Source organism: Antennarius striatus, chromosome 24 (assembly GCF_040054535.1).
Source record: "Antennarius striatus isolate MH-2024 chromosome 24, ASM4005453v1, whole genome shotgun sequence".
Lineage (NCBI taxonomy): Eukaryota > Metazoa > Chordata > Actinopteri > Lophiiformes > Antennariidae > Antennarius > Antennarius striatus.
The window spans coordinates 3,961,214-4,210,764 of record NC_090799.1 but is presented as its reverse complement, the minus strand read 5'-3'; the positions used below and the strand labels follow the sequence as shown (position 1 = coordinate 4,210,764).

General features: G+C 42.7%; 11 protein-coding genes and 1 long non-coding RNA gene across 35 annotated transcripts in view; 6 read left to right on the top strand and 6 right to left on the bottom strand.

The window, feature by feature from the left end:
* The first annotated feature begins 12,446 nt into the window (after nucleotides 1–12,446).
* On the top strand, nucleotides 12,447–18,123 carry LOC137591454 (zona pellucida sperm-binding protein 3-like). The gene is made up of 11 exons (XM_068309461.1): nucleotides 12,447–12,884; nucleotides 12,955–13,045; nucleotides 13,468–13,586; nucleotides 13,654–13,772; nucleotides 13,959–14,062; nucleotides 14,621–14,798; nucleotides 14,949–15,066; nucleotides 15,628–15,719; nucleotides 15,810–15,904; nucleotides 16,020–16,144; nucleotides 17,366–18,123. The coding sequence occupies exons 1-11, from the start codon at nucleotides 12,447–12,449 to the stop codon at nucleotides 17,369–17,371; spliced, it is 1,485 nt and encodes a 494-aa protein (XP_068165562.1). The 3' UTR covers nucleotides 17,372–18,123.
* Nucleotides 18,124–29,874: 11,751 nt separating this feature from the next.
* On the top strand, nucleotides 29,875–77,275 carry mbnl2 (muscleblind-like splicing regulator 2). Of its 14 annotated transcripts, none has more exons than XM_068308939.1 (10): nucleotides 34,426–34,700; nucleotides 40,018–40,914; nucleotides 59,933–60,097; nucleotides 61,014–61,217; nucleotides 63,982–64,242; nucleotides 67,260–67,313; nucleotides 67,712–67,862; nucleotides 69,329–69,364; nucleotides 70,445–70,497; nucleotides 73,489–77,275. In XM_068308939.1, exons 2-10 carry the CDS (start codon nucleotides 40,741–40,743, stop codon nucleotides 73,501–73,503), a joined length of 1,113 nt encoding a protein of 370 aa, XP_068165040.1. In that variant the 5' UTR covers nucleotides 34,426–34,700; nucleotides 40,018–40,740; the 3' UTR covers nucleotides 73,504–77,275. The 14 variants fall into 14 exon arrangements, with proteins under 14 accessions (XP_068165034.1, XP_068165040.1, XP_068165035.1 ...); XM_068308935.1 differs by having other exon boundaries at nucleotides 34,427–34,700; nucleotides 70,403–70,497; XM_068308933.1 differs by lacking the exons at nucleotides 34,426–34,700; nucleotides 70,445–70,497 and adding an exon at nucleotides 29,875–30,087.
* Nucleotides 77,276–77,957: 682 nt separating this feature from the next.
* On the top strand, nucleotides 77,958–88,346 carry LOC137591127 (ras-related protein Rap-2a-like). Its single transcript, XM_068308903.1, has 2 exons — nucleotides 77,958–78,873; nucleotides 87,084–88,346. Exons 1-2 carry the CDS (start codon nucleotides 78,560–78,562, stop codon nucleotides 87,319–87,321), a joined length of 552 nt encoding a protein of 183 aa, XP_068165004.1. The 5' UTR covers nucleotides 77,958–78,559; the 3' UTR covers nucleotides 87,322–88,346.
* A 617-nt stretch (nucleotides 88,347–88,963) lies between these two features.
* On the top strand, nucleotides 88,964–93,709 carry mrpl39 (mitochondrial ribosomal protein L39). The gene is made up of 10 exons (XM_068308898.1): nucleotides 88,964–89,143; nucleotides 89,589–89,795; nucleotides 89,896–90,035; nucleotides 90,197–90,296; nucleotides 90,481–90,548; nucleotides 91,153–91,265; nucleotides 91,343–91,408; nucleotides 91,481–91,634; nucleotides 91,878–91,925; nucleotides 93,550–93,709. The coding sequence occupies exons 1-10, from the start codon at nucleotides 89,107–89,109 to the stop codon at nucleotides 93,622–93,624; spliced, it is 1,008 nt and encodes a 335-aa protein (XP_068164999.1). The 5' UTR covers nucleotides 88,964–89,106; the 3' UTR covers nucleotides 93,625–93,709.
* Nucleotides 93,710–96,514: 2,805 nt separating this feature from the next.
* jam2a (junctional adhesion molecule 2a) lies at nucleotides 96,515–107,353 on the top strand. 3 transcript variants are annotated; one of them, XM_068308900.1, is made up of 11 exons: nucleotides 96,515–97,065; nucleotides 101,593–101,658; nucleotides 101,802–101,912; nucleotides 102,105–102,254; nucleotides 102,459–102,646; nucleotides 102,899–103,001; nucleotides 103,538–103,648; nucleotides 103,798–103,810; nucleotides 105,548–105,619; nucleotides 106,206–106,239; nucleotides 106,450–107,353. In XM_068308900.1, the coding sequence occupies exons 1-11, from the start codon at nucleotides 97,011–97,013 to the stop codon at nucleotides 106,480–106,482; spliced, it is 936 nt and encodes a 311-aa protein (XP_068165001.1). In that variant the 5' UTR covers nucleotides 96,515–97,010; the 3' UTR covers nucleotides 106,483–107,353. The 3 variants fall into 3 exon arrangements, with proteins under 3 accessions (XP_068165001.1, XP_068165000.1, XP_068165003.1); XM_068308899.1 differs by having other exon boundaries at nucleotides 96,516–97,065; nucleotides 103,795–103,810; XM_068308902.1 differs by lacking the exon at nucleotides 105,548–105,619 and having other exon boundaries at nucleotides 96,522–97,065.
* An 819-nt stretch (nucleotides 107,354–108,172) lies between these two features.
* Nucleotides 108,173–109,995, bottom strand: atp5pf (ATP synthase peripheral stalk subunit F6). The gene is made up of 4 exons (XM_068309578.1): nucleotides 109,932–109,995; nucleotides 109,254–109,423; nucleotides 108,899–109,023; nucleotides 108,173–108,278 (listed from the first exon to the last, which is right to left on the bottom strand). Exons 2-4 carry the CDS (start codon nucleotides 109,421–109,423, stop codon nucleotides 108,250–108,252), a joined length of 324 nt encoding a protein of 107 aa, XP_068165679.1. The 5' UTR covers nucleotides 109,932–109,995; the 3' UTR covers nucleotides 108,173–108,249.
* Nucleotides 109,996–111,879: 1,884 nt separating this feature from the next.
* appa (amyloid beta (A4) precursor protein a) lies at nucleotides 111,880–138,422 on the bottom strand. 3 transcript variants are annotated; one of them, XM_068309652.1, is made up of 17 exons: nucleotides 138,289–138,422; nucleotides 124,274–124,441; nucleotides 121,732–121,861; nucleotides 121,535–121,647; nucleotides 121,236–121,426; nucleotides 120,641–120,948; nucleotides 119,977–120,144; nucleotides 117,539–117,672; nucleotides 116,604–116,678; nucleotides 116,365–116,523; nucleotides 116,119–116,247; nucleotides 115,934–116,033; nucleotides 115,149–115,361; nucleotides 115,014–115,067; nucleotides 114,432–114,523; nucleotides 113,107–113,253; nucleotides 111,880–112,979 (listed from the first exon to the last, which is right to left on the bottom strand). In XM_068309652.1, exons 1-17 carry the CDS (start codon nucleotides 138,346–138,348, stop codon nucleotides 112,878–112,880), a joined length of 2,343 nt encoding a protein of 780 aa, XP_068165753.1. In that variant the 5' UTR covers nucleotides 138,349–138,422; the 3' UTR covers nucleotides 111,880–112,877. The 3 variants fall into 3 exon arrangements, with proteins under 3 accessions (XP_068165753.1, XP_068165755.1, XP_068165754.1); XM_068309654.1 differs by lacking the exon at nucleotides 138,289–138,422 and adding an exon at nucleotides 127,009–127,029; XM_068309653.1 differs by lacking the exon at nucleotides 119,977–120,144.
* Nucleotides 138,423–138,600: 178 nt separating this feature from the next.
* Nucleotides 138,601–145,621, bottom strand: cyyr1 (cysteine/tyrosine-rich 1). The gene is made up of 4 exons (XM_068309655.1): nucleotides 145,321–145,621; nucleotides 142,824–142,923; nucleotides 141,508–141,668; nucleotides 138,601–139,756 (listed from the first exon to the last, which is right to left on the bottom strand). Exons 1-4 carry the CDS (start codon nucleotides 145,400–145,402, stop codon nucleotides 139,626–139,628), a joined length of 474 nt encoding a protein of 157 aa, XP_068165756.1. The 5' UTR covers nucleotides 145,403–145,621; the 3' UTR covers nucleotides 138,601–139,625.
* A 2,950-nt stretch (nucleotides 145,622–148,571) lies between these two features.
* Nucleotides 148,572–154,428, bottom strand: adamts1 (ADAM metallopeptidase with thrombospondin type 1 motif, 1). The gene is made up of 8 exons (XM_068309121.1): nucleotides 153,424–154,428; nucleotides 152,268–152,608; nucleotides 152,045–152,177; nucleotides 151,499–151,956; nucleotides 151,180–151,366; nucleotides 150,898–151,076; nucleotides 150,460–150,635; nucleotides 148,572–150,367 (listed from the first exon to the last, which is right to left on the bottom strand). Exons 1-8 carry the CDS (start codon nucleotides 154,037–154,039, stop codon nucleotides 149,626–149,628), a joined length of 2,832 nt encoding a protein of 943 aa, XP_068165222.1. The 5' UTR covers nucleotides 154,040–154,428; the 3' UTR covers nucleotides 148,572–149,625.
* A 1,817-nt stretch (nucleotides 154,429–156,245) lies between these two features.
* Nucleotides 156,246–171,081, bottom strand: LOC137591620 (A disintegrin and metalloproteinase with thrombospondin motifs 5). The gene is made up of 8 exons (XM_068309736.1): nucleotides 169,612–171,081; nucleotides 162,524–162,656; nucleotides 162,228–162,395; nucleotides 161,412–161,695; nucleotides 160,209–160,392; nucleotides 159,951–160,126; nucleotides 159,692–159,867; nucleotides 156,246–159,602 (listed from the first exon to the last, which is right to left on the bottom strand). Exons 1-8 carry the CDS (start codon nucleotides 170,701–170,703, stop codon nucleotides 158,909–158,911), a joined length of 2,907 nt encoding a protein of 968 aa, XP_068165837.1. The 5' UTR covers nucleotides 170,704–171,081; the 3' UTR covers nucleotides 156,246–158,908.
* A 3,412-nt stretch (nucleotides 171,082–174,493) lies between these two features.
* On the bottom strand, nucleotides 174,494–193,627 carry LOC137591621 (sodium- and chloride-dependent GABA transporter 2-like). 6 transcript variants are annotated; one of them, XM_068309742.1, is made up of 16 exons: nucleotides 193,371–193,396; nucleotides 186,595–186,706; nucleotides 185,728–185,776; nucleotides 185,385–185,621; nucleotides 185,145–185,279; nucleotides 181,621–181,945; nucleotides 181,410–181,542; nucleotides 180,422–180,556; nucleotides 179,741–179,844; nucleotides 179,198–179,322; nucleotides 178,791–178,903; nucleotides 178,555–178,692; nucleotides 178,362–178,464; nucleotides 176,588–176,688; nucleotides 176,001–176,171; nucleotides 174,494–175,865 (listed from the first exon to the last, which is right to left on the bottom strand). In XM_068309742.1, the coding sequence occupies exons 4-16, from the start codon at nucleotides 185,593–185,595 to the stop codon at nucleotides 175,707–175,709; spliced, it is 1,953 nt and encodes a 650-aa protein (XP_068165843.1). In that variant the 5' UTR covers nucleotides 185,596–185,621; nucleotides 185,728–185,776; nucleotides 186,595–186,706; nucleotides 193,371–193,396; the 3' UTR covers nucleotides 174,494–175,706. The 6 variants fall into 6 exon arrangements, with proteins under 6 accessions (XP_068165843.1, XP_068165841.1, XP_068165840.1 ...); XM_068309740.1 differs by lacking the exon at nucleotides 193,371–193,396 and adding an exon at nucleotides 186,908–186,966; XM_068309739.1 differs by lacking the exons at nucleotides 185,728–185,776; nucleotides 186,595–186,706 and adding an exon at nucleotides 193,552–193,627 and having other exon boundaries at nucleotides 193,371–193,439.
* A 55,920-nt stretch (nucleotides 193,628–249,547) lies between these two features.
* The window catches only part of LOC137591582 (uncharacterized), a 1,922-nt gene continuing 1,918 nt past the window's right edge, over nucleotides 249,548–249,551 (top strand). For both annotated transcript variants that reach the window (XR_011034668.1, XR_011034667.1), the window contains exon 1: nucleotides 249,548–249,551. This exon is cut by the window's right edge and continues 239 nt beyond it. This is a non-coding gene — a long non-coding RNA (uncharacterized lncRNA).

The window sequence follows — 249,551 nt, the reverse complement described above, 5'->3', positions numbered from 1 at the left end:
ATGTTTAAAGTATACGGACATTCCATCCATATTTCGAGGTACAGTTAGTTTCAAAGAGGTCGAACTCCTGGTCTTGGCCCTAAGAAGACTCTTTTCCCGTAAACTCTTCTACTGGGGATCGGAACAGCTTTGACAGATTTTTGACTCCAGATTGAAAACAATCTTTGGTTTCCCTCTGGTGAGAAAAACATTGTGTACTCGCTGCGTATCACAAACAGATTAGTAAAGTATTTAAACCCAGGAGACTGACATGCACATGGCTGCTAGAAGGGAAAACACTGCACATCTTGCATATCATTGTGTCCACACTGCACACTTTACTGTAATTCAAGCTGACGTTTTTGGAAACCTCACAATCTCAACAAGAATTCAAATTGAACTACATTGAAACAAAAGCTTGGCTCTGCACCACGTGTTTAAAAAAAAGATGGACCGGCCAATCGATCACTAGAACAAGCAACTCTCCTCAACTGGAAACAAAATGTTCCAATGATCGCACTTGTATTTTGTTTTTTTCCTTTTTTTTGTTTTTAGGGAAGGTTTACAGAGATGAATAAAGTGCGAGACCCAGTTAAGGCTCCGGTTCACACCAGAGACAGAATAGTGATCGTATCTACGATGAAAAATGAGCTTGTGCAGCTGAACAACCATAAAAACACGGATTATTATTTCACAATGCAGTTTTTCCTTTTGATGAAATGTGAATTCAAATCTCTTGTCATCTTTCACCAACAAAGAAAGGAACAAAAAACTACTTTTACTTCTATCTCTTAAAAACCACAACTATGTCCAGGATGCAGCTTTAGCTACATTTTTGCACATCCTATGAAGTGAATGCAGTAATTACTGTCTAGTTATCCCACTGCACTCATCATGAAGAGTTAATTCCAAAGAGTGGGTTTCATATGGCAGATGATTCGGAGCTGGGGGAGTCTTGTGTGGGTGCATTCTCATTGGGTTTCCCTGTGTTGCAAGAACTAGATCACAGATTATCTCACAATAGTAACACACAAATGTGAAGCTGCCAGCATTTTAATGAGAATGTCAAATGTTGCAGCAACAATCAGGTCAATAAAGCACTTTTGACAGTCAGCATTAACTGTGATGGTGAAGGTCTACTGACATCAACAGATTACTTATAATTCACAATTTTTTGTGTCTTGCCTAGTCTTAAACATAACATTTTCCCATCATAAAACAGTTTCCTCCTTATTTACCATGTGCCAACAGCAATCAGCCACAATGTTTTCCCCCAACACGGGCCAGAAACAGCCGTACGGCCGACTCCGCTAAGGGCGTGGGAATCTCCAATGCTTGTCGGCTCCAGCTGCAACTCCTCCAACCTCAAATGTTATGCTGTTTGCAGACCTCACCAGGTTGGTCATATTTAGGGTGATAGTGTTATGAAGGCCAAGTATATATACAGTATATATATATATATATATATATTCCTTAAGTTGACATAGAAATGAAAGCCAGAACCAAAATGAGAAGCATATGGTGCAGGAAAGGGGAAAAAACCCCACAGAGAAACAATGAAGCATAGAATATATAAAGTAATAAGATTAATTGTGAACCAGTGTAGAAGAATAACTCGACTTGGGACTTGCATCATTTTAAGTTACGTCGTTCTCGATTATACAGCAGTTTTCCAAAAAATACACGGAAAAAATGAAAATCCAGTTTACGTCATTTTACTTGACACAAATATTGGAATCATAAAATCACTAGTAAACCATTAAAAGCATGTAATATCATGTTATTGTACAATAAATTAGAATAAAAGAATATATTATATATTATTAGGCCGTAGCAACCACCATAACATGCTATGCAGAAGAAGCAGCTGAAGACGTTTGTCTGTACTATATTAAAAAATAAAAGCCTGCAATTGATTGGCTATCAGGACACTGTGATGGATTGTGATTGGATAAGTGGATAACAAGGTATTTGAACCTAACATTGCGGGAAAGTGCTCGTGATATCGAGAGCTTGTGCAGAGACATGGACTTCCTGTTTGAACTTCGGCTGAGCTTCATTTGTCGATAACTCACACCCGTACAGATGAACGTTTTCAGTTGACATCCCAAGTAACAGAAGTAAAACGCAACAACGAAGAATTCGCGCCTTGGGAACGGAGAAGAAGATGAAGAGGAAGAAGTGAGTGACAGTAAGTTCTTGGCGTCTTCCATACTGTGGACATAATGCTGCAAATTGGACCTGCTCTGAGCCAGCTGTCCGTGAGCCAAACCCTGCTCCAGGTGGGGTCTGATCCGTCAGCGTGTTGCTCCGTTGGTTTCCACACCTCCCACTGACCTTCAGCGCCGGTGGAGCTTGTAGTGTTCTTTAATGCATTTGATGCAGCACAGGTTTCCTCCTCGCCACAGCCGCCCGCCGCCTCTCTTCACTGGCCTGTCAAATTGCCTGTTGCGTGTGTGTGTGTGTGTGTGTGTGTAGGGGGGGGGGGAGAGATGGCGGATCTGGAGCTTTTTTTTTCTTTTTTTTTTCCAATCAAAGAAGAAGAACCCACCGTTTGTCTGTCCATGTCTAAGTGTTAGGTGTTGGAGACTGAGAGTGTGTATGGAGGTGTGTGTGTGTGTGTGTGTCTGGTCAGACGACAGATCCTGCTAATCCTGTCCATCCCAGAGGACAGGCAGTGTGGCTGGGTAATTGGCCACTGACTGAGCAAGACCACTCTGGAGGCGCAGCTTATTGAACCGCTGGGGAGAAGAGGTGGATGCATAACAAGACTAGAGAGGAATAGAAAGGAGGAGAGGACAAAATCAAATGAAATACGAGGGGTAACAAGCAAAAGAGGAGCGATACAGATTAAAATAATGAAAGAGGGGACAGGGCCAAGCGAGGGAAGAAAAAGGGAGGATGGAGAAAGGACGGCTGGACGAGGTGGAGAAAGGAAGGAGAAAAACAGACAAGGAAAGAGTGAAGAATTTTGTGTGACCCTGAAGACACCATTCCTTCCTCTCTCAGTGAAAATGTGACACTTTCATGATTACACTGGACCTCGCTTCTTTTTTCCCCCTATTTTTTCTGGCTTAATCTTTAAAGGATGAGGAGTATGGCGGTGGTGGTAGCGGGGGGTAGGAGATGGTGTGGAGGAGGAGAGGCATGGAAATGGAAGCCTAGGTTACCCTCCTCTAGCTGGCCACCTGACAAATTCTCTTGTACAAGCAGAAGCAATAGATAAATAAAGACTGGAATAAAAAAAGTATATCCCTCCAGCAAATTGGCTGTCATTGGATTATCCCCTGTAAAGCAGGATTTGTGAGCGTATGGGTGTGTGTGGAGAGACTTTAGGGTATAAGTGTGACCACCTTCTTGCATCACATAGATGTTGGGCAGAGAGAGAGAGAGAGATGGAGGGAAGAAAGGGTAGGAGAACTAAACACACAAATGAGGCCATCGAAGTGATGCTCGTGACACACACTCTCAAGGATGAGCAACAAGTGACGCCACGGTGAGTCAGCAAAGGTATAAGCTAAGATATTTATATCAATTTTTTTTTTTTAAAAAAACAAAATGCAAAGCTACTGAAGTGTTTGCTTTAAAGGATTCTTCACCACTGAGGCCCCGTCCACACGATGACGGATTTTTTGAAAACGCAACTTTTTTGTTGCGTTTACGTGTGGACGGAGATTTTTTTTGAAAACGCTGTCGTGTGGACGCGAATCGTTTTCGATGCGTTTTTAAAAAGTTGCGTTTTCAAAAAAATCCGTCATCATGTGGACGTGGCCTAAGATGAGATGTTTGCTTCTAGCTTCAAGGCTAATGCTTACAATGATTACACACAATGACGTTATCAGAGCAAGACATCATGGGAAATTCACTTAAAAAAAATAAGGACAACTATGATGCAACAGACTGAAGTGGTTAAAGGTTAAAGCTGGTTAAAGCTGATTCAGTTTGGATTTCAAAGGTGAAATTTGGAAATTCGGAAACACTGAAAACAATTTTCCTGTGAAGGATTTCACAATCAATGAGATATTTTAATAACGTCAAATAATGATTAGACTATTGGTTTGCAGGTTCCGTGACATGATGGGAAAACTCTGCTTTTTAATTTAATTTATCTACATTTTGGTTTATGAAAAAATAGATTCAAGACTCCTTATCATGTTATCTACTGACCAGATCCAAAACAATGAGCTAAAAGAGGCTAAAAAGCCCATCTTTGCATTGCTGTATACACACTTTCAATTTAGGCATACATACATAATATATATATGGAATAAAATCTGGATTCGGGCACTTTGGTGTCTCGAAAAAAAGGGATCTAATTTTATGTCTTTATAATAAATAACTCATGTGAGGAAATCAGTTGCCACCAAATCACCATCATAACTTTGTGTTTGCTGCATTCATGTGGAGTCCTTGTTTGTTTTACTCACCCCTGCACCTCAGAAATCCCAAATCCTCAACTGCTTTTTGATGTTTTGTCATAATTTGAAGAAAAAAAAAAAAAATTACCTCCAGGACCGAAAAACATCTAAGCTGCATCCAGAACTTCCTGCCATAACCTGCCAGCTGCAACTGAAACTCACATTGAAACTGAACTTTGCAGACTTTTAGTTTAGTCTGTGTCACAAATAAGCATTTCATTAGAGGTCAGAGGTCACGCAGTCACCCGGGCTTTAAGGGAACAGGATGTGTATTCTTTGATTACTTCAGCGGTTGTGCTGAAAACCGGCTGCCCTCCAGGTGATCCTAGATTGAACACGCTGTTAGATCCAGAGACTGATTCAGCAGCTTTATGGTTATCTGATATCCTCCCTAACTCCGTCAGTCACGCCCCGAGAGACGAAAGAACCGAGGAATCAAAGAGCTGTCATGTCTGAGAAAGTTTGCAGTTGAAACTGAGAAATAAAGAGAAATAAAAGCTTCCCAAAAAAAAAAAAGCACCTAAAGATGAGAGATGAGGCGAGAAAAATAAATGTGGAAGGTCGCCGGCTGGTCAGAGGTGGAACATGTCGTCCGAGCAGAAAAATCAATGAACGCTGGAGAGTTGGCGTCGTGTGGGTGGTCAGCGGCGTCGTTCAGACTCATTAGCGCAGCGTTTGACTGGAGTGTTTGACCTTCTACACACCCTCACAGTTTTTAGCTGGTAGAACTTCTGATGGGCCACGCAGAAACGCACCAGTTGAGCAGATTCATCCCTTAATTTAGGCAGATTTTGATGAATTCGATGCAGCACAGCGAACAGAAGAGACGAAAGTTCGAACAAAACGGGGAAAAAACGATTTGTACGACGTTCTAATCAGAACAGAAGCTCCCTTATTGGTCGATTTGAGTGCTTCGGGGAGGAAATGTGTTTTTCCATCTCCTCTCCTGTGTGCAGTACACTATCAAACAAAAACGCGCTTCAGTCGGGTTCCCATCCCTCCTTACAGTCATTTAGAATTGGATTAACATGACTGATGGCAGCCAATCAATGGCGGTGATTTCAGCAAATGATGCACAAACTGTAGAAAAGTATTGATTCAGCTGGAGCCTGCAGAAAGGCATTTATCTTCCATTAAAAACAATCTCTTGTAATTACCTTAAACTGCTTTTTAGTATCATGGAAGGAGAGATTTTCCGGAAACCGCTGAGTGCGACAAATTACATGCCATTGGAATAAAATATATATTAATGTATGCTGTCATCTGCAGCTCCTGGAGATTTGGAATAATGTGGAATAATGTATGCGCTCCAATTCCCTGAAGTTCATCTTGATTGCAGCAATCATCAAGATCCATGCATCCATCCATGCATCCATCCTTCCATCCATCCACAAAACCAAAGCAGGTGAATTAAAAAAAAAACCACTTTCCATCGATGCTTTCACCTTCGTCGCTGCTGCTAGCCGCCGCCTCTACGCATCGATCCGGCTGTCTGACATCCTTTTGGACGACATGTGAATTATGCCTCATCCTGGGTTTTTTGCTTTGATTGGGGAATCGCAGACTCTCTGATGACCGCTGAGGAAGCCCCCGGCCCGGTTTGAGGCCATGGCCAAAGATCTTTTGACAAGGTTAACAGATGATCAGTAAAGAGTGGCTCCCTGTGGTCCCCCGCTCCTTCCTTCCGTCGCCCTCGGTATCAATCAATACCTGTTAACAAAAGCTCTGTGGGGCTCCTCTCCTCCCTCTCTACTCTTATTCATATTTCAGGATGCTATTAGAGCAAGCAGTGAAATGTCAAGATCTTTACAAGGTATATATCCCTCCGAATGTCACAGAGAGAGTCTAGGGGGGGGGGGTGTGAAACTACTTTTCCTCTCCGCTCTGTTTTTCACTGTCAGAGCTGCGACCCGCCGACATTAAGGCAAGAATGATTTCTCTGCCGACGGCTATTCCACAAAGTCGTTTGTTTCTGCCACGTTTTCAATGATCTTATTGGCGTGGGTGTTTGCATTTTATAACGGCTGGCTGCTAGCGTTTGATGCTAACGTAGCTATTAAAGTAGAGGGACGTAAAGGTCTGGAGGAAGAAGTGTAAAAGGAAGAGTTGTCTTTGCACAGGCCGTGGCAACCGCCTCCCGGGCATCGTCCTCCTTTTCCACGCTTTTGTTGTTGAGCTCAGCTGGAGGAATGACGGAACAATCATTTCCCGCGCCAAATCAAGAGCAGGCGGTCATGTCTGGAAAAATATGGCTCTGATTAAAGGTGTGTGAGGAACATGATTGTTCCAGCAGGGCAGGGATGGAGTCGTGGCAGGTTCAGGGTCTGAGCTGGAGGTGGGCTCAGCTGCACGAGGGGACCGTCGATCAGAAAAGAATGACACGTCTCTGTTTTACACATCAGCAGTGAACACAACAACCTCACCCAGGACATGAAATGTGTGTTTCTATCATGTCTATTTTGAGTTGTTTGCCCCCACCCCACCCTTCTTTACTGAACATCTGTGTGAGACCGCTGAGCGACGGCTTCGCCTCTCTGTTCAGCGAAGCAGCGAGACGGGGGGAGGAAAAGGAGGGAAGAGGTAGGAAACGGTGATGATACAATCGCAGTCAGGGATTGTGGGTAATGACGGCGTCACGGGGAAGCTGTTGCCAAGTAAGGGATGTCACGGAGACGAGAGGGACAAACACAATCAGAGATTCATTTGATATGGACGTCAAATGTGCTGGTCTGCTTTTCAAATACATTCCCTCCATCCTGTCTTTTCTTTTGGGGGCGAGTCCGACCACGGTCTTCATCGCATCAAGCTGACTTTGCATTTTCCTACATTGTACATTTCAATTTCAATTCAATTTATTATCTTTCCTCAGATCCTTTCATCCTCACCTTCATGTGTGCAGAATAAGCGGAGCTGAACTTCAAGAAACAGAACAACTCATTTCATCAGGACCATGAACCTGTGAGGAGAAACTCCTGGTTTGTTCTCCTGTCAGACCCTGCAGAGAACTTTTGGTCCCACACTGCCACCTATTGACCAAAAGAAAATCAAAACGTGACAGTTAAACATGCAGGATTCTAATTTCAGCGTTTTCCAGCCAAATTCAGGCAGATTATGCGCTCGCTCTGTGCGCAATTCGTGCGTAATTTCCTGTAATAAGGAGGATTAAAAATAAAATAAAGAAAAAAAATCAGGATCCCTTCAGCATGTTTTGTAATAGCCTACATAATAGAAGAATTAACTCATCCTGCCAATTCTTTTTTTTTTTTTTTTAAACAGAAAAATACACAATTTAGGTGCTGAAAATGTTTAAATGTCGCCCCGGTTACGCGACGAGGAACTTCTCAAGACAAAAAAAAAAAGACAAAAAAAAAGAGTGGGGTCGTCTCAAAGCAGAACAAAAGTATTAAATCTTTCATCATTTCCCACTCTCCTATAACCTTGTTGCACTACTGGAGCTAAGGTCTAGACATTGTGGAAAGGCAATAGCTATCCATCATGTCCGATTATGCCGTTTAGATGTAATTGCAAACCCTTAAGGATTGCTTCTCCATCCTCATCCCCACGTACGTAGACACTCGATTGCATATGCGCACGCACACGCACACACACACACACACACACACACACACACACACACACACACACACACACACACACACACACACACATACACACACACACCTGCAGGGGCGGGGGTTGGGGGGGGTAGAATATCACTGCTGCATCCGCAGACAGAAGGATGAAGGGGGGGGGGGGCAGCCACCTCCATACACATTTCACCGACAATCAAATTAGAGCTGGCTTTCAATGCATCACTGACAAATTGTTTATTAAACAAAAGGCTTGAATTGCAGCATAACTGAGAAAGATTCGAGACGTTTGTGTGTGTGTGTGTGTGTGTGTGTGTGTGTGTGTGTGGGCGTGCGTGAGTGCGCACGATGATGTCCATATAAGGCAGGCGCGTCACTGACGTCCCTGAAACGCACCATTTATGTCCTCCCAGCCAGAGTCACAGCTCATAATTTATTTTTTTTATAAATGCAGTTTATGTCCTATAAACACAGAAATGAAACAATGTTGGTGATGTCATGATGGAACACTAACATCACAACCCTTACACACACACACACACTCACACAAACACACACACTGTCACTGTTGGATTCCCACTGTGGCCACCCACGTTTAAATGGCACCCGCAAAGCACTTTGGTTAAAAGCATCCATATATGTTATGTCAGTCTGCTCAGGTCATGTGTTTCCTGTCATCTCCTGTATTTAACAGTGAGGAGCCTAAAGGTCATATAGAGGCATTACTCCAATATTTAATTGTACAGCAGGCTTTTTGAAGCGACAGCGAAGATTTAAGTGCGTAAGAGGCTGATATATATACTAAGAAGGTCGTGATATATTTTATGATCTCTGTAAATGCAGACAATGAGTTGGATCCGAGGCTGGATATTTAAAATCGGGTTGAAAAGCAGCTTCACAGCAGCTGAGATACATTCCACTATTAGGAAAAACAGCATTGTTGCGTCAAAACAGTTTGAAATGTCTGTGGAAACTTGTCAAATTTCTCCCGCAACCCCACAAAAAGCTGCTATTTTTACCAGTGGTTCAGAGGCAGGAGGAGAGGATTATGATGCTGAGTGGCAGGAAACTTGTCAAAGAGCACAGAGATGTATGATCCCGGCTTCTAAACATAATGTGTTGTGCGATTCCGTCGTCGTGGCGCTAAAGCGGTTCCCACAGCCGTGTGTTTACAGGTTTGTGGAAGCAGTGATTAATAAATTCTGTTAAATTAATTCAGTTATTCTTCACATCTCGTGATAACATTTCATTTTTGGCCATATCTACTTCTGTAGACATCACTTTATTACCAATTAGAACTATTAGAGTCATGCTTTACGCACTAGCGCACCCATTCCTGCAATACCAGTTTCCACCACTAGGGGGTACTGCACTGAAGTTGTGGATAAAATTAAAAATTCAACATATTTATCAAAAGTTTCTCACAAAATTTCATGAATGAAATATTATTCCAAGTATTTAATTCATTAAAGTAATACTAAGGTTTTATGACAATTTTTTTCATTTTTGGATGCAAAATTTCCATTTTCATACACTTGAAGTGCAAATAAATATATGCAGGATAGTTTTGGTTGTAGATCCAAAGAGATAAGATTATTTTATTGGTTTAACAAGGATAATCAGTAATTCATCATAAAAAGAAAAAGTTAACTACTGCAAATTTAGATGCAAAGCCATTGAAAGTTTAAACAGATAAGAAGGTGGAGAGAAATGTTGAATGAAAACTAAATATCATCAGATTAGCTCCTCCTGATCAGGGGAGTCGCTCCATCCATGGGAACTTTGCAACCGGTGACGAAGGCCAGGGAGATTGTGTGTTTGTGAGGGGGGGTTAAAGGTCAGCTCCTGCCTCTTCAGAAGCGTCGGTGACACCTGTCAATCAAACCTCTCCCCCTCCACGTTCTGGACCTTTAAACCGTGACGAAGGGCCATTCACGGGTTATCGAAAGCGACGGCGACTCCTCCTTGGAAAATGTCACGGGGTGTTGTGATAAAAAATGAGGTCACGCCGACGTGGAGTGCGAGCAGGAAGAGTTTTCAGGCCGATGTCGAAACTTGCCACTGTGGAGTGTGTTTGTGCGATTGCAGCCTGTCACTGTGGCTCCCTGCTAAATGATGCAGCTGTTATTGCAGCGCTGGGAGATCATTATCCCACCGGAGAGAGAGTTTGGAAGAAATGTGCATGTGGCTTTGTGTGTGGTCGGGAGGTGATGCATGTTTTTAATAACAGTCCATTAGCTCCAAGTGTGTGAGTGTGTGTGTGTGTGTGTGTGTGTGTGCACTCCTTTTGACCACCATTGGTCCTTGAATTTCAAACGTCCTTGAATTTCTCAGGGTGAGGCTGCTTTCTGTCATCCCTCACCCCGAGTTTCACTCACCCCATCCACATCTCTCCTCTCTCCCCTCTTTCATTCTCACTCCCCCCACCCCGTTTGCTCTGTTTCTTCCCACTTTCTCGTCTCGCTCTCACACTTCTCCCCTCCTTTTCGTGCTTACATTCCAGACAAACGCACATATTTGCTCCCTTTTAAATATTGCCAACATGCCCGGATAGTTTTAAGCAGCGCCCTAACTGATGCCAGCATCTTAAAAAAAAATTTAAAAAACCACGCCAGCACATGTTGGAAGGCGAGATTTCCCTCAGAAATATCTCCCCCATCCCACACGAATCTATTCGCTGACAAAAACGCGTAGAAATCCGCTGATCTTGAACGATGCTCGCCCACCACAACAGCAGGCTATAACTAATCCATCTCCCACTACATGTTTTTAATGAGCCGTTATCCGTATGGTGCAGAGCGGCGCCGTCCAAATCGAGCTGTTTCTATGACTTTGTGCTGTCAGCAAACGTGATGAGGAACGCTCAAAGTGCGTGTGTATGTGTGTGTGTGTGTGTGTGTGTGTGTGTGTGTGTGTTGCTGTGACTGAGCATCTGCGTTGTCGGGGAGCCATCACGGTTGACGATTCTCCATCTGGTGGATGGATGTGTGTGAAGGTTTGTTTGTGATTATTGTCTAAACAGAAGCGTATTTACCTGCGTCATCCTGTCCCTGAATGCAGCAGGATCGCTGGAAACAGAAGCTGATGGGTGTGTCAGTGTGTGTGTGTGTGTGTGTCTGTGTGTAGCTAACAGGCCCCTTTCAGATGCTCCCACAGGGGCCACATTAGGGCCCCCTGGGGGCCAAATTAGAAGCAGCTAACCAAGTTAGAGATTGGCAACAGAGGGCGCCTGACTGGCAGGGGTAGACTCATTTCACTCCAGGCTCTCAAACTGACACACACACACACACACACACACACTCTTTGTTTTGCAGCTGATCAGCAGAAGATAAAAGCCAGTTCCTGACAATAGCAGCCTTTCTGTTGGGGGGTCCACAGGGAGCTCCTGCCAGACAGAAAGAGCTGTAATGTGTTCCTGTAGGTCAGCCTGGATCAGAACGCCTGAATCAAGGAGAAGGGACTCAAACCAATTCCACCGCCGGAACACAGGACCGTCTTTGGATGAACCCGTCTCTTATCCATAGGGTCGACTTGGAAGAGCAGGATGGGAATGATAAACCAGCAGGATGTCAATGCATTAGACTGGTGGTCATCATCATCATCATCATTATCATCGTGAAAAATAATAATGCCGACTGCCACACATTAATGAGACAATGACATCCCCATGAGACGAAAAATAACCACAAAATTTATCTATCTGACTCTGTGTTGCCTCCTCGTGTGTGTGTGTGTGTGTGTGTGTGTGTGAGGGTTCATCACGGGTACACTCGCGTGTGATTGACGTGCCCTCCTGCTTCCTGTCACGTCACACACACCTACATTTGCTGGTGATTTTTTGTCAAGTCTCACCGAGGATGATTGTAAATCACATTTTTACGAGACTCTCCTGAACTCTTCCCCACCGCCTTGACATTCAAACCTGCAACGCGCAAAAAAACCACACGTTTCCAACTCCCTGAGAACTGTGATTGATTTTCCTCGTGGGGGCAGTGAATGCCCCTCACTGTTAGGGTCAGGTTTGTTTCTCTTTATAAAAGTCTTTGCTCATTAACAAGTAAAAATCTGGAAACTTCGCCCTTTAAAAGCTGAATATTTTACCTCTTTCTGTGGTTTCACACACCAGATATATACACACGATCAGTTAAACTGAATTATTTCTCCATGAAATGAGTCTTTCTCATAAATCCAGCCTTGCAGCTGACTGAACAGGCCATAATTTGAGCTGTTGGAGTGAAAAGCCAAGTTGCTATCATCTAATCTGCAGTTCTATTTAGTGAGATGGACGAGAGAAAGGGAAAGCTTCAAAGATTTAATCCTCCAGGCTGGAATCCAATCAAGTCATTAGGAGTAGGCGGAGCGTGAGCCAAGTTTCCCCATTTAGTTTTCCTCCGCAGACGAAAGCAGCAGTGCCCTCTGAAAGCTCCAAAAAGTTTCTCCTCTTGTCTGATAAGTTGTGATGGGGTTCAGAGAGGTGGTTTTGTTTGGGTTTGTGCTTCTTGTCTCAGCTGGAAACTTCTGTGCAGCCACACAAAACTTTAATTCAAGTACCAATGAGACTCTGAGCCAAACCCCTCCAGAAAAACTGACGGCCAGCGTTCCACTTCCGCGATCGCCTAGCCCGGCGTCCTCAAACCAGACGGATCACGGCGAGTCGGTCCCGTCTCCCAACAGCTACCGCCTCTGGACGTACCAACTGAAAAACCCAGCTGTCAAACCAGAACCGCTCCAGCCTCAGGTGGAGAAAAACTCTCCAAACCCCCCCAGATCGGAGGCTGCAAAACAGACCTCAGACCAGTTGAACCAAGGAGAGTCGGTCCAAGCTCAAGAGCTGAAGTTGCTGATTCCCGGTCCGGATCTGTACCCACCTTTAAAGCCTGAACCAGAGGTACGATCTGCCCTTTCTGCCCCCTTCTGCAACATCTCCAGCTAACAAAATATCCACCATATTCTAGGTGGTGGTGAAGTTTGAGCAGCGGGTGCCAACGCCGGCCATTAGCGTGGCTGCGCGCTGCGGCGAAGGAGAGGTCACCGTGGAGGTCAAACAGAACTTCTTGGGTAATAGTTGCCTCTTATTTGTTGAAAATACCCCACACACACCTACTGGCACCAGCAAAACGCAGTTTAGAGTAAATTCTGCTGTGATGTCTGTGGAAAAAAAGGTCAGGTTGAAGGTTCAAATTGAACAATTGGATGTAATGGTGAAGATGGGACACTCAGGACAGATTGCTTTAAATGCCGCAGACTATGGACCTGACAATCAATAATATGTTTCCTTTTCTTTCCTCACTCTGAGAGCAAACCGTTTTATATGCCGGTTCGGTGCTCAGATGCCGACTCTACAGAAATGCATTAAGAAACCTTATTTGTCCTGTGGCTGAACCTTCGCTTGCTGTGAGCATTATTGACTCGATCAGGAAATGAAATGGACCGGGGTAATGGTTCTTATTTAAGCTGCACCTTTTCCTCCATGTTCTCAGGAAATGGTCAGTTGATCCGTCCCAGTGATCTGACCTTAGGAGGCTGTGCGGCTCTGGACACCTCCGAACAAGTCCTGCACTTCCAGACAGAGTTGCAGAGCTGCAGCAGCACGCTGACGGTAAGACTATCAAAGTAGAAAAGTCTTTCGAGTCCCGACTGATTTTATCCGTCCTGTTTGCCTTCAGATGACTGAGGAGGCCCTCATCTACTCCTTTACTCTCTTGTACTCGCCGACACCCATCGGCGACACCTCCATCGTGAAGACTAACCCTGCCGAGGTGATCATTGAATGCCACTACCAGAGGTAAAACCCTCTCAAGCCATTGTTTCCTATTGTCCAGGGGGTCTTCAGGTTTTCTATTTATTAGCCGTACCCTTCAGAATCCCTGTCACATTTTCCACGTTTTCCCATCTCACCTTGTGAGTTGGCCTCGATGAGCCGGTCTCTGGTGAAACGCCCGTCCTTCCTTTTTCTTAATCGTCCTCGCAGGAGGCATTATGTGAGCAGCAACGGCTTGAGGCCCACCTGGACGCCGTTCGCTTCCAACGCCTTCGCCGAGCAGCAGCTGCACTTCTCCCTTCGTCTCATGACAGGTGGGGAGGACACGTTTTTAAAAGCTATAAATAAATCTCGAGCTGAAGTTCTGCCTTTTGGAATTTTTATTTGCGCTGCTCAGCTGGGCTAATTTCCCTGGTGACTCTTTATTATAGATTGTGCCACAACTGTTTTTAAAATGTTGAACAGCGGCCGTTTTTTGTTTTTTTTGGAATATTCGATGCCTTGCAGCTCGACCTTCACAATAAAGTGATCGATAAACAGCTGATTAGGATTTTTAACTCAAAACCTCACACTGTGGAGGATCAATTTGTTAGCCTAGCATAGCTTCAAACCTTCTCCTGTTTTAAAACTGAAGTGGTTATGAAAGTTACAAACCAGTTTATACAGGAACAGACCCTCATCTGGCTCTTTTTGGTTAATGATACTACATCTGTAATTTTATTGCTTCTTTAAAGTACTTTTCTCTTATTGTTACAGTACCTACATCCTCCTCACTGACCCGTTCTCCCCCCACAGGCATCATTTCAGTTTCATCTAATCAGATTTGTGGCTCCAGCATTTCTTTTCCACTCATATAGTCTTTATTTGATTAGAGGACTGGCAGTCGCAGAGACCCTCCAGCGTTTACTTCCTGAGTGATGTGATGCACATTGAAGCGGCGGTCCTGCGGGGGCGCCATGTTCCCCTGAGGGTCTACGTGGACAGCTGCGTGGCCACCGTCAGCCCCGACCCCAGTTCTCAACCCAGATACCCCTTCATCACCAACTACGGGTGAGAAACCGAGAGGAGGAACTTCATGTTAGTGTTTTAAGAGTCGTCATAAAAAAAATATTTTAAAAAATCTGTTTGGAATGTCTGCGTTGGTAGGAGCTAACGCCCTTTCGGTGTTTTGTCTCCTGCGTCTCCATTGGACCATATAAGGTGTTTAAATGATGCTAAGCTGACAGGAGCCAAGTCTCTCTTCATGCAGAGGAGCCAGGAGGATAAACTTCAGTTCCAGCTGAGAGCTTTCAGGTTCCAGCGAGATCACAAGAACTCGGTAAGTACAACTACAAATGAGGTGTGTGTATAGACACTTTAGAACTAGTCATGTTTTATGTCAGGGTAAAAGCAGACCACTGTTTGGAGTTGTGACGGGACAGGTTGTGGTCGTATACCTTCTAAAAGAGGAAATGAGTGACCTCTGGGGTTGCATTCCAATATATCAACAAAGAAAGGGAGCCTAGCCACAGATGCAGCCACCCTGAGAACCTTTGATAGCATAGTGGGGAGGGAAAGATGCACAAATGGATCATCCCTCTGCAGAGTTGATTGATTTAAGCTAAAATTCCCTCCTAGTGATGCTTTTTTTTTGCCCTCGTTGGAAGTAATAAATCAAACCTTTCAAGGCTTCCTGATTAAATCTCCAGTTTAATCAAATCAGTCTTATCTACAAAAGATTAAGTTGGATAAAATTCTCTATTTAAGTGTTTGATCTGGTGTGAGATCAAGGTTTCAGATGGAATTTATCAATGATATTCTAGTAATTCAAAATATAAAGGTAATGCACGTGTGTGCCAGATGATGTGGAAGTGTTTTTTTAATGTCCTGGCTTCCTCAGATCTACATCACCTGTCACATGAAGGCAACAACCGTCTCCGTCGCCATCGACTCGCAGCACAAAGCGTGTTCATTCCTGACTGAAGCCAACAGGTCAGTTTCAGACGGTTCATCCAAGGCTTTGCCGACTGGTTTTCTACCCGTCCTTTTCGTCGTCATGGTGACCCTATGTGCTCTGAACAGATGGGTGGCGTCGGGAGGAGACAATAAGGTGTGTAGCTGCTGTGAGACCAGCTGCATCGAGCAGAGGCGGAAAAGAGGGCTATCAGCAGACGAGGGTAAACGTTCATAACCAATCACATTCATGGAAGAACCCCCCCACTGACGACTCCATCTTTTGTGTCCAAATATAAAGATAAGGAATAATTTGTGACTTTTTTTTTTATGATCCAGATCTGCGGTGGCAGGGGACGGCTACCATAGGTCCGATCCTTGTGGAGGAGAACGTTGTTAAAAAGGATCCACACCAGCTTCCTCCTAGATCTGCTCCTCGGCTCCTCAAACAGGAAGTGCCTCAAGCAAGTAATCTCAGGAACACATTTTGAAAACATGCAATCAAAAATATTTCTGCCTTCGTTGCAAACTGATTTCTAAACAATGAATCCCATAATGTTCGTCTCCAGCCTCCTCCTCACCCATAGCCTTGCTGTGTGGACTGGGCGCGGCGTTGACAATAGCGATGCTGGTTTTCATGGGCGCAGTCATTCTGAGTGGACTATATAAACCTAATGGACACGATGTTTGTGTTTAATTTAAGACAATAAAACATGTCACCAAACATTATTCTTTTTTTTTTCCTCCCCTCTACTAACCAAAGAGCGATGACTCCATTTTACTTTTATAGGCCAAGATCCCACATCACAAAGCCTCAGTGGACCTTTATGATCTGTAAAATAATCTATTCTTGGAGTCTTTATATAAAGTGAAGGGAAAAGAACACTAGGATTAGCTGAGGAGGGATCCTCTACATACAACTGTTTTAAGGTCATAAAATATCCTTTCTGCTTTTGAGAAATATCTTCAGACATATTTACTTGTATTTATTAGGGTAGACTATGTATACTTGGATGCTTGGGTTAAAAGGGGTTAACCTACAGCGTCCAGTTGTGCAGGAATTGACTCAGCCGTAAAATGTATGCTGTGTTCACAATGAGGCACCATATTGATTTATCAATCACGTTGATTTAATACTAGAGTGGGGGGTTCTGCTGTTTTTGAAGCATGATGGAACAGCTCTGTCCATGCGTGGGACACGGGACTCGTGTATAACATGAATTCATTCACGGGTGATTTGTATGGTAAATTTTTTCGGGAGCCTGCAGCTGGTCCACTCATTCCCTTATTCCAAGACAATAATTCTATATATACTATTATTAAGGAGCCGCCATGTAATTTAGCTGCATGAGATTTTTATTCCAACTCGCATCTTGGACAAAGAAAATCTTGCAAACATGAGATGAAAAGCGGCGCCGCCGGCTCCGTGCAGCGAGGTAAAACATCCCAGCAACAATAGTCATATTTTAGCTTTAGGTCATTGCTGGCATCTTCCTTTATTTTGCCCCCCCTCCAGCTTCCTGCCAGTGACTATTCGTGAAATGGGGCTCATCATGAACTGTTGCTCACAAGCCCAGGAAGACGAATAGACATAATTAAAAAGCCCATAAAAGCGAGAGCAGGGGCTTTTATTACAGTAATATGTGAAGGCCTTAGTTTAATGGGGTGTTTGTTCCCGTGTGCAGGGCTGACGGCTGCGCTAGTTTACCGCTGGAGTGCTGCTGAACTCCCACCCCCTACCTCACCGCCCCCCATCTCCACGCCACACCAGAGGCTAATAAAGAGCCATACCTAACGATGCACCGGCAGGAAGCGTGACAGCGACAAGCGACGCACACTGAGAGGCACGACCGAAGAGTCATTGAGGATGCAGGGGAGGAAGAACAGGAAACTACAGGAACATGCAATCACTGGCCATGAGGCGCTGTAGGATACTTGGCTCTTACAATGGGAGATAAAAGACTGTTAATGCAACTGATTTTATTGATTATTTTTGGCCTCTTGGGTGGAGCAGAACAAGCCATAAAGACTGCATTGACGGAAGGTGAAGCTGACATGGTCAAGGTGTCGACATCAGGAGCTAAAGGATTGATGGTCATCTGATCATTTAGTTATATTTTACCCTCCACCAACCGGGTAAAGCCACTAAAGTTTCATGGCATCCCCCAAGGTTCTCGGCTCGGTCCCCTTGTGTTTCATCCTCTGTTCATCGTGCATCACGATGGTCTCCACTATTAAAAGTCCAGGATGTAGTATTCTGTTTCCTAGCTTCTCACCCAGGAACCAACCGGAGTCTAAAAACGATTTTAACGTGTAGAAAAGCCCCGTATAAATGACGTATAGTATAATTTACAGTACAGAATGTGGACATGGACACCTGTGATACCTCCCATGTAATAGTCCAGACATCCCAGCTGCGCTCCTGTATAATGTGCACCAAAAACACTTCCTGCACAATTAAATTTTGTCTAATGTGGCTTGTCTACCACGTTTCATTTGCGAGATTGCGACTTGGGGAATGCGCGCCTGTATTTGTACGTACAAAACTATCCTGCAGCTTTCGAGAAGAGTCAACAGAGTGTAAAGGTGTTAATGTCTTGTTATGGCCGCAGAGGATAGTCATCATCACCATCATCATCATCATCATTATCACGGCGGAGATTGCCGCTCGCCTGCAGATGTCTAACGGTCGTGATGGCGAGGACGCAAGCTGACAAGCCAAAAAAAAAAAAAAAAAAGATATGGCATGGAGTCCTGAATCAGCCATTTTCCTCAACAGGATGTGCAACCCAGAGGGGCTGCACGCACACACACACACACACACACAGGCCATCAAAAGTAATGGTGTGTGTCCAGTGGCAGGCGGGGAGAGTCCTCCCATGTCTGGCAGCCATAACGATATTATTGCTGCAGATGGAGCATGCTGGGGAATATTGTTCCACATCACCGGTACCAGGGAGACGGACGCCCGTCCCACACGCAGGTGGCCATGACAGAAGTCAGGATTAACAGCAGACTTGTTGGTTGATGATTTTGACAAGAAACTCCCAACATGTGGGCTCCTGCTGCAGACAGGAAGACAGACACAGGTGACCATTATCAGCGGCGCCGAGTTATTACCCGCTCTTTGAAATTCAAGGCAGACAGCTCCATCATTCATCAGAGATCTTATCTACCTTGAAATAGTCTCTGTCTTTGAATTTAGATATAAAAAGCTGTTTCATTTCAGCCCTGGATTCTCATCTTGTTATAATACGTTTCTAATACAGACGCCGTGTCGAAAGCGCGCTCAGGCGCTCAGGCGTGCACGCGACCCCTGTCCAGACCCATAATTAACCCTCTTAATTATGAGGGGAAAAAAAAAAGTTGCTAACAAAGGAAATGGATTTAATTAGCTTTGGTCTGAGCCCCGGCACACGTGCACGCCATCAAGGGCACACACACACATTCATCAGCGTGCACACACAAAACAATTAAGCCCCTTTCATCCTGGCTAATGGCTTCAGTGACTCAGAGCCCTTCTCATTAAGACTATCAATAATATGCTGATTACATACATCCACCGGTTGCCTCCTTTATCAGGGGCACAAAGGGACGAGTGTGTGTCTCTGAGGTTTCAGGGGTGGAGCAGGCTGTCTGCGAGGCCTTATCGGCCAAAATAGACGTTTTGAATTGTTAGCCCGGAGAAGCTAAAAGAGGCTTCTCTTTGCAGTCTTTATTTTCAGCCGTTTATCTTATCGAGGACTCCACGTGTGTCTTTCACGGGGAGGAAGTGCCTCTGAAGTTGAGCCGCTGAGGGCTTTATTGAGGCCAGATAATAGACGGAGGAGTGATGGTGACTGTAGGGCTGTAGATCTGCTTGTCTGTCTCCAAACCCCCCCCCCAGGTCTTCGTTCTAAAGCCTGCCAGCTCATCACTGAATCTGATTTTAATGCACAAAAAGTCGTTGGTCATGTGACTCTACTGTTGTCGCCGATCATACATGTTAGCGAGATTCTATTCGTGAGTCAAGAGTTGGGACCAAAATCATGACCCCGAGTTTTAAACTTGTTTTTTCTTGCATCACGCCCTTTTTTTTTTCCTGTCGTACCCTGAATGCATCACCAATCCTTGCTGGCAGGCAAGATTTTTATGACGCTATTTTTCATCTTTTAATTATTACTCATCAAGTGGAACATGTCAGATATATCGTAGGTTTTAATTTGAGTCGCTAAATCAAAAATTGCACGGTAATAATTGAAGCGTGGCAATCTTTGAAAGTAAAACGCAGCTGAAGTAAAAGTGAAGTCACGTGTCGGCGGCGTTGGGTAGTTTTTGGCGGCAAAGCGAGACAGACAGGCGTCTGTCACACAGGCAGGAAGACGTGCATGTCTGTGCCGTGACCTTCAGTCTCTTCCTGTTCTGGCCGGCATTCGGGCCCCTCCCAGAGGAGGACGGAGGAAGATGGTGGCTTGACCTGCGGAGCCACACCTTCATCCCCTCCTCAACGGTGCATCCCTAAACATCCCCGGTGGGGGCCGCTCCCTCTGATCTCCGCTGTTTTCCACTCCATGCTATTGTGAGATTTGTTTTTTCATCCCATTTCTGAGGGTCTCGTGTGACCACCTATGGAGCTGACGGAGCTTTGTTTGGTTTCCCAGCATCCGTCTGTAAATCCTGAGTTATGTTTTATCGGATCCCAACGGAATCTGGCAAATGACGTGATTGAAAAATAAATAAATGCTTGGTGGGAAAAAGTCACTAAGTTGATCTAAAACGACATAATTTCCTCTACATTTCTATTAATTCATATTTAAATTAAAATCTTAATTCTAATGCACATTAAAAATGTGCATCCAAAATGTTCATGTGTTTCTGGATGAACAATTTTCAGATATAATTAGAGACGTCTTATTTTTAAGCATCTAAAGGTCAGGAATGAGATTTCATGCTCAAATTATTTTGAATTATTCAACATTAATTCTCCAATATTGTGATAAACATAAAGATATGCTAATTAAAAAGAGGCTCTGGTGATTTATTAATGTCATTCCACATTTGTGGGCCTCACAGGAGACAGATTTTTTAAAAAGAATGGCGACAACTTTTGCTGCAGAGGATATGATGCGATGATTGTTATCACCTTATCCTATCCCCCAGCCTACATTTCCCATATTACAACCTAAATAGGAATAGAATGTCCTTCTCGGGCTTAAAAAAACAAGTCTGAGCTGCTTTTCATGATAAAATCAGATTCTATTCCTTGATATTTTCGCCTTAATACGTAGAATATAATCCATAATAACACTGCAGCCTGTCTGTAGATCTAAAGGTGTGGATGTTCTACCTCCAGACGCTCTTTTATAGCTAAAAGACGAACAAAGTAGGAAGAGATCAGGAAGGATTAAATCTCAGAAACCTTTTTTTTTTTTTAACTTGCAGATTCGGAAACAGCGTTCATCTTCAAGTGGATTGGCGCCGCAGGAGCCTCTCGTGGCCCCCGTGCCAACGCCCACTAGACGACATAAATAAGTCGCCATGCTGGGAAGCATCTGCACCAGGGAAGTTAACCCAGATGTACCACGAAACAGATGTCTATTCTGAGTAAAATAACATGAGATCCATCTCAAAGTGAACCCAACACCTTCCTTTCAACCACCAGGAGGATAAGCACAACAAAAGACCCCTCTTCCGTTTATTCCCGCTCTAGATGTGGGATTTTCTCTGAACAATGAATGAAAATATTCCGGCCTTGATGTTTGATGTAGGTTTTTTTTTAATGTGTTTCAACAGGAACAGCTGAACAATGTTTGACCATAGCTATCAGGTGCACAAAAGAGGAACAAGTCCACGTAGAAAGACTCATTTCTAGGTTCTAATACACTCATATTTGTCCTATAATCCATGACCTTTAATCCTGAGTGGCAAACTGAAGGTGGATGAACACACGCCACACAAACACACTCCTTTATCATTCAAAGTGCACCAGAGCTATCAACCTGAATAAATAAATCCCCCTCTTATCTCCAACACAAAACTGGATAAGCACTCCCACCGGGTCTGGATGGAGGAAGCTGTCAGCACCTTTATTTTGGTTTGCTTTTGCCTCATAGCGAGACAGAATCCTGTTTTTCCAACCAATCCATCCTCCTGGTTTTCAATCCCCGGAGAGCTATTTCCCCCCTCCATGTGCGTGAAACTCCACGTCGCACTGCACCGTCCATAGCTGATCCCTCTTTCCTGCTTATCATTCGCACCGGGCTTGTATTTTTCAGCAGTTGATAAATCCCCAACGCTGCAAAAAAAATTTTTTTTTGGAAAATTCCAGGTTAGGAGGAAAGAAAACAGGATTTTCCACATTGTCAGCCTTTAAAGCTTCTTGGAAGATATATTTGCCATCGCTCTGCTCTATTACCAACACCAGTACTTTCCTATACCACACACATGTCTGCCTTTTTGTCTGTTTTGACACCTGTGGCTGCTCTATAATAGGGATCCGGGTTTAGCTGCAGCTCGGTTTCTAGGACTGCTGGGAGTGATTACATTTAAAAAGAGTCCAGCCTAAATATATAAGAAATAGAAACTTGTGCATTATATAGTGTAAAAGTCATCTCTGCTGGATAATTACAATCTTTTTCTACTGATGTGATTTCTATTCTGCAAAGGCCAAAAGCAGTTTGGTCTAGATTAATCACAGTTAGCCTCTGAAGCCTCCATAAAATCTGCAGATTTTTCTTTCTTTTCTTTTCTTTTCTTTTCTTTTTTCATCCCAAGAACAAAAGAAACCCAAAAACGGGGGTGAGACACTTTTCAGATTTCTGACAGAGCAACATTGCCACCTGCAGCTAATGCAGCTACTAAAAAGCGCGTTCACGTGGATAATCAGGCATGCTCAATCACACACAGATCAGGTCTTTTGAATGATGCTTTTGCAGCCGCCCTAGAGAGATTTGTTCTTTTAATGATCACATGTTCAAGCCTCAGATTATGATCAGGAGCTTTCAGTTTCTGTCCCTTCATGTTCTCCAACGCCTTCATTCGATTAATTTTACAAACGGTCCTGCTTGACGTCAGTGACTCCGTCCGTCACGCATTGCCTTTGCTTTGCTGCCCTCTTGTGGCAGCCTCAGGTAGGAATATGAATATTAATTAGTATCGGAGTTTATTTACATTTTTCGCACTTACACATTTAGATTGAGCAAAATTATAATTTAAATTCTTTTTTTTGAGGTCATTCACCCACGTTTCCATTTTTTAATCAACTATATTTTGGTATTATAATAAATATGCTTATTTTATTGCTTATTTTATTGCATGGATATTTACTAATTTACTCTCTTTTTTATGCGCATTTTTCAAGCTTAATTCCACTTATAGACTTGTCGTGTTCATTCAGCTTTGTCATTTATTTGTGTAACTACCAGGAGGTTAAAGATACATTAGATATTCAACTAGATGGCTAGAAACTACACGTGCAATTTACAAGAGCAGCCGCTAGATGGCGACGTTTGAATATACAGTATTACAGTACTTGTACTGTTTCTTCCTACTATAGTACAGCGTACTGTAAAAGTACACACACCGCAAGTACAAGCCCTGCTTAATAACGTGTAATAATGTGAGTAATGCATCATATTCTACATAAGATGAATTATCTTTTTGGATTTGAGTCACTAAGAACCAAGTGCCTCTAAATGAGTTCAGAAAATCATCCCTGTTTTCAGCCTGGTGACATTTTCCAGCTTCCAGTTTTCAAATAGTTTATTTGCTTAAGAAGGAGTGGAATTTTATGGACCCATGAAGGAAGTATCTATCATCAAACATATCTGAAACATTTACCACCACCAAATTTGGAGATAAATGCCCTTTTGTTGGAAAGGAAAGGGGAAAATTAATAAGTAGCATTAAATAGAAATAATCAAGTAAAGTACATGTACCTTCATTGTTTGTTATATATTCCTTTACCCCTCATTTAATATTAAATATTCTAATGTTCATGGGATAATTCACATTTTTAATATCTTCCTAAGAGTCTTTTTATAAATACATTTTAAAAAACTATGTTTCAGTCACAAATTCACTGCACAGTGAAACGTTATATGCATTATTATTTTACACAATAATATACTTTACATTCAATTGTCTTCACCTAATGCGTCATAGCATGTGTTTGTGTGTGTGTGTGCGTGCGCGTGTGTGCGTGTGTGTGTGTTTGTGTGTGTGAGTGTGCAAAGTGGTGTTGGCACAATAATTTTAAATGATTTTACCACTGGCACACACACACACACACATACACACACGCACGTGCACAAACACTCACATAAACACACACGAGCTGATCATCCACCCACTCTCATCCATAAATACATTTCCACTGGAAATAATGCAGCAAATAAATCACCATGGTTACAGTAATATAATAATTACTGTATTTTAAGGAGACTGACTGATGGTGCTTGCAAGGCCACTTAGACTTCAATGATTACTGAGAGAAATCTGGGGTGGGGTGGGGCTCATTTAGTACTGCTTGAATGCCTGTTTTATTCAACTGGGTGCAGAAATCGGAGTGAAAAGATATGAATGTCAGAGAGTAACACAGAGTGTGTGTCTGCGAGGAGGCGCACACGTGACTCCTGCTCCCTCCAACTCACACAAATCATGTTATCTTTTTTTTTTTTTGCAGAAGCTGTTTCCCAATCTTCAAATTGGAAAAAAAAAAAAAAAGTAAAGGTCATTGTTAATTTAACAACTAATTACCTCGTAACCTTGTTTGAAAACGCGGTAAGATAAAACTAATGAGCTCAGCTTTTTGCGTGTACATAGTTTGAGGGGATTGGAGTGTGTCAACAAATGTCACACCTTTTGAACCAGTTTTACAGGTCAATTGGGGAAAAGTGTGTTAATTTCAGTTTAGAATTTTCTCACGTGGTGTATTTGAGCAAATTCTTTAAGTTCCCTAAAACTAATTACTAAGTGAGTCAAATAAAGTAGATGAGAAGGGAAATGGAGGGGTCAAAGCTGCTGGCGGCCTCTGGGGTTAATTCCACCTTTATTTTGTTGGAGAAAGTGAAATGAATATATTAAAAGAGCAACGGGGGAACATCAGTACAAATATATTTAAATAGAATGATTTAGTATGATTGGATTATTATTATGAACTTTAAAGGCAGGAAAGACTGTGTGAAAGTTCTAACTTTTTTTTTTTCTTGTAGAACACCTGAACGCACCATGAACCCAAGAAGAAATGGGTCAAATTTGAAAACACAAAAAATGTGGGTTTTGATCTTCTGTGTATTTTTTAAAATGTGAATGTACTGGGATTATTCCTCAGGCTCAGACATAGAGGTGACTTGCATAGCATGCAGCTGGGGAGGGCAGTATATCTTTGTGGGTGGGAGGTGGTGGTCCCTTCTCTTCTATGGGGCATTGGAAGTGTCCTTGCAACCTGCTGCAGCAGCCAGCAGCCTTGCAGTAGAATCATCAATATTTCAAACTGATGGGTCGCCTTGAGATGGGTTATTATTGTCTTTTACTCTGTGGGATACACACATACACACACACACACACACATGCTCAAACATACACACAGAAAAACACGCAAAATCTTTTTCTTTTCTTGCAGTTTCATGCGTCATCGTTGACTGGAAGACAAAGACATGTGGTCACATCGCAAAAATGTCAACACTCATTTTTCATTCATTTTATAGGCTGTAAAATACTTAATTATTGCTTCTGACTTGATGGGTGTTTGTGTGTGTAAGAGGCACAATGTGTATGTGTCAACATAATTAGCTGACTTCTCTCTGATCCTTAATGCGTTATTGAATATTTCAAAAGGAGTCCTTTTGGGATAAGTGATTGTCGAGTCGAGATCTCAGGGTGGGTTCTGCCGTGATATCGGCGGTGCAGCCATTAGGGAGTCTGGACTGAGCTACTGGCCTTGTGTGAACCTGGATCTCATGAATAATATAAATTCCCTTACTGTATTTGGAAGCACTTTGCACTGTATGAAGGGGCTGATGGTGCCAAATTGATTTTTTTGTTGGGTTTTTTTTTTTTTGTCCTGCAATTTCAGGGAAGACGTAAATTCAATTTTGGCGGTGGCTAATAGCTTGCAGAAAATAGATGAATTATTCCAATTATTTCTGATGGTGAGCAACAGTCAGGGTCTCATTTCATCGCCTCCAGAAACTCCAGACACTGCAACCTTGACAAGACAATAGCTGTGTTGTCATGGTAATATACCATTTCTCCTGACATTTCCAACAGGTTTTTTTTTTTTTTTTTTGCCACTGTTGGTTTTTTGATTCAATCTGCAGTGGGATTTGAGATCTTCCTCATTCTGTTGAACCGAATAATGATGAAGTATCTTAATATTGCTTTAAGGTTCTCTCATTAGTGCTGAGGTTGGAGGGAATCATCTGTCTGCTAAAGCAGTGACTCCTCCAAGTCAGGGATTAATAGCACACACTAAATATAATTATGTAATGTTGGCGCATATTTCTATGAGTTTATAATATTTCCGTCCGTCCTAAAATCTACATGCTTTTATTTTGGTGATGAGATGGTTTCCTGTCCTTTTCCTGGTTCTAGAACGGAGCTGCTACTGTACCTAATGTTCATTTACACATGTACTCATTCAGGTTTTGTTACAGCTGAAATTTCTTCTTTTTTGTTTTTCAAATCAAGGTTTGTGCATGAAAATAAACTTCAAAAAACACAAGAGACAATCAAGAAATTAGAGCAGACTCATGCAGACGAGCTCAAATCTGTCCAACACATTTCCACCCTCACACGAAGGCCCAAGCTTTCATGTGAGGCTAGTTTAGCAACCAGCACACTGACATGTATCTAAGATGAGATAAAGAACTTTAACAGGGATGGAGTACTTGTGCATTATTTATACTTTTATGCAAATAAAAGATTGGTTTTCTTCCCTGTGACTGTAAAACATAAATTGAAATTCCTGTAGATAAACAAAAGGTAATTAAAACAATAGCATCGCACCGAGGAAGAGAGTCGAACGGTCCTTACTCCTCCGAATCGAATGGTACGATTCAACATGTATAATCCAGTACTTTCCTTTATGCTGAAATGGATCCCGGAGGAGTGGATGAAGTGTTATGTACAACTTGCATCAGCAGATGATTTATGGTGATGTATAACTAGTCTTTTCTCAGAGGACAAATGAGTCTGCCTGAAAATGGATCTTCTCAGCATTTTGAATAAGCCCTCCCGGTCCAGCATGGATGCATTTGGGGAACTGTTTGTTTAATGGCAGCATGACCATCTTCAATCCATCATTACTTAGTCCTTGTGATTAGTAAAATGCTTGTCAAAGTCATAGCGGGAGTAAAATGCCCAGGTGGTCTCTGTACAATCAATCAAATTGACTAAAACCACAATGGAAGTGTACCCACATACACACACCTCTCTGTCTCGCTCTCTCGTGTCGGCCATAAGCTCTTTCCCATTAAACCTGTGCTGCATTAAGCATTTGGGTTAAAAGCTTTCATAATCAGTTGTGCTCTCATTTATTGAACAGAGACTCCCAAGATCAATTCTGTCCTTGTGATGATGCTCAAAAGTGCGCATGTGTGCAAAGACCTCCTAATCGGAGTTAGGCCCCGGTATCCGTGTCCCTATATGCTCATGTGTTTGCCCGTCTGCGGTATGTTTACCGTCTTTTCACTGCGGGGGCAAAACCATTTCCTACTGTCATCTCTTCATTCTGTGTTTGAGAAGAACTAACAGTAGTGTTCTGTAGATAACGCGCTTGTTTTTTCTTTTTTTTTTTGCCTGACGCCCCCTCAGTTGATCCCGAGGTTCACTTTCCAGACTGATACTGCAACAAGCGTGGAGTAAAAACCCATTAATGAGCACAAAATGCACAGGGACATCTGCTTTCCTTAAATGTTTGAAATACATTTTGTGTTTAAATGTGTAGTCTATTTAAATTTCTTGTATTCATCGTAACCGGTGCCAACTTGGGGATATTGTTCTTAAAATTGCTTTACTTTTACTTTGGCATTAAGGTTAGATAAATATATTTTTCATGCATGTAAACTGCTTTAATAGTTGTGATGGATCAAGTCATATTAACTTTGCATTAGATCTATTTGAAATGAATGTTTCCAGATGAAGGGCGGCACGGTGGCGCAGTGGTTAGCGCTGCTGCCTCACAACACAGCGGACCCGGGTTCGAGTCCCGCTCTGTGCGGAGTTCGCATGCTCTCCCCGTGTCTGCGTGGGTTCTCTCCGGGTTCTCCGGCTTCCTCCCACCCCCAAGAGCATGCGCTTCTGGTTAATTGGCTGGTCCCAAAAATTGACCATAGGAGTGAGTGTGTGTGTGAGTGGTTGTTTGTTTCTGTGTGGCTCCGCGTTACACTGGCGTCGTGCCCGGAGTGTCCCCCGCCTCACGCCCTGAGACTGCCAGGATAGGCACTGGCTACCCCGCGACCTGCGTTAGCGGATTAAGCGGGTTGGAAAATGACTGACTGATGACTGACTGTTTCCAGATGGCCATTTTTAAAAATCACGTCCTTAATAAGTATTCTGTTCAGAGAAAAATCGTCTTATTAAAAACAGGGGGGAAAAAATATGACACAAATGTTTCAGTAATATACCCACCCCAGTGGAACCTTATTTCAAATAAGCGAAATGTCTTTTTAAATTGATATTTCTTGCAGCTTTTTCAGTATGTATTTGTGTGTTTTTGTGAGTGCGAGCCCGGTGCTTTTACATTTGTTTGTGAGTGTGTGGGCGTTCAGGGACTTTTAGAGAAGTATGCCGGCAGCAGCGTTTTCACAAATGCCTCCTCTGCATTGAGATCAATATGTTAAGCCTTGGGGGATGAGCTTGACCTATGTGAGCAGTTTTTCATAATGACTTTCGTCTTAAAAATGCAGTTGTTTTTTTTTAACCCCCATGTAAGTACTGCCTTGGGTGTGTTTCATTTTGGTTTTCAACTTGGAAAACATACCATATGGACAAAATAAAACACTGGACTAATGTAACACATCCTGGTCAACTTCTACATCTTTAATGTTGGTCTGAATGAGATAGCTGCTAACAACAAAGGAAATACTTTCTTTGTGAAATCAATATCCATCCATTGCCATCTAATAACATCTTCATCCCTGAAGGGACTGTGTCCTGACAAATTGTGATGCTTTCATCCCCAGTAAGCATTCCACTGAAGCAGGCCTTGGCCCTGATAGAGCAGTCTGTGATGGCTATGTTCATTGTTCAAGTGCAAAAGCTCATGGCGTGGGCAACAGTCATTGGGGCTAAATTTGTGCCTCTCTGCTCATTCCGGGAATATTTGTGACTTGCTCCTTGTTGACTCGTTGCGCGTCTTGCTGACAAGGGTCTCTGTGTATCACAGACTGCTAAATCCAGCCAGCTGTATGCAATTAGGCTGCAAAATGCTGGGGATGTGCATGCTCCTCTGCAGAGCATCAAGTGGTGACAATAAGTTGATTTATGATCAACTTTCTCTCATTTATGTAAATAGATTTCTCTTGGCAGGCTCTAAATAGTGAAAGACATAAATAACAAGTTAGTAGATCACAATATAGGAGGCAAGAAGCTTGTAACATTCTAATTAGCAATTCAATTTTTTTTTAATTTTGCCATTACTATAACGTTAATTAAAAATATATGAATTTCCAGTACTTATATAGAAAGTCGTAACTGGTTACTTTTATTCCTCAAATAAAAGTGTAAGAACGAATGGTTTATTATGATATACGACACTTGAAGATTGGAATACGCTTACGAGCGTGTCTTTAATGTTTCCATCTTCTCGATGGCAGCTTACTTTGACAGACAGACGGGCACTGGTTCATAAATCAGTGGACACATCTTTTCCACCAGTGAGGTTCGCTGTTGTTTCCTAGGTAACAAACCCCCCCTCCTCCATTACCCTCGATTCCACCGGACTGTACCACCTTTGCTGTAGGGTAGATACTGAATTGTTAATCAAATATAAATTGATTGTCTTATATAAACAAAACGAAATACACAATAAAATAGTAATTAAACATACTTAAACTTATGCTCACAACTTTTAATTTAGAAATATTTGTTAATAAATACGTCGTTAACATTTAGATATTAGACATTTACCCCCGAGCGAAGCACATTCAACATTTCATCGAACTGTCAAAATCGCTTGTTGCTTCCTACATTAGCCTTAAAAGTAGTTAGCGGGCTAGCGCGTAGCGAGTGACAACCTCTTTTTCCCCCATGACTGACATATATTTTTAAAGTGGAAAAAGTTTTCCATTAAGGAAATAAAGGGAAGTCTCAGTCGAAGAGCATTCTTGCCTTCCTGTTAACGAATTTTTTGGGTCCCGTTGCAACCAGAATAGCGTTCGGTAGAAACGTACGTGGTGCAAGCTGGATGTGACAGGTTCGTCATCAGGTAAGCTGCAGGTAGCTAGCTGAGAAGCTAGTTCCCCCTGGCTCTGCGGTGTGTTACACACTTGTTACGACGTTATGGTGGATGGAATAGCTGTTTGGATAATAGACGTGGCTAAAATGGTTGTAATATTGGTACCCCAGTGTCGTAGACGTTACACGCTGGGTAGCTTTGCTAGCTGACAGCCATTGCCCAGATAACGAAAACTAGTGAAAGCAGCTTGGTAAGGAGCACATATCAAGTCTTTTCAGTTTGTTTTCTATGTGTGAAGTCACCTTAACAAAGCAAATGATTACAAAAACCACTCGGGGACATGTTCGATAATTACTCGTTCATTATTCATTCCATTGCAGTGTGAATTGCAGTTATTACCAGTCGTCCCTTGTTTCAGCTTAGCACGAACTAACTTTTCCATTCGGACACTTTTTTCGAATGGAAACGCTGAAAAGGAAAATGTAAATGTAATGACACGCTGTCAAGCGCAAGAGATTTTACATTCAAACACAACAACAACCACACAACAAATCTGTGGCGTCAGATTGATGCCAAGTCTGCCCTTCTACCACACGATTAGTCATGCAGGCGAGCATGAGGAATTATTTGTTCGGCGCATACATTAGCTGTCACTGGCACAATGTGTCCCCGGGCACCAATTGAATAGAAGGCAGTGAAAGAGGCGAAAAATAACATAAGGAAACGATGATGGCCTCTGAATGCATAGAAGAAACGAATCAGACGCAGACTTTCTGTTTAGCCATCGCTGGAGGGCGTCCATGCTCTCACAGGTTACTGCAGCGTTTAAAGATGATTTGTCTTATTTAAAGCAATTTTAAATATATCTTTTTAAGCAAGATATTTGGGCTCATTAGAACGGTCACCCCCCCCCCCCCGAGCTTTGATTGGGTATTGATTTTAATTAGTTTATTTCAAACCTCTAAAAAGAAAATTATTAGGTTAGCAATAAATGCCTGGTGTGTCTAAATAATATAATTTGCTTATAGTATTTGTTATGGTCTCAACATAGGATTATGATTTATGACTTAATCTGACCAATTCTAATGAGACGTTAAATGGAAGCCCATTTTAATCTACTGCAGGTTGGCTGAGTAGTAGCCTTTGGGTTAGGTTAATAAATTGTGATCAGGTTAGCTGCCAGGTCATGAACAATTACGTTGGCTCATGTGAACAATGCTGAAAGGCAGCAGACATCACTTTCAAAGGAGCTAGTAGTATAACAATTTAGGGATCTTTGGCTTACCATTTGTAAAAGTATCTTGTTCTCATTAACAGCTGCAGCAGTGGTACTCTTGAGTACAGCAACGTAATTCATAGCCATTATGATTGCTAGGAAATGAGCTTTAATCTGCAGCCTCAAAATTTGGTCAATAACATCATACTGGGTCACATGTGTTTCAGATTAGCAACCAAAAATAGAATGATTGATCCCAAGATAGTTTTATGCAGTGAAACCAGTACATCTTGGTTGCGGTTTATCCTTTTTATCATTAATATGAACGGTTTCAAGCCACTTCTTTAAACTTGTTCCGGAACATGCTGAGTGACCATTTGCCTATTAGGTAGTTTTTTTTAATTCTTAGTCATAATGTGGTTTGTTTCAAAATTACCAGAATGGGTTTCAAGCGGAAGGAAGCAGAACTCTCTGCCGCTTGATATTTGATTACGGCTAATAATAGAAAAAGACAGCTGCCTTTTCATTGATCTGTCTTTGGTGCCCTATTTCTGAGCCCTGTTTTTTTCCTCTGTCACATTAAACCAGTTGCCGTAACTTACTATACAAAATTCTGTGTCGGACCTTATTTTCAAACAAAGTTTCAGCCCATAAATATTCATTTGCATTAATCAAGCGTTGTTCGGAAGACTTCTTTTATATGTTAGAAAATGAAGCTGCTTTGAGTGCAGAATGTGGTGGAGTGAGAGTGAGCCAAGCCGTTTGGGGTCAAACAGGACAGGGATAATGGGAGGGGAGGGGATATCGTGTTGGAAGGAAGTGGCTCAGCTTGTTTGTCTGCGAGGCTTTTGTTTGTTTTCCTGTTGGACAAATCTATTTAGAAGGTATGCTATATCTGAGGCCTGCTGGTGGAAATTAGCTACAAGTGGGGCTTGTTATACATATATTGACACTTCAGTAATGTGGATATGGAGAAGTCAGTAACAGCCAACTGAGAAATTGATAAACTCAGCATTGGCAGGCCTGACTGGTCTGTATGACAGCTATTGTTGTGACTCAGTCATAAAATCCTAACATTTTGATTTTTTTCCTGTTTTTCCTGGACAGATTTCCTACTGTTGTAATACACACTTGAAGTCAAACGAATATTCCCCCTTATCAAATCTCCTGTGTTTGTATTAATAACATTGAATTGACTGTATTCACCGAAGGTGTGAGGTTACTCTTTTGCTTATGAAAAATACCCTCCCCCCAACTCTCTGTTCATGCTTCTTGTAATGGCACAGCTCTTGTTAAGTGTTATTTGGTTGTAGGTGCGCTGATGCCAAACATGACGTCAGTGTTCAGTTTGTAGAGGTAGATGCTGACGAGCTTAATCCTTTCAACCCCCATCTACAATAAAAACCGTTTGACAAATATATTAGCTGTGGAGCATCAGATTATGCAGCTATTAAAGCATAATCAGACAGTAAATGGGTTTAGCTATCATTGAACTGTGGAGCATGTCAAGCTTCGTTAGGTGTTTTCAGACTAAACCGTTTTCCCCCCAGGAACTAAATACCTGTAAGGATTTCTTTTCTTCATTTGCATTTGTCAGTTTGACACCTCAAATGATTGGAAGCTGGATGTTGGTTGTTACAGAAACGCCACTCCCGTGCCATGCAAAAAAACAACAACAAAAAGACAGATATCTGAGTGTTATGTTCCCTACTTTTAAAAGCTGTTGTTTGCATTACTGTTTCTCGTGTGTTTTCATGGCGGTCAGCAGTGCTGCATTTGTTCATGTGTTCAAGTAATCAATATACAAAAATAAATAAACCACTCACCATGCACTTACATCACTCAAAGTTCCTCCTGTGCTAAGAGATTTCTTACTCTGCAGTAGCACCTAAGAAACTCCCTGTTATCGGCTTTTAAGTTTGTAGTAACTGTGTTGTAGGACCAAGAAAAGGTTCTTCTATTCTGAAAACTCTTATGATGTCAATAAACACACACTCTGCTACAACCTTTCTATGAGCGCAGGGCAGAGATGGGTGTGGGAAGAGGCAGAGACACAGACAGTACGACTTCCCTATTGAATGTGTATCGAAAAGTCATGAAGCTGAATCTCTGACTCATCAGTTCTGTGACGCTCCGGTTTCACGGCTCATATGATGCCAATCATCATCTCATCAGCTGGACAAAGCAGAGAGGACAAGTGGGGGTGGGGGTGGGGTAAACCAGTGCTTTTAACATTACAATCTCTTTTTTTTCAACCCAAGAAAATTCTGAGTAACAACAATGTCAGAAATGTTCACTACTGCAATTTTACAGTCCAGTAAACGAAGGAATTAGACTGAAATAGAGCTTGAAAGACGGCTTCAAGAAATCAGGGAAAAAAGCAAGTGAGGGATGAGGAGAAGGGGGATGTATAAGAGAAGGGAAGGCGATGGATAGGGTGGATGATTTTAGAGGATGGATGCTGAGTGGCGGTCGAGGAGATTAGGGGGTGTAGGTGCGCGCTCGTTTTCTGGGGGGGTGATGTTAAATGAGATGATAGAGCACAGACAAGGACAGGGCTGATCTTCATTATGCAACTGCACCGCTAATTATTGTGTACTCGTATTACTTTGTGACATAAATTTTATGTGACATAAATATGCACTTTTTTTTATTAAAAAACCATTCAGGTGTGGCTGTTTGAAATTAAAATATAATCACTTTCAACAGGGTGGACAACGATGATATGATTGCTAGTTGAGGAGGGCAGTGAAATTGAGTGATTATCCGATGTTCAATATGTTCCAAATCAGTGTCTACTTAACATTCTACTCTTCACAGTCCATCACTGGTGTATTATTAAAACCTGTTTTTATTTTTATAACAATTATATATTGTTGTTATTCTAAATATTGGCTATCCACATCCTTCTAACCTTGATCGGTAGTATTGGTATCTGAACGTTCTGATCAGATGAAGTATCTGTGAGCACAGGTTTCAGCTTTACACTTGGTGCTCTATCACCCAATCAAGAGGCTCCGAAAGCTGTTATTCAAAGAATCTGTCCTTCTATTGGCCGGGGCTCCTGGGGGGTAGGGACTTGCCGCAGGCTGATGGGCAGGAAGGGGCTGGCTTTCGGGGGTGTCAGAGGGTTGGCTGTAAGTGCTCGAGCCAGATAGTTGGAGGAGACACTCTTCTGCTTCCTGCCTGCCTGCCTCGCTCCCTCACTCGGCTGCTGAGAGACGTTCAGAGAAAATCCCTGTCCAGGAATGGACCTCCAGCTGCAGCATTCAGCAGAGTGCGAGGAATGACAGCAGTTCGTCCGCTGTTGAGGTCCAGCTGTTGAGGCTGTACCGTTGCGTGTCACAGAAGCACCGGCAGCCTCTTATGGTCGGGACAGCAGACAGACAGAGTCACACAGCAGAGCCACGGGACACAGAGGAACGAGGTGGGGAAGAAACGTTATATTGGCTGGCTTCTTCTTTTTTATTAATTTTTTTTATGTTCAGTTCTGCTGCAGTGTGCTGCATACCAGTCTGGGTGGGGAGGGACGAAAGGAAATATTTTATCTGTGAAAGAGAAAGAGTGTGAGGCTAAATAAGAGAGAAGAAAGAGGAAGGAGATAAATGTTCAGGGCCACTAGGAGCTTGCAGCCTCACAGTAACTACACGTATTACAGTTTCCAGTAATGGACTTTCTCTTCTGACTGTTGAGGGAGAGGCTCGATTATCACAGTAGTTGACTTTCCCCTGTCTCTACAAATGTCAGGAGCTTTTTTTTTGTGCCTCATGGACTTCATATTTTTCGCCGTCTAGAGAAAAACTTGGATGGCATCTGTTCTATTTCTGTTGTGGCTCTCGTAAAGTTTTTATTCGTAACTCTTTATGTTCAAATTTTCCAAATATCAAGAGCAAACGGCTTTGACCCTCTTTTATATATATCAAGACACAAATTGTTAATCGCCCGTATAAGATTGAACTTCACAGTTCTAATACGCTGTGCATCATGGCATGGTTGACGTGTCCTTAGCTTTCCGCTCTCTGTCTATGTTAGGCTGGGCTGGCACAGTCAACTAGTGGACATCGTTGTCTGCATAAAAAAGGCCATGGATGTGTCATACGTCTGGCCATGGATCAAGGGGAAGTGGGTGTTTTCTAAAATGGAACACCAGTTCAGCCCTTCCTGTTGAGAAAATAATGGGATAAGACTCAAACAAGAACCCAGTCCTGACTGGAAGAGCCAGAAATCCCCTTCCTCTAAATTGGCTCAGATACCACTTGCACCTCAAGTTGGTATTAAAAGGATTTAGTGGTTGGTACAAGGGTGAGTCTGCTGAATCATTCAACTTCTGTGTTATCACATCCTGTAATTTCATGTTTCCTGTTATTTGACATGGTTTCTACTGGCGCTTTAGCCAATCTCCTATCTTGTAATTTTTACTCATGTTACTTGTCAATGGAAATGATCACAAACAGTTGTGGTACTTTGATGATTTTCACATCAGCACAGGTGTCCTGTTAATCATGTGTATCTGAACAACATTATTCACCTCTTGCTGTTAGCTATACTGTAATTAACTTGACTGGACAATCTCGTGGCTGATGTCAAAATTTGATGGAAGCTCCAGATACTAATATTCACTGCTGATGTGCTTGAAATACAGCAAAATCTCACAAAATGTTGGGAAAGGTTTAAAATGTGCCCCAGGTTACAAAGTTGGAAAGCAAACAGGAAAGAAATGGCAAGTCCCTTATTATGAGCAGGGTATTCGGGTCACTGCGGTTTAGCTAAGGCTATTATGATATGGGGCACACCTATCTGCTGACTATGTGAAATGCTTCTTGTGTTGTCTCAGTAGCTTAGTTGTGGTATAGCGTCTGCTGAGCTGCCTCACCGGTCCTTATCACTAATGGTACTTGATGATATTGAAGTTGAAGGAGCCTTAGCTTATGCCAAATACAATTTCATAAGCACCATAGCATCCAAAGTATTAAATTCAAATTAGACTGCAGAGTATCGTCCTGCTCTGATCCTCCGGGGAAGATGCAACGGAACATTTTGGAAGCTGACGAGCTGGTGATGTGACTTTGAAAGCCTAGAATGATTTGTTAGTGATGGAGGACATTTTGATAAAGCCTGTACTATAAGGCTCACTCATTTTCCATTACTCATTGGAAACTGAGCATTTTGTATTTCCCCTTCACAATGAGGCCCTCTCTCCATGGCTTTGAAAAACATTGACCACTTGTTCCTCTTGGCCATGCAAATGACGATAGAACATTGGTTTGCCAACAGAAAATAGTAATAAATGGAAATGCAGCCACTCAGGTACACTGGTCATGTGCTTTCCTCTCACAGCCATTTGTATTTCTACTTTATTTGAGGGTAACACCTAGCTGATGCCACAGTAAACATTTTCTCAAGGCTTATGACCAATGGAAACCAGGTAGCTTATCATGTCTGCTGAACAAATGCAAGCAGCTAAGATAAACTGCATGGCACAGCCAGAGCGCACAGATACCAGACTAATGGGTTACATACGTGGTATTCAGAGGTCAAGCCAATGACTTTCACTCGAGACACCCCGAGTCCCGCTGACTCTCATTCAATTAAGCGGACTGAACAAGATAATGCCTCTGCCAGCTGGCCTTAGTAAGCGTCGGTAATCCATGAAGTCTAGTACTGTGTTGCTTTTCTTTCTTTTTCTAGTCTGTTTTATCAGGTCACCCTGTCTGTTCACTGTTGCTACTGAGGACACAGAGGGGACAAAGCCCTCTCACAGGAACTGAATATAAACAGAGTAGGAACTGATGTGCAAGATTGGCTCCTACGGTATTATTCAAAGTGTCCTATATTAAAAAGATGAGGCATTTCATTGCTTTTATGCATTTGCAGAGGCAGAGTTTTAGATAAAAACACGTGCTGTTTCTGCTAAATGCTCATTTCCACATTTTCACCCTTGAATAAAAACAGAAGCTGGTGCATTTAAGGTGTAGAGGAGTTCAAAACATCGGTGCTGTAAGGTCTCTTCCTACCTGCTGACCATCATCCTGCTACATCACTAACATGGTGCTTAATAGTGACACTTAAGCTCAGTGTAAACTAAGACATAAGCTAGCCTAAGCGATGCCAGGGGCAGGCTGTGGAAAGGCAGTCAATCCAGACAGAACCAAAACCGTTAAATCCTTCGACCTCAGTTTGATTCTTCCAAAGCAGTCATTGTCACATAGCTTTTTCCTCAGTTGTGTGTTTGAATTTTGAGGAAGATATGATGCTGTCATAAAGAGGAAGTAGTAGTTTCCCCCAGGATAACTATTTTCTTTCTAGCAGGGGCTTCAAGTTTTTCCAAGGTGGCTCGGTTGTCTCTGCTAATGAGCTATCACAAAATATTAGCAGCATGATCAAAATTGAAACTTTTTTTTTGTTAAATAATTTGTGGTGCTAGTTAATGAAAGAACTGATTTAAGCCTGGTCCCACATGATTTTGACAAAGACACAGTTGTTTGAACAGCAGCTAGATTCCCTCGGCATATGGCACGAAAATACTCTTTACAGTATGGGAACAGACATGTGGCCGTGTTCCTACATGATTTTTATGATAACATCACCCACATGAGGTTCTTTTTCATCTTCAGTTCACACCATTTGTTTTGAATATTTCTCATGTTTCCCTGTGAGGTTTTTGGATGACCCCACCAACCCATGAGCCCACTCAACTTTATGAAACCCTTCGGTGCTATAAACCTCTGTCAGAAAGACTGATGCCTTTTTTTGTTGCCTATTTTAGTTGAGTACAATTTGCTCCATTGTTTGTTACCAAGTTATTTTATAAATGGCACCATCGTCCCTTCATACACTCAGGCAAAGTAGGTTAGTTTCATCTCAGACTTCAGGGTTTCTAAAAATAAGAAGGGATTAATTGCTAAAGGTCAGATCTGACATGATTCTTACCTGACTTTCTCCTCTGCAGTGATTGGCTCTCTCCCTGGTGAGATGGTGTGAAATTAAATCTTGCCTTGGAGAGTGGAGCCTGGATGTCAGTGCAATCGGATGAGAAAGCTTTTCATCTCATTTCACAAGATCAGCACTAAAGTGGGACAATATGATTACCTGGACAATGGTGTGGAGTCATAGGCTTTAAATTCTTTTAGTGTTGCTGGACAATTTCACGGGGAAACGTCTTTCTGTCGCTGGTTTTTAAGGAAAATCTGCTTGTAATTGTGACTGCCTGAGACAGAAAAGAAGAATCTGAATGTTGAAAAGGAATGTCCACCCGGAGTCCAAAATTAACACTCACCATTTGCCAAATATGAGTAAAATCCAAGTTGGCAAACAGAAACAATGAGGTCACTCGCCGTTGGCGGGTTGCTACAGGCCTGTTTGTTTTAAGCTCTCATCACTAGAACAAAGTGAATCTCTTCACATTTTTGTGGTAGACAATATACAATGTACACATTTTCCATACAAGTAACATACAGTTGAAGCTAAGCTAGTGTTGTGGCAATATTATTTTTTAAAATACAACCATGTTAATTCATATTCAGAAAAAGTCCTGCATTTTCACGTAAGCAAAACTTTGAGTGTACTTGGTAAAATATTCTAATAAGTATGTTAAGATAACAAAAGTCAATTAGACATAACTTACATTTTCACTATGCTTCATTTTTAAAAAAAATTCAGTTATTTAAAATATGCTAAAAGAATTAAAGTAAATAATTGGTGGATAGAATGATTTTGGCCATTTAATTTGTTTTTTCTTCAGAAGACCAGCCAGTAGCAGACCAGAAACTTTTTCAGCATTTCTATGTCTGCATAACAACCATCTAAAGGTTTCTGTCAATGCCTTTAGAGGAGACTTAAACATGTTGGTGTTTTCTCCAGGTGTTGCCTGCACTGTGTAGAAAAGTTTAGGTTTAATATAGTAAGGGCTGAATCTTTTAAGAAGAGTTGTAACCCTTCTCCTCCTGTGGGTTTAGCCCCCATTAACCGCCCCTAGTTTGCTGAAAAATACTTCCAGATGTACCCAGGGAAGAGCTCCCTACGCAGTAGCCTGGTAATGGATCTTATGTACTCAAGCTAAAGGTCACTTCCTCAGATTGTTGCTCCACCAATTGTCTCCCTCAACCTCATCTCTCTGTAGGCATCGAATTGACACAAAGTATTGTCGTTACGTGACAAGACGAGGATCAGAGGATGCTGTCGATGAGCTGGTATCTAATTTGGATGGTGGGAGACCAGTAAATATTTCAGGACACTGGGCAGCGTCATAATCATGTTTGGCACTGGCATGTGTCTCGGCCCCTCTGTGGCTGCTGGGTGGCTGCCCGGAATAGTGCTGCTCTACGCGGTTTTCTATTGGCTACAACCATCCCGCCATGCATGGCTCTACTGGGTGGGTTGGACCCTTGGGCTTTTAAAAATTTTTTTTTATCTCTGCTCTGATTCGATGCTCTTGTCCACTGTCTCATAGCACAGAGGCCTTTGCTATTCATCACTTTGTGTGTTATATGTTGGAGAGCCAGTGGGCTTGTAGCCACAATGTACAACGACACACAGTAGTGTTTGGGGGACTTGCTGTCTGCTTTCTGAATTACGTCACAAATGCCTTTTCTCTGGTTAACCAGTCCTCTAACCTTTAGAACGAGCATCCTCTGCAGCAGTCACTGAAACCTAGAACATATTCAATGACTAACTTTCTCAGTCTGTACTGTCCTCTGCTTGTTTTGTGCTCGTCTTTTTACCAACCTTTCTCTTCTCCATTTCAGATCACTGATAGAAAGTGCCTTGCGGGACAACATTTGCTACTTGAAGATCCTTGGCTGCGAACAGCTCCACTTTTTCCCCTCTGCAGTTGTGACGGGACGTAGCTCAACTGAGAGCCCGTCCGACCTTTTGGTTTGTTTGTCCTGAAGAAACAGCGCCTGAAGAGGTAGAGTTGCTGCACCGCTGGATGAGGTGTCAACACTCAGATAGTAGGGGCCGAAGAGCTAGAAGCATCTGAAACTTTGTGTCGTCCTTAACCGTGCCATCGCTCCTCAAAATAGAACCACATTTGCTCCCCAACGACCGCCCTTGCACAGATATCATCACTCACACAAAGTACATTTTTGGGACATTGGTAAAACTAAAAGAGCTTAGCTCCAAGCATGCCCCCTCTGCCTTGTCAAAGTCTTGCACCTGAGACTCACTGATTGATAAATAATTAGCTGTTTGATTGTCATACTCCACAACAGCATTGCATTCCCATGCTCCAGTCAGAAAGAACTTGCCAGTCCATTACCCCCATTTTGCTGTCCGCAAGGACAAACCTCATCTACTGACCTGAAGCAGAGCATTTATAGCTTCATGTTTCCTCAGTTTTAGTTGTTGGGTTTTTTTTTGTTTGTTTGTTTTTTTATCAAACTCTTCTGAAAAGCTCCTCAGAGGATAGCCTCCTCCTAAACCAAGTGGCTCCGCTCCACCCTAGCTCTTCAGCCAGCACTGCTGACATGGCTCTAAACATTGCTTCGATACGGGACACAAAATGGCTGACCCTGGAAGTGTGCCGGCAGTTTCAGAGAGGGACTTGTTCACGCAGTGATGAGGAATGCAAATTTGCCCATCCACCCAAAAGCTGCCAGGTGGACAACGGGAGGGTGATCGCCTGTTTCGACTCATTAAAGGTAAAGAATTTTGAAGTAAAGGTAACTAATGTGTTCTGGTTACCTCCTGTAGTTTTATTTTATACAGTACCTTTTTCTCCAGAATGTTGGCTTTTGCCCATTTCATGCCATTCATTTGTCATCAATGCCGAACATACCTGTAACACTACAGGTATCATCACATTTTCTACTCATTAAATTGTCCTTACACAACCACATGGAACTCTCAAATAATGTCAAGCGGATGTGAATTATTTGACAGCACTGTGCTGCCAAAATAGCATCTATCTAAAGTGTTACAGCTTTGTGGTTCCTAATGGTCGGCCGGTGTAGGTTGTCTTCTCGAATTAGCATGTGTGTTGAGACTCTTTGCGGTGTTGCAGTTTGCAGACCAGCCTGACCTACGAAGCTAAAGGCCAGACAGGTTTGTTGTCATGTTGTCTTTCACCACAATTGTGTGTGTGCACATGGGTACGTTTTTCACCATTCTCTCTCTCGTATATGACATAACTGTTGCGTGTCCATGATGTGGTTGATTTTATTTGTTGTCAACTTGATACAGACTCTAGATTTTAAAAGCACAGAATGGTTCTGATTAGCAACACTTGGGTGATACTCTTTGAAAATCCACCTAAAGTGTTTTGTCCTATAATAGTTAAAGACTGTAGTTTATTTACTGACCTCAGACATGTTACTGTTTACTCTTTTTTGCTGTTCGATACTGTACAACAAGGTCGCTCCTCGCAAGCCCCGTACATACTGCAAATAAGATGGCTGCATCCAACAGTAACCCAATATTTCCAAGCTGTCCGGGGGGAGGAATAAAACAGCTGTGACAATGATAAATAGCCACAGAAAGTAGAGCAGAACTGGAATTATTAGGAGTTTGGGTTTTTTTGTAAACGTGAACTGTAGCTGCATTTCACACACTCAGGACGTGTGGAGAATGCATGTCGCTGTTTGTGTACAAGGTCATTGACTAAAGAGAGAGAGTGGGTTCACACACCCTATGAAAAAACGGGCCTTTATTCGGATTGCATTTCCTCATACCAGGGAACATTCCCTCTCGACACACATGGAAAGCATTCCACTATGTCGCATTTTTCATACTTAAAATGCATGAGGAGTGTATAAAAGTCATCTACAGTGCAAGTACCACATATGAATTATTATTTCCACAGCTGCTTTCAGGTGTTTTCTTTGCTAAGACCTGCTCATGGTAAAGCTGGCTGAGTTATCACTTGAAGTCAGTCATCGAGTGACATTTCTTCCCAGCTACTGGAATTTGCAAGCTGTCACACTGTTATGGTTTAATGAGCAAACAGCTGACAGCCAATGGGGATCGATTTGTTATTCCATCACGAAAAGGAAGGCCTGACATGGATTTCTTCTGCACATGACATGATTTTGCTTATGAAAACTCCAGCCAGTGAATCCTGATGTGAAGAAACTAAATTACAGGAGCACTGCCACTATTCTCTACAAATCGTGGTTTGAGGCATTGCGCTGGCAATTCATGCATCATTTGCACCTTAATGTGCAGAATGAATAAAGCCTGTGCATGTAGCGTGTGCCAAAGTCGTCTAATTTAGCAACCGAGCCAAGAACAACTTGAGGTTATGCTGCTTATCCTGTAACATGAGTTCTCTGACGCCATGAATGGAGTGTTCATCACGCTCTAAAGCTTTTATATCATTATTTGCGGTGGTGTGGGCTCTCAGTCACAAACTCCCATGTGTCTCTGCTGTGGATTGTTGACCTCAGTGGGCAAGAAGTGTCATCTTCCTCATCTGACAAACACTGGTCTCACACTCCCTTGAGGCATTTTAAAGGGAGGTCTTTGCTTTCACAGCATCACCATGACAACGTCACAGCTGTTGTCAGCATCTTCTGTTGTGAACAGCAGAATCCAACCAGCTCATGCTACTTCTGGATGACTTGATGTGAACTACAGACACCTTCATCATGTCTTCCTTCAAAAGGCGAGCTAGCTAGTAACTATTTTTCAATTATTTTCTTTTGTTCTTGTTTTTAATTCAAGCTTTTATTCCAGCATCCTAGACTCGGGTTGTTTGTAATAATGTGCAAATTTTGTTCTTCTATTGGACAGCCCATCAGCTGAAAGCGTAATACAGCTAAATTTAGACATGTATTGGCAAATTTATCTATAATGTAGCTTCTCTCAGTCGTTCTTCACTGCAGGACCCTGTGACAGAACAAGAATACAGGATCCTCTGTACTTTTAACTCCAGTATGCCTCCTCTCTCCAAATTACTTTGCTCATGACAGCCAAGAGAATAAATGGTTTATTATGCATCAGGAGATGTGTGTTGTCCACGGCAGGCTGATTTGCACCCCATTACACCCATATTGTCTACCTTCTGTCCTCTCATCTCATTGGGTTGTCAGGGTTCGGTTCCACCAGGCGTAGCGTTGCCTACGATCTGAAGGGTCCTTTTCAGAAAGGCATCAAGGTGTAGCAGGAAAGAAAGGTTATCTTTGTCGTAGCACATGTAAGCACTTAGCAAGCATGTCAAGTCAGTGGAGAATTCGACTGCTCTGCTTTTGAGACCTAGTTGGGAGAAAAAAAAACAGTTTTTTGTCTTTGCATTCTAAATGTAGATCATCGCAATGCTAAAAATAGGGACAGGTGTTCTTGGGGTTTTACAGCAGCCACTTCCACAAGTCCCTTTTTTCTGGAGCACAGGACAACCTGGGAAGGCGGTGGTGATGAAAAAAACAAAGAAAAACATACACTTTTACATTCATTGTGCTTTGTATGGGCCAACAACAATCAGGAATCATACCTGCTACGTTTGCACCTGCTCAATCATGCAGCTTGCAGCATCCTGACTCCACTACGCTGCTCTCAGCATTTCTGTAGTATAATGTCTAGGGGATTATATTTTTGTCCTCCTCCTCTACACTGTTGTGCTTTTGAAATATTTTTTTCTCTGCTACATTTGTCATCTCTCAAAATAGGACAAGCTAATTCATCTTTGTCCAAATAAAGCTGTATTTTTATTTGGTTGGTATATATGAAATAACCAACCAGGTGTCATCCATTTCCATTCTGACAAATTGAACAGGAGTGCAGTGGGAAGTGTTTTGGTTCAGATGTGTTTATCTTGGAACTTTATCATACATTTGAGGTGTCTATTTAAATCTGCAGACGGGTATATTGACTGCTGTGCGTTATGCAGCATATATAGTGAATGCAAGCTGTTTGGCGACACAGGATGACTCCCAAATAGGTAATTGATTCAAACATGCAACGTTGCAGTGCCTTCACTGAATTGACTGAAGGTCATGGTAAAGCAATGTGGTCATACACAGTCCATGTCTGTGAAAGCACATTATAAATCAATGTGACGTCGCTGCTGCAACTGCACACGATTTTGTTGTTGGAGATTTTGGAAGCGTCCATCCATGCCTTAGAGACAGAATTGTCATTCATATTTGGGTCCAAGACGCGTCCCTTTGAAATAGTATCATTCACTGCAGGAGATGATAGATAATCAATACAGATGGAGCTGCGCCTCCAGCATCTCCAATCATCTCAAATGATTTGTCATGCTTGAAGCCGTTTCCTAGTGAGCTAACTGTCAGACATTTGACCGCAGAAACAATAACACAGACAAGGGAGCGCTGTAGGAAATGAGTCCACATTAATGGACGGTCACACCAGTCATGTGATGATGTCACGCTGACTGTGCTTCTGACAGTAGCCTTTTGTTAGTGCCTGTTTCTTGGCTTTTTCACTTACTTTCTCTTGAACTCTGTTGGTTCTGTCTGTGACTAAGATGTATGGGTTCAATGAGTTGTATTTCTTCCATCTGCAGTTAAAGGTTGAGCAAGTGTCTCAATTTTAGTTTTAGACTGCTTGTCATTGCAAAAATATGACACAACACACACAGGCAGGTTTTAAATAAAGCTGAAAGGTCAGCAGATCTTTGAGAGACTTCCATTTTTATGCACACATTCTGTCTGGTTTTAGCGTGCGGATTCTTTGCGATCCTAAAAGGCCATCAAGCCTCTACATGGCAGATGAGATGCCTGATAACAAAGCATGTTAAGATCTTCTTTTCTGTCTGTCAGAATTTACTGGATGACCTCCACACCTGACTGATCTTCAATAGTCATGGCACTGGGGCGACAGTCAGGTGCATCCTGACGCTATCGTGTTTCTTAACGTCGTGGTTTTCAAAAAGAACACAGGCTGGGGAAAAAATGGATTTGACTTTCAGATGTGTGGAACGTTTTCTCAATTGTGTCACAGACACCCCACCACCCATCCCTCCTCCCAGTGCCCTGGTTTCCCTCACTGGTGAAAACATCTTAATCATCTTAAAGCTCAAGTGTCATTATTGGGGGGACTGAAAGCACCTAAGTGGAGACGTGAGGCAACACGACAAATAGGAAAGGTGTTAATATTTGAATGGCTTGGATGATTGAAGCAGGAAAATTAGCTCATTTTGTGCAAAATACTGATAAAATGGAAGTCATACTGTATGTTATGGGCAGGTCTATAATTCCCAAAGATCATTATCACTCTTCGGAAACTAGAAAGTGAATCTAAAACACCAACTGATACCAAAGGGCAAGTTTTTGTTGTTTATGGATTCGTCTTTTTAGCTATTAGCTCTTCCCTCCGGACTTACTGTATTTACATTTTTTTCTTCTGATTTTTAGGAAGCTTCAGTGAACATGAACTTTATGCCCATTGCCTCGGTCTACCCCCCCCCCCCGCGCGCCTTCCCCTCTTTTGTTTTAAAAGATGGGCTCGGCTGCATTCCTCAGCGTAATCCTCTCGAACTGGGCCACACCCTGGGCAGAGCAAACATGTGGAGGGGAATGCATGCAACAGCGCAGCGGGAAGTTGGTGTTCCCCCCAGGGTCATTCACATATGCACAATGAGGCACTGGCTTCAAGCTTAACTTGGGGCTGCACTAGGGGCATGCTTCGATGGGCCCCTAGAAGACCCCCAGTGCCACAGTTTCTTAAACAGGCCTCCTCCTACAGACACATGCGTGCACACTGGCTGACTTCACAGTTCAAACCGTGCCAAATTTCATTTGATCCATGTGATTTCACCCTGTAGCCGTGGCCTCGCTGATCTGAAAAACAGTCCTAAAGATAGGAACAGATAAGAGGGAGGGAGGAGAAAGTTGACTCCAGGCCATTCTGGACATTGTGTAGCATTCGCTGGAAAATGTTTAAGAACAACCGCAAAATAATTTGTTTTCAATAAAAGCCTGTCGAAAGTTGTGCTTTGCCGCTAAAATATCTGCAGTCGGTTCATTTTCTTTATTAAACTTTCCTTCTTGCATTAAGTGTATATTATATCTACCTTATTCCTTCCCATTTTGATTTTAATATCAGCACCTGTCTCAATGTAATGGTTCATTTTCATGTTCGTAAATTATGTGTTTCATAATTTATGCAACCAACCAAAACAAAAGAGAAAAATTTAAAAGCCTTGATAGTGGAACATATTTAGTTGCAGAACTGGAGACATCACAGCCGTTCTATAATGGAGCTCAGGCCTTAAATATTCAGTGCCGTCTGCCTACACTTTTCACTGCTCTGCTTGCTGTAGGAGTGCTTGAACTCCATTAAATCGTCTCTATAAAACAGAAAATGTATGGCACTACTGTCAGTCATGTCAGATTGAACAGTAGGTGTTCGTCACCCGGTGAGCCGCCTGCGACATGATGGAAAGACTGAGTACAGAAAATCTGCCCATCTGCTGCACCAGTGTCTCACCTGGTCTCCATCCACCCACTACCTCTGAGTCATCCTTTTTTTTCCATCCCTCTCTGCTGCCCACGATGCTGATAAAGTACTACATTTTCTGCAATTTTTTTTCCTCTTTGCAACAAAAGAAAGCAACTTAAACAAACGCTGCAGAATCAACGCCATCTTCACTTTGTGATTTCAAAGCCAGCTGGGTTCAAACTCCCTTACTCCTGCAGTAGCCGATGTTGTTGTTTTGTGCCGCTCGGCTGTAAAGCTGAAGACAAATCTATGGCTAGTCATCCAGGAGGCTTGCTGCGTGATTGACCTTTGGTTTGGGTCTCATTAAATATTGATATGCCGTTTCATCATCAGTCATCAGAGGCAGGATCTCCTGCTCTCCTTACTGAAAGTAGCTTTTATTTGCCTGCTTTGTTCAGCCTTGCTTGGTATAATTCATAAATATAGCCATATATTATATGAAAAATCACTTCTGTTTTTTTTCCTGGAAAGGATGCTTACCGCTAGCCACAGGAAGAGCTTCAAAATACTGAAGCATATCGCATTTACTGTGGCACACATGAAATACAATCTTTGCTCAGGATTTGTGTCAACTGCTCCCTTTAGGCATCTTTTAATTCTCCTTTGGTTATAAAATGGACAAAATTACAACGACACAGCGCTGAGCTGCTTCTTAATTGCCACCAAACCATCCCCATCGCGCGCGCGCACACACACACACACACACACAAAAACACACACACACACAAACCTTGGGAGCTACAAACAGTTAGATCGACAGGCCCAGTTGTCTCTCTGGGACCAGCCCTTATAATGAGATCTTCTTAATTGGCTTCATCTAATGAGGCAACAGAAATGCAATCTTTCGAGGCCTCCCACCAGATTGGGTTCCCTCCACTTATTTGTCTAAAGAACTTTTGGTCTGTGTCAAGCAAGCTGTGGTGATTCCGGCCTAACACAACACACTGATCACACTTTTCAGTGCAGTAAACATTCAAAGACGGGGTTGTAATATTTCTGCTGCGATTATATTTCAGCAGATGTAAATAGCCATGACAGGTTTGACACTTCTAAATTGAAAGTGATGACATTTACAGCCACATCTGAGAAATATTGAATAAAGGAGCAAAGCGTTATTAGTGTGTATCCGTGTTTGTGTTAAAAGCCTTGATCAACAGTCCTTCAATTCAGTTGACTTCTTAAAGAGCCTGATTTGTTTTTCCCCAAACCCCAGAGGAAAACTGAATGAAGAGCTGCTCTTGAGATGGAAGCTCAAACTTCCTATCTTAAAAAAAGAAATTGAATGTTGTGCCCCGTGTTCATGTGTGCATTCCCAAGCATCATCTCGCCTTCCAAAAGTCAATGGGAAAAATGGGAGTTAACCTATCTTGCTAGCAACTCTTAAATAGATTTGCTTCTTCATTGTATTGATAGTCTTTGCATATTCTTCAGCAATAATGAAGCTGATGAATAATACACTTACATGAGGAGAGGTCCAAGTATTCGCCTTCCGCTCCTCAGTTTTAAGGATGAATCTTCTTCGCTAGCATATTGTTTATACTTAGGAATTCATCTTTCCTTATTGTTTGTATTTTAATGTATGTCCTCAGAGAAATCTGTTTTCTCTGCAAAGACAAACGTGACATACGGCAAAAGCTGAAACTGTACTAAGGCTCTCTAAATAGTGGCATCGTGATGTGTTTATGTCTTATGTGTTTATATGTCTTCATGCACACACACATACACACACACACAACAGACAAACACACACACACACACACACACACACAAGCACAAGCACCCACACACACACACACACACACATACGTATATACATATAGACAAAAAATCATGCTCAAGTGATAGGGGAGTGAGTCTTTTGTGAACTCTTTCCTTCTCTTCTTAGTCTACTCAGGCTTGATGGGTGGTAGTGATGGACTACACAGCCAAAGCAGTGTCTCCTATAATTCTTTATGAAGTGTTCTCTATGTTGTCTGTTGTACTGCACTTACTGACCAGCTGAATGGAGAACAGCATCTCAAAACAGCTCTTTTGCTGCACGCTAACTTCTAACTCCGATTTGCACCTCTGATCATAATGGAGAAGCAGTCACTTATCTTATTAGACTGAGGTTAGGGTTGGCCCTTTGGGACACAAAACTGCAGGTGTGTCTCTGTCTGGTTTCAAATGGCCGATAACCAAGAAGAAAAAATCTGTTGCAGGCAGTGGCATCAGGTTACAGTAGGCAGTTTATTCTATGGCTAATTTTGCATTCTTGAAAAACATCAATCTTAATAAGCCAGGCTGTAGCATCTCCAAATTGTAGTAATTTAATAGAGTTTGCTAAGATGAAAGTTTGGTGCTCAGTACAAGTGGCTTCTTGTAATAGTGAATGAAAAGCTTGCTGCCGCCTAGTTAAAGGTAGTGATGGGTATTGTTTTACATTTTCCTAGCTAAGCTAATTCACATTTCATACCATTCCTCAGATGATGCTTTATCGATGCCTCTCTTGCTCAGCTCAGTATCAATTCTCACAAAAACAATAAAACTTGTTTCTTATTAAAGCACAAAATCTACTTTATTACTATTTGGATCATATGTTTGTAGTTTCTGCCATCATTTCTAGTGGGAATGATAATATTGCACGCATCGAGTTTATTTCTGAGATCTGGCAACGTTGTTACATTGCAAGAATAAATAAGGCTGCAAGGTGTCGGAACTTTTAAATATCTTTTGATACTACAGAGCTTGCATGGCAGGGTGCCCTATTTTAGGAAGGATGTGTTTTCATTACCCAGGCCAAGCAAGAGGTATTATTTGTATCACAACCTTACCCTATTTCCTCTATACACGCAGGGTGGCCATACCATAAAGGTCAGCATTAGGTCATAGCAACATATCTGTGCCTCTGTGTGTGTGTGTGTGTGTGTGCATGTGTGTGTGTTTGGGTTGACGGGAGGCCATGCAAAGTTCATGGACGAAAGTGAGATGGCCAATTTCACAGCCAGCAGATGCCTGCACCAGTGACCTGCAGCGACAGGTGGAAGACACTAATTGGTGCTGCGCACCGTCCCAGAGCAGGGACGACCCCACTGTGGTGTGGGAAGGGAAGGGAGGGGCATGAATTGGCATGAACCATTAAAACGTCCATTTTGGGAAGAGCTTTAGGTCTAATGATTGGATCAGGCACACACTGTACTGGAAGCACTTATTATTTTTGCACGGCCAAATAGATTTCCACTCTGAAAACTACTCTCCAACCCCTTCCTGTTTGCGTTTTACTGAATTCAGCCATGCTCTCACTGTCATTTACACTCATTTACTCCACAAAGCTGTGTCATCTTCAGCTAAACAGCAGTTTGACAACATGGATGAAGAGTGAGATCAATATGTTTACCTGCCTCCTACGATTTGAAGATGAAATACACCTTGGGGCTGTTAGAGCTACAGTACCCAAGTCTATTGATTACATCTCCCTGACCAAATAGCCCTCGTTGCTTCCATTATGTATGAGCATTCATTCAGAGCTTCATACCTCAGTGTTGTCAACCTCATGAGGGCCGTTTTCATCATCTCCATGTGGGCTCTGGGTCTGCTCAGCTCACGGGAAAGCGCATCCTCAGAGGCCTCATCATCACATCCAGCAATCAACATGCTGATCCAGTGATGCTGCACCTATTCCCCCTTGGCTACGTATCACAGAATGCAATTGCACAAGCCTGTTGTCTGAAAACTGGAGACATGTTTGTGGTTTGCAATGCAGATTATTAAGATAAAATCTTAGCGTCTACTTTGCAAGAACCCAGCATGTCGTGGCATGTAGACAAGTAGTCAGGTAAAACAATGTAGGAGTTGCAATTCTCATCACACTAATAGCTGTGAGAATTATATCCTCAATATGAAGACAAGCTTCTCTCCCTTAAGTTCTCCAGGCCCTCCAGGTTCTCCGTTGTTTGAATCATGAGCCTCTCAACTTTTTTTGTCAGCAACTAAAGCTTTAATCTCCAAACTGGAGAGTAAGCAGCTATACAACATTTCTGTTCCTATCTGCTGAGTGTGTTAGAAAGAAGCTTTGATGAATAGATCTGCTTGCTCCCTTCCATCTCATTATCCTCCGTTATCTGTTTTATGGATTTACACAACTCCTCGACATGATCTGAAACACGGTCGATAGTGTCAGCAGGGAGAGGAAATGTAGGCTAGCCATTTTCTCTTTTTTTTTAGTTTTCTCACATATTTTAATTCCTGTCATTAACATTTTTTTCTATGACATTTAGGGCGCGGCAGACAGGGAGGTGGTTGCCGTGATTGCTTGATGATGATTGACATTGTGGTATCTGTTAACACATGTAAAATAAGTTAATTATAAAGTTACAGTTTTCTTTTATGCTCTTTCCTCAAAGGGCTGTGGCACAGTTCTGTTCAAACTAGGGCATCAACATCATGTAACCTATTTCCGCTGCCTGTTGAAGTTCTGGATGGCTGCAAGACAGGTGAAGGCAAAGCCCAAAAGATATATCTTCTGAGAACAGAGAAGTGAGAGGTTGTGGAAAACAGGCTAAAGCCTCGTACCTTCAGCTGTGGCTCGCCTGCAAACAGCCTGAGAAGTAGATTTATGGCCCAACCTTTCTCGAAGGTGTGTATGAAAAGTTTGTGTGCGGATTGCGAGACAGTTGCTTCACTCAAATGTGGTGTATGCATGCAGGCTCGCGTTTATTTGTGTACTTGTCAGCTGCATGCCTCCTTCTTTGTGTGTGTGTGTGTCAGAGTGTGTATGTGTGCAGATTAGAGGAGCTCTAGAGGGTGGGTTTCATGTCTCAGCAGGTCACAGATGATCAGATTAACTGAATCAGGGTTTCAGCCTCCTGCTGGATTTGCAGCAGGGATCTGGACTCTGCAGGTGCCTTCTAATGGTACCACTTTGACCATAGCACCGCTTGAAAAAAAAGAGTCATGCACATCTAGCATGGCTAGTTTGCACCTGAAAGCTGATAACTTTAATTTACTTTTAAATTGCCTGTGCTTTTTTTGTACAGAATGCTGCATAAAAGCGTCTTTGTTGAAATCCTTGAACCGCAGTGACAGGTGAACAAAAACTCGTTTCATAGCCTGCTCTTAAAGGAATGATATTTATACCTTTCATATAGTTAAGGCTGAGATGCAGTATATAGAAAAATCACTGCAGAAGTTAAAGAAAACTTTTTCGAGTACCCTTTCAATAGCTCATGGTGAACTTTTCAGTGCTTCTATTAAAGATTTTTATATCTATAGGTTCTTCTTTTAGTCATGCATTCAGTACTGATGTGTGCATCATGGCCTTGTGACTATTTATTTAGAAGTGCACACTACTGGCTGCAATACTAGTGCTGCAGAAAGGCAGCACAATTTCATTTTAATGCCTTATGTATCAACAAAGTTAAAAAGTAAAACTGGTAGCTGTTGAAATAAGTTTAAAATGCTTGTGTGTGGAGAAGCAATCACCACAGACAGCCTTTACTGCACATCTCAGATGGAGGTGGGTGTGTTTTCTTCTGTGTCTCACCTTTTTCCCACCCTCCCCCTCCATCTGGGTGTACAGTATCTCTCTCCACCTCTCCTCTCTCTCTCTCCCTCCTTCGGTAATCTCAGGCCTCAGCAACAGTATTACTCCTTCATCTGTGGGATTACAGCTGGTGAAACAAAGACACTTAATTACTGCTGAGGCAACATCGTCTTAATGTGACTATTTAGATGTGGAAAAAAGGCTATTGGTTTAAATCTGTCCTTTACTTTAAAATTATTTTCTTAGTTTACAAATTTTGCTGGAGTTTTATGTACCAGAAACATCTGATCACAACATAATTGGAGTTGAAAAGGATTTGGGAGCTGGAGTCGCTCTACAGATTTATATTTAAATGAGTCGTTCTTACCCACTGTTCGCTATTGATTCATGTTCTCCATTACCAGCCTAAATGCGAGCGCCTTTGGCTATCATTTCAGAATGGATTTTCAGTGTTTCCTGGTTTCCTGGAGCCTCGCCACTTCAAACAGATCCATTAGTCCAAACGGATCCATTAGACCCTCAGAACAAAACAGGATCCGTTAGAAGGAGCATTCTCCCTGTTTGAGAATGAAGGAGAGCTCTGTCCATGTGCATCCAGCGCCTCGCTACTCTGCTGGGTTCTAGCATCACTGGATCTGTTTTTCTGGGGTCCTGTGAACACTGCAGTGCCCGTCCTGTTGGTGTCCCATAGCCGGGGGTTTCCACAGGCTGATCCACAACCAGCTATTATTGCCCCTGGAAAAGAGGCTCACTGAAAGCAAACTGAGGAAAGAAAGGAAGAAAGATCTTTTTTGATTGATGTTGTTGAAAAAATCTGAAGACTCTGCAGCACGTTTGGGTGAATTTAATAGGCCAAGCATTTATGTTATCTTAAAACTGTAGAGGTGTGGCAGAACTTCCTTGAAATAATCATTCCAGAATAATTTCCAATGGCCACCGCTGGCCAAGACATTCGTTTTTTTAGGTATTTATAGCTGCGAGTATGAATACAGGTCCTTAATACAGGTCCCTAATTTTTTGTGATAGGATTTTTTATTTTTTATTTTTTTTTGCCTAAATCATCAATATTAAAACAATAAAAGGCTGAAGTACTTCAGTTGTGTGTAATGAATCTAAAATATATGACAGTCTAATGTTTATCAGTAAATTACAGAATATAATGAACTTTATCACAATATTCAAATTTTTTGAGAAGGACCTATATGTGCAAAAAGGAAACACAGCCAAAGGATGAGCCCAAGCTGCATATATTGTCCAATAATGCACATGGCATAGCTTAAATGACAAGATGTGAATATCTGAAGCGCGACAAGAAATGGTTAAAGAAAGAAAGGGAAATAATATGAGGTAAAAGGAGAAAGGAGACTTGCCCATCCACCACCCACCTTCACTGGTCGGTGGGGACACAACAAGGTTTTCGGCTACGCTCTAAAGGGATTACGCATATCACAGGCATCATGTCAGAAGAATTAGTGTCCGTTCCTCACTCCAGCCTTCCTCCTCCCACTCTGAGGAGGACAATCAGATAAATGTGGGGTAATACAAGTAAGACTTGTTACAGCTTTTTTGGCAGAGCCATCCAAAAATATACGTAACCAGTTAGATCACTATAAACAACATGACCATTTGCCTTTATGGGTTTTTACTGTAATTCTATCCTGCTTTCAATCATTTCACAACACAGTTTGTGACCTTTCAGTTACCACTGCTTCACAAGCTTTGATGATGCATTCAGTTGTTTCTTGTAACCGCTGCCTGTCCAGTGTTGACCTTTTGACCTGGGATCGAACCGATGGGGTATGTGCATATCCATGTCGGATAATAACAAGGGAACTAGATTCCCAATAAATGAGCAATGTCCAAGGACGTGCACAGCTTTTCTGCCGGCTGCAATCTATAGGCAGTCGCTCTCTGTCTCCAGCAGGCTGGAGGATAGAGCGCCCATTGAGGGCAAAATGCAAATGTTACAGTGGTGAACGGAGGGGCCCACAACTGAAGCGCTATTCTGCCGAGGGGGGGTGGAAGACTGGCCCTCTTGTATCTGTGCCACCCACAGTCACACAACAGTCATCACTCTGACCATTCAGGCTGCTTACAGAGGAAGAGGAGGGCTGTTAAAGATGGCAGCCTAAATGCTGGGCATGGGGCGCTAATGTTAGTTATAATGGATCTTTTGGATGACTGTTCCCTGTAAATGTGTTATATTCTTAGGCTCTAATTATGTTTCAAGGCCGATTTCTTCCAGGGTGGTATCATATGAATTGCTTTTGATCTTACCTTCTGGATGTTTCATGGTTTAAAGGAAAAATTACAGCTGTGCCAGACTTAAATCAGGCACTGGTGGGTACAACTGTCTGTGTCTGGTTAACATTATTAACACATTCATTCGTAAATTGTAGTGCACTGACAGTAGAAAGGCATCAGGCGTGCAAGCGTGATTATTGGAGTTAACAGTGGAATGGCAAAGAAGGCAGTCCAAATGAATGTAATGTTGCAATGCAGTTCAGTTGTGTTTGAACAGTGGGAATCTGCACCCTCCTCTGTACTCTGTCATCATGTTTGCTTGAATTAACGTGTGTGTGTGTGTGTGTGTGTGTGTGTGTGTGTGTGTGTGTGTGTGTGTGTGTGTGTGTGTGCGTGCGTGCGTGCGTGCGTGCGTGTGTAGTCATGCCAGAGTGTCAGTCTTATATAAATGTTCATCAGTAGAACATTTCATCTGATTTGGAGCTGACAGTAGAGACTCTGTGGATGCAAGTCACACATGTTCATTCATCTGCAGTTATTTTTCTATTATTTGTTTTAGTCTATTAATTTGACATCTCGATGTTTCAAACTGGGGGTCTCTACCCAACAGCTCTGACTTGTGGTGATAAAAACAGCAGAAGAAGAAGGCGACAATCGTGAAACAGATGCAACAGAAGTAATTAATAGACCCTAAATACTAGAACTAAAGACAATTTAAGGGATGCTAATGACGGAAGTTAATGTTATCTATTTGTCTGACTTCATCCCCTTCCTTTGTAATCAACTACTTGAATAACACACAATCAGCATTTTGTTCATCTTTAAACTAAGCTTCGACATTAAGTAAATCCTTACAGACATAGTTTTTTTACGAATGTGCCAGCAGTAACTCTTTGTGCAATTTTAAGTGAAAACAACGAATAATTTATCTTTGAACTTTGCATTGTTCATTTTCCACTTCATGCTAAAGCATATAATTATCTAATCTGAATCAAAGCAGCTATTAGTGTATCCCAAAGCATGTATCATAGCATTTCATACACACAAGGGCAGCGGCTAAGGCTATACAATGAGAGGTTGCCATGTGAGCAACCCTGCTGAAAGGTATAATTTCTCTGTGTAGCTATGGCTACACACTGGTGGCTGGCGCATGAATCACAGAGGTGCCTAGGTGCTTTGAAAGATCCTTTTCAGAGACGGGCGCTCAGAGGCAATGCCCGCGATGAATGGATTTGTGCTCCGTTCAGAGTGGGTGGCTTAGACAGAAGGCACAGTGTGTGTGACTACTGTGTAGGCGTGAAGGTACGACTGCCACCCTCTCAAAAAGATAAAGATGTGAAACCAGATGATGGGACGGCACAGTCATCAGCTTTGTTTGATGCGTTCTAGCTCCGTCACATTTGCGGACCACCTCCCTGCTTAAAATACGAGCCATAAGCACTCATCTTTTTTTAGATGTGATGCAGTTCTGCCGTTCAGCAAAGCTTACCTCATCGTATGTGCTCTGAATCCCCAAGTGTGGCAGACTGCAGTCTAGACCCTTCAGTGATGATCATCACTATTACTTGCACACTCCAAATGTGCTGTATTTGCTATGCATAGCCACCACTTTGCAGTTCATGCGACTAGCCCAATCATTCTTTATTAAAGCAAGATGTAGTTCTTCTATAAAGCAGATGTTATATTTTCACCCTTGCTTGGAGCTAATCAGAAAGACGTGATGTGGGTGAGAGCTTTTTAACTGCTGTGCACGGTACCAATAAATTAACACCTCCCAGAGTTTAATGAATGTGTGTACGTGGTTTTTGTTTTTATCAGCGTTTTTACTTGATGACAGCATTTTCAAGAAAAGGTTTAGCTAACAATATTGTTGGACTACCTGACCTCAAATCTCCTGTCTGACTGAATTCTCCTTAAGGAACTCATGTCCTGTTATGTGTGCAACCTAAAGCTGCAAGGCCTCCATATGATATCACCTGTTTTAATGTCCTTTTAACATATTTATAGCAAATCCATGTCCTCCTCTCTATGAAGCAATGAGGCAACCAGGAGTGGAACAGACAGCGACTAACGCTGCATACTGTATGTAAATTGTGACATAAACATCAAGCCCAGGCAGAAACATGAAGCATATTCCATTTAGCTGCCCGTATCCACAGCAAGTTTGGATTTATATAAAATTTAATAGCCTGTGTCTGAATGGTTCCCACTAATCTTTGACTCATTAACTCTTGTGACTTGTGCATGTTGTGTCTAAATTAATGTTGTAAAGCGTATGACATCAATATTGTCATGGATTCTTGTGTTTTGGGTTTGACGCTGCTAATAAATCAATCACAATATAGTAATGTAATATTTCATCAGTGTAATTGTTGATAATTGAATACTGACACTTCACTTCTAGCCAATGTAAACAGATGAGAAAAGACTACTTTTGTGTATTATTAGCATGTTTTATATTGAAATGAAAGACACTCCCAACCAGTGTCATCATTATTTACCTCAACCCTTTAAAGTGTAAATAAAGGTAAGACAATGAGGTAATGACAACACTTATTCACTAACAAAGGCTGTGATGCAGTTGTGCGGTGTATGTTTGGATTATTCGCGTCTCTATCTGTGTCCATCTTTGATCTATGGCGGTGTTTCTACAGTTCCCTGTTCGCTTATTTTGGGATGTTGTCCAGAGCTCGGCTACAGCATCGGTGCACAGAGTCACACCCACCTCTTTTTCTTGTGCGCACAAACACACACACACACACACACAAACACACACACACACACACACACACACACACACTGTTTCACCTGCCCACGCACTCTCTCTTGTAGATGCAGATACACAACATACACATATACACAAACACACACTGTAAGGCTTTAATTAGTTATGACACCTGTGAGGTTTTTGGTTGCCGGGCTCATGGCTAACATTATTTTTCTGTTCTGGACTGGGTTTAACAGATTTGTTTGTGTGTCTGTGTGATTGCATGCCTGTGCTGGTTGTGTGTGGGCGCTTGCGATTGTGTGATTCAGTATGCATGTGTGGGCAGGTGTGATTTTGTACATATGAACCGTGAAGGAAGGGTATCAGTGGCCTGTTGCTTCATTGCTGAGGTGTTGAGGTCAGAGCTGCTCCAGGATCCCCATGAATGTCAAGCCGTTATCTGACACTTGTGCCTCTAGCATATGTGTACAAGCAAAAATGCTATAATTCTTGTTTTTGTGTGTTTACTCACATGACAACAAAAATGAAAAAGAAGCCAATAGCGGCTGCAGACTTAATATCCTCTGTAACAGCTTCACATCAGCTGAAAGAGTAGTAATTGTAACAGTAGCATGTTTGATGCCCTGTGGAGTGTCTTTAATATCTGTCAGGAAGAAAAGGATAGCCAAGTTTTATTAGTTTTTTATTTGATGAGACTTGAAGATTATTGGTTATTTACACTGAGAGACAGGCTTATACATTGAGCTGTGCTTGATTAAAAGTTCTTCTGCGCCATCATAATGGAGAAAAACAAAATTCTCTATGTGGCAGTATAGAAAGGAACAGGTTTAGTCACTAATTCAAATCCCTGCATGCTTTGATTGACATTCGTAAGCCTTTGTGTTAACAGAAATAATCCATATCATGCTTTTATGCATTTGCATCATGGCCCATGGGATGCGTTCCAGTTATGTGCTTTACTAAGAATAGTTTAAGACAATATATTTTCTACTTGCTGCTTTTGAACTTAAGGTTCAGCCCGTAGTTATGACTACAGTCACATTATTTTTTCTATAATCATCGAAATTCGGTATTTTTGCAGCAGCTGTCAAAGGTGTCCAATGCAAGACAAGAAAAGGACATGTGTTGTAAATTCATTTTAAATTATAAAGGAAGACCACAATATATAGCAAGACCTTTTCTTACAGCAGATTAATTTTATAGAAAGAAAAAAAAGCACAGGTGTAATTGATGGCATTAAGAAAAGCTCTGTTCCATTAAGTTTCGTCAGACTGAGCCATGAAGACTGGGTTCAGTTATTGCATTTCAATTACGATAGAAAAATGGATTTGAAGATAAGATTCTATTACTGCAGATGATATGTTGAACATTGAGTCAGAAAAGCTGCAGTCTTTGTGATCGAGGGCCTCCGGTCATGAGCAGCAGCCAGATAAAGCCCCCCATGGAATCCAGACTCTTGTGGTGGCGGTGGTTGATGACTCTGAGACGAACAGGGTTCAAAAAAGACAATCCTTTTATTTTAAAATGGCTTGATCAATCCATGCTCAATGGCTTGAGCTTTGTCTTCAGATCATCACTGGATGTTTAAAATCATCAGAAGGTACCACAGCTTAGAAATATCAGTTTTACCATGTATGGCTCTGAACTCATGTACGACCAGCTGAGTGTTATCTGCTGAATATGTTCTACAGAAATTATATCAAGATAGAAATACATTATTAATATATCCTGCAGCCCCTAAAAGCCTGACACGCTTGGTCCGCTGCTCAAATCTGTCTGGTGATTTTTTTCACATTATTTGTTTCAGGACTTCAAATTTGAGACTGTTCCAGGGAACTATCATGTATTTGAATATGAGGACATTTGATAGATGGCTGCAGACTTTTGCTGAATATTTTTGTTTTCTTGTCATTGACTGAAGAGATGTTCGGAGGTTCTAGTTCCACACTGACCCAAACCCCTCCAGTACTTTACGTACTCTCTCCTCAGCCAGCACTGCCTCCTGAGGGCTTCTTTACTTTCCATCCTCTCCACTGCTCCACTCTCTTCCCTCTACTGTGTTCTACCTTTCACCATGTCTCTCTCTGACCTCTGTCCTGTCTTCCACCCACTCTCCTTGCAATAGGCACTGCAGTGAAGATCCATATTGGATTACTGCTCTTACCATTTGCCTGTGGGTTGACGGTCTAATTGTCTCCACGGTCTCTTGGAGCTTGATCCTGCGAACACTGCATCTGCATTTCCACAGAGAATACGGGATGACCTGTCCATCCCACAGCGTCACAGATTGAGTCGTAATGGCTGGATGGCGCTGTGCAGAACTAAAGCACCAGTCTTTATCTTTTGGATAGTCATCATGTCCAGGCTGCAGGCCAGAGTTACACAAGCTAGCAAGTCAGAAACTGGTAATCATTTTTCACGACAATGTCCTCGGAGCTGAGTGCTATCTGTGTCTCCCACTGGGTAGTCGCAGACATTCCTTTGAGCTCTTAAACTTGGTGAGAAACACTCCTCAACAATTATGAATATGTATTCTTCCTTCAAGCACTTGATGTTTGGAGTCAAAAACCCACACAATTGCCAGGTCTTTAGGCAGCAGGCATTCTGTTTATCTCTAGGTTTATTATAAAAAAAGAAGAGTTTTCAATTCACTCGGTCGATCTGACAATTTTTGTTTTTTACACCAGACTGTGAATGACAGTGTTGGTTTCTCCCTCTCCTGCTTCCATACCCCTCCTCCTCCTTTTTTTGTTTTGTTCTCACTCAGGGTCGCTGCACACGAGAGAACTGCAAATACCTCCACCCACCTGCCCACCTGAAGACCCAGCTGGAAATCAACGGACGAAATAACCTGATCCAGCAGAAGACAGCAGCCGCCATGCTGGCTCAACAGATGCAGTTCATGATCCCCGGCACCACCATGCAACCTGTGGTTAGTGCTGCCTGGCAGTGCAGTGTTACTGCTACTACTGTGTGTGTGCGTGTGTGTGTGTATGTGTGTGTGTGTGTGCAGTGCTACTATGAGAACAGATGTTGTGAAGTTCCAGCACTTAAAGTGAACTCCGTATTTTTAGAATTTCATATATTTGATATTGCCGCTCACATTTTTTCATACAATTGACTCACTTCGGTTCAGAATGCGAGCTGTTTTATGTCGGTTGAAATCACCCTGAATTCCTTTTGGTGTCAGCTGATGGGAGCTTTCAGCGCTCACCCTTGACAGGGTGTGATTTATTGAAGAAACATGAGAGCATTAACACAGTACTCGTTTTCTCACAATGGTTATTGGGATGCCCTTGAGCAAAGCGCAAAAACTACTCAACCACTTCATGGGAGTTTTTTGGTATGGCAAAGGAGGGGACCATCCGTTTGCGACAGGAGTCAGCCTGGTTGTCTAACTGCACCAGCGCGAAGCTTGGTGAAGCTAAAAAAGAACCCACTAGCTCAGCTAAATCTTCTTAGGGTACATAGAGGTTAAAAAAAAGCTCTTCCCTTCTTCCCTCTCTCCTTTTTTTTTTCTTCTGAAATGTATTCCCCTGTGTCCCCCAGCTCTCTCCCTACCTGTCACACCCGCCTCCCCCTCAACTATCATCTTTCTCACTGCTCTGCACATCTGCACATCTGCACCATGCGTTTATTTGCCTATTGTGTTTCTTTCCTCTTCCGTCCCTTCCTAGTTTCAGCAACCTCTTTCTGCCTTTCACCCTCGACTTCTCATTCATCCCTCCCTGCGTCTGTCTTCCATTTTAATTAGGAATGTATGAGAATATGCAGACAGAATAGCTAAAGAGCAGTCACGACAGCACTGTTTAAATAAATGTCGATTGCTTTTTTTGCTCCTTTCGCAGCAGACATTTCCCGTCACCCAGGGCCTGGGATCCAGCGCAGGTTTGAGCTACACCCCCTACCTTACCCCCATGTCGCACAGCATGGGCCTGGTGCCCACAGACATCCTGCCCAGCACCCCAGTTATCGTCCCTGGCAGCCCGCCTGTCTCTGTGACCGCCGGCTCATCCTCAAATCAGAAGCTCCTGCGTACGGACAAGCTGGAGGTGACCCATCCAATCACAAAAATGACAGACATTACAGTTCTACATAGCTTATATTGTCGTCAGGGTCATGAACTATAATTATGGTAACATATTCCTGTGATTATGGGTGTCAAATAGATCATTTATAGCTCCAGAACATCTATTCTATACCTCTTGATATAATCAGTTTCTCTGACTTCATTTTATGTCAGTATTTGTAAAACAGAATGTGACACAACATCCACACCAAAATCAATTAAAAAAACAAATACAACTGAGGAAACACTATAAATAAAATCCATGAATGGACAAGTAAATGAAGTTAAATGAAAAGCCAGGTTCAAAATGTAGGTCTTCGCTTTTATGTTTACTTTCAAACGTGAAGAAAAAAAATACTACAAATTAAATAAATAAATAATTCAAAATGAAAGGCAAGATTAAAAAGATCACAAGTTTGCTTCTAAAAATACCACCCATCTGCCTTCAGGTCTTCTGGAAGGCTGTTGCAGACATGAACCACACCAGTGAAAGGATAACACGTCTTTGGTTTTTATTCTTGACATTAGGGATCTTTTAAAATCCGTGACATCATATCTGGGGCTTCTAAAATGCTCACAGTTTAAAAGCAGATCTGATAAATAGGTAGGACAATTACCATTGAGAGCTTAGTAAACCAATAAAATCAATTAGTGAGTAATTGTTCTGGAGCTATATTGTTATAGGAGAAGAGACAGAGAGCTTTATTATAGTCAATCCAGCTGGTTGTAAAAGCCTCATCCATTGCTGTCTCTGCGTTGTACTTAAGATGACAGAACAGATGAGTTTTACACGTTATGTCATGATTCTATTGACATGAGGAAGGCCAAGTTTTTTTTAAAATTACCTTTTGATGCAATCTGGAATTTATGTATAAAAGAGGTCAACATTCAGTGAAGTGAATAGTTTAAAATACTAGCATCCTTCATGGTCAACACAGATGTTAATGTGTATTAAAATGTGATGTGTGGTTTTATTTCTCCTTTGTCAAAACAATTCTAGCATAAATTGTCCTAGTCTGCAATAAAGCTTCAAGCAATCAGTTTCATAAACAGTAAGTAATCAATGACTTAAATAAACACACTTTAGCACCAAAATGAGCCGCGAGGCTCATTAAAATAATGTTTATCACGTCTTTTTTTTTTTTTTGCCCAGTATTTGAAATAAAGATGCATCAGGTCGTTTTTCATCCAAACAACACGATCACGCTTCTTCCTTTATAGTTCATTACCTCCGAATTATCCTTGAGCTTAAATGAAGAAATATCTTACTCTGTTACCCCTCACGGAAATAATTAAGGGTCTTATCAAAAACATGATTAGAAAAAAAGCTGAGTGTTAGATTATGATGATATTGAAATTGGAATGTGCTCAACACAAACTGGTACTTGTTAGACAGCCACAGTTAAGACTGGGACTCCATCTGCCCCCTGGCAAACAACTCCAAATGAGAATAGCTTGCTGATTGTGAAACAGCGCAAAAAGGGGAGGCGTTTTTTTTTTTTTTATCACTACATTTATTACGATAAATAATAATCTCTCTAAGACCTGGAGGTGATGCGTAGGTGTGTGCCTGTTTTTTTCTGGGAGCGCTATCACTTAGCAACTGAATGAAGTTGGCTCTAATAAAACAGTATCCCTTTGAGACATGTATACACACCCACACAACGCTAGCATGTGTCTGCACACGTGTTTTTGTATGTGAAACTTGTTGTTCCGCGTGTGTGTGTGTGTGTGTCACGGCTAAAGCGGATCCGCCTGTGAATATGCTGAGGCCTATGAACACTAACTGGTCCACTGACTCCACCGTCATTTGGGTTTGGCACACATAGCAGTTCAGTCACGTGGTGTTAAGTCTTTTCAAAGAGAGCCCCAAACTAATTTATCATGTGTATTTACAGAGAGAAAGGTTGGTGCACGCCTGTTGAAGCATAATACAGTAAAACCTTGAACACTCAGTCTGCACCTTTAGTACAGCAGAGCCTTCATATCCTAGCAATGGATTTTCTTTTCTTGCTCTAGCTGGTTTTAATATCCTAAAGCTTTTCTCCTGATGTCTGGAGGTATGTGCACCTGTTTGGCACCCATATGAACCTACATTTTAAATGTTTCAGCTCTAAACCCACTAAAAGTTTTTAGTTTTTTGCAACTCTTCTGTCTTCCATTGTTTAAATATGCAGAATTCTTATTCTTATTTACTGTACATTAACATGATATTATGTGCTTTTAACGGTTTTCTAGGGATTTTGAGTCCAGTATTTTTGGCAGACAGACGAAAGTCAAGTGAAATGATGTGAACTAGATTATTATTTTTCAATGTTTGTTGATTTTTAAAAAAAAAAAACGACACGTAGTCGAGAACGACTTAACTTGAAACAACCTGTACCTGTATTTTATTTTATTATGTGTTATTTTTATGTCCTGTAATTGTTTCTGGTAAGTCTTTGGGAATAGTAATTTCCTATTTAGAGTAGTGATGACATTTAATGACTTCAAATGGCAATTATAGATCAAAATTTAATAAATAGGAACTTACCTACAACCTCTCGTAACCGATGTGTTTGTATGTTGAGGACTATCTGTGCTTCCTGATGTTGCTGCCTGATAAGCTCAAGTATTCATATTTGTTATCACTCTGTGTGTATTTCTTTGTTTTCTCTTTTTGCCTGTCTCTCCACATCCATGTTTGTGTATGTGTGTGTGTATGTGTGTGTGTGTCTGTCCATACGCCTGACTCACCTCACTCTCAGGTTTGCCGCGAGTTCCAGCGGGGCAACTGCGCTCGTGGCGAGACCGACTGCCGCTTCGCCCACCCCAGCGACAGCCCCATGATCGACACCAGCGACAACACGGTCACCGTCTGCATGGACTACATCAAGAGCCGCTGCTCCCGCGAGAAGTGCAAGTACTTCCACCCCCCGGCCCACCTGCAGGCCAAGATTAAGGCCGCCCAACACCAGGCCAACCAGACAGCTGTGGCTGCACAAGCCGCCGCCACAGCTGCAGCCATGGTAAGAGCGCACCAGCAGCTAACCGTAGTACCCAGTGTGCAGAAGGTAGACGCTCATACTTTGTATTTGTTGTAATCATAAAAAAAATATCTCTCTCAAGGTTTATGCTTGTCTAGAGTGCTATCCAGGATGGGACAATTTTTATTTTCAAGTTTATGAAATAGAGGTTTTATGGTTGTAGAAATTCAGTCACATATATTGTATTATAAACTCTGTAAAATTAGATTTATATGAGCATTGGGGTGGTGCCATTTCACTGGATCTTACATAAAGCACAGATTGTTTAACTGGGGAATTAGTGGTTGTTGTATTGCCAGTAAAGCATTTTCTTTCTTTTATAACTTTGCTCAAACACTTTCCAAAGTACCTTAATAACAATTCCTGCGATTCGGAGTAACTGTAAATTGGAGCAAACAGAATAAATGTAATCACACGTATTTTCACTGAGCACGAGTCACGTTATTACGAGTCATCTTGACACGCACAGCATGTAACTACATGCTGTAGATGATGACACCCATAGTAACATGAAATGTGGAGCACTGCTTTATTACTGTTTAAAACCCTGTATAAAACATACCCACCTCTGCTGGTTTGTTCAAGGGGACTCCAGTGTGCAATTCACTAACAATAGTCATCCCAAAGCAAGGCCATTATATACAATAAACAAGGTTTAGTGAGATATAAACGCATCAGTATAATGCCGCAAGAACATTCTGCTATTATCTCACCGCAGTCTGCTTTTATTTTCCAATGCCCTTGGTTCATACAGAGACAATATGCTGGCTCATCCCCCTCCCCACTCTCAATGATAAGTGCGGCTCTCTGCAGATCAGTGCAAATTGAATCAGGGATGAATGAGGATGTAGCCACATGGGTGGGGGTTTACCCTCCACTGCCTTAAGTTGGAAAAAGTCCCCAAGCAGACTGAGGAAACAGAGAAAACCAGTAAGACAGACAGATGGAAACGCCAGCAGACAGACAGAGGAAGGGTTTGCAGTGAGATGAGCGCCTCCCTCTCCCAGACTCTGAGTGGCTTTTTTATTTCTTATTTTTTTTGGATTGGTGCTTTGGCTGCTGCACCTGCACACCTTGCACTGTGCTAGTGTGCTGACTGACCCCTCCCCCCCCCCACTTCCACAGCATGGGCATGCTTTACGCGTTGCACATATCTATCTCATTGGCTCCATTCGCTGCTTGCTCTCTTTGTCCTTCCTCCATAAGGCACAGTGTGGATGATAACAAGAACGTGACTGCAGGGTTGTTGGTGGTTGTTTTTTTGGCACATCTTAGCAGCACTGAAGAACCAAAATATGCACGACTAAAACAAAGCCTAAGATCTGTAACCTGATGTTGTGACCTGTCAGCACAGTTTTCTGCAGACTGAGTACTTTTTATTTAACAAGATCCTCATCAGGTTCACATCAGAAAAGATTATGTTAAGCCTCCTCGCGCGTTTTCCTTTCAAATATATGTTTCCGACTCCTCGTGTGTTCACCAAATGCCCCAGTTTATCAACTTTATGCCCTCATTCCCGTCAGTAGTTACAAGCCATGCTAGAGGTGAGCGGGGTTAACCTCAGGAGAATGACTTGTTTAGTCAGCACCTTAATCCAATTTTCTTTTAGCCCTTAGCCCAAACTCAGGCACTTTTATTGAAGCAGAGTCCCATAAAACCTGTAATGCTGCACGGCTGCAAATCACTAATGCCATTTTTCACCATTCACTCTTTTAAATTTATCAAATGGACTGAACAGTGTTATACGGTTACAGTCTAGATGGAGTTACACATTAACTGATGCAGTTACAGTAAGAGGTAATTATTGAGACTGTTGTTTTACTGTGCCACATAATGCGTTGCTCACCATGCTATGATCTCCTTTCCCATTGCAAGGCGAATGCAGTCATCTTTGCTTTTCGCGACCATCACCATTAACTAACCGCTGTGTAAGTCTGTCAGCACCAGTGACGTGTTTTCGCTCATTATTGATAGACACGCTAAGGAAAATCCACATACATGAAGCAAGAGGCTTGTGCATGGACCCCCTTAAGTGCTGTGCTCATCACATTCATCTCATCCCCCCACCACCCCACCCCCTGTTTCAGCAGGCACATCAAACGACAGAAAAAATATCGTGAAAGAAAGACACTCAAGAATCATGCTAATATTAGATTTCTAAGCATTTGCAGCTAAATCATGTCTTGCCTTTGAGATATTTGTCGAATCCTGGAGGGATTTAACAATAAAAACAGAGCTCCACATTCTACAGTGTTGCCCCACATTGTGTCACATCCCCAAATTTCAAAGATCTAACACATGCTCCTGATGTATATTTAACTTGACAAGACTTCACACTAAAAAAGTACCACAATAGAAAAGGATGTGCTAGTCAGGACAGCACTCCACTAGTAACAGCGTTTATCTGTACTTGCCTTCACAAACGTGATGTAGGTGTTCTAGACATTCCTCATGCCCAAAACCGCCTCACATCATCACACAGACTAGCCTACGGAGCGCTGTAATCGCTGTGTGTAGGACTGTGTTTAGATCTCACATGAAGTGTCAGCCCAGTATTGATAGTCTGAGTCGGCTGTGTTCACAAAACTGCATTTTCCTCTTGCGTAGACATTTTAAAGTTGATATACTTGTTCAGAAATAGCTGACGTTACTACTAAATGCTTTCCAATGGTTTTGAACTACGTCTTAGACTCTTGCTTTTTTAACCAAAGGATAATGTAGATGCTTTTTTTTTTCTTTTTGCTTTTGTACTAATTCAAAAAAAGTAGCGTTGTTTCTTTAAAGTAAACAAAATAATTTTTGTTTATGTGCATGCCTATTGTTTTGTATGTGGTATATTTGCATTCAGATTATTTTTGTTTTTGTTTTTTTCCTTCTCACCTATCCACAATGCAATGCTGTCCCCCATGACGCACCTCTGCTTGCTGTTACCTGTATGTTAATACGCTTGAATCCCATTGGCCCACTGCCATCATGTGCTCGCTGCCTGCTAATTAAAGACTCAGTCGACTGCCAAAGCAATGAAGCGACCCCTCGAGGCAACTGTAGACCTGGTACTTTGACCTTTCACCTTTTGCTTTGCATGTAGCTTCTTTAATTGTACTGTAGCCACTCACAAAATTTAAGTTGGCTCTTTCGTTTTTGTGAAACCCTGTAAGACAAAGTATAAATATGATCATTTATGAGCACCAGTGGCAATTCTAGTTTGTATTGTACATTTATTAAATGAACAACTTTAATGTCTGTTAAATGTTAAGTATTTCCACTATTTGGTTGTTGTTGATTGCCATGCTACGGTGTAGTTGTCATTGTCCTTGTGATAGTTACAGCAAGTTTCCATTTTTGCATTGTTGTGCTGTGCATAGATAATTATCAAAATACAACTGCCTGTTGTCGACTTTTGACATGTATTCCGTTCAAATCTATTGTGTTGTGTGTTTTTGGTGGCTAGGCATTCCCCCACAGCGTCCTCCAGCCCCTACCAAAGAGACCAGCACTTGAAAAGAGCAATGGATCAAGCTCCCTGTTCAACCCCAGTGTTTTGCACTACCAGCAGGCGCTAGCTAACGCTCAGCTGCAGCAGCCCACCTTCTTTCCCACAGGTAAGACTTGAAATCGATACGGCGGCACACAGACACAATTAGGTATGCGGGGCATGCAAGCACACAGATAACACTCACTGAATGCGCCCAGCTAACCTCCCCTCCCCTTACAAATGTGTCATTTTCTCACATCGAAGTTGTTGTTTTTTTTCTTCCCCAAAAGGGATTCACGTTTCAGTAGCCCTTCTGCCATGTGAGAGCTCATGTTAAAACTATTCAGCATACCCATCCCTAAACTATGATCTGCCAATATGAACTTGTAATCACAGCAATGAAAGATTTGATTTATTACCGTTTTAATATGATACACCTCTCAATCAAACTCCTGGGTGTACAGAAGAGCAAACCAAACCACAGTTTTCACTCAAAGGCTCAGTGTGTAAAAGCTTTTTAAATTATATCATGATCTATAGTTTGCAGCAACACACTTCAGTTCTGACAGACATGTAGAAAACATATCCCGTCTTTTAAAAAGCTGAATTATTCATTTTTCCTCATATGAATTCAAGTCTGCTGCCTTAGTCCGCCCAAACAAAAAGCACTCTGTCTGCTTCTAGACACCTAGCATCTGTTGGAGCCCTTAAATGAGTTACCCACTGCTAATGCTGTAGCTTGTAGCCGTATCCTGAGGGTGAGGCTCCCTTTCCCCCTCCCTTTTTGAGCCCCCCATCCCTCCCTCCTGCTGTACCTGTGCATCGGAGGGTAGCCCCGGATCAAAGATCTGTTTTCTGTAACAAATCTTTTAGCTTTCAGACGGGGGGTTTTCCCCCCTTCCCTAAATTGTGATGCAGTAAACCTTCGCCAGCCTGGGCATGATGCTGCTGTTTGGCTCTGTCACCTTTTTAATTTTAATATTCTCTCTTTTTTTAATAGACATGACATATTTCAGTGTTCTTGATTGTTTTCTCTCTTATTTAATTACCTATATAGAAAGCGATATCACAAACAAACATGGTATATGACATAATTTTTTGTTTTTTAAATATATCCTTTAAGCATAAATTTGTCCCTAACCTCAGTTTTAAGTACATCTTAAAATCATAACTGTGATCCTCGCTCCCCTTCATATCTGCAACCAGTAACCAATAAACTCATGGATCCATCTTTGCCACATGCTAAAGACGCCCACGGTTACGGCTACACTACACCTGTGTTATGCTTGACGTAGCTGCTGTGTAAAACTCACTAATACTGTAACACAAAAGGGAGTCCCTCTGCTTGCTACTGTTAACAACACTCACAGCCGACTGACGGCACAAATTGTAATAGTAGCATCTGAGCTGAGTGAAGTTTTCAAGCCTTTTTTTTTGTCTTGTCTAACCTTGTTGTTCTCCTCCCTCAATTATCCCATTTATTTTCTCCTCTCTCTCTCTCTCTCTCTCTCTCTCTCTCTCTCTCTTTACCTCTCTCTCTCTCTCTCTCTCTCTCTCTCTCTCTCTCTCTCTCTCTCTGCATGACCACAACAGGGTCAGTCTTGTGCATGACTCCTGCTAGCAGTCTTGGTAGGTCCTGATCTTCCCCATGCTCTCTCACACACACTGTATAATATCAATGGGGGATTTATTGTTTTGGGTGCCTTTTTTCTTTTTTTGCGGGGTGGGGAGGGGGGTATCTGCAGCTCTTACAAGTGAGACAAAAGGTTGTCACCTCAGCACATCTTGTCCAGTGGCAGCGATGCAACCTTTTGTGTCACCTGTAAGAGTTGTGCGGTTCTTGTTTCCGTACTGACTTTCTCACTAATGACTGTTTCTGTTATTGAAATGTGGATAAACTGCAGACTGATCTGTTCTTAAGCTGTAGGATAGCTACTGTCTGTTTACTGTGCTGTGTTTATCAGGAAATTTAAATCAGTTTCCCAGAGAAATTATCCCAACCACAGAATAGGAGCGATTGTCTTGGCTAAAAGGTGATGGGAATGATCAAAAATCCCAGTTTGCTCAGCCCGACATGAGTAAATGGGAAAGCGGTGACCAGGAACGATGATTTTGAACTCTACAATCCATCAGAGTTGCATGTTTTTGGCATGCTCCCTTGCTGTTGTCAGCCCACATGGATTAAAAAAAAATAAAATTCCCATCTCCCCTGCCAAAAAATGTCCTTGATTCATTTTAATTGGAATCTTGTGCCCTTCAAGTTCTCTGGGAAAAACAGCAAACTGATTTTCCGTATAAATTTCCTTATTTTGTGATTGTAATCAGCTTCTCTCCTCTTGTTTTTTTTTTTTTTCTCCCATACTCTCTTTTTCTTTCTTTCTTTCTGTCTTCCTTGCTTTGCATTGTGAATGGTTGCATGCCATCTGCCGGTGTAACCCTAACGATGGCTTGCTGGCTCTCTGTAACATCCGCCGCCACCACTACCATCAACAACAACAACAACAACAACAACAACAAACGATACCGTCGACATACACACATCACAACGGTTGCCATGGTTACCATAATGCTCCACCTACCTGTCCATCGCTGCCACCTCCTTCCCTCTCCCTCTACCCCCTACCCCCCTCCCACCCCCACCTCCCATTTCCCACCCTCAAAACAAAGTCCCAATGATGTACAGTGCTACGCCTGCTACTGTTTCTGCAGCAACAACTCCTGCCACAAGTGTCCCCTACGCAGCAACAGCACCAGCCAATCAGGTTTGCTCCTTTTAAAGCTTTCTTTCATCAATCCCCGGAGCTCTGAATAAGTACTGCGTTCTATTAACTGCAGTAACCTGCATCTGAGCCCCTCGGCCACACCCAGCCGCTCCTCATCCAGCCACCCGCCCACGCCGGAGGCGACTTCACGCTGGCATGAATTTGTCCAGAGGGAATTGAATGCAAGCAGGCTAACTCCGCAAGCCAGTGCCAGCGCATTGTATTGTATTCTGCATTCCAATTTGGCTCTCCGAACAAGCACTTCTTCAGAGCTCCCACATTTGCAAAGTAGTAGTTGTGTTGTGTTGCACTACTTCCTGGTTTTCTTTTCTTTTTTTGGTTTTGCATGTTTTGTTTTAAGTTTTATTTTCCACTTTTCATGTTGTCAAATAAGCCTTTTCCATCTGCAGTAGGGGGCATCATTTGTACCGCTTGTGTGCTACGCAAACACGGACATTTAACGGACAAATACATACAGGCAATTTCCGCAGCGCCTAACAGCTGCCACATTGGATTTATTTCCCTGTTTCTGCTCCTCCCACTTTCTTACCTTTTTTTTTTTTGTGGTCGTGGAACAAAGACGAAACTGAATCATGTCAGGGAACAGTCGCTGGCCGTGCTTGTCGGGGTGAGACAGACATAGAAGAAATGATCACAGACGCTGTCTAAAAATGGCCTCTGATCAGTGGCTCTCCTGTTGCTGAGTGTCAGCTGGAGCCAGAGCAGCAGGGCCCGATTTGAATACCAGAGTGACGCATGTGTGGCCCGTTTTAAACCTGGAAATTTCAGCAGTGGTCTCACACAGCTGGCAATCATTTACTGGTAGTTCAGTGTCGAGGTGCCTTGAGGACACGCAGAAGAACATATTACAAAATGAGCCGCATGAACTTTAATATTTGACTTAACAATGACTTTTCATTAACAAGACTAAATACAAACATTTTAGTCCCAGTTGTCTCAGAGCCGTTCTTGCGTTCCATCTGGAATTTTAAAAAGATGGAAGCTCCCGGCGTACAAAAATAAATCGCAGATTCTTTTCAAAATATAAAAAGAGAATTCATTTCTCAAACTGTCCCCTTTCATCATTAACCAAGGTCCTGGCCCTGGTACCTTGTGCTTTATTGCCCCTCATAATCCAGCAGCGTGTGCACTTCCTGTGAGTCACCATCGCTTCCTGTAATTGGCATTCAGCAGCCGTAGCAGCAGGAAGCAGAGCTGCTCTTTAAAGATGCATGTGGGACAAGGAGCTGGAGAAGCACTGACGTCAGCCCTTCGCTGTCTGTCTCCTTCTGTGCCCCCTCCGTCCCCCCCTCCAACCTCCACCCCCCCCCCCACACACACACACACCCTTCATAAAAATCCTTCAAGAAAAGATAACCTGAATGGCCACACAGCTGTACTGTAATACGACACACAATCGGTTACCATGTGATTACAATCAATGTTTTTTTTCAAAATAAAAGCCTGAATTATTATTTTTGTTTCATTTTAAGAGCTCATCCATTGGCATTTGTTTAATTGTAAAGACAAGACAGGAATAGGTGAGGAGGGAATGATCACAGCTTTATGAATAGAGATTTAGTTTGTTTACATCCCAGCACAAGAGATTCACACAACAAGCAGGAACCAATCCACATATCAAGTCAAGCAAGGGTTAGCGCTCACTGTCCTTTCAGCCCTAGGCTCATCAGACTGAACTAACAGCGCCCTCCACTGGTTAAATGTTGCATCACACTGTGGTGCATCCAGACTGACTTGGGTCAGGCCTCAGCAGTGAAAACCAAACAGGCTCAATCGTCGTCGTTATCAAACTTAACCGATTACATCACCACTAGTAGGATAAGAAAAGTCATATCGTAAACTCAGGCTGTAAAAGAGCTACAACAGGTCATAAACCTAACTCTACTGCCACGTCTCGCTGGTGTGTTCTGGCCTGATGCATGATACTGGTGTGACTGCGCCAAAATCTATGATAAATAGATCTTTGTTTTTGTTTACTGCTCTCTGCGGTACCAGCTGGGTGGGGTGTACCATCCTATCTAGCTAATCCCACCCATCTGGCACCCTTTAAAATTTTCCAGTTTCCATACTGCTCTATAAGCGGGCTTCCCTCTCAGCCCACACACATCACACACTCTCCTCTGGTGACCTTCTGTGATGTGTGGTGTGTTCAGTGGCTTCTGTCTGTTTGTCTATTAACAAGCACCAAGCAGCTCCGTTCCGTGTTGGCTTGCAACCACATGACGGCAGCCAGCAGCTGTTCTATCTATCCTCCATCTAAAGACATCTCTTTCTTTTGTCCTCGCTCCCTCTCTTCCTCTCTCTAATTCACACACACACACACACACATAGAGGTGATCAGACCTGGGTTTAATTCTAACGCCTCAGCGACGTACAGACATGTCGTCCAGCGATGTCTTTGTTTCCAAATTGAAAGTGGGTCTAAAACTCCAATTCTATCAAGAACAAAAAGAAATTTGACTCTGTTTATCCCTTCCTAAATATATTTCACTCACATTCGAGACGGTTTTCTGCTGCTGAGCCAGTAGCAATAGTCCATCCATTTTAAGAAACGTAATGAATTACCACCGAAGACCCGAACCGACAAAGGAGAATTGAGAATTGAAAACAGAATCATGTAAATTCAGATGATTCCCAGCCCTGATCAATAGTGTTTATAGGAGTAGGAAATACAACTATTTTCAAGCCAAGCAGGTGAGCTAAGAGAAGTTGAAATTCACCTTTTTACACGTTCAGAAGTGAGCAAGGTGGGCGTTTCAGGAAGTTGTCTGCAGCAGGAAGTGACATACATTTGCATACATAGACATCTTTTTTCGTAATGTGATTACTGAAGTTTTAGATGATCCACTTTGTTTTCACAGCACATAATACTTTATATTTTACATGTGAGTGAATAAAAAATCTCTTTTCAGGTAGACTAAACGTCTCTCTCCTTGTACCCTTCCTCTTCTCCGTCTCTCTCCCCTCCAGATCATCCTGAAGTAAGCATCAGGAAGGGAATGGAGTGTCACGAAGCTGCACTAGGAAACCCAAAACAGCCCATGTGTAAATACTACCTAACCTCTCCCATAGAGGTCCAGCAACCTGCATGCTAAGAGTGTAACACTTCCATTTATAACCGTAAGAACTGCAGTGCCGGTGTAACACACACACACACACAAAAATAGATATATACTGTATGTATTGCTAGGAAAAAAATATTAACATGAAAAAGTGAAAAATATTCTTATGTATAGAACCACATAAATAGCAAACACATTATACAGGTCATTTTAAACAGTTCTCCCAAAGTACAGTGGATCCCTTCTCTTTCATATTTATTCTAAGACCCGCTGCACAACGTTCATCCCTTCAGTTAGTCCGACAGACGACGCTCGATTTGCTCGATGGTGAAGTCGAAAAACAGGAAGAGCGACAGAAAAAAAAGCCGCGCACAAACACACCAACGCGCTCGGGGCTTTCACGTGGGTCTTCGTCTTCGCTTTCCTCTCTACAAAGTTGAATGTCCTCGAGGGCAGACGGGCTCGCGTTCTCTTAATGTAACTGCCCCCCACCCCACCCCACCATCACCCCCACCACCACCACACCTGCCCCAGATGCTGTTAAGATGCCAAGATGAAGCTTATCCTCCAAAACTCACCTGCCAACGTTTTTGTTTTTTTTCATCTCTGGAAACATCTTGCCAAAGTCGCAGTTCAGAGGAGGTCGATGGAATCAACCTGCCAGAGTCGCATTTTAGCACCCTGATGATATATTTTTTTTCTATCTTTCGTGGAAGCTGCTCAGAACAGACCCTTTATTTGTTTGGCGTTGGGATAGACGTGAACGAATTTTTCCATGTAGCCGGGACAAGGGAGGACGGCGCCCAGTGTTGATGCAGAAGATAGTCATGGCCATTACTGAAAAGCCTAAAGGCCAAGGGCTGAACAAAGCTTGAGGGTTTGATCCAGACATACCAAGCCTTGTGTGCGTGTGCGTGTGTGTGTGTGTGTGTGTGTGCGTGCGTGCATGCGTGCGTGTTCGAATCTGGACACTGATGGTCTGCCGGCAGACTGGGACTTGAAGCGAGGTCTAGCAGGTGATGGAAACACCCGGCTTGGTAGGAGAGTTTGTCAGGGGGTTGGCGAGGGACATAAGTGCTAAGAATAAACAAACAAAAAAACAAAAAAAAGGTGCATTTGACGAGACTCGTCAAACAAAAGATGACTTGAACTTTGATTGGAGGGCTATCTGTGACCGTCGGTTGTCCTGTCCAACCCTACTATCACCGATAATCCTGTTCCATTTTAGAAAACTGTAGAAGTGCCTAAAAAAATACTCATCAACAACACATGCATCCAGAGTGTAACGCTAAAAGTCACAGACATAAAACACTGGCTGACAGAAGCTACACGGACCTATGGGGAAAGAAACATTTAGAGAGTCGTTGCTGGTTTTATAGTAACCGCTCATTAACGTAAGTGACTTTATCGAAAAACAAAAGAAGTTAAAGAAACGACAAATCAAACTAGCTTTGTAGAATGTTTGGTGACTTTTACGGTGTACCATCGTTTCTTACCATGGTTTGAGTAGTTTACACGAGGAACGTGAGTGCGAAAAAAAATGTATTGTAAACTGTGTAATGTATGTAAAGTGTCTCTTATTCTGAGAGTTTATATTCACGGATCTAGAAATGTATTCAAAAGTTATTTAAAATTTGTGTTGTGTCTGTTATGGAGGATTATTTGAACCCGTACAAACCTTCACCATCTCTATCCTTACCCAGAACAATCATTTCTCTTGATTTTTTTTCTTTTTCCGGCCAACATCATGACACTTTTTGTTAGACCAACCCTCTCTTTATATTTCCCATTTTCTTACATGCCGTATTTCAATTCACAAGTTAAAAAAAAAAAATCTTATTTCCAATTTTTCAAAAATCCTGATGTAATTTCATGGTGCTTGATTAACATTGACAATCCATAATCATACCGGAGTCTTTGGCTCTTGTTTGACATTTTGGGTTTCATTCACTCTGATTGTCTCCACATTCTGATTTGTATGTAATATTTGTGGAAGGTGGTAAAAGTTCTATTTTGTTGTAATTTATCTTATGTTACTCTTGGTCAAACTTCAGTCGGAAACAATGTTAACTATTCTATTTTGAAATGAATGTAATTTATTGAGCTGTGCTCCATTCTGCACGGTTGTGTCATTACAAGGTCTAACCTGTCAACCGAGCGAATGAGAAGTTGCACATGTCAGAGGTGTGGGCTTTAAAAGTCAGCCCACCAATGGAAAGCTACTGGATCTTTCTTGCCTTCTCATTGATAAAAAGATCACAGTGTTGCAGTAATGAGCATAGTAAGAGTTGCTTGTGTTGTTGGAAAAAAATGTTTATTGTATAGATGACATTTTACCAAAAAAAAGAGAAGAAAATTTCAAAAAAGTTGTACTTTTCACTCTAGTATAATAGTATTTCATAACAATATTAAGTTGTTGCTGTGGCAACCAAATGTTGCAATTACTAAAGTTCGGTATTTTTGTAAATGACATTGTTAAGTTGATTTTTGTTTGTTTTTGCTAGAACACTGTACACAAGGTAGATTGTAAAGAAGATATGAACATTTCTTATTCTTCAAGGAGATTATGACAATGACCTAATATTTTCATTAGCGAATAACAGCCTCTATAGTGCTGTTACTGTAACACTTAAATAGATTTAAAGTCATCCATGTTACATAGATTATATATATATAAAATATATATAAATATATATATATATATAAGATCTAAATAATCTATGACATAATAAGTTCAGATCTTGCCCTGACAATGGACCTTTAGGTTCCACACTGAGACATTTTAATCAATATATCGTTAGAGTTAAGGATTGCACTTTCCATGTCGTTTAAAGATGTGATCTGTTTCCTTTAAGAGTTTCGAGGTGTTTCCCTGCAATGACAGCAAATCTGATTATCATTCAAAAGCAGATACCAGTAAATAACCTTAATTCAACATGTTGCATGAGAACATGATATTTTCTTTTCCTACTAAACAATAACATACTGAATGTTTCTAGTGAAAAACAAAAAAAGTCTGTACACAAAATGTCCTCATTTGGTGAACCACAATGTGTATGAAAACCTCTTGAGATGTAACTTTCTTTTTAATGTGTCGGCAATGATTGACTGATGGGTAAAAGAAAAATGTAGGCACTTTCTGAGCAGTTGGTCAACTGAGCAGACTCAGCTTATCCAAACACTTTGCCTTATCTTGAGTCCAGTGTGCTTAAGGTTTTATGTTTATAAGAGCTCTTATTAAATTTATTCTGAAGACCTTCTTCCCAAATCCCTTCTCAGTTTCATTTCAAATATGTATCTTTATATCGAAAACAATTTTTTAAGGTTATAATGATCGGAAAGCCAAAAGGGTGACTGCAACGGAGCGACCAGTCGCCAGTCTTCATCTCCAGTCTCTGCGGTCGGATGTCATTCACAGCTTTAGCCAGAGGGTGGCGCTACACTGAGACTGCGGTTAAGTGCTGAGCCTGCTGTGCCATCATTGTTGCAGCGTACCCTCTACCAACAAATAAATAGAAATTGACAAAAAAAGACCCTAAAAAGGATATATAATTTCAGTGCATCATTTTTAATGTATTCTTTTTTTTTGCATATATTTTGTGCTATTTTATGTTTCTATAGTCAAATGTTTCTTTGGTTCCAGCAAGATAGTGTAAAATCTATTGAAAGAAAGAAATAAAGAAAATGAAATGACAGTTCTTTGTTCTTATTGTCTCCCACACTCATATCAGTCACTCCAATAAAGTCTATTTTTAATTTTTTCCCATATATTTAAATGTCAGTGGATGCTAGTTTTCCCTTATGGGGGGGCTGGGAGGTGGGGGTCCCTGAAGTCCACTTTACAGACTACTTCCATTAAAATAAATAAACTTGCTTCACAGGCGAAGTCAGTTTTTCCCCTCTGATAATAAACATGATGATAAGGCCTCAGCCGGGAGAGGCTGACTTTACTGCTTGTGTGTCATTTCCTGTTGTGGCCACAGAATGTTTTCTTATGATCTCTGTTATAACGGCTACACTCAGCCTGAATTGGACTCAAATGGTTCTGGTATTGTAAATCAATAATCCAGTTGATCCAATATTTGGATACTGTGTTCAATAATTATCCTATTACCCATTTAAATCATTTTATCTGAATCCATGGAATGAATGAATCATGGAATTAAAATAATAATTCTTCAGTGGTTATAAACTAAAGAATTGATAAGGAGCATTTCCGAACCAAAAAAAAAAAAATCAGTAGAATTAAAATTTAACTTGTAGCATCAGGATTAAACGTCTACTTCATGGTAACATCTGAAGTGTGAGATATAATAAATGGATAAATAATAATAAAATAACATGCAAAAAAAACAGATCGGGTGTTTTGTTTTTTTGTTTTTTTTACATTTTTTTCATTTCCCATGCATGGAGGCTGACATCTTTGTTTCCAGCATCCTCTCATCCTCCCGTTGTGTCTGCGTGGCACTGATCACCCCCCATATATTCCAGGAAATCGCAGCATCCAGTGGACGCGCCGACTCCAGAGGCGTGGATTTCCCAGCGCTGAGCTCTCCTTTAGGATCTTAAACGGGCTCTTTGCCTTTAACGCGACTGTAACCACACTGTGTGGAGAAATGTGGTGCTAGCATTACATAAAAAAAAAAAAAAAAAAAAAAAAAAAAAAGATGTGCCGTCTTGTTTCTAATAATAGCCAATCTTATTTTTACCACACCGACGCCTTATTGCATTATGGATGCCTCTGGAATGGTGTCCCTGCAAGATAGCGTGGGAATATTCCAGTAGAGGCTTCCGCCGTGCGTCTCAGGACTAAATGCTCCACGGTCTTCAATTAACCCGCCTGTGAGCGCAGGAGCGTCTCATTCACTGGAGGCTGGTCCTGAGTCATGGCTGCTGCGTGAGGACGGGCGATGCGCTCCTTCCGTGCGCCGCTGTAGACTTTATTCTCTTCATGCCGGCTTTAACTCCACAGGCGCGCCATGCGGGAGTATAAGGTGGTGGTGCTCGGCAGCGGCGGGGTGGGGAAGTCCGCTCTCACCGTCCAGTTTGTCACCGGGACATTTATAGAGAAGTACGACCCCACGATTGAAGATTTCTACAGGAAGGAGATCGAGGTGGACTCGTCTCCGTCGGTGCTGGAGATCCTGGACACAGCCGGTACCGAGCAGTTCGCCTCAATGAGGGATCTGTACATCAGGAACGGCCAGGGGTTCATCCTGGTCTACAGTCTGGTCAACCAGCAAAGTTTTCAGGACATCAAGCCCATGAGAGACCAGATCATCAGGGTGAAACGGTGAGGCGCCGTCTGCTTTATCTACACAGCAGCTTTCCTTCATAAATATGTGATCTAGGCTCAAGCGGTCGATAGTTATGCTTCAGTCACACCCTGGTGGAAAGTTGTGATTGAATTCTTTCATGAATTCTACTATAAATGTTGCTCAAATGAATGGAATCCACCGTCCAGGTGGTCTGAAAGGTTAACATCCCTCCAATAATGCAGCCTGCTCGTAGTTTTCTCTCTCTCTATAATTCAGTCCAGGATTCATCACATTTTTTGCATCCTCCTCCTCCTCCTCCTCTTCCTCCCCGCCTTGATCTCCTCCAGCTTTTCATGAGAAGCTTCTCGTATGTTGTTCATTATGAGCCCAGCTGGGGCTCACCTGTTCTGCATCAACCCGCTGACCTCTGGTTGGGTCTGATCTTCTGTCTCTCACACATGACTAACTCCTGGATGGCCTTCATCGTTCAAGCCATTTCTCAGCAAACCCACTGAGCTCATCTTGTGGCTGGGAGAAGATCCCGTTTCCTTTAGGTTGGGAAATATTAGTGGGGGTTTTCTTTTTTGCTACAATCATCCCTTTCCTGTTGCGACAGAAGGACTATATAGAAATGACAGTAGGCAAATTAATAAGGGTCTAAAAGGCTATTAAATAATTTAATACTCACCCATTGGATGGTTGGATTTCTTGTGGAGAGTTGGGTGTGGAAAAAGAATCCATCAGATGTAGGATTGGGTTCAGATCCAAGATTTTTTTCTAGAATTTTTCATAATAATTTTAGATTTTTTGAGTTTTACCTACTGTAATTTTATTTAAAAAAACTGCTTCAACCAGTTGTCACCAGGCTTTCGGACGGGGTGGGAGTCACACAAATATGTCGGGGTGCGTTCCGGGACTTCAATTATATTTTTTTCAAACCCATCTTGTGGCCTATCATAAAACTCACCTCAAGTAATATAAAATAAATAATCTATTTAAAATATGAATCATTAAGAAAGTTGTTTTTATTATGTTGCATTTAATGCATGATTCATTAATTGTTGAATACGGTCAGATTTATCTGCGCTTTGTTATGAAGGTGCAACCAGGAGTTAGCTTAGCTTAGCATTGAAGCGTGACACTGAAGTGTTTTTTTACACTCCTTTAATATAGATTTGCTGCCCTGTTGCTGTCAGGGGGGGGCTTCCATCAGTCACAACCCGCTGCAGAGCCTGACCTCGGTTTAATGAAGGCTCTGACTCGGGGGCGTCCCGGGATGGGAGGTAGATCTCCCTTTATGGGTGAGGTATGAACGTAATTATCTTTTATGCCTGAATTTGCCCCATGTAATTCCGGGGAGATTTCCAGCTGAGATTAAAACCCCCCTCATTGTGGGAAATGATCGTGTTGGGGAGATGTTGGTTCTCACTCCAGGAGTGCAGCTCCGTTGTGCCCGTGACGTCTGACGACACGGAGCCGTCAGACGTCACGCTCTGACTGGAAGCAGGACGACGTCACGCCGGCGATGCTCAGCGGAAGTTCGTCCATGAGGGATCTCCTCTGGAACAAAAATCCAGCGATGGATAAAAGCGAGCCGCGCTGCCTACAGCCAGCCGCCGCCGCTGTCCTCGAGTGTACGCCGATGAATATTTCATGATGTTACACGGCTCTGCGTTTGAAGGAGGGAGTGTCAAATGGGTAAAATGTGCATTGTGTCTCATTTCTGAGCGTCCAGTGGGACATTCTGAAAAGTACTTTTAACAGTTTAGAGTTACAATCATCAGAATATTAATGAATCTGATGAGATATAGATATAGAATATGGAATATTAAGATCGATGAACCAGCTGGTTGGTCAGATCCACAACAGACCGATCACCTGACTGACCGTCCTACGTCCTGGAGGAAATTCATCTTTCCTCCGTCAGCTAATGGATTAACTCATCAATCATCCTTTTAAGTAGCTTAACTTTAAAAAGGTTTCATGAAAATAAAATAAACATAGGTAGTCCTCAACTTAAGAACATTTGACTTCCGAACATTTGGAGATATGAACAAACATCCAACTATTTTACTGTAGTTCCGCTTCCTGCCACAACCCCTGCTGAGCAGCACTGCTGCGTTCACGCAGCCCCTACACTCGTCTTCCTCCTCTTGTTGTTGTTTGTTGTTCTCTCTGTGAGCATCTTAACTTAAAACGACCTGTACCTGTATTTTATTTTATTCTTTGTAGTTTTTATATCCTGTAATTGTCTCTGGTCAGTATTAGGGAATGGTACGTTCATATTTGGAGTATTAATGGCATTTAAATGACTTTAAATGGTGATTATAGATTGAAATTCAATAAATAACGACTAATGAACAATTCAACTTACAAACAACCTCTCGGAAACAGTTATGTTAATATATTGAGGACTACCTGTACCTCAATTTTACTTATCTAATTATCTCTTCAGAACCTTTTGCATTTATCACCCATATATTTCTCTTTAGTATAAATGTCTCAGATTTAATTTGGATTGAAGCCCATTCAACAGGAATGTGTCAGAAATGTTTGCAGACATGTCTGATGAGGCCCTCCGACATGATCAGCTCCAGCTCTCCATTAGTCATCTCCAGGAGATCGGCCTCCCCCCTCCCAAACTTCTTGCTGAGCCAGCAGCATCAGCAACAAGCAGCAGACTTTGTGCCCACTCACCAGAACGTAATGGGATTGTGTCAGGGTGGAAGCCAAGAAGACACTGGGCCTCCATTAGGGAGTCCTATAAAGCAGAATGCATATGCGAGGGCTCTGGGGTTGGGGGGGGACGACGACAGGGGAGCAGATCTTATATGTTGCTGCTCCATGCCGTGATATTCCTGCTTCCCAAGTATCACATTCATGATCTCAACTTACATACATGAGGTGAAGCAGGAAATACATTCAGAGTAATAGTCTGACATTTGGGAAATACACAATCATACCTCTGTTAATATTTAAACGGAGGGATCAGCCATTTAGCTTAGCCTAGCACGCTCGTGCTCAAAAGCTGCCCCAGTACTATCTGAAGGTATTGTACTCTGAATCTGGCATCTAAACAATAAATTAATATATTATAATTTAATACATTTTTACATTTCTGCATTAAAATACACATCTTTGTTATATAGTTAGTTTCAGATTTTATTCCAAGAGATGTTTTGATTCATTTCTGTTGCTATTTATTCCACAAGAGAGTCAGAGAGTAAATATTAATAAAACTGGACTGAAAATTTCTGTCATGTCAGACCCACAGGAACAGAAGTAACACGCTCTGTTTAAATTGTGCAAAAATGGCAATATAGGAGGTGTTATTTTTTCCAGAAAATGATCAGTGTTTTGCGCTTTTTAAATTTTTTTTAAATGTATGTCTTAAATTTTTTTAAATATTTAAAAAATATCATTTAAAAGAAATTTTTTTTTTGTCCATCATTTTACAGCATCTTCCACCATTAACCATCTCCTAACTATCACACCTTCTGATTTTTATTGCTTCCCCCTTCCCCGGGACTCTGAACGCCTCACACGCACTTAGGACACACACATTAGTACTCTTTGTGATGACATGTGGTCGACGCCCACCCCACCCCGCCCCGGCCCAATATTCCCCCCTACTTGCGTGTGAAGATTTCTCGTTCTGGTGGCCCAGGAGGAGGAAACCAGTTCAAAGCTGCGTGTTCACGCTGCACTGATGCTGTATCTAATAGCAGGAGGCGAGCATCACATGCTGCTGATGGGGAAGAGGGTGGGGAGACCAAAACTAGCCGTCTCCGATGGGGGGGTGGGTGGGTTGAGGTGAGGGATGGGGGTGGGGGGGGGTGTAGGAACAAACAACTTCCTGACCTCACTGGCAGAAGAAAACTGTTACAGCAGCCAGCTCACATTAAAGTCATGAGGAGCCACCAGTCAAATGCTTCTTGTTAGTGTGTGACCATGTGAACTGCGCTTACACAAGTGTGTTTTCACCATGTTATGCTATTTGTCACACACAGATCTGACTTGTAGCTATCAAATATTTGAAAACACACATTTTTTTTCCAAGTCGAATCCACACCAGATGATTGTTCCAGAAAATATATCAAAGTGAAAAAGTAAAGTTCAATAGAAGCAGCTGAAATACATATTTCCTGGACTGCCATTCATCATGTGACCCCTATGATTTATCTCGTGACCTTTTTGGGAATAAGTTATGTTGCCCTGATGAGCATCTGGGATTTTCCACATCCAGATGCTTATCTTTTGTGACCATGACTGAAAAGAAACAATTGTGTTTCTGGATCTTGAAGGAATGTACCGGAAAGTAACATAAACAACTAGACGATGCATTCGCGGTCAATTTGAACCACTTTAATTGCTTTAAATTTGTTTTCCAGAAGCTCAGAACAACTTGTAGAACACTTTGGGTGCTCTTCAGAGCCCCCTGGTGGCCACGTATGGAGAATCGGCTTTGTTGATTGGTTGACCCCACATATCACCGCGTTTCCACGTGGAACATTTTAACGTCCTCATACTTATTTCTTTATTTCTCCCTTAAATTCTTGCTCGATTAACTGCATAAAACTAACCAGCGTTTCCCTCCTCCCATACTGCCCACGCTATGTTTGCATCTACTTACAGAATATAAGATGATGAAGAGGAGCTGGGGGACGAAGCTCTAAAGACCTCCTCCATCTGCTCTGCAGGCCTCCTTCTCTTGTGCGTTTATCGCTGGAATGTGTGCGGTTGTGTTATTGTGTTTCCTCTTCATTCAGACGAGACGCCAAGAAGCTACAGAAACAATCGCCGTAGGAGCTTTGTTCTCCGGCGGTAACACGCTTTTGGGATGGGGGGGGAAGAGGAGGTTGCGGGGAGATGAAAACACAGCATATGCGTGTTGGTTTGTGTGATTTTCCTGTCCGATCATACGTGCATTCTGTCACGCGGTGTAACGGCTCCAACTGCTAATTAAAAGCAGATGCAGGGAGTATTAAAAAACATGGCGGCTGCGGGGTTGGAGAGCTTCATGCTGGAGATGCCTGAGTGCTCTTTTGTAGCTCTTATTTGTGTTTGTGAGGCCTATGAAAATGTTAAAGTGAAGTCACTGCAGCTATTTAGCGCAGTAGGTAGCCTTAATAAGCCTGTTGTATCCCGGGGCTGAGTGGAAAATCGAGAGGTGATGTTTTTCTCCGTGTGTGGCACGGTTTGTGAGTTTGCCATTTCCCTCCCTAACGCCCTGCGGAGGCAAACGCTGCAACAAATTTATGTGTTCTAAAGGTCAAATGTGCATAAGCAAAAGTTATTCCACATCCATTAATGAGGAAGCAGCATTTCAACCTGTGGCTTTGCACAAATGGACGTACAGATAATGGCTTTAAATGCCTACAGCACAGCACATTACAGTGGAAAAGCCTCACTAAAATTCAGTTTTATTACAGCAATACCGCAGAAATCAATTCAGATATTAACATCAATATCTACTCTTGATTTCATAATTTGCGAGCCACCTGCTGGTGCACGTTCCATAACTATGACGCCGATTCTCTCCCATGTTTTCAAAAAATGAAAAGCTGGCATATAGTCGGAGCCAAAAGCGCTCCGAGCAAATTCAATCTGTGCTGATAATTCCCACAATGCACGTCTGCCAAATCCAGGAAGGAGTTTCCAACGTTTCCTGCTTTACTCCTGCTTTCAATTCAACGCAGACTGTGGAGTGAAAATGCTTTGTGATCGGTTGTGTAACCGGATACAACCAGAGAAAAACAGACGAGGCAAAATAAGTAGAATTATTTAGCTGTAGGAGTGTCGATGTTACTGCGTGTTCTTGGGTTTGTTGTCGGGCGTGGAGGCAAAAGCTGCACCCTGATTGGCTGTCTTTGACTTTATTTCTGCTACAAGCAAAAATCTGCAAAGGTGGGCCAGATAGAATATGTATCAGCATAAAAATCTATTGGAAATCCAGTTATATTTATTTTACGATGTTATTTCTCAGATGTTGAACGCCTTCACTAACACACAACGTCGGTCGTGAGGCAACTTTTTGTTCGAACAAACAATCGCAATACAACTCCCCACCCCACCCATCCCACCCCACCCTGAAGAAGCTGGCTCTCCCTGTCTTTGTAGTTATATATAGAGTTTCTCCTGCAAGGCTGTCAGGTTGCATTTGTCTGCGTGGAACTCTCCTTGTTCGCACTTCACACCCCTCTGGATTCCAGCTTTCCAAACGCACAGGCCATGCAAGGTGCTTGTCCTGCCGAGGACAGCTGCTATGTGTTTGTGTGTGTATGTGTATGTGTGTGTGTGTGTGTTGTACAGTACAGGGGCTGAGTGGGGAAATGTCAAGCAGCAGGACATCTGTGGCATTAGAGCCGTTCTAGGCCCGTTTTCTCTCTAAACCATGTTTTTTAACCAATTAGAAATAAGGTACTGATCTTCTTCCTCATTTTTCCGACGTTGCAGCATCCCGGATGCTGGTGGGATCTCGCTGTCTGGCTCAAGGACACTTAAGCAGCTACCCTAAGTGTCCTCCACCGCGTCCCAGTGCTCATTCCTCCACCCTACCGCCTGCATTTATTTCCTGCAGCACTCTGGCCCGCTTTAGCTCAGTGAGATGGTTGCCAGCTCTTTTCCACGCCTCAGCTCTTCTCCCGGCTGAGTAGCGTGGCAGCAGGCCACCAATTTGCAGATAAGAGCCTATTTTTCAATAGCACCAGCAGATCAATAAGACGGGCTCGGTATGCACTTAGGGATGACTGATGTTTGAAGCCGTTAGCTGGTTTATGTCGCTACCTGCTGGGAGAATATCTTCCTCCTGCGATTGGCATGCTGTATTTATTTGATCGGACAACATGAAGGGTGTCTAACTGAAATTAAATATCTGAAAATACAGCCTTATCCAGAATGTGTCTGAACGCTGCTGTGTCAAATGTGCAGTAACCTTTTATCCACTAGGGGGCAGCAGAAACAAACAATGAGCTGCCACATTAAAAACTTTAAATAAAGAATCTGTTCATGCAAAATATAAAAGTGTGTGTAGAAACTAGTTTAGTTTCTGAGTACACAAAATGTACAACGTTTCTTCATCGTCCTGAACAATTTATGTACATGGGGAGTTGTTTTGTTGAAGAAAGAACTATTATTTCATAAAAAAACATAAATGACTCTTCGGCTGGTCTCCAGACGCCACGAGATCCCATTTGAAATGGATGTTTCTTCTTTTAAAGCAGAACTGTTTCGAGGATAAAATGAATATTTCAGCTTGAAAACAAGGTGTGGATACATCTTTTTTAATCAGTTTGGGATCCCTGGGCTTTTGCAGATATATAATGACACATTAGAAATGACATATCTGTCCAATTCATTCTTTTTTAATATTTCTACTGTTGAGAAACTATTTTCGAAGTTTTTGGCTGTTGCTACTTGAGGATGGGCACTTTTCATGCGGTATATTTATTTAGAAACTTAAATAAAACCACAAACACATTTGCAGGTCTCTACTTTTAGTTTATCAGGTGCTTTGTTTGTCCTCCTTGAAGATAGATTCTCATTTCTAAAACCACATTACAGTAGAACATCAAGCAGAAACTATGTTTTTCCCGAGGAAGGCAGAGCTCATCCCCCTATGTGAAAGCAGCACATTAGCTTTATTCAATTATTCAATAAGCTATACCGTTACTCTCCCCAGCCTGGTTTCCTCGTATTGATGCTTGGGAAGGAAAAGGACCGGGATCGTCAGCCACATGCTGGGGAAGAAAGCTTTTGATCCGTTAAGACACGATGGAGGGAGATAATGATTTGAAACCAGAATTGGAAGCCATTAAATGTAAAGCCATGCATGCTAACGCATGTATTATGTATCCAGGAATAAACAGCTTTTAAACGAACCGGTTATTTTTGCATGATGACAGGATTGCAGATATTAGACGCCCCGGGGATTGATGGAGGCCTCCTGGGAGGCTGCAGCAGTGTTTATCCCTCTCATCTCGCTCCGTTGTGCATTGCTCAAAACTCCTATTGTTTCAGCATCTAACAAATACAATATGTAGGTCAACAACACACACACACACACACACACACACACACACACACACACACACACACACACACACACACACACACACACACACACATGCTGGCACTGAGTTATTCTCCCTCAGGTACCAGGAAGTTCCTGTGGTCTCAGCTCACCCCAGCAGGGGAGAAAGTGGAACATTCCAGCTGTTTTTATGCCTTTCTGTCTCATTTCCAGGTATCAGCAGGTTCCAGTGGTGCTGGTGGGCAACAAGGTGGACCTGGAGGAGGAGAGGGAAGTGTCCCCCAGCGAGGGCCAGGCGCTGGCGGAGGACTGGGGCTGCCCCTTTATGGAGACCTCAGCCAAAAGCAAAACCATGGTGGACGAGCTTTTTGCTGAAATCGTGAGGCAGATGGACTTCTGCCCCCTGCCGGACCGGAGAGAGACCTGCTGCCCCGCCTGTAGTGTGCAGTAGCAGCTGATTGGTCTGCTGGAGGAGCGATGGATGGGGGGGGGTGTTATTAGAAATTAGGATGCAAATTAATTCATGTTAGATAGATCGAAGAAAGAGGGGCTAAAAAGATAAATCCACCCTGTCTGAAGTTGTTTGGTCGTGCATTCTGGGAAATGTAGGACTAAAAGCAGATTAAAGGACAGTTTATTTCCGACATGCATCCATCCTCAGAGACAGGGTGGATTTCCCTTGAGATAACAAACAACACTTGACCTCCCACATATCACCACTGCCCTTGTGATCCACAGAGGCTGAATTTTGGGGGTTTCCCAAAAGCAGCGCCGGTGCCAAAAGCATCTTAAAAGCCATCAACAAGGAGGATCACGGTGGGGAATTCTTTTGGTAAACCAGCCATAAGCCCGAGCAGGGATGGCAGTGTGCTCAGCAGTTTGTTTAGTCCTGTTTTCTTCTGCTTGTGTATTACTTTTTTTTTTTTTTTTTAGCACTTTTGGGACTTTTTTACAGTGCAAGAGCCGATTACCATGAACAGATGTCAAGTAGCACCTCTCTGAAGGAGTCATACTGGAAGTTAGATTGACAGCAGGCTCGCCTAACTACGAATGAATGAGTGTACGAGAGAATGTTTAAAAAGGAAACCGCACCTTTGGGGAAATTCATTCAGAAGATCCCAAATGTTGACATACTGTGGATGATGTATGCATGAAGTTGTACCGTCACGACGACATCGAGTACAATCGACCTCACCCAAAGAGACAGCGTCAGTCAGTTACATTACAGTGTACGTGAACTCGTCTTAACACCTTACAGATAATACAAAGGCCTTGTTGCATTGTAGTGTAAGTGGACTTTAGTGTCAATGTATAGTTCATTTATCTTGATTCACATCAGATATGTTAGTGGTTCAATGTCAGAAACACTTATTTTCAACAAAAAATAAATCTTTATGCACAAAAGTGTCACGCTTGTTTGTTTTTGAATATTCAATTTGTATCAATTAATAGCAAAGTAGCAAAATAAAAAATGACCTCATGCCGTGTCTTTTAATTTAACATCTAGAAATGATCAAGTTTGTACTCATTGTGAAAATAACCTTTCAGCTTTTCTATTTAGCAGTCATCTGTCTTCATCTGGGCCTGCATTCTGATGATTTATTATGTTTTGGTCTTGCGGCTGCGTTCCCTGGCCCACCATCTTTCCGCTGCTGCTGCCGCCATTTGTTGCCAACACTTCCTGCTAATTCTGGTCCCGAGAAAACCATGAACCATTTGTCAAATACTGAGCGCCATTAGAATCCATTACAGGATGAATTTTGGGACATGTGAGTCGTTAGAGCCAACACACCAACTTTGGATACCATCCAATCAGAACATACTTTCAACTATTAAATGAAAACTGTGATAATGAAAAAAATTAATTGTTGAGGGAAACCATAAATATCCAAAATTTTGTCTACAAGTGTCCACAAGAAATATACACGTGTATTTTTGATTAATATGGTTGTCATGCTGGCTTAAGTATGACAGCTCATATTTACAGTACTGTTATAGGGCTTCTCATTGAATTATCCACCAGCAGCGACATCTGCTGTCCCAAACTGGAACTGCAGTATCGTTCTCCGTCAACACGGACCGCCCCGTGACCGACGTTAGTTCCTGTCCGGACCTAATTGTTCGACGCACACTAAACAGGCATGGCGTCCTTCAAACTGAGGAACAAGTAACATATACCATAAATTTACCATTTTGTGTCGTTTTTTTTTTTACATAACTACAAATCGTCTTCACAATGGCGACCAGGACGGTGCGTCAGATTCTCCAGCGCCGTGAGTATCTCTAAGCTAACTGTGTTTAGCTGAGTAGCATTAGCATTTTATTAGCGAGCTAGCTAGCTAAAAATGACAGATTGAGGCTCGATGTTGACGTTCCGTCTGGTGAAAGGGAGGAAAAATAGAATTAATAACACGGTTTTCCACTTTAAGTGAGTGGAAGTGAAGTGCAGCCATCATGAACATTAAATGCAGTCATTTCCTTATACACAACAGTGTAGTTTTCATGATTTAGCGCCATATTTGGGGGCATGTTTGTCTCAGATTCCACAGTTCTACTACATTAGATGTCATTTGTAGTCTCAAACTCATCAAGCCTCTTTAGACATTCTGAATGGATCCATCTTTCATGACAAACAAGCTGCCATGAGTGGGTTTAGTGGTTTTCTCTTGCATCCCGTATTTCTCCTCACATCCATCCTCCTTCATCCCCCCCCTCCAGGTTTTTCATCTTCCAGGACGGCTGTGCGTCCACCAGCGGCCGAGGTCCTCGAGCAGCGCAACGCCGTCTTCTCCCGAGAGCAGGCCAGGCAGAGAGCTCTGTACCCCCGCATCGAGAAGATCGAGGTGACCATGATAGGCCTGGCTCTGGAAGGTACCCTGCTTGTCATGAACAAAGGGATATCTACTCCACTGAGCTGCGCCAGACGTGAGTCCAACGGGATGTGGAGGCTCAGTTAGAGTCTTTAAAGTAAAATGTAGAATTTTAACCCTTTTTAAACATTTTATGTGGTCTGTGACTCCCTCAGATCTGACAGAGCATCATGTGATGAACTCGGCTTTGGCCCTGGTGGACGGGGTGCCCCGGTCTCTCCACCAGCCCCTCACCGACTCCTGCTCCCTCTCGCTGCTCACGTTTAAAGACAAGGACCCGACTCTGGTCAACGAGGTACCATCACAACGGATTACATCAGAGATGCTGTGTTAAATCTATTATTAGTGGATGTTGAAACGTTGGAGAAGATTGTTTGAGATGATCCGAATGTTCTCCTTCATTGTATTTTAATATTTTTATCCATATCGTATGCTGGTCCTCTTTCTTCCCATCAGGCCTACTGGCGTTCCTGTGCTGCCTTGCTCGGCCAGGTGCTGCAGACGGCGTTCAAAGACGACTACGCCGTAGAGGTCATCAGCACACCTGAGGTTCCAGGTACAATTAGGTCCCCTAATTTTTTAATTCATTGTTAAAAAGCTCAGCTCAATGCAGAATCTGATATATAGAAAGAATGTCATTAAAACAAGGAGGTTTATTATATTTTATTGTATCCATATTAGATTTATGTGCAGCTGTTTTTAATTTCCGGTTTGTGTTTTGTGTGTTTGACATCCTGCAGTCACTTCAGGCGCCTTCTGCTGCGACGTGGTTCTCGACCCCCAGCTGGACTCGTGGACGCCGTCTGAGGTGCTTCAAATATTTTACACACTGATAATAATGATTTGAACCGTTAGAGGTCATCAAAGACACTTTTCAGCTCCTGATGAAATAAACTCATCTTTGTGTGTCAAACCCTTCCGTTAGTAACCCTGGACCGGAGTTCTGCCCCAGGAATCGTCTGGATTTTAATGGTTCCTGATTCTATTCTAAATTCCAGATTCTTAAGGATTCGGATTCTCATTCTGTCCCAGTTTCTTTCCCTAACAATAAGATCCTCTCAAATATTCTCTTAATGCACGGAATAAAAAGGGACTTGAAAATGATTAGATTCTTTTAATTTTATTTGTTGATATAATAAAAAAAAAAATCAAATTATCAATTTTTTTTCCTTGTTTCTCCAAAATGATCTAAAACAATGGAAAAGCATACAGGAATATGAAATACATAAATATAAAGAACAAGAAAATCAGATTAATTACTTTAATAGAGTTCATGATGGTAATTAAATAAAAACGTGATCTACTGTTCTCACTGATGATGTCACCAATCCTGATTTGTAATTAGTGGCTCCTTCATGATGCTGCGGAACCATTTTAACCCAACATGTTGCTGTTATTGTTATTCTCCCCAGGAGTCGTTGCGGTCCCTGACCCGAGGGGCTCAGCAGCTGATCCACAAAGATCTGCCCTGGGAGCCTCTGGAGGTTCTTCCCTCCGTGGCGCTGGAAGCGTTCTCCCACAGCCGGTAGGTGAAGTCCTGCCCGGCATTCGGCTGTCGTCTCTCTCCGTTACGCCTGTAAACACGTTGTTTGTCTCTCCCAGGTGTAAACAGGAAGAGGTGGAACAGATGGCAGCTCAGAATCCCAAAGGCACCGTGACCCTCTACAGGTTGACCTTTATTCTCACATCCGTCCTTTCTTGTGTCTTCGTACCCATTCATTCATCATTATTTCCTGGTAGATGTGGCGACCACGTCCTGCTCAGCTCCGGCCCCCTGGTGGCCAGAACGGGCTTGAGCGCCCAATATGAAGTAACGGCCCTCCACACCCTGGGACAGGGGCCCTTGGGTCTTCACCGGCAAGCCCAAGGCCTCTCCCTGCCTCTGCAGCTGCCAGTAAGGCAGATTATTTATTAAATACTAAAACATTGAGTTTTATTTTATTAAACTGACGGATTTTTGTGTTGGGATCTGACATTGATTTAACCCTTTATCGTCAGAAATCTCACTTTTCAGGATGTAAAACAGTGGATTCAGGGTCATAAATTAAAAACATAACATTATTCTGATTTTGATTAGTTTTAATATGTGGAGCGGTAAAGGCGTCGTCTTCTAATCACGTCATCTTTCTCTCTGCAGGCTCACCACACCGTCTGGAGGAAACTGAAGTGGCGGGCACAGAAACAGGTGAGAATGACAAATATTTCAGGTTTCTGCCTCACAAACTCGTCCAACAGCAGCGACATCAAACGATAAAGCTCTGAGACCGACTCGGGGAAAGGAGGGCTGTTCGAGTTTTGGAGCAGAACTCTGATCTACATGTTGGATTTGTGTCCAGATCGGTCCGGCTCACTCCCTGGACGCTAACACGCCATCAGTAAACCTTCTCATTTCTAGTATTACATTTATATTCTGTGTCAAACAAAGATAGGAGACTCTTTGTGGGCTGTATCATTCAAGAAAAAAAAAACAAGTCTCGTCCTGCCCACGAGGGACAAACTTCCATTTTCTGAACTCAAACATCAAACACAGACGTGGAGTCAAGATCTGGGAGGAAGTATTTTTAAATCCCTCCAGGTTCAAGGCTCTTATTCTGGGCATCGTACAGATTGATGCCGTCTGCGCCAACTGAGAAGTTTGACTTGCAGAGAAGCATAAATTAGTCATTCAAACTAGGCTATGAGTTAATTTTGGGAGCCATCTAGGCGAAATGTATTTTGCTGCAGCTTTTCTGGCGTTCTCTGCATCACTGATTGCGTAATGAGAAGGGGGGGGGGGAGCGCTCATTAATAGACACACTTGATTTGGCAACTGATGACATACTGCGCTCTGTGGCCTACATTTCAGTTTCACAGAGATTGGGTTATTCAGGGAATTGAAGCAGCAGTTTATTAAAGACAAAAGTGTGGACGTCAGAGATGGACGGACATTAAAAGAAGAATATATTTAGATCACGGCTCTCTGGAGTTTTTACGAGCGCAGGATCCTGAGCTGCTCCAGGAGCTCCAGGAAACATTTATGGTCTTAGAGGACACGCGATGATACGAGATGTCCTGTGTGTTAACAGAGCATCACCAGCGACCAGCAGAGGAGCTATAAACTCACTCTGAAACAATTTATATATTCGATATATGGTGGCGACGACGGCCTATGGTCCTTCGCTGCGTATGTCTTTCCATATCTTCACGCTGGCGACATGGAAATTAACAGATTTACCGAGTTTGTCTCATTTTATCAGGTTTACCTGCAATTATATCATACATTTAAAGGTTGGATTAATCAATATCAATATATGGTGATGCGTAGAAAAGTATTCAAAATTCACACTTAATAACACTGTAATAACACTGTTATTACTGTATCTTTACTCTAAATGTGTCTGCAGCTGATTTTATCAATAAGGAACACCTTCTAATGCAATCCTCTGCAACTCTTCACCTCCTAACGTCTGTATTGATTCAGTTTCCACTTTTACGGCTGATGTAATCCCCTCCATTGTCAGGCTGAGGTGTTTTTTTTCTTTGTTATTCCGTCCACCCTCTCCGCAGGGCGGGTGCATTTTGGGAACCGGCTGCAGGCGGCAGGGGGAAGCGTGTCGTCCCCCGTCTGCCTCCAGCTGGCGCTCAAAACGCCGCCGCCCACGCCGCGAACGAATGCCTCCCCCATCGTGGAAAAATGGTTTTTAGGCTTCTGCTTTTTTTTAAAAAAAAAAAAAACACACTAAAGACAGAAAATAGGTCAGAAACAGTCACTGAATAAAATTAACATCATTAATCCCTGCCTTTTTTCTTGTTGGTTTTTTTTGGCACAGGTTGAGATGCCAAAACAAGAAGCAGCAGCTCCACCCACTCCTGCTGCCTCAACCCCACCTCCGACAACCCAGTAGCGACTGTGTGTAACCCTCCACACGCTCACACACACTTCGACACGTATCCGACTGTATTCTTTGTAAAAATAAATGTAAAAACATGCGTCAAAATCGTCTCCTGGTGTGACTTTCTTATAGAAATCAGTGCAGAGAGAAGAGAATGGTTTCCTGTCACACCAGAACAGAAGCGTCTTTCTTTCAGGGCGTGTTGAAAAGAAAGACTTTAGCGCCCTGAGAGGTTTGAAAGCCTTCGTCTGGTTGCGTGCGTCTAGTAGTGAGAGACGAGAGTGAAAATGGAACGGCAGGGTTGTGTGTGTGTCAGCAGTTTGCTTAATGACAAACGTGTGTGTGTGTGTGTGTGTCTAATGGCTGAAGGTCGGGCAGAGCCGTGCAGCTGTTGTGTCTGTCACTTGTCAAACAGGTGGCTCTCCATCCTCAGAGTGTGTTGTGAGTCAAGTGTGGGGAAGGTGCGAGCTTGAGACGCCGAGCCGCGAGGCGTTTCCCCCCCCCCCCCTCTCTCTCCTTGTTTTCTCAGGATTCCAGGCGTTCTGACACATCGGACACGACTCGGCTGCTCGCTGTCAAGAGATCAGCCGTTTCCCTCCCCCCTCCCTCCTAAAAAAACAAACCTGCTGTTGAGCATCAGCCGTAGATCTGAGACGCAGGATGAAATGATTTTCGGAGCTAATCCTTGGATAATGAGATATAAACCCACAATAATTACAAATTTGTGCGGATTTCTCCCTTTTTAATACGCAGAAAGAATAGTAATAAATAACGGAAGCCTCCTTGTGCCTTCAGGTGATCAACTCTTTAAGTTTCATCTCTCTTGGCCAGGATGAGAAAAACGTCCTTTAGCGGAGGATAAACTCCAGACAGTCACCTCCCAAAGGTCGTTCATATTAATGGCTTCCATCTGTATGTTGCTAAGTAACCCGACTTTAGTCACAGAACAAATTGTCCATTATTTTTGAATCACCGATGAGACAAATGAGCTTTTGGGATTAGCAGTGTCCTGCCTTTATAAACAAGTGGTTTCAGATTTCTCATCCAGCTTCTGATTTAAAAAAAAAAAATCTCATTCTGCTCTAAGTTGTCTCGGGTCTCTCCTCGCTTTACGCCCGTAGGTCCGCAGCGATTGGCTCCAGCAACCCCCGTGACCCACGAATGTGGAAAAAGAGGTTTGGAAAGTGAATGAATGTTCTAAAAATCAGCCTCTAACCTCTTTATAAAGCATTGTGTGTTTTGTTAGCGCCGTCACGCTATTGGTCAGCTCTCCATTAAGGTCATGTGATGCAATTAGATGGCTGCTAACCCACCAGGTGGCTAAAGACAGCTGCTAATGTTTCGTGATCAGAAAGGAAAACCCTGTTTGACGTTTGGAGTGGTTATCTGAGGAGTCTCCTTACATTCACAAAAAAAAAAAAAGACACAAAACACCGATCTGAGCCTCAGGGCAAGAAAAGTTTAGCCGCTGTGCAGCTGTTGCTGCCACTCAAACGTCCTGCAGCCGCAGCAACACACACACTGACAACATGCGAGACACACCCAAGGACATGTGGTCCGGACTCGGAGCCAGCCGCACCACCAGGAACCGGGCTGGGATGTTTGAACCGGTGCCCTGAATGCCTCCAAAGATGTTTGGAAACGTTTGAATGATTAGATCGGAGTTTGTTTGAAACACATTCCTGGAGGTGATTTCATAAAAGAGTGGATTCAAACCTGGATTCAAGCTTGATCGGGTCTTTTCTTCTCCACCAGTTAGAATGTTAGGTGGAGTCTTAATGTTGGCGACTACTTAGACTCCTTCAGTCGATAGTAGTTCACCGGGGGGGGGGGTCATTGATCAGCAGGACTCAGGTTAATCAAACAGTCGGGGTCTCTTCTCTCTGAAGAACTCCCACAATTAGATCAACTTTGAGTCATTCATCTGCTTTAGCGTCGTGTCGCTGTTCCCTACAGTCATTTCCTCTTTCAGAGGAAGCCCCAAATGTAATGACCCCGCCCATTCCTGGTAAAGATATTGACTCTCATTTATCTTTCACCATTTGTCAATAAATAAACCATATTTCTTCCTACGCGTGAGATCAAATAAAGACGACTTTGAGGGATGATGTTTAGAAACAAATGATTTACTAAATGTCAGAGGAGCTTTTTCCTTCTATCTGGAATCTATCCAGAAACAGATCAGACTTTTAATACTTTCTTTTCGTCTCTTAAAGCTTTAATTCATCTCCACTGCGATATCTTGATCCATTTACTCCTTAAAATCAAAGTAATCTGGATACTTGCTCTTGTTAAATCTCAAATTATATAAGATCTTAGTAGATGATTTGGAAACCATGTCTGATGGAGATGCTTCTGAGCCACTGGAGCCACTTTTCCAGTGATTTTGTTTCTGCTGGGATGAATTTCCCGGAGCTGTGGATCGGAGTCATGAAGAAAACTACTATGAGTTTTTTGTTGTTGTTGTTGTTTTTTTGTTTTTTTGGAGGTTAGCGCTGTGTTCTTGATTTTTAAATGTGACACTTATTATTATATATGTTATCATACTCATTTGAGAGCGCAGTTGTTGGTAAAAATATGATTCCGATCTGTTTAAACTGTTCTTGTTTAATAAATATCGTATCCTCAATACACCCGATGTTTAATCATGTTTAATTTCTGTGGTTATAAAGTCAGTAATAAATGCTTTAATGGTTGTAAACTCATGACCCTTTATGTTATGATGCGTTCATTCTAAATAAGTTGAACCAATAACCTACCAAAAGTATATACGACCTGGTTTAGAAGGAAATTTCATTTGATTTTTTCTACTGTGGTTTTCAAACAGGCTTAAATCCTGCAGGCTTGAATTTATTCCATCCAGTAAAATTGTTAAAAATGATAACAAACCTTGGGGTCAAGTCGGGTCCCACTAATGGGGGCCACACCTTGATGCCAAACCCAGCTGACTCCCTCTATGTGGCCATTGGGTCGTGCAGTGCGCGTCTTGGACACGGCGCTGCGCTCTCGGCGCTCTGCTCCTCTGAAAGCTCACTCCGCCCCTCCCTCCTCCAACATCTCCACCTCCACCAGCGCCAAAACCCGCACCACAAGAGGGGAGAGGATCGTCCATCCGCGTCTGTGATCGTAACCCACGACACTCCGCTCCCATTCCACATCCCACCTCACGGACACGAGGAGCCCCGGCGTGTCGGAGCGGTCCGTCTGGGGAGCGCGTCCCGCTCCTCCTCCGCCTCTCTTCCGCGCCGCGCCGCTCCGCTTCTCCCTGGAGAACAGTTTATTCCCTGGAAGCTGGATGAATTGTTGGAGAGTTGAGAACAAGTGCGTGAAAAAAGCTGAGGCTCCGGATCTGCCTCTTCAATCCGTCCAAGGAAGACAAGACTCCGACAGAGTTGTGGATGATAATGGAGGGGACGTCCCTGTATCTTCCTTTTGTTATTTTACTGACGCAATGTAAGTGAAACGCGGAGCGCGTTGATGTAGAAGAAGTGATTGAAATGATGATCTGCTTACTTTTTTTTCCTTTATATTTATGGTCATTTGTTTTTCTCTAATTTTTGTCCTGGATCAATAACTTGTAAGGAAAAAAATAAATAAAAAAATTCATTACAGTTATTTATGTCAACAGCAAATTAAAAGTGGAGCAACTCTTTATTTTTTCATAAATTAGTTGTAATTTTCCAAACAACTCCATCAAAATCAAACATCTGAACCGGATTGAAACATTTTTTTTAACCCGAAAAAAAAAAAAAGAAAATCCTGTTTTCATGCATTTCCTCATTCTAGTTAAAGCCCCACTGGTGGGGGTGTGTGTGTGTGTGTGTGTTGGGGGGGGGGGTTGTCGTGACCAATGCAGCCCGGGCTCCTAGAAGTTGGCCCTAATGTTGTGTTTGGCTGTGCTCCACCTGAGGGCGTGGGCGGTGCATTGGTGGCAGGTGGGCCCCCCCACTCTTGGCATAAGAGGTGGCGGGTGTTGTGCGTGATGGGGTCATGGGTTTGGAATCCCACCAGAAACTTTCAGGCTGTGTTCCCTTCTGATTACATGTTTTCACGGCAGGGGTGTTCCCAACAGACACGGGGAAAGAGGACATGAAACCGGAAAAAAAACAAAAGAGGAAATGTTTCTGTAAATAACAACAACAACAAAAGCACCTTGATTTTTTATTTTTTATTTTTCTGGTGATCCGTGACAGGAAACAGGAAGTCGTGTGAGCTCTGCGGGACTCCTGGGGGGGGGGAGGGGGCGGCAGCAGCCTGAGATGGATGTGATGAGACAGTGAGAGTGACTGGTGCGCATTTTACTGTGTTGTCCGCGTTTTGCCACCTGTCAGACCACACGGGTCATAAGTTCATAGAGGTGTGTGTGTGTGTGTGTGTGTGTGTGTGTGTGTGTGTGTGTGTGTGTGTGTGTGTGTGTGTGTGTGTGGAGTGGACAGCCTGACAGGAATCACTCGTCTTGGCCGCAGATGGATGTCAAGTTTGATTGAAACAGAATGTAAAAAAACAAAACAAAAGAAAATGTTACAGGAGGGGCCTCTTATGGCAGGGGCCACACAACCCCTCCCCACTCCCACCCAGCCTCACCCTCACAAACACACCCATACACACGCTGTCCGACAGAGACAGCTGTTGCTCACTGGCTTACAGCCGCACAGAAGCGGCTTTGTTCGAATCCTCACCCTGTTTTTTTTTTTTTTTAAAAACTTTTTTATTTTTTTGCGCCCTCAGCCTTGAAACGTGCGCGCCGGCCGCGTTCCCATTATCTCCATCCAGACAGGATCGGTCCCGTGGGCCCAGCCTCTTTTCCGCTTTCATTTATTCCCTGTTAATTTGAATGAGTGCCTTAATTATTACTGCGCCAAGCTTTTTGACCTCAGCGCAGCCCCGGCAACACCCGCCCCAGTCGGTAACACTCAGTGCGCGCCGCGTAATGAGCGGCGAGCTGCGTGCCAAGGAGCGAGAGTGCCATCTTTTCTATTTTTACCCGGGCAGGAGGGTGGCTGTCCCTCTGAGAGTGGAGGGGGGGGTAGGGGTAGGGAGGGAGGGGGGGCTGTCGCGCTGCTTTCCTATTTGACATCAATGTCATGCGCAAAAAGGTGTGCGCGTATCGGAGAGGCGAGCGCGTCGGTGTCTTTGTCTGGTTCCTGCGCTCCAGGCTTCCAGCGACTCTTTTAATTATTAGGATGATCGTATCTGATTCCACGCCGGAGGAGCGTCACAGACCCACTGATGAGAAAACTTCTGTCTGTGGGAGAGATCTGAAGTTTGTGATTAAATATGTAGGTTAAATTTGTGGCTATTATAGTTTGTCTAAATACACATGTGGGGTTGTTTTTTTTGTTGTTGTTGCTTCCATTTCTAGATGTTTTCTTCACAGTTGGAGGTCACCGCTGCTAGAAGTAGATTAAAACTGAAGAACTTAGTATTTTATTTACGTCCCCATCAGGACTGACACCTGGAGACATCTGTGGTTTCATTCAAGGTGTGATTTTGTGTTCCAGTCAGATAAAGCAGAACGTGTTTCTAGCAGGTTTAATAATCTATTTTTTATTCCAAGGACTCAAAATCCATCCAAATGGTTGTGATGTGCTGCTGCTCATCAGTCTGCACTAACGCCTGGGCCTCCTTCAGCTCATATTAGCCCCCGTGGGTAATTGTGTTGACTCAGTCTAAGTGTAGTGATGACGAACTAACTACTAAACTGGTTTATGTCGGTTTACGGTTGAAAACTTCTTCTTTTTTTTATTTCCGTCTTAATCCACATCTGCATCTATGTCATTGTTTAGCTTCCCCTGATTGGTGCAGGTTGACGCGTTCAATCGTTGGATCAACCAATCAGGTTGATGTATTCCATTTGCTATAATCTATATCCTGGTGATGGCGACACCAGATGCACAAAACTAAAGCAACCTGAATCTTGTTTCTTGTTAACTTCTTGGCCTTTCTATCCAGGAATCTCCACCCGTGTTAACATTACCCATGATGCAGCTGTGAAATGATCTGAGCGGGCCTTGTGTTCATTGTCCGCCTGAACGCCTTTGCAGCTAATTGAGGTCGTTGAAGCTGACAGCGTCGGTGGTGGCGGACCACACACGTAGCGCCTCTTTGCTCGTTTCTTTCGGAGCGTGAGCTCGCGTGTCGGTCGGCGTGGCGATGAAGATGGGGCAGGATGTCAGCCCGGCTACATCTCTTCTCTCAGAGACACCCGTGGAGGTGGTGGTGGGGCCGGTCTCACACTGTGTGACAGGAGCTTCTCCCATTCACTGTCCGACTGTCTGACAGCATCTCCTTCAATCCCGCTCAGTCTTTTATTCATGCTTCTGCGGGTCCCTCATCCCCTCCTCCTCTTCCTCCTCCTCTGCCAACCTCCACCCTCCGCCTCGCTCTCCTCCACTCCATTTCATTTGTATTCTATTCTTAGGGCCGTTCATCTCTCCTTTGTCGTCCCCCCTCGTCCCCTCTTTTTAATCTCGTTGTATCTCCCTCCCTTGTCTTGTTCATCCTTTAGCGAGACAATGCTCCACAGAGGGTGTCGAGGTACGTGAAGCAAGGCTACAATGACAATCCTGTTCCTGCCGCATGTCAAAGCTTTGCAAAGCGAGCGTGGCGGGGTGGGGGGTGGTGGAGGTGGAGGCTGTAGTTTTAATTCGCTCAGCTCAAAAGTTGGACCAAGTGATGCTGGCGTAAATGGAGCCCAATCGAGGCGAGGCTTTTAAGAAACCTCGGGCCTCGCGCTGGGTTCGGTACGCGACATTATTATTGTATAATAATCTTTATTTGAAAGCTAAAGTAAAAATAGCGGTTGCTATGGGATTTAGCGTGAATGGGACCCTCGCAGAGCCTGCATGCTCTTTCCATTCCGCCCCAACATGGCTAACTTCCTGTTCTGGCGCACACTTCCTGCCCCTTTGTGCTCAGCTCGCCCCTCCATGCCTTTCCCTTCCTTTAATGCATGAGAAATCTTAAGTCATAGAAATCAACAATGCCCCCCCCCCCCGCACAGGAAGTCACTGACAAACAGGAACTCACACAACTAAGTCATTCATGTTTTGTTTTCTTTGACTTTTAAAGTTTAGACGTGTAGATCTTAATCTGCATGACGTTTGGCGGGAACAATGGCCGGACGCGCATGACGGAACGTCTTTTCTGTTGTTGAGTTGAGCTCTTCGCTTTCAGGAATTATGCGAAGGTGACATCTTTATTCCGCCGAATCAGACGTACGCTGGAGATTTTTCATATCCCTTAATATTCTGAGCGAGTCCCTCTGAGGCCCATTCAACATTTATTAGTAATTTCAAAAATGCATGGTCCTCAGTCTGGGAATTTTCAGACTTCTGGGAGACGTTATAAACTCTTCCTGCAGTGTGTGTTTACAGCCCATGTGTGTGTGTGTGTGTGTGTGTGTGTGTGTGTAACCTTCGCCCACATTCGACCTGTATTCAACAACAGGACGACCAGACAATAATCCGCCCCGTAAACCAATCACCTCACAGGAAAAGGCAGCTCCTGTTGCTTCCTCTTCCTGTTTGGGTGGTGACGGCGGCGGTGGCGGCAGCGGCGGCGTATCAGAGCGTCATCCGTGATGACCCCCCCTCCACATGTATCCGTCAGGTTAATCTGACGGGATGGTTAGTGACCTTCTCCTAACCTATGCTTAAGGAAACATACAGCGGGATGCTCCTTAACCCCGTGGGATTACAGTGGAGGAGGGAGTAATCCTCCCCCCACCTCAAATCTCCTGGAATAAAACACCGACTGTTCGCCTCAGGAGGACGAGAGACGCCCGATGCAGCCATTAAGCATTCTCCTCTTGCCGTTTGACGGGCGACGCCGAGCATTTTACCCATTTCACCTTGCCCCCCTTAATGGATGACAAACAATATTGCATTATGAAGTGCCCCCCCCCCCCTTCCCCCCACCCCCCCACCCCCACACACACTTCTTTTAATCACCTCCCCTCCGTTTCTCCTCTGAAACCAGGTTCCCTCTCCGTTCCCGTCACCGTGTCGACCAGCCAACACAAAGTGGAGGTGCGGGAGTTCTCAGGTGAGATCGAACCCACCCCAACCCCCCCACCCCCCAATCCATCACCCAGATTCAGATTCTGCCTGACAGGATAAACCTTGAGGTTGTAAACAGACCAGCTATCCTTTCATATCTGATTGGTCCCGGTCCCTTCCTGTGGTCAGACGCCGTGCTGTCCTGCATGTTCCAAACAGAGAAGGACCAGAACCCACGGATAGAATGGAAGAAGAAGGGGAAGGACGTTTCCTTCGTTTACTTTGACGGACACTTCAGAGGTGAGAAAGCATCTATCTATCTATCTAATTCATGTGGCTTTGATGTCTTGCCCTGTTTTGATCTAAATCCAATGATTCATATCTAACTTATGGATTATAAAGGTGCGTTTGGTGCCGTTAGCCTGCAGCAAGAAGAGGCCTTTCCTCTTCCTCCTCCTCCTCCTCCTCCTGACCTTCCGTTCTTTCTCCCAGCTCCCTTTGAGCACCGGGCGAAAATCGAAGGGGCCACGTTGACGCTGCAAAAGGTGACCCAGGAGGATGCTGGGGAGTACCGATGCGAGATCAGCGCTCCTTTGGACTCCGTCAGCCTCGGCGAGACCAACGTCATGCTCACAGTTCTGGGTACGACTGCAAGAACTTCATTTATGACATACAGTATTTTCCGTACAATAGCCTAAAAGCCTTTAATTTTCTCAAACACTGACCGTGCGCCTTATAGTCCAGTGCGCCTTATAATGCGGAAAATACTGTATATTAAAAAACATCCAAACTGTCTAGATGTTTCATCTTTTTTTTTAAAAATTCCTATGATTTCCGGACCCCCAGTGCCCCCACAAACTCCATCCTGCGACATCCCCAGTGGGGCAGCGACGGGCTCCGAGGTGCAGCTGCGCTGCAGGGACCAGCAGAGCATCCCTCCCGCTACATACTCCTGGTTCAAGGACAGCCAGCTGATCAGGCCTCCTCACCACGCCAACGCCACGTATCTAATCGACTCACGCACGGGAATACTGGTGAGTGTGTTTCTGCAGATAAGGAAAAACCAGGCAGGGACGAGAGAGGAGTGAGATACTCCACACCGTCTCGCCGTATCGTCTCCAACCGGAAGGAGCGCTGAAATCGTTCCGTCTGAGTCTGTGTTTATTAAGGTGTTCTCGGCTTTGATAGAGGTTAGCGTTTTGTGAGTCTTGCTCAAGGACACGTCAGCAAAGAGGGGCTGTAATTCTAAAGCCTTTTAACGACCAACATTTTTTATTTTTCTGCAGAAGTTTAAAGCTGTAAGTAAAGAAGACACCGGCCGATACAGCTGCCAGGCTTCCAACGGAGTGGGACCGCCCAAGAAGTGCGAGGGCAAGCACATGACGATAGGTGTGTGTGTGTGTGCGTGTGTTTCCACACTTAACCCCGCTTCCCCCAACCCCCCACCACACACACACACACACACACACACACACCTTTCACCACTGGAGAAAATCAGGGATGCAGTGGAGAGGAAAACCCTTCTGAATATATTTCAGCCTGTTTCTAAATTTGAACCAACCTCATGGTCAGAATCTGAAGGTTTGCTTCGTCCAATTTGGAACAAAATTGCATCGTCCGAATAGATGTTTAGTTTGGAAGGTCCTCAGCTCGCTAATAAATAATATAATGTACTCTAGGTTAATGCATGTACCCGTTTTATGCACTAATAAATTAGATACAGGAAAAGGCAGTAAATGGATTGAAACATGTTTATGTTGATGTTTGCAGACTTGCTGCGAGGCTTTTAAATATTTTCCCATATTTTGTGAGTCACTGCTTCAATAAAATTTGAATTGGAGAGATCCTTTCGTCTATTTATTGCTGCACATGGGGGGGGGGGGAGAGAGCATAACTCACTCCTGTATTCCTGTCACTTCATTTAGAGGATGTCAACGTCTCGGCCACGGTGGCGGCGGCGGTGGTGGTGGTCTGCCTGGTCGCCGTGGTGCTGGGATGCGGGGGATACCTCATGTACCGCAACGGCTTGCTGGGTCGTGAGTTTTGTCTTTCTTTCTTTTTTTTTCCATCCCATGAGCACGTTTGTAATGTTGCATGAGTCAGAACGGATAATACGGAGTTCCTCCCGTATAAATGACACTTTGTTCTCTCCTCCACGGTTTCCCTTTGACTCCTCCATCAGCAGGACACAGAGGAAGGTAAGAGCTCTGTGATTGCATTAACATTAATGTAAAGGAACAGGCTCAGATTGTTGGTGTGTGTGTGTGAGTGTGTGTTTAGATTGTGTGCTGAGTCAGGACTGGGTAGAGTGACAGCTGTGGCTGTGTGTGTCTTAATGTGTGTGTCGCCTGTGTTCCTACTCATCCACTGATTGGTGCAAAAGCTGTGGGAAGAGGTCCAGACAGATGTGCATCTGGTGAAATTGTGATGTAAAAAAGTCAGACAGTTATATAAATAATGTGGAATATTCAGTGCGACATAATTATGTCATCATTACTGGCTGCTAATCGAGCAAGGAGAAAGATATTGGCAGGCAATTAAAGTGTTTGGGTGGGGAAAGGAGATACAATCACACAATCACAGGTTGGGTTTTGTGTTTTCACGCTCCACTGTGGAGCTGGAGTCCGCAGACATCCTGATGCGACTGGCCTGAGTCTCCCCACTTTGTTATTTGATTACATGCTTGTTACTGAGCGAGGCTTGATAGCGAGTCGCTGAGCAGCTCTGATGCGAAAGCTCTTTGTCTACGTTAAAGTCTGATGCTTATCCCACTGAGCTAACTGGAGCTGTCAGTGTCAACTTCCTATTTATAGAACAGGCCTCGTCTCAAAGACGATGTGACATGATATCTGATGGAGCAATAGTCGGCACAATTTAGCCGAGGAGGCAAGGGGTCCTAGGATTTTGTTCTTGCTTTGATGGTTAAAAACGAAAGACAATTTGGTGATTGTCACCAAGATTGAAGGATTTAAAGACCAAAATAAATCTTCAACTTGTGTCAAAGTGAACTTTAACCAAACGCATCACTGTGCTCTGATATTTACAGTCTAAAATACTAAGAAATAATAAATATAAATTAAAAGCTCCTTCAGCTATTGACACAGATGTGAGATATTCCATAAATTATGATGTTAAAACGATCGTATTTAATCTACACAAGTATAAAACATAAATATGGGAAACTAGAAGAACTACCACCAAGGCCCAAAATTCCCGATCAAAGTTGGGAAAAGAAATTTCCTGATTTGTCATAGGCGCCCACAATAAAATTACCTGGCCTCCTCTTTTTAAGCGGATTTTATGTAAATCTAATCTAATCCGTCAGTTTTTAGGTTAATCTGACAAGTAGACCAACTATCTGTGTTGAAGGTAGTGATAAATACAGCGATCTACAAGGGGCCTGAAATGGAGCCTTGGGGAACACCTTCCATAAAGAGTCCATATAAAAATAAATACTCAGTGTGCGAGTTTAAATGTCATAACCCGAAAAGCAGACGACATTCTGTTTTGAAACGCTGCATGTGATTGGCTCACCAGTTCACTTGCCCCACCCCTCAACATTATCACGATTGGCTTTCACGTCTCCAAAGCCTCACCAAGAGCATATGAAATATTTTATTACTTATAAAGATTTTTGTGAAAATTGTTTGTGAATTTTGGTTTTCTAAATGCAGCATGAAAAGATATTTATTCTACAAACAATTCTTCAAATATAAAATTTGCTTCAAATGAAACATTTACAGTGAAAACCCTTTTTTTTTAAATGCACATCCAGTGTAATGACAGACACAAAAGGTTACACACATCTTAATGAACAATTTAATATTCCAGACTAATAATGCCCCACCCTCTCACTCCATTAAAGCATGGTGTGCAGTGTGAGGATAAAACCAAACACTTTTTTATTTTTAAAGCGCACACATTGACCCCTACAGGTCATTTTGGATCTCCCAGTGTCCTGGTGCAGCCCACATCAGCAGCCAAACCCTGCACAGAACTGAGGACACGTGAGTGTGAAGCTTAGGCCCGCTAACGGTGCTAAAAGTGTTTTTAGTGAACATTACAGGGGTTGATAAGAGATTTTTGGGTGTATTTATACTGTATTCAACTATTTTATTAAAAAAATATAAAATATAAGACATTAAATTCAAAGTTATTACTAGGAAATTGGCCTTAGAATAAAAATATAAATATAATATCTTATATATGATGTTGAAAACTTTTTGGCAGCTCTTTGCTCACCATTAACTGCAGACTTGCAGCTTTATTAGCTACACGGCGCTAAAACTAACACAATCTAAATAAAGGCAACTGTAGTTTGTGGTTGCAATGAATAGGTGTTAGATAGATGTGCTGAGTAAGCATTCACACACTGAACTCCAGTTTCCTTTCATTCTTCCCCAGCTTAATACAACTGTGTTCAGCTGCTGACAGTCATGCCTTCCTTTCTACCCACTGGGATGTTTGCCATGTATGATGTGCATTATTGATGCAGGGCAAGATATGACTGAGGAAGCAGCTGTCCGCCTTCGGTCTCCTTTTCATTGTGACTGTCTTGCTGTCCAATGTTCTTACCATGTCTTTGTCTTTCAGGTCTAACGTCAACTACATCCCTCCGCCCCAAGAAGTAAGTTTTTTCTCACCCACCCCTTAATCCTCTTCCTCCCTGCATCCGATATTGGACTCCTGAGTGGTAACACGAGTAAAACTGCTGACTTAAGCACGAGTAGCTCACACTCCCCCTAATGAACTTCCCCTAATCACAGCACTGCCATAATTCTGAAGAAACATCGCTAAATAATGATCCTGTGCTTGTATTTATCTCCTTCAACCCCAGGATTTCAAACACACCCAGTCATTCATGCTCTGAGACGCCGGCCTTCGTCTCGCAGTACATCATCCTGGTGATGAGGTGCCAGCACTGGATTCGTCTCTGGACTCTGAAACGAGCTCTTAATCTTCCAAATTCATGCTAATTTCAATCTTCGTCTATCACTCCGGTTGGATGAGTAATGACAAACAAATCTGTAAGACTTCTTCTTACTCCTGCTGTGCTGTGTTGGTCTGTCACTGACGTCTTCTGCTCTAATGGGATTAGGTCCATCTACACGGCACTCTGCTCCCCCTTGTGGTCAGGCGGTGAACTGCGGATTGATTTCTCAAGCCAGCAGAGCTTTGACCACTTTTTTGTTGCTTCCCTCTGCAGGCCTGACATTTTAATTAGCCTTGTTGTTCATTACCAAAGACTGACCATTTCGTTTCAGATTTATTTGCTTTCAAAATAATGAGTCATCACGAGTGGATTGTCCTCTAAGCCATACGGAAAGCATTGTCTTCAGTTTACACAGATGTAAATGCAGTTTACCTCAGAGTCCAGCACCTGCCAATGTCTTCTGATCCACTGGAGCCCACACAAGACCCTCATGAGGCCCCTCCAGCCAATTATAATACTGAGACCAACCCCATTCCATCCCAATGTGCCTGCATGGATATATATATACATACAAACACACACACACATATATATATATACCTTGTGCCTTTTTAATTTGTCGGTCATATTTATCTATGGATCAGTTTTTTTGTAAAGAACTTGCCTTACTTTTCTGTCTTTCTATTTTTGTGCCACTGTTTGTCGATGTTTATCAAAATGGAGTGTCTGTTTTTAGTGCGTGAATGAATTGTTCAGAATTTTATTTGAATGGTGTATATCAGTAATAAAACATTTTTTTAATCAAAACCGTAAGTGTTGAACTAGTGAAAAATACATTTCAGCCTGGAGAATTTAATTTTCCTACACTTACATTTCATTTAAATAAGTATTTGAGTCCTTCAGTATAGTTAGAGCACAAGTATCATTTTTTTAAACCGTATTTCTGCATATTTTCTTCTCATAGCGCACGCTGAAAGCCTTTTCAGTATTCCCACAGAGGGAAAATAATGAAGCTGAGCAAGGATATACATGAATCTTTCAAGTGCATTTCCTGCCGACAGGCACGTCGAACCGAGACGGGTTGATGGCAGATTTCGCTTAGAGCAGAAGTTCCGTCCCCAATTTAATTTAATATTTAAGAGTGAACCATGTAAATGAAATGCTTTAACCGGGCTGTGCAGGGTTTGATCTGACCACTTCTGCCCGTGGGAGCATTAGGGCACGGTTTTTAGTAATAATAAAAAAAGGATTATCAGCAATTAGATACATTTTTCGGATCAGACTTTTCGCAGTGTCACATCAGATGGAAACTTTGCTGCTCTGATGTTATTCTTAAAGCATTATTGACCTTGTCATAATGCAGCAAGATCAAGACAAATACAAAACGCCGGCCAATTTCCACTGAGGTCTGCCAATGTTTGACTCACTGTAATTTACCATCAATGATTTTCACATATCTCCAGTTATGCTGTGCCACTGTGCCAATTCTAAAGACAGTTCAGCATAGATCAAATCCACAAACACATTTTCAGCTGGGTGAGCATATGAAAAAGTGACATTTATAATGATGGAGATCTATATGTACAGCTGTATGTTTAGAAATTAAAATTAAGCAATAAGCAGCGCATTGTGGTTCAAACCACCATCTTTTTATTAAATACAACATATTGGTGACATGAAGGAGACATACAACATGGACAGCAGTTACTTGGCTCCTTCGTCAAATTTGGGTTCTGGAAGAAAACAAACAAACAAATAGAAAACGATTAATGGAGTTGTGTAGTGAGGCACCCTGCAGCGTGACAACATGTTAGGTTTAAAATGCAGACAGACTCTAGCAATAACAAGCAAGACTAGTTACAGCTTCATTAAAAATGCAGTGAAGCTCATAAATAAAAGCTTCCTGAACCAATTTCAGACAGAATGAGAAACTCATCATGCTTTGATAAGTGTCACTATATTTAGACACAAAGCATCAAATTGCTGCATCTCTCTTGGTGGCACAGGGATACATATTTATGAGGGGGGGACTGTGAAAGGAGAGAATAACTTCAAAGCACACATGATGTGCTTTTTCATTATTCAAACACTGCGGGAGAGCAAACTTCATAACTTTTCCACCACTTGGTGGACAATATTTTAAACCCCATATCTTATGTAGACTTTTACATCCATTATTTGGGTTTAAAACAATGGAGAAATTCATCTAGGTCACGGGGTCCTCATCAATCTCCTTTGAGCACAAGTAAGCCAACAAAGAGTAACTTTATGCTAAGTCCCAGATCCTGTTTCAAAAATTATCTTACTCGGGAAAAAATACATGAAACATTTACAGTACAAATTCCTAACATACCTGGGAATTTGAAATCAGGTAACTTGTTGAAGTCGCCTCCTCCGTACAACCTCTGGAGTTTGGTGACCTCCTCAGATAAGTTCTTGCTGTATGCAGCTCCTGCATCCACGACACCACCTGAAGTTCTGGAGAAGCAAAGACATCAAATATGATCACGAAAATGATAATAACACTTAGTATTTACATAATATCTAACAGAAATGAGGACACATGTTGCCTTTAGCAGCTGGTATTGTAGTTAATATTTAACTAGTGGCTGTACTCCGTTCAACACTTATTATTTTTACTCTGATCTTAAATTTAGCCTGGATGCGAATGAATTTAAAATGAAATAACTTGTATGTTTTCGACTGACTTGCTCTGGTTTTTATAGTCTCGGATTTTGTCCAGGAACAGCTTCTGTATGGGATCGAGCTCCTTGGCCCGGTTGAAGAGGACGGCAGACATGCCGATGTTCCTGCGCAGGCTGAGGCACACCGCAGACCGCAGCAGAGAGGACAGCTGGAACAAACGGTGAAGTGCCATCTGAGGGAGACAAACACGTTGACGTCAGGGCAACAAAACAACAACTGTGATTCTGTCTGCGTGGAAATTATCTACAGCAAAAAGTATCTACGGGCCAATCTGGAGCTAGCACTAGCAAGTGAAAGCATTAGCTTCCGTCAACAACGGCGGACTGTGAATGATAGAAAGCGGCAGAAGAAACGAATGCAGCAGTTAGTAACTTATTAAAAGCTCACATTATTGTAATATTGTCTATATTATTTGCGACATTTACGTTTTAAACGGTCTGCTTTCGGCTAACTAGCTATATGTTTACACTGGCTATTCGTTAGCATGCTAAGCTATCGAACTTAGCTGACACCACTGTCTAAAGGTGTCCTCTATGGTTTACTTTGCTAAAATAACTAAAGCTAACTTTTCTAACAAACTAATTAACTAAAGTAAATGAAACGAATCCGTTGGTATGTCAGGAAAAAGCAGATAGGGTGACTTATTGTCAGGAATGTTCCCATTAAAGCTCAATACTCACCTTGGGTTTGACACTACAGGCAGCGGATCCTAATGCTGGAGGACCGCGGTGGATTGTGGGACTGGGCTTGCGAAAAGGAGGCGTTCGCGAACGTCAAAATGGCGTTTCGTTTGAGCAATGCTGCGCATTTTTATTCCCAAGTGTACTGAACGTCAAGTTATCACCTATCTAATATAGACATAATTTTTAAAAACAGTTTATAATAATTTATTTACACTTATCTATGTATTTTTAACTATATTAACTTAACAGTTTATTATTGCTTGGGGAAGAAACAAGTATCCTTCCACGATTTGCTGAAACACATTATCATCAAATTTGCCATTTTCTTCACGTTTAAATTAACTCATGTGCTCAAATTGATTGCAAGTTATCTCTAATATTTCCAGACGATAATGAATTAAATCAAATGTTATCTTTTAGAGAAAATCCCCGCACACCAACAGTTTTCATGTTATTATAACCCAACTAATATTAAAGCATATGAAAATTCACAAATATTTAAAATATACTGGATGATAAAAACCACAAAGATGCAGCCTTTGTATGTACATTCAAAACTTTATTATGGAATACAGTGTAGAAAGCGTTTTCCCAGTCAATGCAAATGGCCTGCACAATATTACACAGTGGAAAACAAAACCAATATATAATCCACAGAAAAAGAAAGAAATCCTGCTTCCTCTTCTACTCTACTGCCCTCTGCTGGGCTTCTACAGATCACCCTCTGAAAACCAAGGACCCACCCCACTGCAGCCTCCACGTGAACATTCCACTCACTACTCCCTCGCGCATCTTCCTCTTCATTACATAAAATAACAGAGTCAGAGGTCACACTGTGTTTCTTTTGATGTCATGTTGAGATGGTGACTGTATGAAGATGAGTGGGGAATTCCTTCCCGGCTTGAATCTAAACCTGGGGCTAATGTTTTAATCCCCTGCTTTTGCATCCCGACCGGCTCTCAGCATTCTCTCGACGAACACCTCTCATCTTTCTACCGACTACAGCGCCCTTCCTCTGAGGAGTCAAGTGTGCTTCGATGGCAGAGAGGTGAGCAGCATGCCTGAGGGGAAGTGAAGATGAAGGAAATAGGGGAGGAAGGAGGGGAGGAAGAGTGTGTGTGTGTGTGTGTGTTGGGGGGTTGGATTGTGAAAATCCATTATATATATATATATACACACACATCATGGCCGGCTATCCATCCGGAACGGCAAGTCATTTCCCCTTTACCTCCCCCTCCTCCCTCTCCTGTCACCACTCCACCTGTTCTATCGGCACACAGCGAAATCATCACAAATCCAAAAAACAGACAGCGTTGGTTCACAACTGGGACGACACACCAGACGGAAAATGACAAAACACATACAGGCAGATATCATCCGAACCCATCCTCTGAACTAGATTCCTCCTGCCCCCCCCCCCCCCCCAACCCCCGGCTCCCCCCGTAACCGTCATGCCCTTTACAGAAAAAAAGACAGTGAACAATAATGACAAAATGAAAAGGAAAGATGTCTATGTGTAAAGATTTTTAACACTATATATCATTGAATGAAATTAACACACAAACGGAGATGAAGCCCCCCCCCCTCCCCTCCCCTCCCCCTCCTGCGGCCACAGGAGAAAAAAAAAATATCAAGAAATGTGAAACACACTGAAATTTAAAAATCACAAATCTCTTCAAATGTGTATTTTCTTTTTTACATATCAAAGCAGAGCCTCTTTATCTAGATTTATATTTTTTTTTTCATCGCCGTTGAAGTCATACGATCACGAGAAGATACTAAATGTACAATCTTGCTAGAATGACAATCTATACGTGAGAAAAGATCGAGAGAGAAAGAGAGAGAGAGAGAAAGAGAGAAAGATAGAGCAGCAATAAGATCTTTTTTTTTTTCATTTCTATCCAAATCCAGTTGTTGTTGTTTTCATGCACTACATAGGAACAGCTAAGACTTCGGTATTACTTCAGTAACGTTACACGCAGTTTTAAAAAAAGGACTTTACATCGGTTGACTTTTCTTTCTTTTTTTTTTTTCTTCCTTTTTTGGTCTTTTTTGAAAAACAAAAACTGGAAAACCAAAGAGAAAAAAAAACCCCTCCAAAATAAAAACAGCTAATTCAGAATACGTAATGAACTACAGTCGTCAACATATTCATTATCATCAGCCTCTCCAGTTATCCTTTAGGGCTTCGTGTGACTTAGCACAGCCCAGCTGTCGTAAGAATTCACAAAAGAAAGAGGATAGAGGGTGGGATGGAGGGGGAGGGAGGGGAGGCGCTCTTGTACTCCAGTGTAGACTGTAGAGTGAGTGCAGTGGGGAAACGCTGGGCTTCATTTCTAACATCCCGTTTCTCGATTGAAGCAATCATTTAAATTTATAATCAACACAAATATTACGATATGAATAAATGAATATGACTACTTTTAAATCATTTGAGTGATTCCCAATGCAACCAGTTGTAAATAAAGCCCAGGGTAGCGTGCGCTGACCTACTGATCAGAGGTCAGGTTTGCCAGCGCAACTTAAAACCATTTCGAAAAGATAATACAGATGATCGCTGGCCCTGGATCAGTTTGGAGAGAGCACGCTTCTTACCCCCGAAAGAAAGGGTTTGTTTCGACGCACTGGGCGGAGCCTTCGTCTATACATCAGCAGGCCCAGACGGAGCCACCTATAAAAACGCCGTTCTTTAACTAAAAGGCGTCCCGCTCCAATAAAGTAAACAAACTTGGTGCAAACTCGGCCGCGGCGTCCGCCCAGCCTCGAAACGAAAGGAAAACTGTGGCTACAGCCGCCGTGAACGGTCGTGAGAGACTATTTCAGTCACGCTGCCTTTTGGAGGAGGGGGGAGGGGGCGGGGGGAGCTGTTTGATGTATGGGGGGGGATGTTTGTGTGTGTGTGTGTGGACATGTGTGTTTGTGTGTGGACATGTGACATTCTCCTCAGTTCTGCATCTGCTCAAAGAACTTGTAGGTCGGGTTCTCGTAACCGTTCTGCTGCATCTTAGACAGGTGGCGCTCCTCGGGGGTGACGGCAGCATCCACCTGGAGGACGGCCAGAATGGGGGGTGGGGGGGGCGGAGTTATTGATGCATCCACGCATACATTATGCGCAAATAAACAGCTTGAACCACAAATAAACACAAACACACGCAGGTCAGCTGTTTCTCACCTCGATGACTCCGTGGTGGATGGAGGTGTACTGCTTCTTCCTCAGCATCACCAAGGTGATGACGATCACGGTTGCTATGACGACGCCTCCGACCATCAGGCCGATGATGGCGCCCTTGTTGGAGCCCACGTCCTCTGCGAAGAAGACCTGCGGGAGGTGAAGGACAGCCAGCGGTCAGGTGATTGGTCAGTCACGTGGAAACAACCAATCACAGCTCGACAATCGATGGCGTGAGAACAGGGCGAGATGTGGGCGGAGGCAGCGTCTATCGTGTTACAAAACATGGCAGACGCTTTGCCAGTAGACACATTTTCTTGTATTCCGGTGAGTGAGGGATAAATAACTTTTTTAATGTTGCGTAATGAATACAATCAGCTCTGGAGTCACACAAACACACCACGACGACTCTGTGACTTGTTTTTCATTTCCTTTGGGGGGATTTTAAATTCGTTCTTGTCGCTGTCAGGTGATTTACACAAACATAAATTCAACACTGATGCAGCAACACAAAAAAAAATAAATAAATCACAACAAATGAAGGCTTCAGCTTCTCTGCTACAGATTATGCTGCAGGAACTAAATTGCGGTGCAGGATAAAAAAAATAAATAAAAAAAATCTCCTTCTGAAGGGAGGAAAACAACTTGTGATGTGGACCTGCGCCGTCGCCAGCAGGGATGATGAGACAGACGCCTCGTCAGCTTTCAACACAACGGCTAAACTGCAGATAATTTAACAGAAAACACATCTTGACATCGCTGTGCCGCTACCCCTGCAGGGGTCACGCGCTGCAGAGCGGAGCCGGCGAGGATCCTCCGGAATAATCCTGCAGAAAGCCGATCGGGGTTACGGAGAATATCAAACGGAGGAGTTGAGTTAAGGAGGATGCTTTACATCGAGGCTGCAAGAAATGTGATAAGTAATAAAAGGTGCGGATTAAGAGATTAAAGCCTTTAGGTGAGAGGAATAAAGTGGAGGATTTGGGTTTTACTGAGGGTGGGTGGAGGTTTTTGTGCTGTTATTACAATATTGGATGAGATTAACAAACTGGGTTACAGCCTTCCAGTGTTGATACAATAACCTGTGGCTGACCAGGCAGATAACGCAAACGCTTTTAGTGTGACGCACGTATTATCACGCTAGTCTCCCCGGACACCTGTCTCCATGGTGACAACCTTGGGACAGAGTCAAGACTCGAACCTGATTTGTGTGTGTGTGCGTGGAGAAGACAGTGCAAAGCTTGTGTGTCGAGTTAATGCACCTTCATGTGTGTGTTTGTGAATTTCAGATGTGCATTGTGTGTGTGTGTGTGTGTGTGTTTGTTTACCAGTTTCTGGTGGTGTACTTCATACTCGGTGCTCTGTCTGTCCTCCGTCTCCATCCGCATCTCAGGCATAGCTTCCATCTTCATTCCAGTCACTGCCGAGGGAAGGAAAAAGTAGCATCTATTATGGATGGTGACGCTCAGCTGCTTTCTCTCCACTCACTGAAGTGGATCACGGTCGGTCGCTTAAACCGTACGGACAGCGCAGCGCCGGGCGTGAACGGGGGTGTGAATTGAATGCAGTGAGAGTACAGTAGGTATTCAACCTCTGGCTGCAGGACAAATCTCTCAACAACTAAATTTGGAGCTGTCTGACTCAAAAATACCGTCCCAACTCTACTTCTTTCTACTCTCGGTGATCAATTATTTACTAATAATTCACAACAGTTTGAATATGGCAACATTTGGGGAGACAGAAGGTAAAACACAGCTTAAAATATGATTAAATCACTGGTAAATACTGCTTAATGAGAAGCAAACATTCATAAAGCATTTGAAAAAAAGTGTCTATGAATTCCTTTTACTCTTTTCACCAGATTTTCTAAACACACAAAAGTCCGACAACACTGGGGCAGCAGTACAAACCTGGTCGGGTGGGAATGCCTCTGTCCAGACTGGGGCGAGAGTCCACAGGCTCAACTAGAGAGAGAGAGAGAAAAGGACTTTATGGATTACAGTTCTCTCAGCTTCAAATCGACTAAAATGGAGAACGTGAAGTACCCTGGTTCTCAGTGTTGGGCTGGTTGAAGCTCTCGGGGTGGATGAAGCCGACACCCCCCAGACCCAGCGTGTCCTCCTGGGGCAACAGGTCGCTCTGGCCGTCTCCCAGCTCCTGGTCGGGCATCAGGGCGTCGTTGCCGTAGCTCATCCTCACGTCCGTCTGCAGGTTGGCCAGCTGCTGGGCCATCTCAGCCTGCTCCCGCTGCAGCAGCTCTGGATGGACACGATGAGGAGGGTCAGAGGAGGAAGAGGTGGGGGAAGAGGAGGTGGATGCATTTAATTTTCAGTGATGTAGCTGAAAATATCGTTGAAGATAAATTTGCTTTGCTAATGTTTCTGTGTCAGGAATAAATTATGTTTCTTCAAAGTCCATGCTTTGAAGAAACGAATGCTGCTTTTTCTTTTTTGTGCCGTGCGTTTTGGCTGTGACCGTCTCTGAGGCAGAGACACAGATGGCTGCGTGATGCAGGCGACTCCAATAAACCCAAAAACCCACAGAAACCTTGCAAATGAGGCACCAGAGAACGGAATGCAACGGCAGGGAAGGGGTTTATCTTCTTAGCAAACGGTTTCATTCGATTCTGAGAACGAGAATTAGGCCAAATGGCTCAGATGCCCTTATCAACAACCGCAACAACAAAAAAAAAGAATTTAGAGCATTCAATCTCTCTGTTACATGTAGCACAAGCTAAACTGTGTGTGTCTTTCTGTATCTCTTCAGCATGAAGACAAATTACATGCACAACTGGGTCATTTAAAGTCACCAACTAGTACTGGACACCCACCGACTTGGTCCTGGATGTCATCCGCCACACCAGGAACCTTGTAGAGGAGCCCCAGGGACTGGTTCATACGCTCCTCAATGACACGCAGGTGAGTCAGCACCTTTTATACACAAATACAAATAAAACTGCATCAGTACAGAACAAGAATTGAGTCATCTCTTCTCGCCCTGGGTGTCAGGTGCTACCTGAGGTCTGATCTGCGCCGCCTTCTTGGGATCCACCATGCGGACATGTTCGAAGTGTTTGAGCGTGTGCTGCCTGTCCTTCTGCTCGGTGCGCAAGTACTTCTTCAGCAGGCTGAAGACGTGGCGAGGCTGCAAAAAAGAAACAAGTCCGAAATTGTGTTTTTCTCTCATTTTCTTCATCCTATCAGAGAATGATCAGATATTTTTAAGCAGTAAGCGACAGAGACTGCTGTGGACGATGCCTACCCTGGGTGGATTCTGCTGTAGCGCCGTCAGGTAGCTCTCCAGAGCGAGGCGGCGCCGGTCGTTGAGCAACGCCTCCACGCGCGCCATGTGGGTCTCCACCAGCTGCTGCCGCTCATTGGCCGCCTCCTGCTCCAGCGCCTCCACCTTCTCCTGGAAACGCTGCATTTGCACAAAGAAATGGCGACTTTTAGATCTCCGCACACGTTCAGCGGTTTTCATCTCGTGCGTTCGTGTCTCACCTGGATCACAGCCTTCTTGTCGGTGCGGGGAAGATTCTTCGCTTCCCTCTCGGCCTCCTCCCACTCTCTCATTACCTGGACAGAAGGACAGGAAGGACAAACGTCGTTTAAACTTGACAGTCTACTTTAGCTCTCCATATGTGTTCGGTCCCAGGTTGATTCTATTACGGGTGAAATGTTTCAGACGAATGGATGATTGTTTCACAGCTGTCTGAATGAGTATACAAACGATTTGATAACATCTGTGCTGGAGGTTATTGTGTGAATAATCCTTTCAGATTTTAGATGTTCACATGAGGGACTTTCTGCTTCTTAGAACCTCAGGGTTTAACACTTGGTCAAAGTGCAATGTGATGTAAACGGTTTCTCTTCCCTTTTTATTTTGCATCATCTGTGACATCACTTCCTTCCCTTCCAGCTCAACGGGTGATTTCTGTGACAAGGTCTTTACCAGAAACATTACAGTAACTCTGAGGCTGAACTGTGTGGGGGGGGTGCTGTGCATGCAGGGAAACAAAAGCAACAAACAGATAAAATCCGAGAGAAACGAGAAATCGATTCCATTAGAGCCACGACATCGTTAGAGTTCGTGTCTGGAGCTTTGGAAACCTGAACATTTCTAAAGACCATCTGGCTTTCTTGTAGAGACTGAGCCGCTTAATTCAAGAATACAATTAAAATTTAATTGGCTTGGTCAGCTCAACCAGGAGGGATTATCAAACGTACTTTTTCTGCCTCTGTTTTATTTCAGGGAAACATCTTTGTCTTCAAAGTAAACCCTGCTGTGCGGCTCCGTGTTCTTCCCTCGGAGCTGACATTATTCTTTCACGTGTTTGGAGATGATCGACTTTCAATCTCGTGAATTATTCACACGCTAACAGTATGAACTCAATAACATTCCTCCTCGTTTATTCTCTTTGTCTCTCCATCAGTACCTGGGACATCTTCTCGCGATGCTTAGCCTCCAGGCTCTCTTTGGCCTTTTGGAAGTGGGCGTGTTCGTTTTCGTCGGCAGGCGTCTCCAGGTAGTGATCCACTGCGTCGGGGGAGCTGGGCATGGCTGTGGGTACTGCATGGAACAGCGGTGGAGAGGGAGAAAAAGAGAAGGCATCAGTGTGAGAAGGCGGCGCAGCAGCTATTACGCGGCTTGGTTTTGTTTGGCCGATCTGGGACTAGTTTTGTTCCCTCTGCACACACAAACACAGACCGGGAAAAACAAACAGGGTTATTAAAGTTAGAACGAAAACAGAGGGGAAGCAGCTCCAACCGGAAGGTGGTACCGTCAAGAAGCAAACCAGCACATCCCTCAGATGACCCCCCAGTCTTTTATACGAGAGAAACAAAAGCCCTCACTCAATTATATACCTCCACTCCGCACGGCTCTCGTGCAAAATCGCCGATGCCAGAGGATATCCTAAGGCTCACAGAGCAGAACAGACTGGGGTCGATTTTTCAGGAAAGAATATGAATGTACCACAGACTGTCTGTAACACAGGTTTACTCAGGAAAAAGTTGATTCTCTGTGCTGGTTAATATGGGGGAAAGTGTGTGTGTGTGTGTGTGTGTGTGTGTGTGTGTGTGTGTGTGTGTGTGTGTGTGTGTGCGTGCGTGCGTGTGTGTGTGTGTACACCATGAGTGTTATGTGAACTTGGTTGAGTCTGATGATGAGTCTTGGTTGAGTCTGATTTCCTGTGCTGAGTGTGTTTTTTTAGCCGCTGCTAAACAATCAGTTCAACAAAGTCCCAAATTACCTTTTTCATTAAAAAAAAAACTTTTTATTTTTCTAGTACGTATTCTATTCTTCCTGAAACCCAACACAATAGTGGATTTAGCTTGTGGTCTTCGAAACTACATTAATTAATTTTTTTTATCTCCCCAAAGTGGATTTGAAAAGCAGAAGAACAACAGAGGCAGGATGAACACCACTTCAAACCCCAAACCAAAACACACACACAAACACAAACACACACCTAAACACACACCCTCTAGGCCAGTGGTTCTTAACCTTGATGGAGGTGCCTGCTCACTCACCGAACCCTTCTTTAGTAAAATAAATAAATAAATATTTTTTCAAATCTAAGACATAAGTATATGTTTTACTGGTGTATTTAATGAATTGTGCATTAATGTCACCTTATTCAAAGAACAAAACCAAGACAGTGCATGAACTCACATGAAATGACCTTCCTGCAAATCAGTGTGACTTATGCTGTTGTTATTGAGAGACCAGTTCAGGTATACGTGGCTTCACCTTGACAAGTGCTACTCTGATGTCATTGTCACAGCAAAGTCTGTTTCTGTCGTTTTCCATGCAGCTTAAGGAAGTGTTCCTTTATTTTTGCCAGCGCGAGACTAGAGTTGCTCAACTTGACATTGCAAATCATGCAGAGCGCTGACTCCCATCACGTTCCATTATACAGTACATGTAAATTCACGTTATACATATTCGTCGGACCACTTTCTTCTTTTGCTCAACATAGTTACTATGAATTAAAATATTAAGAAAGAAATCAGATGACGTACCATCATGACAGGCATAAATCAACTACTGAGTGCGCAAAATCCCCTGTAGCACAGGTAGGCTAATCGATGTAGCGTCACGTGATCACCTGCGGCCAGTGATCGCTAAGGGGGGCGTGTCACCACGAATTGACACGATGTGTCAATGAATGCATTGATTTCCTTAAGGATGGAAAAATATAAGTAAGTCTGCGCCACATCGGGAATAGAGGGAATAATGTGCGGCGAGGGGAGGATTACTGCTGAATAATTCCTGCCTGGATGGTTTCACAGCTCATATTCGTGTTGTTGGACTTTAAAAGATGAAACCCATGAAATAACGGTAATCATAGCATACACGCTCCACAGGACGGGCCCGGTTCAGCTGCAACACCCCACTTTCCCCTTTGGGGGATTAAAAAAAGGGATTACCATATCGTAACCATGGCAATATAAAGAGTTATTCAACCTCTAAAGGAAACTTCCCATGACAATGAATCCTCTGTATGTCAGCATTGTTATTAAAACTAGCTTGACACCCTTTTGCACCACTTTACAACTTCTGCTGAGACTATGAACCACTAATCTACTATCTGCACATACATGATGGGTTCTTATATTAACCAAGACACTGGGAGACACCTTGATTCACTTAAATCTAGAATAGAAATAGTCTTGTCTGAGTTTGATCAGATGTAATTAAGAAAGGGAAAGTCTGTTTAGTGCAAACAGGTTGGAATCAGAGACGGTGAGTAAAGGTTAGCCCAGAATGGAGCCGACAAGTCTAGAACAGAAGCACGCCAAGCCAGTAGGGGTGAGGTTAGAGACGAACTGGAGGTGAGAACGCCAGCAGGCCGCTGCCGGATGGACTTACTGACGCTGCTGCAGACAGACAGGCAGTACTCCTTCGACTCAAAGTTATTCCTGTTGCCTCCACAGCCGCCGTAGATAAACTGAACACAGTGCCCCTTCTGGTGGTCAAAGTACCAGCGGGGCAGCATGGCCCGACACGGACCCGTCTCCGCTTCGGCCCAGCACACATCTTGGAGGACACACACACACTCGTCACAACTTCATTTTACCTGTCTTTTCTTTTTAGCTGTGTGTTCACCTCTATACAAGTCAGGGAAACGTTATAAAACAGAACAGGAAGTGTGACGTAGCTGAAGTATTATCAACGCTACTTGGAATTTAAGTCAAGTGAGATTTGACCATAAAATTTAAAAAAAAATTACGCTGGAACAACCAATTCTGATTTTAATGGGACGTAGCTAATGAAAGCTCTGTAATGATAAATGAGCACAATAAGAAAAATGACAGCTGGAAATTAATTGGTGAGGAACGTTGAAGTTCAATTGTGTTTAGCAAAGCATATAAATGCAGAGAAAACACATTTTGGATGTTGTACAATTAATCTTGTTCCACATAAATCTCAGTGCAAAGAAAACTGTCATTTGATTATTTGATCTTCGCGTTCCTCCAGATGCCCTCAGACTGAATACAAGGAGAGCTAAAAATGCATCAGACGTCTTCCTCACCTTTGACTACCTCTTCCACAGACTCAGTGGTGGTGGTGGTGGTGGTCGTCATGGCAACATTGGTCGCAGGCTCGTCGTCGTCGTCGAGCGCATCGACAATATCCTCGTCATCTTCTTCCTCCTCCTCTGCCGCTTCTTCGTCCTCCTCTCCGTCTCCGTCCTGGTCGTTATCCAGCACGTCCTCCTCCTCCTCTTCCTCCTCATCCTCCTCTTCGTCATCTTCTTCAGCTACTTCCTCCTCTTCCTCTTCTACCACAGATGGCCTGGTTTCCTCTTGCTGCTCCACTGGCTCCGGCTCACGCACCATACTGAGAGGGAGGATGTGATGGAAAGGAGGGAGATGGGGTGGGGGGGAAGGTGAGGGAGGGAGACATATGGTGAAAAGAAGAGAAATTGAGGGAAGGTGAGGGGAAAGGGAAAGAGTGATGATGAGATGGGGAGGACAAAGACGATGAATGAGAGGAAGGGAAGGACAGTTTAAATTATTACCCACATGGACTTTGCTTCTAAGGACAGAAAATTATTCCTTAGAGCGATGTGGAAAATGAAAGTGGCAGCTTCTACACTGTGCACGCGTGTGTGTGTGTGTGTCTACCTGTTATCAGAGTAGTCCGTCTCTGCCCCGCCCCACCACACATCGGAATCATCGGCGTCCTGCTCGGCGCTGTCCGCGTCATGTTCCGCCTCCGCCGGACAGCAGACGAACTCCACGCCTCTGAAGCGGTCGATGCCACATGGCAACAGCATCCCGTAGTCATGGAGATTCATGGCGCGGTCTCCGCAGGACTGAAGCCAAACAAGATTAGATGAGCAACACCTTCTCAAATCTTAGGAACCTTAGTTCCACATAAGCTTTTAGTCTCTGAAACGTAAAGGAACAAGAAATGTTCTCACCTCCTTGGCTACGGTGTGCCAGTGCAAGTGGCTCTCGCATTGGTTCATCCGTTCCTGGTGCAGGAACTTGCACTTGTCGGGAACCAGCAGGGCGTCGCTGACAAATTCCCCAACTGCACCGCAGACAATATTCATATTTAGCACTTATATGTGAAGGGCAGCTTCTACGAATCAGTGATAACTGCCACGTGACTCACCCAGGCAGCGGTACGGCACCACGATGTGCATGTGGCTGCGACAGTGTTTGCGTCCCTTCTTGCACCAATTCTGGATGCTAACTGGCTGGTTGGCTTCCACCACATTGGTAATCTGCAGCTCTGGGTACACCTACATACACAAACAACGTCGTGACAGAGTTTTCTTCAGCGGATTTTCCGGAGACGGTTCAATCTTTTCATTCCTGGAGCGTTCCATGATGCCTTTTCTGCCTGGCAGACTCGGATGTGTTTACCTCCATGTACCTCTCAGCCATGCATGACATCTGCCTCTGCATAACATTCTGAATTGACGTGTCATCTCTCTCCAAATGTTTCGCCTCTTTCGTTTCCTCCTCTTGGGGTTTTCCCTCCCTTCCTGTCATTTCCAATGATAATATCTCTCTCACACATTCTTGGTTTCTCACATTTTTTAGATTGGCTCTTCCTTTCAGCTTCGGATACGGAGATCCTCAAAGTTCAGAAATGTCTAGCTTACTTTTTTTTAAAAACATATTTTCCAATGTTACCAAAAAGATTTTTTTGAAGTTTTCTTTTTAAACACGATAAAATGGTGATTTGGTTTGTCGCGATGATCCAGACTCTTTGCTGGGAGCAGTTTTATGTTGGAACTGTATTTTCTATCAACCACTGAGTCCAATGCTTTTGACACTGAAGGATGTAAACATTTAGCGGCATCCTCCATGGCCGATGTTACATTAGCAAATCTTAATTAGCTCTTCTCTCATCCGTGACTAGACGGACGCTTCACTCTGCACAGAGAGAGGAGAAAATGATGCAAAAGTTTTTCATGATTACTGAAATGAGGCATCACAGAAGAGTCTAAAAATATTTTTTTGCTCCTTCGAGTTTTCACGTTTATTTTAATTAGGTTTATGAGACAGCATCAATGACAACTGATGAATAACGGCGCTACAGGTAATGCGGCTACAGGTTGCTTGGTGTCACTCGGGTTATCAGCGCTAACAATGGAAAAATATGCTTATCTGTGATTAGAGAGATTTACATCTGCGTCACCTCCTCTTATCAGACTCATGACAAGTCATGAGTGAACGGTGAGCTTTGGTTTCCTTTGGTCACACAATGAGGTCGCTGTGTTGTTCCTGTGTTTGGTTTGCGCCACACTTGCAAAATGAATCACGTGGACTTAAGCAGCTTGTTTACCGAGTGGAGTTCTGGCACCATGTCATCCTGCCAAATTGGGAATGTTGGTGAATAAAAACAAATCTGTTTGCAGTCCCGAACCCACTCGCTTTTCTGTGCCCTCCAAAACCAGCAAGAACAAACACCACATAGTGGTTCTGTACCCCACACACACACGCACTATGTTTTATTGGTGTAGAATCTTAAGAGCGCAGAAACTTCTTTTCAACCAATTTTTTTGCTCAGACTGCTGTTTGAAAATAGCCCAAAAGGTTCCACAAAATGACTAAATGACTGAATCAGACAATTCAATTTTGTTTGCTGTGAAATTAAGCAGCTTCTCTGTTACCTGCTCAATAATAAAAACAGTAATTTGTACGAGCGCGTCACCCTAATGGCGGAAACGTCGATTATCCGACTGCAAAACGCGACTAAAATATCACAAAATTTATCACCCAGGCTTATTGCTCATTCAAGACAAAATAAACTCCGGGTAATAACCGTCTGAGGGGAAATGACTTCTGGAGACTAACTAATCTCTGAAGATACCAGAGAGACAATCAGTTTTAAAACCATCGTAACAATCTATTGCTGCTGAGTTTCTTCTTAAGGTCCAGACGTGTTATTAAACTCTGACTACACTTATATTATAAAGATCTTATTCAAAGTTCTTTTTACGACAATTAATAATCATCTCATAAGATCTCCTCCAAATTAAAAGCTCCTCATCATGTCTCTGGAGAGAAGGCTTTTATTTTGAAACATCTAGGAACTTTAAATTGTGCTACTGCCATTCTGTCCTATTTTATTATTTTAATTTCTAACCTAAGAAGAAGAAAAAGTTGACCTGAAATAAAAACACAACGTGTCGGATGTCCTGATGGATTCTGGAGGCACCACACTCCCATTCATGGGCTCAATGGCAGCGGATGCTGAGTCAGGTCTGACACACGGCAGTAAAATGTGATATACTGGTCTGGGTGGTGTTTGACTTCATCTCCAAATGGTTAGAAAGTGTTCCATTTTTCAAATTGTGTCTCAAGCCGATATAATGTCATATTAAATCACTATGCTGCTATTACAATTTTATTGTAGTTTTGTCTCCAAATGTTCTTTTATGGTTTCGATTGTTGCCTAATTTCATACACCTTTCTTATTTATTTCTTACTTTCTCTACTTATTTCTGTCAATGTGCTGAAATTGAAAGTTTATTATATCTTATATAACCCATCATTTCTACACCCCTTCAGGCAGATTTAATAAACATACAATAAAGACTCATATCAGCTATAAACAGTAGATTTATTTGACTGTATAATATCAGGCTAAATTGATTCTGTAGCTTCTGTAGCTTAACATATACACACTTGGAATACTTTACCTCCTGGCAGTACTGGAGGATGCCCTCCTTTGTGCCAATGCAGCTCTTGGTGCTGGAGGGGTCCGGCTCCCACTTGCCACTCTGAACGTTGATGTGCATGTTGAGTTTCCCGCAAAACATGGCCACCTGGGGCTCCGCGAGCAGACCCATAGAAACGTCTGTAGGCACCTAGGAGAGGAGAGACAGACCAGAGAGCGAGGGGATTTAATGAGATATACCATTCCTGTTAAAACACCTTGAGCACTTGTGCTAAAAAATGCTCGATGGATGTAATTAAATTTTATTACTTTGAGAGGGGGGGGGGGCGCAGGAGGAGACGAGATTAGCGTTAGATGAAAAGTAAGATGAGAGGAACGGGGAGAGAGAGACGGGTTCGGAGAGAATGTGGAAGGAATCAGACGAGACCCAGAGACGGGCTGTAGTGTTCAGAGATGCATCTTTCTCTCCCAATTTCATCAACATTTTGATTTGATCTCTCTATTCATTAAAATCAAACTCGTAACCATGGCGATGCTGCTAACGTGTGTGATGCATTGGTTCATATTTATTATTAGGAGTTGCCCAAATGAGGAAAAAAAATCTCTTATGCTGGAAAAACAAGTACAAATGAGGCAACAAAAAAAAAAATCAATACCTTTAGAAGAATAAATTGCCTCAAACAACTGGCCGGAGGCGGCTTGATATTCCGTTGTTTATGGCACACACACACACCAACTATCTGGCCTTGCGACGCCGACTATGGGAGCTGAGTACATCTACGTGGCCATGAAAGTTTAAAGAGTTCTTCCAGGACAGTATTGTGTTTATATAACCTCTGTTGACTCATTTTTGGTTCATTTCTCTCCGTTAGTGCCACACATATTGAGCACAACAGCAGGGGTTGTTGGAGGCATGAAAAGTGTGCACGAGTGGGAGAAAGAGAGAGTCCGCCATCGGCATGAATGTATTAATTTTTGTGTTAATTTAAGCTCCTGAGTGTTGGTTTGTACCTCTATGTGTGTGTGTATGTGTGTGTGTGCTGTTGCTGTCTTCCTACATAAGGAGGATTTGTGCTGAAGTTCCCTTAGGAGAGGAGGTGCAGACAAATCGCTGAATGTCTGTATTGTACTGGCAAATGAGCTAGAACAAAACGGGAATAGGAGTGAAAAAAAGAGAAGGAGACAGTGGGAGGGAGGAGAGGGACTGCTGCCATTGTGTGCTCCCTAATCTTGTTAATGGTTTTGAAGGCCCTGGCAGGCAAACAAATGTTGTTTTGTGAGATGGATAGCATATTTTTGTCCTCCAGACTTGATTTTCTCGGAGCAGCCAGGGGCTAAAGTCCTCTAATAGGAGAATAGCCTGTGGAGGACATCAATTTGGAAACATTTGAAGCTGAAAAACCAAATCTTTGAATTGATTTAGCACCTCCACAGTTTATCAGCTTTCACTATAAAACATTTATACACATTGACTGGATTTATACAGTTGGCATGACAAAACTGCAGATGGTAGATGCTAGTTTATTTTCTATTTACAATCTGTGTTCATAAAAGCCAGGAAAAGCACAACAGAAATCTTGCATGGTTAACATACAACCCTAAATCTATCAGATTATTTACCTATTTTAATGGTTACATTATTTATTACATTATTATTACTTATTATGTTTGTAGAGTTTGGGGTCTGGATAGAATAATTATTCTAATATAATGCTGAACGGTTCTATCTCGCAGCATTTTCTGCTAACCACAGCACTTTAAAGCTTGCAAATTTATTCTAAATGGAGTGAATTCATATTTTTTTCATACTTTTTTCTCATGAACTGATTCCATAGAGGCTGGTTTACTTGGACTGACACCAGTCCTCCATAAGGTTTAGGTTTGCTAGCAGTCGTCATGTTCTCTATGCAGCGGTAGTTTAGGGACCATTGTGGTCGTACATGTCAAAAGCAATGTGAAAACAGCCTTAGCACAAGCCAGTAACCTGACCGGTAAGTACTGCACCTGTAAAGTTCACATACCGTCGCACACCAGCGTGACGAACCGCAAACTGCAGCAGCACGGAAATGAGTAAATCCCTCATGCACTGACTCACAAAGTCCTCCAGAAGCTCCTCAGCTTCAACACATGGCAACTTGACCCTGGTGGCTGAAAGTCGTGACCCCGGACCATCTGCACCACATGGGGTTATTGAGCTTGATTCTACCATCTGCGAGCGAGCAGTGCTAACAGGGGGTGAATCAAATCCCATCCTGTTCATTAATAGTTAAATCCCAAGGCTAACCGAGAGCAGAAAGTTTTAAATTATCTTTAAAATGTAGCTCGCGTGTGTGCCTGTGTGTCCTATCTTTTGAATAACCCACTTTCTGGATGCAGGGTGTCATCTTGACCAAATCTTTGCCCCCTCTAGGGCGTCTCCCTGTCACTTTTGGACCCAGAGATAAACTTGGTTTCTCTCTGCTGGAGGCATAGGTAGGCAAATCTGTCCCAACTGCTTGCTGACATTCAAATTCTTTGCGCCATCCCCTTTTGGCTAGTACATCATAGCCTCACCAATTGCTCTTCCTTTTCCACCCATTTGCTATCTCACTACCGCTCTGTCTGATGGAGGAAGGGAAGGTGGGGGTAGCTTTTCCTGCAAGCTTATAAATCAATCCAGGGATGATGGCGAAGGCAGGGGAGGGAGGAGGAAGCGAGAAAGAACAATAACCACAGCGGCAAGAGACGAAGAGAAATTGCAGAACAGATGAAACAGACCATAAGCCTTCAGGCTCGGACAGAAGGTCAGCGCCGTGTGAGACAGACAGGATGAGGGGATGGACGGTCGGAGACGGAGAAAGCAGATGAAGGAAATCTGACAAGGAAAAATATAGAAAAGATGGGTGTCAAAAAGAAAAAAAAAGGAGTTCAATACCCGGTACTGAGATTCTCCTGGCATACAAATAATCACCGCATTCATTTTGGCTGTAAATCTTCTGACGACAAGAGGAAATAAAGGATTGCATAAAATTTGCATTTATGTTTCTCGTAAAGAAAAGATAATGACAGGACGAGTGAAAGGTTTTTGATTTGTTTTCTTGTGGCAGCTCAGGGAAGCTGGAATCCACCCCGAGTGAGCAACAGATGGACTGAAAGAAAGTCAGACTGACAGATGATGAGAAACATCAGCGGCAGCGTTAGACAAATGCATTTTAGAGCAGACCCCAGGATCCCTCGCCTCCTTCTGTCTTTGTCTTTATCCCATCTCACAGCTCTGCCAGCCTGCCAGCCGGTGATTCGGCAGCAGTAATCTGGGCACTGAGGATTAGGATGGCAGCCTGGTCAGGACAACCCCCCCCATCGGTCTCAATCTAGCATGATCGCCACTGCTGGAACACCGGGGACTAAGCCAAGGGAAAGGATGCTGATGCTATAAGAGATTGACCCCGAGAAGATAGTCAAATTAAAGTCAGCAGAAAGCCAAGTAGCATCTTGCTTGGTGTGCTAATTCTACCCCCAGCAGAAATTACAAGTCATGCGACTAAAGTAGTGATCCATCAAAAACGTTTTCCAGCTCCTGACTGCTTTGATTAATCATTCTATCGGTAGAGATACCTCCAGAGTTTGATAAAAATGAGTAAGGAGTCGCAACTGGGGAAGCCAGAATAAAAAAACCCCCCAAAATAATTAACTCCCAAACTTTAACTGCTAAATTAAGCTTCATGTCAAAGTCGTTTGAGTTTGGATTACAATGAAAGAAAATCGCAAACCGGCAATCAAGTAATGAACTCAAACAACATGAGTAGTAAAGCGAATCAAGTGTCATTTTTGGAGACGGTAAACCAGGACACGATTGTGTTATTCGTGAAAAACAGGCGATCTATTTCCAAGTCATGACCCAAACTGCATCCAACCAAACTTGAGATACCTGCAATGCGATCTTTCCTTTTCATAGATGCTCAAGCTCGAGGGGTTACTCTGGTATACTTTTAAAAACTGAATAAATTGTTCAGTTTATCGGCAGAAAACATACAAATATTTTGTAAAAATATCAACCAGCTGGTGCAGCTGCTGAATAGTGATTATTTTTTTTGACATTGAGCTGAATATCTTTGGTGGGTAGGACAAAAGGAGCATGAATACGGGTATATCACATGGACACAGCAATGCGTGAATCTTGCCTACATGAATTGTGCTGTTTAAATAAACTTAACCTGACATATAATCTTTTACAAGCTTGGCTTGTCTCTGTATCGACTTCTTTTGACTGAAAAACGCAAATTAGCTATAAACTCATCCAGAAAAAAACCTTTCAGAATTTGAGTTTCTGCCTCTCCGCTCTCGCTGGACCCGACACTTATTGATTTATTCAAATTTACGGCACTGGAAAAGATGCCATACATCTTCTTCGGTATGTAAATCGCCGACCATTACTGTCTCAAAGTCGCTGCGTAAAGAGACTTGCATAAAATTTACGGATATGTGTGAACAAACGCTCACGGTCGGCACAAAGTCCGCTGTGATGAGTATAGAAAAAAAAAAAAACAACAGGAAAATGTTCATCACACATTACAAGCAAACAGGAGGGTGGGGGTGGGAGTGTCAGAATATAGATATATTGCATCACACGCTTACAAACTGCAAACACACACACACACGGATACAGTTTAATGCATTCATGTAAGCGTGAGTACACACACACACACACATACACACACACACACACACACAAACACACACACACACACACACGATCTTTGAAGTGTCCCCACAGGAACTGGTCCTGTGGTGCTATTAATTGTACAGTCTTATCTGAGTGGGCCAGGCCTGCCACGGGGAGTTGGGCGAAGTGTTGGTGGAGGTGGAGTAATGGGGGGGGCACTGCTTTAGATCAGTCCCCACCCCAGGGGCAGACTCCCTGGAGAGCAAAATGTGTTGCAGGAGCTCCAACATCTTAAGCAGATATCTTTGGCTCTATCCAAGCTTGTAGTGAAGAAAAGCCCTTTTTTTATGTCCACGCGGGGACTTCATGTACCACACCCACAAAACAGCAAACCGGTGGATGTTAGAGACCCTAAACAATACCTAGGATACACAAAAGTACCTAGGACTGCAAACAAAAGAGGAACACAATGCAAAGAATGTCTTTATTGAGTTAGAATTTTTGACCCGTTTGCATTATGCAACACAATTCAGATGTTTTGCATGGTCTGGGTCGCTAACCGATCGATTGTCAGTGCAAGCATTGTTGTCTGAGGGTTATTTACGAGGTGCATCACTATGGGAATTTGTTTGCTCGGGGAGGAAATGTAACTAATGGCTGGGTTAGATAACACCAGGGAGGAGACATGGAGGCTCGACACGGGAGTGAATGTACAAACACACACACAGCGCAGTCACCTTGGCAGGCAGGCCATGGTGTTACTCAAAACCCCACTGTGGGTGCAAAGTTATCCCCCTCTAGTGAATGTGTGTAACGCTATCTGAGCCTCCAGATCCAGTCGGTTGTGCGTTTCACTGATTACAGGCCAGCCAGGCCTCCTCCCTTCCCCCCTTGCATTCCCTATCGGCCAAAAGTTCAATTACAGAGCAGATGTAAAAACAGACAGGACGCTTTCATCAGAGAAATAAATATACCAGAACAAAACAGAAGCTCTGGTGAATATGTGATGGGGTGGAAAAAAAAAGGCCAGTGGATTGATGGCCTGGCTGGTCCTGGAAGCAGCTTCGCCAACGTTTTGAGCCACGAAGTGAAGAGAATCGTGTTGTAATGAAAACCAAGCTCTGCTCATTTGGACATTTCTTAACTCCAAGTCAGTCTAGGGGGAAAATCGATTCCCTTATTTGTCGGGCATAAAAAGACCAAGCAAACATGCTGTGCCCCCCCCCCCCACTCGGCAGTCCTCGTCCTTAAAAGTTTCCACTGAATCCTCAGGAAAATTTAGGTTAATGCAAACCCTTTCCTTTTTTTTTTTTTTTTACATCCAACGTGATTATGGTCTGTCTCGGGGGGAACGGTTACCCTGGAATTAGCATCTCAGACAAATCTGCTTCAAATCTACTTAGAAGTGTGTAAAATAAAGTTTTTGACTTCTGCCCACTTAATTGGTTTAGCTGTGATGGAGAGACTCCCATTTTTTTCTTAGCTATAATCACCATGGATGCAGAGCTTCTCGCAACCCTGAGGATCTGCTTGCTACACACTCCCTCCGTGCAGCATCGTTATCCAAGTCACCTGGGAGGGGGTATTTCATCATCAGGGCTTTCAGAAGGGATAGTGTGTGTGTAAGGGAGGATGTCTGCTGTGCATTGCAGGATATTGCTTATCACAAAGTCTAAAGCAGTGGAAACTGCCTGAAGTGGTGTTCAGCTTGGGGGATAAAACACAATTAAATCTTGTTTAATACAACAGCAGATCGTGAAATCAATCAATCATTGTCATAAATCTGAAAATGTAATTTAAAAAAAAGGTGGTGTCTTACCTCTGATGTCCACTTTGCAAAAATAGCACAAAATAGTTTTAAAAAATTAAAAGACCACGAAAAATCAACAAAAAGAAACACAACTCTGGCCTGGTCTTTGATGGGATCCATTTATGTGTGTCTTACCAGCAATTTCCCAGCAATGACACTTTGGATTTGAATGGATGTAGCATATTGTCCCAGATTTCAAATAAGGCTAAGGATCCTTTCACAACCAACTTTTTTGGACTGGACTTCCTGACTTTTCAGTTTGATCTGGACCAAAATAGCAGCCAAAGTCCAGATCAAAAAGGGCCGGTCTTTAATCCAACAAAAAAAACAAAAAAACAAAAACTGAATTCTGGTTCAAAAACAGCTGGTGATGCAATCAGTAAAAGTGATGATCTGGACAGGAATTTGTGCAATCAATAATCAACTACAGTTGATGACAAAAGGATGCAGGGATGTTATTGACAGATATTTATCTCTCAAACGAACCAAATCAAAAGGTAATGGAGGAAGGAAATGAAGCGCAAAACAGAAAACTATATTTAGGGTTGATATTTAGTTGTCACGAGCATCCACTTGGAATCAAGTTCATGGTCGATGAATGTTTGCAATCTTCACCATCAGGACTGTGACCTCTGGACACTTGTTGAAAGGGTCATGCTCATCTAGTTTTTTATTTCAGCTTTGTTTAACGATACTGTAAATGAAGAGACTAAACTCTAAAATGAGTGATTTGAAGTTACCTTGTTGTAATTAATATTATCAAAGACAAAAAACGTCCCATTTGACAATCACAGAGGAGTATGTTGTGTTGGGGTTTTCCTGTAAACCACACAGTCAGTTCGAACATGGTGGAGTTTCTAGACAATGGTTTCTCTCTCTCTCTCTCTCACACGCACACGCACACACACACACACACACACACGCACACACGCACACACACACACACACACACGCTGGGTGAGTCCTGCATCCCTCCTGTTTACCGCACAAATGTAGGAAGTCCGCTTCTGTCACCGAGACCAAATAGGAAACGGATCCAGAAATAGAAAGGCAGTCAAGAATACCCGGTCCATTTCTTGACGCAAACCTCCTTCCCACTCCTCTCTGATTTACACCCACCCTTATACACACTCACACACACTCACAACTTGGCATTTTAAACGTGTTCCAATTTCACACTTGGACTCAAAGAGCGCTCGCCATTGACAATTGATAATTTGTTGCCCGATTCGTAGCGGCACTCGTTTCAAAAACGCTGTGAACTGTGAATCTCATTCTGAGAGCGTGCGGCCCATCAGAAACATGACGTAGCGATGACACAGCATTCCTGAAGAAATAACAAGAGTGAGAAAAATCACTCTGGTGGAGAAAAGGTAGGAGAAGGTTGTAAGGAATGGTGAGACGTATGATAGAAATAACATACAGCAGCCTAATTATAGTCCAGGCACCAGGCACTCGGGGAAGATTCCAGCGCTATGGCAACCCTGAACACCCAGGTCGGTGTAGGGAGACTGGGAGGAAAGCAGTGAAGAGATGAGATCACTCCTGTAAAAGGAGAAATAAGGTTTTCAAAAACAACAGCCCTCTTGGGTATTGTGTGTTGAAGGAGGAGATGAAATAGAAACACGTCATCGCTGATCGTGTATTTGAAATAATAAGTCCAACCTCTGCTGGAATCAAAGGAGCGCTGAGGCTTCTCGCTGTGCATATTTAATGAAAAAGAAGTGCTGGAAAGATTAAAAAATGTGAGAACTAAGAGAAAAGGAGTCCACATTTGTGAGTTAATTTTGGGTATAAATGTATATATGTTTACAATTCTAGCTTTATTCTCAGAATTCTAAAGTAAGACAATAATGGTGTAAATTGCAGTCTCGGGATTCCAACTTCTAAATCAGACTTCTGTTTATTTATGTGACCCTAATCTTTTATTAGACTTCTGGGATGACACACACAAATAGAATGTGTGTTTTCATTTGCAATTCAGCTCATGTAATGAAAACAAAGCAAGTATTTAATCGAAACCACATTCTTCTGATACTTGCACTATCTCAAGGTCTTCTTTCTATTCCTGCACTTTCTGAAAGCCTCCTGACCTTTAGTTCTGGAACACTGAGAGAATCTGGCACGTCGGTACATGCTGTGTTTGAACTACGCACACAGATGGAAGAAAATCTTCCTCTTAATTCCAAGCATGAGAATGTGAATGACAATATCAAAGTTATAAAGTTAAATGCCATCTCTGTCACCACAAATCTGTTCAGATTTGGCTATTTTTATTGAGAATGGCATTTGAATTTGCTCGATCAATAAATCCTTTTCGTTATTTGGCCTTTTCATTGACAGGATGGGAGCCCAGAAGGGTCAGACACTCAATACATGCTTTTCAGAACAGTGATATTAAATATGTTTAGTGATGCTGTGGTTTCAGAGTTATTTCTGGAACATATAAAATTGTATCAGCCTGAATGCACTTGAAATAAAATAAATATGGAGGTGGAGTCGAGACCTCTGCTGGTCTCATCTCTAATAACTTTAGCGCTTTAAGGCGAAGCTTTAGTTCATTACACCAGTCTGGTCTGGGATCCAGGACTTGGACCGGCTGCAGCATTAAGTCAGACACATCAAAGCCAGGAAGGTCTGACTCATAATGTATGGATGACAAACACACAAGGATTGAACACACTGGCTGCAGCACCATCCGGTCGTCACATGGGTGTGAATGTACACACCGCTGATTTACATACCAGTTCATCCACCGCATGCTGATAATGTTGCTAAAGTGTGACCCAAAAATGTGACTGTAGAGGTAGCGCTCAACTTACCAACATTCCACTTACGAACATTCAACCAGCGAACATTCTGAGATACAACCAAACACTCGCAGCTGTATCTGACTATTGTCCTGCAGTTCCGCTTTCTGCCACAACCCCAGGATGCACTTAAAAAAACTAGTCAAGAATTCCAGATGATGCCTGGCAGTAGATAATGGAACTACAGTATAATATAATGTATACTTTGATTCTTATTGTTTGGTAACATGATTCTAAAAGTTTTCAAGTAATTTAAGAATCCAATATTTGTGGTGGATATACACTACGTCAAGTGAAATGATTTTTATTTTTCCGTGTATTTGTTTGAAAATTGACGTATAATTGAGAACAACTTACCTCGAAACAATCTGTATTTGCATTTTTTTGCCTGTTGTTTTTATGTCCTTCTTTCTTTTCTTGTAAGTCTTGGGGAACAGTTCTTTGGTACTTAGAGTAATAATGGCATTTAAACGACCTCAAAAGGCATACATTTAAATGTAATTTTAAAAAACCCAAACAATTCAACTTATGAACAGCCTCCCTGAAACAATTGCGTTTTTATGTTGAGACTACCTGTATTGGCTTTGGTCAGATTTTAACCTGTTGCTTCTCATCTGGACAGGAGGAAAGTCAGTTTCACACACAGCAGACCACAACCTTAAGTGAAACACCTAAGATTAGCGTACACGACTGCCATATGTTCATCTTTCTCTGGATGTATTCTCTGCAGCTGCTGCCGAGTAATTGAGGAGGTCTAATTGAGGAGCAACTTGTTTCTCTGCTTATTATTCTGTACCGACGGCTGCTTACTCAGCAGTGAAGAGCGTGTCTTCGTGGCGCACTGCTGATATTTACAGATGGAAATAACACTGTGATGGTGATGAATAGTGTTGCCTGGTGGGAAGGGTGAATGCCGTATTCCCTGAAGACTGTAAGGCAATAAAGCTGGCGATGTGCACGAGTTTGACCTATTAAAGATAATTATTAGGCAGTCATAAAGAGGCAGAAGAGAGAATGAAGAAGATGCGTTTTTGGACTGACTTCTCTTAGACAGTCATAACATTCTGTGATCTTGCTGGATTATTGACTTTGTTTCAGTCCAGTTAATTAAACCAATCTTAAAAAAAAAAAAGAAGGTCTGTTGAATCCATGATGACGAGTCAAGCAGGTAGAAGTTTTCATGTTGCATATTGCGTCACACCTGATTGAAGAACACTAGCATGCTCTCTAAAATTGACATACTGGGCTGTCATTGCTTGAGCTATCACTCAAGGAAATTTATTTTTTGTTGTGTCAGACAATTGTTGGATGTAACCGAAGCTTCTGGTATCGTATTTTTATCTAAGACCTAGTTACAGCAAACAAAGCAGGCCTTTGAGGCATGGACTGACCTGCTACCTGAAATTTAACAGATTCCTATCATACTTTTAGAAGCGGAGGCTACCTTTAAGCAAAAACACAAAGACAAAAAAAGCAACGCATACTAGCTAGCTAGCTAAAACCCATGCACAATATTCACAACCAAGACTCAGTACAAGAGTTGGACGTTTAGCTCCAAAGACAGAGAGAACTCTGGGACTGTGACAACAGAAACAACAGTATCAAAAGGCCAGGAATTCTTTTCTCCGGGACAGACAGAGGGGGATACGGGTGGAACATTAATTTGGAGCGCTAAAACGTCACTGTTGCTGTTGACACAACTGAGCTGGACAATGTGTGCCATTTGAGTGAGGAACTTTTACAGCCCTCCTTTGACAACACCGACTGGAAATGAAGGAATAATAATAACATGTAAAAAAACCAATTACTGACTGGCATAGTTCTGAGAACTCAGTGTGGTCAAAATGTCACAGGTATTTCATTTCTAAGAAACAACAGAGAATGATGAAATTAGAATCTACTGTTTTGTCTGCTATAAATTTATTTACTATTTAAAAATCAATGGTGGTCATGAGGATGTAGCCTCCAGCAGCTTTATAAAATTTTATTACATACATGCTACATCTAAGGGAAACACACTCGTCATCATTAAGGATGCTTGATATCAACTGATTTAAAGGAATGGTTGCTGTCCAGAGCCTTTCATCCACCCAAACAGACCGGTTACCCTGCCCCGGGAGGACAGGAAAGAGATCCACGATGTCAACCAAGGCCAATTGTCCAGTACTAGGAAAATTAAATGGATGAACTGGGCCGTTCATTTCAGCTCTGCGCATGCTTTTAAAAGATTGTAATCCAATGGTTTTATCCAGTTTGGGGAAGCAGCCACGATCAGAGCAAAGGGTCCCCTTTTACCAAGTCAGTAAAAATGATCAGTCCATCAAACAGAATTCCAGAGATTGGGAAATTAAATGGTTAATCACTGGGATTAGCTTCAGATGACCTGAATACAGCATGGCCATGAGAAAGATGCATTCTGGTTCGAAGTGATAACTTTGGCAACAAGACAAGACAGGCAACAGTGTTTGCACTAAAAGCGTAGCTGTATTAATGTTGTGTGGCTTTCATCCGCAAACTGAAACTGCAGTGTGAGCAGCAGAGAAGATCCGGAGCGAAGCATCGGCAGCGCCAACAGACATAATGGCATTAAACTAACTACTAATAAGAGGATGGGGCTGGTCCGCCCCGGGCTGAAAGACTGCAGTATGCACACAAACAGACTGCCCGCACCCATCCAACAGCCATTACCCAAGGATTTAGAAATACACAAAGGCTGGCATCCAACTCCCACGCTCCATAAGGAAAAGCAGCTTCTTAGAGCATTGTAGAGGTGTGTGTGTGTGTGTGTGTGTGTGTGTCTTTGGGGTGGTAAACAAACCCTAACAACATCAAAAACATGCAACATCTCATGTTTATACCTGATTTAATCTCACTGAAACTTTAACCAAGGCCTTCTATCATATTTCATCACACGGACCTTTGGTTTCTATTTTGTAAATGTAACACAAAGATCGCTTCATGTGACATAAACAATGGGATCCTATGCACAATGAGCTGCCAAACGCTCTGATTACAGGCTACCTGAAGGAAACGGTGGTCAGTTGCCACGTTTCTGACTCATCAGAAGGGGGGAGGGAAAAAAACCAGCTATAACAGCAAATCACAAGACCTGAAGAAGCATAAAAGCAATCGTTTGGCAACATCAACCTTGGAGAAGTAAAACCTTTATCAATGACACAAGCTGTAATTGTTAGAGAGACATGAAGACTGAACTGCAGCTGCTCCATAATTGCAGGTCCCATTTGAAACAATGAGGGTGATTACAGGAATTTCTATTGCGAGGAAGCAGAAAGAAAAAAAAGGAGGCCAAAATTTCCGAACAGTGGTTTGAACTTAAAATAAGTCATTAAAATAGACGACCAAAAAAAAAAAAAAAAAAATCCCCTCTGACTGTTTTGCTTACAGTTCCCACAAATGGTTCTGCAGCATTGAACTGTGAGCTGATATGAATCTGATGGACGCATAAAATCAAATTTTAAGGAAATGTGGACATTTTTATTCCTATAAAAGGAGCAGCATTCGTGGTATAGACGCTTGAAAAGAGAAATGATTGCGTGCAACTACATTTACCGTTGAGGCATTATTCAAATATACCTTCTAAGGTATTCACATTATTACAGCTTCACTGATCTGAACAGGCTAAGGGCTAACAATGATCATCACAGCTCCTGTTTGCTTCCCAGTCCTCCGACCCTTGATAAATGCTGCAGTGCACCGCCGCCATCTTACTTCTATTCTCTTCTCTATTCTACCATCTGACTGAAATATGAGCGACAGCGTTCACATCGTGCGTTTTTCCACGGGACGCAACCATTTTCACGGCTTCGTTTAGGCAGCTTAGCCCAGATCGCGGTGTCACGCCTTCATAACACGGAAACTAAATTGCATATTGACTTATTGTCATTCCCAAAACACGCCCACTCCCTCAAAAATCAGCCCTCGGGATATGGAAAATTATCCGATACGGTTTTTCGATTATTCCCAATAAAAAAAATAAAAATCAAAATCGAATGAGCTGTAATGACGAGTGGATAAAGGTGTTTGAACGCCATGTTTACATTATAAGTGATGGTGAGGCATTTGTTGACGAACCAAACTTGTCAGGATTTAAATGAAAAAAAGCAAGTTTCTTCTTCTTCTTTTTTTTTTAAAAGAGGAGAAACAACTTGGATAAAGCTTTAAATTAAGGGTGTCAGACATTCTCCCCATTGTCACACAGACTATACATCACCAAACAGCCTGAAAGCGAGACTTTGTCAGACAGAAGGTAGTACGGGACGTCGAAAAACGAGATTTCTTGTGCCTTTTTAGCTTTCGAAAACGATTAATTAAACATGGAACAATAGTAAAAATATTATTAAGTATGTTAATTGATCCTTATGTGATGTACCTATCAGTTCGTCGTCTCTGATTTAGTAATATTCAAGTATTCGCAATCAAGGTCAAGACAGCTCGATTTTTAGGTACACTTCCGGTTGAAACCTTCAACGTAAAATTTTGGACAGCGCACGATATGGATTTGTCTTATAACAAATTAAACAAATTCGCTTAGTTGCACTACTACAAGCGGAATTTAATTTGAACTGACTTCGATATATTCGCAATACGTCAAAACCCACCGAATAAAAAGAATCCAAAGCTTTAACGCTGAAGGTAAATCTGTTAGTTTTCCGGTGTAGCTGTAGCTAACTCTAGCTAGCTTCACTCTGCTGAAACGACAGAATGGTGGAAAATACTTAAAATTCTCACACACAAAAAAAAACGCGTTTCCTTACCTCGGCAGCCGAAACCGACACCGCCAAGGCCAGCAGCAGTAAAGCCACTCGGTCCTCCATGTTGTTCCGCTGACACGACGCTCCTACAGGTCGCGTTTCACCGAAGGGTTTAGAGGGCTGGAGACGGATGAGAGTCAGTGTGTTCAGTGCCGGTGGCTCCTGTTGTCTGATGGTGAACGATACCGAGGCTGCACAGCTGCTCAGCGCCAGAGCACGTGACCACAGCGGGACTGGGATTAACGCGCGCGCGCATTGTAGTTTTCTTCTTTCAGAGCCGCGCGCGCACATTCTATCTGTATTTACTTCCGCACACTGTATCAGTTTGGCACGCGCCCACACGCGTTTTCGCGCATTAAATAAATTCTCTTGAGAGCGCACGCAGGTTTACGCAGTGCTGCACGTTCATAAATCAAATTAGGAACTGTTGACAGGCTTTACAAATGACTCATTTTAATAACATCTTTAATTTACATTGAAAACAAAGCAACCACTTCAAATTTACCTGACAGCAACAATACAGTTAAATCCCATCTATCATTCACAGTCATCCATCACAGCACAGTGGGTTCACTTATACCCACCTCCCTAGGCCCACCACCGCAGCTCAAAATGATGCATTGCTCATGATTTTCATGAATATCAAAAAAAAAAAAAAGGCAAACATCTTTTTCCATTTCAAACAGAATCCACTTTGGTTCAAATGAACATGTGACCAAACAGCTCAACTCACAACGGTTTCAAGTAAGGCGATTAATAAAATAAAATAAAAAACCAGTTCAATACAAACAACCCAGTCCTTTTAAGTTGTCAGCGCCATTTATATTCAAGTCTTTGTGCGCACATGACAGGTTCAGACCTGGCACGTTGTTAAAACAGCTTTAATCATCAATGTTCACCACAATCAATGACATAAATCGAGTTGTTTTTCTGTTTTTAAATTAGTCCTGGAAAAGTAGACTTGCATTGTGTCCTGGAAATACTTTTCTCCTCCAGTGATGTCAGGTTTCTCTCCATGCTGACAAAAGTGGTCCTCACCTTCAAAGCGTTGCAGCGGTCCTTTGAAGTGCACAGACGGGTACGGATGAGAATATTGGTTATTAGGGAGGAAAAAGTAGTAGCTGCAGGCTAGCAGTGCTGCTAATGTGGAGGTATTTCAGCTTCTCTGGGCCAACCGGTTGGTCCAATTCATTACTGCTATGCAGCAGGTCAGCTGGACAATATTGCACATAAAATATGCAAATGACAGAGAACTAGGTAAACAGTGCTGCTTAGGAGGCCAAAGCCACCTCCACACCTGGAGACGGATAGGTACGATGGATGTTCTCTGCTGCGGGGATTCACTTGCGAGTACAACCAGGGTAGGGAGGTGGTGGGGAGTAGCTGGCTGCCTGCTGAGTTGGGGTGTAAGGCGGAGGACGCATTGAGGGAGGGTACATCTCGTAGTCGTAGGTGTATGGAGGGGGAGGGCCTGAGTTTAAAAAAAATAGAAAGAGAAAGAAAGAAATAAGTCAAAGTTCACCGGGAGGGTCAAAATCATTTAGTTCCTCTATAATTGCAAACTTCACATGTGAGAAGATGAATGAGGCCCACGTTAGCTCTGGGAGAACAGCTCCATTAGTCGGAATTCAATAGAGCAGCGGCGCCCTCTAGTGGTTTAAAGAGCGAACAGCATCCTTAGTACAAAACTACAGTACATGATTACTAATTTTATATTTATCATAATAATAATATTAATGATAATTATGAATTAGATTTATATAGCGCTTTTCTGGACACTCAAATTCTCTTACATTGGATCCATTATTTATACACTCCTCATCCATACTTGAAGATAGTAAGCTACGTATGTAGCCATAGCTGCCCTGGGGCAGACTGACAGAGGCGTGGCAGACAGACCTGCTCTACCAATGAGCTACTGCTGCCCCAAGAGTGAAACATTCACTCTTGTTAATTTTTCACATTCACAAGAGTGTTCACCATACAAATATAGAAATGCAGAACTGCAAAGTAAGAGCACAACATCTCCAAATATGACAATAATACCTGACACCACAGATGCAAAAACATATATTCATATTTTTGAAACACGATCACAGTTGCGGGACAGAAGGAAGGCTGCTGGTGTATGTAGCATGGAGGCGACACAATCAGGAGAATGAAACGTGATTAATAAATGATGAGAACAAGTAAAACTGTTCCTAGTGCGACAGAGTCACAGGGTACAGACTCTGATGTGTGGAAAATGTACAACTTAGGATAAACCTATGAAATAAAACCCTTCTTCTGGAGGGAGACAGTTAGAAATAAGGGGGTTTGTGGATTTTTGCTGTGATTATTCAGCACTTTTTATACGTAATAAAGAATTGGATGTCTTCGTGTTACTTGTGAGCAGCGGTGCTCAAAGCAAAGATGGATCATGTAACAGAACAGCAGTTCCTCCTCAGCATCACACGTTTTCTTTCCACGTGTGATTGCCTGACACAGCATATGGAAAAATCCACATTATAATTAAATATAATTAATCAATACAACATCCATCATTTACCATCCCTGATAGATTCCTGCTTAATTACTAGGAAAAGCAGTTTATCTTGACATTTTATAAACTGAATTATTTTTGATAATACTGTAATTTATTTGCAGTGTCAAAAATATTTTATCAAGTTTTATATATTTTCCCCTGTAACAGATTTTAGGTGATTTGAGCAGATGCGGGCACACAGCATTAATAATGGCTCTTATCGCCACCAGGTGGTCGAGTTTGGGTACTGACGTCAGACACCAACAGCATGATGGAGTCTGACATACCAGCATAACCCACCAGTACAGCAGGGAGCCCACCAGTTAGATATGTTACACATTAATATTAAGGATTCTGGACTATTTTTACCCCACTTTGAGGCAGAGGTGTGGACTCCATATTTAAAATGATGTGCCTCATCGTGAGCCAGTATATAGATTATAAATGCCCAAAATAAATTAGTTTTTTCAAAATGAAACCAATAATAAGATGCACAACTTCAGGGTCCAGTTGTGCACCACCATTCTGCCAGGTTCATATACCTTAAAATAAATGATGACCTTGCCAGATAATTGTCTGTAAATACTTGATGCATACTAATAAATAATTTAGATACACTTATTAGATGAGGAGGAAACTGATCAGGACAGGTGTCGTGACAATCGTTCTGGCTCATGGCGTGCGTTTGGAACAATCACCTGGGTAGCCCTGTGTCACAGTGTTGATGTAGGAGGTGCTGAACACGCCGACGCGCGCGCCTCGTCCGTTCTTCACGCACATGCACAGGCACAGGAACAGGGCCGCCACCGCCCCCATCAGGAACACCACTCCGAAAACAATGCCGGAGATGGCCGTACCCCTGGAACACAAACCAGTGGAGCGTGATTGGGAGGCAGCTGTCTTCAAGCAGACACTTCTAAGCTGCAACCATGACGACGGACTTCAGCATCGGATGTTGCGCGGGCCGTGAGACAACTTGTGAGCATTGGTGTGTGCGGTGCGTTCAGTGTAGAGGCAAAAAAAACACTCATCGTCGACGGGTTTGTCACGTCTTCACAGTCAGCGTTAGTCAGTGCGACGGGGGAAAAAAAAAAATCTGTTTCCAAGAGCAGCAAAGAGAATGTGAACGCAAATACACAATCATGTGACAAATACATACACACAAGACGGATTCATCTTAAAGAGCAGATGTCCAAAAGTGTCCAAGCAGCTGTGCTCCATCAAAGCAGACAGAAGGTCAAAGGTCAGATCCGCTGATGGGTTTCCTTGCATTTTAAAAATGGCAGCTGGTGTTGTTCTCATTTCAAACCCACTGCCAGAGCTGCAAACCTAAACTGTGTGTTTGATTATTTAGGAAATTACTGTCCAAGTGATGAGAGGAGAGGACAAACAGGACACATCTGCTATTCCTTATACTGGTCTAGATTCTTCTGGATTTATTCTATGAGAGGAGGACCTTTAAAAACATGTTTCAACAGAAAAAGGCAAAAATAAGATGTGTAGATATTTAACAAATTTGAGCAGTACCACCAGAAGCCACCGGGGGTCAGCATAGTTATTATTAAATCGAAATATAAAAGGAAAATATCAAGTTAAAAAAACCTCGCTCACTTGTCAACTTTTCTTTACGTCATTCAGACTCGCCTCAGCTCTGCCACCTTGTGGATGTATCAACGTATTGCATTCCTTCTTGTAAATAAGGTCATACATAAATGAGCCTCAAGACAGCAATAAAAACATGTTTATGCTTTCACCTGCATCCGTTTGTTTGTTAGCACAATTATTTAAACACTACTGACAGATTTCCATAAAACATGGAAGGACGGGAGGCGGCGCTAGCCGGGAAAGAACCCATTAAATGCTGGAGTAACTCCAGACAAAAAAGTGGATCAATGACATTTCGATATTTTCTCAAATGAAATAATTCACAATATGTGACGTAAAGATAAAACGTTTATGGATTAGATGTGGGTGTGTCGCGCGGATCCAGATAATAAGTCTGATCTGAACCTACGAGAGGACGTCTCCCACGTAGGCGTAGTAGGAGCAGCAGAACGGTGGTGATCCATCGCAGCAGTACTCTATGCAGCCTTCACACTGGGCTTTAGTGCAACCTGCAACACACACACACACACACAAACTATAAGGATCTGCTGATGCTGATCTTTCAGTGCTGATCGAAACAAAAGAAATGATAGGAAAGTGATTTCTAACTATAAATGTTTGACACTGCTGTAATTCAAGAGGTTTAGATGGCCGTAAGAGTCCACTTATAATAAAAGGCGCTAAAATAAAGCATTAAATCAGGTGCTGCTGTACGGGACACTTCTTTTAACCTTCCTGTAGATATATATATACATATATATATGCACGTATATATAAATTGACTGCTGTCATGAAACCTTTAATGAATGCACAGGTCTGTAAACCAGCCCTCAGAGACAGATTTAAAAGCCTGAAGATCATTGATTTATTATGGTTTTAGAGGAGGAGAAACTGGGAGGGGGGCAGTAGGGAACTTTTCTTCCAGCTACCACTCAGATCTAGGACCAAAATAAAGATAGATATATTCAAATTAGTCTCATTACAGTAGTGACACGGTTCTAGACAATTAGAGCTCATTGTGTGTCGCTGATGTCATCTCTGACAAAAATATTAAAAAAGCCTCAGAGAGCTTTCTGCTCATATATAATCACCAACACAATACAAAGATTGCATGGCAACAAGCGGTAGTTGCCATGAAAACGGCGACGGACTTAACGGTAGCTCTGCTTGATTTATTTTTGCACGTCCCGGTCAACCGAGACGACAAATCAAACACAGCAGGCTGCTGAATGGAATTATTAGCACTTCACTTAGCATAGCGTGAGCAGACTGATGAGTTCAGGGGCGGACTGGTTGAACATTTTTTCTCTATTTGGTTGGTTGGAGATCTGGATGAGGGTTCCAGCATCCAGGAGGGGGGTTTAAATCAAAGCCTGGTTACCAGATCAGGGGGGGGCGAAGGGAATTTGGTGGGAAAGGATTCGAACATTCCTATCAGGCTGCTCATGACGGGCCTGCAGAACAAACAGCGCAGAATCAACAGTTACATGAAAATCGAGATCCGTATCAGATGAAAATTAAAGTCCAAAACGTCCCGAGTCGTAATCCCGACTCAGCACCAGCAGCGTGAACGTTCCAAGTTCAGATCTCATCTTTCTGATCGTTCTGAAGCTGCAAGCAGTTTGCTGAGCGGCTGAAGTTTGTTGACACAAAGCTTTTGACATGTGTGCACAAACCAGACCCAATTGAATCATGGGAAGTGTAGGATTTTTTGTTTTGTTTTTTTGGAGCTGACAAAGTGTGAAAAAGAATCCAAACGCGAACCTTCAGAGGTTTTCAGGAAGTGGATGGAGGTGACACTAAGGGTTATTTGAGGTTATTAGAAGTGTGTGTGTGTGTGTGTGGGTGTATGTGTGTGTGTGTGGGGGTATCAATCTAATCCACCAGGAGTCCTACACCGATGCAATTCATGATAATACAAGCATGCATTTAATAATACATGCCTATATTATTAAATGCACACATGGCATTTGCTATACACACTTTTTTTCTGTGATAAATGCCCCCCCCCCCCAAGCAGCATTTTGTTCTTCACTGTCATGTAGAAGGCTGGAGTCTTTCACAGCCCAGTGCGCACACACACTTCAAATGAAGGCCACTGCAAAGAAAACAGACTGTGTGTGTGTGTGTGTGTGTGTGTGTGTGTGTGTGTGTGTGTGTGTGTGTGTGTGTGTGTGTGTGTCTGCTTTCTCTCAGCGATCACTCAGACGATGTGCGCCTTGAGACTTGTGGGCACGTTTCCAGTTCACATGCAGGTAGAACCGTAAAAAGAAAAGCAGAAACCCGCTTTTATTTTTACGTTTTGCACGTTTTCTGTCTGTAGAAAAGTCTTAGAATCTGGATTCACCTCATGCCTTTCAGACTAAAAACATGCTTTTCTGCAATCTTAACCAACTCTGGAGCGTTTCCTCGGTGATGGGGGGAGGAGGTGGTTGGGGGGGGGGTTCAACCCACCTTTTTAAATTAACACCACCGCCCTGCATAAAAAGCTGTGATATTTCCAGCTAAATGCCCTCCAGAAGGTCCCGCCGGCAGACTTCTGGTGCTGCTCTCTCTGGGTGGTCCTCAGAGGTCCTGGCTCCTGTCTCTCCACACGCTGGGAGACAATGGCACCATGTCCTTTACCCCCCCCCCCACACACACACACCCCCACCACACCATACCCCATTCCTTTTCACACCCACTCGCCTTCCTCCCCAATCAACAGCACTGTACAGGACTCAGATTAAAAGTTTCCAGCAGTTTTCACGTCTGTTTTACGCGCAATTACGCGCCTTCTGAAAGCATCTCGCTGAGCGTTACCGGTCACTTCCTCTTTTTTTCTGAGCAGTCACGTCAACAAAATACGGTGAAGTGGTAAAGTGTGAACAAGTTGAAGTGTTTTTAGTCTGGGAACCAAAACTCACCGGTGAATAAACAGATCAGGAGCGAGTTCCTCAACAGTTTCCATCTTACCGCCTGCGTCCATCTCCTCCACGGGTTTTCCATGACCCTAATCTCCTGGTGCGCACTCTTCCTCCACACTTTTTTTAATTTTTTTTAATTACTAACAATGAAAAGCGCTTCTAGCAGTCACCCATTTGGTTCCTCCATGAGCACTGTTGTGTCCCAAACACAGCTCCCAGTTTCGGGTTATTTCAGGAATCCTCCGCTGAAGTGGAGCTCTGGTTTGTTCCTCCCCCACGTGAGTGAGCGTCTCTTCCTCTCCCCTCACCTCCGACTGCCCGCTGGCTTTTTTATTCCACTCCCCTCCCCCGCCGTCCCCCGATTCCTCAAATTACCCAGATGGGTTAACACAGGAGGGGGAGAGAGGAGAGAAAACACTTCTGGTTGTTTCAAAATAAGACTTAGGCAATTTAATTTTATCACCACTTTCTGTTTTATTGTTTATAATTTTCATATTTATAGTTAATTTCTCTGAAATATTAATTTCTCTGATTAGTCCTCCGTACGATTTATTATCTTAATAACTATTAATAAAGTTAGGTCTGTTTCTTGTAAAATGTGTTTTTTTCCTGGTTCCTTCAGTAGAATTTCTGGGCTTCAAAGTAACAAAAGAATATTTGAGGAGGGATCTGAAAGTATGAGTTCTTTTTTGCCATTCACTGAAGAAATGTGATTTAATTGTATTGATTTGTAACACTGCAAATAGTTTGAAGGCCAATCCTTGTCCAGGGATCAGCAGAAATGGGCGGAAATATGTGGAAACTTTTAATATTTCTCAATAACCATCTAAAGATGATTATTTCTTTTTCTAAACATTTTAAGGATATTTTAAAATAATAAATATATTTATTTATGTTATATGTAAATATATTTATTTATGTATCTTGATAAATCTTGATAAATTATACCGAACAAATCACTATTCATTTTATTTTGAAGGCAAAATTACTCAATTTCCGGTTTTATTGTGGCTAAATTTGTCAATGGCGGCGCGTGAGTCCGTACGTGCACGCGCACCAAAGTGCGTGTCGGCTCTGTTGTCCCGATTTATGCTTCGCGCTGTGACGTCACATCACGACTCACCGTAATGAAGTCGCGCAGACTGGCGTGACCCGAGAACACGACGCCCCACAAATCACGCATCACGTGACCGTGAAGATGAGGAGCTTTTGTGTAACACCTAACCACCATCATTTACTCCTCGCCTCCACAGCGGAGCTCGGACTCTAGGGTCACCAGGGGTCCCGAGTTGGATTCCACCTGTGGCCGGAAGATGTTACAGTAAATGTAGGATAATGGAGCCATCAGAGGAAGAGTAAAATTAAATGTTTATTTCAAATCCGCCATAATTTCTCCAAACTTTTCCGGGCAACAAAGAGTGGCAAAAGAGTGTGGATAATTCAGCGTGAAATGCCACCCACGTGGAGCAGCCGTGATTCATAATGCCTTCCAGATGTGTCTTTCAAGCTGTAATGACCTGACGCAGAGACACGAAGAAACAGGCAGGTAAAATAAGCAAGCATACTCCCCCCCCCCCAACATATTAAATGTGACATTTTGAGTTTTTCTTTGTTGAATGAAAAAAATCAGAAAAACAGTTGCATCCCTCCTTCCCCACTGTGGTTGTTTCGGCCCACAGAGCCTGGACACTCATTAAGTTATTATGCAGATTACAGAGACGGTCAATCTTCCTCTTCACCGTCGATGATTACAGGATAATGATTTCCTTTGTACTCCAGTGGGAGGTGGGAGTGCGTCTTCCTCGGGGCCAGACAGGAAGTTCCACATGGGCATCAGCGTTTAGCGACAGCGATGATGTATTTATGGTCCCAAATGACCTGGACGTTTCAAACCAGAGTATCCAAGAGTCTGTCTCTCTTTTAAAGTAGTTTCATTCATTATTAGATGATGAAAAAATGTCTAAATTCTTGAATGAAACAACTCACACTCGCTTTCTGCTGACGGTTTTGTTAAATTTATAGATATACATGCGATAAATAACACGGAATAAACATCTGCAGGCCACCATGTAGCTTCAATTGTTCATTTTAGACTCAAGACTAAATGACATCATAGCCTGAGATTCCAGGAGCCCCTTAAAAAGGTAATTAGGCATCAACAAGTTTAGTTTTGGCCTCCAGCAGTGTAATCTGGAAATAACTAGTCTGTTCTTTGCACTGCAATTTTGGATGATTTAAGGATCCTAGATGCCAAAATGCTGCTACCTAGTGGATGAAAGCTGAATAGTACAGACTCGGAAGAGGTCATGTCTTCCAGGGTGGAAAAGTTGTCCAAGGTCGTCTGCTCAACTGGCCTACTTTCATGCAAATGAGTTCAGCGTGTCTTATCTCGCAATGTTCTGGAATTTTAGCAAAAAAAAAAAAAAAATTCTTGGATCCTCCCCTCCATGTGGATCAGAACCAACATTTTTAATGGGCTCTTTCCGAGCTTCCTGCCCCCACAACCTGTCCACAGAGACGTCTGGAAATCACTTCAGTAGTTTATACATAACACAGGAAAATGTTGAAAGATGCCATATTACACATAGTTAAGAGAAAGAAAAAAAAACATCTGAATCAAGCGTTTTAAGTTGATCTTTTTTGACTTTTGCTTCTGTTTGGTTGCAATGAAAATCCATCATGTTACTTTCTACTGTATAAAAATACTCGTTCCAACTTATTTATTAACAGATGCGTCACCAGGAGATCATGTCCAATCATTCCGGTATGTTTTTGGCTAAGTGTTAATCCCAGACAGTAACAGTTACAATAATTAATATGAGTCAGGCACATATGCATATTTATATATGGATTATAATTGACTGAATAACGAAAAAAGAAAACTATTACACATCTTGGAAAATCAAATTATTTTCTTAAAAGGTAGTGTAGTTATAGTTACCCCTCAATATAGATGAATATGTGGGAATAAGTGAGTCCTATGAATATTGTGTTTAATAATTGTAAATTCATTTTTATTTTTATATAGTTTGGGGATTAAAACAAAGAAATTAATGTGTGTTTATGCATGAAATTAAAATGAAACTGGACACATAAACTGCACAAGTCAATGTGATGTTTATTCATGAACCTAGGACCACATCTTATATATATATATATATATATATATATATATATATATATATATATATATATATATATATATATATATATATATATATATATATATATCACAGTACTTAAATACTCTATATATTCTACTCCCTTCTGTGATCTCAATAACAAAACATAATATTAAAAAGCCACATGATTATATTTAACAGGCTGTACAAAAATAAATAATGTTTGGATATTCTGTACAAAAAGAAAAAGACTGAATAGAAGAAAAAAAAAAAACAAGGTGCCTTCGCGGAAGGCGGGAGCGACGTACTTATGAAGTAGTAGCAGGAGACCATCCCTCGTTACGTCTCCACACTCACGCACACACACACACACACACACACACACACACACACACACACACACACACATACACTCCTCTTTGGTCTTTCGAGGGTTCCCTCATTGAAGGCTTCAGAGATGAGGGCAAGATATGGCTAAAAGAAAAGTACTGTGTACTGAGGCATTTAGAGACAGTCGGGTGTTACAATGTGCCGCTGGCATTAAGATGAAGTGCTACAGGTTTGTGATAAATAAACTGGCATGTTTGAACATAAACACTATGACTATTAGCTATCTTATTTTCCATACCTGATGGGGTGAGCGAGTAGAATATGAGCTACTCTCAATAGTTTCTCTTTATATACTCTGCAATAACCTCCCCCACCCCAACCCTTACGCATCTGTCCAGCCCAGCTTGGACAGACATATACATGCATTACAAATTTTGACACACACAGTCACACGGACACACACAAGCATGAGATTGGCACGGTGAGCAGCATGCTCCTTAAGGACATCAGGAATGTCCATGCTTTCTTTCTCGAACCAGAGGCAGGAATGTGCCACTGCTGCGCTGGAACAGTACAGGCAACAGGCTGGAATCAGTCTTTCTAGCTGCAGCAGTGATGCTGTGTCACTGTGGAACAGTCTGACCTCAATGGCCAAAGGGAATGGGTAGAAGATGGTCATTGAAGGCACTGTTTGGACAATGGGGACTTTAGGGTTGTGTGAAACCCACTAAAATCTGCAGCGCTCTTACTCTGGTTGTAAACGTCCATCAGCTTGTTCACTTCACTTGTTCAAAAGAGACCAGAGAAGATCAGAATCTTTGTGTGAAACAAAGTTCGGTTGCAGCAGCAGTCCTTAACAGACACCCTGATTGCACAGTTCCAGCAGGGGTCGCGGCCGGTCTTTGGGGTCGCAGCTATCATTGACTAGTGTGCGACCGTCATGGCCGATGCAGCGCAGTTGGCGTTTGCGGAAACCTCGCCCGCAGGTCTTGGAGCACAGCGACCATTCTCCCAGGAGCCAAGTGGGGCAAGGCTGGGTGGCGCAGGAGCGTGATGCTAAGGGGCGCAACTCCTCAGGGCAATCTCTGGAGGGATGGCCTTGGTAATCAAGACACACAACCTCCCTGTGTTGCGTACCTCTCCCACATGTCTGAGAGCATGGACCCCACTCCCTCAAGGTCCACTCAGCACCACCCACCTCTCGGATGGCATTGATAGACTGGCGGCGGCCCCCATTGTTGTTGGACACTGAAGCAGCATTGTTGGGTCTTGGTGCAAAGTAGCTAAACTTTACCCGGGGCCTTGGCGCTTCTCCGACTGACAGCACCTGGATGGTGAGGGGTTCAGGGAGAGGAGAGAAGCTTCGGATGCGCTCCAGGGTGGCGGAGGAGCCGCTGTATCTCAGCAGTGCTCCTCGCAAAGGAATGTCGGTCTCCATGGTCATTAGCTTGTAGTCGCCATTTAACAGGTAGGTTCTATCTTGGCGACGCACTGCCAGGTAACTGCTATCATGACGACCATTGCCTGGGGCACGTTGCTTGACATCAAGGTGGGTGGCACCAGCAGGGACGGTTACGACATCCTGGTAACCAGGTCTGAAACATATATGGACAGCGGTCAGACTCAACCAAGAACATACTTTTGACGTGTTTGTTTATTGAAGAAATTTGTTGTTAGAGATGTTTACCTGGCACGCTCCAGGGATCCAGACACCTTCTTGCAGGTAGAACCATCACCACCACACACACCGCACTTATCAAAGCGCCGGTTAGAGCCAATGACACGATCACATCCAGCTTTGACGCACTGGCCTTGAACACAAACGGTGGTGGAGTCTGGGCTGCAGGGAGTGCCATCGGCCACCTGGGGGCAGCAGAGAGTCACAAATAGAACTTAGGAGAGTATCCAACTGTTACATAAAGAGTCTATGTCAAAAGGAAAAATCTTTTCCCCGATAAGACAATGGACTGAGGCTTAGAGAAAGTACTATAGCTGATCCCACAACCTGCAATTCTACACAAGTAAGAGGATTGAGATCAAATAGGACCCCGATGATGATGCAACAGCGCTTTAAAACAGTGAAACCAGAATTTGTTTATACAATCCAACATCGAGCAATCCTCACCTTGGATTTGAGCACAAAGAAGTATCCGGTCCCCTTGGCCCGACACACCAGCTTACAGCGATCTTTGGGAGAAACTCCAGCATACTTGGGCACCCACTCGACTCCTTCGCCTGAACCCAGTGACACTTGGGCAGACATGTCGTTATGGGCCAGGCACTGTTCCTCACGAAATGACAGGCCTGAGACACGGAAGATAGGTTTAATGTTTATTCGGGCTAATTTGTGTCGCTAACATCGTCAGACATGAAGACTCATTTTTACGTCATAACTCTGCTCTCTTACCGTTGGTATCAGGGCAGGTCTCTGTGTTACAGGAGCGGTACTGGATTCTCTTGCCCTCGCAGAATTTGCCACCATTCCTGGGCAAAGGATTGTCGCAAGAACGAAACGAATACTGCACCCCTCCACCGCAAGTCCGAGAGCAGTCGCCCCATGGACCCCAAACACCCCAGCCACCGTTAACAGGAGTCTGAAAGCACCAGGGAGAACTCAGTTACACTTCTGAACTGGACTGGAGTAATGTGATTCAATTTGTCCAACAAAGTCTTAACTACTTCTGAATAATTGGTTGGTTTTTGGAGACTTTGAAAGGAGTTCCTACCTGGTGTTTGGCAGCTTGGTTCTTGGTGAGGCACTGCCCAGCCAAGCAGTAGCTGTCGTGCCCACATGGTGTTCCATCGGCCCAGGGGAAATTCTTAGTCTGGCACACCAGCAAACCATTGGATGTCGTCACAGTGCACCACAGTGCTGCACATGTGGTACTCAGATCAGGGCAGTGCTGGGAGTCATCACCAAAAGTCAGTCGACATTGGTGGTCGGCATCGTAGACCGTCCCGGGCAGAGGCTGGGGCAGTGGCTGAGGTTTGACGGGTTTATCCAGCAGACACTGACCGTGGCCATTATCCAGAAAGGTGGTGACCATGAGGGCGGAGCATGGAGACCAAGGCTGCTGTTGGTCCAGGTTAGACAGGGTTGAGGCCATCATGTGGGAGCCCCAGTGGACACCGTTGACCCCGGAGCACAGCTGAGCATCATCATGAGGCATGTTGAAGACATGACCTTCAGGACAGAAGAAATAAAAGTTTTTTAACATGTGTTGTGTGTTACTATTTAATGTTTTACACACAGGATCAATGCTTCTCCTTACCCAGCTCGTGTGCCACTGTAAATGCTGCTTGCAGGCCATCATCCTCAATGATTGAGCAGCTTCTGTCAGGGTCGCACACTGTGCCAACATCTGCCATGCCCAGAGTGTCACAGGAGTGGGCACCACATAGGTCCTACACAGGCAGAGAGAATAAACTCTACGTTTAAATACTTAATGATGCGTTTTTTATGAGTCAAATTTAACTTATTTTGTTCCAACTCACCGTTCTGGTGAAGAGCACGGCGGTGTCGTAATGCTCAGGGTGGCGATCGCTTGCCGGGTTGTGCTGCCGCTGCCACTGGCAGAAGTTGCGTAGGGTCAGGGCGGCGTTCGGTGACACTTGAGGGCCTCGTTCTTCCTCGTACACCACGAGCAGCTTCACCACCGCCAGACTGATGGAGTTATGGATGCTGGGGTGACGGTAAAGGCGAGATGCCACCGCCATGATGGTCAAGAGGTAAGGTTTGAGGCCGGCGCCGTGAAACTCAGCCATGGACTGGTCGGCCACAAGCATGATCTCCAGGTAGCGAGGCGTAGAAACGAAACGCCTGGCCCTGTGGTGAACTGTGGGGGGAGAAGGAGATGGCATCAGGTCAGTTTAAATTCTACCACACTTTTGATACCATTTTGACTTAAATGGTTGAGTTTGTCTGAAACACTGGGCCAGTGTTGTCAAAATCAGACAAAAGGGTTATTTTCCAGGGGTATAGAGGCTCCAAAGTGAACTCAGGATGTGTCTGGAGGAGCCTGGCTGTGACTCAGTGTCACACCACCGGCGGCTCCTCCTCCTCCTCAGGGTCCACATTCCCACATTGACCTTTTCTGGTGGAAAATCATGCGAGTTTGAAAGGGTGAAGGGAGAAAATCCTTTCTAGGGAAAAATGTCTGACGGTGCGAGTTGTACCAGGAGGCGAGTTTACACGTCTCAGCACCGCCGGGCTCTGGCTGGTCCCAACCCCGCTGCTCCCCTCCCCTTCCTCAGTCACTCCTCCTCCTGTTTCCCTTGAGAGACCCCAACCCCACTCCTCCTCCTCTTCCTCCCCTCCCCTCTTCCTTCCCTCCCTTTCTCCACTCTGGCCGTGTGTAGACAGCGCTGTCAAAAAGGAGGCCGAGTCCACTGCGCATGCTGCGCGCCTTTGCACACGCACAACTCCAGCTGACAGCAGTTTGGTCGCGCATAGTTTTACTCCAATAGATTACTTTTATATAATTTATAAAATCATTAAGTTTCTTGCATGTGATCATCTGTTGGTAAAGTTATATTACTATATTATATTATTCCCTTGCCCTTCTTTGAGAGCTGCTCTGATAATTTATCGTCAGGCTATAATAAAATGAGTAATCTTGTATAATCTAATGACACATTTTTATAGTCTTACCTGTCTGGTCTGCGTCCGAGGCTCCGTGCCTGGTTTCCTTCTCCGGATTCTTTGGCACCCTTTCCTCGTCCTCGTTGACCCCGCACTTGGAGCTCTCCTCCGCAACCAAACCTGCCCGACCTCTCCGGCGGATCATGTGGACGTCATCCTCGGTGCCAAGGAACTCACTGGAGTTAAGAGGCTGGATAAAATACTCTTCACCCTGAAAGTAGAATCCGCCTCTGAGTCCGTGGCACAGGTTGAGCGCAGCAGCAGAGTGTTCCTCTCCATTCACGGTGCCGGAGAAGAAACAACCCGGCTCGCCACCGCTTTTGGGTTCCTGTGTAGGTTCTGGAGTCCCCACGACGTGGAAGACGAAACCCGGTGCCAAGAAGGTCTGGTCAGGCTCTAACCGCAAGACCAGCACCTTGTCGAATACGTCCAGCCTATACTCCCGCATCTCAGCTTCCTTCTCCTTCTCTTCAGCCGAGAGAGTCAGCCAAGGCTCGGTTTCGCTTTCCGACCGGGCCGCCGGGTCTAGTCTTACAGGCACAACGGTGCACTCTTCCCAGGCGCTGCGCACCGCGCCGACGCACAGAGTGGCAATTAAGCCGATGGAAACGCGTAAAAACAGCATCGTATAGCTGAAATCCGAAAAGAAATCGGCAAGAAAGTGTCTACGAGCAAGTGTGTAAATCCTTTAAAAGATTTTCCACTATAAACTACAAACCCAAAGTCTTTGAACTTCCACAATACTGGCACCCAAATTACGCACAAAAATCTTTAAAAAAGAAGAAGAAGAAAGATCTAATCCAGTGCAAAATTCAATTAAACTTGTGTGCAGGTTTGATTTGCTGCAAAAAAAAATTGTTAAGTGAATATAAAATATGAATGTCGATGGTATTTCCAACAGGTTTCCTTCAAAACTCTGCAGATTCTCAGTTTGTAGTTCTCTCTCTGAGTTAAGGAGCAGGTTTGACTCCTGCTTCGCAGTTTACTCTGCTCTCTGCTCTTGCCTTGTAGTCAGAAGAGAGCCGGTGCCTCGTTTATATTCCGTGCCTCAGGACCACCCCTTTCCTGAGGGCCCTTTGATCTGAGGGGCCAAATCCCGTGCGCAACCATCGACCTGGAGCGCTTCCATAATAATCAATCATCGTGGAGGAAAGAAAGCTTTGGGCAGGGAAACATTTTGTTCTCCAAACTCTGACTGTCACAAGGAGTGCTGATACACTCATAACCAACGAATATTGTTACCAAATATATTACGTCAAAATGTGTCATCCCCTGCGCCTTCATGTATTTGTGTTTAAATGTACTTTATTATTTAACTTAAGCACATTAAATCATTGGGGTGACAGGCAGAAGGGGCTCATGTGGAGAAAGGTTGTAATGACTTTGCAACTGGAGAATGGAGATGGCAGCAGAATGGAGATGGGACTGGTAACCATATAGTGCTGGCTGAGGCTCCGGGAGCCGTACTCACCCTTCCCGTGCCAAGCCGGCTGTGGTGCGCCGTGGCCGGGTTGCGCAGCTATGATCCCCGGGGAGAGGGAGCGGAGAGAGCCGGCTAAAGTCTTAAGGTGGAGCAGGCTTTCCACCGGGCTGCCTCCGTTCCAATCTGAGAAGGCAGAGCCCCTGTACTCCGGTGTCTCACCCCGCCCGGGCTGTCCCCCATCTCCAAAAGACAGGAAGAGTTTACGCTGGAGTTTTATTCAAATAACCGGCAAAGGAGAATTCCAATGATTAATTGTCACAAAGAGGTGAATTACAGTTCATAACAGAGACATTTGACTCAGAATAATCAATAAATATGAATTTATAGTGTTTTAAATAGATAAAATAAAATATCCAAACATATTAACAGTGATCATAAAATAAAGATAAATATTAGAATTGCACAAAATTGTATGACTTTGATGGAGTCGGTTTGGTGTTTTTTGGCGCGTATTTCCACTGGTGTGAAACTTTCACGTCACTGCTGCTTCTTCCAACTTTAGAATACTGGAAATCCACCTTAAGAGCAACAAGTCAGAAATTGTGAACAGATGTGATTTCGTCATTTTCCAGTAGATGGTGGAAACGAGTTTGGGAAGTTGATGTTGAAATTTTCCATCGCAGGATGGACCAATCACAGGCGTGGCCGACAGGTGGCGCATCAGCATCATATTTGGGAAATTGTAAAAACGGAAGCCGCATGCGTTTCACCGCGGGGAGGCAGCCGTGACGCACTAATGTCCTGTGAGAGGACATTAGCGCGCTGATCCTGGGTCAGAAATGTGACTTTTGGGTTTTATAATTGTTTTATTGATCCCAATCGACGCTCCTCCAGGATTTGGGCTTCACCTGAACTCTCCACCTTGATCTCTCTTTTCCATTGAATGGGGACTCGTATCGTTTTCATGAAACATTCGATAGATTTTGCAATTTTATTTCGGTTCTTTCATTCTTATAGCGAGAAACATTCAATATTATAATGTGTTATCCATTGTTGTGATGTGAAACATGCTTGAAAGAGGAACCTTCAGAAATAGGTTAGGTGTTTTCATGGAGTCGATGCTGGTGGTGGCGGCGGCTGATGACTTTGCATAGACTGAGATGGTTATCTGTGATTCGATGGATGCGGCACACATGAAAGTAGAAGTACATACAGAACCATAACATATGTGAAGCTGTGTAACTCTGCTAATGGACGGAAGTGATCAGCTGATTTTAGCCGAATTTGTGTTTTTTCTCATCATCTTTCCTGAACGTGTGTGATGATAGTTACTGTTTGTAATGGTTAAAACTCACATAAGATCAATATAAATGTATTGGTGCCGTGACAAAATAAACACAGACAAAAGCATTTTTAAATATATAGATTTTTATGTACATATATTCATGTGGATGACTAGAAAAGAAACACTATTTTCTCACAAAGGAATGATTCTGCACAGTCATGTTCCTAAGTTAAATAGTAATTTGTTACAAAATTACTATAATAAATAAAACTCATCTCATTGTTTATTTTATTCACACATACCAGTTGTACAAACAATAAATTACAAGTTCAGTGCTGTGTTTCTGTCGGGTTTCCTCACTGGAGGAGTCAAGAGTTTCAATCTGCATGAGTACATTTCTGTGTAAATATGGTTGAATAGGAACACATATATGAACGAACTTTTCATTGTACAAAAACACCTCTACATACTGTAAATAAATCTAAAACAAGAGAAGACATTTTGCGAGTGGTGTTTGATCCAAAAGCCTTTCTCCTGTTCTGTTTTTCTTTCTTTTTTATAATAGGAAGGTATTCTAAAGAATTTAAGTTTGGAGCAGGAGAATTGGTGTATTGCTACGTATTATTTTTTGTGTTTTAAAATAAAAATTTCATATTTGTCTCCCAATGTGAAGCTTATGCATATCGTCTACACATTAAATGCCCCAGTGATTAAATAACTAAATTAAAGCTTGATATTGTGAGATTTAAAAGATTTTAAACTCAGTTACATTCGTAACTGAGTTTTTATGATGTTTTGTTTCCTATGCATCACGTTTAAATGATATGTGCATTTGATTGTGTTGAAAGAACAAAAGCTGAAGCTCAGCTTGAAGCTGAATAGATATGAACATTATCACAACTGTCCACCGTGTGCTGGTTGTTGATAAAAAAATAAAAGCATATGCTACTGAATTACATTTTTTCTTTATAAAGTAGTATGGATTTAAGGTTTTTTTAATATAGCATCATAGTTTTTATGGTTCAATATGAAGATAAAACAAGCATCCTGTTAGCTTAGCATTAAACTCTTTTTACACTTTATGTGAACTTCAGAGGCAAGTCTATTTGCAACCTTTTTACTACCCTAGGCTAGTTGTTTCCCTTTGCTTCCAGTGTAATGCTAAGCTACAAAAGAATGGCGTTAATCATCAGATTACTTTCTCAGCCAAATAAGTGTCAATGAAATAAATATTGAAATCCTTTTAAAAAATGTGGATGAATGAAGCCAAAAGTTCATTTTAGTATTTTGGGTGAACTGGCCCTTTAAATTAAATCATGTGGCAAACACTACCAATCAGCAAACAGGTGAAAACAACCATTTACTAACACAGACTGTGATGTAAACAAAAAAACAAACCAAAAAAAAAAAAAAAGTGTTGAATTGCTGCGAGTATCTGGGGCACACATTGTCATATTAGCATTGCTCTCTAACAGATAAACAGACAAATATTGATCACAAAAACAAACAAACAAACAAAAACAGGAGGACTGTAAGCCTCAGAGCACCAGCGTAATGATCGATACAAATGAAAAGTGGAAAGGCGCCAACATGCAGTAGAGGACAAACATGTGACCACGAGCGCGCGCACACACACACATACACACACACACACACAAACATCAAGCATTGCCCAAAATCTGTCCAAAAATGTTAAGGAGTGTCGAGGTTACGTTGCCCTTTGTCATTCTAAGTGATAAAGTTTGTCCTCTGACAGCCATCGTACACAGTTTATGTCCAGCCTTTCCTTCCTTGTTCCTTTCTGACATTTGCTTCTACAGATCAGTCGGGCAAAGACCCCGAATCGTTTATAGTCGGGGCAGGAAGGGAGCCTGATGGAGGATCGTGTATCTACATCTACTGCAACTAAGTTGGAAATTTCGGTCAGTCAGAGAGTAGCTGCAGGCAATCTCTTAAGGATCTCAAAAATAAGGAGACCACCATTGTATTCAGTAATAATGTGCACTCAAATATACCTTTAGGCCATTAGTAGCACCATTAAAAACTTGCTGAACAGTTGGACTTGGTTTGCACGTATTTTTCAAAGACTGTCTTGGTTGGGGAAAAGATGTTTTCTTTAGCATGGCCTTTAATCTCGTGAGCATTTCTTATAATTTTCCTTGAACAAATCCTATGAGTCATTCAGTTCCTGAAATATCCGTGAAATGGCAATCCACGATGCGGTGTGATGGTCATGGGACAGGGTTACAATTAACTGAATAAGGAGTGCTTCCCGTTGTTGGGGCTCTTGTCTCGGACACATACAAGACTTAAGACAAAGAGGCGTAACTTCCAAAGCCCCACAGGGATTAGAACACATGGAATAGCAGGAAAAATACAAGCATGCCATTACAGGGTAACACACATGTAGGCTCCTGGGTTTGGAGACAGAAGTAAAGACAATCAGCTACTGTCCATGTGGAAAGGACATGCAATTCAAGTCTTTAGGGTATGCCAGGGCCATACTTATCATCATATGGACAATGTCCTCCATCCTACTTGTGCTTTGCATAGCTACATTAATTCCAGGACATCCATCTGGCATATAGTCAGGTACATCCATGGCAGTCTGTCCCTATATATTTCTGAATGAGTGTCTGTGTCTGGTCCAGGTATTTTCACCCAACATTCACAGTCCTGTTTAAAGTTCTAAGCCTTAATTTCGCTGGTCCACAGTCCGTCCAGGATTAAGATTTTTTATCAAATGTGAGGATTGAATTTCTTTGCTCCTCCTGTGTTCTCCTGCCTCAACATCTCTTCACCAGACAGTGTCTGAAAGCAGAGGGGCGAGATCCTAGCGTGCAGCCCTTGGACAGTTTCCCATCCCGGTCCTTACATTGCACTGTCCGACTCTGCCAGCCAGTGTCACAAGTCCTGGTGCAGGTCATCCAGGAACCCGTTACCCACTGGGGACCTGCGGCTGGACTGGAGAGACTCGAGACTGTTGGTGGCCCTAGGGCCATGGCAGGCGGTGCGAAGGAAGACATAGTGGTGCTTCTGGTGGTGGTGGTGGTTCTCGTCGTGGTTGAGACTGTCGTAGTACTCGGAGCGTGGGTTAACTTTGAGTTGGGGACGTGTGGAGCTGGCGGATGCGCTGGGGCTACGCGACGGTGCATGAAGAAGCTATAACGAACATCCAGGGGCTTTTTAGCATCTGTTGCAAGAATCTGGACGACTAAAGCCTCTTGGAGGGCCCCGGGACCCATGCTGTGAAGCCACTCATCCCTTTGGCTCCAGCCGCTGTAGTTCAGCACAGTTCCATTGAGGGGGATGATCGTCTCGGAGGTGGAGATCATAAACTTGCCGTTCAGGAGGTACTCGCCATTGGGGCGTCGGAGGGCCAGGTAGGCGGTGTAGCGGGTCTGGTCCTTGGCCTTGTGTTGGCGAACCTTTATGTGGGTGGAGCCTGCAGGGATCTTCACCACGTCAGTGTAGCCCTTACTGTTTGGCAAGAAGGAAGGCAGAACGTTAGACTATTAGACTATTTGTTGTTTCCATCACATAAAGACACGTCACAGCTGTTCTCTTACCTCCTCTTGGTGAAGTTGCCCATGACTCGTATGCATCCTGTGCTGTCGCCTCCACAGATGCCACATTTGTCGAACTGCAGCTTGGAGCCTATGATGCCGTCACATCCTGTCCGGACACATTTTCCCTTAACGCACACCGAGCTGCTGTAAGGACGACACTCCGTCCCGTCAACCACCTGAAGACAAACGGCCACGAAATCAACGTCGTCATCCACGTTAGCGTTCCACTCAATACACCGCAACTTTTTAAGCCACGCACCCTCTGAGAGAACACCACGTAGTACCCTGTTCCTTTTGCCCTGCAGGTCAGCTTGCACACATCTTTCGGGAGGACCCCCGCGTACTTGGGCACCCATTCAACAAAGGTCTTCACCCCTTTAGGATCTGTCTGGGGGCCGTTGCGCACCTCGCATTGTTCCTGCCGGAAACTCTTACCTGGAGAAAAGTTCCAGTTTGGATGATAAGCAAACAAAAGCCGTGCCATCACGATCACGACTGTGTCGGTCGTCACACTCACTTGATGGCGGACATGGTGCGACGTTGCAGGAGCGATAGATGGCTCTCTTGCCCGTGCAGTAGCGCCCGTTGTTCCGCGGTGGCGGGTTGTTGCACAAGCGTTGAGCAAACTGCACCCCGCCGCCGCACGTCCGGGAACACGCACCCCAAGGACCCCAGGAACTCCAGCTACCGTGGTTGGACGCCTTTGGGGAGGGAGAAGTGGAGTGAAGAGGAGAGGGAAGATTAAAGGCGAGGGAGAGCAGTGGACAAATCACAGAGTAGTAAGAGAGGGATGAAAAGGAAGGAAAAAAAAGGGAGGAGATTAGAGAAGACACGTTGGAACCAGAGTGGTTGTCTGTCGAGCCAAAGCACATATCTCTGAAGGAAAGCCCTTCAGAGATATGTGCTAATGTGTCATTTAATGTGTGGAAAAAATAACCTTAATTAAAAGTTAAGAGTTTCCAACCAGTCCTTCAAGAGTCATAGAGATTTAAAAAAAAAAGATCAAATAAGTAGCATTTAACATGTTATGAAACATGATTTTCTAACCCCAAAAGTTCTGTAAAGCCTCTTCGGAAATAGCTTTTCCATTTAGTTACACAGCTGAGCTGTTTTAACACCGGAATTTCATCTTTCCACAGTAAAGGCCACTTAATTTGCAATCAGAGTTTAAAGGATTGTGAAGACTGAAGTGGAGGGGCTTAATGTTGCTCGCAGCAGTAAACTGGTCGTCATGCGAGGCAGTGAAAACGAAGCATGTCAGAATCTGGGCCGGATACACTCGTAGAGTTTTTCTGCCAAGGATTCGGTCATCAAAAGTCATGTGACAAATAAACACGAAGAAAAGACTCTTTCCCTTCTTTTTTCCACTCTCACTTTCTTTCAACAGCATTCCGTAAACACATTTGTTCGTTATGGGCAAAATCTAATTTGGATCGATTTAAGCAAGGGCAAGAGAACAAATAAAACAGATCAGTGTTGGCATAAATAACGCAGACCGCGCAATGAAGTCACATGAAGATTGACATTTTTCTCCCTTTCAACTTCATCTCCCAAACTGTCCTGTCTCCCAGATGTGTGAAAATAAGCGCCTAAAATATCCCTTTGTGAACTATAATTGGATTTTATTTCAGAACGGAGTCCTTTTTGTCTCTTCCTGATAAACAACTTTAATATCTTCTTCAAATTCAACCCTTGCGTTTTTTTTGCCCACCCGTCTTACCGAGTAGTGTCTTTTCCGGGTCTTGTCCACACACTTTCCCTGCAGGCAAATGCGTCCCTTCCCGCACGGCGTTCCCTCCACGGCTGGCAGCTTCTTAGTCAGACACACCATCTGTCCCTGGCGAATCACGGCGCACCAGAGACGAGAACACACGTCCATTCCTGGGCAGACTGTGTACTCGGGGCCGAAGGCGAGGCGACATTGGCGGACGGCGTCGTAGCTCTGTCCCGGCAGCTCCTCGGGGCCCAAGAGGGGCTGGCGAGGAGTGTCTAAGAGACACTCGGCTGACAGGAAGAAAAAGAGGTGATTTTTAAAAAGGGCTTTGCAAACTAAGAAATAGAAATCTGTTTTAACCTATCGCTAAACAAGTTATATTAGTCAATAAAGGTGCAGGACAAGCTGCTAGCTGGATCCAATATGCTGTTTATACATTGAATAAGCTTGAAAATATTTGCAAATCTTTTGGCAATGCATCAAACTGGCAATGCTTCATGGCTTTCATGAATGAAACCGCAGATAAAACATGTGATGCATCATTCCTCTTGATTTCTTGCCAATGTTTTAACTGCTACCGCACACAAGAGGGTAATAATATTGGAAATAACACCACGTTAACAGAGAATTCTTGGTAAACTGCTCTCAGCTATGGGTGTCATGGGATAATTCAGATGGATGCAATTTATTGGGTGGACAAAATAACACTTGTACTGGGCTTGGAAAAGTTCTATCTCGTAAAAGAACTGCAGATGTGTCTCAAAACCCAACTGCCGACCATTTATTTGCCTTGCATTGTTCTGCAGCGTCCCGCACACTCACCATTGCCATCATCGAAGAAGTCGGTGATGGTAGCCGAGGTGCACCGGCTCCAGGGTTTGGAAGCGTCGATGGAGGTGAGGATGGACGACATGAGCCGCTTGTCGCTGTTCACTCCGAAGCGTTCCTCGCAAAACTTGGAGTCGTCGTGAGACAGACCGAGCAGATGACCTGCGGAGGAAGAAACATTGGGTTTGTCGATGCAAACGTGTACATAGAGGTAGATGATAAATGTGCACAAGCATGCCGTGGCGTGTTTCTATCTATGTATGCCGTTGTATGCGTGTTTCTGTGCCTACCGATCTCATGAGCGACGGTAAACGCAGCATGGAGGCCGTCGTCCTCGATGACGGCGCAGCTTCTCTCAGGAGAGCAGATGGTGCCGACGTCCGCCATGCCGAGGGTGTCGCAGGAGTGGTGGCCACAGAGATCCTGGAAGAAAGGGAAAAAAGTACTAAAAGTTGAAATGATCATCCATAAAGTTTGGAAAATAACCTCAACAATCAGCCTTATTCCCAAATCTATAAAAATTCAACATGGAATGTATTAAATTTTGCTCACTTTTCTCGCTGTTTTGAAGGATCAACACCTTAAATCAGATTCAGTCCTAATCGAAACCAAAGTATATCTAATTCACTGTTTGAAAAGTTTCTTTTTCAGCTGTTATTGTCAAGTTTCTTCTTGGTAAATCTTCTTGCAACATTTTTCCTAAACCAAAGACGATGCAGCTGAAACCACAAACAACACAAGATGACCACAGCTCTGGGGTCTACTCCAGGAAGTCTCTGCTGTGGTTTTTTATTGCAGGTTAGCAAAACTTATAGCACTTAAAAAAAAAGAGAGAATGCAAACAGTCTTTTTCAAAGCTATTATGACTTTTGGAGATCATGTCAAACTAATAAGGTAGTTTAAATTCCATAATCTCAGAGTGGAGATACCCCAAGGAGTCATTTTCTCAGACTTTCCTCCTCCTATACAGTGTTTCCTCATTTTTCTTGCGCTGTTTTTCAAACACCACCACCCCGTCTGCCTCATACGGTGCCAGTATTGATGTTTGCTTTGATTCCCACATATGTCCATGCAGATGAGGCCCCGGGGCTGCACAGCTCGGCCCTGCTGAGCGCATCAGATCAATCGGTTAATCACACCATCACGCTGGCGCACGCACGATTACGTGTGGAGCCGCGTGCACGTGCGTGCACAACGCAGCAGAACGGAATGTGCATTCAACACACACACACACACACACCCACGCACACACACGCACACGTCTGGTGGGGAGGATGAATCGTCATGTTAAGTGGTGCTGACAGGCCTGCTGGGTCGTGTGTTTGAGGCTCTCTGGGGAGGGTGTGTGTGCGCGGAACAAGTCGTTTTTGTGTTCTGGGCTCGCACATGACTGGCTGGGTGGGATGGCCTCACACACACACACACATGCACCCAATGCATGCAATACACACATGCAAGTACAGTGAGATGTGTACGACTATAAGAATGCACTTGTAAGGAAATGGGCACACACATAAAAGAACGGAGAACGGAAAGAGGGCAAACTTTTGCGAGACTGACTCCTGGATGCGTGGGAATGAAACAAAACACACGTCTACACACCGACTGGACGGATGATGCTGCCGTGAGCCAAACCAGGGATGAAGCTGTTCTTCGTTTTTCCACATCCAGACAAAAAACTATGGAGGAAAGTTTATTTGAAACGTCGAGAATGTTCAGCACGCAGACGTTTTGTCTTCCAGTTTTGTCTGTTTGTCTTTCCTTGTTTCCCACACTCCTTCACCTTGAAGCTCTTTAGACCTTTACCCCCTTTCATTCATTTATTTATTCACACCCCTCCTGTTCTATAACTGTTTTTGTTCCAGCTTTGCCCCGTTCACATGGCTTTCGTTAGTGTAAAGAAACACAAATGAAATCTCATTATAATGTAAAAGCACCTGAAATGACCCCAACACTTATTTACTTCTTCCCTCTGCAAAACACTCTTCCCAAATCTAATCCAAAGGCAGTTCACTCTTTAAAAAAAACACAAAAAAAGAGGGAGGAAAAGTTAAATACTTTTAGGAATCAAGAATCTTGGAGTGTGGGTGGGGTAGGATGGAGGGCTGCAGGAAATTAAAGAGAAGAACTGGCAGGATGAGGAGCACCAGAAATATTGGCAGAAATAATAAGAGAACAGGTGGAAAGCTGGTTGTGGAGGTCAAGAGGCAATCAGAACTATGTGTGTGTGTGTATGTGTGTGTGTGTGTGTGGGTGTGTGTTACAAAACCAATTGCAAACTAAGCCAAGGGTTGTGTTAAACAAACAGCCGGCAGACCAGCACACACACACACAGACGAAATAAAAGGTCAAGCAGAATGAGTTCAGAGTGAGTCTAGGTCACGATGTTTACTTTGACTGTTTTCTGAATGGATTAAATAATGATCTGTCAGTAAATGACCTGCGGTTCTTCAAGTGATTTCATTTTTGTTCATGCTTTCATTTCACGTCGATCCAGACTGGAATACCTCAATGGCCGGATTACCCCCTTTCAGATTGAGCTGTAGTAATTTTGGTAATCCGGTAATTTTCCTTCTGGTGAAAACGATCTTTTTTTTTCACTTTGGTTCAGGATAAAAATGACGACATTTTAAACAGCCTGACTTATAATTTAAGTTTCCAAATCTTCCCTATCAGTCAAAACACAACCTTTCAGAGTCTGTGGTGTGACTCCACTCCACTCTCGCATCTCATGCACATTAAAATGAATGGAAACATTCTAGAAAACTATTATATGTGTGCGGACCACTGATTATACATGAAAAATAGATGGATTGAAGCGGCGCCAAAACATCTTTATAACCTCAAAGGCCATAAAGTCTGCTGGCTTCAAGGCTCAATGCCAAAATAAACTTTTATTACACATCAAGTTTTATTATTAATTCTTCTCAAGATGTTTTTTTCTTATCTTAAGTTATTCTGATGACAAATGCATTATATTACTGTGTAATAAAACATGTTTAATCTGTTTGATGCTACACAAAGTATAAAGTCATGACTGACGTTGTAACCTAGTGTGTAGTTGTGTTGTGTTGGTGAACAGAAAGTAGAAACATCACTATTTATCTCCACGTTACCGATTCCAGATGACATCACTCACATTTAGGAAACTTGAGCTCAACTTTTGATCTTTTATCCATCTTTTTATCAAAATTTGGGAGTGAAAAGAAGCATTTAACCCCCACGAAGAAGCATGAAGAGTTGACCCAAGTAAACATCTGAATTTTACCACGCGTGCAAACAGGCCTCAGCACTCAAAGGAAACTTCAACCCATGATTGCAAATAAGAGTCACCGATGCATCATAGTGTGAAGAGGCTGAGGCTGATACGCTGAGACTGAACTGGTGCTCAGACGCGATCGAGGTCAAGGGTTTGGGATCCGTGGGCCGTCTGCAGGTTGTAAACATGCCAGTCGAACTATAGCATGTGTGAAATATCAAGAACATTTAAAACAAATAGAGGGGCTGGTTGTGACGGGGGCGAGGGCTGGGAAATGTACACTTTTGCAGACACACAAACGCATCGAACCAGGAGGGGAGGGGAGCTGAATGGATCTAGTGCGTAAATGCATAACGGCTAATGATATAACATGTGTGGGGGAAACATATGTGTCCATGCCACGTCTACATCAGCCTGAATCTTAACCCAATCATCCACACATGAGCTCTCTCTCTCTCTCTGCTTCTGCAAACTATTGTGATTTAGCAACTTCTAAGGGAATCGTCCTACGTGTTACGATAAAGAACGACCCGTGAGACGGATTGCACAAAAATGACCACATGGGTTTGATGACAGGATGAAGAGAGATTCACATGCTACAAGGCTGGATTGAAGATTTTCTATTCTTGTTTTTATGTAATTTTGAATACTTTTTGCTCACACAGTGCCCTATTAGTGACATCATGTTAATAATGATGACAAAGCAGAAGTTTCCATGGTTAGAAGCTTCTAAATTTGCAGCTGAGCAATCATCAACAATCCAGGAAAGAGGAAAACCTCGTATTAATGGTTTGGGGATAAGTTTTGTCTTCAAGTTGGGCATTTCTGAGCAGAAATGTTCGGTTTTTGCAAGTGCGATCAGGTTCCATGGTTAACTTTCAACTGGCCACCAAATGAAAGTGGTTCTGGCACTAAAACTAAAGATGTTTCAGCTTTCCTGTTAATTCACTCTGGGCTATCTTTTTCATTACTGCAAAGGACAGTTAGCTAAAAGAAAAGCACTTTTTCATATTTTGTTTGAACTTTCTACAAATCCGACAGCGGCCTGACCCCCGATAAGAGTTTGAAAGGTTAGTACTGCGATATTTCCTGGCATCGCAAGTGGATGCTAACAATTTTTAGCCAAATATTTGAGCGACTGCTGCGAGAAGCAGATGGAAAGAAAAAAAAATCGAAACATGTATGTATGTTCACATCACCTCTGCTCTGTCAGCTCTCTGGCCGTGTTACAGTGAGGCTTTGTGTCGCGACCCCGGCTCACAAGTGAGCACAGCCATGCGTAACGCTTAACGTTCCCATGTTCACCCTCAGAACGGTCCCCGTGTCCCCTCAATGTGCCCGTTGTTTGGATCCGGCGCTGGTATGTGTGGGGCAGGGTGACACGGCCACACAGGTCAGATCACTGCGGGTCCGGGGGTGTTGGAGTAATTGGACCTCGCCACAAAGAGACAAGCTCCATCCAACCCTGTGAACTCCTGCTGCTGCCCACCCACCCCCAACTCCGTCTGGGAACAATGGGTTGGTCTGACTTCAGTCACAAAGTCTTCAGTGAGCTTCAGTTCTAGTTCAGCAGACTCCAGTAATCAGGACCTACTTCCCAGTAACTCGAAACGCAAATATGTAGAAGGTTACTTCTTATTATTTCGCCCAAACACAGGTTGAGACTATTTCCCATAAAACATTTGAGGCGAATCTGTGGCACACAGATGTTTCTCGACCTGTTAACTTTCCATCGATGCCACAACTAAAGTTTTTCTCCTTGAAAATATCCACCACATCACCACACCTTCCCTTTTTCTTCATTTCCAAGCCAAATTACAGTGATGCATGAGTTACCTGAGCCAGATTTCCTTTGTGGCATTTTGTCAGTGGAAACTCTAATAAGGCCAAATCCTGTTTGTAAAACTAAAAATGACGATGTGCAGCTCTGGACGGTGAATATTTTCTGACCGCTGCTCTGGTAAAAAGATCGGTGGAGGAATGGAAGGATGGTTCTTGTGAAGAATTAAAGTCAGACCACTCTCAGCGTCTTCGCATTCCACATTCAATCACTTTCTGATGCAACATTCATTCGTCAGGAAAGTTCTGAAAGTTCACTTCTCTGGAGTCACTGAGTTCCTCTCCTACCAAACACCGACCCTGGCCTTCAAAAGTTCAAAGGTCAAAGTTAAAGTAAGGCGGCTGCTGCATTCTTTGGCTTCTTAAAGTCGTGAACTTCAACTCCAGTCATGCTTTAGCACTTATTCTGCAGATTAAGGTTCATACGTCCTGCAGCCATGTGGCGGGCGTACTGCGGCTAATGGGGAGAGGATTACACGCTCTGTGCACAAGGGGGTGGGAGGTCCCGCCTCTGCTGCTGACAGGTAACGTATCAGTGTCAGTATCAGTGGGGAAAGTGAGAGGTGTGGGGAGTGAAGGTGAGGAGGGAGGTGTGTGAATAATACAAGTGCTGCAACAGGTGGGGAAGAAATGGAATGCTGACTGTGTGTCGTTAATTTATACTTTCCCAAAACTTTTTTCCGTCTTAATATTAAGACTAAGCTCACATGGAAACTTTGTAACCTCCAAGTTTTATGTATGAAAAGTTTCTTGAATAAGGATGGAAATATATTGTCTGAAACTTGGGCAGCTTGGACACAAAAATGAATCCAAAATAAATGGAAAGATACTGAGTGGAACGGTTTTTTTCCCATGGATTTTTAAAAGGATCAAAGCTCAAGAAGAATAGAGAAAAATTCCCAGCTGATAAAACGTCGTGTTCCATCAGTTTCCTCTGCTTTCCAAACCTGAAAAAGCTGCTTCAGAGGGATCTGGAGAATATTTTTCCGTGCCTGCCTGACCCTTTCAACACCAACAAAGTCCAACCGCCAGAGGATGACACAGTCTTCTGGCTGTGGCCGGTACACTTGTGTTGGCAACAAGGTTAGAAAGGAGCCACAAGGCGGCTGGCACACAGGAAGTGAGTCACCTTGCCAGCTTGCTGACCCAGGTATTTACTACTGGCTGCCTTGCCAATGCATGACGCCACTGCCGTGCCACCGACGCCAGGAGATCCGAAGTAATGCCTCTCCCCCCCCCCCAACACCACCACCACCACCGAGCCACGACAAGACTCTGCATGAGCTGAAAACATCGCAATCCCAGGCGAGATATTTGACACGGCCAGCTGGAGGTAACCGCCATACAGCCACACCCGGAGAGGTGAAAAATGTGTGAAGATCCGCTGCTGCTTCGAAGTTTTTCTTCAAAAAAAAAAGAAAAAAAAAGAAAGTCAAGAAAGAGAAAGAAAGGGATGGCAAAAGGAGGGATAAATGAGTGTGGTTGCTTCTCCCAGGGTGGATGTGTTTATTTTTCTGACAGCTCCCAGCCCCAGCTGACTGACGCTGGAAAAGGAACTGGGAAAAAAATGTGCAGACTGGGGTGATGAGAGAGGAGAGGAGAGGGAGGGTGAGGAATTGCAAGGTTGGGATGACCGCCTTTAAGCGCCTGTAGGTTCAAGGGAGCTGTAAGGGATATTTCTGCCGAGCAAACCGCAGCAGCTGATATCAAACCTCCCACCCAGGGAAGAATTTGCGTGCCGGCCGCTGGCATGTGGCTCAGCTCGTAGAATCTGAGGGTTTCAGGTTGTCATGGGACTGGGAGAGGCTGCAGACAGAGGAGAGGGGGGGAGAAAAAAAAACTCCACCAGGCCCAGGAAATAGTTTTTTTCTCTCTCCAAAATTCAGCCAAAAAAAGAGGAGAGAGAAACAAACTAGGAGGACATATGAGGGCCATGTGGGAAGAAGTTTCTCCAGTCTTCCCAACCCAACTTTAAATGCAACTTAAATGGAAACTTAACCTTTAATAAGACTTTTAAAATCTTTTTTAAAAAAAAGAAAAAAAAGTGACCTGTCTCTGTCATGCGCATTACAGAGTGTGTTTTGCATTTCAGAATCTATTTCCACTAAAACCCCTTCAGGGACTCGATCATCCGAGTGCGCGCAGCTGGTGCGCCATCACGACCAAAACAAAGCGTGGCGTCACTCCGGATCGCTCAGCTGCCTCTCCTCCGCGCACCGGTGCGTCAGGGTGGGGGGGGTGTGGGGGTGTGGAGGCGATGGGAGGGGGAGGTTTGTTTACCTGCCTGGTGAAGAGGATGGCGGCGTCGTGGTGATGCTGGTGGTCGTCGTCCAGCGGGTTTTGCTGGTTCTGCCACTTGCAGAAGCTTTTCAGCGTCACCGCCGCGTTTTTGGACACCTCCAGCCCCTTCTCCTTCTCCGCCACCGTGATCACTTTGACCACCGACAGCCGGATGGGGTTCTCGATGCTGGCGTGTCCGTACAGCTTGGAGGCGATGGAGGCCAGTGTGAGAAGGTAGTGGTTCAAGTCCTTGCCGTATTTCTTGGACATGGTGTCATCGGCCACCAGGAGCAGCTCCACGTGCCTGGAGCGGGACACGGACCTCTTGCGCCGCGGTCCAGGCGCTTTGGCGAGCTGGCTCCACCATCTCCTCCCCGGTGCGCCGTGCGCATCCGGCTCCTCCGCCGCCAGCCCACGATCTTCACGTCTCCGCTTTCCACGACCTCTGCGATGGCGTCTCCCCACCGCATCCCTTCGTCCTCTGCGCCCTTCGCGCGTCCCGCAGCTTTCGCGCGCCTCACGCATGGCCTCAAAAGTGAAACTCTCACGCGTAAAGACGTGGAGCGCGCTCTCCGCGTCCTTGTCCTGCAGGGCGCGCACGTCGTGCTCGTGTCCTTTTGCCCTGATGATGGGTGTGATGGTGTAGCGTGCGTGGCTCACGGCGAAAAAGCCTTCCAGACCCCCTCCGCAGAGGTTTAACACCGCCAGGGACTCCGGGTTGGAGTCCACTGTGCCGCGGTACACGCATTCCCGTGGCAACACCGCCGAGCTCTCCCCCATCAGAGCAAGCACGTACTGGGGGCTGGAATGATGCGACAGCACCGACTCATCCCGCTCCATGTCCAGCTGGAAGCGGCTCCCATCCAGGTACAGCAGGTAGCCCACCTTCCCTCCTCCGTGGTAAATCCGGTCAATCGTCCGCACGGCCCCATCCGTCCTCCGCGCAGGTGTGAGAAGCGATCCGTTCGCAGGTGGAAGATAGAACCCCTGGAAAGTAGAAAGCCCGGCTCCCAGCTGCAACTCCACGACGCACAGCAACAGTAGCCGAAAACAGAACATGCTCTCGGCCAGAGCGCCAAGGAGCCGCATCATTGTTCATTCCAACCCGAGGCGCATCCACTAAAACAACCCCGGAGTGGACGGAGAGACAACTTTGAGCAATTGTTCCTCCCTAAAGCGCATCCCCCCCAGTGTCAAAATCATCCATGACAAAAAACAAAACAAAAACACACACACACACACACACAGGAGTGACCGACGGGGAAATTTAAAAAAAAAAAAAAAAAAAAACACTGAGGAGAGAAAAAAAAACTGAAAAGAAAAAGCGCAGCAGAGAGGGGCTGTGCGCGGAGGAGACGCTGAGCCCAACTTGGAGAACAAAAACACAAAGTTTGCGCTTAATAGGACTGGGAGAGAAAAAGTCCTGCCCCCTTTGCGCTCAATCACCCCCACCCCCCTCGCTTCGCCCCCCCCCCCGCCGCCCTCTCTCTCTCTCTCTCTCTCTCTCTCTCTCTCTGGCTGTCTCACTCTCTTTCTCAAATCTGAGTCAAGTGCTGGAGGAGAGGATCCTGAACGGTGCTGCCCATCAAAAGCAGCGCAAGTCAGACAGACGTGGTGGCATCTGGTTATGAATGGATGAATGAATGAATGAATGAATGAATGAATGAATGAATGACTGAATGGATTGATGGATGACATCAGCATCACCGTCTGAAAACCAACTTCCTGAACATCCTGGAACAAACACACATCTATTCCAACTTGTCTCCATTAAAGCCTGTTATTTTTACACTTTTTACACTTTGACTCTTTCAATAATTGACGACTGGAAGTCCCAACAGTGAGAGTTTCAGCAAACTAGACACGCATAGATAATTTATAGCCATTCTAGAATAAGAGCTCCACTCGATGGCGTGTGTTCCAATGGAGGAAACGTGGGAACCTGCACGCGGTGAGGTGCCGTACAGCTCCGTCTGTGGGTCTGCAGGTGTGGGAGTGGGCCTGGAACTGTCACGACAGCCATCTTGAATATCTATTGTACCTTGGGGGAGGTGTGTGTGTGTGTGTGTGTGTGTAGGGATGTTGTACTTTAGCCCTGCATACCTCACCAGAGCTCACAAACACTCTCTTAGAAGAACAGAGAGACTTAAAAGTTCTTGAGACGCTGAGTCACCTAACAACTATTACCTTTGCCCCACCCCCACCCCAGAGGTGAGGGGAGGGTGGGTAATTGTGTCTGCATGCCAAGAGGAAGGCCTCACATTGTCACCACCCCGCCCCCCACCCCCGCACGGTGCAGAATTTGACGACGGAGCATTACGTTTCCGAGTCGTCTCTCTTTAATCCAAAGCGACCGAGCATTATGGGTATAGCGTGGGCCGATGCACGCCGAGGGAGTGGGCGGGTGGTGAGAGCGTGGCCAAAAAAAAAAAAGGAACATGGCGTGCTGCCACCGTTAAGCCTTGCTGCCCCCCATCAAATCCCACCGTGAGTAAAAATAAGCCCCCCAGGGAGAACGTTCGCTAACGCCACTGATGTTACGATGATGCTGCAGGGGTCATCATCAATATGTGGAAACACTCTGTTAAGCCAACAAGTCTGCATGTTAGTTACATTTTTCCAAAAGTGGGGGCAGAGGTGCATTATGGGATATCGGCCTCATTATATCTGCGCTACGGCCCTGCTGTCGAGAAAATAATGAGACCCTCCACTGTAGAGTGGATCCAGTGTGGAGCTGAACTTCATGTCCAAATCACCCAACTGTTATGTAAACCCCCCCCCCCCCCACACACACACACACACACATACCCCACTCACCCATCCATCACCCCCCCCCCTTTCCTCTCTGTCCTCGAGTCTCGTCTCCGTCGCACCAAACTGTCAACCGAAAAGCAAACGGAAATGAGGAAGGCCGTGTGGGACGGCGACACACACACCTGAGGCGTGAGCGTGGAGCGAGTTCAAGAGCATGCTGGGAAATATTTTTCTGACTGTGTGATTCATTTAGTCCACACGTATGAACGAAACACGTCGAGTTTGCAAAATAAGTTTGCAGCAAACTGGTGACATTAATGCTGTGAAATGGCAACCTACTGAAAACACACACACACACACACACACACACATATGGTTCACACCCCCACAAAGAAATCCTGCCCCCCCTTTTGAAACCCACACACACACAAGCAGCCTATTGGATCATTTTTAATCCCTATCATCTGAAACTGAGATGTATGCCAAAGCAACCATATGGACAGAAAGCACCCCCACTATCACACACACACACACACACACACACACACACGCACACGCACACACACACACGCAACGACGTTGAGCATCACCAAAACAAGTGTGTAAACCCGTGTGCCAGGACACGTGTGGATGTGGGACCAGCCCACTTCCTACGGTGGCTGGGAGGGGGGAGGAGGGGGGGTCCGATGAATCGACAGGCCGAGCCTTTTACATAACCGTGAGGCTACATGTCAGTGCTGGTGTCAGGATTCACTCCCTCCTCCTCCTCCTCCTCCTCCTCCTCACACACCCACTCCATCCTCCCTCATCTCTCCCTCCTCCTCCTCCCTTCATGGAAGATAACCGGTAATTCCCATCAGGATGCGAGCGCCTCAGCCAATCACAGCCCTTGTTCTCCCGTGATGGTTGAATAGGTGATGATGTCGCACTGCTCGCCAAGCTCCCCCCCACCCCCCCTTTCATTTCCTCCTCTCTTAGATGCCAGGTGTGCTCTTAGCTTCTGTTACCACGGCGGTGGGAGGAGGAGAGTCTCCAGTGACGACGAGCTTCGACCGCAGGTATACGCTGTTCTCACACACACACACGCACACACACACACACACACACACACACACACACACACACACACACACACACAGCTCCCCACTCAAGTTTTCTTTCCATAAGAAATGAACACAGTCAACACAAACTATTTTATCCATCGTGTATTTATGCATGTATTAAAAATGGGAGGAAAAAACAAACAAAAAACACATACAAAAAAAAAGAAAAGAAAAAAAAAAAGACACATCTATGCACCTGTAAACAGAAACAGCACACTTGGATCAGAAAATGAAGGCATGTCTTAAAGACATCAGAGGGGATCTACACTTGGATCTTTGCTAAATATAACCAAGAGGAGAATGTCGAAAAATGGAAAATCTGATCCAGGTTTAATCGATGGTGCATTTAGTTTCAAGTCAGCATCACTAAACTGTTAAGAAATATGAGTCATAATTCCTGTTTGTTTTATACCTTACGCAACAACAGCAGTATTCCACTGCTGTATCATGATTGCATGTTTCCCAGCTTGATAAGTACGATTTGTTTTGGTACAGTGCAACGACATCACGATAATGCTTATTCCGTTTTCTTTTTTTTTTTTTTCAGAACCTGCACTAAAAACTATAAATGATTGTGTTTGCAACAACAACAACAACAACAGCAAAAAAAAAGTACAAATAACTTTTCCGGGCACTTCTTTTTCTTTCTTTTTTTTCGTCAGAGATGAATATGCAGAATGGTAGAAAAGAATCGCTTCACCTTTCGATCCTTTTAAGTGATGAAGTGTAAACATGACGTAAATGTGAAGCACTCGATACAATGGCAGTAAAAAGTCGTACAGTAAGACCTCGATATGCGAATTCTTTGAGATACAAGTTCTTTGAGATACGAGTCGTCGCTCTGTTGCTTTTTCTTTTTTTTGACATATGAGCGAAAATCTCTGAGATGGGAGCCGCGCTTTGGCTAGTTGGTGGATGGATACAACATCAGCTGAGACTGGATCTCGTTTGTGACATAATTCATGTGTTCTCATGATTTTTTGCATGTTGTGATATTTAATCATTGGTTACATAACATATATAAATAATTATGAGTCTGCATGTCTATTGGTTGATAAAAAATGTTGGCTTTTTTTCCTCATAATTTACGGGGTTTGGAGTTTTTTTTATTACAAGGCATGAACGGATTAAAATGATTTTAGTTACTTTAAATGGGGAAATGTTGTTTGACTCAGGAGCTCAGTCACGGAATGGATTAAACTTCTATCTCGAGGTCCAACTGTACTTGGCTAATGTAACAGTTAGCATAAGCACTGCTTGGTCTGAGTGACGGGCGTGTTACCATTCATTTGGTCTCTGATATGGCGTTTTATAGAAGATGCTTCACATGAGGCAGATGGAGGAGACAGGGCAGACTCACGGAGCCACTTAAGACGAGAGCGGAAATAGGCAAAGGGGGAGTCGAAGCGCAGACTTGAAGGCCCTGGCATGTACAGAAAGGCAAAAAGGTTCTAGCGTGTTGAAAAGCAGCAGAAGAACACGTCTTGATGCTGATTCAAGTTAGGTTCAAATGTATAACGTCTATCATTTCAGACAGCGTCAGTGATTCGGTTTTATTTCGTTAACCCTCCTTGATTCAGAGGAAGTTCTTACGAAGGCGAGGCTGCAGGTCTGAAAACTTTGAGAAAATATTTAGCGTTAAAGTTGTAAGCTACCTTGTTTATCCATGGTATAACTTCAAGTTAATGTGACCATGTGACCTTTACTATATACATGATTAATGTTAATAAAACCCCAACTCTAACGTGAGCTGATAGCACTGAGAGGGATTGAGTTTGATCCTCCACTGTGAGAAATGGGACCAAAATATGAACTCAGCAGTTACACAGTTGTGCTACTCTTAATAATCCACAAGGTTGGCGGGTCTGTAAATTTCTTTGCATGAGCAGTGAGTTTCCATGTTGTGTTAATAAGTAAAATATTATTATTATCATTATTAATTATTAAATAATCACAGTTACAAGGATTCAGATGAGAACTAAGATTGATTTCAGTTGTCGCCATGAGGAGTGTTTGACTATAATCGACTGATGGTCGGAATCAGGAGGTGTGAGCAGGTTTTTAAGGTAAAGAGAACTTATTTGGAAAAAGAACGACGATTCTATGATGTTAATTTTAAATCGGAGGATCTTTGGAGCTTTTCATTTAGACGAACGCAGCGTTTGGTAAACCCCGCCCTGCGCTTCGGATACATCTGATCGGTTTATCCAGCATCCAGTGTTGCATTGTCACTGACCATTATAGGGCCACATGACCCTTCTTGACGACTGTGATGGGGGGGCTTGTCTTCTCGGTCAGGGCCAGTTCAGGGCTGTAGGAGACTGCTGGGTTTTTGGCAGGGAAATAGCGAGGCGCCTGTAATGAGTCTTCTGCAGGGCTACACAGATGTTGGAAACGCTGGTGGGGGAGCAAAACACAAGTCGCAATAATGAATGATTTTTATCAGTGATAAGTCATCTGTTCAGCTGTTTGTGTTCAGTTCTTTATATTTAATTTTTCTGGATGGTGGTGCTAAAGGATATGAGCTGTAACCTGTGCTATGGTTCCAGGGGTGGTGGCCAGGCAGTAGATGGCCCAGATGGGGAGCAGAGAGACGGAGGACAGGGTGAGGAGCCAGCCCAGCACCGTGGCCCAGGCTGGAGCCACTAGACCTTTCCTCAGGCTCAGAGGAGACCAGTACACCAGGGAGAACAGGAAGGTGGCCTGGAAGGGACAGAAAGACTAATGATACCGCTCAGACGTCTTGAGTAACGCAGTGTTACACAGGTTCACCTCTGTTTACGTCGATTCAAGTAACGTCGTTCTCGATTATACATCGGTTTAAAAAAAAAAAAAAAAAACCAAGGAAAATTTCAAATCAAGTTTACGTCGTTCAACTCGACTTCACGTCTGTCTGCCACAAATATTGGAATTACTAGTAAACTATTAAAAAAACCCATAACATAACATCTTGTTATGTGTTACAGTATGAAAGTACACGAGTAAGTCCTGTTTCCTTCCCAATGGAATTGTGGATATTTTTATTACTCAAATAAAAGAGCGATATTCCAAACCGACTGGTGCTTATGTCAGGTGTGAAAGCAGGTCAGTGTGTGTGGGGGGGGGGGGGGTCCACTCACAGTGCACACAATTGGGGTCAAGAACTTCCAGCACAGCTTGAATAGAATCAGGGGCCTGTGGCCGGTCATGTCCCTGATGTTGGCGCTGAAGCGATCGGCTCCTGTGGAGGGAGAACACAATCAGAGGCTACGGTTGCTTTTGGTGGCGGTGATGTAAATGAGTTGGAATGTGTTTTTTGGAAGGCAGACACTTGAACGCAAGTCTTTAATCTGATGTTTGGTTTTATTGCTTCAGCTAAAGCAACCGAAAAGAACATTTAAATTTAAAAAAAAGAAAGAATACAAGACCCAGGTTGTAAGAAAATAAGTGTTGATAAAATTCAAATCAATCAATCGAAGACAAACTTCCACAGCAACGCCCAATGCAAAATTCTGCTTGTCTAATTCTAATCGACATGAAGCAGAGCAGGTTAACAGCTCATCCTATAATAACTAATATTTACAATGGCTCATTCAGGTAAAAGTAGGTTTTCCTTTTCTAAAGCAACGGAACATCTGCAGCGAGCTTCCTTCAGGACCACATGGCCAGCGGTGGGAACCTGTCAGAGAACGCCAGAGTCCTCAACAGCTGTAAAATCCAAAAGTCGTTAAAATAAGGAGAGAAAGTCCACTGGAGTCCGACCGCTGTGTTACCCACTCCACTTACACCTAATGCCAGCAGAGCTGTAAAAACAGGCTTCTCTGGCGTTCCTCTTCCGTCTCATACACGAATCCACTCTCTCTGCTAACCTCCTCCACTTTCGTTTCACGACTTTGCCGGAGGTTAAGTTAAATCCAACACTTTAGGTATTTTCCTTACGTGTAAACGCATGGCACATTCTAACAATCTAGAACTAAAAGTCTCAGACAGGGGGCTCCCCGGGGGCCACCAGACTGAGAGTCGACGGGGACCGGGGGGCTGATTTAGGGCCCAGAGGAGACAGACAAGGGCCTGGCTAGCTGCCAGTCTCCTTCCAGCAGTGGCTAGCTGCAGCCGTGTGAGCAAACTGACTCCGGCTGGAATGCAGAATGAGGGGGGAGGAAGTGGACCATTTGACTGTGTATGTTTATCAGATTGTAGGAATTACTTCCATTACCGGAGAAATAAACTCTTGAGACTAGGAGGAGAGGAGAATAGACTAAACCACAGGAGGGACCAGAGATTAGACTAGACCAGGGTAGACCTGACTAGATTGGACTGGAGGAGAGGAGACTAGATATGTCTAAATGAGGAAACAACAATAAGACTAGAGAAGAGAAAGTCTTGGATTAGACTCCAGAAGAGAGACTAGAGAAAATGACCAAAATGATATGGATAGAAGAGGAGAAGAAAGGAGACTAGACAAGATGGGAAGAGGCTAGAAGACTAGACGGGTAAAGAGAAGACTAAGGAGAAGAGACCAAAAGAGAGGAGACTAAACCTGTCTAAATGATGAGACAACAATAAGACTAGAGAAGAGGAAGTGTAGATGAGACTCCAGAAGAGGAAACTAGACAAGACTAGACGAGGGAAGAGAAGACTAAGGAGGAGAGACCATAATAGAGGAGACTTGATAAGAGGAGAGAACATTACTAAAATCAAATGGATGGTAAGAAACCAGACTAGAGGGGAGGAGAGGAGAGGAGACTAGACTAGTTGAGGAGAGGCTAGAAGAGAAAAGATTAGACAAGACTAGACGAGGGAAGAGAAGAGTAAAGAGAAGAGACCAGAAGAGAGGAGACTAGATAAGAGGAAAGGCAAGGAGGTTGGACTTGAGAAGGTAAGAAAACAGGACAGACGCAGATGAATTTGTACCGTAAATCCAGCCGATGGCCACAGACTGGAAGATGGAGAGCAGCAGCAGGCTGGCTCCACTGCAGGAGAACTGGTCATAGATCTGGAACACATACAGACCGCCCTGCGTCCAGGGAGGCAGTTCCGATAATCAATAATAGAAAACAAATCAAAGAAAGGGTAGAGAATCCCGCGCACACATCCGTAGGCTTACCGGCGTGACCATGATCAGCCCCACCAGGAAGCAGACGACACAGAAGAAGAGCAGCAGCAGCTCCCTGCGGTGGCCTCGTCTGATCACGTGGGGGTACAGGTCGGTGAAGGACGTCATCAGAGCCTCCAGACTCACAAACTGGGAGGGCGACAAAAGGGAGTGGTTGTCGGTTTCACGCAATCATGTCAAAAATCACCCATCAAAGGGAATACGTGTGTGTGTGTGTGTGTGTCTACCTGTGTGTCCAGCCCCAGCATTATGATCATGAGGAAGAAGCAGACGGCCCAGAGCTGAGGTAGAGGCATCATGGCGACGGCTCTTGGATAGGCGATAAAAGCGAGGCCGGGCCCTGGGAGGACAAGTCACCGCCAGGAGATACGGACACAGTAAGGCGTATTTTAAATCAGCGGTCCTTAAATTTTTTCGTGCCACAGACCGGTTTAATGTCAGACAATATTTTCACGGACCAGCCTTTAAGGTGAGGTGGATAAATACAAATAAAATAAAACAATACCACCAGCAAAAAACCCCCCTGTTTTTTCTAAATGTAATAATAAACGTGAATCCAATATGCATCAACTTTTTTAGCAGCGTCCTTGTAAGCTTGTGGAGTTTCAGTTTGGGAGAGGGAGCGGAGGGTCACCTGACTGGGCCACGCTGCCGATGTCCACTCCCTGCTCCTCAGCCATGAAGCCTAACACTGAGAAGATGGCAAAGCCTGCCAGGAAGCTGGTGGCGCTGTTGAGCAGGCACAGGAGGAAGGAGTCCCTGGAATGCCACACGTGATGGAATTATTTAACGTAACAGCCAGACGAGTTAGGAGAAACAATGCAGACAATGTATGGCCTGTTACTGTAAAAAACAAAACAAGACAAAAATAAACAGCAAGATTGATTGTTTGGGTCGTGTGTGTGTGTGTGTGTGTGTGTGTGTGTGTGTGTGTGTGTGTGTGAGGGAGTCAGGGAGTGTGGGAAGCGTGGAGGCGAGGGCTTTTCTTTGAGGTGTGGCTGCATCCAGAGTGTTTTCTCTGTCCATTCCAGTCATTCCTTCTGGAAGCCATCCGACCAGAGGGAGCGTACAGCTTACATTTCATCGAGTACAGCGTGTGTGTGTGTGTGTGTGTGTGTGTGGTATGAAGAGTGATAGAATAGCTGTTGCGTGTTTCATGTGTGACAAAGTGTCTCACTTATAGCAGTTATTATTGTATTTGTTGTAACTGCCGAGCGCTGTGAGACTCCCCAAACAGATCCCATACGAGAAAAATATCTGGGTACCGGCATCCATCCATACCTGTAGAGAGACAGGGACAGCGAGGGGGGAGGAAATGGAAAGGGCACGTTAGAAACGTTACTGTTATTTCTTTATGGGTTTCAGGAGAGAAAAAAAAATTGCAGGAAAGCTAGCGTGTAGCTTCCAGCATCTCCTTGACGTTCGCTGTTTGAGTTACACAGATCCCATGGCGTCGTTTCACGTTTGCTTGTTGTTGTTTTTAGCGTTCATGCAGCTACACAACTTCTGTCGATTTGCGGAATGATGCAACGCTGTTTTGCTTTTCCCAGAAAAGAGATCGAGTCGCTAATGGACTGTTTAGATTCTCACAATCGGGGAAATCACATGTATCTAATTTATTTGCATTCATTTTGATAATAAAGTGCAGGTTTTTTGTTGTTTACTTGCGCCTCTGTCCCCAATTTGAAATCCCGCATTGTGAATCTGACGATATACCTTCTCTCCTGACAAGAGTGAGGGCCCCCCGAGCCGGTGGGAGCTGCTGTCCCACCTGTAAGAACGACCGAAAGAACTCCGAGCAAAGAAGTTTTTGTTTTTATTTCGTTATGATGCCTCGTGTCCCTGCGGGTGGTCGTACCTGCGGGTCGGCCAGGCGGGTGTGGTTGGGTTTGAGGTAGTAGACGATGCCCTGGGCCGCTCCTGGGAGGGTGACGCCGCGCACCAGCAGCACAAACAGCATCAGGTAAGGGAAGGTGGCTGTCAGGTACACCACCTGTAGGGGGAGGAGAGCAGAAAAAAAAACCCAAAAACAAACAACAAAACGACAATTTCAGATTTGAGAAGAGAAATCGCTAATCATGTAAAAGAAAATTGAAGTTCGGTCTAACTTTAATCGGCTTGTGTTAAAACGAAAACACCAATTTTGCAGCAACTTTGGGAAATTTGAGCTCTGTGTGAAATTTATTGCCAACCCCTCCATGGGTGCTGACGTCAGCGAGATTTCAGGAAAGATGCAGTATCGGCTTGTTTCTCTGATTTCTGATGTTTTAATAAAAAATTTTTACAAAGCAGGAGCAGCTTTTGGCAATTTTCAGTCTGCAAATGTAGCTCTCCGAAGAAAAAATGTAGGAGCTTCCTTGGTCTAAAATGAAAAGATTGTACTCAAGCCTCTGCAGTGGCTATGATCTGAGTCAGCGACCCAACTGGGGATCCCATGATGCCCAGTTGGGTCCAGCTTGTTATGTCTGTCTTGGATTCCTTGATTCTGATGAAAAGTTAAAAATGTGACGAATCCTAAAGCAACTGTGGAGAACAATGACTCCTCATTTAAATGGTTGTGTTCGCATTTCCTTACACCAATGACTCCTGGCGATATTAATAATTGGATTAAAATACAGAGACTAATTTTGTCTTGACAGACCAGCAGGCAGCTGTCTCCTCCCATAATGCTTCACTCTGGCTGCAGCTCAACATTCCTGTTACTACCCTACTTTTTGTTGGGGAAGTGGCCTCGTTTTGGAGCTGGAGCCGAGCCTGTTTCTCCGTGACATAGAGAAACGAGACCTTCGACAGACACGCACACGTTAACGTGACACCATCACAACACTGCCGTCTTCCCTGCTCACCTTTCCGGTGGATTTAACGCCCTTCCACACACAGAAGTAGCAGATGAGCCAGATGGCGGCCAATGATAGAGCCAGCTTCCAGCTGATTGGCCCCAGTTCGTCTAAAGTGTCGGAAAGATGGAGCACCTCCCGCCTGGAACACACACTCGCCTATATTAAAGCATGCTCAGCACCCCTGAAACACTGATCGGAAACCAAAAACTACACTCACTCCCAAAACTCCATGACGGGGGATGTGGCATTCACAAAGACGCTGCTCCCATTGGCTGTCTGGTTGTGTTGTTGGAACAGGACACACGTCTCTGGAGGTGGACACACACACACACACACACACAAGTTAGACCTTAAAGTCTCACACAGCTGCCTCAGAATGCTAAACCACGGCTGATGCGGACCTGTGTTCCAGGTGTTGTTACAGTGGGACCAGGGCAGCTCCGCCCGGAAGCTGTAGGTCAGATACAGAAGAGCCCACGCCAGGATGACGATGTAGTAGACGCAGCCGTGGAGGATCATCACCTGGCTGGCGTAACCGAGACCTGAGCAGACACAGGAGGATGCAGACGGTGGTGTGAGATGAGACCAGCCATTAGAAATTAGCATCCGCTCTCCAAATAATAGAAATACCAAGATTCATAAAGTGACCCGGCCGGAGCGGTTTAAATATTTAATTTGGCACAAATAAAGCCGTGCATCGCTTCATAAGAATGAGGTTCAATGTTGCAGTGAATGATTCGTCCCAGCTTTTTTGCTTTCGTTTTCTTTAATTCCTATCTGTGTCAGTGCAGAAAGTAAATACAGGGTCAGATGATTATTTACATGTAAATTTTAACGCCCTTCTCCGAGTTAATCATGCAATGAAATTAAAAATAGATTCGGATATCGCGGTTTCACATGCGTTTTAACACTTGCAAGCAAACTGAAATGAAAGTAATTTCAGTTTGCTTTTAAGATTTTACATGACGTGAATGGATTAACACGTTTTTGTTTTTTTTAAATTAACAGACGTCTCCATTGTGGAACACCGTGAACAAAAAGGAAGGACGAGTCGACGCATTCTATAAAAATTCACATATTTATGTCGTCGAAGTCCTGACTGTGATCAAAAACAGGCGGCTTCATCTGCTGATGAAGACTACTGTTGTGTTTGATGTTAATCCAGCAAAAAAAAATGGTTTGATTCCAATTTTTTTCCCCCCCTAATGTGACAACCAATTCTGAATTGAATTTGTTTTTGGTGACAGTGTGAACACAATGCGGGTCACATGAAATAAATGAGATCTGGATTTTTAATTCCTTTTCTACACGACATGGACAAACTGATATGATGTAACCACAGACGAGTCACTGCGCTGCACCTACATATAAACACAGCTGGCTTGTGGATCAAAGTTCTCTAAGGTTTATTTATTATTATGGGCTGTGCAGCTATATGTCAAGTGGAAAACTCAACAGGTGGAGTTGATTCCAAAAGTCTACTTAAAATTTGAACTTTTACTTCCCATCAGTGCAGTATATGTGTTCTTCTTTGTGCTGCTGGTCCAGTTTTAAATTAGTTCCTCGACTCAGTCTCTTTTTTTAAGCACGAGCACAATTTTGGATCCCACGAAAATGTGTGTTTTTATTGGAAAGCAAGGAGTGTGTCGTCATCTGTTTGTTGCTTTGGCACACAAGGGCTCAACATAAATTCAACATAAAAAGTGTTTCACACACACTTGCATGCAGCTGTGAGGCATGGCTGGTTTTCTGATTACGTGCAGACTGACAACATGTTACTTGAAATGATGGCGACATAAGAGAGTCCTTTGGACGGCACCGCAAGAAAACACCTTAAAATGTAACCTGATTACGGAAGCATTGTCATTTTAATCAAGCTTCTCAAATGAGACAGGTTTTATTTTTTTATAATTACTCGGCAAACATGTGGCAGCCTGAGCACGCATGCAAACGTCAGGAACAAAATGTCGGAAAACTTTAAAAGCTCTGCGTTCTGAACGTTGAGTCGAGTAGATCGCTTGTCTTTAGTCATAGTTTAATTCAGGTGAAATGATTTTGATGTTTACCCGTGCATGCCAACGTGTCAAAATGTTGGGTGTGGCACCAGTCTTTTTACCTCAAGGGAAGTACTCCTTCCTTAAGCCTTATGTCTCAAAAGCGTCAATTAAGCATACCAGTGCAAACGTAGGTGCAATTAGCCAGATCCAAATTCACATGAGAGCACACAGATGTGTGGCTTCTTTTATCATGTGCAGTACGTTTGTGCCCAACTGCAAAGGAAGGAAAGTTTTCATGATCAAACACTAGCGGCTTTGGTTTCTCCAAAACTCAGAGGGGTGATTCGAGTTGGACGTGGATCCGGTTCAGATGGGAACGGTTTGCTGCTCACTAACAAACTGGTACAGTGTAAATGGGAATTTTTTTTTTTTCATCCTACGGAAACTTAACACAAATAGCTTCTTTTTTGAGAACAAAATTACATACATGTAAGACTGAGTCTCTATAGATTTTTTTTTTCAAATTTAAGACATAAGTACAGTATTTTCTGCACTGGATTAAGGCGCACCTTCAATGAATGGCCTATTTTTTTTTTTTTTCCATACATAAGGCGCACTGGATTATAAAACACATCTGTGAACTCATCTTCAATGAATGGTCTATTTTAAAACTTTTTTCATTTTTAAGGCACATTGGATTATAAGAAATTGAGAAAATCAAAGGCTTTTCGGTGCGGAAAAAACTGTGTATGTTTTACTGGTGTATTTAATGAATTGTGCATTAATGTCACCTTTTTCAAACAACAAAACCAAGACAGTGCATGAACTCACATGAAAAGTCCTACCTGCAAATCAGTGTGACTTCTGCTGTTGTTATTGAGAGACCAGTTCAGATATGCGTGGCTTCACCTTGACAAGTGCTACTCTGATGTCATTTTCACAGCAAAGTCTGTTTCTGTCGTTTTCCATGCAGCTTAAGGAAGTGTTCCTTTATTTTTGCCAGCACGAGACTAGAGTTGCTCAACTTGACATTGCAAATCATGCAGAACGCTGACTCCCATCACGTTCCATTATACAGTACATGTAAATTCACGTTATACATATTCGTCGGACCACTTTCTTTTTTTTGCTCAACATAGTTAATATGAATTAAAATATTAAGAAAGCAATCAGATGACCCTACCATCATGACAGGCACAAATCGACTACTGAGTGCGCAAAGTCCCCTGTAGCACAGGTAGGCTAATCGATGTAGCGTCACGTGATCACCTGCAACCAATGATGGCTAAGGGGGGCGTGTCATCACGAATTGACAACGTACAGACACATCGTGTCAAGACAAAACATTGTGTCTGGTGTTCTGTCTTGACCTCCGTGTCCGCCGAACCCCTAGGGTTCGATCGAACCCAGGTTAAGAACCACTGATCTAAACTGTTGTTGAACTTCTAAAGCCCCAGAGGGTAATTTGCATTAGATATAACTGAAATTTAAAAAATTTCAAACTTGTCCAAACCTGTGTCTAGTTTTACGGAGCAGCTTGATTCTCGAACAACAAACTTCTACAACCACAATGAACGGCAGTAAGAAGTCATCAGCATATATTATACACATCCGTCTCATTTTGAAAGTTCTTTTTTTTCCCTTATGCTACCAGAAAAAACCTTGAAATGAACTGGAAAACAATCTGAATGGCTACACGCATATTATTAACACAATATACACACTAATAACATCATTTGATTACCTCCGAATAAAGGGCAGACAGTTCTCCAGGCGCTGACGCCCCCCAGGCTGGTGTACTGTCCCAGTGAGGTCTCCAGGAGGAAGAGGGGGATGCCGCACAGCACCAGGAATAACAGGTAAGGTACGAAGAAGACACCTGGATGAACACACACAGGATCAGATCTGTATTTCAAGCTCATAGTATTATGAAATTAATATTCACACAGCGAATTAAATTCAAATTCATATTGAGATGCTTTACCTCCACCGTTCTTGTAGCAAAGGTAAGGAAACCTCCACACGTTGCCCAGACCGATGATCTGCCCCGCCACAGCCAGGAGGAACTCGGCTTTGCTCGCCCACTGGCCCCTGGCCTGCAGTCCGTCGTCTTTGAAGGCTGCTATCCTTTTGGGGAATCTTTTGTTGTGTGACAGCAGCGTGTCGCCTTGCTGCGAAGACATTTTGTCCTCCATCGCGAGACGAGCAGAGACACAACAAACTGGGGAAGTGAAAACACAAGAAAACAACAGTGCCAGTTGAGGACGGATAAATCAAAGCACAGATGTTAAAAGATAAAAGTAGGGCAATGGAAAGTTTGCTCACACCTCCACAGCGAGGACTGGATAGAGAAACAACAGTTGTTTCCTCCCTTATCTGTGAAGTATGAAGGTCAAACACGTTTTGGGTGTGTGTCCTTTATCTCTCCGTCACAGAAACCTCGAGGCTTTCATTCTACTATTTGTGCATTTACTTCAGGAATGATTTATCGATAATCTGACTTTCATTTTATTAAATCCATATTATGCAGCAGCAACAACATCAGTCTGAAAGCACTCGAGCACATTTGACAACACGTTACATCTCGGAACATTCAGTACTTCTTATTACTTTTTTTTTTTTTTTAAATTCTAGGTGGTTTCTTTTGACCCAAACCTACATGTTTTTTAAAAAATAAAATAAAATGTGCAATTATTTGCTCAACTCCACATAATTTAATTTTAAAATGCTTGATGTTTTTTTTTTTGCTTTTGCTGCAGATGTTACAGGAGAACTTCTCACTGTTTTAGAGACATGACCTCAGCCCTAAAGCGCCTGTCTCCTGCTGAGCCACATGCACGAATAAAAAAAGCCTCCTTTTAATACAGAAACGTCTCTTTTTTTTTTAGTGTCAATAAACAAAAGAAAAAACACACTGTACAAACACCGTCACATGAGGAGACCGTAACAACACATGATCTGATGCAGCGGTCCGTTTATGCCTGGTGTACATTCTAAATTACAGGTTGCACAAGCAGCAGTTTCGTAACGACGTAACGGTGTCACAGCGGAATTGACCGAACAGGTGTGGTTTAGCCTGAAAATGATAACAACTGAAATAAAGGCTATGAAATTAAATACTTTTTTTTTTTTTTTTTAATATGGTGAAAGGATTGTTTTAGAAATGAATTCGTTATCACATTTGCGCTGCCTACCTCCGGGTGTCCCGTTGGTCTCTTCGTGGTGACCACCCCCGTGTCCGACTGGTCAAATGGTTTAGTCCACCCGCGAGCGGAGAGGGACGGTGCGGCGCGCGCCTGGATCCGACTTGAAAGAGAAGAGCGGTGTGTGTGTGTGCAGTCGGACTGGCGCAGCAGCAATAATCACGTTTACGAACGACTAACGGCTTTTGAGGGATGCTAGCGACACAAAAAAAGCGGACTAGCCTTAAGCCCCGAAGGTGAAAGGGCGGTTAAATTAGGACGCATCACACACAAGGAGACACATCACGTATTTCTTCCCTCTTACCTCTACTACGCCGCAAGGTTGGAAAATATTAGCGCGTCTCACAATGTTCTAACCAACAAGTTGTGCTGGAGTGGGAGTGACGCAGTCACGTCACGTGACTTTTACGTGTGTGACGTTGAAGCCAATGGGGAGGGCAGTAGTACAGCTATCACTCTGTACAGAGACAGGGTTTTTATTTTATTTTTTATTTCTAGAGAAGATATCAATATTTAAGTTAGTAAACGATTAAAGGATTTAAATAATTTTTTAAACCATTTGCCAAATAAATTGTGTTCAGTACTTCCTGCACAGACCAGGTGCAGAGGCAGCCCCACCCACCTGCAGCCGCTTGATTCTCTGCTGCAGGTGCAGCCACATGAAGGGACAAATTATGGCGTGCATAAGAAAAGAAATTGCTTTAAATTCCCCAAATGGTTTTTTTTTTTTTTTTTGGTAAAGGGTTGTAAATTTGCAAGTTTTAAATTCTGCACCAAATTAGCGCCACTTATCATGGCACCAAAACTAAGGCCCAATTGCATATATTTTTCTGGTGCTTTGAGCTGTCGGGAATTATTATAAATTTCCTAACTTTTTGAAACCAAACTTCAGTAAACACACGTCTTTAAACTCGGCTGCATCTCTAAATAGAGTGTCAAAGAGTTTGGACTGTAAAAAGAAACTACAAAGTGTCATCAGACAGACCTACTGTATGTACATGAGTTTCGCTCTCTCCTCTCTTGAATAAACATCAAACCCGGCTGAAATGATAAACATCAAATTGCATCAAACATAAAAAACAACAACAAATTTTTCAGAATTATGATGGAATATCACGCTAGGATCTGTCACGGAAATAACTGAACAAAATGTTCTGATGCATGCAGTAACATGATCCTTTGTACCATTTTATATTTAGCCCACATGGTGCTGCATTTTAAATGTTGTTGTCATGAGAACTTATTTACTTCCACTTTCATTAAAAAAAAAGAGCAACAGTTTGAAGGGCACGTGATTTCTTTACTTCCCCAAATCGTAAAGCGCAGTACAAGAAGAAATCTCTTAATTTCAGCCAAGCCAGATGATAGATTGTTTATTTCTTGCTATAACTCTCTATAGGTCTTTCATTGCCAGTCACTTCATAAACTTTCCTCATAAACCATTGAAGCCTTACAGGAGTTACAAAGGTACACAACCGTGTTCCACCAAATGAAAAAAATCTCTGTTTATTTTCAGTTAATGCTGTTATTTATTTTGTTAATTTTTTTCTTTCTGGACAGGTTATTACAACAGATTTCATCACATGTGCAACATCAGCAACAACATCGGAAGAAGAAAAAAAAAGGGCTGATGGGTAGAAGCCATTTGGCTTGTAAAATTCCCGTCCCCATAATAAATATCTATCTCATTACAAGGTGCTGACAACCAAATTCATACATTAAATTTAACGTTTAGATTATTTTAGTACGTATATTGCTGTTTTGAACTGTCCATTCAGTCCCAATAGACGTGTGTGTTTGCACACGTCTTCATCAGTTCTTGGAATGACTTCCAGTTTTGTTAATGACATTGACCATCAATCTGGTTTTAGTTAGATTCAAGGATAATCTGTTTATGTCAAACCATAATTGCAGCTTGTACAATTCCTGATTAACTGTTTGGACTAATTTATGTACAGTATATCATCTTCTTTGCATAGTTAAGGCATTGCATGCTATTGTTAAGACAGCAACACAAGCTTTCAGCTCCTTATTGTAGACTCGTTCCTGTAAGGGGGCTCGGCGTCCACCTCAAGCACCTCTCAGGATATTTAATGGGCTGTGTCTTTGGCTGAGCGCACTCAGCCGAGCATTAATGGGCAGAGTAAAAAAAAAAAAAAAAAAGAAAGGCAAAGGTCCAGTTTACACAATGCTCCAAAGATTACGCTCAAATAATTGCATTCCACTAGTAGATTATATGAGGTGTGTAAATCACGTGTAGTTGTGGAGCTCATTTTACTTTGCGTTGTGGACATAAGCACACATGCATGCTCCAGAGGCGTGAGGATTATGGGATATAGCAGTTGGGTCTTCAAATTTATAGCCTTCTTCATGAAATTCCAAAATTTAACTTAGTTGGCATTCCAACAGTCGCCTCACGACGATAATTAATCGCTCTTATTGCTACCGTACTGTTACATAAATTTAGTTTAATGGTCGTGAGCTGACAGTTCAATTCATCCACCCATGAAGTCATAGAAATTACCGCGCAGCTCTCCCACCCTAATGTGCAAAAGCAGATTAGACTTTCAGAAAGTTATTTATCCACCAGTTTACTGAATTTTAATGACCTGTGCTCATTAATACATCTTGAAGTGTCACACTAATGGGAAGGTGGTCACATTAACCATACTTGCCATTTTGAGCAGAATCCCTTTAGCTGCATTACTTCATTAGAAATAGTCAATTTTCAGATTTCCATTTACAATATGTTATTTGCAATTTATTTTAAAGATGGCAGAATGTGTTGATGCCCTTCTCTTACTCTGCAGATGATGTAGGTTTTCACACCTGACTGATTTCCCCTACTTGCGTCCTGTTTTCCAGTTAATATTAGAGACCAGATGAGAAAATGTTGATTTCACTGGAGAAGAATTCCAAATGTTTGGCCTCCATTTGATAAAAAATGTATGTGAGAGGTAGACACGTGAAGACAATGAGGATTTTTGTGGTTGTGCTGATCAGAGTTTATGATCGGAAACATTTAAGTGCAATAAATTTCACAGTACCATAAACATACCTTCACATACAGTGCATACTCCATCACAATGAACAAGATCCATACAGAGTAAATAGTAAATTCTCTCTCTCTCTCTCCCTCTCTCTCCACATTAATACACCACATGCATAATAAGTCACTATGTATTAATTTATTTTATAATCAGCTTTAGTTGCCCTCATTAGAAGGGAACCCCTTCTCTTTAAAATAATCAAAATGTCAAAGGTCAAGAGTCAGGAAGTTGTAAAATGTCTTGCAATTATATACGATGCATAACGACATACGTGAACTGCTCAAACATACACAGCATGCATCTTGTCTACAAGCCCAGGCTCTGCTTTGCATCCCAGGGGTCAAATTAAATCCGACGTTAAGGGCCCTTCAGTACAGTCACCATTGTTCTATCCTGACAAACCCCTGTAAATGTGGTGCCACAGAGTGGAAGTCAGGCTAGCCATAGCTGTGCACAATCTCTGCAATTTTTATGACTGCTTTTAGTGGTGTCTGGCATCCGAGACAAGGGCATTAGGTCCCTGATATACAGTAGTTGCATTGTAAAACTGTGTCCCTCCAGTTGAATGATTGCCAAGTTTTCGAGACCTTTCAGAGGAAGTGACGCTGCAGCATGTGAAGCATTCATTCATTATCTTCATCATCAGTGAAGATGAGCGCATGAGCCACTGGATATACACCGTCCAGTCAATGCAAATACATGCAATGCCTTTTGTATTGTTCAAAATATGAGAAACCAAGTACTTTATGATTTTAGCTCTTTAACTCTAAGTGGGGGAAGCGTCAATTTGTTTTGCTCCACGGAAAAAGAGACGTGAAGAGAGAACGTTCTCTATGAAGATGTCGATGGGGAATAGAGTATTATAGAGTATTATCGGTGCACATTGATTTAATGAGCTGCTGCACTGCATCAGATTGTACCGCATGGAAGGAAGTCAGTTTGCATGTGGATCCTCTCATCCAGCAGTGGTTAGAAGTTTTCACATAACTGAGATTTGCCAGGCAGTAAAACGACTTTGTTCTCATACCATATGGTGTCGTGCCAGGATCAGAATCTGGACGAGTTGATTGAAGAGCTGTGCAGTGTTTCAAATAAATGTGAGCGAATGAGAGAAACAGCTCTATGGAAACAAGTCCAGATGAAGTTACATCATTCTTTATCACTCTAAAGTTTGTGGAACAAAACCAATAGGCCAAAAAAATTAATGAATATATGAATATTTATGAATATATATTGGAGGATCTGTGTTAAATGATCACTAGCATGAGAGTACTGGCATGAGATCAACATGATGTCTTTGACACTTACAGAATCTGCACAATGCTTCTGACTCGTCTCCAACTTTGCTCCTTCAGTCTTCTCCGATTTGCTCACTTCTTTTTTGTATTTTCTGCCTTTCCTGCAATCTAGTCCCAGGCAACTTTTAAAAAACAGCACATTAAGCAATGCATAAAGCATCGCACGAATGTTATTTTTATATTTAGAACAACCATGCTCAGCTGACACCACTGTCTGCAAGTTTTGGGATAGCTTGAAGAGATCATCCGACAACAAGAGGTGTCAAATTTGCTATGTCATCCAATGGTGATGTCACTTGACGTATGGCCAGCAGAAAAGATACCCAACACCTGTCTACTAATTCATTGTAAGCCAACCTGGGGCCTGGCCATATGTCTAAGGTGACAAGAGTTCTGATGTAGGTTCACTGAGAAATTACTCCTAGCCACAAACGTGCCTTTGAAGTTAATATTGTCTATTACAGTCAAATATTTGGAGGAAATTAAAGAAGTATTCCCTGCTTGTTTGAAACTTTATAAAGAGTAGGTCAGCATCCGCTACCTCCTTCCGTCCTTCCCATCCACTTCTTCCCATACACCCTCTAAAACAACAGTCATTTAAATGTAACCCCTGGCCTAAAGTCGACACTGTAAAGACTCCCTTGAGTCTTGTGTTGGGTTAGATATTTGGTGCTGTGAGGCACTCCGGAGGTTTTTATGGGAATGTTTTGAGGGGCAATTCTCTAAATAAGTCTTTTAACCAGAGTGTGTTCTTCTGTCATGTGATTCTTCCACAGATGTCAGTGGAATCTCCCTTCACGGTATGACTGCTGAATGCATTCACTAAACTGACCCAGAATTAGTGCACCATTGCTTTTCTGAGTCATGCCTCTGATATGTAAATTTTTTCTTACCTTTTTCCTACCTCAGTCATACATTCATCTCACCTCGAATTTGAGTTACAATGTTCCATGTCGTTATAACATTTGGATTTTATTCATCTTTCCAAATTTATATTGCAGCAGAAGGTAGTATCAGGTGTACCAAAAAGATCAGGTCTTTGATTGTGACATTACCTAAGAAGTGCAGTGTTGTTCAAGGTTGCAAAAAAAGTTCAAAATGAAAACTGGTAATGCTGAAAAATGGACACAAAATCTCCCTCAACATGTATTTTTGGAAACTTAAACATTGCTACGACAATGACTTACAGTAATCATGACATACATAGCCTGTTTTTACCGTATATTAAAGTAAAATATTTGATAAAGTTACTTGATTGAACATGAAAGGGAAGTCAGATCTAAACTCAGCTGAACCAAGACTAAATCATTTAATGTGAGCAAGGCTCCTGAGGGAGGAATGCGGCACTGGATTATCGCAGAACATCCAATAATAAGCCCTCCTTTGTCAGCAACAGGCGAGAGACTCCTGTTATTTCAATCCCCGTGGAGAATTAAAGAAGAAAACTGTGGGAAACTAACTTTGAAGGCGAGTTGGCAAAGTATTGAAGCTCAGAAAATAATAATTTGATTTTCACTGATTAGTACCCCATGTACCTCCATTGTTTTGCCCATGACTGCATTGTGGGGTACCTGCGTGATAATTATATCATCACAGATCATTGCTTCCATTTTAAGCTGATTTGATGACTTTGTTATTGTCATCTTTGCTGACTTGACAGCTCACACCAGCACAGTTTAGCATTCCACAGACAGCTATTACTTACGCTTGGATGACAAGAACTGTAATAGGGGTTAAGCACAATGGTCAACATGGCTTTGACAGCTCCACTAGGGATTACTGAAGGGCCCCCTGGAATGGTTATGGGGAAAAATGGCTAAGGAATAAACCATGCTGACCATGCACAGGAACATTGGTATGGCAACGTTCATATAGAAACGTACCAAACCTGTGAAGGAATAAGGAAGTACTTCTTGGAGAATACTGTGGCAACATTCAGGAAGACCTTGACAGCAGAAACACTCTGTTTTTCACTCAGGGAGATTTACAAAAAACACAGACCGATTTATTTAGTCTTGATTTCCATCCGATACCTTAAAAGATATTGGCTGGTCTATGGAACAGTTTAACGCTAGTCAGTCATCTTACTGCTCAATATGAATTAATCTTCTGCCTGCCAAACGTGGCTTCTTAGTTGGTTATGATTAGGGTTAGCCCTGTTCATCTTGTATGTTTTTCCTTAAGGCCTTGTCCCATGTTTCCTTCCCATCCCTTCCCTTCCCTTCCCTTCCCTTCCCTTCCCTTCCCTTCCCTTCCCTTCCCTTCCCTTCCCTTCCCTTCCCTTCCCTTCCCTTCCCTTCCCTTCTTCTGTTCTATTATATTCACATACATGCATCACATTTCATTCACCTCTTTTTCAGTGTCCATCAACAATGATTGTTCCCTTTCCATCAGGCAGATTTAAAACTCTCTCACCTACCTGCAGAAATGTGACTCCGTCTTCTCAGGTGTTCGTTGGAAGATGCACCCGCAGATCAGGTGGAAGCAGCTGTTAAACACAAAACATTCAGGTTAGGTTGATTTATTTGTATTCGACCAGATCTGAGCCAATTTCTGTCTGAATATAAGAGGATGCATAAAAGAAAAAGTTGCTATCTTACATCTGTGGTCAGCAGTGAACTCTGGTCGGGTCCTGAAACGCATTGAACCTATCACGCCAATGATTCCTAAGGTAGAAGGGTGGGTGGCCACGCCCTGAGGCAGTCAAATGACTTGTGTCGTTAAGGCAAACAGCGGAAGGCAACACACAACAAAAGGAGGGAGTGTAGATTGGGTTGTCATCGAGTAACCACTGATTTAAGAGATGATGACCCAAACTATTTGCTGAGTCATGTTGATGTTGCGATCATTTTACTTTCATGACAAGGGAACAATCCTGGTCGTACTGGTCAGTTTAAGTTTACGTCATTGACTTTGACAGCTGACATTAATACCAGAGTTTAATTGGTTTAAGCATTCAGACAAAAAATTCCTCTCTTACAACTAACACCTATGTATATTTTGAAGCACAATGTGTACACCTGCCACAGAAAGAGATGTTCATCAAAAAACCAAAGTAAAATAAAATGTTCTGCATCCTGTTATTATCTCATAATTGATTACGTTTGCATGACACTGCCGAACATTGAGAACCAATACAAACAGGTTCAAGTTCATATGAGTTAAAGTTTCTCACTCACATCTGTGGTCTGGTCTGTGTCCCACAAGCATTGACCCTATTATGCCAATGATTCTTACGGTAAGCAATTGGGTGTCAACACCTTGGGGCAGTCAAATGACTTGTGTCATCATGGTTAACACGTGAAAGTATAGAACGCGACACCACGTCGATGAATGATTGTCGATGAATGATTGATCTGGGCGGCAGTGTCTCAGTGGTAGAGCAGGTCGTCCAAGGATATTACGATCGGTGGTTTTATTCCCACTCTGGCACCCACAGTCATTTGTCGTTGTGTCCTTGGGCAAGACTCTTTACCCTCTTTGCCTCCAGTGACGTACTCGCTGGTGTGTGAATTTGTATAATTATTGCGGTGGTGGTTGGCATTGACACAGATTGGCTGCAATGTTTTTGTCAGTCTGCCCCAGGGCAACTGCAGCTACATACGCAGTTTATATCCACCAAGTAAGAATGAGGAGTGAATGAATACTGGATCCACCATAAAGCTTATTTGAGTCCCTAGAATAGCAGCGTATAAATCTAAACTATTCTTATTATTATTATAATGATTTATAAGCAGCAAAAAATGTATATGCAGCAAACAAAATTACCAAATGTAACAATTTGTAAATTTCACAGTTTGGGAACAATAAAGTCTATCTATTTGTCTGTCTGTCTATTTTCCCTCCGTCCGTCCGTTTTTGCATTGTCCGTTCCGTCTATCAATGATATCATTCAGATATCTATCATTCAGATCAACACATCTGGGCACAGAAATTCAACTCCAGTAGAAACGTACAGAAACTTTGTCAGCTTTATAAATGTATGGTAGGACTGGTTGGACGGCAGTGGTGGACACACCTAAAAATGTCACATACTGTAGATAGTTGTTCCAGTCAGAACACTATGTAGAGTCAAACCAGCAAACATTTTCTTCTCAAGTGTGTTTCTGTTTGGAAACGTGCTCTTAACCAGCTACCGGTAAAAAAGACACGAAAGAGAACTGTGGTGTCATTGCATACAGAAAAAAAATATGCAAAGGAAAACCTGTTCTCCTGGCCACGTCCATCTTTTCTCAAAATTTTATTGAAATCCGATTAGTTGACTCACAGTTGTCTGTGGATACATGTTAACATATAAGGCACGTTTTCAGCTGTGTGAGGCTGCACTAAGGCTGTATGTGAACATTAACATGCTAATATGAAATGCTGTCTTACTTGCAAGGTAATTATTGACGAGCTTTAGCTTAACAGTTCCATTTTGGCTTTAAACATCAACTGCGGCGGAAGACAGATACTGTGATTTGAGCAGATTTGGTATCGTGAAGTTATTTAAAATGTCCACCGAGCGAACGGCGACGTGTCTCTGAGGAAGGCGTTTCCTAATTTTTACCTGATAGCTCAATTAGTTCTGTTGACAGCAATTCCTTAAAAGTCCACTTCAGATGAAGTAAAACCTGTTAACATTCAACAGGTAATTGCTGCAACCTGGTCGTAAGCTGTAATTGGTTGACATTTAGTGACATTTAACTTTAATTCATTAACTGACCTGCAATTACATTTATAAAAGGAGCAATTCATTCCATTACAAACCTCATGGCTGAAAACATGACCTCATGGAAGAGTCACAAATACATAGCATTTAAGTGATGTTGGGCCTCGCCATATGTCGGTGACAGCTTCTCAGGGATATAGTACCATTTCTTTTCTGGTATTTCTATAGGCTCAGAACCCAAACCCACTTAAGGGTGACACCTTTATGTAGGACCTATGTAGGACCAGTCGCCTGGTCTGGCTGAAAACATACTACTCTTTATCTCCTTTTCCAGTGTTGATTAAGTCATGGGATGTGTTAATATTTGTGTCATACGCACAGTGACTTACAACCAATGAGTCCCATTCTGTACTTCACAGGTGCCAGTGAATTTATTGGCTCAGATCCACAGATAAATGACACACACTTTCAGTGGAGAATGAAATCCTGAAATGAACAAAGAGAGCTGACACCTGCGTTTACCTTCTTATGAAAGACAACCAACTCATTGTTGTAGTATCTTTACATTTGTCTCCCATCTAAAAAGGAGGTGTTAGATTTCAATTTTTGATGACAGCTTTATTTGGTGAAGTGTCATTCAAAGGGAAAAGCAAACAACTGGAGGCATGGCAGTTGCTTCATTGAGTAATAGCATTATCAAACAAGTTCACAAACACACACACGTATACTATTCTAATAGACCATAAGTTAAGTAAGTTCTTCACTTGCAAAGTTGTAAAACATTTCATTTATTACGACAAGTACTGTGGTACTTTGTCAACTGGGACTGACATATGAAGGATCTGAGGACGCAAGAACACTATTTTCAATATAATTAAAATAAAAAAACAAACAAACAAACAAACAAACAAAGATTTATTTATTTATTTTCTTTCTGAATGGGATCCGCATCCATCTAGGTTTCAGTTTGTTCGTGTGACTTTAAGCAGCTTCTTGAAAAAAAGGATTTTTTAAATTCAGCTTTTTGTACAAAGTAGTCCTGGTTAAAGATGAAACCAACCTGGATTTTATTTGTGATTATATCCGAGAAGAAATAAATGGTATCACATGTCAAGTTAAAGCTGCGTGTCAAAGTCTTGCCTTTGTTTTGCCCAGAAGGATCCCGCTGTGCAGCGGAGGCGTCGGTGTAACCCAACCCGTTTTAGAAACTCTGCAACCTGACAAAGAACTGTAGTCACTTTTTCAAGATGTATGCATATCTTTTGTGCTTCTACGTTAGTTGTTGTGTTCTAAAAGTTACTTTTCCCATTCTCACGATCCCTGGTGACATCCACAATGGTTTGCACGAAACAAAAGACCAGTAAGACCAGTTTTTGACTGCCTTCATTACAATATGCAGGGTTACTTGCCAGTGAATATATTAACCTAAACTAGATCTGGAAATTGGTGCAGACAAGTCATTAAGTCTTGCATTCCCGCACAACACTGAGGCCCTGCCTTTAGCTTGCACCATTTCTGCATCCACAAAAACGGAATTATATGTTTTACAAATTCCTTATAAGGGCATCACTGTGGTGCAGTGGGTAGCGCTGTAGCCCTGCAGCAAGGCAGTTCCAGGTTCGAATCCCACTCTGTGCGGAGTTTGCATGTTCTCTTCCTCTCACCCCCAAAAACATGCGCTTCACATTTAATGACCGGTCCCAAATTGCACGTAGGTGTGAATGTGTGTGCGTGTTTTTCTGTGTTTCTGTGTGGCTACGCGATGCACTGGCGTCGTACCCGGAGTTCCCCCCGCCTCACGCCCTCACTCAGCTGGGATAGGCTCCAGCTCCCCGCGACAGCAGATGAAACGGTAGACGATGAATGAATGAATGAATGAATGAATGAAAAAATGCATTATGTGATACTCAGTTAAGATTTCATATCTAGAAGTACAATTGTTTTGTTGGAAACTCTAAACCCGTGATGGTTGAGGTGGAAAACATCAGAGGGAAACCCAGAAAATACTTTCTCCATCATATATGATCCATTTTCACAAAAATCAGAGTCCATTCTGGCACCAAATTTTATTTTACCGACCTGATTCTGGTATAATTTTCAGTCTAACAATCAATTGTTGTACTCAAAGGCTGACCTGGTTGGAGAAACAAATCATAAACTGGGAAACAAATTACAAACCCACTTGTGTTGTTCTTGGTCCTTTTGTACCTTATAGTATATTTACTGAAGTACACACACATCACCTGCAGCAGTCATTAGTACTAATACAACCAAACTCAATTGTAATAAGACCGAGTTGTGTTTAAGTTGAAATGAATCTATATGTTACGTGACCTTACAGTTCTTTTACACATTTGCAACTTTTATAACGTGTTCACCTATTGTGATACTGTTACACAACCCTACCCTACAATCGAAAATAGTTCCGTGACTATAATGCCTATAAGTACAACATCTTACTTTGAAGAACAAATACTGACATCCTCTTATTATACCTTTCAACAACCACTTATTTAATATAATGGGTGGAGGAGAGGAACTGACAGCATGAAGAGCCTCTTTTTGTAATGACACATTTGGATGCTGGGCAATAAACAAAAAAGGGCTGTGATCAACAACAGCAGTCTGGCTGTCAGGACACGATTCCAATCTGTTTGCATTCTTTTGGAAAGAAAAATCCACGGATTGCAAGGGTAGCCAAAAATTCGGGAGGGTAGAGGTGTGATGGAATGAGGCATGTGTTTTATGGTTTCTGACGATAGGGTAGAGCTGCCTCTTTTCAAGCTCTTACGTATTTAACTTTGTTGTGCAAAAGCTTCTTTCAAGACATGGCTGAACAGAAGAATAGAAATGTATTAGTGCATCGCTTTGTCAAAGTAGCACAGGAAAACATTTCAGAGGATTTGAGGGAGTGTCCTCTTTACTCGTCCAAATCAGGGTTATATGTATTCTCTACTGGGACCTCATTTATAAGGTTTCTGTCCCTTTGCTCTAATCCAAGCCAGAGTTGCGGTTCTAGAAAAGCCAAAGTCATTTATTTCAAAAGGAGCAATGGAATAATCTTGAATCCTCCTGCATGCTATTATTAAAAAATAAAACAAAACATTGACTTCTTAATGCACAGATTCTGATCGCACATCAAGAAAGCAAAATGGAAAGTGACTTCACTCACATTAACAACACGTCATCATCATCATACAACTCTGATTCCAAAAAAAGGTGGGCGGCTAAAACAGAATGTGATGATTTCATCGCATCGTTTGGGGTTAGGCTGAAACAGCACAAATTCTTCTATAGATGAGGCTGAACTGAAGATTCATCAGTGTTTCCTGGATTTGATGGCAGCAGCCGGGGCTTAAAAAAGTTCACACAAGGATAAAAAAAGTTATGGAACGCTTACAAACACCTGATTCTTTCACCGCCTGGTTGAAAGTCTGTGTCCGCCAACACCAACAGCGCAACAGTTTAAGCAAAACAAGTTCATCATGCATTTGCAAGAAATTTGAGTGTCGTCATCAAAAGATGTGCACGAAACCTCATAACAGGAAGGAATTAAAAACAACTCTGAATTTCTGCAACCTGCAAACCCTCAGGGCGTACAGCATTAAAAAACAAACGGGATTCGAAGAAACTATTTGATACCTGGACTCAGAAACGCTTTGGAAACCTGATGCCAGTAAACAGATAGTTAAATATACTAGTTAAGACTTCTGCTAAGTTCAGAAAGAGTTTCTGTTTACGTTTATATGAAACAATCACGACGACCAGTTTTAACCTTTAATATGTTGTCTTTGTGTTTGTTCTTGATGGGAGCCAGCGCTGTTCGCGTTACTGTCAGGAATGTTAGCAAAATAAAGCAATAAATCAACGGGAACATTTTGACCTTTTTAAAAAAAAAAAAAAAAAAGAGATGAATTTGACTTCAAATCCTGATTAATCTGCTGATTTTCTGGGTCAAACTTTAAACTGACATGACATTCCGCTCCTCCTGTTTTCTATTACGGAATCCATTTTTTTCTTTTCCTGAACTTAAGGGCCCTTTTCCTACCGGAGCTCTTAATCACCAGCTGAATGGCATTCCTCGACATTTGCACTTCATAAAGCTGAAAACGGCTTTTCCTCGCCTATCTGCGGTTCCCTTGTTCTCCGTGGCGCTAGCGATGCAGCTCAAATGAACGCTCTACCTTGTAACAATTATATCATGATTTCACTCATTTTAAAAGTCGATGTCTCGACGTCTTCATGTGCCGCTTCAGTTGCAATGAGCATTTGCGGGCACCAGCGTTCTTATGGAACAATGGCCTCAGAGACAAAAAAAAGAAAAAGAAAGGAAAGGAGGATGCAGAGAGAAAGAAGGCAGAATGAAAGAAGATCTGCCTGGAATGGCGTGCGAGAGAATGCACGGCTGGAAAACCACAGAATCCAACTCGGCCCTGCCTCTCCTCTGGCCTGCATCCAAAGAAACTGAAAGTAGGAGATAGAGCCCCAGACAGCGGTAGTAGATAGCAGAGCATGCAAAAAATGCATTCAAACCTCGTAAAGGCTAAAATGATACCCCCCAAGCCCTTGCAAGAAGACATCCAGTGATGTCTGAAGTTATCAGCGATGGGAATTAGTGGTGTGTTGTTATCTGAGGGAGAAGAATTCATCCTGATGGAACATGAACTCCTCGGGAGGAACAACAGTACCATAACACCAAATCGTAATTCTGTCAGTCAACTTCAATTCTTTAAATTCCACAGTCTAATCAACTTTGATAAGTTATGTTTGGTGTATTTGTGTGAATGTGTTTATTCATGATGTTTTCTCAGAAACTTTAGTTAAGTAAAGGACTGGTTTGGTACACGTCTGTCAACACTGATGATGTTTTTGATAAGGAACAAACATCATAGTTGCTGTTGGCAAAGGTTGGGTTTCATAAACCGGTTCCAACATGTCAATTCCATCAGAACCTTTTAGATCACATGTGTCAAACTCTGGGCCAAATGTGGCCCGCCACATCATCTATATAAATGAAGTGGATTGGATTGGATTTTATGCAAGAGCATAAAAAGTTGTGTCTAAAAATAAATAGATCAAAGTGCACTTTGACCAAAAACTACACTTCCCACAATGCAATAATTAAGCCCATTTTAACTTGTATAAAAACGTTTTGAATAAATTGAAGGCGTTAATGTTATAACAAATCAACAACCAAACATATCTCTTCTGTGCAATGTTTGTAACTTAAATTAGACTGAGTTACATTCAGTTACATTTATAAGTTACATCTGGTCCTTTGAGGACAGACATTATACTGAGGTGGCCCTTGGTGAAAATGGGTTTGAAACCCCTGATTCGGATGTTTTAGTTTATCAAGTTTCAGTTTCCATGGCATTGGCATGAAGCTTCTGTAGGGCAACTAACCCTATTCTGACACTTAGATCAGAAGATATTCTTCTTGGAGTCAGTAAACATCAATTGTACGTACATACCACTTTAATCTGTGTATAACTAAATTAAATCCCTAGTGGGTTTATTGGCAATCTGTTTCTCCCACTATGGATGGAGCTGCTTTCCTCTGGGTGGATGTCTGACAGGAAGTACAACTGGTTGGACTCTTTTACAGTCATTTCCTGTGCCAAACCATACCAAACTTTGCCAGCTTCTATCTCAGCCCTGACCAGCGTGAGAAAAACAGACTTCAACATCCTTTGGGAATAAGGAGCGGAACTTCCCATGTTCGTACAGTACATAGGGTGAACGCATGAAAAAAGCCACGACAAATGTTGTTGTAGTGTCCGGTTAAGTCGATACGGATGCCTGCAAGGTCAGAATGGAAGTAATACAGAGAGATTAAAAGAAATCGGATAGGGGTGGCAGGTTTTCATGTCGTGTGAGTCTTAATTAACAGTTGATGACAGACAAAAGCAAAAAATGCACGAAAGGAGCCAGAGCCTGAAATTTAAACTGTGAAGAAACGGTCCGATAAAGAGGGGGTAGAAGCAGAGAGGTGATCGTGAGGAAGTGAGGGGAAACAGATGGAGAATAATGGGAGATAAATTGGAAAGCAGAGCGGTTTGGAGGAGTAGAACTAAAGTCCAGGAGGAAGCGAAGAGGTTTTGGCGGTGCGGGTTTCCCTGATGAAGCACAGCTGACCTACAGCGCTCATGACAGGCCTCACCACATCAACCCATTGACATTGTTATTCAGCCATCCAAGGCCCAGGCCCACACACACACTCCTGACCTGCTGCACTGCTCTGCACTGCCAACCTGTGTGCGTATGTGTGTGTGTGTGTGTGTAGCACATGTATGAAATGCTTATTCATGCTTCTGCAATCAGGCGTGCACACCAATCCATCACACACACACTCACACACTTCTCTCTCTGGTGCTGTGTTTGGCTGGAATAGCAGCTTCTTTTGGACTGAAGTCACAGCAGCATCGAATGAACGATTCAGGTGCAAATTTACAGCAAGTGTGTCGACACGCAACTAACTCTATTCTACCCTCAGCTGCAGCGTCAAGCTGCAAAGGAGAACATGTTGGTTGGTTGGTTGGTTGCCATGTTTGCAACCCTCCTATCTGCTGCTATGATAAACAACTTGAGATGAAATCTTTCTTGCTGACTCACACTGTAAAACTCACAGATGGTTTTCTTCTTCTTCTTTTCCTCTCGGCTTTTCCATTCAGGGGTCGCCACAGCGAATCAATTGCTTCCATCTAGCCCTGTCCTTTGAATCCTCTTCTCTCACACCAACTACCTTCATGTCCTCCCTCATTACATCCATAAACCTCCTCTTTGGTCTTCCTCTAGACCTCCTGCCTGGCAGTTCAAAACTCAGCATCCTTCTACCAATATATTCACTATCTCTCCTCTGGACATGTCCAAACCATCTCAGTCTGGCCTCTCTGACTTTATCTCCAAAACCTCTAACATGTGCTGTCCCTCTGATGTACTCATTCCTGATCCTATCCTTCCTGGTCACTCCCAAAGAGAACCTCAGCATCTTCATCTCTGCTACCTCCAGCTCTGTCTCCTGTCTTTTCCTCAGTGACACTGTCTCTAGGCCAAACAACATGGCTGGTCTCACCACAGTTTTGTACACCTTTCCTTTCATTTTAGCTGAAACTCTTCTATCACACATCACACCTGACACTTTCCTCCACCCGTTCCATCCTGCCTGGACACGCTTCTTCACCTCTTTTCCACACTCTCCATTGTTCTGGACTGTTGACCCGAGGTACTTAAACTCCTCCACCTTCTTGATCTCTTCTCCCTGTAACCTCACTCTTCCACTTGGGTCCTTCTCATTCACACACATGTACTCTGTCTTACTGCGGCTAACCTTCATTCCTCTCCTTTCCAGGACAAACCTCCACCTCTCTAGCTTCTCCTCTACCTGTTCCCTGCTCTCACTGCAGATCCCAATGTCATGTGCAAACATCATAGTCCATGGAGATTCCTGTCTAACCTCATCTGTCAGCCTGTCCATCACCATAGCGAACAAGAAGGGGCTCAGAGCTGATCCCTGATGCAGTCCCACCTCCACCTTGAACTCCTATGTCACACCTACAGCACACCTCACCACTGTCTTACAGTCTTCATACATGTCCTGCACCGCTCTAACATACTTCTCTGCCCCTCCAGACTTCCTCATACAATACCACAGTTCCTCTCTGGGCACCCTGTCATCAGCTTTCTCCATATCTACAAAACCACAAAGCAGCTCCCTCTGGCCTTCTCTGTACTTCTCTGTCAATATTCTCAAAGCAAATACTGCATCTGTAGTACTCTTTTTTGGCATGAAACCATACTGCTCCTCACAAATGTTCACTTCTGCCCTTAGTCTAGCTTCCACTACTCTTTCCCATAACTTCATTGTATGGCTCATCAGCTTTATTCCTCTGTAGTTGTCACAACTCTGTACATCTCCCTTGTTCTTAAAAATGGGCACCAGCACACTTCTCCTCCATTCCTCAGGCATCTTCTCACGATCTAAGATCCTGTTGAACAACCCAGTCAGAAACTCTACCGCCACCTCTCCTAGACACTTCCATACCTCTACAGGTATATCATCAGGACCGACTTCCTTTCCACTCTTCATCCTCTTCAATGCCCTCCTCACTTCATCCTGACTGATCTTTGCTACATCCTGGTCCACAACAGTCACCTCATCTAGTCTTTGTTCTCTCTCATTTTCCACGTTCATCAACTCTTCAAAGTACTCTTTCCTTCTTCCCATCACACTACTGGCACCTGTCAATAGACTTCCATCTCTATCCTTAATCACCCTAACCTGCTGCACGTCCTTCCCATCTCTGTCTCTCCGTCTTGCCAACCTGCATAGATCAGTCTCTCCCTCCTTACTGTCCAACCTAGCATACAAGTCATCATAAGCTTCTTGTTTGGCCTTTGCTACCTCTACCTTCACCTTACGCTGCATCTCCCTGTACTCCTGTCTACTCTCCTCGGTCCTCTCAGTGTCCCACTTCCTCTTAGCTAACCTCTTTCTCTGTATACACTCCTGTACCTCCTCATTCCACCACCAAGTGTTTATCGGGAATTAAAAATCAAACCCTGTTCACGGAAGGATTCACATCAGTTCACATCAAGTTTTACTTCCTTATATTCGTTGATTTTTGTAAATATGGGTTTATTCTGTTGTTTTTACAAGCAGCATGACTCAAAATAGTTGGAACAGAAACAAAAAATAAATAAAAAGCAGTGGCGGAGGCATACAGTGTTCAAAAACGCCCCACCGGACCTATCCATGGGTAAAGGCTTTTATAATATAAGTCTTTTCATGAAGTAAAATTTTATATTATGTAAAGACTTGAACTATAAACTAACTAAAATAAAAAGGGTGATCATTAAATCATTAAAATCATTCAATTGAACTATTTCAAAGCCATGATGGCTTCATCCTCCCTTCCCCCCTTTATGAGTGTGTTTTTACCTCTCATTCTCCGTAAAATCGCCTGCAGCTGTGCCGCGGGTTGCTGCTAACAGATCACCTGACCGGCCAGTCAGCTAGTCTGAAAACATACACACACTCACACACACATACACACACAGAGATCACTTAACAATCAGGACAATATGGTCGATGAGTAAGTTTTGTTTAATGTCCATGTTTTTCCATCCTTGTGTTATTATTATGATGAAATGTGTATGTGTGATGATGTGTGTACATGTGACCCTTGACCTTGACCTGTCGTTACGGGTTGAACTCAGCAGATTTTAAGATTGGACGGCTGATAGAAAGAAGTAGACGGGAAGGGAAGCTGTTTTCCTGTTTTCCTCCTTTAATTCAGCACAGATGTGCTTGGAAATTAAAAACAATAAAATTTTACTGGTTAAATACTGATTTGGGGATGCTAGAGGCAGCAGGTGACTTCAGTCATTTTTCTCCATAAAAAAAACAATTAAAAAAAAAGTAAACAGCATTAATAAATCCAAATTAGATTTAAATTCCCAATTCTGACTTATTTCTACATCATTTTACATGGGTGTGGTTGTGGTAAGAAAAGAGAGAGAAGAACGTTTGGCCTTGGTTGCCATGGCTGTGAAAGCTGGAATGTTAAGCGGCTGCAATTCCCACAGGCTGGAACACACATGTACACACACACACACACACACACACACACACACACACACACACACACACACACACACACACACACACACACACACACACACACACACAATCGCTGTACCAGCGATGAAGGTCCCACAGCGCTTCCATTCCCAGTTGTTCTTGTTTGGTCGGTTTTTATCCACCTATACTGTCACTTTAACCTAATCTAAGATGCACGCATACAAAAGCTAATTAGGAAAAATGCAAAGTGATTTCCAAATTGATGTAAATTTACTGCGGGGTTTATTCGTGTTAATATCCTGCCGTGACATGTTATAAACTGCAATGTAGCCTGGGAGAAACTGTTGGTTATTATAACACTTTTACGAGCATTCCATTATATAGATGTGCATTCTATGAACTTGACAGTAAACAGCAGAGTATTATGGGATGGTGAAAGAAAATTGTGGGAACAAAAATTTGAAAATGAAACAGACACTCCAGAACCTGCTCAGCCTTTTGATGTGTATTTGGGAAACTGTAAAAAAGGTTCTATTTTCACATTTCTGTAAGGACAAATGATGAATATTTTGGAGGGTTTTCATATTTTTTCTTAAGCTCACTTTATTTTTATTTTTTTCATTTTACAATCCACATTTCCTCAAAACCCACCTGAAACAACATGATGAAGTTTCCCATACGCTTTACAGGGATCCTGAAGATGTGCATTTCACAATTGGTTTCTTAATTTTTGCGCATGTTTAGATGTTTTTAAGCACATTTGAACATTTGGCAAATTTCTTATTATTCAGCTCATTGTCTACACAATATTTTACACACTTTTATTATTTTTACATTAATATCTCATTAGTTTTGCTGCCATTACTTGTTGTAGTTTAGTAGCTTCATCGGGGTAGCCGTGGCACTGTCATCTGAAAGGTCAAGGGTTCGCCACCCGACCCCTGCATACTCCATTGGTGTGAATGGTAATGGTTCATGATCAAAATAAATGAAATGTATATATATATTGGGAGTACTACATTGTAATTCTACAATACAGTAGTTTGCAGATGAATTTCCTCATAGTTTACAATGCATTTGTTTCAGTTCTGACACTTAACCACAATATAAAGTATCTGCATCCAGTTTCTGTGCACTGTAAGAGGTGAATGACAGGAAATGTTAGGGTTAACAAACACACATGACGAACATAACGACAACTTCCTCATCCTCTTCCTGGCAGCAGGCGTTGACGGGAGTCGACCCTCCCTCCCTCACATGAACACAGACCACATTAAACTGCACAGAGGCTCAGAAGCCATTGACGCATCCAACGCCATGCTTGCCTTGGAAAGACGAACAGTGAGTGAATAACACAGGGAAACAATCAGCGAGCTCTGCCCCGGATGGCTGCCCATCCCTGGGCGACAGAGCCAGTGAGGTCTAGGTGGAGGTCTGGAGGGTGTGGGGTGAGGAAGCGGAAAACTTGGAAGGGAGGGTCCCCCTACAGATCCTTTTAGATGTAGCCAAGGAGATCCCTCTGCAGTCACACATATGGAAACTCACATACTGTACACAGTGTTCCTCCCTGGTGACAGCAGCAGCTTCCCCTTTCAGAGACCCAGCGAGCCAATATCAATACGCCCACATTGTGTTTGATGTTGATTGATTGGTCCAAGAACAACTCTAGAAGTTCCAAGTGGTCTATTTTTCTGGGTAAGAAAATGTTGACTTGTTAACATAAAAAGCGCTGGATGTCACGCCTCATGAACAACCCCCTTAGCGCCGGCGCTACTGAAGACACAAAGCTGTGTCATGGGATTCACTGGGAGCGTATTAAGATTCAAAAACAAGATTTTAAGATAATTTCACAAACATTTTCTGTGTCTAATGTAGGTGCTTCCAGATCGTTAAAAAAAAAAAAAAAAATCCCCCCATGTGGTTCTGGTTTGGTCTTCTGGGAAGTTGGTGAAAAATACACTCTGTGTGGTGTTCAATGATCCCGAATGCTAGACCAATCCTGAATGTCAAAACAACAATGATGGCTATGGAAATGTCACGCACAGGTCCTGTTTGAGGGTTACCCATTGGTCACGGAGTTTGGTCATCGGCGTCAAGAAGATGGTGAAACCAATTTGATTAGAAGGCACTGGGCACTAGAATCAATCAGATGTAGGGAGAACATTAGTTTAAGGTGGATTAGATATGTCCCTCATTTCACAATGCGCTGAGCGTTTCGTAAAATTGCCAATATGAACGCTCGCTGAGTATAAAAAGAAATAGAGTTGGTGTTAAGTAGCAATGGAGGCCTTCACATGCCTTGGCAATGCATTCGCTGTCGATTCCAAGTCTTGACCCGTGTGCCTGACTAGGATGCTCATAATTCATCCCTGTTGACAAGGCAATCAGTAAAATGCATCCAGTTTTCCAATTAGTATTTCTATTTTTACTGATTTACGCAGCATGGCTAATCAATTCCTGGTTTCAGTCTGATGAATGACAATCCTAAAATACCTGAATGCCACATCTGGCAGGAAAATAAAAATGTTTAGACCACAGTACTGGATGGAAACTTGTTTTTCTTTTGTTTTTCTCAATATTTGCTGAAAACTCCTGCTACACTTTTTTTGGTGGAAACAGCTATAGTCACGTCACGCCATCCACCCGCACATCACGACCTGCGTAGAAGCCATCGGCCTCTTCCACCTCGACACCTGTTCCCAATAAACGGAACATCGACAAGAGGAACCCTGAATTTGTACCGTCACCACAGCTGTGCTCATTTAAAGACACGGTTGATTGCGGGAATGATTTTAGGATATATTGAAATATTCAATGACATGTGATATCCCTATTCCCTCCTCTTCCTATCTTTTATGTCAGCCTTATAATTCCAAGTGTCCCCCTATCTCACCCTCCTCTATTTTTCTTCCTCCTCTCAAACTAGCCAGACTCTCCCCCACATCTGAATGTTATCCAGATGACACTCAGCTGGCAGGTTGTTCTCATCTCCATCCATCCTTCTATTAGTCTCACCACTCTCTAGACAACGGGAGGGATCCATCTCTATCGACCCCCCCCCGACTTCGGTCTTTCTCTGTCTGCGTCAGTTTGTCAGATAACATCCTGCTGTCATGGGGGAGTCAGTCCTCTTCCTGTGCGTTTTTCACTGATGATGACCCACATTTAAAAGACAGATGGCAAGTTTAATAAAATGTCCCCACTTTTATTTGAATCTACTCCATAATCTAAAAAGCTCGTACCCGGCACTGACCCGTCCTGCCATCAATCGGTGACGTAGTTTTTGCATAATCCTACAAAACCACCAGGCGCAGCTAAAAACATAACCTCCTTAGTAGAGGTAATTACGATGGAGTCCAACTTCAGATTAAGCCATAAAATGAAGTTCTTTGTAAAGCTGGATTTAAACCTGTTCTTGCATTTGGAAACAATTAAACTCAACTTTAAAAGGTGCCGTGAGTCACATTTAAGTTGGAGCTGAAAATGAAAAAGCAAACGAGTGCACGGTGTCTGATCAACCTTCCCACCTCCAACTGAGCTTCCTGCCGTATTCCCTCAGCCAATCAAAAGAGGATTATCTTTTCTTTTTCTTTTTTTTAAGAAAGTATATATAGGATGTCCCTGTGGTGTTCACCTATGGGGAACTGGAAAATGACTCGGAGAAAAGTACCAGAGTTAAGTGGAGTCGGGTGAGATCTCTGGGACGAGGCCTTCAAAAGCAGCAGCCATTTACAATCATGTTTAATAGGTGGGAGTCTGAGATAAGCGGAGAAAGTCCAGCCACGTCTTGAATGGGGCGGCTCTGGAGGAGTTTGTTGTCTCTTGATCTGTGAGCACCTCCCATTCAGTGCTGGTTGAGATAACCCCCCCCCTCAACTGACCCATGCATGATCAGGGTCCGGCCATGGAGTCATGTTCAGTGTTTTACGTTAGTGACTAAGCTCCAGCTATTAGCGACATGCTACTGGTATCCAAAACTGAAGGGACCTACTGGTAAAAGTATTAGATACAAAATTTTCTTTGTTTTGTCTCCGTCAGGCAAATTTCTCTCTGTAAATCATAAGGTGATAAAATCTGACATCCACACCCATGCAGTCTTGATAAGATCTCAGCTGTTTAACTTATGGTTTTCCTCAGACGTTTTACTACGACTGCTGTTTATTTACTGATGGAGTTAAGAGATACACCTCAAATTTAAACCCTGTCGTTATGGAGCTTTGTTAGAAAATACAGAAGTGAACTTTAAATACCTAAACAACTATAGAAAAAAAATGCAGGACTGAAATTCTGAAAAAATGTAAACAGGAAGTAGTTATTACATAGGGATATATGTGTCCCATAATTTCAGCCTAACATTACACAAGTAATTTTATGTAAACCGAAGCATCTCTCGGGTGGATCAAACCACACAGTGAGTGTTTTTTTTATAAAAGCATGTGTGTGTGTTGGTCATTGTTAATCCATACAGACAGACAGCCACGAGTCCCTCACATGATTTAGCTTAACTTTGTGACTACTCTCCGCTATTGTTACCCTATTTAGGTCTCCCTCTCTCCAATTAGACATCTGGAGGCTATCTGCGCTCTGCTGTGTGTGTGTCTGTCAACATGCTGACGCGGGACTTTTCCAGCGGGATGCTGGTCCCAGAATGACAGAGGGAGCGGGGGCCTTTACATCTTTGGTGGTTTTTTTTTTCTTTTTTACGATGAATCAGGCTGGTTCCTTTGGTCGCGTTTGAAGCGAATGATTAAAGATGCTTGAATCACTTTGATAGTTTGTGGTCACCTGAAGGTGATTTACGCTGCTTTTTTCCCATTATAACCTCCTCGTTTTTAGGTGTGTGTACAATTTCCAGCTGAAAGTACACTTGCTTAATCATACACATATGGATTCTGATCTATTTTCCCTAGCATGTGGCTGTGCTACGCTGAGGTTGTATAAGTGGCAGCGAAGGCCAGAGGACCAGGTCAGCAGCGTTTGAATGTCCTCATCTCTGGAGGAAACCATGACATCACAGCCTCACTTCTGGAGTGAACTTTGCTACACCGGAGTCTGACGCTGGTTCTCGATTCTCCCTCGCTGCTCAGACATGACATGACATCCTCTTGATATCATGTTGAGTCAATTTTTAGTTATTTCAATGTTAGAAATTTGAGATATTTTCATAATCGTTAGCTCGTGTGCCGTTGGGTTCTCCCTGATGGGTGGGTCCGTCGCTCCTGACATCAAGGCAGCTCAGAATGTTTGAATTATCCTCCTACCAGAAGCCAAACTGCTCTCTGCTCTGAAAAGCTCTACAGTTGTTGTTTTTTTAATTGTCCAGATATAACCAATTTTTTTTTTTTTGGTCCTTTTTGCTCTGATCTTGATAGATTATTTTAAATTTACTGGAAGCTGGCAGTAGGAGGTGTCAGTTCACCTCCTGAGCACTGCAAAGTTGCCCTTGAGCAAGGCAAAGCCTCCCTACAAGCTGCTCATTCGGGGTGTACCAGAAGGGAACCCCTGGTGTGTGTGTGTGTGTGTGTGTGTGTGTGTGTGTGTGTGTGTGTGTGTGTGTGTGTGTGTGTGTCATCATCATCATCATCATCATCTTATGACACCTTAAGAAAATAAATACATGTCTTCTATATGTTTTCTAACTCCAGCAATTCCCAGGCTAATGTCCTGTGTTATCCTTTCTTCGCCTCCATTATAACCTCTATTTTCTTTCCCTTCCTCCTCTCTGGACTATGAAACTGTCCAGAAGCTGTGATCTGTTTTTCCTCAGCACCCATTAAAACTCCTCATCTTTCAGCTTCCCACCACAAATACCCTCTGGATTGAACTGCGGGAGCAGCCAAACATCCTCCTGCCTATCAGCCGATCAAGATCTATTTCCTGCGTGTCACTTGGACAGCCTTGGGATTATCCATATATTCTGGAATGAGTACACACTACTGCATGTTTGGATGAAGCATCTGCTCACGGGTCCATCAGTGCATCAGCCCTTGACTCTGTTTATTCTGTGTTAAGTGGAAATTCCTCTATTGGCCTTGCTTTTCTACATGAAAGAACATTATTGGACATGTAGGTTAAAACGTTTGTCATCCGTGGCAGACGTCTGCGAGGGTTCGGCTGTGTTTATCCAAAGCATTCCTTTGGATGATGCTGAAAATGTTGCATTATCCCGTGTCCAGCTGATGGTTGTGATGTGGTGCTGCAGGATCAGCGTCTGTTGTCCTGATTTAACTGGGGGAGGAAAAAAAAGGTCACTTCCTGTTGTGCGTCTGGGTCTCACGGTCACTAACCTCGGGGTCACAGGTCAACTTTATGCAAGGGCTCCGGCTTTAGAGTACGATAGACTGGGGATGGATAGGGGTCTGGAGAGCACGCTCGCTTTTTTGCATCTGTCAACATACTCTAAGTGTGTGTGTAGATGTCTGACACAGATCAATAACAGGAAGTCACCCACTCCTGCTCTCTGACATACTGACACACTGACGGACTGACATAGTCATTACTTAAGTCCACACACACACATTCTGGTCTAGTAAATCATTGGGAGCGCCCTAAAGGAACATCGTGATTTTGGAGAAGTAGGTCAGTGGCCACAGGCAGCGGTCAGCCGGCCAACATACTGCAGCGCCGCAGCTATCAGAACGGCCTCAGCATCCGATTGGACGAACCCAGACGTGAGGAGTGTATTTAAAGGAAACTCTGATCTGAAGCGATCTCTTAAGGGCGGTCCTTTAGTTCTCTGTGTTTCCAGCCGTGCTGCTTTTTGCATAACTCACATTTTTGTGATGATTCATATCGGCAAACACAGCGTCTTTTATTAAAACCTGTCGCTCGTGGCAACGGTGAGCATGTTGATAACCGGTCATGTGACTGCTTTGTTAGATTATAGGAGGCCAGATAACAGAACAAATGAATGAAAAAGGAAACCTGTTCAACGGGTCTTGGAAGAGTTTCTTATCATTTTAACACTACACTAAAACTTTTTTTCTGGTTTCCTTTTGAAAACATAATATAATGTAAATGTGAGGATAATCAAACAGACTAGACTTAGCAAACTAACATTCGTTCTAATACATAATTATACCTTACCAAAGTAATTTCTACTTATTTACTCAATAATTTATCCATTATATTTCTATTATCACATGAATGTCACTCATAAAACTTAACCACACCTACCTGTCCTTTGATCAAAACTCAAAATTAAATTATTATTCAAGGTTCATTCTTGGTCCAACTTGGTGAATCTTCCTCTTTGTTCCGTCTTCTGTGGGGTACCTCAGGGCTCCATTTTAGACCCCTCACTGTTTTCCCTATATATACTGCACCTGGGCTTCACCTTATAGAGATATGATATATCTCCTTCTGTTGTTTTGCAGGTGACATGCAGAATTATTTACTGTTATTTTGTAATTTATGTATTATGGTCTCTTTTACAATAAGACTATAAAATAAAAAAGGAGGGAAAATAAATAAGAAGCATTTTGAAAAGCCAAACTCACCTCCGCCAACCTCTCCTTCGATCGAAAGTATTTAAAATAAGTCTTTAAATCTGACTTCACGAGTTGTTTCTTAGTAAAACATGATGCTAGAATTTAATTTGGTTGAGTAAATTGAAGAAATAGGTGTCATTTTATTTATTTATGCCAACAGTAAAACACATGAAACACATCACACACACACACACACACACACACACACACACACACACACACACACACACACACACACACACACACACACACACACACACACACAGAAACACGCCATGTGGAAAAACTGAGAATTCCCCACATGCTGTTGAATCCCAACTATTTAAATGCCAGAAGTAATGGAACCTGTCATCCATCATGGGGTGAAATCCATCATGTGTGGATGCTCACAAGTGATACACTGTGAACCAACGTGAGCTGCTTTAAAACAGCAGGAGTCCAGATCACGTCTGTTCAGGACCCTGACCCTCTGTGGGTATAATTTGTCCTGAGGTTACCGTATCGAACCTTAATGATTTACAGTCTCCCTTCTCTTCTTCTACCGTCTGTCTGCTCTTTATCCGTCCTCCCGTCTTTCTCCCCTCATCTTTCCATACCTCATCTCCATTTCATCTCCTTTGTCAGAGATCGTATGAATGTTCTGGAACAGGAATGTATTTTTCTGACCTATATTCTTCAACCGAAACATTTTTCTCTCTTTATATTCTCCGATTTTTCCTTTCTCTTCCTCCGTCTCCCTCCATCCTTTTGACCTGCGGCAGGAAATCTAATCAGGCAGGGAGTGTCCTGGCAGATTGTTGAGGGTGAGAGGTTAGTTGTGACTGGCACTGTTAAAGCTTTACAAGATGGAAATCGTCTGCTGTGATTGGTCCAGACCTCACACATTGTATTAGGACTTTTTTTTTTTTTTGACATAGCATTTTTTATTGTGTATTTATGCATTTATTTTGATGATTACAGACAAAAGTCAATAAAGAGAGAACTTTTATACAAGTGTGTGGGCTCAGGTTTGCCTCAAAGGTGTATTGTAACCTCGCCTCACGGGTAGCTGATGACAGATGATAGACATCAGACATGAGACCCACACAACAGGACCACTGTCTTATCATATGTCTACTGTGCTTTATCTGTGTGTATCTTGTCATGTTTTTCTAAGGTATGAGTGGGTGTTTCAGTCTCTATCCTCCTCTTCATTCAGGCCTCGACAGAGATTCCTCCCCATCTGTCAGCAAAGCCCCATTAATATCTAGGACTTGCCACTGTTACCCACAGTTCCAGAAAATCCCCCCTGTCAGCGCCTTTAATTAACGCTTACATACAAACGTGACTTTTAAATTCTTCGAAAAACATACAATTCAGGATCTTTCCTAACAAACAAGATGCTAACAGAAGGTAAATCATCGTCAACGGTCAGTTAGACAATTTCAAATGTGATCTTTACCAGTCATGTGAAACAGAGAGTCGATGCTCTTTTCCAGAGGGAGGTACGAATCAGTGTGGCCACATGTTTAAAAAGACAATCCAAGCATGAAATTATAGAACAAAAGTTTTGATTATGTTTGCTCCACATCTTCAATCTGACCAGTCCTGCTGGTCCCGACCAACACAAAGAGCCGAGCCACACACAGAGTGAAATGATGCAATGATGATGATGTTATAAAGCTGTCATAAAAGTTAAAGAGTAACTGCATTCTGAAGTATAGAATCCCAAAAAGATTGGTAAATATAGTAACTGAGTAAAAGCACTGTGTTTACATTCCATCACTGGGTAGGTTAAATGTTTGCGCTAAGTGATGGAGAGAGTGGAAGACAGGAAAAGAAAGGGATGCACACACATGCTTGACCTCTTTTCACTGACTTGACTCACTGCCGCTAATCTGTTATCCAGACATGACAGAAAGACAAGAAGAAGACGAAAACAGAGAGCGGGGGGGGGGGGGGCTCCAGAGAGATAGAAGTCCTGGACAAGTTTGGTGGAAGTTCGTCCAGTTCTTTTTGTAATTCAGGCAAATCAATAAACCAATAGACAGAGGCGTAAATTATGATTTTAGGATGATTTTTAGGAGTATGACCGAATGAACAATGTTCAAACCCCAAAATGTCCTCAACTGTAAGAATTGTCCCTGGATGTTGACAGAGAGGAGACTAAAATGCTTTGTTTTGCTTTAAACAAAGTCCTCAAACCACAGTCTTGTCTGATCTTCAGCACTTTTCTGTTGCGCAAGCCTGCAAACAGAAACAGGTATTTTAGACGCTCGCGCTAAACACTACCTTTCTATGTTCAGACGGCCTCAATGACCCACATGAGAAGACCAACATGAATATGCACAGGAACGCACTGCACATATAAACATCCCTACAGGCTCTTCTCCACACAGTTTATATACCGTGGCAGTGGCTGGAACTAGATGATGTCAGTGTGTGCATGTGTGGGTGGTTTGGGGGGGGGGGGGGGACAGCAAACGAATCCTATGGGATGAGCTGTCTATCTCAATGTGTAACTTGAGTGATGTCAGACTACTGATTTATTCCCAGTAAGGCCTGGGAAAAGTGTGTGTTCAAGTCCAAAATTGTGTTTTTTTGTCTGCATTTGAGCCGAGGGTGGAGAATCCCTCTCACCAGTCTGGTCTGGTGGCTGCAGGGAAAAGGATTTTCACAGTTGGGGGAGTTTAAAGACACAACAGAGGTTCAAAGTGAGAACTTGCTGACAGCGATTTAAGTGTTACTCCAGTCTGTGTTGCTGCGTCTCTTAATAGCAAGTTTGACAAAAGGATCATGCAAACGCACCGCCAACGTCTCTGTTTGTTCACGAGGGAGGAGGGTGGAACCGCACAGCCCTCAGGTGTGATTTAAACAGCATTATGTGAGCAAAGGAAGAGTAATGTTTAACACACTGGTGTCGGGGTCTAACGTGATGTCTAACACATGTGTTGAGCAGCACTTTGTAATGATTGGCTCGCGACGATAGACTTCTCTTTGCAGTTGACCTTGTCTTCTAATCGGATGATCAGGAGCTCCCAGACGTAGGCCCAGTCCCAATTCTTTTTAACCATACTCCTCATCTTCAGGTGTCTCTTGCTTTTATATTTGCCCCTTGGAATAGAGTTACTAGGGTTAGTAATTGAAAATAGACACCCCATTACAACTTAATAATGTCAGATCTGTCCATTTTTTGACAAAACGCTCATCTGAGTCAGGGCCACACATGTTGACGGCATTATAAAAACATGGTTCCATATGAATTTGTTACTGCATCGTTTAAGACAGGGTAGAAGTATTTTTAAATGAATTTGTAATTTGTAGGTTTTACATTCAGAGTCATTGTAAAGACAATTACAACCAATTTGATTCAGTATTTTCTTTGGATCTATAGTTTGGCTCTTGCTGCTTTAGTTGCTGCCAAATTCCACCTAAAACACCTGCGAGAAACCAAATGGTGCCAACAACGATTCCCGTCTTCAGTAAAGAAGCATGAAATCACACGTACACCCTAACCAGTTCCAAATACCTGCAAAGAACAAAGCTGAGTGTGCATGTTAGCGTCCCTGCTTTCATTCACTCAAATAGCTGAACACATGAGAGATGGAGGAATCTTGTCATCTAATTCTGCAAGAAGAGATTAATGGCATTTTCCCAGACATACTTGTGTTATTGCTTTAATTCTAAGGTACGTAGTGAGTCGCTTGGATGGTGCAAAAGCACAAAATAAAGACGTGATTAATAGTTTCACAACCTGAGTCCTACATGTTGTTCTCAACTGTTTGCTTTGAGTTGTTACTCAGGCTCTGGTTGCCAGTTGTGGAAAGTGTAGGGAAGAGAAAAAGGAGATCCATGAGCGAATTGTTCGTGGATAAATTGAATTTCAATGGAATTTTAATTAAAAACAAAAGGCTATATTGTGCTTCATGCAGAAAACATTGGCAGTTAAATAGTATATGAATCATTTTAAGTAGACAGGGGCCAAATCTTCATTCGCGTTCTATTTTCTTCCCAATCATGGGGTGCCATCGCTGGGGTCTCTCCAACTTTAACTCTGATTAACCGCAGAAGAGAACTCTTTCTGGTCCTCGCCCACTGTGATGGGCTCCCTAAGGCGAGGGATGAGTTGACAGCTAAGTGCAGCACTAGTTGGAGGAGTTTGGGAGATTCCATGGGAGTAGATGAGTTTATATCCTGCCCAGTACAGCTGCTCTCTGACTTAACTCCCTCTGGTTTCCCAGTGGACATGAAAAACAAGAAGTCTCTCCCACTTGTTTGGCTGACTTAATCTTAACTCATCTCCTTTATATTCGAGTTTCGCATATTTTTTCGTAAGCGTCTTATTTAGCTCAATATTTACTCTCTGTGGCACAAACTTTGTCAAATAACAGCCAAGTAAGTGAAATGTCATTTCTATTTCTTTAATTTTTTTTCTATCTTTGTTTCATTCTTCGTCGCTTCTCAAACATCCAAGCTAAACCACTAAGCCATATGTCTCTTCTGCTAGGTGTTGAACTGCAAATCCCCATCAACGTGGGCGAGTTGCGATCCCAAGCGTACCCCTTCCAACTTTCCCAGACCACACGAAAATCAATGTTTTTTCCTTGTTGGCAGTGGGAACGTCTCGAAACCTTATTGCTTTATATACATCGTTTGCGCTGTGTTTATTTTGCATGTCTGGAATATAGACAAGGTTGTGACATAGTTCGTAGCTGTAATTTCTTCAACATATGACTATAAACTGAACTCAGATTGGCAGAGCAACAGTGCACGGATTCAATTTCAAGCTGTCTCTCTCTCTCTTTCATTGTTCACCTACATAATGTAGTCAGGACAGGAGCAGGGGTCTTTGTCCGAGGCATCGAGCCAGCAGCTGGATAAACAGAAGGCAGCCGTGGCCCGTGAAGCCAGGGCAGGAGCGATCCCACGTTTGATTGATGGCTCCTCTGGAAGCGGATCCCTTAATCAGCACAAGGCTGAGTCATTCACCTGCGCAGGAATGACCATCAGTTTCTTCATTGGCTGCAAACACACCGCTGGGAAAAAAAAACACAAGCTACACCGTTGGAAAACGTTGGTGAAGTCTCAAATGTTGCTGACTCTATCGATGTTGTTAATGTAGTATGGAACAAATAAAGTTGGAGAATGTATTTCAAGCACCGCCTTATTTCTCTTAGGGCTTTTCTCAATGGTTTGACTCAAGAAGGTACAAACTTTGGGATGAGCGTCATTCTTTCCAGCATAAACACAAAATGTCACTAATCATAGCTCATGTCAGCATCTTTCCGACAGGGCATGCCTTTCTCCCGGCACAAATCTAGTTACTCTTGGCAGTATTATGTGTCTGTTGTTCAACATTCAACAGAGAACATTACTGTACGTGATCACGAAGTCTGCAATGCAGCGCTTTGTGCTTAAACAGCTGGGAATCCAACCAAATCATTTTGAACCAAAAAGCACACCAACCAAAGAAACACCAAGCAAGCAAGTAGCCAACCAACCAACCAACCAACCAACCAACCAATCATCCAACCAACCAACTCTACTTTGTTGAAGGCAATAAGGACAAAGACAGGAACACATTTTAAGAGGCAGGGAGTGAGAGAGCTGAGGGTTTTATGAAGCCAGTGGGAATCATGCAGGGTAAAAACATTCTGTTCTTGGCAGTGGTAACGCCAAGAAAGATTAACGGATTGACAAACATTTTGGGCTGTGGAATAATGTTACGAATCGGATGTGACAACTGTGACAAAACATTTGCTTGAATGACTCACAAGGAAAAACTTGGACTCAACTAAAGCCCATAAGCCCATAACTACTTATGCTAATAGAATATTAATATTTACTAACGTAATGTTACATTAAGCAACTTATGGACGAATACAGTCTTACTAGAAAGCTTTGCCACAAGGATTTTATTTAATATGAGAGTCTGCAGGAAAAGAATAGTTTAAGTTTATGTAGATAAGTCATTTTCACTCCCGTTGAGGGTAATAAATGCAAACTGGGATGCAGAGAGCATCTTCAAACTGTGCCAACCTCATTCTAAACCTCACAAACGTCCACACGGTTCTATGTGAATCGCTCCACTGTTACCATTTTCACATTTTCCTACCAGAAGAAGGGGCTCGTCCTTTGCCCTCTGTTGGAGCAGGAAAATATTTCTAAAACAGGGTGTAAATTCACTCATCATTACATAAGTTTCCACAAACCGTTTGCTGAAGTAAACATCCTAGATTAGTAAGAGAAGGAACCTGAAACACATGAATGAGTTAAACGCGACCACGAGGAACTCTTTGATGACGTCCTTTCATTTTTAAAGCCATTTTTTCCCCTCTGTATACAAAGTTCACATCCTGTTGGGGTGTCAAAGTTGTTGCAACTTCTTTGTCTTTACAAGCAAAGACACAACCTTTGAATCTTTACCATTCTGTCAAAGTGAAGTCGCGGAAGTCACCCTGACTGCTAACCAGTTAGCTCCACTGTATGGAATATTAGCATTGCGGAACCTTGTACTTCTGTTTTCCCTCACGCATATGTATATGTTGCAACCTACACACACACACACACACACACACACATCACACACACACACACACACACACACACACACTACTACCACTACGACTACTGTAGTGTTTCCATTCCCTCACCCTGGTATTACTGGGATTAGTGGGGGGGAACACATCCAGACAGAAATGTTTTATAAGTTTACAAGCTTCAACTGAGCACCGATTCCATCCCATCAATCATAAAGCAACTCCACCCACTGTTTATGTTACCACGTACTAATCTCTAGATATTTCCGTGTTGCACTCAGGTGACAGGGTGTGCATTACACACTTACATGCAGCATAGCATTAGTGGGAGTGTAGAGATTTCCTGACATGAAGGGTGGGGGGTTGGGGGTGGGGTTGAGGGTTGTGCCCACTGAGCCTCTCATGCCCGTGAGCCACTTACGGCCCATCCTGTGAGATGGGAAGTACAGGCTACACAGGAAATGACCTTGATTGATTGTTCTCCTTTAACATAGAGGAAGTGGTAGGTGATAATGAGGCAATTCGCACAAAGGGTGTGTGAGGTATGTTGTGCATTACTCACAAACAAACATACTTGCGTACTTGTGAGTAATGTATTTCATTTTCATTTGCTAGAGGGCATTAGAGTTTAAAAAGTTCCAAACAGTAAGTTTTGAATGAACAATTTGACACATTTTTTCTGAATGACTTGATTTTGAAAGATTGGAAAAATTCTTATCGGCACATATTTGATTTCCAGCTCATGTACAGTTCATGTGCTAACAAACAGACATTGATGGATTGAATTTAATTAAATGGAATGATATATTAACCCTTCTGGCATGCAAGGAGGTTTATTTCAGGTATAAGTGACGTGTTGGGCCCTTGATTAAATTTACCGCACATTGCACATTGCACATTGCATATTTCCTGTGACAATGCAATCATGCTGCCTTTAAAAATAAATCTATCTTTCATTGCAGCATATCTGAACATGCATGCAAAAAATTAAAGTTTGTAAAGTTCCATACAACAGCCATAAATCCTACACCTATTGTGCATCTGTACCCAAGTTCACTGTGCTAATGCCTGTCCTCGCTTGGAAATCAGTTGGATTCACTGTAAATGCTTGTTTTATCATTCGGCGGCATCCTTGTAATATTATCTTTTTCTCAATAACATACTGTTATGTCTCAATTTGCACATGTCTGAGCACCTGTCTGCTTCTCAACCACAAGGCAAAGCCCCGTCAATCCCAACTCAAATCACCGACTGGTCACAGCCTGCACTTCCCATGAACAAAACACAGCTCTGTAGTAGCTGAATCGTGTAATCGGGCCGCACCATCGAACACACGGCCTGGCCTCGAAACTGTTCTGCAAATGTCACTGTTTGTTTGACATTTTCCTCCTCTTGGGATTGAAATCCTTATAATTTCCCACTTTTTCCTTGCTGGGACTGGGAAGCATCCAGAACCAGCCTGAGAACTGAAAATGATACTCCGGTGACTAATGACTGAGGTTCACAAGTGTGAGTGCCTGTGCGTAATCTAATCTGGTCTAATGGGAAGCGTCCCACTGGAAAAAAAAAAAAAAAGCCAAAACCAGCAGGTGCATAAAACTAAAAAACAGAAATGTTTATCCCGTTAGACTTCGACAGCCGAGTGAATCTGAATGCGCAAAGATTTTGTTACACTTCTTCATTCTTTCCTTTCTCTTTCAATGTGTCACATTTTCTTTCTGTCTAGATTAGAAATCAGATATTTATTTCTCCCTTACTTCTCTTTTGTCGCCTTGACTGATCTCCAAACAGATGACTGCAGAGTAACATTTACTGTAGGTCTAAATCCAGTCTGAAGCGAGGTTAAGTCACACTAAATGTTGACTTAACCCCCTTCTCCACACCGCTTGGTGTCTGATCTTGACATTAACCCTCACATTGACATTTGACCTTCAGTATTTGGCTGGAGCTCCCCAAACCACATCCTGACCGCGTATATGAGGGGTTCTTTTCAAAGTAAAGGTTGTTTATTGGTGGGGTGGTCGCTATTAACAGCAGGAAGCCAATAAGAACAAAGCACAGTGTCTGGTCACACTAAATACCACAGGGTAGCCTCTTTAAAAGGACAGGCCATCAAAATCCAATGTGCACACTTTGTCCCCATAATTTCACAATGAATAAACTCCCACTCTATTATACAGTATGGGTGAGTAGATGCATTGGTTATACGTGAGTCTGGCATCTGCTAGGTGAAGAATATCGACATTGCGTTTGCATTTCTCTTGGGACGCCCACACATTGTGGACATAGCATTAATCTTGTTGGCCACATGTGTAATAAGTTTGTCCCGCTGCTGTAAAAGCAGCAACTTCAGGATGATCTCACCCTCAGTGCACAGCTTTGAAACACCCAGCTCAAAGGCCGGACTGGAACGCCAAGGTGGTGTGGAAAATCCCAAGCTGGCTTCAATTTAGTTCCTGTCGCTAATAAATGGGTACAAACTGAAATGTCAAAAGAGAATTTCACCCAAGATTACCTTTCACTTGTAGTGATGAGTTCAAATGTTGGGAAAAAGTGGAATATTTGTGTGTTTTCCATCTGGTTTGGCGGTTGTTTGTAAAAGATTTTGAGTAGCGAGGACAGATCAAGCTTTGTGAATCATTTTGTGCGCTAATAATAGTAGTCAGAATTTTGAAAATGGTGTCAAAAATCATATCCAAGGCAGGTTTTCTTATACTGTTATAAGTTACATCTTGAACTCGCGCCTTTGGTAAAACGTCTTCATCAGCCGAGTGTTTCTGTCAAGTATACAGTCGTGAGGCTGTTTCCAAGCACGTTTCCACGTTGGCTCAACAAGCGTTGGCAATGTCCATTTGCATAAATCATCCAAAGTGTCAGTTCGCTTAAAAATAGTTAAACTAGAGTAATGATCTAACACCCTTCCTCCTGTCACACGTACCCTTTTTCCCTTCTCTCTTTATTTAGATTTAAATTGCCAAATCAGATTTGAGTCTCTTTCACATGTGGCCCAGTATCAGATGTACGTCCAAGTCATGGACATGATCAAGAGTTTGCTGTCACCAGGAGTAAATAAGTGAACTCTCTCATCTCTACTGTATTTAATAATTCTATTTAATTGTTTGCCTTAAGCTCTTAAAGAATAATTACAGTATTTATCTTTTGGTGATTTAAAAAAAATAAATAATTAATCTTTCAAAGACGTCAGCCTCATGTCAGTCCATTTATTTGCATTCTGTTTTATTGTTCTTTCTGGCGGCATCAATGAAGTCATAGTAACCTCATGTGGTTCGAAATGTTTTCCTCTTTCCATTTGTTCTACATTTCCCTGTCTAACTTAAATACCTTCTAGCCATCAACAAGACTGGAAGGGTGCTGAAAGCCCATAATGGATTACAAAAAAAGACCCATCTGTCAATGTCCCGACTTGCTGAAAACACTTCCTGGTTTACAAAACATACATCTAATGAAAATTGCAATCCTTCCCAGGGGGTTTATCTGGAAGGAATATTTCACTGACCCCCCCTACAGATGCATGGACGATAGCAGTGGAAGCATAATACAATCCATGTGCTTTAGGTAAAAATGTTAGTCCACATGTGCTCAGAGGTCAGTTAACAGTCTCCAAGGAGACAGACGGGTTCTGTCGTCCAATTCATCAGTGATAGCAAAGTACTCACCACTCACTCTAGAGATCTTTAAATGGCTTTGTAACATCTTACTTAAGACTATTAGTAATACCCATCCACCAACACACACCCTCCATTCGCTCAAAATAGGTTTTCACTGTCTCTTGTGACACAAATATTGGTGCAGCTTTCACAGCTCATGTAGAAGAAGTCCCCTTATAAACGATCATTGACCTCCATGGAGGGAGAGTTAGCTAACAGATGAACATTCAAATTAAGATTTCTGCCGTCTGGCAAAAGGAAAAGAAATTTAGGTGGTTGAAATGGGAAAAATATAAAAATCCAGGACTTGACATTGTCAGTTAAGATTCGTATATGGTTTAGGAACTAATGTTATTCTGATTTGGAGTTTTAAAGAATTAAAAGAAAAAAAGAGTTGCTTGTGTGGCCAAATTATGTTTTTTAAACCACATCTGGTTTTTTTGGTTGTTGTTGTACTACACAGAACGTTCCTCAAATCTTGGAAAGTTGGAGTATCAGCCTGGAAGGAAACTATAAAAATTTTATATAGTTCCAAACCGGGAGGCTTAATCCTGGGCTTTTTTTTTTTTTTTTTTTTTTAAATAGGGTGATTTTTTTAACATTTTCCCAAATTGTGCAAAACAAAAAACCTTAAAGTTGGCCATTGGTCATGCAAATTAAACGAATATGTGTGAGATTATTGACCTGGAGTTGTGTACTCTCCTGAGTACCATTCCAGTTTAAATGTGTTTTAACATTTCTTTCCTCAAACACACCATTCATTATTTATCTCTAATTACTGCACCGAGGGCTCTTGAGTGTGGATCAGGAGCAAGAGACAGATGTTTTCCATTGGGGTCGGTGACAGGAATGCATATAATGAACTTTATATGGACTAACTTTTCATTAGTTGATGTAATCTTAGCTGTTTCCCATGTATCTTACTGTAAATTTTATGTAGTTTCCATGCCGTAAATGATGTTGTCCATCAAAAATGGGGCAATGATACAACTGAAGAACTGGTTTTGTTGTTTTCGGGACAATCTTGGCTGTTGGCCTCCGTGTCCCCAGAAAATGCTGCTGCGCTGACCTACATCACAGATTTCGGAGGTTTACGCCTGATATTCGCAGGACATTCCCTGGCAGAAACGAGCTGCCTCATCTGCGGGGGAAATTACGCCCAGTGGTTTGTTGAGCTAATAGATCTTACAGCTCAGTTTTCGCGGGGCGCATGCTGTGTGGTCCGTCGTTTCAGCTCCTCCTGTCAGGTGTGGGCTGTGTCGTTATATATATATATTTTTTTTTTACTTCTCTCACCCCTTTCGCTCTCGTATTTCCCGGAGGAATGTGTTGGGTTACCTGCAATTTCTAAGAAACAATCCCTTCCAGCCGCTAATATTACCACTGATTGCCAGCGTTCACGTAAGAGTAATTAATGACGTCAGACCAGCTAATGTTCTTTAAAAGCATTAACTTTGTTGACTAGATTTGTTCCCTGAAGCAAACTTTTTTGTCATACCTTCGTATGACCCTGCTGCACCTGTTTAAAACTGAGTCCGGTCAGCAGAACAGCCATAATAAACCTTGGGTTGAATTCCTATCCCTCCCGTCTGTGTTCACTGTGTTTCCATAAATATTGAAGCATGACTCTAACACTTTGAGAGTTCTCTAGCAGACTGACACTTTTTTTATTGCCTGGCTCCTTTTTTGTGTAGAACGATAAAGCTCCCGCAAGACGAGGTCCGCGTTTTCTCCTTTCACGTTGCTGTTTTAGATTATATGAAAATCTGATTTTTGCATACAGCAGAGATGGAGTGTGAGAAGTCCTCCAGTCTTACGTTGGCTTCCAGTGGCTGTTGGCGCAGCATAAAGGCAGCCCTGTGAGTCATAGTTGTTTTTAAGCTACTGCACTATGGCAGTGCTGACATGTTTAGCTCCAGAGGACTCTGGAATAAATATCTTCTTTCACGGTGACATGTTAACCATAACTGAAAAGTCTTTTTTTAGTAAATTACTTTCCTTCACGATGGCCAAAGCGGTCTCAACATGTCGGGGTTTTTTTGTTGTTTTTTTTTACAGTCAATTCAATGCGGTGCAGTTATTTGACTCTTGACATCTATGGAGTTCATTACTTGTATGTGGAGTCTTGTACACTTTATTCCTTTATGTTTGAATGTATAATGGTCATGAACTCTAGGTGAAGTGTTGCTTGGGAAATCCAAAGATTAAACAAGGACAAACTCAAGGTGTTTCTGTCTTTGCCTGGTGGTTTGACAATGCAATGGTGGGTCTGTGGGAGAAAAAGAGAGAGAGATTGTCTGACAAGGGGTGGAAGGTGTTCACACGGAAGTACCAGGAGGTGCAATTAGGCTTTTATGAGAGGAACTGAACTTCTAGTCGTCAAACATTTCGTGGGAGCAGACCCTCGGAGGACAAAAAGGAGCTGCTCCACCAGGGATAGGAACACACACAGGAAGAGTTCTCTTATGATTTCATGCCCCCTGTAAATACTGTGAATAAGCAGCCTGTTTCAGATTGGTCTCCCAGTGGCTGCAAAACTTTTCCACTGTGAGAAAAAACTGTAAACTACAGCATCATTAAGGAGCTTGCTAACATGGACGACACTGTTGTCTGCTCGAATGCGTTTTATTCAGGCCCTCAAATAGATTTGCAACCTGTCCAGGGTGTTTCTCTCCATTTTTGTTTTTGTTTTTGCTCAGTTCATGCTGGGATCTGGCTTACCGAAGGCAAGCAATAAAGAAGTGCACAAATTAGTCAAGGATGGAAAAGGATTTAATAAAGCTGATGTTGATCAAGCTTCCAGGAAGAAATTAGTCCTCAGTTAACCTGAAGTTAACAGGAAGGGGAGCATAAAAACAAGAATAAAGCCATAAAGTATTAACATAAGGCAACTTAATTATGAAAAATGTACAAAATATATTCTGTTTGCAAACAAGGTTAAGCTACACAATTCGAATCAATTCAAAACAACTTAAATAGTAGATGAATTTAGGCAACACAAATCCCATGTTATAGTGACGTTGAGCTAGATAAATGTTTTCTTTCTTCTTTCCTGCTGCTCATCGTGGGTCGGCTGAAATTTAAACACATCAAGTATCAGATGAACCTTGTTCAAACACCGTTTTGTTTTTCCAGGCCTTCCCCGACAAAGCCCTGTACTGATCTGAAGCCAGCTAACCGGCTAACGCTCAGATCTGTGCATGTCATCAGTGGGAGATATCTGCTGAGCACGCAGAAAAGCAGCAGCGGGAGCAGAGTTCAGCGTTGTAGGAGGAGAAGCTCTTCCCATCTCAGCGGAGATTTGAGCTTTCGGCCAACTCGGGTCTCCCTGTGAGATTGTGTTTTCACGATTATGATCTGGAGCTGCATTCATAAACATACCTCCCCATAGTGTTTTCCTTCCCTAGAAATGCTTTCATCTGCTTTTGATCTCCTTTTGCTCTAATTTTTGCTCAACAATTGGGTGGAAAGTTTTGCAGTAAACACATTTTGAGCCCTACTTAAACAACCTATAGGGTAGTTATTCTAACCAGTGGTGCACATGGGCTAAGGGAGTGTCCGAAGATACACGATCACAGATGGGTCAAATAGATTTGCTATTTAAACAATGTGGCGGCGCAAATGTCAACAACAAATCTCGCCACTTCCGAGGGTCCAGTCGTGATTATTGTACCAAGTTCGACTTTAAAATGAGAAAGTGGGCCAAAAATGAGATTTTTAGTTCTAGATTAATAAATAACTGTACATAAATGAGTTTGCTGATCAACAAAATGTGCACATATCCATGAAAATTCATTTGGAAACCACATATCAACATGAGAGTTTGTGTTTTCTTTGATCAATCGATCAAATCTGTTGATACCGAGGTGCTCTCTTTTCTCCCAGGATGCTTTGCCAGTTAAAATGGCTAGACATCTATCCCCAAATTACCATGCCCCACATGACAGTTACAGTGCACACTTATTCATCCTGTCTCCACCTGTCAGAGATAGCATCACATAGAATTAATTGCCCTCTCTAATGCCCGCAGTCAGTTGCTTCTTTGTGACGTCAGAGAACATGCTAGCTCTGAAATGCTGCAGACACACGCTGTCTGTCAGCAGAGTTTGACTTCGGCTGATGATGATGATCATCATACTGATGATGTGCTGATGATGAAGGTTGTACAGACTGTCCAATCAAGGAAAAACCTCTGAGTCCACAACTACAGAGTAAAAAGCAGGTGACCTAATATTGATCCTTGCGGGACACCCTTATCAGCACCGTTGTCAACAATGTCAAGACGTGATTTGAACCAGCTGTACAAACCCTGTCTCCTAGCAAATATTATATACTAATAAATGGTTTGCAAATTACACTGGGATGAAAAACACATTCTTCGCCTGGATTATATCCAAAGGGGACATTGGGCAATATTTGTGAACGGCGCTGGGCTCATGGCGAGGTGCTGGGCGTAGAAAGTTTAGGACGGTGACAGCAGAGAGTGGGGTTCACATCTAGACGTCCATCTGCGGTTAGGTTCAGGCAAGGAAAGCATTGTGGTTAAGGTCAGGGAAAGATCATGGTTTTCAGCTAAAACAAAAAAAATATTGTGATATCAGAAGCCTTTGACAGACATGTGAAGTAATCCGACTGAATGGTGCTGTGTCTCTATTTACTTTTGGAATGATAACTGGTTGAAACGTGGGTCAAAGTTCAGTATCTGTTTGAACTAAATCATTTTGCTACTTCTACTTATTTTCACTGAACTTTATGAACAGTCACTCTTGTCTAAGGAGGTCGATGTTCATGGGGAAGTGTACCTAACCCTACGACACCAAGTGTATCATATCTGATAACGTCAGTTTTTATCAACGTGATTTTTTTTTTTTTTTTTTACCCCAATACAAACTTGAAGTATCCAATCAGAGACATGAGATCATCCGCATAGATCATCCATCAGGTATCAATTATTTATGAAGTGTTCAATTGAGACATTCGGTAGTTTTGTAAATTTTGAAAAAGTTGAAGTATAGGACACACTTTCAACTTTTTACTGATCAATTGTTTCATTAATGGTAATATTTAATGGACTGGCACATTATAAGGTATTTAAAATTTCATAGGTTAATTTACTTACTACTTAATTTATTTCTTTTGATCACTGATTGCTACTAAAAGTGAACAATTTTTGTTGTATATCAGTGTTGAAGGGTTTTGGAGGCCAATTTGAGTGATATGGAATCCATAGAAGATGGTGATGAGGAGGATGAGGAGGAGGTATGAACTCCTACTGATATTCATACTGAGGAAAAATGCAAAAACCATGTAAACAATATATTTGCACGTCCCCTGAAGAAAGTTAGTGTGTGAAAGCTTTATCTCAGCAGATTAAGAATACGTACAACTTCAAAGAGGAAGAAAAATGTGTTATAGGTTTGAAATTACTTGAAGGAATAAAAAGGTATAAGTTCAATGTTTTGAAAATGTTGTGTTTTATATGTTCTTACTGATTTAAGACAAACTAGATTACATGCTGTCTGATTGGGTTTATTGTAATGTAATTTACACATTTGGATGTAATGCAGTGAATCATAAAACTATTAGTATCCCCAGACTCCCTTAACTATCATTGAGAATTGTTGAGTCAGCAGAGGTTTAATAAACTTTACAAATCTTGTCTTCTTGTAAACTGACATTAAATCCAGTGTAAGTATTTTCCTCTCTTGTAAAAATTCTGTGGCTTTTCTTTACCAGTCTGTCCAGTCTGTGTCTAAAATATGTCTTAACTGCTCATATTTATAACACAACTTGTCTATAACCGATTATTAAAGAAGATCCATTATAATGCAAACTGGTGAAGTTGTCCACTTTTGATTTAAGTGCTTTAATATTTTCATAATTTGTATTCCATGCTTCGCTGCAAGAGGTTGATTTTCCGCAGTAAAGTTTAAATGCTAGTGAACTCACAAGGAGAGTAAAGTGAGGAGGGTTAGATGAAGTCATTTCCTCGCTAGAGTCAAAACATGTCACATTCAACCAACAGCTGGACAGAAAGGAGACCATTTACAGTAAACCCCGGTCTGACAAAACCTACCGAGAGCCTCAACACCCTGCTGTCCATCCCATATTGAATAATGTCTTTGCACCCTGACCTTTCCCATCCTCACAGGTCTAAGTTCTGTGACCTCAAATTACGCCAACACTCCAGATTCATACGCTTGTTTCTTTCTTTCTTTCTTTTTTTTTTTTTAATGCCATATGTAAACAGCGCTCCGTCCAGCTACGTCTCACAAGATGAATGCGAAGACGAGATGCTTTTGGGAAACCCAGACCACCGCAGGCTGTGAACCGAGGCCAAGGCCAGATCCCAAGCTGCCAGATGCGGGGGTGTGGAACGGCGGCTGCAGCCATGCCTGTGGCTGGCTTGCACTAGCTGACCTGGGGCCTGTGTGTGTGTGTGTGTGTGTGTGTGTGAACCTGTAATGATGTGCAGGTTTTCCTTGCATTGTGTTGAGAGAGAGAGAGAGAGAAGAGGCAGCTGCTTATTAATGTGTTTTCTAAGGTGCACACACACACACACACACTCACACACACACACACACACGAAGGCCTTCACGAGTGTGAATCAAGAAAGTTTTGGTTGATGAGAAAATGTTTTTAGTGCATACAGTCGAACATGCATGTTAAGTGTATATGTGTGTGTGTGTGTGTGTGTGTGTGTGTGTGTGTGTGTGTACACAGACTAGCAGCTCCCCCTCGGACTGCCAGACAGTGTTATTGCAGCTGTGACCAACCCTCCCCTCCCCTCGTCCTCCTCCTCCACCCCTGACTCACTCCTCAGGTGCTTTCCAGCTTCCACTCGTCTCCACTTCTGTGATCTTCTTCTTCTTTGGTCCTTTTAGACGATCCTCCACTGTTCTGGCTTCTGACCCTCTCATTAACCTCCCCCGCTACCGTTTGGTCATCGCCATGACAACAGTCAGATCGAGTAGGCTTACCTGCTTCCTGCTTTGTTAAACAAACTATAATTTGAGGGTTTGTGTTTTGTAGGTACGATCTTGGGTCTGTGTGTGTGTGTGTGTGTGTCACTGGAGGATAACAAAGGATAGCCATCCTTCAGCTACATCATTCCTGGAGATCAAAGTTTTGTTTTGTGTGGAAACTGATCTAAAATATTGATTATTGATGCCTATTTTAACCAATTTTCTCCTCTCTGAATGAGGAGAAAGGATGATCTGCTGCAAATACTGTCACTACTGTACATAGGTACCAGTATTTATATTTCAAACCCAAACCCCCCCTGTGTAATTTCTTTGCATGCCACCTTACTTAACCCTTAATTAAGGAGGAATGCTGACAGACTGCATTCCCAGTATTTTCTGCCAAAAGGCCAAGCCTAATATCTGGAAGTGTTTTAACTGAAGTTTGAACTTTAGATGAAATTTGAACTTGCCAGGATTAACGTGTGCTTCTCTTAATTCAAGGAGATAAAAGCGCTGACTGAAATCGAGAGTGTGTCTGAAAAATGTATGTTGTGGGTTTTTTGGGGGGTTTTTTTTTTTGCAAGAATGCTTTGAAGTAGCTGAATAAAAGTAAAGGTCAGAGCAGGACTGGTTTGGTTTTCCCTATAGGCACCAGGGTACCTTCTGGGCTTCAATTTACCCCCATGGATATACATCTACATTATTATGAGATGATAGAGCAACAACTCCAAATGGCTTTTTTGTTGTTGTTTCAAAGCCAAAAAGTCTCAAGAGTCTCGTAGAATTTGCACCTAAACCGAACAAAAGTACCATTTTACGTTAAGCACATGTTCATGAGGCTTTGCTCTTTGCCCACAAGACACCTAAAGGTGGACGTGACAAACAGCCAGCATGTGTCGAGGATGTCGGGCATGGCTGGGATTAAGGAAAGCTTTCAAAAATATGTATGGAGATCAGATTTTTGAGATCTGCGAGATCTTTGCAGTAGCGGCGGTGAAAATTTAAAAGTGACCATTAAATGTTCATTCGTTACAGGACATAAACCTCTCCGCATGGAGGCTGGTCAAAGTAAAAACACCCATCACACCAATGACCCAGGGTGGATTTCTGAGGGACGCTGGGCTGAGATGTGTTAAATGGTTAGTTAGTTTTATTAGTGTGTGTGGGCCAGAAAACAGCCTCCTCCTGTCCCTTCAGGGCGACCCCCTTACATCTGGTATGGATCAGCCCAAAATGGATCAGCCCATAAAAATTGGACATAAAATTGCAGATATTTAAAGTTAAAATTAACCCAAAGTATTTATGAATCTCAGCAGTAGAAAACAACAGAAAAACAACTTCAGATTGGGTAAACAAAAAGAAATTTAGCCTAGAAGCAACAAGAAAGATTTTGATTTTGGATGATAGTTCAAGGTTTTCTTGGATCTGGCAGTGATTTCTCCTTCTTGTTCATCTCGTAGAAGCAGAAGAGTTTTAATTGTGCTTTGCAAAATACTACTACTACTACTACTACTACTACTACTACTAATAATAATAATAATAATAATGATAATAATAATTTCAGATAAAAAAAGTAATAAATTGTCTTTATCTTATGTTTCTTGTTGTGTCTCAATGGACCACATCCTAGACTGAAAATAGTATCCATAGTATTTGTTTGTATTATTTATCAAACATGTAACACCTTTAATCATCGAATCCCTTTAACGTCTCATACTTTATATCGCAGAGAAGAGAGAAAGTTACCAATAACTCCCCACCTGTCTTTTTCGCCCCAGCCACTCATGAGCCCACTGCACCTCTGACCTCTAGCCTGCCGAAAAACCACATGGCACTGATTGACTTAACCAGAGGAATTTGAAAACTGTTATTTTTAAATCAATGCCAAAAATCACCACGTGATGAAAAAAACTCATTCCAACTGGGGCAAAACTCCGAGGGCAGCTGGGTTGCAGTGCCCGGACCACAGTGCTGTAATCACACGTACCTGCCCAACCCAGTCTGGTTGGGACACATCGATTAAATTTAAATTTCATGTGTTTTCGCTCAAAGCATTTAATCACCGAACACATATGTTTCACAACTCAGTAGAAACCCAGTTAGATGTATCGTATGAAGAACATCACACTCAAAGTTCTGAATCAAGGTTTTCATTGGAACAAGTTGCACTTATCTCATTCCATAATCGTTTCTTTCCCACATATTTCTAATAAAAACAAGTTCTGGGTACAAAATATTGGATTAAGGGATTTATTCACATGTCAGTCTGCTTTTTCCATCCATCCTTCTACATTTAAAAGAACCAGTTTCTCAAGCTTTCCCCTCCGCCCTCTAGGCTATTTTTCCAGGCTAAGATGGACCCATTAATGCCCTTGACCTGGACCCGGTGGTGAGGCTGACCTCCTGGTGACCAGACCTGGTGGTGAGACTCACCAGGAAGGCCTACCTCTAAGTTTACCCCTCCTGGGTGGGCCTCAGATGGAGAGGAAGTGCAAAAAGCATCCAAAACGCTCTGAAACTCAGAACTTCTGGGAATTGTGGTGAATCTGTAGACTATTATCAAGAGTATACAGGTTCAAGCCTCCACCCAGATGGAGTTTTGGAATGCCGGTGCAACCATCAGCAGAATGAGCATTGACATTCCAATAAACTTCCCTGAATGTTAAGGGGAATTATTTTAAACCATTAACTCCCATTACTTAAATGATTTATTACTACACAGCTGCTACCATGTTATGAAGGTGTGTTTATGGGAATAGTTTTAGATCTTAAGTGATGAAAAATGTTGAAGGACCTTTGCCACATAGAGAAGTGATGATGCCATGGTGAGGTCATGGGGGTTATTGCGATCGGCTTGTGGAAAAACAGCCTGATGTAAATCCCAGGGACTCAGACGCTATTATTTTAACACATCCTCCCATTTCTCTTCATTGACATCCTGTGGACACAAAACTACATCAGCATGAGACAAAATATCTCTGGTGACTCATCCAGCCCTGGTGGTACATGCATACATGTAAACATTTCACTCAGAAACCTAACTACAGTGCACCCTCGCTACTCGCAGTTAATGCGTTCCAGGAACCACGCACGATTAACGAATTCCGTGATAGAGCGACAAACTATTTATCATAATATTTAGGGTAATTTAAATGTTTATGAACCCTCCCCCTACTCATATTAAACCACCTTCTATCTGTATTACCTTTTTCCACACTTTTATCGACTGCTTTAAGCACTTTTGTGTCTCACGGAAGTCTCAGACTCACGTAACGGAGCGCACTTCCAGATGCCGTCAGCCAATAGAATGCACGTACGTTATCACATGACTGCCTACCAAAAATCTGTGATGAGGTGAAGTTGCGAGCGTTGATGCGTGAATGCGCGATGTTGCACTGTAATCCATTATCTTTTCATCTGCGTGTTGATGGAATGTCAGAAAAAGTCCCGTAGATAAGATGGGCACATTTTTTAAAGCTTGGGCGATACCCACGTCTGTCCAGTCCTTTTTTAAGCTGAAGCAACTTACAGAAGTTCTCCCAGTGTATGTCTTTTGTGTGTTCTTGTGTGAAACACTCCATTCGCATGCAGATGTGTATCTCTGACCACACTGTGTGGTTCCACCTCAGCTCAGCTTTGGTATTGGATGTCAGAGAGATTGTACCACATCACTGTAGGTGGTTGTCTTAGTGAAGCTGCAGGCAGTAGTCATGATGTCGTCTTTAACATGACATGCATCGCTTGCAATCCTGTTGTCACCTCTCATCAGATGCAGGTATGACTGCATTAATTATGCAGTGACGATTCCCTCCGTCCAATCAGTGATCTGCAGGGTGTCACCTGACCTAGCCCGAAAAAGAGCAAGTTGGGTAGCACATATCAGAAAATCAGCTAATGAATATATTTTTCTGTTTTGTGAACTACTCCTTTAATGACTTTAAAAAGTTCACATAAAGAAAGAAAGAAGATCAGAGATCCGACGTGAAATAAGATGAATATGACCTTAAAGAGAATATAATATAGGACACTAAAATATATGGCACAACTGGAAATGTAATTTTTGCTGGAAAACAATTTAATATGCCGTCAAGAGTGCAGTTAAAGATTGTGAAATGGGCCAAACCAATTTCAAATTGTAACAAGCAGGGGAAGAAATAAATGGAGGCTCCCCGTCTGAGGAGCCAAATCTACATCACGTGACGGAAAATCAGTTTGAGGAACAGCAGTTTCCGCTAAAGCACCGCTATGCACGTATTTATAGGAGAATACCTCTCTTTAGATATTGGATTTATTATTAAATTCAGGTTTATTTGGTGCAGTCATTCAGGGTCAAATGTAAAACTGTCAAAGAGGTACTGGTCATTCTCCCGTCGCCTCAGAAAAGTTCATCCATCCTCTTGTGTCATATGCAAAAGAATGTCACAGGCTCAGGGATCTGCTGAGGTAACGATAAATATCTTTATGCCACAGTAATTTATTCCTGCATAACCGGCTGTCTGAGCTGTTTGTGGTTTTAGCGATTGATTTAGAAGAGACACAGAAAGACAGGAAAAATGTAAGAAACCACAAAAACAGCTCTCTTAAATCCCCACAGTGAGAAATAAAGGCTGGTTTGACCTTTCAGACGTAGTCCACCAGTGCAGACAGTAAATTTCAAGGTCAATGTTGGACTGAAACTCTGTGGGTTTAGCAAAATAAAGGAAGTATTTTAAGGGTTTAACTCACCCTATGCTGTATGCACAACCTTGTATGTTACAATGGAATGGAATGGAAAAGCAATGTTCATGCTAACACGGGATGGGAAATATCTTTCCGGTTTCACAACCCACTAACTGCAGGATAAACACATGCTGACGCACGCTGGCTAATGTAAAATCAGGTCTGATGTGTGTGTGTGTGTGTGTGTGTGTGTGTGTGTCTGTGTCTGTGTCTGTGTGTCTGTGTGTGCATGTGTGTAGATGTATCTGAAGTGTCAGCATCTCTAGATAACATATGATCTGGTCACATGACATTTTGTTATATGCAACGAAGCTGGTTAATAAATTGTTGGGTAGATTTAACAAGGAAGGGGCTGAAAGTGCAGCAGATATGGAAAATTTGTTAATCGATTCTCAAAACAATAAAAATAATGGTTTCGACTTTAGTGCGGATAAAGTTAGGAGCCTTTTTTTGAAGTCTTCTTCACATTGAGAAGAAGTTTGACCTTTATTTCTAAGGAGACTTCTTATCAAGTGTTACAAAAATAAATCGTGCATATCTCTGGAATTGATGTCGACATGAATGTGGTGCAAATCCACAATATAATTATATTTGCAGAGGCATGCACTCGAGCGAGTAAAAAGAAAGAAACCTTTTCTTGCTTTATTAAGTGTGACAGTCTGAATGTTTTTGTTGCTGCCACAGCAGATGGAAAGCAGCTTTTACACTACACACTGCAGTGAAAGCAAATTAACAAATGTTTTTTAACTACCTCATTCCAAAGAGTTGCCTTCAAATGAAAATCTAAACTAATCCGCTTGCTTACGTACTGCCTCGGCTCAGCCTCCTAATTGTTTCATTGCGTGTTATTGTTTCCTTGACATGGCTGCTCTCATGTTTCAGGCTGGGCCTGATCCTGTGGCTTCATGCATCATTTAGAGTACAGAGCAATGTTAACGATAAATCTTGCACATTATAAGCATGCAAGATGGTGAAAACAGTTTCATAGGATGTTCATTCAGCGGCTATTTAAAGTTTAAGTATATAGCTGAACTTAAAGAAATAGAAATGGTCTGAAAATATTTCGTGGAAGGTGGACAAATCCCTTTTTTATGTGTGTATGCTGCTTATTTATCGGATAAATTATTTAGAGGAACATATTTTTGTCTACTAAGGATGAAACAGCTCAATATGAATCATCACCACTGCGTATTTCTCACCTAACATCCTCCTAAAAACTGTGACAAAAGATCATTTGATACCAACCAGCCACCAAACACACAAGCCAAAACCGAACGCCAACCATCTGGAGTGTTTATTCGTCTGGTGCACTGCATTATGGTCATTGTAGGTTTTCTACCACGGCTCATTTTTTTGTTTACTCTGGTCATGAAGTACCAATTTCAAAAACATTTGTGTCTTTTTATAGTGTGGAAACCCAAATTTTATTCTAACACATTTTTTCCAGGCTAAAAAAAAAAAGCATCTTTAAGAGAAAACACTATTTTTAAAGAGAGAGGGTTCTTGTATTTGAATTATTTCAAAGTCAAAATAAGGAAAAGATTTCCTTCCACATAGATTTTCTCCCAGACTTTCGACATTTATTCTGTGACAATCTGGCTGACCCACAGTCCAATAATGAGATCTCTTTATCTCAAGCTGCTTCCTCCATTTGCCTCCACTGTATCCCAGTTTCTTCCCATTCCAGGAGCCTCATGGAAAGTTTTGGAGTAAGTTAATAGACTGAATGGTTGCCAAATCACATGAGGAACCGACTGCCGCCAGTGTGTCTTTACTTGCCAAATCACTGCTGGAACCTTAAATATGAGGCCGAATCACCTCTGTAAAGATATATGTGATCCAGCGCAGCCTAATGTGGAATGTGTTCACGTTTGGGAATGACAGCATACCATTAAATGCAGATTAAAGTATATATAATATCTCTAGGGATTAAAGTCAGTTGCACATACGAACGTTTTTACGGTTCATGTTGGAAAGTTTAATTTCTTTCAAGGCGTTGTCATCTGTGTAATCATTCATTCCTCGTATCCTGCTGGCTATCAGAGCCCCAGCGGGGTTATAGATCAGAATAAAAGCGAAACCCAGACAAGCACGCGCATAAAGCGTTGTCCCACTGACCCACTCTGTGGCCTCCTAGCGAGAGCAGTCTGGTGAGTCTGACAGAAACAGATCTGAGCCAACAGTCCTCAAAGCTCCACGGAGAAACACCGGACCCATTAAATGTACCTGTATGGTAATATTGTAGAATCATAGCTTTGCATCATTGTTTTTTTTCTAGATTTCGTTAGTCAGGTAAGTAGGTCTAGACTGAATAATGTTCCTCTTGTGACTCTAACCCTATTTTACAGGAAATCAAAACTCTTCCATTCTACTATAAGGTATGGCAAAGATCTAAAAACCATGTGCAAAGTATCCATCCAGCACTGAAGGCATGTGCTTCTCATCAGCTGAGACCGAAACACACGTGAAGACATTCCAGCTTATTCTTTGTCCTCCTATAACACAGTCTGTATTGGGTGCAACAGAGCGACTGTAGACGAAAGAGACAGGAATTGTTGCACACAGATGTCCAGTGGGTCAAGATGGTGCAGACCTGTGCGTCACAAAAGCTAAGAGTGTGTTTGCGTTATGGATAACGAAGATGTTGAGAGATCCACAGGTAGTGCGTGACTTCTACACTAGCTGTCGTGGTCGGGTACTGAAATAATACGATGTAAGGACAGGAAATGTGCAACAGGAAGAGGAATTCTCAGGACGAAAATGAAGCTAAGAATGTTTCTTTGAGGCCTGGTAGAAAAAAGTTCTCCTTTGAGTCCAACAGTCAAACTTGCATGAATCAAAATCGGCATCAAGACGCCATCCAAAGGTTTCTGAAGAGCTGCTATATTTGTTACAGTCTTGTTTAAAAAGGGAATTGGCGCACAAACACCGTAATTGATATATTTTCACGAATAATTGCTAGAAGGCACCAAACCCATAACAACAGCCACAAGGACAAGTTTAGGTGAGCGATTGATTTGAAGTCCATTGCTGTTGAGTCAGTGTTGGAGCCAAGCTGAGTTTATTTTTCAGCCTTGCAGGTTCCTTCTTGGTTCTTCCAAATATTTTGAAGATTTGCTGCAAACTCTTGCCACTGAGGCTGATGATGTGAAACAAACACAGCTGTCAAAACTGCACAAAACAACTGGTAACAGGACTTCTTTTTGCTGTTCTCACGTCTCTGGTATTATTTGGTACAAATCCACCCCAGGCTGGCTGGGTGGGTAAACACGAGCTGCTTCCTAACATCACATTATATGATTTATTGGTGCTGAAGTTCAAAGTTTCCAACTTTCATCGCAAACATGCAAACTCAAAGTGGGAGCAGCAGTGCAGAAAGTTCCTTTGAGGGTGCAATTAAGTCTGTAAGTACTTTGTAATGGTTTGCTTCTAACTGTGTAATGCTTCCATTTCATTTGTGCGGCATACTTTGATGATAAATAAAGCTGGAAACACTTTTTTTTTCTCCCCTGGAACGCATATCTGAAAATATCACTTGAAAACAATTACTTGTTTCTACCCAATGCAATCGTTTTGCATTACCAGGCGCAAGCTAAAAGTCTCTGCACAACAACAGAGAAAAGGTGACGACCTTTACCGTGAAGAAAAGCATTTAGATCCTCGTTCTGCCCTTTTTCCGCTTGTTTTACGACTCCCCCATTAATGACCGCTGAAAGGATCTGGGGATCCTTCCAAAACCAATAACCGGTAGTGTCCACCGAGGTCGTCGCACAGACCTCCATAGAACCGAGCAACGAGAGGACGGATCATATGCAGACACCGTCTTTAGGTTTGTCGGCTGAGATGAACTGCTCCAAAGTTGGTTTTGAAAGAGAAATATTTTACCCTGAGGTACAGATAGCAAGAAAACACAACCCTGAGTTTTGCACTCACATTTTCCCTCCAGTATACTTTCCATATTTTTTCTGATGACACAAACCAACTCGAAGGTGTGTGTCGTGTTATTCATAGCAGCCCATTAGTCTCTGCCCGCATGCAATTCAATCCATTTTGAATGTGTACTTACTGACAACACTATTACAAGAAAACAGCTGTAATTAATCATCAGCAGGCAGGACTTGGAGTACTTTGTCTGATCTTTTTTAATCTGGTGTGAATCTTCCTGTCAGTTTTTGTGGTTGAGGAGATTTTATTCATTTTTGTCACTTAAGAACTTCTCAGCAGGAATTTAATCATCTTTACTGCCAAAGAAGATCGTAATCCAACTCGGATTTTTGACCAAGTCGTCAGTCAACATCCTGGAAAAGCTTTTAGTCACATCAACTCAACCTGGAAAAGTAAACACGGCAATTAGGAGGTTAAAAAAAAAAAAAAACACAACAAAAAAACACCAGGATGACAGAATTCCCAGAAAGCTAAGCTTGAAAACATGTTTTCCTGGTGAGCAGGAGGTTGATGTCTATCTAGTGTGTATTTGTGGATATGCTTGTTTTATTTTACACATGTGTGAGTAAGTCTGCAGGGGAACTGATGACAAAGTGCAGACAGGAAGGTCCTGGCCAAGGTCATCGCCATGCTCCTTCCTGTCATCTGAATCATCTGGACCGGTTAACTCTGTGCCTGTAAAGGTTATAACTCTAGTTTAGACAGAGAACTGGACATGTCTTGGGAAAAAAATGGATTCCTTTTTAGCAAAGCATGGTAGATTCAAGTTTTTCAGGGATTCTTGTGGGGCGTTGTTTGGCCTAGGCAGAGGTGGTGGTATCATTTTGTTCCCTTTTACCCCTAGGTCTTCTTTGGTACCCCAGCTGAGGCAACCTCGTCTGGCTTCTTCTTTCTTTGCATCTTAGACTGCTGTATCAGGGTTTTTAAAAAAAAAAAAAAATTTATGTGAAAAAGAAGAAGAGAAAGACGAAATCTAGAAGCGTTTAGCTGCTCTTTAGCACACATGAGAGTAAGGTCACATTCTAAAAAGCTGCTATTGCAAACAAACACCGCAGAGGCCCCTGGGAGTCAAACCACAGTAATGACCACATGTAAAATTTCCTCCTTACTCCCTTGAGTGTTCATATGAAACCCTCCATGGTGAAAAAAAAAGTTGCCCCTTTACCTTCATTTGTCACAACTGGGGCGCTTGGACTCCGTCCAGTTTTACACTTAGGTGACAAAGTGGATATGCTGAGACCAAATCACAACACAACATCTGGATGTTTGGCACGGATTGTGGTTCCTGTGTGCATCTGATAGATGACTCAAGTGTAACACTCCTCAGCCATTTTGCCGTAGTTTCTGCTGCTTCTGCAGTTTTGTTCCCCCCCAAAACGCAGGGAGCACATGCAGGTAGTGAGTGGGTGGGGGGTTAGGAAGCGTGCAGCTGATCGGTCATGACTGGTCTGTAATCTGAAGTAATCACAACCTTCTGGACAAAAGGGAGGGTAAAAATGAAATAGAAATGATTCCTCTTTCATATTCCCCATGCATTCCTGCATCGTAAAGCATTTCAACCACAACACTCCTCCCAGTCTTCTGGTGCCTGAATCATAAAACACAACCCTGAAACTTTCAGAATAAAAAACGTGATGAAGAAAGTTTAGCCGGATTCTCTCACACGTATGTCGGAAAACCCTGCGTGACAGAAAAATATGTGCTCTCATTCCTACAAAGGACATTTTTTTGTGACACAGCACCAGATCTTTATCATTGTAATTCAAATTCGACTGAGCTTTGACTGATAGTTCTGACCCGATGAGACGACTGCAGGCACAAAAAGCCCCTCTTGGTCTCATTTTTCTCCGCAGACGAGACATGAAGTCAGAAACAACATAAAAATAAGACACCTCCTCAGATGCGCAGACGAGTACATCAGCAAACGCAAACACCACCGACCACCAGGGACTCTCCTGACTGACATAATCAGCGAAGCACCTTGTGACCTCCAACTAAACTAAAAGCTATAATTATCGACATTACTGTTATTTGGGTGCTCAACCTCACAGTTCAGCGTCAGTTCTCCGTGTCTCCACTTTTTCAGAGGTGACAGCTGGTATCTATTACATCTGTCTGTCTCCAAGATAGAATGGGATGGTGGCTTGAAAAAAATTCTTGCACCTTCCATGACCCGTCTGCATGCCTTTTTTTCTTTTTCTATCATAAATCTTGTTTTTTCTCTATGGCGTCCACTTGATGGAACTACTGACAGTATAACAATACTGGGTTGTAAAGCTGTGTCACACAGTTATGTTGGCTTTGCTCCACATTTAAACCCAACAGCTGTCTCTTTGTTTCCTTATAAAACTAGAATGACAACCATCGGAGCTAAGGCTAGCGCAAACATTGCTTATTTTTAGAGTTGGAACCAATGAAATCCAGTTGGCTTACTTTCTTTTGCATCTTTACCCCCTTCACTTCCCTCCTTTCTCCTACCGTCCCCCACCCAACCACCCCATCTACACCTACCTACTTTGTCTTGCCTGCTATCATATATAAGGAAAACTTTGATGTGCATCCAAGTGAAATGAAAGTCAGAATCACGTGTCTGACAGAAACTTGGAGGCCAAGACTGGATAACACAGTCTCAGTGAGTGAAGTCTTATCCCCCAAGCTTTAGCTGCAGCAGGTTTCGGTGAATACGCTGACAGATTGACCTGCCAAGACGGCCTCTTGGCATGCAGCTGGAAACACACACACACACACACACACACACACACACACACACACACACACACACACACACACACACACACACACACACACACACACACACACACAAAATCTCACTCTCTAAGAAATCAGGGGCAGGAAAACACCTCCACTTCTCTCCCGCTAGGATAATCATGTGGGGTTTATAGAAAGGAGAGCAGCACAGTGATGAAAGATACGCAGAACATGAGATGAAAAGGTGGGGAGGAACGGCGGCACATACCATAATGAAAGGGAGAGGAGACAGAGGACATGGAAGAGTGAATACCTGAAGGGTGGGTTTTGGTGAAAAAAGATTAACATTGACAGATTTGGGCTTGAAGACATGTAAATTTAGAGATAGTGAGAGAAAAGTCATGAAAGAAAATCAAGATTCCGAGGAGAAAAACATAATGGATATCGTCCAAAGAAGTGAGGCCTCCCTCGGTTTGTGTCACCTGTGTTCTGCCTCAGTGGTGTCACATTTTAAAACATTTTCTGTTTGTCTTTCTGCCTGTTTCTTTTCGTTGACCCTTGGAAAACTAATTTCCCCCCCGTCAGACTTCTTTATATCCAGAGTCTTTGAGGATTAGTGCCTTGCCTCAGGGGCATTTGAGCGATCAATTTCCGTGGCAGATTTTTCTGATCCAAGGATTTACCTGAGTTGTTTACCAGGCCTTCTGCCAGCATTGGCGTTCATATTCAGCTTCAGGTTACTTGAAACAGGGAAACTTAGTCTCATCAAAGCCAGACACATGTCTAGCTAGGGACACACTAACACTGCCTGAGGGCCAAAGGTGAAAAAGTAAAAATGATGCTATGTTCATATACTGTATATGATATATATCATATAGTCTAACATATATTAACTACTTAACTCATTGACTGCCAGCAATTTGTAACAACTGGTCTCCTTCGGCAGACTTTCTCCAACTTTCTGTGTTTTTATCTGTGTTTTCTTTCTGGACACATAATAAGCCACTAGGGGTTTCCTTAATTATTCATAAGTGGGTTTTATGGACAGCATCAATCAAACCAATCAAGGTTATTTCCCATTCCTTATAAGGGCCAGGTGTTGCTGCACCTGGTGCGTTGCTGTTTTAACAGTTCCACTAGCCTTGCTGAGGAACAGGTATGTGATCCTTGGCCTAAAGACTTTGTTGTCTCCAATGGCCCCAAGACTCTGTTCCAAGCCTGTGAGCAAAGAAGCCAACATTTCAGTGAGGGTGAACTTTTTTTTTTGTGGTGTATTTTGTACCTGCTTCTCAACCAATCAGCCTCAATTCATGAAGAATGTCTCACCGCTGTCAACTGTGTTGTGGATAAGTGAATATCTAAAGGTTGTGAAACTAAAGATTCAAAAGAAGCCCGAGGCAGATCCGCAAAAGCCATGTTTGAGACCAAAGACCAAATACCACAGAGGGTATTTAGTCTCCTTATCAAGTTACAGCAGGCTCTTAAGCTGAAGGACTAGAAACCTTCGAGGCACTCATTTTTTGACTGTCACAGAAAAAAAAGGCGTAGATTGTTTCTGACACTTATTGATTGCTGGCCGAGCTGAGAAAGAAGTGATTTCAGTATCATCTTACTGTCAAGTTCCTCAAAACATTCACACACTTTCTAGTAAAGGTCAATCGCTTGGACCTCGTGCACGGCTGTCGTGGCCGTCTTTCATTCTGGATGCAGACCCCCCCCACCCCCAGGGGTGTTTTACTATCGTATGCACAACTCAATTTATTTGACTTCTTCCATAATGGAGATTGCACAACAAGAGGACCTGAGATCGGAGCAAATAACAGACGCATGGGATCACTAAACAGCTAACACAAAATGTCAAACATGAGTTATTTTGAAAGTGATCTTAACAAATTGTGGCAAAGAAGGCTTTTCAGTGTTCTTACATTTGCTGCCTACAACAAAACATTGTTTAACTGGATTGCGGGAACCCCATCTACTATTAAGGGCAGAGAAAATAACTTCTGTGAGGTTTGGGTACTTAGATACAGTTTTATACACATTTGGAGTCTGTACCGGCATGTTCTTGTAAATGCTGCTGGGATGTACAGCACACGTGTGCAAACTGATCTAGGATGTCAAAAACAGACGGTTTCAAAAATTGTGCATCTGGATGAGATGACATGGGCTTTAAACTACCTCATTTTTGTTCGATGGCCCCCAGAGGGAAGTTTGTCCATCAGGATCAGATGAACGAGTGTGCAACAAGCTGGGATGAGAATATTTACCTCCAGTCTGTTGAAGAGAAGAAGTGCAGCGGCAACGACACAACTGAGGGTTTATTGAAAAGCAAACTGTTTTTCAGTCATGAAGCCATCTGGTTATTCTTATATATGGAGCTTCGCTTGGGAAAATCTGTCCTGGCAACATTAAGGTGGTCAAGAAAATATATAAAATGAACAGAACCAACATTTGAGGTTTACCTTTTCAAGGTACAACTTCAAAAAAATGACTCATAATAACTTAGTGAATAAAAAGTAATAGTTCTGTTATACTTTTGATGAAATTCTCTAAATTGTTTGAAAATGTCTAGTACCCTTTTAAGGACCTGGGTACTTCAAAAACCAGTGTCTGGATAGTTTCTTCTTTCTAACACTATGATGAAGACGAGACCAGACAGGAAACATTTTCAGCGCAGTCATCAGCACATTTCTTGATTTCTCACTCGTTTGTCGTGTAACTAAAGCGATGCCCAGTCCCTGAACCTTTTTCAGTCATCAGTCGAAAATCAAATCTTCGCCTGGAATAAATCCTTATTCATTAATGGCGGCTAATGGAATGGAAACTACGATGAGTGTGCGCTGAGCCAGAGAGGGAGTGTTTATTTGTGAAACTGAAGAAGGCCGATTCAATTGCAAGTTGTGAAACGTTTCCTTTTTTAGCTGTGTAATGAAAGAAAAAAGTGTAAAAATGAGACGTTCAGATTTATTATTCGCGACATCCGAACCTGCTCTTTCTTTCTCTTTCTCACACACACACACACACACACACACACACACACACACACACACACACACACACACACACACACACACACACACATGCACACACACACTTCCTGGACTTCATGCTCTCTGATCCTAGACCTCTCTGCTGGTATGACTTGGCACATCTGGCGTTACGCCCCCACTGCCCCCGCTGCCCTGCACTGTGTTTTCCATGCTGGGTGGGGCGGGGTTGGGGGTGGGGGAGTGGATGGGTGGGTTGTAACTTTGCACCTGCAGCACTTAAGACCTGTCTGGAATCCAAACTGTTGATCACAATGTGGGGAATTTACCTGGATAGTATTTTTCTTCACCTGACACATTTCTCCGTGGCAGTGGCACACACGCACATACACACACACACACACACACACACACACACACACACACACACACACACACACACACACACACACACACACACACACACACACACACACACACACACACACACACACAAACACACGGGCACATACACTTTGACGTTAAATCTGCCAACCGCTCTCAGCGATGCCATAAAATAAACCCCATAACACTTCAAAGAAGTCTCGATTCCCATAGTGCCTTGCTGCTCTGACATCACTTACCGCCTGTTTTCACAGCTGCCTCTCTCAGTGCCAATGCAGCCCACTCGTCACACTGCTACTCGCTTCCGCTTTAGTGTGTGTGTGTGTGTGTGACTGAGGTGAGTGTGTGGAGGGTTATGTTTGTGTCTGAGGGTCGTGCCTCGTGGACATAAAGGTTTAGTTGTTGGATGGATCAGATGGACATCACACAGGTTTTTTTTTTCTGTGAACACGGAATGGGAAATTTTGTGGTCCTGACCTGTGTCCAAAGGTTATATAATCCAATAATTTGTAAAACACAAACTACATATGACGTCAAATCAGCTGGTCTAATCCATTCAGTGTATGTCTAGATCATTCCCACTGCCTGCTGCCGCTCTACCTCCACATCAGCACCCAGGTTTTGCAGATTCGCCGTCATCACGTTGGCATCATCAGCCACCACCACCACCCTAAATTTCCCTGAAGCACTGAAGACTTTCTGACAAGTTAATTATTACATATTATTCATCTTCATCTGCTGTAAATATTACACCTCATCCCCTGTATTAAATTGTGTGTGTGTCTCTCCTGACAGACATGATGATCATTATGTTGTGTAACAGAGTTCATGTTGACTGTTGTGTTTACACGGGACACAAACAGCAGCCTCCCAGGTGAAAGAGCTTTGACCTCTTTATCGACCCCAACTGTATGTGGATGTTATGTTTCACTCCCTCCTGACTTCTAGACATTACTGTCCAACAAAAAAATTACTTTCCCAGAGAGGTAAGTCAATCAAACACAATCGGTAGCTTGTACTCGACCTGTTTTCGCCATCATTTGTTGACCTGAATTTTTTTTTTCCCCGTGTCACTTCCTGTTGCAGCGGTTACATCACTCCACCAAGTTCTCCTTGTAAAACATGAGATCTATGGCACAGATTTCGTGATACCTGTTTGCATACTTGTGAGCTTATTGGCAGGAGGAACAAGGAAACAAACAGATGACAATGCATATAATGTTCCTGAGCTAGACAAACCCACTCAACAGGAATGCAGCAGAGCCGTGACAGTAAGACAAACAACGATTAAATTTGGATGACGTAAGAAGAATAATTATTACTCTTTTATGGCATCATGCCACAGGTGTTGTTTTACTGTTGTTTTTCTGCCCCCCCATCCTTTAGACAAATTATGTAAACAGGGAACGCCCCAAGAGAATAATAAAGAGGTTTCGGCAGAGATATGTTGAGAACGGGTTGGAGATCTGTAACTATGCACATCTCTGTCCGTTCTCCTCGCGAGTAATAAATATAAACTGTTGTCTTCTCCTTTTTGTGTCTGTGTTTTAAATGTTCTAGGTTGCTTGAACCTGACAAAAACTTTTCTCAACAATCAAATAAATCAATGGAACATGTGTAAAATGGCTACTGGATTCACAACATGACAACCGTAACGGAATATTTCCAATCTTCTTCTGATCCCCTCCCTGCTTGTCTGATGTCAGTATTTGCATCATCCTTCTACTGGAATATTGGGGATTTCCATTATGTCACTGGTCCCCTAACAGATAATGAAGTCGGATGTCATATGTAAAGACGATGGCAGTACTTTGTTGTGAATGGTTGTCAATCCGTCTGCTTACGTAACCTCTGAGGACTGCTCTGGCATTGCTAAGCTACATCACCACTCTGCGCTGCGCGACGGTACAACTGATGGTGTCTTGACATTCAACAAAAAGCGCAATGATGAGTATCCATGACTCTTTGGGTCCATTGTTGGTGGAAAACAAAAAGTCATACTATGACTGCTGTGACCGGGATGAGGTAGTGGTGTCGCCATATGAATGATGAATGACGTCAAAGAGGAAGTATGCAATTAATTCGTCTTTTGTTCCCTTGCTTCTCTTTTCCTGTCACCTCAATATCTGTCAAGGTATGTGACTAAATGCTAAGAGCTCCCCCTACAGGCTAGTCATGGAAAATAAACCACGTTTTTATTATAATGTAATAAACATCTGTCGTTCAACCCTGTACAAGTTGATTTTGAACTCGATAACCCTTCAACTAATCGAACTATCCGTGGCCCTCTTATCTGATGTTGCTAACCAGTTTGGCAAGCATGCAGAGATATGAAGCCCAATGTGAAAGGTCCAATGTCCGGCGAGAGGGAGTATTTTGAACCTGCACAAACTTTGTAGTAGCATCGTGAAATTGATGAATTAGTCTCCTCCAATGCACATGAATGGTTTCCTGTTTTGGTGTTCACTGGAATATGTGCGCCAAAGTCTGCAGAGTGTAAGACTGTCAGCAAACCATTGAGGAACGGTCGCAGGAAGTCCAATGAGTTCGGATAGATTAAACCTTTCGTTCTCTTCTGTTTGCTCGACTCCCCAGAAGTGATTATGAGTCCGTTTGCATCGCGAATTTCTCCACTTCCCCTGCTTTATTCTTCTCCGTCACCCGATTGAGCAGTTGTGTCGGTACACAAGCACTCATTGAACTCATTGAACCCATTCCTTCTTCAAATAAATAATGACACAGTCTGCGTGTCTCATGAACCGTGTACCCTTCACATGATGCAGCTGTCAGCGGGTTCCATTTAGTGGGGAGATTGTTGGCTTTGTCTGATGCTAGGCTTCATCAGCAGCCTGTCAACTGCCGAACCACAAAAGATTTCATGCGGTGTAAAAAGAAACACAAACTACAATTTGATGTGATGAACATGAAAAGGGATTAACCAACAGGGCATGCTGTACCTGGACACGATTCCATCAAGTTTTTGTTCGGGCTTGTCTCTTTTGGAGGTTTTAAACCAACAAAGAGAGAGCTTAGTCGTAAACGAAACAAGCACTTAGTAAGTTGATGGTGGCGTCAGTGCTTTACAGTGTTTGTTTTCAGCACACAACACTGATTGTTGGCAAAAAAACAACATTGAAAAACTGGATTTGAAATCGGATCTGCTTCCGGGATGCAAAAATATCGTTGGAACACACATCACCCCAAGACAGACAAATACTTTTTGAAGAAATTAAACTACTAAAAAGAGAAATGATCCCGATTCACGTCTGTGTACACACTAAACACAGCAAATTAAGGCTGACTTCAAATGGAATTTGAAAAGGGGGAAAAAGAAAAGCCACTTGGAAAATTGGTATACATTTGGAAGGTCTTCATACGACGGCAGTAGTCAGGGCTTCCAAAAATGTCCAGTTTGGAGTAAAAGCAGACATCCCATAGGATATGATGAGGCGAAGAGAGGAAGAGGGACTGATATGAGAACAGAGGAGTCGACACAGGAAGCCTCTCTGGCTTTGGAAACATGGAATGACCACAAATTGTAGATATTATTGGAAGGGCGGAAAAAGATTTCACCCAAGCGTATGACTAGAACAGCCTTTCAGAAAGTTACATTTGTGAGTTAAACACGGCCCAGTGAATGTTTGAAATTACAAACCAGAAGTCTTCAGCTTATTATTGGAAAAAGCTCTTTACGGAAAAAAAAGAAAGAAAAAAGTTTGGATGCTGATTTCACTTTTAAAAAGCTCAGATTAGTGAGTATCAACTTCCTGTATTGAACTTTTTCCTCATTTTAAACTGCATATTTCCTTATTTATTTATTTATAACTCAATTTTCCTTGTTCTCACATGTTTTCTTCCTTTATATGATTAACGGGTCTCCTTGATAGGTAGTTTTTACTGGTAGCTGGAGTCGAGGTTGATTCTGATCAGGTTCATCCATGCCCATCTAGAAAGAAACGTTCATGTTTATGAGGCTCAATCTAAAAAAAATCAATCTATCATATATGATAATCTTACAAATTTTGATCTGATCCCTACTGATTTAAACTTCCATGTGAGTCCACACTGAATGTAATTATTTGTCCCCTTTCCAACACCAAATGCATTAACACTTGCATTATGGGAAGAATGGGGAAAAAAGAAGAAGTCCTAATAGTGGATTTTTTCCTCTCTTTCTATCTCTGTCTCTCTTTCTTCACTCCATCATTGAGCTCCAGACAGAGAGCACCTCCTGCTGCACAGACACCAAACCTCCTCAAACAGCTACAGGCAACAGGTCTCTTCGCTCATGCTGCCCCCTGCAGGCCAGTGAAGGAACAGCAGGCTCCTGCTGTATTTGCAGGGAATAAACTCCGGTGTGCAGAGGACCAGACACCAGGAGGCAAAAAGGAGCCCTTCTTGTGAAAGTAGGGCAGCCAACAGCGAAAATTATGTCCAGAGGTCTTGCTTTACTTCGTTTTCACCTCTCACTATGATGTGTGTTTCTCTCCTCTTAGTCTTAATCATTAAAATCAAAGTTTAGAAGAGCACAGGAAGCCGTAGGCATAGGGTTCAAGTTGTGACTTTAGGTTGATGATAATGTTTTTTTTAAAAAAGATAACCCCCCTTAAAATGTTGAGTGTAATTTAACTCTATAATAACTCTAGATGAATCTAGATGCATGTCAACTCATTTCATTCATTATATGTACAGTCATCCTTTCACCCTGAGGCTTCTCTCACTCCATATCCCCTGGAATGTTGAGCAGTGTGCATCCCATCAGTAATGCACACATACACACCCATGCAATAGAGTTGCCATTGTCTTCCCATGCAAGCCAGATTCATATTTGGGATGCACACATCACTGAAGTGGACTGAAGCATTGCTGAAGGAAATGTCTTTGTGACAAGCCTCTACTCTTTGTTTGGTTCAACTCCAGATTTTTTTTTTTTTGTCAAAGCAACTGCAGCTTTTGCAATCTCTATGCATCCTTTATGCAC

Excerpts from the sequence above, each read along its gene's own strand:
- LOC137591454 (XM_068309461.1), top strand. The coding sequence starts at position 12,447 with ATGGGGTTCAGAGAGGTGGTTTTGTTTGGGTTTGTGCTTCTTGTCTCA. Across the intron at positions 13,046-13,467 it reads GGTCAAACAGAACTTCTTGG|GAAATGGTCAGTTGATCCGT; the intron begins GTAATAGTTGCC and ends CCATGTTCTCAG. Across the intron at positions 15,720-15,809 it reads TTCCTGACTGAAGCCAACAG|ATGGGTGGCGTCGGGAGGAG; the intron begins GTCAGTTTCAGA and ends TGCTCTGAACAG.
- mbnl2 (XM_068308933.1), top strand. The coding sequence starts at position 40,741 with ATGGCTCTAAACATTGCTTCGATACGGGACACAAAATGGCTGACCCTG. Across the intron at positions 60,098-61,013 it reads GCACCACCATGCAACCTGTG|CAGACATTTCCCGTCACCCA; the intron begins GTTAGTGCTGCC and ends CTCCTTTCGCAG. Across the intron at positions 69,365-73,488 it reads GACTCCTGCTAGCAGTCTTG|ATCATCCTGAAGTAAGCATC; the intron begins GTAGGTCCTGAT and ends TCTCCCCTCCAG.
- LOC137591127 (XM_068308903.1), top strand. The coding sequence starts at position 78,560 with ATGCGGGAGTATAAGGTGGTGGTGCTCGGCAGCGGCGGGGTGGGGAAG. Across the intron at positions 78,874-87,083 it reads CAGATCATCAGGGTGAAACG|GTATCAGCAGGTTCCAGTGG; the intron begins GTGAGGCGCCGT and ends TCTCATTTCCAG.
- mrpl39 (XM_068308898.1), top strand. The coding sequence starts at position 89,107 with ATGGCGACCAGGACGGTGCGTCAGATTCTCCAGCGCC. Across the intron at positions 89,144-89,588 it reads GCGTCAGATTCTCCAGCGCC|GTTTTTCATCTTCCAGGACG; the intron begins GTGAGTATCTCT and ends CCCCCCCTCCAG. Across the intron at positions 90,549-91,152 it reads ACTCGTGGACGCCGTCTGAG|GAGTCGTTGCGGTCCCTGAC; the intron begins GTGCTTCAAATA and ends TATTCTCCCCAG.
- jam2a (XM_068308899.1), top strand. The coding sequence starts at position 97,011 with ATGATAATGGAGGGGACGTCCCTGTATCTTCCTTTTGTTATTTTACTG. Across the intron at positions 97,066-101,592 it reads TGTTATTTTACTGACGCAAT|GTTCCCTCTCCGTTCCCGTC; the intron begins GTAAGTGAAACG and ends CTCTGAAACCAG. Across the intron at positions 106,240-106,449 it reads ACATCCCTCCGCCCCAAGAA|GATTTCAAACACACCCAGTC; the intron begins GTAAGTTTTTTC and ends CTTCAACCCCAG.
- atp5pf (XM_068309578.1), bottom strand. The coding sequence starts at position 109,423 with ATGGCACTTCACCGTTTGTTCCAGCTGTCCTCTCTGCTGCGGTCTGCG. Across the intron at positions 109,024-109,253 it reads GACTATAAAAACCAGAGCAA|AACTTCAGGTGGTGTCGTGG; the intron begins GTCAGTCGAAAA and ends TTGCTTCTCCAG. Across the intron at positions 108,279-108,898 it reads ACCTGATTTCAAATTCCCAG|AACCCAAATTTGACGAAGGA; the intron begins GTATGTTAGGAA and ends GTTTTCTTCCAG.
- appa (XM_068309652.1), bottom strand. The coding sequence starts at position 138,348 with ATGGAGGACCGAGTGGCTTTACTGCTGCTGGCCTTGGCGGTGTCGGTT. Across the intron at positions 117,673-119,976 it reads GTCTGTCTGCAGCAGCGTCA|TACCCACAGCCATGCCCAGC; the intron begins GTAAGTCCATCC and ends TGTTCCATGCAG. Across the intron at positions 116,524-116,603 it reads ACAAGAAGGCTGTGATCCAG|CGTTTCCAGGAGAAGGTGGA; the intron begins GTGAGACACGAA and ends GTGCAAATGCAG.
- cyyr1 (XM_068309655.1), bottom strand. The coding sequence starts at position 145,402 with ATGGAAAACCCGTGGAGGAGATGGACGCAGGCGGTAAGATGGAAACTG. Across the intron at positions 141,669-142,823 it reads TACGTGGGAGACGTCCTCTC|GGGTACGGCCATCTCCGGCA; the intron begins GTAGGTTCAGAT and ends TTTGTGTTCCAG. Across the intron at positions 139,757-141,507 it reads TGTGACACAGGGCTACCCAG|GCCCTCCCCCTCCATACACC; the intron begins GTGATTGTTCCA and ends TTTTAAACTCAG.
- adamts1 (XM_068309121.1), bottom strand. The coding sequence starts at position 154,039 with ATGCTGTTTTTACGCGTTTCCATCGGCTTAATTGCCACTCTGTGCGTC. Across the intron at positions 151,957-152,044 it reads TACAGTGGCACACGAGCTGG|GTCATGTCTTCAACATGCCT; the intron begins GTAAGGAGAAGC and ends TCTGTCCTGAAG. Across the intron at positions 151,077-151,179 it reads GACCTGCCCTGATACCAACG|GCCTGTCATTTCGTGAGGAA; the intron begins GTAAGAGAGCAG and ends TCCGTGTCTCAG.
- LOC137591620 (XM_068309736.1), bottom strand. The coding sequence starts at position 170,703 with ATGATGCGGCTCCTTGGCGCTCTGGCCGAGAGCATGTTCTGTTTTCGG. Across the intron at positions 160,393-161,411 it reads CCCGGAAAAGACACTACTCG|GCGTCCAACCACGGTAGCTG; the intron begins GTAAGACGGGTG and ends CCCTCCCCAAAG. Across the intron at positions 159,868-159,950 it reads ACGTGGTGTTCTCTCAGAGG|GTGGTTGACGGGACGGAGTG; the intron begins GTGCGTGGCTTA and ends GTTTGTCTTCAG.
- LOC137591621 (XM_068309739.1), bottom strand. The coding sequence starts at position 185,595 with ATGGAGGACAAAATGTCTTCGCAGCAAGGCGACACGCTGCTGTCACAC. Across the intron at positions 180,557-181,409 it reads GCGTTAAATCCACCGGAAAG|GTGGTGTACCTGACAGCCAC; the intron begins GTGAGCAGGGAA and ends CTCCCCCTACAG. Across the intron at positions 178,904-179,197 it reads CGGCAGCGTGGCCCAGTCAG|GGCCCGGCCTCGCTTTTATC; the intron begins GTGACCCTCCGC and ends TTGTCCTCCCAG.